This window comes from Thermobia domestica, chromosome 8 (assembly GCF_964235325.1).
Source record: "Thermobia domestica chromosome 8, izTheDome1.hap1.1, whole genome shotgun sequence".
NCBI classification, from domain to species: Eukaryota; Metazoa; Arthropoda; class Insecta; order Zygentoma; family Lepismatidae; genus Thermobia; species Thermobia domestica.
Window position 1 is genome coordinate 12,697,019 of NC_137461.1, and position 288,358 is coordinate 12,985,376.

At 35.1% G+C, this 288,358-nt stretch overlaps 1 protein-coding gene across 1 annotated transcript; it reads right to left on the bottom strand.

Annotated features, from left to right (window-relative positions):
• Window positions 1-5,766: 5,766 nt before the first annotated feature.
• On the bottom strand, window positions 5,767-235,202 carry LOC145691728 (phospholipid-transporting ATPase ABCA3-like). The gene is made up of 22 exons (XM_081767060.1): window positions 235,092-235,202; window positions 223,980-224,199; window positions 205,422-205,601; window positions 201,312-201,490; window positions 191,784-192,015; window positions 188,490-188,644; window positions 178,700-178,855; window positions 169,091-169,162; window positions 168,226-168,364; window positions 162,353-162,602; window positions 154,198-154,265; window positions 148,156-148,265; window positions 110,641-110,739; window positions 99,990-100,272; window positions 81,658-81,783; window positions 71,962-72,150; window positions 47,462-47,731; window positions 38,998-39,272; window positions 28,468-28,615; window positions 21,636-21,846; window positions 17,382-17,598; window positions 5,767-6,109 (listed from the first exon to the last, which is right to left on the bottom strand). The coding sequence occupies exons 1-22, from the start codon at window positions 235,179-235,181 to the stop codon at window positions 5,957-5,959; spliced, it is 3,822 nt and encodes a 1,273-aa protein (XP_081623186.1). The 5' UTR covers window positions 235,182-235,202; the 3' UTR covers window positions 5,767-5,956.
• Between the last annotated feature and the right edge of the window lie 53,156 nt (window positions 235,203-288,358).

A 288,358-nucleotide genomic window follows, 5' to 3' on the forward strand; every position in this document is an offset into this window, starting at 1 on the left:
TGGAAGTTCATTTCAAGTAATATTTTACATAATTTATTTCCACAGTACCTCGGATGTGGTTCATGTATGATAATTTGTATAGAGTCATGCATGCTTCCGAACATTAGAGTAAAAAGATAAGAATTTTGAATAAATTGGGAATGCACATTAGTGAAAGTGAATTTACCAATGGCATGTGTAACGTAGTGTCTCCCGAAGCGCGTAGTAGTTCGGTGCTTACTCAAGCTCAGACAAGTAAGCTGAATTGCTTGAGTTTGCTCGTTCTTATGATATTAATTTGAGATACACTCAGACTTTTTGGGAAGTGACTAGTAGTTATTATCACGGGCGATCACTTAGCTTTATTAGTAAATTATATCTACACACTGATGAATTATTGCCACATAATAGTAAGCATAATAAATATGTATTAGATGGTTGCAATGTTCGTGCACCAGAACTCTCAGATAAATTTCTTGTAATTATGCGAAAAATTCTACAGTAGTGAGGAATAAAACTCAGGATGTAAATTGTGCAATTGGTCAACAACAAGTGGCAAAAATATTAGTTTCCCTTTGTCACCGAAACATATTTTGAGTGTTATGTTCAGCCTCATTAGTGAACCCTATTGGGTAAGCTTCCCTGAATAAATCGAGAGAAATGTACAGGACAAAAGTGCGAATATGTCTGTGACAGGTATTATGATAAAAATACTTTGACTGTGATGATGCAAATTATATATTTTTTTAAAAAAAGAACAGAAAATTTAGTGGTTGTTTCCTGTTGTTAGATCCCCGGATCTTAATATGTTAGTTGGCTCACATTTTCTTACACGACATCAAATTCATGTTGATTACGCTCAGCATTTGTTTACCTTTACCAAGAAAGATTTAGTGGTGCCTATTGTTTTGAATGATGGAGGGAATAGTGGTAGGACATTTTGTGCTCCGGTTTGGTCTTCCATTGTTGCCAAATCTAGTCCTCCTTTAGGGTGTAAATGCCATAAGGGGTCCTTTGAAAATTTGACGGAACCTACTGCTAAGGGTGTTCCGCAAGTGCAAACTGTCATCAATGTTCGGCAAGAAGCCTAAATATGATGGATACAAGATGGTCTAGTGGTAGCGCTTCACAACCTGATAGTGAATGACCTATATTGTTGAAGATGGATTTTTTTATTTACATATACCGTCAACATTTTCTCTACAACCGAGAAGAGGATTTCCTAGTGGACAAAAGATGACGTAGAATGAATCGAGCTTCAATGAAACGTGCACTGTCAAGTGATTCCAGTGGCGTTTTCAAGAATGTATTTTCACAACAAAATCATTTGTGTTTCGCGCATCAATAACAGTTTGAAGGATTAGAACTGATAGTTAGTTCTCACCAACAAGGTTGTTTTGGTGGCGGCTTCGAGCAAATGGTTGTTTTCCACATCTTGATTATTTTAGTGGCGTTTCACTGTAGACAAGTTTTCCACAACGTCGGAGGTGTTTCAGTAGTGGATTTCCTAGACAGGTTGATCAGGTCCAAACCAGGTTTTCCAGTGGTTGTGCTTCAAAGGATTACAGTTTAGGTCAACTTGGTCGTTCGAGTGAAGATTCCTCCCACTCTATACTCAATGGGTCCAGTGTCGGAGCTACATTTCTTCACATGTCTCTTGAATCTCAGAGTGAATCCAGTAATGGAGCTACATCACTGCATATGCTTCCTGTACCAGACAGTGTTTCCAGTGGCGAAGCTACATCACGGTACATGTCTCCAGTACCAGAGAGGGATCCAGTGGCGGCGTCCAACCTGGAATGTCATCTACAACTTTTTTTCATTAATGGAATTTCCAGCCAAGTCCTACTACGCGGGCGGTGCTTGACAAAGGATTAGAAGGTAAAGTTGATGCTTTATCTGACATTTCTGATACTCAATTCATCGAATATGTTAATGGTCTTGTTCATAGGTAGTCACATTTCATAATCGATAAATAATGATGTATCAAAAGAGCTTCTATGGATATCCGTTGGAAGATAATAGTCTCTGGGTCCAACACCAATATTTTCTCCCTAAACATCAATTGAAAGGACTTGAAGTGTTCATGGACGAATTGATATGTAAGTGTGTAGTTGAAGAAGTGAAGTTCTCTAAATATATATCTCCCATTTTTGTTCATAATAGTGACTAAACAAAAGGATTCCTAATCAACTACAGTCATATCAATCGAATAGTAGTATCTTCAGCTTGTCCTAGCTACATGCAGATTCGTAAATAGTGTTCACAAGAGGGCATAAGACCTACTCAAAGTTGATCCAAAAAATTCATATTTGCAGTTAAAACTTACTCCAGAGTCTAGAAAGTATACTGTAATCGTAACTTCCACTAGGGTACTTGAATTCTTGAAGGTCCCTATGGGTTTCTGAGGTTTCAGGGTTTGCTGTCGCTAGTGTTTTCAATAATATCTTCAAAGACTATATAGGAGAAAACTTAGATCTGTTTAGTGATAAAATCGGTATACATACTGATGATATTGAGACTCAAAAGGTTCTTGGAGAAAGTTTTTCAACTTCTTTCCAATTATCGTAAAACGGTCTGCCCCGAGAGACACAACTTTTAAGAAATCAAATTAAATACTTAGGTTATGAGTTCGAAGGTAGAAATATGCAAATACATTACGGTCGAGTAGAAATTATAAACAATTGCCATGTCTTCGAAACAAACGTGCCTTGGCACGAGCTATTGGGTTTTGTTCTTACTTTCTTCGTTTTGTTTATCGATATTCTCAAAAGTTAGATCATTATCACAAATTTAAATGAAGTAAAGTTCCGTTTACATGGGGAGAGACTAAAGATGAGTTATTTAATAAAATAAAAGAAGCAGTAATAGACCATGGTGTTTTAAAGTATCCTAAGATTCCTGACTTTTGTCAACCCTTCGAGATCCATGTCGATAGTTCATGCAAAAGACATAGCGAGATATGAATCCAATATTAAGAAGATGGCTGCTTGCTTCCATTTTATTTTTGGCAAAGGAAATTTATGAAAACAAGAGGTCGAAGAATATATTCGAACTTGAGGTCAGAACGTTTGTATTCGCGTTATCAAAATTCGACATTTGTTTGTTTAGGAAATTCACAGATTTTCAGGACAACCAAGTTTATCGTGGATTCTCAGGAGCCATAAAAGACAGAAAGTATACCTATCTAATAGAAAGCATTAGTACATACTAATTTGATATCGTTCATTTGAGGTGTCGTACTGACAATTTATCGGATTACTTATCATGTATTTATCAGTTTACAGAATATTAGTCTCTTTCAAAAGATATTGAAGAAATAGAGGAATTTGATAGTAGAGTTGTTCATTTGCCATTCATTAACTTTTTGCAAGATCCCTTCTTTAATCTACTCTTATATAAATTGAAGAGAGAGGATGAAAAATGTAAAGAATTGATTTCTAGAATTGAAAGTCATGAAAAAGTTAAAGCATATGTAATTGGTAACCAAGTTATCTTAAAACAAACAAATGGGAAGGTTACCGGAGGTTTACGAGTAGTAGTTTCCAAAACAATAACATGAAGTGCAATTAAATTCCATTATGATGCATTTGTAGCTGGTTGGCAGTCTGGGATGGCCCGTACTATTGGTAATATAGTAGCTCGCTTTACGTATTCAAAACTGTTTGACGAAATTCGGAAATATGTAAGAGAATGCTCCTACTTGACAGACCACGAATGATAGAAATGTAACTAGATATGGTGAATACTATTTATGGAAGGTGATTTATCCTGCGCATACCTACTATTTAGATTACATGGGTACATTGCCCAGTAGTAACCGATATGTAGGGAATCACAAAACACGTTTCAGTTTGCAGACCAGTGTTATTGTTTAGAATTAAACAAATTGTATATGCAAATACAGAAAATGAGGGAAATTTACTAGGCACGTGGTCGTTTTCGATCTAATGCAGAGCGTAGAGAAAGTACCAAATTTAAACTTCAGAAGTGAGTCTAAAAATGATACACTAAAATTAATGCTGGAAATAATTAATGAAAATAAAAATTCTAATTTACCCCCCTTACTTTATATACATTTGCAGTACATAACTATTGACTTGACAATGGGATAAAGATTAATGTCCTAAGTTCAAATTCTTTCCATTTTGCTTTTAAATCGTCATTTTATTAAAAAATGTGTTTACCTTAGTGCAGAGCTCTATTACCCAGAACAAAAAGACTGGCAAAATTAATGGAAAATTAACAAAGCTTATAAAAAATACGTAAAGTGGTATAACCTTAAGGAAAATAATAACGAAGATAACGTAAAATTGGGAAAATGACATGAAACCTGAAAATTAGCCAAATATTTGGTTTGAAATTACAATTTTTCGTTTTAGTTCAAAATATAAAGCTATATGCATTTGACGGATATTGTGCATACGATAACCCCTAAAAAGTCATTTCATAAAGTTTGGCAACTAAGTTACGTATGGTCGTGTACTGAAGTGAGGTGAAAAATGTTCCCTACTAGTTTGCGTAATGCCACATGCGAAAATAGAACTGCATATTGAAAGAAGGAAGTTTTGCGTGGACAAAAGGGGAACAATTGTACAGTAACTGATATTTTGAAACGAATAGCTGAAATAGGACAAAATCGTCCTCAAGAACGATATAAAAATCCTATTCCTGAGAGGAAAAATTAAATGAAATCTTTGAGTTTTACGTCCCACAATTATGCCGGTTAGGCTAAAGGAGACGGTGATTATGAGAAATGAATGAAAATGGTGGAATGAAGAAAGTGGGAAGAAACGGGAGAACGCCGAGAAAACCCACGCACACGGTGTTTGTTCACCACAAAGTTCACTTGGTGGGAGCAGGGTTTGAACCCGGAACCCCAAGCACCAGCGGTGAACGCTCTACCACTAAGCCACCGCGGCCCCTCCTGAGAGGGAAGAGATGATGCTTGCATTATAGTACCTTGCAGACGTGACAGGTGGAAAACAGTGCCTCAAATACAGGTTGAATGTTAAACGTCGAATAGTAACTAATCTGTAAGGACGCGGTAAGTCAATGTTGATTGAGACATTTTTGTGGAAGATGCGAATTCACTCTTGAGCATTTAGAGAAGAAGAAGATATTTCTATGGATAAGAACATACATAAATTAGGATTAGAAGACAGGAAGAAATTTTTATTTACTAAAAAGTAAAATCATAAATTATGTGTAATCAGGTCAGAAGTTTCTTATGGCGTTCCAACGGAATGAGACCACTCCTATCGTGTGCTTTGCCAACAGGAAATCACAGGTGTCGATCTGAAAGGGAGTTAGGATACTTTTAGTGATGGATTTAGTACAAATACACGATACGTTAATAAAAGAATAGTTTCACAAGATTTTCAGTAGAAACGCCGTGCCATCTGTGAAGAGGATCATTGGTCATGCCCCATCAGGAAGTCGCGGTCGGAAAGAGGGATTGCCGCTGCCGACGGCACGGCGATCTATTTGTTCAAAGTTGCCGACCTTTTGCCGAGGCGGCAAGAGGTCGGAAATCGTAAAATAATATGCTCTTTGGCGTAAAATAAAATGCTCCAATACATTCAAGCCAACAGAAGCGTACTTTCTACTTAAGTTTTTCTAAGGTAGTCTATTGCATTTGTTCTCCTTTGTATCTTGAATTATAAATATTCATCGAATATCCAAGTACTCTCCAAGAGTCAACATTTATGTATTAAAATAAGCAAAATAAATAAAAATCAATTATAGAATATTAATATTTATTAAGAAATAACGAAAATGGTAATTAAAACTACAGTATTTTCTGAACATTTATTTAAGTTGGCCAATTATGTATTTCTATGAAGAGAATTTTGATTTTAAATATGAAATTTTAATAATAAGAAATATGAAAATCTTAAAAACAAATTGTTGTTTCAGACCAAATGTTGCCATCTTCGCTTTTCAAAAGCGTTTTCTTTTCATTCAATTATTTTCGTTATTTGCTTCTAGTAAGATACAAAAACATTTGTTCTAATGAAGCCTCTTCTATGGTATACTCAAATCCAAAGTAATCTTTCAAATCTTCCATTTTGGAGAATAACTCCTGCCAAGTATATTTCAAAGTTTGCACATGATACTGCAGTAAGCCCTACAGAATAGAAGATGCGCATATTGAAAAATGTGAATTAGATATAACATAAATACGAATCAGTAAATAGTGTGTAATTTATTTCTTAAGTTCTAAGTTTCTTTAATACAACTCCAACTTCATTCAAACTGATGACTGGGAGAATGAAACAAATATAGGAGCATTTGAGTTGCGTTGAGTTGATTTTGAGTTTAACGTCCCGTTCAGCAGCGAGGCTATATGAGACGTGGACCTACTGATGAACGTGGAATCCGAAACACATTAGCTCCTGCCGGGAATCGAACCCGGGCCTCCCATAGCAGCATTTGAGTGACAGTAGGTTCGCATAATGTGCTTATTTGAAGGAATAAAAGGTAGTACAATTACAAGTCTCTCCAATCCATTCCAGGTTATCAAATGGATTGTGAGACGATTACAGCATATTACTTGAATAGAAAAATGAATACTAGTCAGTAATATGAAAGTCTGTTCAGTCGCTTAAAGTTTCCTTCGAAAGAAAGTTCGCTTTGAAGTTTCATTCATTAAATAAATAAGAAACAGCAGGATAAATGAGGAGAGCGAATTGAATTTTGTCAGTATTACTTATTTCATAATCATTGAATAATGTAAGTTCAGTCATTATCTATTGATATTGAAAACAGAAATAAAAATATAAACATAAATATTTTCCACATAAGAGTTTACTGATTATTGGTTCATTGTCGTTACTCAATCGATTCATGAATATTCCGTTAATAAGAATCCGTTAACTTTGCTTAAATAATCTTAGTTTATTCTACAGGGTGGGCGAAAAGTCACTCCCTATTTTGGATTGTGAATTTCTTGTGGCGTTATTTGTAGATAGCAATGAAAATTTTGTTTCTTCTATTTTTCCTTCTTTTCCAGATTCTGTGAAGATTCTGTTGTTGCTCTGAAGCCACAGAGATGTCACGATAACTAATCATTGAGGAAAGATCCAAAATTGTAGCAACATTTGATCGGTAGGAGTTTATAATTCAGGTCCATCTGTGACGAAAGGCTATACATGAGATGAAAAGCTTTTTGGTTGCAAAAACAATTTAATATTGGAACAGAAAATTATTGACTACCGGAAGTGTCATGGATAATAGCAGATCAGGTAGGTCCTAAACTTTGGCATCAGAGGAAAAAATTATCACAGTAATTTGAACACATCAAAATCAAGAAGACAGTTTGAAAGAGAGAGTGGCATTACACATTATTCTTTGTTTTACAATACAGATCATAAAAGTCTCATTATGCCCGAAAGTGCAGGTAGTATCAGGTGCAGCAAGATAGGCGTTTTGATTTTCTTCAAACAATACTTGTAAAGCATGAAGATCTTTCAAATCTCTTTTATTTAAAAACAATGTGCAATGATAACGCAGTGGTTCATGTAGAAGGTTTGTTAATCGTCATATAAGCCATTATTGGAGACAAAGTGATCCCAAAAAGACCGCTGGTAAATATGCAGAACCATCCGAAAGTGAATGTGGTGTAGATTAAGTACTTCCTGCAATTTTGAGACATAGTATGAACACTGATAAATACCTGCAAATGTTAGAAAATGTGCACAGCATACAATTTTTGAATGAGACGAGTCACTTGAACTGTTATTTATACAAAATGGAGCTCCCATCATTACGCCTTGCGTCTAAGATAATGGCTTGATGAACGCTTAAAAGCACTCTGGATAGATTACTTGACTCTAAATAAAAGAATTGACAGCGCTACCTCCAGATCTCATTTCATGCGATTTTTTATGGGTGAGGGTTAAAGAAGAAGTGTATTGCAGAAAACTGCAAACTATTGCCGAATTTCAGAACAAGATCCGTGCGATCATAAGTAGTGTTTCTTCTGAGGTTTTCGGGAGGTCATAGAAAACGTAACTGTTCTTTTCAGACCGCGTCAACAAAATAATGGAGCACACATTGAATTGTAAATTTTGGGTAAATAATGATAAGTAATAAACTACATATGTGCATAGAACTGAGTTTATGCCTACAATATTTTTTGAGGAAAAGCGTTTAAAATATGGAACTATTTTCCGCTCACCCTGTATTAACGTAAAAGATACATTTTAATAATACAATACAACCAACTTTGATCACAATAAAAGAAACTATGTGTCTTAAAACTGTACTAGACCGGACCTACCATGACACTACCATATTTTTCAAGAACTATTTCTATATCGATAATAAGAAATATAATTTGTTCGAAACAAAGTAATGATAATAGTCGGAAAATGAGATGACATTTTAGAATTTTTACGTCCCACAGTTATGCAGGTTAGGCTAAAGGAGATGAATGATGAGTGAGTGATGAATGAAATGGTGGAATAAATAAAGTGAGAGGAGCGGGAGAACCCCGGGAAAACCCATGCACACGGTGTTTGCCCACTACAAAGTTTACTCGGCGGGGCTCGGATCGAATCCGGGACTCCAAGCACCAGAGGTGAGTCCTCTACAATAATAGTAGGATTATTAAAGTCGCCCTGGTAATATCTCATTTTTTGACAACGCAGAAACCAATGTTGCTGTAACTAGGTAAATGTGAAAGTTAATTAAATCAATGACAACACACAATGTAGCAGATAACGTTTGCTATACTGGAGTTAGAGGCATTCTCTCTCATTGGTTGATAGTCGATTGGGATTATATGTAAACCATTCCATGAACCTCACCTAGGCCGTCATTTATTGTGAGTATATATATATATATGCAGTGTGTAACAAAAAGGTCGGGACAGTAGAATATTACGAGAAATACACTTGAGATTCAAAAACCACGAAACACGTATCTAATATTTCAAATTGATCTATTCAACTAAAATAAACTGAAATTGTCCTCCCCCTCCCTAACGGGGGACGAGGGGCAACTTTGGAAATCCCCTATTTTTATTGCAGATTCGGATTCTAACACAAAAACTTTCTTTTCAAGTAGGGCTACTTATTTCATTATCTCTGATGATGGTACTACAATCGCAAAAATGTGTTAATATGATCTACGTCACCTGAGGTTGATAATAATCTAGATATGTAAAGAAATACAGTTAATATTCAAAAATCACGAAACATCTATCCGATATTTCAAAAACACCTTTATTCAACTAACAGAAACTGACGTTGCCCTCCTCACCCTAACGGGGAAAGGAGGGGTAACTTTAAAATTTCAAACGAGAACCCCCTATTTCTTGTAAATTCGGATTCTACGACAAAGGACACGTAACTTTTACTTGAAGCACTTTCTCGGTATCTTTCTAGATGGCACTACAATCGCAAAAGAAAAGTTAATATTAACTACGTCACCTTAAGTTAATAATGGAAATATCTCGAGAAATACTTGAGACTCAAAAACAACGAAACACAAATCCAATATTTCAAAAAGATCTATTTAACTAACAATATATGAAGTTGCCTTCCCCTTCCTAATGGGCGAGGAGAAGGTAAATTTAAAATTTTAAGTAGAAATCCCCTACTTTTATGGCAGATTCATATTTTGCGACCAAATATACATAAATTTTACTTTAAGTACTTTTTTCGTTATTTATCTAGATGGAGCTATAATCGCAAAAAAGTGAATATGATCTACGCCACATGAAGTTGATAATATCTTGAGAAATACACTTGCGATTGAGAAATCAAGAAACATGTGTCAATTTTTTAAATGATTTATTCAACTAACATAAAATGAAGTTGCCTGCCCCCTTCCTAACGGGAGGAGTAGGGCCAACGTTTAAATTTTAAATAGAAACCACCAATTTTTATTGTAGGATCGGATTCTGTGATCGAAAGTATGTAACTTTTACTTGAAGTACATTTTCGTAATATTTCTAGATGGCGCTATATTCGCAAGAAAGTGAATATCATCGTACGTCTCCTCAGATTGATATTAAACTAAATATATCTAGAAAAACACTGGTGACTCAAAAATCAGTAAATACGTGTACAATTTTTTAAAAGGATTTTTTGAATTAACATAAAGTGAAATTGCCCTCCCCTCCGTAAGGGGAAGGAGGAGCGACGTTTAAATTTCAAATGAAAACCTTCTATTTTTACGGCAGATTCGAAATTTGCGACCATAAGTAAGTAACTTTACTACATGGTACTGTAATCACAAAACAATTAATATCATACACCAACTGACGTTGATAATAAACTAAATATATCGAGAAATGCACTTAAGATTAAAAATCACGAAACACATATCCAATATTTTTAAAAGCTCTAACACAAAACTAAATTGTTTTCATTTATATTTTAATACAATCGAGGTAAACCATTTCCATGTGAAAAGGAAAGTTAGAAGTGTTTTAGAAGCATGAAAATCAAGCATCCAAATATGCTCGTTAAATGTCACGTGACACGTAAACATCCGTTAGTACAATCAATATTTCACACGAAGAAATATGTCAGAGGAGAATTTTACAAGTTGGTATTATTTGGTAGACACAGGTTTTCAGATATCCTCAGTTCAGTGGCGATAAATCAGTAGAACGAGCGGGCCATTCAATCTCGCCTCTTCTGCCAATCCATCATTGTGGAAATTCAGTGTTAAGAAATTACCGCACATTAACATCGTAGTGTGGTCTGGAATCACGTATGTCCGAAATTGTCTTCTACTGTCTCTCTTATTGCTGGAACTACTTAATTTCTAAACATATTCTCATACAATTCAGAGGTCCAATTTCCATTAATAAATAAACACTCCTGTCCAGATATTCACCTTTTCACAATGCTGAGTAAGTGTTTCAGAGGACCAATGAGGATTGCTGTCAGTCCGAAATCTGGAATTATGCCAATTAACGTGGAATGTGGCTTTACCAGAGATCAGAATGCTGATAAGGGAAGTAGGATCATCATCAATTCGTTTCATCGTATCTTCAGAGAATTCTACACGGCGTTGAAAGTCATCTTCATTCAGGTGGTGTATCATATGAATTTTGTAGGGATGGAACTTCATTTTCTTAAATATTCTTGTCACAGACATGTGATTAATGTTATGTTGTTAGACAGCTTTATGTGTGCTGATGTGAGGGTTCTCAACAAATGACTGTGCAATATCAAACTGTTTGCCTTCAGCTGTCGCCGATTTTGGTCGATCAGGAATGTCACGATCCTTTATAGTCCCCGCTTCCCCGAACGCCTTATGGTGCGCTCGACAGTAGATCTCGAAATGTGATTGTGTGAATCACGAAACGTTTCATTAAATATTGCCCTTACTTCAGCATATAATCGTCTCACAGGCCCGTATATAAGGCGGGTCTAGGGGAGCCGAGCACCGTAAATTTTACTGGCCACCTAAAATTTTCACGGTAGCCTTGTAAATGAGTTGCAATATGGTGATGAACTATAGTATGGTTGGATCGGCGCCTCTTAACATCTACTGGATACCCGTACATTTTTGAGTTGGCTTCCGGCCTGTCGCCTCATCCTCGTATCATCAGGATAGATATCCTTTCTCGTTTCGATAGATATCCTTTCTGCTTTACCAATCTAACGTAAAGAGATAGTTACAACTCTGAGAGCTCTAATACAAATCAGTTGAAACACAAGAGCTAGGTTTGCAACTATGATAGTGAGTATCAAGTATAATAGCTTCTAAGCTGCTCGACATTAATTTTCTTTCAACCGTTAATGTTTAAAGAACATACCACAGGAGAGACAGATATTCGTATCTTCTTCTGATTAAGTGTTTATTGCATTAATTTTACAAGAGCACAATTGCTTTTTTCGTAAACACTAATACATTCACTAAGTAACCTTACACTTTCACTTTCACCTCTTAGGTAAAATCTTGTCTTGTCTTGTCATGTCGTAGGCCATTACAGGTCAAAAAGGTAAGTGCACCAGCTCGCTAGTCGTGTGTTCTACGAATGCAAAATGGTCAAATGTGTACCTCACACGGAGGATTTATGATTCAGAAACAAAATTGAATAAAATACAGGACACAATTGGGAAGAAAGGACACAATCAGGGAAAAGATCAAAGTCAGGAAAAGGTTAAAATCGGGAAAGAAATTCCAACAGTGAGAGAGGGCTGAAAGCCAAGTTGAACAGGGCAAAAAGTTAGAGGAAAGAGAGAAGTGTAAAATGAAAAAAGAATAAAGAGTAGAAAAGAGAAGGGGATGTATGTACGTGTAAATGTAAAAGAAAGTGTAAGTGTAGCGTAGATGTATAGGATATCCCACTCAACTCTCTTCCTCACAGAGCACTACCACACACGAGGCACTCGCCGTAACGGCCACTGTCGAACTCCCCCAATGTTACCAGACCGATTAGTTGGAAAAGCAGAAGATTCGAACATAAAAAACAGGAGAAAGCAGTAGACACATAAAGTGGCGACATTTGAGTACAAATCCAGGGGATCAAAAAATTTGCCATTATTAAGGAGACAGCGGTCAAAACAAGAGGTCTAGAATTCATTATTACTTTAATTTCAAAATAAAATAATACATACAAGACATAAATTTGAATTTTAATTACTTCAAAATAAGAACAAACGATCGTGGAGAAGTGATCTAAGCTACTCTTCCAACCAGGGGTAAAAGTGGTTATGAAATAGTAGGGTGACGCATGATAGGCCGTAGGCCGTCCTCCTTGCCTATTTTTATTTACTGTAATTTTTTAGGAAGTGGGGGACGCCATAGATATTTTTGGAAGTTAGGTAACGACGTCCCCCTAGCATACCCCTCACTTTTACCCCGCTTCCAACCCAAGTCCCAATCTAAACAACACTTACTCGTAAATCTCACAGTAAGTCATAAAGATCGCCAACCATTATGCATATAGAAGATGACGTACAGTTGTATCTTGTTATTCATATTATATACATCTAAACTCTATAACTATTTGCGCTACAGAGCTTTGTGTATGGATACAGAGAAATTTCCTCTTTTTATGTAAGACAAAATGAAAATTCAATATTAATAATCATATATTTCTTTAACTTCTCGAAGTAAGGAAAAAGCAGGAGATTACTCACTTTTCATTTTCTTTCACAGTAGATCAGTAGAACGTACAAAAAGCAGGAGATCTCCTGCAAAATCAGTAGCTCTGGCAACTCTGAACTCCCCTAAGGTAAAATTACACAGTCTATATTCAAATCAAATCGTCATTCATTTTTCTATTATCATTATTGGTATTATCAATAGATGCACAGATTAGATATTCCAGTGAGCTACAATTGCGCAAATTTAATAGTTTCATGCAGAATATTGTTATTGAAAATCAAAAGGTATGGCGACGGATAATTATGCGAAAATAGCCGAGATATGAAAATGGTTATCAAGTACAAAAATTTTATGTATAATTGATTAATCACATTATTGGACAGAAAATAAGAACCGCTGCCATTTGCATTTAATAAATATTGACGCGAAGAAGATGTCGTATTGCCTGGAGTTTTAAAAAATTCTGATTATAAGTAACGGATATGGAACGAAAGAGTCATCGCTATAGTAAAGTCATGAATAGGAAAGAATGTGACAATCTAGAATTGAATCAAATGTCAAATTCAAGCAGGAAAGGAGTTCTAGATGTGAAAGAGAGCAAGTTATCCAGATGGGCGGCCAGGAAAGTGAGGAAAAGTGACATATGTATAAATAAAGAGAAAGTAAAAAGAAGATAGTGATGTATGTATGTGTAATAGTTCTAAGAAAAGAAAAGGTATATGTAGTATAAATAGGAAGGAATGTCCCTTGATCCCCTACCTCTACATAGCACCACAATAAAACGATTTAAACGATGCCGCTGTCACTGCCGCGCCTAAAATAAATCATCATTATACAAATATACATAACCGTAACAACAAAATGAATGACCTAATTCTTCTTTTGGCATTACCCGATTATTTAACTGAAACGTTCATATCCCAAAGGTGACCTGATGCTGATCAACTTTCATAGAATCAACAATGTCACAGAAAAATCTCATATTTTGAAGAATATTATTACAAATGTATTTGCATCTTTGTTTGCAAATTTTAGCATCGTCATCATACTGCGTGACCTGTTCTTAAAGTAATAATTTCTATCAATCTGAGGTGACATACGATGATATTCCTCTTTTGCGATTACAGTGGTGGATAACGAAAGATTACTTCAAGTAAAACTTCTGTATTTCAAGTGGCAGAATCCAAATCTCCACTAAATATAGTGAGAATTATTTGAAATTTTTAGTTGACCTCTTCTTTCCTCTAAGTATGCGGGGGCAATTTCCATTTAAATTTGTTGAATAGATCTTTTAAAACTATTTCGCATGTAAACTTGCATTAGATAAAAGGAACATATTTTCGGTCGCAGAATACGATTTTTGCAATAAAGATACGAGTTTCCATTTCCAATTCAAAAATTAATATAGCTTACATGTTTCTTTGTTTTGGTCTTTCAATGTTTAGATGTTAAAATATCAAAACAATTTAGGCCATTTATGTACCGACACATATTTTTTATTGGCAAAACTATGTGTTTGTGTGTGAAGTCACAAATCCAAAAAAAATTGTGTTGGCAATTGAGCATAATCGCTTGTTTTCATTCTTAGCTGAACGTACATTGATATCTGATTTTCGGGTAGGTGAGGCGTCGTGGCTATTGACCCGAGCAAGTTACAAAGAGTGACTTAATTCCTTACAGGTTACAGTCGTTGCCCGAGAGGAGTGTCCTCCCCGATTTCAATAATTCTTTCTTGAAATCATTATTGGTTGAAATACGATTCGACCAAAACTATTAGCTTCAAATATTCACTAGTGAAACGAAAAATATTGTAAGAATGTGATTTTTTCACATTTTGGGAAACTTCAGAGAACATTTGTCGCTGGAAGATATAAACCGATTTCATTTCTTTTCCAATCACTTTATTCTTTCCAATCCTAACTTTTCCACTATATTACGACCGTTAATTCTTTTTCGACCTACCATGTTGTCTGTGTTTGTGTGGTCATCTGTGGAAAGTTCGTCCCCTGTCTGCTACCTTTATTATACTGCTTTGGTTTTGAGACTTGGAGAACGTCTAACTGATATTTACCGTATATGTACTTAATGAATGTACTGTCCGGTGATTGGTTTCAACCTGATACAATGTGGCTCACATTCAATGAGTCTTCGAATTGGCTACCGAATTCCGGGCTCAGAAAAGGATATTCTAGATGTAGGATAACTAGAATCCGGATTATCTATTGAAGTTATTAGGATGCTATCCTATATCAATGTCTCCTTTAATTATGCTATCGTGGTGGTTGTTGCACAGATGGAGTATCTCGGTATTGTCCAACAGTATTTGATATGCCTGTAGAATGAAATATAAGACAACAGCAGATCTCGGAATAACGCGTTTCTTTACTATGAAATATGTTATTTAATCCTAGTTTGTACCGTTCTACCAGTTTCTCCAATATATACAGTGCTACAAAAACAATTTATTTTCTAAATACAAGGCATCCTTTTGCTTGTTAGATATTTTACCATTCGCAATTTTATTGTTTGTCTTGATGATGGACTTGTAACCGCTAGCGAAACAGAAATTCGCCAAATACCTAAAATACGCGATATTAATCACATGAAAAATGATAGAATGGTAGAAGGAAAGTAATGACAGGGGCAGACGACTTCTGAACTTTGCAATATTCAAAACTCTTATCGTTAAGACTTGAACATCCATATGTCGAGACATTCATAAATTCAGGGAAACATGTTCATTAACGCCACTTCCAATGGCATTGAGATAGTAACTGGAATTAGTTGAGTTTGATGCACTGAATAGTATGCAGGTAGTGACATTTCGGAAATGTACTCTCTGATGTGTGTATTAGCTTTGAAATTGCATTGAACTATTCAAACTTTTTTTGCAGTTTAGAAAATGTAACATAGCATTACGTTTTCAGGAGCCGTTTGAATATGTTTGAACCTCAAGAGGCGGAAAAAAACATAAACCAACTGATCATATTTTAAAAGATTAAAAGAGTCTATCATATTTGATATTTTATCATTTAGACAAGCTGATTATGACACTGACAACGATCTAATAACAATGAATGTAGTATAGAGATTATCATTCAGGACTGGAAACATTTAGCATTTGAAATATAAGATGTTTTATTGGAGGAGTACAGATATTAGACGAAATAAAAGTGAATAGATTCTTGGTTGTAGAATGTTCGGTGTACTGTCTCTGTCATATTTCTATAGTTTAGACATATCACGTGCCGTCGGAACACAGGCAAATACCCTACGATTATTGTTCGACATTTCCTTGATAACGCAGTGTATAGGTATATATATATATATATATATATATATATATATATATGAATATGTATACGCATATATATTGTATTACATTAATTCCGTGGCTCCATGCACCAAACCCATAAACAACATAAAACAAGTTCAGAGAAAATCAAGTATACATAAAGTATTAAATATCTCTTGTACAAGTTTGTCATTACCAACATGCGTAAATGCTGCAGTAAATGTTAAAATTTTACTGCAATATAATTATGTAGGAACAAGTCACAATGATAAAGAAACCAATGATGTTCACATGTTCAAAGAAAAATCGTCAGTACTTGAAACCCATAACCCACAAAACAATTCATAGAAAATCAAGTATAAATAAAGTATCGAATCTTGTGCAACTTTCTTTATTGATGTCTTATATTGTCAATGTCAATGTGTGTACGTGTTGCATTAAATGTTAAACTATTACTAAATATCATTATATGCGCAGTCACAGCAGTGGGAAAAAAACAATAACCAAGCATTTGTACACCAAGCTTGGTCTGTACTTTTCGTCTTATCTTGGTGTCAGCAAACACTTCCCAAAACATTGTCGTGTTGTTTTGAGACACCCTGTATAAGGATTGTACCTTCGGAATAAAATTGATTATGCTTCCAGTATTTCAATAGATTGCAAGTAGTGAAGATTCTGCTCTTAATTTTTGTCATTCACGAATGACTAGTATCCACATCTCATATAAGCGTGGACATTTGCAATATTTTTGAATTACACCTAGCTCTTTCTGGTAGTAAGTAATATGCACCTGTTAATTTCTGTATTATAATTATCTGCATACAACTAAATTTAGTTATATCTAATATTCAAGTTAGTTCTGTAAATGAAGGGGATTAAAGTAATATATTCTTCTTACCTTTTAAAGTGGTAAACTACATGGAAAATATTTTTGTAATAACAGAGGTATAAACTTTATTTTGAGAGGACTGGAATTGGAATATAAAATTTCTTATATTTTTAAATACATGTGTTTAGTAGTACTTACCAAATGCGCGTCCTGTAAGTAACATGGAGGTAACTTTTCGTGCATTTTTTTACTAATTTCGTTAATGTTCTCTGCAGAAATGCTGCTATCACATCTAACATTAATTACAAATCCTTGACCGTATCTGCTTTTTAAAGTAGCAATAGTTCCTATGCATCTAAATTTTCCTTTTGTCATAATAGCCAACCTGTTACATAGTTTCTCGCATTCACCCATGCTAGAATGATAAATGCAATATATTTGAATAATAATTTTGTATGTAGGGTCTAAAATATTTGTTTGGTATTGGTATCTGATGATTGTTAACATCTTGCACTGGTACATCATTTTTATTTTTGTTTCGTTTGCAGTAAAATAGCCTAGACGATCGTTTCATAAGTTGTTACTTCAATATCATCTAAACATAATAATGCCAAAAATATTAACATGGAAGAGCGTATGACCTTTAAAACCCATTACATTTCAAGAAGTCCCAGGTTCAATGGCAAAAGTGGTAAAAACGTTTATTCATTTTTCCTACCAGGTGCACAGTATAATAAAAGATATCGTACTCCAAATTGCCAACTTTATCTTAAAACGTTGGTTAAAATCTCTTAACTTTAACATTTAACAAAATGTGAGAACTACTTATGTACTATCTGCTGTAAATTAAAGGGTAACTGAATAATAATTAGCTTATGTAAAAAATTAGAAACAATCATAGATTTCAATGAAATAAGGCTATACGTATTCTCTCTCTCGCTCTCCATATATATACTCGCAAAGAACTATTTCAGTAACAAGAAAAGTTGATTACTGATTTTATGCTTAATCAGCATTTAGCAAAAAAAAAACATCTCCTAAATATGAAAAGTGTGCAACTGATACACATTACATAGGCCTATATTTAAATGAAACTGCTTCCCAGTCCACATTTTAAACGTATGCATTTAGAGAAGACCGGGCCTATTTGAGTATAGTAAGGGAACATTCAAGATTTCCTAAAAAACGACGTACTCTAGAGTTTAAATAACTATTCTATAATCTATGTGCATTATTATAGTACAACATATTAAAAATAAAGAACCTGTTAAATCATGTAAATTCAGGAAACGAATATAAAATAAAAATGGCAGAATTCGAGACTAGTAAAAATCACGGGGCTATTTGCGTTTCTCAAGGGGCTATTTGGGTCTTTCAGCAAGGGTGCCGATTTTTCTGTAATTTTTTTTTGGGGGGGGCACTCAGATGCGAAAGGCATATATATGAGGATTTTAAGACAAATTGCATTCAAATTATGCCGATTATTGTATGTTCATAAATACAATGTGGGAGCCCACATGAGCTTTGCGGGGTGCCTGGATTACTCAAATATGCCAACATCCAATATATTAATTTTCTTCTTTAAATAAAAATAAATAAAGTCCAGAGTTGAATCATAATCATGAGGTTATGACTTACGTTGATAACGTAAATCCAAAAGGAATGATGAAGACAATGGAAAAATGAAATGAAATCTTTGAGTTTTACGTCCCACAATTATGCCGGTTAGGCTAAAGGAGACGGTGATGATGAGTGATGAATGAAATGGTGGAATGAAACAAGTGGGAGGAAACGGGAGAACACCGAGAAAACCCACGCACACGGTGTTTGTCCACCACAAAGTTCACTTGGCGGGGGCTGGGATCGAACGCGGGACCCCAAGCATCAGAGGTGAACGTTCTACCACTGAGCCACCTCGGCTCCCATGAAGACAATATATATAAATGTAAGCGTTTTATTGCACATTTAGGACATGGGTTAGAAGTAAATGCAGAGGAAACTGCAGTAAGTACATAGACGTTATCCAGTGTTTGTAATACTGCAAGTTACAGACACTTCTAAATATCCAATAATAATTTCGAGAAAGTTGATACTTTCAAATATCTGATTCCAATATTAACAGTCCAAAACTAATGAGCAACCCTATAATTTAAACCATTTACCTGACATTGTTATCGTAGGCCATGTAGTCAGAATGGAAGAGAATAGTAACACTTTAAAATGTTTAACTAGAGTTTCAATCGGAAACACGCAATCAAAAAACCTTGGTGCAAATGAGGTGCTCAATATTAAGATCCACATCACCGAAATAAGGATGCAAATATAAACTGAGCACAGTTGATTAAGAACAGAAGGAAGTGGGAAGTTATTGTAACCGTTGTATTAAACCTTCCGATACTATAACAGACAGACTTGATTAATTATTGACTTAATAGAAATAATTAGCGAACTTGTACCCTTTTCATAGCGACCTCTCAATATTTGTATATTTTTCTTAATTTCACAATTCTTGAGAGCTTGCTACGCAAAGAATTCAAAATCACTTTTGATCAATTTTGTCGTATTTCATATTCACGTAAACTCTCTATGTCATGTTTAGTTCAGTCCTTAAAATAGCTATGTAAGGGTATTGTAATTAACGTTTATAATATAAGAAAAGATATATTGCACGTTTTATGTATTTGAACAGAAAGAGCCAACTTTATCTATCGTTTACTCACAACTTTTTAAATTCGACTTGAGTCCTTTGTACTCTGAATGTCTTATAAATGTTCTTGTTTCTTTGCAATAGTTAGGTTTAATATCAATAGACGGCAAAACAAACACTTATTTATTCATGTAACTTTTCAAAAGTGTTTCGTACTCACAATTTTCGTTAATAGTATATTTAAAAAATTGGAAGTAAGAGTAAGTAAAGAGTAAATTAAAGAGCATGGAGTACTTGCTTCCAAAACTTTCAACATTATTACAAGTGCAAATAACATAGGCCTATGTGCAACGTGATAACGGATTCTACAAATTTATAATTACACTATTAAAAGTAGAACACGTTTGCACAAACTTTAGGTATTTTCATTTTACATGACAATTAGTATGACATAATGACAACTAATAAATAAGTGTTCATGTTATTTTAACAAATACATTAAATAAATAAATTTGCATTTTGTAGCCTATTATGGCATGCAGACCAAAAGTACGTGCCGTTTCATTCAAAAGTTAATACTTTTTGTTATTTCAGGTAAGCAACTGCGACATCGGAGACCAGTTTTCGTCTTTAACCAGTGGAGGTTTGGGTTACTAGGTGGCAGCAGTTGAATGACAAGAGTACTAATGAGCAAGATGAGTCTATGTTACTGCCTGAGAACATGGACTTTCAAGTTGGTGAGCAACTGGCAACTGTGTTATCCTTCACCGCAGCTGACCCTTGTACAGCCAATAACCATTGGAAATTGAAGAGTCTATGTAGTAATCGTGCTCTTGTAAAAATTACCATTAAGTAGTCGGTGCGATAAGGATTTTAGAAGATGAACAGAAGTCTCAAAGTCGATAAACAACATCAACCGACGCAAACTTGCACGTGTTGAAAATTGTATCACGGTATGTGGCGTGTCAGCACGCAGGAGGTTCGAGATACACTAGGGCTAACAATATGAACATTTGAATTAATAATTACAAAGGAACTGGGCCTAAGAAGAGGTTCTTCTCAGTGTATTCCACGAATGCTTAATGACGATCAAGAAGTGGCAATGTTTCGATGAAGGGTACAAATTTAACACGCTTCAGAAGAGAGAGACATGATTTCTTTGCAGTTTTGTAAGAAAGGATGAATCGCAGTTCCAATTATTCATTTTTAAGAAGTCAGTCGATGCAGCGGAAACACAAGGATTTCCCGCTTAAAAAATTCCTCTGATGGCACCCAATGTAAAGCAGTGTTGTTGCAGCCTGTTCCGAAAGGACATGTAATTGCGGCCGAGTATTTTCGTACATTTTTTTGCAACAAATTATCAAGAAACGACCATAAAAGGTAAAAGCGATTTCAGCTTCTACATAGACAAGCACTGCGAAACCGTGCTAATGTTGTGACCTCTTTCCTGGATCACCACAGTATTTAACTCAGGTCACATCCACCCCACTGAAGAGATTTAGTCCTGAGTGTTTTCCAGTTGTTCCCAAGCATTACAAATTTCTTCGAGAAGACATTTTGCTAGTAGGCCATCCCTGGGAAGTACCGTTTTCTCATATAAGAAACGCTCTCTAAAGACGGTGCTATATACTACACTCAGTCATGGTGCGATGGTAACTTAAACCAATAAAAATTGCCTTTCTTAAAAAAATAGACACAGGTTAATTCGCTGTATTGTCTTATTCTTGGAAATTTAATACAACCATCATGTGTTTTTGGTGCACACTTTATTATTTCAGTGAAGAAATGAAAATATTGTTGATTACCTGTGAGAGCAAAGAACTACCGACTTCCCAGACTCCTTCTTCTTTCGAATTACTTCCCAAATTCTCATACTAGATATTGGATCTACACCACTGGTTGGTTCGTCTAGTAAAGACACCTTCGTGTTTCCCATCATGCCTATAATTGTTACTAGTTTCCTTTTATTGCCACCACTGTAGTTACCACATGACCTCTTAGCAATATTAGTCATATCTACGAAAAAAGTAAATCACAAATTTACCTTTCATTTAGATACGAAACATTAGTGTTCCATATATTTGTGAAAGCTCTTTCACTATTCACAGTGCACAATATTACTTACAATAGTCTAACAGAAGCACTTATCATCAGTAAAAAAATATCATAATTGAAAACATACAAGAGAGTGAACAATTACTTTCCTTTTACTAAATAGTAGAACAAATATAAATCTTTCACTGTCTTCCAAATAACTATATAATTTAACTACTTAAGCGGTGTTCGGTACTTTGGAGAAAACATAAATTTCATCTCGTAATTATTTCTTGAACATATCGCTATATATTATTCATAATGTATATGTTTGAACGTATAATTCGTACTCGATTTGGACTAACAAGATGCGTTGTACTAATATTCAATTTGTAGATTTCAACATGAAATTCCTTTGTTTATTTATGCTTGTAGATACCATGAATATATTTCTAACAATATAACACGACATTCAGGGAACATTATTTTCACTTTCAGTTCAACTGTAGCCCTTTTCATATATAGCAATGTTCAGACGAAACCCTTCCTCGTGTTCCTCTATTATGCATCGTGATTTTGAGGAAAGAAGTGAACATGTGAGTTACGTATCATACTTTTATTCAAACATATGGTTCCACAAATTGAAAACCTGGCATCATAAAACTTAGAACGATTTATAATTTTCGGATTTTAGTTATCGAAGCAAGGCTGAATACACCAAACTTAATGCCAGTGCAGCTGTTCAAAAATTTTGGACATTTTAATTCAATGACTCCTCATGACTACACTACTTTAATATGTGAACTAACAAACAAATCTTCCTAATTTCTAAGCTCACTTTAATTTCAGAATTTCACAAAGCATCTCTGTTTAGTACAACTACTTAACAGAAATGTTCAAATCAATCTACAATGAAACTAATGGTACAGAAATACATCTTCGGGATTTCACAATTGGTTTACGAGATATGAATTTGATGCAAGTAATGAAACATTGAGTTTGGTCTCAGTATTTATGAAAGAAGTTGTTTCTTTTTGTGTGGCCCGCGGAAAGAAAACTAAGGACACAGATTTTAGTGTACTTATTGCTTTTATGTGATAATAGTAGTAATTTTGAAACCTTCCGCACCTACCGTTTTATTTAATTGTATTCAACGAAGTCCCCTATGGCATTACTAATTTTATACGTTTGCCTTTTTTAGCCATGTATGTTGTAGGAACATGCAATGAATTTTACAAACATGCACAAGTACTGCCTACACATTCTACGCAAAAGTACATGTGTGGTAGTACAGTATACACTGAGGTTCTTGTTTTTAATTTTCTTCAATAAACGGTTGATTACGGAGATGCGATATTTCGTATTATCCTAAAATAAAGTAAATATGCCAATAAACCAATTTCAAATTGTACACAAGTGCAGATACTCGTCTTTATTGTGTGTTCTATTTGTACAGTTTTTAATATTTCTATCAGTTCAAATCATCGATCAAACTGAGATTTGGTTATACAGGGTGCTACAAAACAATGCCGACTACGTTTGGGACGTGATTCCGTACACCAAGACAAGACAAAAAGTGTAGACCAAAATGGGTGAACAAATCCTTCCTTTCGGAGTTATAGTATGCAAAAAACATGAATAAATGAACTTAAAAGTTCTATAGCACCATCACGATGGGAACTGCCGTATTCGAGTGGAGACTTCACTTAGGAACTAGCATGTGCCTTATCCAAATATCTATATTTCAGAATTCTGTGGTATTTACGCAACACTTTTTGTAGAGGTAGTTGGTGAGTAATTCAAATGTTATGTCCGTAACCAAACAAATCTATAAACTGTTTTGCCTGAGTATTTAAGGATCCTGAAGCATGTGTTTTTGAGTAGCGCACATATTAGTTCCTAAGTGAAGTCTTGACAAGACTACGGAAGGTTCCATAAGTTCAGAGCTATGGACTTTCAACGTTCATTTTTTCATGTTTTCGGAAGCCTGTAACTCAGAAAGGAAGTATTTGTGCACTCGGGTTGGTCTATACTTTTGTCCTACTTTGGTGTCAGGAATAGCGTCTTAAACGTTATCGGTGTTGTTTTGAAACACTCTGTAGAAATAGCTTTGTAAAAGGTTTAACGAAAACTTAATATTGTATACTAGTACTTTTACTGTAACTACTAGTAAGAGTAATAATAGTAATGGTGCACACATTAGAAGGAAGGCCTTTGGTTTCAATTTCATACAAACGTAGTACGAAATTAAAATTGAAAAAATGAAAAAAACTTATAATCTGAAAATTCAAATATCTGTAAAATCAACATTAAAAGAACATATTCTCAAATGAAATGTTACCAGCTTTTCATATTTTGATAACTCACCCATTTATGATAATTAAGAATTACTAATTTTTTAAGCTCTAAAATAATAATATTCTTTTATTTTATTTATTATGGATGAATAAAACAATGAAAACATTCAAAACCGAGTTATATTTACATCCCAATTCTTGAAGCAGAGATTTTTTTATATAAAATTTGCTATTCATTTAAACAACTCGAACTGCTATAATATTTACCTTTGGAAGCTATATCCCTAGTATCATTAGTATTAAATAATACATAATACGTAATGAATCTAATACACATATACTCCTATTTAAGAATTAAGTTCGAGATTGCACTAACCAAGAGACTGTTTTCGGTAATATTTTTATGTCCAAAAGACTGAAATAAGCCATATAAATCTTCTAAACTAACCAAGCTTCAATTTTCTATAAACAATTTCAAAATGGGTTTGTCGTCTGATTTTCTTATATTGAAGATTTAATTTGATATTCTTGTGTATATCTACTAGAATCTGAACTTGAAACCTAAAACACAGAGATTCTGAATTTATTTAGGAATATTCAGATACCGTACAACACACTTAAGATTTTATTATTTTATCTGATGAGATGCCATTAACTTGCATGTAGAAGTTTTAAAGTCTAAGTCTTCCCTTATTGCGTCGTGTGAAGTATATTCTTCTGAGTCAGGATTCTAGTGTCCAAAACATTACAAACTGGATTATATTTATTGCGACGAGTAAGTGCAATATGTAATTTCAGGATTTTGTTTGATCTAATACACAGATCTAGAGAGAAATCTCTTAACAATTGACAAGCACATTCAACAATCTTTTAAAATATATATTTCTCAACGACAAATCATAGGAGCAGCAAATTTCCTAACTACTGTAATTTTTGCTAACTAACATCCCACATAAAACATTCTAAGGTGCTGTTCATAGTACAAAGCTGTGCCTAATAGCCGTATACATAGTCCTAAAGCTATAAGACTACACCTTTATTTTTAAAGAATGTTACTCTATAAAATATAACAAAAGGACGAATTTTATTATTTCGTCCAAGGTCACACACAAGGTTACAGTTGTAACGTGCAGGTAGAACATTGATTTTGCTTCAACTTGTTTCTTTTAATTAAAACTACTCATTCTGAGAAACAATAATACGTTAGTTGTAAAAATCATTACAGTGTGACAATTTCGCTAACTATTCACTTTGGCTTCAACAGACACTATCAGTGTATCCGATCAAGCCAAAATGGACATTAGGTGTAACTCTCAAAGGTTAACAACTCTTACAATATGTGTATTCTTTTGCTCAGCAAGTAGTTAAAATTTAACTTAAGTATATAAAGAGCAAAGGTTGTCTAATAGAAAATTTTACAGTATGTCTTTAAACCCTTAAACGGCCTACGTGAGTCCAATGGTCTCATGGCGTATAATTATTTTCGTGCTGCAATTTATTTGTAGATCAATAAATGTTTTTTTTTTATAGATATGCTATCGGTAATTAATGCAAGGTGTGAATGCAAATCGGAATTTTAGAAATATACAATAGGGTATTGTTTTAAAGTATTTTACTAATTTTATAACACAAACGGCCAAGGTGAGTCCAGTGGACTCCTTACTAATTCGTGTTATATATATGGTTCTCAGTAGGAAGAAATGTATATTTGTTAAAGTATTAATTATATCGCACCTTTGTGTTATGTTATTGTTGATGTGGTGCTGATATTGGAACTCTTAGGGTTTGTTAATGTTAGTGGAAGTGCAAAACTGGCAACTTCTACGAATATTATACGGTCTGATGAAGTAATTCGCCAGTTGTTGGATAATAAAGGTGAGGATATTATGTGTAGTGACCATGAATATTAGGGAAGTGATTGGGGAAGTGAAGTGTGACAAGTTTCTGATACGGTTAGTAATTCTGAGATTGAATATGATGGGAATCAGTGCCGAATTAATAAAGAGATTTTCCATGTAAAGAACATAATCACCTGGTATTCTAAACCTCCTCAAACACAGAAAACGAAATTTCAGAAGATCATCAGGGAAAACTTAATATGGTTATCCTTCATTCAAATAAAACAAATTCAAAGATCCCGTAGACAATCTGCTATTGTTTATTCAAGATTATTCGAGACTATTGTTCGGTATACCAATGAAGAAGCAGCGTCTTATCACATAAGATGCAACATGCAGAATCAGTAGAAGCCGGTCGATGAAAGTGAGTAATGAAGCGCCTCCTTGTACTTTTGTATGCTGCTGGTCATCTCAAAGCCGAAGATCTGAACATAGAAGTGGTATGGGATAAAAAAGTATGAAAAAAGTATAAAAAGTATGGGATAAAAAGTATAAAAAGTATGACAAAACAAGAAGGAGTGACGAAAGAAGCAAAGATAAACTGGCACCAATACAAGATGTTTGCGAAAGAATGAACTAAGGTTTGAAAAGACACTATGAGCCTCGTTGAATCTGACTGTTAACAAAACTTCTCCCTTTTCGAGGTAGATGTATATTTATGCAATATTATAGCTAGATGTGAATTTATGTTGTAGAAACGAGAAGAAGATGTGATGAAGACATGGGATGAAGATATGGTGGAAAGCAGATTCCAAGACATAGTACCCTTTGTTTGGCATGTATTATATTGGGAAGAAAGTAACACAATAAGCAAAAACATGAGAAAATTTCGTCTTACATTTGATGGAATCTTATTTGGGGAGTAAAAGAAATATCACATGTGATAATTATTTCACACATTTTAATCTCGTCAACACACTGCTTCCCAATAGCCTTATACTGTTGTAAACAGTGAAGAAACAGAAGATTTTCCTTCCATGTGAATTCTTAAAAGAAACCGGAGGGTGGAAGAGAAGTCATCAATGTTTGGTTTACACAAATATTTTACACTTGTCTCTTATGTCCCTAAGAAAAACAATTCTGTAATGCTCACAAACATGAAAAATGCTGAAGACATTGACGTAACAAAACAAAGAAACCATAAATTGTGTTGTATTTTAATAACACTAAAGAAAATATATTCACGTTGGACCGATTGCTATATCAATATTCGTACAAAAGAAATACTAACAGGTTTTCATTTGTTTTTTCCATGAATTTACTTGATGTTGCAGTATGCACCGTTGAAGCCTATCTCGTCTTGAGTACATTACATACTTATGGGAAAACTTCGAGAAAGGACTTTCTTACTGCAATAGCAGAAAGTCACATACAGCCACATATTGACAATAGAAGTGCTATAGGTTTTCACAAATCAATCCAGTCTGATATTGCTGAGTTCATATCACTGATGTAAAGCTGTTAGCAACGTAGTAGGAGAAAAAAGGATAGATTTTACTTCTTTCTTGTTCGAAAGGGACGAATCCAAAAGCAAACTTGCACGACCTGCCAGAAGCATCTTTGTTCTGAACATTCAATAGTACTTAGATACTCCAAAATTCAAATCAAGAAACAACTAATTGGAAACATGTCCTTCAATGATTCCAGGAAATTACTAGAAACTTCCAAATTACCAATTACTTACTTGCATTGTTTCTAAAACCTCACAGTACTTTGTGAAAGATGTTTCTTTAATATTGTGTAGTTTGCAAAAATTGTATCCTATTAAAATTGACAATTAAAGTAACTTTAAAAAAATACAAGACAAATAACTTCAATTTCCATTAACATTTTACTTCGAATTGAAACACTGACGAGCATATAAACACCATAGGAACTCAATGTTGCTATACTTACATGTTCTGTCAGAAACACTTAAAAAGTATACGAAATTACACTTGTTAACCAAATATAAGGTTTGATAAAATGTTATCAACATTATGAGTTCACTGGAGTCAACTTGGCTGTTTAAGTTAGGATAATAGGTTGGCCGTTGTAGGGATAAATGTATTATTTCGAAATGTTGCATAGATACTAGATTCAACAATATATACATAAATTCCGCGGTGGCTCAGTGGTAGAGCATTCACCTCTGGTGCATGGGGTCACGGGTTCAAACCTTGCTCCCGCCAAGTGAACTTTGTGGTCGACAAACTCCGTGTGCGTGGGTTTTCTCGGGGTTCTCCCGTTTCCCCTTACTTTCTTCATTCCACCATTTCATTCATTTCTCATACTCACTGTCTCCTTTAGCCTAACCGGCATAAGCATGGGACGTAAAACTCAAAGATTTCATTTCATTTTCCCTTACATTACATGACACATAACTTGTAATTGGATAATTTCTAATCACAAGCTACAATTGAACATACCCATCATATTAAGCCAACTGTCAGCAACATACTGTTGACTTTTGCGTGGAAATCCCATCAGACGAGCATATAATAGTACCATACTTCTTCCACTCAAAGACTCAAAAATCCAGTCATCTTGTGGAACATAACCAATTTGCAATAAGTACTAAAAATTAAATGAATGATTTAAATATGTTTCAAAATGTAAGCATATTTCACAAAATTTCACTCAGTTTTAATTATGATTTTAGCTAGCCTTATTTTTCGTGTATTGGTAATAAGAAAAGGTAAAAGGTATGATAGAGATTGAGAAAAGTGTCGCTTTATGAAAAGATAAAAAAAGTCACTGAGAACACAAATTATCAGAAAATATCTCAACTATAAAGTATATATATATATATATATATATATATATATATATATATATATATATATATATATATATATATATATATATATATATAAAAGACGATTACCATTGTTGCATCCATTACATTTCGCAGGATTATGGCAACCAGTAGAAAACGTGAAGTATATTTATTTCTAAGTGCGAATATTGCCCATTTCACATACTGTCAGAATAAAAATCGGTTTTGATTTTCCAAATTCCCAGAAAAAAATCACTTTTCATTCGATCAGTAAATTGGGATCCGTTCATGTTATATGATTATGAGACCCTAAGTATACGGTCCCACAAATTTTACTACATTATCATTATGAAACTATTCAATGCACAGGGGTATCAACCTTTACATTTGCGATATTTTCTTGCCAATTATTTTACTTATGCAGAACGACAGAGAGTAATCAGAAAAAGAGGAACAAATATTTTTGTTTCTTTTGTTTTCTTTTCTGGTGTTTTGTTGTTATTCCTTCTTATTCACTTCCTTCCTCTATCCCACAAAGTTTAATTTATCAGAGAGTATGTCAGATATAATGCAAACGTCTACTACCCACTGATATCTTAGGTCTCGAGTTGCTTCGGTTGGGTAGATTCGACCCGACCAATTTGAGAGTTAGTCAAAAAGACCCCAAGGAAACTTCGCACAAAATCTAAAATTTTACACTCTTTATTTACCTAGGGCAGGAGTGAGCAACCATTGATACGCGTGCTAAACATTGGAAGCCGATGACTTGTTTCTGGCACGCTAAACAAGTTCTTGCTAAATTTATTTATTTATTTATTTTTGAAGATATCTCAGTCCAAACTTTTAACTCAGAGGAGAAAAGTAGAGTCTCATGACTTGGTTGTTGTGGTTAGATGTGACAAATATGCTGTACCTAGATTCCTAGATGGTTTTCAGTACAAAAGAAACCTAAGAAATCATTCCCCTGGTAGTGAAGATCAAACAAGACACACATATATATATACTGTACATACTATTAGAAAAGAGAAAAATATAGTTAAATGAAAATGGCATTGTCCCTTCAAAATCCGAAACAAACATAATTCACTGAACGGTGATTTCATTTGTCTGAGCGTAATTTAGTGGAAATTAACAACTATTCATCACATCAAACGCAACGGCTCCGCTACAACTTAAACACAAATATTTTGAAATTAGTAGCATATGTTTTCTCTGGTTGGGTAGTATTAATATTAAATCTACTTAGTAGGCCTTGATACAAAATGAATGCAAAAATTGGTTCGAAACATCCAAGTAATCAAAAAATCCAAACATCCAAAAAAATCTCTTTCACGGATGAGAAAATTTTGTATCGGAGATTTCCTAGACTTCGGCACGAACTCTTAGAAAAGTTGCCCACCCATGTCTTTGGACTCTAAATAAGTGTTGGACATGAGGACAAGTGCACTGAGGGACATGACTTCTAATCGAGCGTCCCGGGTAAAATCTCTGGTGAGTGTAGATGAAAAATTTAGCTTAGGCCGGTATCTCTTAGAGATTAACACACTCTGAAAGTGAGTAGTTTGGGCCGTTTAAGCTTTCTTGAGACTAGAAGTCCAAATAATGCACAGGAAATAGCGGTATGCGGACCACACACGCCTTTTAGATAGCCGCGTGGCAGTTTCTGGCCTTATAGGGCAGTTGCGCTGAGCAGTTTGGTTTTGTTTATAGCTATAAATAGAAAAGTATGTTTGCCAATCATGCTAACTCTAAGCGAGTAAAGTTTGCTGTCCTTTATCCTTTTGTGTCTTCTGCTATACAGTATGTTCGAGCGCTGGTTTTCTACAGGAGATGACCTTAACTTTAATTCCCAGACAATTGAAATCTAGTTTCTGTATTAGAAAAATCTTATGTTTGCAACAGGGTACACTATGTTTGCAACCACATGGGCTTCTGCCGGAAATCGAACACAGGTATCCCACATCAAAGGCGGGTACATTAACCGCTTATACAATAAAGAGCTCAGACGCTGATTGTGAATCTGATCTTTCATGTTTCATTGGCGTCAACAGAAACACAATTTTGAGGGGAGGGAAGTATCAAGTTATGATAAATTAATAACATTGATAAAACAATTTTCCAGCTACTGAATCTGTAATTATCTTACATTTTCCAGTGCTCTGATTAGAAGTATGAACGTTGCTTTTCTGAGCTGTGTCTAGAAGCTCAATTTTTTGGGAGGACAGATCAAAGAAATTTACGATAACTAATATTTATTTTAGAGCCCTCTGTCTACTAAAAAAATTGGAGAGGTTGAAATAATGCTGATCTTATAGATGCAAAGGTGCTCATTACGAATTTAACTTTTGTTTCTCAGTAGTGTGATTAGAATGTCACTACTTAAGGGGCAAAGTGATTAATTAAGGTAATTTTCATTGTTTTACACCACTCCTGTCTACAAACCATTTGAGGAGAGTACGAATCCAAGCAGGTATTATAGTTTCAAAGGCGATGGTTACGAATCTGACCAATCTATAGTTTCCAGTAGCGTGAATTGAAAGCAATTTTTGGGGGTTATGTTGAAATTGAAATCAAGCTGTTCTTATAGATTAAACAGCGCTTAATATAGTTCTGAAATATCGGTAGTGTGAATATAAGTCACGTTTCTAGGGAAAGGAGAAGCAAAATGATAAATTACTTTAATTTTCATTGTTCTAAAACTTCCTTTCTAGAGAATATTCTTTCAGAGACTACAATAAAGCTGATCTTGCAGATTGAAAGGCTCTAATTAAGAATCTAAGATTTATTTTTGCGTAATTTGACTATAATCTTAAGACAAACAGGGGGAAAATGATAAATTAAGTATTTTCCAAATGTACAGTTGGTTCTGTTTATTCCTCGGTCTACAAAAATATCTTTTCTAAATCAGCAGGATCGGGGCAAATATCGAGCCAGACGTTTTAAACAGTTTTGGAGTACAGAAAATTAGAGTTTTTTCTTTTTTTTTGCGAAACAATGAACCGATATCGAGTTGGAAAATAAATAAGGAAAGAGAGGAAAACTAAATCTGTGAATAAAGCAGAAGTTATGTGGAAAATTCTTGAACTGACGCCATATCAGTATCAAACCTCGTTTGTACCTAGACTTATAATAAGCTATAATGTTTAAGAAAATCATTGCCGTACGATTTTTTTCTATTTTTTTTATTTTTATTCGTTTCCGTCTATGTTGGTGAAGTATAAATATAGTTAGCAACACTTCTGCAAAGTGAAGACAAGCAAAAGAGAAGAGATGGAGGCAATGAAGGAACTTTTGCAGCATGCTCGGATTTCAAGTTCTCTCTCTCTCCTTTCCCTTTTTACAAGTTCAAAACAAAATGTTTGGTAAAGAATGATATGAAAAGGGGGAATATGCAAAGCTCTTGGTCTTTTCGGTTGACCTGGTCTCCTCCAGACTGTATGGAGTAACATCACACTAGTTAATCTCTCGCAGACCCTACGGAGTGAGTCCAGACTTCTTAGTCTCCTCCCGAGCATATGGCCTCTTATGGTCTCACCCAGACCGGGTCCAAAGTAAACGCATTATTCTCTTCCAGACCGTATGGGTATTATGGTATCACACAAGAGGAAATTTTTCACCGGCTTGGTAGCAGTATCATCCAGAGAAGGTTTCGGGTTCGAAATCTGCTGCCGATCTAACAGATGGACGTCTCGCCGAATCGTAGCTGTCGTTGCCCGCTTCACAAACATCGTTTAGTTCCCACTTGAACTAGCTCCACACGTACCAAAGATCTTACGGAACATAGGAAGAAACAATCGAAGTAAATATGAATACGAATATGAAGCCAAGTCTCAGGATGCGATTGAAAGAAAGAGCTATACTTAAGGAGAGGATTTCGAGTCGGCACCTGAGATTAGGACAGATCACGGTGCCACCCTCGGATGAAGCACAACGTTACTTAGGGTTTAGTTTGGGACATTGAGTTGCCCGAGTTGCAATAATATGAAAAGTTATGCATTAAACGAGGAATTATCGACTGAGTTGAGGGCGGCTTCTCCAATTGTCCACTGTTCTTCAAGAGCTGCGTTTTACAAACACTAGGGATCTACAACAAAACTGTGATCTAGGAGGAAAACTCAATTTGACAATGAACATTTATTGAGAAAGTTGAAACAAGAATTGTGAATGGGAATAAACGTGTTTAGTGTGTACATACTGTTATGCATAGAGAAATGTCGGTATTATCTGTATTAATTTTTATGGTTACAGAAAGTTCAAGTGTTGTTTTCCTCAACAGTATGGTAATTAGCAAGTGTGAACTGCCTATAATTTTGTCGTTATGGCTACGTAAATGCGGCGCAAATCTGTCGGGTTGGTGGGTGTGGCGGGGTACGGGTAAGACTGTTGCACCCATAATTTTTTTCTAAGCGATGTTCAAAATATTTATGAAGTTGAGAAACAATATGTGGATGATCAGGGGAGCAAGTTATCTTCACTATTGGGAGGCGAGCAGATTTGAGGCTTATTCTGGTGGCATATAGATTTCATCTCATTGTCCTTTGTGGCAGTCTGACACAAGTCACCACATTTCTCTCAAAAACACGTATTTCAAATCGGATTATTCGGATGATAGTAGAATAGTTTTAAGATTGGGGGACAAGTCGCCAATCATCTCCCGGGACTTGCGCCAGTAAAGCCTACTGCAATTTTCGGGATATTTTTTTAGTAGCAAACCCCCACCGCAACCTAATGACAAATTTATGTATTGGCATTTATGTCCAAAGAAATACAAATTTATTATCATTTTTCATCTGATTTCTCGAGACGTATACCATATGTTACACTATTGGTCTTGGCAGTATTGTGATGCTTCACAAACAATTTGCTCATTCAATTTTGGTTTGAAGGGCCTGCTTGCACCACTAGCGTCTCTGGAATGTATGTTTTTTTTTTGGGGGGGGAGGGCATATCAAAGAAAGTGATTTAAATGTTAGTACCTAACCCAGCCTGTTTATTATCTTCGATTCAATTTGTTACCTTCTGTCTTACCTTCACTGATTCCCTTAAGCCCTAAAATCTATGTTATAAGCCAAATCGTTTCACAGCCGGAATATTACATTTCAAATAAATATTATTATTTCCATGTTATGGTGTTGACAGTGAACAAATACAATTAGAATAAAATGTTGAATATTTTGTACTCAAAATATTGGGGGAACGCGTCTCCCCGTTCCCCCGCCAGAGACGCCCATGACTTGCACTACGGGAGAAAATATAAGACGGGTCATAATATATAATTTACTCCATATTTAATTATAATTCTTTATTTCAGTGTGTTATAAAATAAAAATATCCCAACGTTTTATATATTAACTATACCTTCTGTTCTCTCTCTCTCTCTCTCTCGCTCGCTCGCTCGCAATGAACTACAAATCTAGATTTTTTCTTTTATGCGGAAATATTCTAAAAGAATCTGTTTTAGTTCTCGCGATTTATCAACAGAAGAAATGTATGGGAAAACAGTATTAAACAGTAGATCTATATATACTGTATAATTCAATTCAAATTATACAATATATATACAGTATATATATATATATATATATATATATATATATATATATATATATATATATATATATATATATATATATATATATATATACTGCTCGACAAAACTTAAACAACCCGCGAGAACGGGGTATAAGCGACGTGTGAGGCCCATTGAGCACTGGTTAGTGGCATGCACATACACAGAGACACAGAGGCAAGGTGAAAACACAATCTATCGCATAAGCAGCACCGTTGCAAGCGCGGTGAACAACTTATGCCATGAGCCGTACACCACAGCCCAGTAGTGTCCGAGGCTCCAAGCATTGAGTTAGTGGTTCTTGTGTGGGGTACACACCTTGCAATGACTGATAGACGACATTTGAGTGACTTTGACCGCGGGCAAACAATTGGACGATGAAATTCGGCCGATCGCAAGTGGAAGTGGCGCAAGAACTCAACTTGAACAAAAGTGTTGTGTCGAGGCTGTGGAGTCGCTTCCAAAATGGAGATGTAGTCAGTAGACGTCATGGAGGAGGCCGTCCAAAGATGTTGGACGTCGATGACGGAATTCTAACAATTGCTGCCAAACGTAACCGTCAAATTTCACACTTTCAATTGTCCAATGAGTTGTGTCAGGCTATTTGGCAACGCGTGAGTCGTGAAACTATTCGCCGGCGGCTCAACAGAGCAGGACTCTATCCAAGAAGGCCTGTGCTGTGTGCGCCACTGAAACTGGAGCACAAACGTGCGCGTTACACATGGTGTCAGAAACATGTTGCATGGGGGAACACCAGTGGGCGCATGTCATGTTCTCCGATGATTCAAGATTCACCCTGTCGTCTGATTTTGCCCGAATTCTGTGAAATTGCTAAATAATCTATTAAATGAAAATAAATATAAGAAAAAAGTCTAAAATAGCAACATTCATGCAGGCTATTTTTCTTTTCTTTTTTGAATACAATAACATAATCATTACATTACATAAGCAGGGTTCAGAAACAATTGAATCAATTGTATATACTTTTCCAAAGACATCGTAAAATCCACGACTATTCCAGATTTTATAATATCATTATGTTTCTTACAAAGTCTCACAAGTGGTGAATTTTTATGGGAGATTGAATGAAAAATATTCCTGCTCCTATGAGGCTTATAGTAGCTACCTCAAGGAACTAGGAACAGAAGTATTCACAATTCAAATATGTATGTATTAAGTACTATTAAGTACCACATATAAATGCTGGATTTTAAAAAATAGACAAATTGACATTCGGGGGAGGGTTCCCCTCCGCCCCCAGACGTGAATTCGCCAGTGCCTTCATGTAAGAAATTCAGGAAAGTTTCTATATAATATATCCGATGAACATCTGACACAAACCACCCTCACCTCATATGTTTATATATGGAAGTATGAACGCCACATATGAAAATATATTGTCAATAACCCCATGAGTAAAACTACAGGTGCTGACGGCGAGCCTCTACATATGGCCGCGTACAGTTTGTGATGCCAACTTTGGCGGCCGAGGCGGCTCTGACTCGTTTTTGGAAGCTTTAGGTCCCAAGGTTATGCCGGATGGAGACGGAGATGAGAAACGAGTGATATGTTAGATTGAAGGAAGTGGGGGAAATGGGAGAACCCTCAGAAAACCCTCGCACACGAAGTCTCTACCACAAAGTTCACTTGGTTTGAGCTAGGATCGAACCAAGTACCTCATGCACCAGAAGTGAATGCTCTACTACGAAGCCACCGTGGCCCTTCCGATAATTGGTTTTGTGATGGTTGCTGTCACAGTGCCAACGTGGAGCTGTCCAAGCCATTACCCTGCCCTCTTGTAGCCGCCGACCTTCTCATGACACATTATGCTCTTCCAAAAATAAAGGTGAAATAATCAGTTTTCTTACGTATAATGTCATTCATCTGTAATCCACTGAACCAAATGAAACGTTAAAAACTACACGAAAAATGGTGTCTCCATACCGGGCCAAGAAGCACCTACCCCACTTCTTTCTTATTTCTGAGGCAATTGAAGGACAGTGCAAACTAGTAGAGCGGCATTTCCGTACAACAGAAGTAAAATACTACATTTAATGAAATACATTCATTTGCCTACAAGTAGCTATGCAAATGCCAGTCAAAATTGAAAAGGAGTCACCCGAATTTCTGACTAGAGATCCATTAGGACCGCCAGTTCCAAAAATGGCCTCTTCTTCCAGATTTTTTTCATACATTTATTCAAATATCTAATTTATATCAGAATTTTGAAACTTTTTCCTTTATGTATTGACAGAGAATGAAATAAGCTCTCCAACAAATATAAACCCATGTAGGTCTTTGTATACGTAACAATTATGATCGCCATTTTCTAATATGACTGTTGTAGTACAGCGTCTTTCCCATAAGAAAGGACTAAAATCCTGGTTTAATAAAGCAAATAATTAGTTTTCCATACAAGTAGGTACCCAAATGCTGCTCAAAAATTGATATGAAGCTAGCTGAATCTCTCACTAGAATTCTAATATGGCAGCCATTTCCAAAATAGCCCCTTTCTTCAGGCTTACTTCCCACATTTTTACATATACTGTCAAATATCAGTGTAATCATAGTGACATGATTGTGAGAAAACTGTGTAAACTTTATATTACTTTGCCAAATTTGATTAAATATTAAATTGCGGTTACGTTCTACAGAATCATGAACTCTCTTTAATATACAAAGGAATAGAAACCTTTTATTAAGATTGTATATTTCCATACTGCTTCTGTAATCAGGTATTTGTTAATAAACGCGACTAGTTTCCTTATTGCCTTTCCGCATACCTTAGGCACAGCCTTATACTTTCCAATTCATTGAACTCCAAAGACATCATTTGCAGCCAGACAAAACCACGAAGGACACATCAGCTAGGGGTATTCGCCACGAAGTTTAGGAAGGTGCAGGATCATCGGAGGCAAGCAGATCCTACCATTGGAGGACCAACAACTCCATGTCCCGAGAATACCATTCTGCCGGTTTATCGCCGCAGACACATTTTGAGTTTGACATCTTAGTAGTGGCATGAAGGTGTAGAAGAGGATCATCGTAAAAGGTGCATCATCGCAGAGAGAACTCGGCACCCCTAGCAGTCCAGCAGTCCAGAAAATCCAAAGTCCTCCGGGGAAAACCATTCGTCATCCAGATGACCGGGATGACAACAGTCTAATTGAATTTGTGAGGCTAGTATCCATGCTTTATCTTTTAATCATAACATACCTCTCCCTCTCACCTATTTCCCCAACTAGTCATTTTTCAAAATTAAAACATTTGTATTTCATTTAAATTTAATCATAATTTTACAGCTAAGTACCGTGTTGTGCATCAGTTTTTATCCCCTGTTCGTTGTGTTTATTTAATACGTATTTTGAGCTACGACAGATGACACAGCACCGGCACAATACTCCAATTTATTCAAGAATTTATCTAACTTCTTTGTCCTGATCTTGGTAGAAAATTAAATTAGCTTATTACGAATGCAAACTCACACATGTATGCTTAAATATGTGCCCGCCATTTTCTAACACAGACGTTTTAATAGAGTGGCTTTGTCATAAGAAGATATCAAAATACTGCGTTCAATAAAAGAATTAATTCTTTTCACATATAAGTAGGTATCCAAACATGTCGGTCAAAAATTGAAATAAAGCCACTCGAATTTTTTCTCAGTATTTTACCATTCTTTCTTTTCTGTTCTGGTTTCATTGTTTGTTACTGACAATGTAAATATACACTATATAGAGTATGTTATAAGGAACAAACCTTTGCTCAGAATTTATTAATTGAAAATTGAAAATGAATGCTACTTTCTGCACTGAGTCGTTGTTTTTCCGACACTTAACGCCATGACATTATTCTCCTTCAGCCATAATAGTTTAAAACGTATCGTTAATTTGTATTGATTTTTCTCCAATATGACTATCGGTAAATTCATACATATATCTAATTTTGATGTTAAAGAGAAACATTCGCTACTAGATTTAATTATACAATATTGGGGAGTAACGATTCTTAAACATCGCAAATGGAATAGTTTTGGTAGTCTCTACATCAAAAATAGGTGGTCATAGATATTCCAGGTATGTACATCTCTGGTTATTTAGTAACGATAATATATTTAACAGATGTTACAGTTTGATTAAATAATAGTAGGGCAAACAACAGATAACACAAAAATTGATTTTTGTTGCAAACTGGCTCTATTTTCTATATTAAAATACCTCTATGCATATCAAATACACTAAGAGGGTAGTTTTAATAGAACTAAAGATTTAAAGTATTTTACCTTAAGTTAATATGTTAATAAACGAATAAATGAAAGGTGGATTTTAGTTTCTTATGTTGCAAATTGAAATATAATTACATGAACTTTTAATTTAAACTAACGCGTATAAATGTTACAGCGTTATTGAAACTGATCGATCATCTTCATTTATTTTCTTCAAATCATAATTCTACAGTTTAACTTCACTGGGTATAATTACATCTTTACCTGTGAACACCTTCACCTTCTTCATCATCTAATAAACCTTAGAAGCCATATGAGGAACAAACAAGATTTATTAACGATTACGTTGAATTTAGCGAATAAAGAAAGTAAAACAACTGTATTACCTTTCTTTTCTTATTTGTCAAGCTATACTCGTCGATATAAGCATTGCCTTTAGAAGGTATTTCATCTGCCGTAATCATTTTGAATGTCGTTGTTTTGCCAGCTCCATTTGCTCCTAGAAGGCCAAAGCATTCTTGAGGCTTCACTCCGAAGGAAACACTGTGGACAGCTACGCAATTAAAATACAGCTTTCCCAACTTGTCAACCAATAAGTTGTCAGCTTCCGGCATCTCCACATTTTCGCTGGTAACTTTCTCCAAATTAGCTGTGAACCTTTCTGAAATGGAGTATTATTATTTTAATATCAAATCTACATATATGTATGTCAACTGAGTCATACAACTTCTCAAATCAAAAATTTCCTCGTGATTTTTAAGGGAATTAGTCATTGCTGAAATGGGACACATTTCATTATACTGTGACTAAATAATAAAGACTTGTCTTTTACCAACCGAAACAAATGTGATTTCTGATTAAACTTGGCATGGTACTCCATAGTTAACCTTCAAACTCATGCATGTTCAAATACTACTACTTATAATTTCAAATTTATAGTATCTGCATTACAGGTAATAGAAGAAAATAACTATGAAATTACACTGTATAAGTTAATATTTTGCACGAGAGTAACTTGGAGTGACGCAAACATAGAGTTCTGAATGGGATATAACTAGTTAACAAGTTCATTGTTAAACCAACTTTAATTTTCGAAACAGTAAACGTAAGTTCAAAACCAGGAAATAATATTATAGTAGCAATAGTAGCGAGTGTTTCGAAAAAAACAACCTTCAAATATTCAAGAGGAAATGGACACATCTTTACCGACGATAGGTATTAGAAAATATGAGAAAACATTGACAAGTAGAAGAAGAGTTCTTGAGTAATTGCATTGAAACATTTCATTACAGTTTTAGGAGGAAAAAATTGGAAGTCTTGTTGAAGACAAATACGGTTTAGGGGAAACAAATGAAAGCGAAGAGGAACTGCTCATTTTCTGTAGAAAGAATTCAGTAGTAATCTTGAACACTTGGTTCAATCGACACAAGAGATGATATGTAGCAATCCTCAATACGAAGCCTAAGATTTCAAACTGAATTAGATTCAGACAGGTATTGGAATAACTTGAAGAACGCTTGAAGAACATTTTATCTGATCATAAACTTATGTTGCTGGAAAAGGAAAAGCCATAGCCACAGAAAAATTAGGATACGAGATGTTGAATAATTAAAACAAGAGAGACGAGAAAGTAAGGAATATTTTCGTTGCAAATTCAAAGAAAAGTTCTGAAACGAAGAAAGGTAGATACAGATAGTAAGAAATGGTGGATGCACATTAATCGTTGTATAGAGTTGACTACGAGAAAGGAACAGAATACCAGGGACACAAAATTCTAAGGAAGTCTGATGAGAGCACAGATGCAACCGAAATGAAACAAAGAAAGAAGTAGAATCATATTGAAAATGAAGAGATCAGAAATATATAGATTAACAGCGAGTAAACAAAGTAAACAGACACAGCAATAGACGAATTGTACCGTAACTGACATAAGTCTTTGACAAGTAATGCCGACTGCTATAAAACAAATGCAGAGTATGAGAAATAAATTTGTCATATCTGTAGTTTTATGTGGAGAAGAAACAAATTTGTGAACCAAACGTTTAAGAACACCTCAAGTTATTAATATGATTTTTTGCCGAAAATTATTCACTTACATAATCATAAAAGAAATAGGAAAGACTTTTTGAGTCGAAGAAATATAACATATAACTTTGCAAGTGGAAGCAAAGTAACCTAACGTAACAAGACTAAAGACAAATCGTTTATCACGTAGTGATCTCGGTTCAGTGGTAGAGGTGCTTAGGCAGTAATCGGGAGGTACTTGGTTCGAATCCATGTAAGGCATTTTTTGCTTCACGATTTTTGATGACGATCGATTGGCGATTTCATACTTTTTCTTATATTAAGAATTTTGAATACGTCGATGTTTCAATACTTGAACTATCAAATCTTCAGGAATAATAAAAGTAATATTAATAAATTAATAGTAATTATTGTTATCTCGTAGAAGATTCAAAGCTAGGAGCTAATTGTCGCTCAAGTCATACAATTACGAGCAGAAACATGTCATTGGGAAAGAATATTTATGTTTTGTTTAATGTTGCCCACGAGAAGCGAAATTTCTCATCTCGTTCCTAAAACAAACATATTAACATACGAATTTACATTTTAAAATCGAGACGGGACAAGGCTAACTCGGGACGAGACGAGGCACAAACTTTCGTAAAAATTTCTCGTCTCATTCCGATTCTCGAAATAGTGTATGCTCCTCTTTAAGTATCAATTGATCTGTAGACTAAATCTTATAAGTTACACTTATACGACAAAAAACTGCTACGTTCAAAACAAGATATGAATTTATCTGTTGCTGATACTGTACGTATTACTGAAAGAAAATATTAATTTGACAAGCGATGTCTCGAGAAATTGACATGAGATATATTTAAAACAAAATCAATTGTAGCGAGAAATCCACCACTGTATCGACAAGACGTTTTAAATCATCAACGTGTCGATGGTATTTTGTATAGTAAAACATTACAATCAGTACCTCTTCCTTACACGTAGATAATGAATAAAATATCGCGTACAAGAACAAAATGTCGCAGAAAATTGTATCTCATCTAATGGAAAGCGTACTCTACCCATTCATTTCGTGGATCCCTAAAACACCATTGAAGAAGACGAATATTGAATCTGATCCCCTTTCTTACGTTACACTTCTCACTAATACTTCCATGGATAACTTTCGAGGAAGTGCATTGATTTCGTATATATTGAAACTGAATTGGCGTGTGGACTTTGCCAGAAATGGGATGAGGCAACTATAAAGAATAATTATCCACATTGTTTAAAGAACTTAACAGTGAAGAGAATAAAATGTGTAGCAAAATATAAAGTAGTGATCAGGAAACATGGAGGACTGTTACGATTCCCGTACGCAATTATAAAATACACGGGACTTAATTCATGCACTTAGTACACAGAAATTAATTTATTTATGTCCCTTAATGTAACTAATAATGTATAGGACGAAATCCATACTTCTGTACAATTCTCACCAAGTGTGAATTTAACTCATGGATTTGAACCGAAAGTGATTTAAAGTATATGCAAAAGACCCATATACACCTGATATACCATTACGTTTACCATCAAAAATGTATGTCTAGCGTGACATCATTGAATTTGTCAACGTTGGACACACAATGCTGCCATGGACATGAATTGTAAACATGGATCCTGCTAATTATACATTTGTAAATAATGTAGTACAAATCTTTAATCCTGCACATTATACATCCGTGGAAAAAATTGGTACTAATGAAATAGAAATGGATACAAGAAATTGCACGGTCACTTTTAAGACATGTGAACAAAAATACATTTCTGTCGTCGTCGTCATGATTGAACCGTATTTACCTTATTACCAAAGACAAGCGCTATCCAGTACAGGAAACGTGTACGTGAGAAGTTCCTATAAACAGAACATGGTATTATTAGTTTTCTTGTTGGCTTATTTCCTTCATTATAACCACTATTGGATGTAAAGCTCTACGAACAGAATAATTTAAATCAAGCGCCAACGTGTTTAATGATGTGTCGAACCAACTGTTCGAAGATTTGTTTCATCAACGTATGTAAAAGGCAAAATTAAATATCAAGGAAGAGCTATAAATAAGTTGGAAACCATGCTGAGAAGTGGGTATCATAAACGAAAGTGGGACAACTTCTCACAGTTTAAGGTTGGTATTCCAGCTATCATCAGCAGCACCAATCCTACTGAGAGAGATAAGTTATCACATAAGAAGAGACAATTTACACCATCATCGTTAACTGACGTTCTCGATTAATTTAACTATGGCTTACTTGGATAATCAATTATGCAAATGTTCAAAAGTGAATTATTCATTTTTCAACCTTACCCACGCAAGCAAGTGTTCTGGACAATCGCGTAATTGTTTAAAAGCATTAATTCAGTAGCTGAAAATTCACTAATAGAATTTCTAATGAATGGTAACAAGGTAGTATAAACTGATCTGCCACAAATGTTATCATACATCCAAGCACAGAGTGTGAAATCAGATGATTCGTCCTTCAATAAACGGATAAACCAATTGAAACCGTGGCTTCAATAACTGCAGAAGTTCATCTGAAATGATATCAAGTAACTCAATAAAAACTGAATAGTTGTTGGAAATGTGAGCTTGAAAATCACACTTTTTTATACTTACACTTTGCAGAATAAAAGTGCCAGTAAGTGTGGAATAAATCTTATTTCTAAGTCCACATTTCCAACAAATTCAGTTTCTATTGAGTTTCTCAATATCTCTTCAGCTGAACTTGTGTGGTTAAGGAAGTCACAGCTTCGACTGCATCTACCAAGAAGGTTCCAAATGCCATGTTCAGTAAAGTACAACTTTACTTGTACGAGAAACTGATATCATTTCAACCACATAATCATCCATATCATTCATACATGGAAACACGACTAGTTATACTGATGGAGCTACAAACAGCAATGTAATTTCAAGGTACTACTGGTCATATAAGAGAACGAGCACTGTTTGTATTCCACCTAACTCCGGATTCTCCTGTTGGAGATTGTCACTATTGGAATTTACAACGACAGGCAGCCAACCGATTACAATTACATTTCCAACAGAAATTAGTAGCAAAGTGTATTTTGATGGAGAGTTTTCATCAATCCTACAAATTGACTACCAGCGCAATAGTATTCTGGATTTTCAAATAAATTGCTAGTACACGTTATTTATCATTTCAATACACGATGTCAAATACACTACAATTAGCTAGTGCCTTAAACGGTACCAAACATTCAGAAACAATTTTACATGAGTGTTTGACACTAGTGTGTTACTCCACGAATTTCTCTCCCTCTGATAAACATTGTGAATACAAATATATGAACGACATTAAAGAACCTATGGGTCCCAAATTATAGTCATAATCGTGGTTATAGAGAACATTTTGAGAGCTATGGTTTTCCTTATTGCGTACCGAAACACATTACATTTTTAAAACTTCACTGCATGTATTAAAAATTTAAAAATAGTAAAGCGGCCTTGGATCAACATGATGTGGTTATTATTATTGTTGTTATTTAAGATGTAAATTACAAACAAGAATCCTGAATGAATTTCCTTACATATTTACAACTGTACCTCCGGACAATGACAGTAAACTGCCGTAATATGTCTTTCATATAACTTTATCATATTTACCAATAATGAAACGTTTTATGTGTTTCGTTTTTTACATGATTATTCATATGAAATTTCTATAATATTCTTTTTCTCATTCTCTTAACAGAACTCGCAATACTAAATTTTGCAAATCAGTACTATGATTCATGACATGGAAACGATTCTCCACAGACAAGAAGAATAAGAAGAGGTCCATCCAAGAAACACGCAATTCCAAAAATGTTTATATAGGATGAATCGTCATCTACAATAAATATAAACATTGTCAATGCTCTGATGTACCAGTAAATAAGAAATAATAGCAAATAATAAAGTACAATTTATGTTTGCTTATGCGTTTTTAATTTTCGTTCCAATTCAATAGTTTAATACCCATATGCTACATTAAATACATCGTCAGATAACATATTCTCTGATTTGAGGTACGGTTCTCATTAAGAAGTGTATATTATGAGGCGAGGTCCCAAGTTATTAATATTAAAATCCAATGTTCAAAATTCCTAGGTGACGAATAACAAATTTCCCTAGAGATCATTGACCAACTATTGTTATTTTCTCACAATCCCATTTTTTTCACTGGTGGTATTTGGTGCTCCTGAAAAATATCACTGATGTATCAATGCCCCATGTCAAGGATTCCAGTTCTCTGATTTATAACAAGGCCTAATTAAAGGCGTGATCAATACCCCATTACGCAGTACAATATACTGCTTACGTAAATACTCTGTTCATTTTTAACCAAAAAAGAAAAGGAATCAAAATTCACAGTGGCTTTTAGTTAACATTTACTAAAATTCATTTTTGACTTTTCACAAATTGAAGGCTAATCCTAGATACCTCTCCCAAAACTCACAACTAAACAGAATCCGTGTCATTGTAAAAGAATAGTCCTCATATTTGCCCACATAATCATCAATTGTAAAAAAAAAAAAGGATCCTCAAAGAACATGAACTAGGTCAATATCCGATCATGTGACCGTACCAATATTTGACAATTATTTATCCATAAAAGGCAACAAGATGTATAAACCAAATTTACAATGGTATATATAAGAGTCCAAGGTAATATTTGTCACTTCCTCTTTTTTCGACAATTCCTAAATTTAAGGGTGGTTTTAGGTACACCTCGCCAAATTTAACAAGGATTAGTTGATGTATCCATGCCTTATGAAATTTAAAGCTCTGTACACATCTTTTTAACAATATGTACAAGATAATAAGACATCATCAAAGAGGATAAATTAGGCTAATAACCGACCTAGTGGCGAACACCTTGCCATACTAATATTTGGCAATTTTTATATTTATGAAAGTGAACGAGATGAACTACACAAACTTTCAGAGGAACATACCTTAGTCTTATACTACTACACCGAATTTTTATATTTTATAATTCTTTAAATTTAATGAGAGTGGCACTAGGTACTCATCCTGAAATTTAAGGGATGACCCATGGTACCCATATCTAGTTGAACGGTATAAAACCCTGTATACATCCAAATAATCATCACCGTAATAAATCTTTATGGAAGGGAATAAATTAGTAAAAAAAACCAGCATAATTTGAATATTTGGCAACATTTACCCATTAAAGGGATCGACAGGGGTCATTAAAAACTTAAAGATGTACATACCCTGGTCCTTTACTACGATACCAAACGTTTACATTTGAAAAATTTTTAAAAAATTAGGTGGTAGTTGAAGGTTATCCTGACATAATTTTGGGAAAGAGCCATGTTACCTCTGCCAAAATTTAGAGTGGTGATCTTATGCACTCCTGAACATGAACAATGGACCAGTAGAAAAATGTCACAAAAATGCGGTTAGAAATTACTACGATAGAAAAGCGTGAAAGTTGTATTTATTGATCTGAGATGTAATTTGAGAATATGAATTGGAAAATGTTGCTGTAAGCTCTAAAGAAGATTAGGTTGGAACGGAAATATGGACGATTCAGCAAAAAACTCTTGCATGAACAAACAAGTATTTATTTGAATAGGGAATCAAATCAAAGGGAGCAATACAATCGGAATGGAAGTTCGACAATGACATTATCTCGGCCCATTTCTTCAAATGTCTGTCTAGGGGTCGCAATGGAAAACAGCCTGGCTAATGATGACGATATTTCGGTATTAGTTACGACACTTAGGTACATACGATGTGTACATGATATGGCGCTATTGCGGAAACTGAAAAATATCAAGATGTTAGAAAACTTCAGGAATGCATATGACGAATATGGGATGGAAATAAATGTTTTGAAACACGGAAGACATAGTGATGGAGCGAAGGAGTCGGTGACAAATTTAGAAGTGAGAGAAGAGAAAATATAGCAGGTGGTCTATGTTCGATATCTGGGTAACATCATTAGTGACGATATGAAGTGCGAGTGTGAAATAAAAATAAAATTATGAATATTGAAATTTCCATTACGAAGAAAAATGTTTTTTTGTGTGTGGAATGTTGAAACATGTGTGGATAAACTCATAAGATACCTCGTGTGCAGTATTGTAGGGGGTAGAAACGCGGCCATTACACAAATTAATAACTACCGATTGTAAATTTTCAAGACGTAGGTGTGGACAAGAATTAACTAAATTAGCTGGGTTGAGCGAAATCTGGATAAGGGGGTGCTAGAAATGATGGAGGAAGAACAATTAAAGCCATGACTTCCATAACCGCACTAGTCCAGCTTAAAAAATATTGAGAAAAGAAATGTAGAACTGAATATTTGTTGGAAATGTGAACTTCCAGACCAGACTTTTTTCATACGAGCACTCTGCTGAATAACAAATGTCCCTAAACGCGGTTGTGAAAGTCATGGTTTTAATTTAAGATATTTTTGAAAAGAGGAAGATATTGCCTATCATGAGTAGCATGCCAAAGGGTATGGTGGCAGAGAAGAGGGAGACAGAGCATGAAGGATGCTATAATTCATGGTTGGCATCAAACGTAAAAAATCTACGTGACGACCAAAAGGGTAGCTGAAAGCGCTGGGGCATGGAATATTTTAGTTGCGGGAAGCTACATAAAGATTGCCTATGATGATGTGATACATATTTTGTCTTGTGAGATTTTCATTCAAATAGTTATATTAAGTGTTTTTATTTATTTCTCATGCAGTATATGTTACCTTTATTGTTTTTAATTACAGGACTATACTTGCCGTAACTTATCTTACCTGCAACTTGTCTCTCTACTCTTTCCGCTTCTTCACGAATGTCATCACTGTTGATGCCATCTTCTTGTACAGAAGGAGAAATCTTCTTCTTGGAAAAACAACCTTTAGAATTTTCCAAACATTTCTTACCAAAGTCCTTCTCAAGAATCAGCAAAAGTATTGTGAACACAACAAAGTCTACAAAATACATGGCTATTTCTATTTTAAATTTCGATAGGAATAATGCTTTAGGTGGTTTATAACAGTCATTGTTGGCACTACACAAATTATCTGCAAGAATACATTGAAAAATAACTTAAATTAATAATTGTTATTCTCTTTAGGTGCAATATATAAATTTCAACAAATAACGTTTAGCTGTGTATGTGATAGTGTTAACATCTCGTAAAGTAAGATTAAGAAAGGAAGTGGTTAAAGGAAACATTTTTTTATCCTCCGGTTTTATACACATACTCATACACTACAAATACTCATGAAAACACCTACATCCATCTACAACTATTTTGCACGCATCCTTTAATTTATTTTTCACTTTTATAATTTTTACACCCTGACTAACTATGTAACTCGACTTCTTTTTCCGGTCTGAACTGATTCACAACCTTCACTATTGTTATACCTTATTTTGGTTATAATTATATCCTATTGTGACTATATATTTCTTTCACTGACTTCGGCAAACTGCTTTTATGATCCTGAATTTGCACAATGACAATTATTACTCTGATATATTTTCTAACAACACACAATTCGACTTGAAACTCGGCCAACAAATGCAAATGGCGGCATCCGCCATTTGTATTTTTTTTTCAATTTTTAATGCAAATAATACATTTTTTAAATAAGTAATTCAAAATGCACACATTTATTGCATACTTAGCTTATATAGCTGATTCAAATACCATTAATAGTAAAGAACAAAAGACAAGACAATTAACGTTTAAATATAGAGAACTGCAGTTCAATAATAGTAGTCAAATTGGAAGGAAATAACTTGTCTCCGTAATCTTTGTCTGATGGAATCTGCGTTTAAGAATGCTTATTATTTCTAACAAAATTTATTCAAAATAATTTAAACTATTTCCTGTGCTATCAGCCTATGTAAGAATACAATTAAAAATAGAGTTGAAAAATATTTCCATTTATTTGGTCATTCACACGTTCTTGTGAAAAAATCAAAAACATGCTTATAAATACCTTCGTGAACTTTCTCAGATCCGTTGTTCAGCCAATCCTGATGATGTAATTATTACTTAAAAACGTATTTATTTAATATGCAGAAAGTGAACACGATAATATTTGGATATTAAAATAAGGATGATACGTGAAAGTTGTGGAGTTTTATGCCAATGGACTTATTTATGTAAGAAGAGTGGTAAATTAGGTTGGACGATCATTTAATGGACAAAACTCTTTACTATTTTGTATTTTATTAAATTTAATTACATTTGATTTGCAGATTAAACCAAGAAGTCTTGAACAATGGAACGTGGTGGTTCATGGTGCTTCTACATGCAACAGCTTCATAAAAAGTAACGTATTAATAAAGGCAGTTAATCGTGTTTCGTAGCCATTTCAGTGTCCAGAGAAACTAAGTTGTTCCCACTCGTTACTATAACCTTCACTGGGTCAATTGTGTTTCTACATGAGGTGTAATTATGTTGTTAAACCTAGGGGCTACACCAATAATACCCCTAGAAATTTGGAAATAGTTAGAAAAAAACCTAGCTGGCAAGCTCCAGTCTATTCGCCCTGAGTCATAAATTTGATCTTCGTTATAGCATTCGTCTGAATCATGTCTGTTGAATTTACATTATTATTTTCATACATACCGGTTGGATGTTTTGCAACAGTAAATGCCCAGATATTTTAGACTAAACGGTGCATAAAAATGGAAGTTCTTTTTTTTCTTTTAGCAAAATGAAAACTTCCATTTGTTCATGACTGATATTCTTCTACGTATCAGCAGTACTGTATATTAATAGGACTACCGTTATTGAGGTTCCGAAAATCTCAAAGAATTACACGAAAGTCTGCTGAATAGCCTCAAGCTGTTGTTGTTATATTAAAGACTAAATTGCCGCTATGGGCCATTACTTTCTAGATGATAATAAAAGAGAAGCTATAACCGTGAACTTAGAACACCATATCTAGATAGTCAACAACTTCTTGTTCCCTGAATTTACGAGAAAAGCATACTCTGTCCTGTGAGTGGATTCAAGAAGATCTTCCTGCTAGCAATACGGCTACAGCCGCAAGATCAGTTCTTCATCTCTCCCTTTTTCACCTTATTTCCAGATTTGGGGACATTTCTTGGAATCTACGGTCTTCTAACATTTCCAAATGTGATTATATCTTGTGTTCCACCTGAAGAAACGTGCATCCCAATTTAGGTTTCGTAGATTGTAAGACACGAAGGAAGCGTTTCGCGTCCAAGTCACCCAAATCGACAGAGCTATGCTAGAGAAAGTAGATGACGACCTTGAACAACGATTTCAAAAAGTAAGTGTTAATATAAACCGCATGCCAGATGTTGTTTCGTACTTTTGAATTCATAAACTGTTATTTCATTACGAACTCTAACCCATCAATAGATTTTATTTTTTAATAATAAAATCATATGGAAATTGTCAAGAAATAAGTTACGTCAAATTGTGCTGGTAATTGGAAATTTAATACCAAACACGTGTATGTGATTTAAATTGTTAATGAATTTTGTATTTAACAAAGTATAAGAAATGCTTGTGTTTTGCCGAATATCATGAACGATTAAAAAGAATATCTGATGAAAAATATCTCAAAGTAAATCAGTCTGTCATGCATTTTATTTAGCAACAACTAATTAGTATTTTATGCATATTATTGGAATACTTTTTCAGGAAAAGTTACTACAAGCAGTTGAATCAATATTCTAAAATTAAATTATTTATAGACATAGTAATCATAATAAAATATAATTTGTATAGGAACAATATGATGTAGCGTAAATTATAATTAACGTATATAGATAAAATTGGTTGAATCCTTTTCTTTCGAAAGAATTGTGTATATATATATATGCCCTAATAGTAAACAATCAGTATCAATAAAAATGGCATATGCCATATATGATTGGTAAAACGTATAACGAGAGTATAGTATAGAAACACACTAATTTAATGCACTTTCACAAAATTTGAATTTTCACTATTTAGTCGCTAGCATACTATATTAAATTCCTGGAAGAAAATTCTAAAAACAAGGACAAAAATTTACAAAATTATGCTGGAATCATAACCTTAAAATATGGTCCCTATACCTGTATCAAACACATAATATCTTGATCACTGTAGATGCATTAGAATGAGTTGGAAAGCAATAGAAATACGTGAAGAGATGATAAGAGGTGAATAGCGCAGCAGTCATACAACATTTTTTTCGAAACACATATCTCATGAAACCATTTAATTTCTTTCAATCTCGATCTCGATTAATTTCAAGAATGTCGTTTGTTCCTTTCGAATCATGGCTGGGTACAAAGAACTGAAAGCGGGAAAATGAGTATGGTATTGATGAATATTCAAATGGATTTTATGATATTTACATTTTTTTATCTCAAGAAACGTAGGTTAAACCGTAATGCTTAGACGTCAACTCAATCTTCTGCCAAGTATGAGTCTAATTTTTGCCTAGATTCTAAAGGAGCAAATTATGATATGATGAATAATTTCTTACTTTTCTGATACAAATCTGTCTACCATTAGTAATCCGAAGTATCAGGATTGTTGTAGGGATCAATACAGTTGTACATGATGTTCTTGTTTTGTGCATTATTATTCATTGCTGAAAATCCAACAAAATATAATGTGGTCATGGAAGCGTATACAATGTTAGCAGGTTACCAAGTACGTTACAACAGATTGAAAGAAAGTTGTGGAAAATAATAGTGAGAATGTTGTCTACTCATCGCCTAAAATATCAGTGAAATTATGGGAAAAAATATTACTGACTAGTCGAAATTAATAAAAGAGGACTGTGTTCGAAGATCCAATACTTTATTATTAAAAGAAATTAAACGTTATACAAATCATAAAAAAATGTAATATTACGCAGAGACCCAAACTGCAATTCGAAATTACCTGAAAAAAGAAGAAAATTTTTTGTAATTGGTGATAATATATTCAATGATTTTGTCACGTAATAAATATACTTTTATTTCGCTTTCTAGAATATGTGGCCTCAAGTTACATACATGAGGGCAGGTTGTATGCCAATGTGTGATTACATCTATTCAGACAGGGCAAGTGTGAATGACATTTCTGATTTTATAACTCACGTTTTACTTATTCTCAACGTCATTCAGCCTACGATGTTTAGGTAAATCGTTACATACTGGTTGATAGTATACCTTGTTAGAAACATAAGCCGACGCAAGAAAGATCATACGCTACGCAGTTCTTGCAGAGTGCATACTGATTTTAATATTTATAGAACTCCCTAAACAAGCTATCAAAAGCTTTTCATAACTGGCAGCCTGACCGTTCACAATTGGGAAATATAATCCATAATAACAGCAGAAATGGTAGGGAAGGCCTCAATAAGTTCCTCCACGTTTCGTTTCTCTGGATTAATTCATCATCTTTTAGTTAATTGAGTGCAATTGGCCGGATAGCGTGTATTTCTAAATCATTTCCATTTCGGAATGCATTGTTCTTGTAAGTCCAAGTTTTCCACAACGCCTCTGGTCGACGTGCACGGTGAACGCATCACTGATGCATTATATCTGCCAAGTTTTCTTTCTTGTTAATGACAACCAGAACGTTGACTATTCAACCAATTTTTAAGCGAAAACATTTCTTGTCTCACGTGATCAACGTTTGAAGAGATGTTTACTCCTTACCGAAACTTTCATGAAACCTATCCGTTAGATGCGAAATATTCTCGTCTTACGTTCACGGACCCACACACTAGCAACTTAGTGCTTCTGTATAGTGAAATCAGCCGTTCTGCCATTGTTGTTCACCAAACACGCTAGGGGAAATAATGAAATGGTCAATACAAACACCTTATGCCCCTTTCTCTACAGTCAATCACATTCTACTTCAAGTTATGCGCACAGTTGCTATAACAATGATCAGGATAGAAAGTCCAAATCTTGAATATCTTAACATGTTACATTGTTACACGGATTTAATGCGCAAAATTCCTCGAATGTCGAAAAAGTGATCAGCATCAATTTGATGTTATTGCTTACTTGTCAAGTTTTTCTCTACCATGGATATGGTGGCGTCTTCCATTGGGTTAAATGCTGCTTCGTTTCCGAGTCATAATCTTGGGCCCTCTCGACTCTGTTTCTTGCAGCTTAGTGCAAATCGGGTTCCTGAGGTTTTCTTCGTCGATGCTGAGAAGGTGAGGGACAAAGTTCGAAGCAATTCCTCTTATGTTCAGTTCATTGGAAATAAATTCTTTTCATATACTGTACGACAGTCGAAGTCTGTTACAAACATCCTTAGTTATCTATATTCTGTTTTCATAAATCATATCACGTACTTTCATGCCCATTTCAGATGTGCATGTTTACAGTCGACGAAGACATTAATAATCTTCCACAGACTCGCAGTCTTCTTTGAAACGCTTGTGTGCCTCAGTACACTCTCAACAATGCATCTATCTGCACGAGAGTGGTTTCGGGTGCAGTTTCTTTAACTTCATATATCACTTCATACAAAACGGTTGCTCCATAACGGCAAGAATTTGACGAATTACAGAAACATTGAAACACGTCATGAGGCGCCAAATCACTATTTACAACTGAATGCTTCCAACATGACGCAAATGCGTTGTTTTAGTAGCTGATGCATGTACCACGAGACATCTGACTCGTACTGCTACTGGCTTCCCTAGTAAAAAAGTATCTGGAATTATTTTGAGTAGCAACTCGTATTTTCTTTGAATCTGAGTTTACTAAAAACTACATTGTTACAGCCGGAATATGTACATTGTTACAGTGGAAGTTTAAACCAGAAATGATTGAAATATACAATTTCAGATCTGAATATACCGGTATCCTAAGAGAAATGATCTATGACTTGGATCCTGAATCGCATGTAAATTACAGTTTCTCCATTTGTCTTGTCATTTTCCTCTCTAGTACTTATAGAGTGACAGCCAGACTGGTGAATGTACACTCATGTCCAAAATTATTGTTGCATGTCTATAAATGTTGTTGTAAGAATATAACTTGATAACCAATTCGCCCGGTATTTCTTATAATGTTAGTATGTGTATAATCGACAAAGACATGTTTGTGGCAAATTTCATGTCAAAAGAGCAGTAAGTAAGAACAATAGAACAAAAATAATACTTTCTTTTTCATTTGGCAGCATTTTGTTTCACTCAATCTAATTTTCGTATTTATAATTCTTTCGCTATGAAGTTTAACACAAATATACATTTCCTGACTATACACGCAGTAACAGTATTAAAGGTACCCTGCAAAATCACTATCAAATTATATTCTTACAAGAAGACAGTTATAGATATGCGACAATCATTTTGGATATAAGTGTACGTATCTATTTTCGTAAGCTAGCAAGCACATTTGCACAGCACGACTTGCTAGTTTAAAACATACATAATATTAATATTACTCAAAAATTGTAGAGGTAAGTCGAGGGAGCCAATTTCCATAGGTGGCTGACTCGAGGGATCCAATTTAAACTAATAGAGATGTGAAGTATTTATAATCGTTAATTACGATTTTCAATATCGGGCTTCCGAAGACAAAAAAAAATCTAAATTAATTTTATTGGCCGTGTCCCTGAAGATGACTCCCAGTCACGACCTCTACTTCAATAAAAGAGAGTAGATAATGAAATTACAAGGAAGTAAGAAGAACGGAAGGAGAAGAAGAAGAGAGAAGAGGGAAAAAAGATGGGAAAGTAAGAGAGGAAAAGAAAAGAGGAAAGGAGGAAATGTAGAAATAGACGATTTTCTTTTCCATATCCTTCTTTTATTGCATACCGTTCATACCACTCTGACTTGGATCCAGGTAACTATGCAATTTAAAGTTACCCAAACCCAGCCCATTTTATAAGCAGTAGCGATTTTTTATCTTTAAACTATATGTAAACAGGTATATTTACTTAAATTCTTGTAATATCTTGAGTTGCTCAAATTAAATAACAAAAAATATATATGTAATAAAAAAATTAAACAGAATGTTTCACTTGGCTTTAGCTTATTCTTCGATGTTGGCATGCCTTTCAGAGCCATATGAAACTAGAATTTACGTTACCACATTGACTATGACTATTGTGCATTTTATAATCATTCACATATATCTATATATAGTTACTGTGCTTAATATCACAAAAAACACTAATACTTAAAATTAAAAAAATCATCCATCCACATACACACACACTTACACACAGCATGATGTTATTATTTTTTTTTATATAAAACAAGAATTATTCTACCTAAAGTTTTTGAGTGCAGATCAAAGAGAAAGAAGAAAAATAGGAAACACATATTCAATGGTAAATAAAGTCGAGGAGCAGACCAAAGTCATAAGAATTGGTTATTACAAAATTATAGGTTACAATATATTCGGATAAATTTTCAAACAAAACAAGGTAGAATAAAAAAATTGTATATATATATATATATATATATATATATTTATATATATGTGTGTGTGTGTGTGTGTGTGTGTGTGTATGTCTGACGAAACGAAATAAAATAATAAAAAAAAGAGAAAAAGATAAATTTAGCTTGGAATGAGTTCATCTCTCATATTATCATTAACTTCACTTCTTAAAACGCACGTTCTCTGCACTATGTTAGGTGTCCTTGCACTAAAGTACACATCTCTTAATAAATTAAGTCTTTTTTTAATGCTAGCCCGCAGGCTAGCTACCCTGTAGAGGGCTACACCCTCTTTAAGGGAAGGGTTGCATAGGAATTATATGGATGTAGAATGACGGGCGTTGGGCTATGAGACTTTATTTAACAATTACTACAGATGTCAGGTCATTATGGTCTTTGCGACCATAATCATCAGTGAGGCAAAGGGTACACAAGACATAGGAAAATACATACCATACATACATTATAGATTACAGAACAAGTTGATTAAAAGTATTTTATTTGCAGAGATGAGCATGAGGAATGAAATGAGTGCAGATGACGCCACAACACGTAGGGAATGTTAGCAGAACAAATGGGGTTATCTTCTGCCTAGGGGCGACGCTAGGCCAATGAAGACGAGAGAGGCCCTGTTAGGTACAGAGGGTAATCACTGTGCTTGATGCGAGGGAAAAATATGAGGAAGATGGACATGCAATCGATGATCCTGCAATAGTTCTAGGTCGGGATGACTTGGCGGCAAGGTAAAACAGTATAATGTAAACAGCAAATTTAGAGGGAGATGGTAATATCGAGGGCGAGCAGATGAATTGGCAAGGTAGTGCATAGTGGCGACTAGAAGTGGTTGCTGCTGCATATATCAGACAGTGATGAACTTGAGGCGAAGAGATTCGAGGTGGTAAAGTAATGTAGGGAAAGTAATGAGTGAATATAGGTATCTAGTCGGACTGGGAAGAGAAATGCGGTAGGCAATGCGGAAGGCATGACGTTCAAATGTTGTAAGTTTGTAGTAGTACGAGGTAGGAGCTGAGAGCCAAGCGGTGAAACCGTATGTAAGGACAGGGTGGAGAAATGCTTTATATGTGTTGAGAACCATGGTTGAGGTGGGGCCCCAGGTAGTGCCTGTAGAGACTTTTATAGTGAGTTTGTAGCATTGCCATTATATTTGCATAACGTTTCTCTTTTGTTTTTAAAAGCAGTTTGTATGTGTGAGTGTCAGCAAGTTGAGCACCAAGAGATCCATACAAGACGGTCCTCCGGAATTCGTACAAAAAAGACAATATAACAGTAAGTTAAGTGTTAGCAGTTGTTGTGTAGTTAGTGCAAATAAACATGTATTCATTTATCACAATTAAGTTGTTTTGTGAACATTTATTCATCAAAGGCAGAACATTGGTCCTCCGGGCCGGATCACAGTGAACTAGCGTTTGATATAAACTGTGAATGTGTATGTGAACAATTGTTACATTGCTCTTTGTTTAGTGCTGTTCATGTGTGCAGTGACATTTATTAATTCTTCTGGAACTTATGTGAATAGACATAACTGAGAACACGTTCATCAGTGTGGAATGTGTGTGGACTTGTGTTTATTAGTTAGTGTGGACTTACAATATTTTTCAAAATGGAGGACTCAGAAAGAAGCAAGTTAATGAAACAACGTGGTGTGTGCAAAAGTCAGCTGACAAGAATTCAAAACTACGTAAGTAATATTAATTCAACAACTACAATAAGTCAGGTGAAAGTACGTAAGACTGCAATGATTGAGTTGTACAAAAAGTTCGATGAAGTACAATCACAGTTAGAAATAAATTACGAACAAGTAGAGGACGATGCATATAGGGAGGACATTGAAACCAGTTACTATAATGTATTAGCGCAACTAGAGGATTTTATTATTCAGCGTAGCCAGGAATCTCATTCAAACAATTCCTCGAAACATGAGATTCAGGTGTCAAATGATCAATTAAAATTGCCTCGTGTTGAATTGCCATCATTTGAAGGACGATACGAAAATTGGCTTTCATTTTCAGACAATTTTAAAGTTATGATTCATAATAACGATAACGTGTCAGTGTTGCAAAAGTTCCATTACCTTAGGAGTGCATTGAGAGGGGAGGCGTATGATTTAATAGCGAATCTGCAAGTTACAGAAGCTAATTATGAAATTGCATGGCAATTATTGAAAGACAGGTATGAAAATAAGCGTTTGATTGCAGCTACTCATGTCCGTAATTTGTTACATGTTAAATGTATCACAAAGGAAACTACATCAGAATTAAGAGAATTTATTAATACAGCTACTAGTAACTTGAATGCATTACGAGCTTTAGATTTGCAGACACCACTAGAAGAGGTTTTGTTAGTTCAACATTTCGTTTCTCAATTAGACAGTAACACTAGGCGTGCGTGGGAGTTACAAATCACAGATCATTCTTTCCCTCCCTTATCAGAGTTCTTTGCTTTCTTGGAACGTAGGTGTCAAGCATTTGAAACTATAAAAAATACACCATCGCAGGAAGTAGTGTCAAGGTCAAGGGGCGATAAAAATAGACAGAGTGCGGAACCAAAACAAAAAGAAAGAACTACCAAATCATACGTGACAACAACTCAGTCTTTCTGTAACTTTTGTAAACAAAACCTAATACATCAGTTGTTTAAGTGTCCTGCATTTTTAAATGCGGAAGCAAAAGAAAGACAAGACTATGTGCGAGATAATTTATTGTGTTTCAACTGTCTCAAAAAAGAATGTAAAGATAAGAAATGCAGATCAGGTGGCTGTAAACGCTGTTCCAAAAGGCATAATACCTTGCTGCATTATGATGTAATGTCAAAAGCAGATGAGAAACCCAGTGTTGCTAATTCACAATCAAGAAATTTTTCGAGTCATTCTAATACGAATAGGGAAAATATGACACAAGGTTCGTATTGCATTTTTAAGGGAAAACCAAATGTTACTGTTATGTTATCTACTGCTATAGTAAATGTACGAGATGCGAATGGTAAATTACATCATGTAGAGTATTATTAGATTCTGCCAGTCAAAGTAATTTTGTAACTGAAGATTTAGTTCAAAGGTTGCGTCTACTTAAAAATAAACACCGAGTTCCAATTCAAGGTATTAATAGTATGATTAGTGAAACAAAGTATTGTGTAGATGTACATATAGAATCAAGAATTCGTGAATTTGCAATTTATGTAAACTGTTTAGTTTTGCTCAAAATAACAGATAACATTCCAAGTAGGCCAATAGATCATGCTGATTGGAACTTGCCGACAGACATAGTGTATGCAGATCCTAACTTTCACCAACCAGATACTATTGACATTTTGTTAGGCGCGGAAGTATTTTTGGACATTTTGCGATCGCATAAACTAACTAGACCAGGGAATTATCCAGTAGTACAAGAGACTGAATTTGGGTACATTTTGGCGGGTAAAGTTCCTACAACAAGAGATTCTATTATACCACAAGTGTCATTTTTTGTGCAAGAAAGTAACCTTGATAGACAGTTACAGACATTTTGGGAGCTCGAAACTATGCATTCAACAGTCATGACTCAAGAAGAAAGGCAATGTGAACGACACTTTGAGGAAAACACTACCAGAGATAGCAGTGGTCGATTCGTTGTACGTCTGCCAATTAAGCCAAACCATAAACCATTAGGAAAATCATATAATTTAGCTCTTCGAAGATTTTACCAGCTAGAAAGACGGTTGCAGCAGTGTCCAGAAATTAAAGAACAGTACTGTAACTTTATGAGGGAATATGAAAAATTAGATCATATGAAACCAGTGAAAGAAGAACATGAAGATAATGGTATGAAATGTTATCTGCCACATCATGCAGTATTGAAACCATCCAGTACCACAACAAAGCTAAGAGTGGTTTTCGACGCTTCTGCAAAGACTTCAACGGGGGTTTCATTAAACGACATACTTATGACAGGACCAACAATCCAGCAAGATTTACATTCAATTGTCACGAGATTTCGAACCTTTCCTGTTGCTTTTAGGGCGGATATTCAGTCAATGTATCGAATGATTAAAGTTCATGAAGATGACATTGGACTTGAAAGAATTCTGTGGAGATATTCATCAGTAGAACCAGTCAAAATTTATGAGTTGCAGCGGGTCACATATGGTGAAGCATCATCACCATATTTGGCGAGTGCGTGTCTTCGAAGGTTAGCGGAAGAAGAAAGAAGTAAATATCCACAAGCAGCGACAGTATTGGAACGTGATTTTATATGGATGATGTAAGCTCAGGATGTCATAACGTTGAACAGGCGTTAAAGCTTCAGAAAGAACTTATTCAATTATTGCAAAGCGGTGGGTTTATTTTAAGAAAATGGTGTTCGAACGAGCCAGCATTGTTGGAAGCAGTGCCAGAAGAACATAGGGAAATTCACTTACCGTTTGAATTTGAGTCCGAGTCAGGTGTTTCAACATTGGGTTTATCGTGGAATCCTGCATCAGATAAGCTTCTCATCACCAACAAATCAGTTAAAGAATGTCTCATGACCAACATACCAACCAAACGTCAAGTGACTTCAATCATAGCAAAAATATTTGATCCTTTAGGACTTATAAGCCCTGTAGTTACTCCGTTCAAGATTTTCTTACAACAAATGTGGATCCATAAGATCAATTGGGATGATCAAATACCATCAGAGCTCTATCAGCAATGGTTAGACCTGTGTCATCATCTTCCAAGTGTTAACGAAATACAAATTGATAGATGTGTAGTATTGAAGAATTATGTTCATGTCGAGATACATGGGTTTGCTGACAGCAGCCAACTTGCATACGGCTGTTGCATTTATGTTAAAACTGTGGACATTTCAAGCAAAACAACTGTTAAACTTTTGGGTTCTAAATCGAGAATAGCTCCTATTAAAAAGGTAACGTTACCAAGACTTGAACTTTGTGCGGCAGTACTTTTGAGCAGGTTGTATCACAAAATAATTCCGATATTAAACATTTCAGTGAATAGTACTTACTTCTTGACCGATTCAAAACTAGTGCTTGCATGGATATCATCTCCAGCTGCCAGATGGAAGGAGTTCGTGGAAAACAGGGTTGCAGAGATACAGGAGATCACATCAGTCAATTAGTGGCATCATGTGTCGTCAATGGACAATCCAGCAGACATTATTACACGGGGAATGGATCCGAAACAGTTGAAGGAAGCAGATATTTGGTGACATGGACCCACATGGCTCGAATCATCTGCATGGCCCGAACAATCAGAAGTTGTAGACGAAGATGTTCCAGAAGAAAGGAAAGTAACGAGCATATCTTTAGCCAGTTATGAAGGTGACATAAGCTGTCGGAAGAAATTTTCATCATTGTGGAAACTATTGCGAGTTATTTGTTTGTGTCCTCGTTTTATTTACAATTGTAAAAATCACAACGAGAAGAAAGTAGGAACTATTTCCACTACTGAAATTGGTGATACTTTACAACAATGCATTAAGTTAATTCAACAGGTTACTTATTCGCAAGAATTCAAAGATTTAGCTTCGTCAGGCCAAGTTTCATCCCAAAGTGAACTTAAATCTTTGTATCCATTTATAGATAATGAACAGTTGCTACGAGTGGGAGGACGACTAAAAGACTCAGACTTACCGTATGATAGCCGACATCAGATCATCTTACCACCTAAAGAGCATCTCACCAAATTGATAATTGAAGCGGAACATAGAAGATTGTTACATGCTGGACCGCAGTTATTGATTTCATCATTGAGGCAAAAATATTGGATCCCACGAGCTAAACAAGTCGTTCGATCTATCATTCATCAGTGTCTAGTTTGTTTTAAATTGAAAGCGTCAGCCTCAGAACAACTCATGGGTCAATTACCATCGGCACGAGTACAGCCAGCTCGAGCTTTTATTCACGTAGGGGTGGATTTCGCCGGTCCCCTAATGATTAAGCAAGGAACTAGATCTCGTAAAGTGACAAAGGTGTATGTTGCAATATTCGTGTGCTTAGCAACCAAAGCGTTTCATATGGAGTTAGTGAGTGATTTGAGTAGCCAAGCATTTTTAGCAGCTCTTCGAAGATTTGTATCCAGAAGAGGCAAATTTTCGAACATCTATAGTGACAACGGAACCAATTTCATTGGAGCTCAGCGAGAACTTAAGGAGCTTCAACAACTACTCAGTTCACAACAATTTCAAAACTCAATTCAAGATGTTGCAGTGCAAGAAGGATTTACATGGCATTTCATTCCACCCAGAGCAAGTCATTTTGCAGGCATTTGGGAAAGTGCAGTGAAGTCATTTAAGTTTCATTTAAGAAGAATAGTAGGTTGCACAATTTTGACATTTGAAGAACTCAACACAGTTATAACACATATAGAAGCCTGTTTGAATTCAAGACCAATCACCGTTCTATCCAACGATCCCGATGATCCTTCATTTTTGTCGCCAGGACATTTCCTTATTGGTGAACCTTTGATGAGCATTCCTGAGCCAGATCTAGTGGACATTCCGACCAACCGATTATCAAGATGGAATCACTTTCAGAAGATGAAGCAGCATTTTTGGAAAAGATGGTCTCAGGATTATCTACATGAACTTCAGCAGAGAAGAAAATGGACAACAAAACAACCTAATATTGCTATTGGAGATGTGGTTCTAATCAAAGAAGACAATACTCCTCCATTGTCATGGAAATTAGGTGTCATTCAACAAGTGTTTCCGGGAAAAGATGGACTAGTGAGAGTAGTGAGTGTAAAGTGTAAAACAGGGACTGTTAAGAGACCAATTTCTAAAATTGTACCTTTACCTAAAAGTGATAATGTGGATTATGTGTAAGTTGATTGACTTGGTTCAATCAAGAGAGGGGAGAATGTAGAGACTTTTATAGTGAGTTTGTATCATTGCCATTATATTTGCATAACGTTTCTCTTTTGTTTTTAAAAGCAGTTTGTGTGTGTGAGTGTCAGTAAGTTGAGCACCAGGAGATCCATACAAGACGGTCCTCCGGAATTCGTACAAAAAAGACAATATAACAGTAAGTTAAGTGTTAGCAGTTGTTGTGTAGTTAGTGCAAATAAACATGTATTCATTTATCACAATTAAGTTGTTTTGTGAACGTTTAAGGAGATTTAGAAAATTATATACTTTGGTTTTGATGTAATTAAGATGAGGAAGCCAGGTGAGATGGTGGTCAAAAACAATACCAAGGTAAGTAACAGTTTTTGATGGACGGATCGCTGCATCTTGAATTTTTAAAGAAAGAAGTGATGGATTTCTGTGGGTCTTGGAGCGTTTGTGTGGCGGCAGAAATACTATGGCCTGTGTTTTCGAAGCATTTATGGTGAGGTGCCATTTATGACACCACTGCGAATAACGATTCATAGATTCTTGTAAGATGAGGTTGATATGGTTGATGGTGCGACCAAGGGCAAGGAAGGCTGTATCATCTGCATACTGGAAAGTATACACGTCGTCTGGAAGAGAAGGAAAATCGGAAACAAACAGTAAATACAGCAAAGGGGACAGAGCTGAACCTTGTGGGACACCATAATTTAGGAAGATAGGATGTGATAGATGGTTGTTGATATTAACATATGTGATACGGCATGCCAAGAAGTGAAAAATGAAGCGAATGTAAGACATGGGTAATTTAAGCTTGATGAGTTTGAAAATAAGTGCAAGGTGCCAGACTTTATCGAATGCTTTTTCTATGTCGGACAGAACAAGGCAGGATGGACGAACGGAATTATAGTGATTTGTAATGAGAGTGGTTAGACGTTGAAGGTGATCGTTAATGGAATAAGACGGGCGGAATCCGGCTTGAAAAGAAGGAATGAGATTACGTGCGTCGAGGTATGAATGAAGTCTGTTGACAAGGATGCGCTCAAGAATTTTGCTGAAAGTGGAAGTAAGTTGTATAGGTTGGTAGGAAGAGACTGCGCTAGGAAGTTTGTTTGGTTTCGGAAACATGAGGGTTTTAGACATCTTCCATTCAGCGGGGAAAAAGCCAGTTCTGAGGATAAAAGTGCAAATAGAGGCTAGAAGAAGAAGTAGAGAAATATGACTTTCTTTCATATGACGATATGTGATGGAATCAAAACCAGGAGCAGAGTTTCGTTTATGCTGCACGACTGTGGTGATGTCTGTAACAGTGATTGGAGCTGTGAGTTCATGCTGCGGCAAAATATGATGAAGATTTGGTTGAAAGATAGGATGTACGGTGTTGACATGATCGACTGGATAAGCAAAAATGTGGTGATGACGGGATGGTGTAGAGATGTCTTGTAGATAGTCAGCAAAGGCGTTTGCTTTAGCTTGGTCAGATGGTGCGTGACTGTTGTCGATGATGAGAGGGCATGGGGTTTTGCTGTACTTGCCACAGAGTGCGTTGAGACGTTTCCAATAACGTGAAGGGTGTGCATTGTCAGTAAGGTTATTACAGGCTTTGATCCATTTACGGCGTTTGTATGCTTGAATGTAGTTTTTGACTGAACGTTGCAGTTGATGGTGAAGTTGAGGAGCTTCTGGGTTTCGTGTTCTTATGTATTCCCGATAAGCTTGCCGGGAACGTTTGATGTGAGCGAGGTAATGAGGAGGTAATTTAGGCTGATAAGGGGTGGAGCTGGTGGTGGAAATGAACAGTTCGGATGCATGGGTGATTTCTGAAGTGATAGTTTCAATATGTGTGTAAAGCTCATCTGATGAAGTGGGAGGGTGCAAATGAGCTACGTCAGTGGTAAGATAGTTGCGATAATGATCCCAATCAGCTTTGTCGAAACGTGGAGTTCGGATTGGCGGAGGTGCATCGTGAGGTCGAGCATTGCCCATATGATATGAGAGCTTGATCGGGGCATGATCACTACCGCGTAGGTCCAGAACTGTAAGAGTAATCTTAGCAGCAAGTGTATTTGAAGTGATAGCAATGTCAGGTGTGGTATTTGATACAGGTCTAGTAGGAGTTGGATTAATGTAGAGAATGCCAGTGGTGTGAGTGGTTATATGATCTGAGAATTGTATGCGTTCAACAGGAGTGCGACTATGATAGTTTATGTCAGCGAGGATGATATAATTTTTATAGGTGTGAGACATGTGACTAAAAAATGCGAGAGGAATAGGATGACCTGGGCGAACGTAAATAGTAGCGAAGGTGATAATGATAGACTTCAAATATAAGGTAGTGATTATATGCTCTGGGAGGTGAGGAATGGAACAAATGTGATTGCGATGAGGTATGTGATGAGTAATGTACAGAGTTAAACGGCTGTTTCTTGTACAGATGTATGGAAATGGACGTAGTTGTTGGTGTAAGTGGCGTAGAAGTTAACGTTGAGAACAGATTTAGCGGCCTTTGTGAGTTGCTGTAGAATGTGATTGCGCTGAAAGAGATGGATGTTCTGTAAAGCGAGAGTTAAAAATTGAAGGAGTTGTTGAATGGTAACTGGATCGGTAGTTTGTTGGCTGGGAGGAGGTGAAGAGTCTGGGATACGGAGTGGAACTACTAAATGTGGGTGTTGTTGGTTAGGCTGTGGTTTATTCTTGCACTTATAGCTGTAGGCCGGATGTTGGTCGTGGCAGGTTGGACATTCGGGTGGCCGTTCGAGATTCCGACAAGTGCGTGTTTGTTGAGGGCCTGCACAATAACCACAAACTGGTGGATTCTTGCAACTATCTGTGCTATGATCACTGTAAGTTTGGCAATTTTCGCAACGCACAGGAAGAGGAGCAGGCGAGCGTGAGGGTTCGACCCTGTGCCGACGATAATAGATGTAAGCGCCAGTAGTGAGCAATGAATCTATTGTATTTTGTGATGCAGTGAGTACACGTACCATATATGTGGGACCAGCATTGTTACGTATACGCATGACTTTATGGATGGTGTGACCTGCGAGTTGGAGTTCTCGTATCTCATTGTCAGAATAGGATGGGTCGACCCCTCGGATGACGACAGATAGAAAAGGTGGTCGTCTAGGTGGCGGTGGTTGCTTCTGACGTGCAGAAGAAAGAGTGGTAATGGTAGCATTCTTGCCAAAGATTTCGAAAGAAGCCTTCTTCCTAACTGTGATGGCAAACTGTAGATCTGTGGATTTTAGGATATAACCATTTTTAGTTTTGATTACTTCTGTGAGTGGTATACTTGGAAGATATTTCCGAAGTTGTAGGGTAATGAACTTTTCGTTACTGTATTTAGTGTCGAAATGCTGGAGAAGGAAGGAGTGAAGTATAGGTTTAGGAGGTTGGTTTATGATCGACTGTTGAAATTGAGGAGTAACAGTAGTGCTTCTGTCTCCGGTTTCCTTGTCAGAAGGTTCTGAAGTATTGTCTCTTTGTGGTTTCTTGGCCTGATGGTGAGGTTGTTTGATAGTTTCAGAATAGAGTTGCTGCTGCCTTGGAGACCTGGATCTAGTGGACACATTTGAAGCAGTAGATGCAGTTGAACTGCCCGACTGCGATCGCTGTCTAGTGCCCTTATCCTTTCTTTTGACTACCTTCATGGTCAAAGCAGACGGAGTGACGAAAACAGGGGGTAAGCCAGAATGGCGTCCATCCCCCAAGGATCCAGGAGAAGCATCTTAATCTCCCATCCCAAAAAACCGGTGTGTGCTGGAATGTCGTAACGCAGTACAGTGAATATATGAGTAATGAAGTGGGAGTTGATGAAGATAATGAAGGTGGGACAACCCGTTTGGATAGTTGTCCAGGGGGGGCAGGTCCCCTGACTCGATATGTAAAACCAGCTGCCCTTGGCTTGATGAGTCTGACAGACGGTTTTCGAGAAAGAGGCAGTGAGAAAAGCCCAGGATGAGGAAAAGGAAGGATATAACAAAACTCGTCACAATGCAATTGGTGGCGTTTCAGAGCAGAACTATGGGAAAGTGTAAATTAAATCCTTGCATAGTTCACATTAATTGACTCCTTGTACTACAAGAGTTGCGAGTGTTAATTAAAAGAACAACTTATGTTTATATGGTGTTTCTATTACACCTTTCCAAAACATTTCTAGTGGATATTTTTATACATTATCCAGTTTTTCCACTACTTAGTTCAAATCGGTCACAAATTGAAATATACCATGAAGTTTATTAGTTATCATAACGTTATAATCGTTCATCGGAGTTGCAGGACCATCGGAGGGAAGTAAGTTTCAAATAATTGATAGAAAACTTAAATTGGTTGTATCAATTTAAGAGATTAGGATTTTTTTCGAATTCAGTTGTTTAGTCTCGCATCTTTAAATCTTAATTTCCGTCGCACTGTGACCACGATTACACTAAGGCCAAGAAGATTTGGTGGTTTCATACTGGTAGGGTTCTATTATAACCTGCCCTTTAACATGCTTCATGCGTTTACATACATATAGGGTTTAGTTTGTGACACAGGGTTTATATTTCCCGACACCAAAGATTCACATGTACTATGGCATAGTGCTTCACATTCTACAACATACAATGATTATCTAACTACGAGCAACACATTTATGAAAATTATGGCAAACACACACCGGCGGGGTAGGTAAAGACCCTTTAACACATTCACATATATTATCAATATTTACTAATATATTCATCATATTATATTTATTCTTCTTATATTTACTTTACTCTTTATTTTACGTCAATTACCCCGTTTAAATTTCAAGCTTCAATACTCATTGCCACACATTAAATACAGCTACGTAATTAAACATCACAATAAACATATCATAAAATAATATCTTAAAGAATCCTTAATTGTTCTTTAAATAAAATTACCGAAAATTTTCGGCAGGTATTACAGAGATTTCTAGATTCTGGTGGTAATTGTGCAAACAAAAGTGAAATTATATATATATAAAAAAACGAGATTTTCAATAAACAATTGATAGGCCTGTAGTATGAGGGAGAAGAGAGGAAAAAGGAAAAGGTCTCATACCGTGCGATCGATCTCAATCACAACTGGCCAAAGGTTGTAGCATAAAGCTTCGTTGGTATTCGATAAGAGCAAATAACCTTACAAATTCTGTCTGTCAATGTCTCAATTGAATGTTTCATATTAACTCTGCGTACGAAAAATTTCAGAATCAAATAAAAGAATGTAAAATAAAAAACGAAAGATAAAATAAAATACAAAGGGGGAGGGGAGGTTTGAAAGAATAAAAAATAACACTTAAATAGAAAAGTGTAGGAAAAAACAGAGAAGAACGAAAGAGAGAAGGGTCGTTAGTGATACACGAACCAAAAAAGTGTACGTCAAGTATCGATTTTAGGCCGAAATTTATTTCTATTTTTCCTAACGGGGCGAGCTTAAATAACGTCACGCTGGCGTGTCTTCTGATCGGAAAGTTTCGCAAGTCCGTGCCCACATCAATACATTTATAGGGAGAGAATAGTCCCCATAAATGTATTAATACTCACCATATCTAGCCCAACCAAGGTCGTTTAGGTCTTTGTTTTGGAAATTTCTAATACAACAAAAAACTATTCGATATCCCAACGACAAAAGTATGGTTTGAGGTAAAAGAGATTTTAAAGAGACTACATTCAGACGAGGATAACCAGAAAAGATAAAACAAAATTGTACTAACAAGTTGTTTGCCAAATTTTTGTTAGTGGCTCCCAGTACAAAAGGACGCCAACCTTGAAGTGTCGTGTAAATTTCCATACTATCTAATATTAAATTAAAGAAGTTGAAGATGTAAGGGTGGGGGAGAACGACACTCTGGTACTGAATTTACATATACTAAAAAAGGATTTCTTTACAATATTATTCACTCTTGTCCCATCCTTTACTTGTGAACCTTAAAAAAATTTAAATACGACAAACGACTGAGAAAAATTAATAAAATCCTAGGGGACTAACTTACATTAATTCAGGTTTTCAAGATTAATTAGACATACTTCGGTCGTATTACTTTCATGAATTAGTTACTTTAACCCGTAGCTAAATATAAGCTATCAAAAAGTTATGGGTATTTGAAATTAATTTCGCTGAGAAAACCATTTCGTCGCCACCTTGAACCTTTAACAGATATTTCTATCTAGTCACGCTTCGATTTCTTAGTCTGTGTCATCCATAAATAGAACTCGAGACAACAAATATTATGAATTAGTACAAGGCAAATTTAATAGCCTAACCTAACACAACACTTGTTTTATGTGAGCTTGCAATGTGAGAGCCAGTGGTCAAGTGTTTCTTATCTAACGATGAATATTTAATAGGAGGTCATGTACCACAAGTATATCTCTAGTGGCAAAATTCTCTTGGCACTAGTATACTTTGGGGTGGCCATTTACGTAAACAACAATGACTCAGTTTAAAATTCTATTTACTTATTATCGGGACGACTCACATTTAAAGTACACCCAATCATTATTATAGTCATTTACACCACTATCATTCAATATATTAACTACTCCTATCCTACATTCGCACTACTCTTTAATAAATCCTCTACTCAAGTCAACATATTAGAGAAAATACAATTGACCAATGGCTAGTACAAATGAAACTCCAATGAACCCTAACACTTGTATCCGTAACATACCGAACTCGTGTTTACAATACGTAAATTTTTAGTAATAAGAAAACTTTAGCTATTGGGTTGAGTAATTGTATTCGCATATTTTACTAGAATTTAATCCTAATTATTCTTAACAGGTGGGTAGATAAAACAACACGAGAGAATGTCTATTTATAAAGTGACTGAAATAGCTTTTATTCTGGTAAGGATCTAAAGTACGGAGGCTAGGAAGTTCTGTTAAAGTCGAAAGCGAAGTTGAAATTTTACGATTACATAATTATTTCGAATTGGAAGAGGTAAAAATTGCAAATACCAATTCGTCTAAACACAACCTACTAACCTGAAGATTTAGGGTTTCTCCAGTTATTATCATCTTTTGTAAATATAACAAAATATTCTCATTTTGCCAACATCTGCCTCGTTAACGCAACGACAACAATTGACAAACGCTTGCGCGGACGCTTTTTCCCTACTACAAAGCGCTTGATTGTATAACCTAACCTTGTACTGATAAAGTTTAAACATCTGAACACTGAATTTCGTACTGAAGCGAGAATAAATTTAATTTTTGTGGTTAAGGTTTCTGTCCAAAATGTAAGAAAACAAATAATTAATTGCATAGATATAACACTAAATCGTCCTGAATAATCCACTCACTCATACAACCATTCAACTACTGCGCCATAATGACATCAATTACATAAAGCTACAAATAATATAAATACGAATCACTAACAAGAACATACACGTATAAAGTAAATATTTCATTATCCCAATAATATGGCTCTGAATACATAACGTAAATACGGAAACGATTATTATCAGCATAACACATTACATAAATGTAGCAGTCATTACTTTCATAATCTTATGTAACAAGTTATTTAGAACACCGTTTTAGCAAATTGTTTTGTCTGGGAATTAAGGAATAAAATCTCATAAATTTTTGAATGAAAATAATTAATAAAATCCAATGTAAGTGCATTTGTAAAATGATTGTCAACATCAGACACTTTCACGGTTATGTCAGAATTGCCAAGAATCGTGAGACGAAGCATTCCAAGGATTGCCAGTTGTTGATCACAATGAGGAAACAACCTCGTTTCCTGGAGAAAAAGAGCACACGCCTCTGACCTCGTGCAGCAACGGCGAATTCCGAACGAGAGGGAATTGAACAAAACCAGAAGAACCAGAGGTCTCGTGAGAGTTGTTTGGAGAAAGCATCAGCCGAGTTTTTGGAAGGAGGAGTTAGAGACAGTTCGATGGTCAACATCGGCTTAGTGTGACTAACGTCACATGAATTCAATGTTTAACAGACGAATGTTATATGTTAAATACGTCACGAAGATTAGTGGTTACGCTCGCCTATAGTAGAACTTCAAATGTATACAGCTTAGTCTACATCCTGTCCGTGATTAGAACCATCGGTCCACATCGTGGAGATACCATCAAAGGAGATACCTCTCAGCTGCAGCCCGTCAAGGAGAGAGACAATTGAGGACCAGCATCAGAGGACAAGCAGACAAGAAGTCAAGAGATATGTGTTGCTTTCAACTCATTGATCAACAGCTCAATGTTTGGTATGCGATGTGCAATCTGGAAAAACATCTAATTACCCGTTTTTAATACACGATATTCATACTTACACACATTTTATTATGAGAATACACATGTCATTTATTATCGAAGTTCTGAGTCGTTATTCCAATACTAAAATCCCCATAACATTATGAGTCAGGAGTTTACTTCTCGCTTATTAGTCAACTACATACCCACTAATTTCAGATGGTGAGTGGAAGGTAACTTCTTCAGTTCACACCAATATCCCCAAATTTCAGACACGAACTGAAAAGGTTGTCAATATTTAAAATAAATTTACGGAGGTAAACTTTCGGAACCAATTTGCCCTGATGTTCTCAATAAATCATTGCTAAGTTCAAGAGGACTATCAAAATGTCCTGAGAAGATTCCCCCCCCCCCTGAAGAGAGAGGGATCTTTGCACAATTTACCTACATTGTGGAAATATCCTACATTATGGGAGCGACAAATCAAGATTGATAGAAACCCGCTTCGAAATTTAAACTGACATAGTGTCGACCAACTTAGCACGCCTCAAATCACAATGCACCATGTTAAAAAATCTCACTGTACAAGCTGGGGATAGGGACAGGTTATTCCTAGTCCATACAAACAGAAAATTTTGATAAAAAATTTAAAAAATGATTATGACAAACTCATAAACCTCCCAATCTTGTCTGTGATAACTAACACTTTTACTCACTGGCTGAAGACTGGAGGTTGAAGCATCCAAGTTTAGCCCAAATCAATTCCACTCATCCGTCATGGTGACTGAATTCCTTCAAAATCATTATTTTCTTTGAAAAATAAAAATTTTGCATACTAAATATTGTTTACTGATTGATGAAATATATTATGTTGAAGTATTAAAGTCTAGGATCGCAACTGTTCCTGAACTACAAAGTATATTTTCGAAGTAGGCACACCAAATTTATAACGTCAGTGCGTCGGAAATCAGAAGATGTTGTTCTTTCAATGGTTGATGATAGAAGACACGATCCTACCTCTCGACCAAGATGAGCTGAGATTTCTCGGCCAATCAGAGGCAAGGAAAACACCCTCGTGACTAACGCTATGATGCTACAAAACATCTGGCAAAATTTCTGATTTTTGGGAATCTCAGAAGGGCGAGGGAGTTCTAATTTATTTTATTAATTTTATGATTGGATGATTCTTTAAGAAACACTTGTGTGTCTGTTCTGACAGGTGGTTTGGAAGAAAAAGTTTATAAACCAGATTTATACCCATTGTTGTTGACTAAATGAGGAAGCAGACATAGAGAAAATTTAATTACTATTTAAGAACAGAGCAATAGTACCAACAATATAAATTTGGTCTATTTATCTTAGTTATTATTGAATTATATGAACAAAAAGTTAATTTGTAACGTAAAATGAATAAATTTAATAAATAAATCGAAAATTTTACTATTAAGAGCCATTATTATATATGGTGTCCCATTTCTAAATTCGCCATAAAAAAGTATTATACCTAACTGTAATAGGTATATTGCAAAATACAATATGTATGATGTGTATATATTGCCAATTATTTATTATTTATTCTACCTCACTTTACGCGTGTTTTTCGTTTTGCTTACGCTTTCTCGTTATTAAAAATAACCATGAGATTACAAAACTCCTTCTGCGGTGATAGTTCATTAAATTCATTGAACTCTCTCGGAGGGTTATTGAGGTATTTTACATTTACCAGATATTATATAATTTTCTGTGCTTAGCGTCTATTCGATTAATTTATAATCATTGCTAGGCTAATAAAATTGCTAGTGAATGATGAGAAATGGACTTACCACAACACATATAGATATATTTCTTTGCTCCTTCAACACACAACTCACTTTTTGAATTTCCTAATATTAAGTCACATCTTTTAGTCGAGAGTGCAAATGTTACAAGGTGAGAGAAATTCCTCAAAAATATGGAAGGTGGTAAAATGTATGACATATACTTTAAAACTTTATTTAAGAGACCTGCAATGACTAAAATGAAAAGTATATACAAATAAATATATAAGTTCATTTTCACAAGTTCATGCATGTTTAGATATACACCATATAGAATTAAAAGTAACAATTTCATTTGATAATGCTGTACACTTAAGAGTAGTGGATTTAAAATTTTTCATCACAGAAAGCTCTATAGAAATATTTGTTTCATAAATATTGTCAGTGTTATTGGCCGCGGTTTGACCATGCTAGACATAATTGAGTGTTGCATTCTAGATGTCGTTATGGAACTGGCACAATAAGCTGTTTACTTCACGATGAACGCTTTGAAGTTGGGAATTGTAACAATTGAGTAGGGCGACTAGGAGAATAGCACAACAGTCATAGCGCTACACAATGTGGGCATACCAATACCATGGATCTACGGTACCCTGAAACCCCTGCCAATTAGTGAAAAACTTGATTACTGAACAATCTTTCGTTACATTAAAATGGGAGGTGCAAGAGACAATCGTTGTAGAGGCCGACCATACAGTGAAAGTTACCTATATCTTATTCTGCCTTCCATCAGTCACTACTAATCCAAATGATCCTCTCCTTCATACCTGTTTCTCAGTATCTCAAGTAATGAGAGAATTGAAGAGAAAAATAAGAGAAGAAAGTGATTTGCTTTTTGAAAAAAGAAGGTCTCTAAGGAGGTTTCTATGTGGAAAGAAGAATTCCAATAACAAAAGTGTTTCCCAAGATACATAAGGAAGTAATAAAACTGAGGCTTGTGCTTGATTCCCGAGGGGATATGTGTGAACGTCTAGGGAAGATCAAGATGATAGCTGAAGTGTTAGGGAGAGAACAGGAAAGTTAAAGACAGAAGACATAACATGTGTAAAGGGGAGAAATTATTGTTTAGCACTGATGTGAAAGCAATGTTTCCTATATAGGTAACTTACTGAAAGCAGTAAAGAAGTAAATGGGAAAAAAGAAAATACATGATTGTGTTGCAGAAAAACTAATAGAAAGTTTGAAAACTATATGGGGGGACTGCTTGTGCATTATAGGAGAGAAGTTAGAATGACCATGTATTTTCTGATCATAGGATCGGGAATGAGCCCTGTATTGGCGAAAATTGTTAATAAATAATGAGGATATGACGCCAAAAGGAAAGGAGGATAAATGCTTATGTTTGCCAGCAGGTATGCCGACGATTGTTTCGAAATATCCTAGGGTGACCACACGCAACTTAACGGATTTGTGAAGGAAATCGCAGATCAGGAAAAGAGCATAGAACTCGAGTTGAAAATAAAAGAGAAAGGTGGCACTGTCTTTCTAGATATGAAAATAAACAGCCGAAGAAACGAGTTGGACGGATAATACCTCAAGAAGAACTGTGCATCATGGAACTTCTTCTTTTCATAGAAGAAGCGATGTTGATCGATCAACAAAGACACATTTCATAGAAAGACGATAATGTGAATAGTCGTGGCAGAAGAAAGGCAGAATATAATATAGAGGAATTTCTAAGTCTTTTGACATCAACGGATACGATAAAGGAAATCTAAGGATGGAAAGGATAAGAAGAAAGGGTCAGAATAGTAAGAAGAAGAAGAAAGAAGATAAGAAAGAAGATGGTGATGAAGAGGAGGAGCCATGTTGTGGAATAGAAAATAAGGGAAAGACACGGGGATAATTAAACGAGCACTAAAGAGAATAGGGAACGTTTTAACTTAGAGGAAAGTAAGGAAGAAACTATTGGACGTGTTACACATGAGAAAGAAAAAAAGGAAGGGAAGGAGGAATGACAATATGAGGGGAATGAAACAACATATGTGGTGTAAAAAAATTGTTGTATTTTGGAGAAAAGTTGAAATTTTCTTATCTTGGTAACTTCACTAAAAGTTGCAACGCCTCGCGAGAAAAAGGTTTTGTTTATATTGAAAGAAGGAATGCTTTCCTATCTCTCGGCAACCTACTCATTATAACTATTAGTGAACCATTCCAATAATTATTTTTTCCACTGTCCTGTCAAAAAGAATTGACATAATAGTCTTCGAAGTAATTATGATTAATATGGTATAATTTACACAGTATCCAACATAATTAGAATGATGAAACTCAAAGATAGTCTTCTAGATTTTGAATTATCTTGTATTGCTGAAATGACAGAATATGATCATTCGTTTATCATTGCCACTGCATAATCTTTCTTTAACCTAGTAACACTGAAAATTTTTTAGCAGAGACAAAAACTTTTCTTCAAGTATTTTGAAGTTTTTCAGCATTCTAAAAATCTTAAAATTTGTTTGGAAATAATTAGTTAATATATAATTCCAATAAGAGCAATTAAAATATTTTTTTTTACATCTATGTGATAACTAAATTATTGACAAATTAGAGACACGAATTCACTTGTTTCTTAGTCGAATGGGAAGGTATTTGTGTATTATACAGTTGTATGGACGACTCCAAAAGTGAAGTACCACCGCAATTCTCCTTTCCCTGCAATAGTAGGCAACCCAAAAAGCTCGGCAGTTGGATGTTGAGAATTCGAAAGGCACTTTACCAAACATCAATTTTGTTACAAATATATCAGTGTGGCAACTGCAAATGAGAGAATAAAATAAATTGTTAAGAATTACGATTTTATTATCATGAAGACAATGGATGACATAAGTTTAAAAATGATCTTACTTAAGCAGTTCAAACAAGATAAATGGTAAAAAACAGGTATCAGAGGAAAGTACTTCTGTCCTTTTTCAAAAAGAATCTCGTACAAAATGGAAAAAGATACATGATGTGAATGTTTAATATAAAAGCCTAAAAGCACAAAACAAATATCCCCAAGAAACGGAAAGAGGGACAAACATACAATAAGGGACATCACTTTCGTACCAGACTTCCTTGCCTCTTATGTAAGACAAAGCGATAGGACCATAGTCGTAAACACAATTCTTATAATAATAATAATAATAATAATAATAATAATAATAATAATAATAATAATAATAACTATTATTATTATTATTATTATTATTAAAACTCGTTCCCTTTTGAAAATTTCTGACTGTGCTTAAGATCATGTCTACATATAGCGTTCATGTCCACTTTGTGTGAATGAGCGGTCCCAAAGGCCAATAGGGATGGAAATCTCAGAGAGAGAGGAATAAAACAAAACTTTCTTATGATAAAGTCTAGTTCAAAGTTGAGAGCAGTTCCTTTAGACAGTGCTTTTCTTGTTTCTTTTTTGCAGGAACGGAAAAGTTCTGGCGAATAAGAAATTACAGTATATAATATTGCAAATTTGCAACTGGATTTATTTACATTGCAATTTGTGGTAAAAAATATCACTAAAAGATATTACTTGAAAAAGTAAGTTTTATTTCTTCATCCATGATGAGACTTAGGAGCCACCTGTACCTCGCCCTCCCCAATATCGATTTTAAATATTCAGGATGATATATGGAATGCGTTATATTTCCGATATCGAATGATGGTATATGACAATATCGATATCGACGATATCGATATATCGAAATATTGCACAGGGCTAGATCTGAGAAATAATGCTTGAAATATATTGGAATCAACAATCAAAATCTAAATATGTTTTCCCATTTCTGTATCAAAGTTGAGGGGGAAGGGGTTGAAATTGAATAAAGATTTTAAGCCAAAAAGTTAAAATAAAAGTAGTTATGCCACCAAGTTAATAGAAAACAATTACCTTTTACTTCTGTTTCTGATTGTCGACACAAATCAGCAGCAGTACACATACGTTATATAGTATAGCAATATACTCTATAAATTTTCACAACCAAGTTAGCCGAAAGATGAATGTCCTGTAATATTAAAGTGGAATGTACTACAAAATAATCATAATTCGTTGTCCGTATTTCAATCAGTACTTTAGTCACGGACTGAGAGCTACAAGACTAATAGAACTAGAAATTAGAGGTTTCATTCATTTTTTCTCTCAGACTAAAATACTGCTGCATATTGCTAAAATTGTCATACCTTTTATATATAAGTCTCCTATCACGGGCTAATTCAGGCTGAGATCCTGCTTTACAGGGATGAGTATAGGCAAGTTGGAGCTAGTTTTATTTGAACCTTGATCTGGATCGAAACGTTTTCTGCAACGGTATACGCTGTGCTTATTTCTGGGATTTAAGATCGCCCCTATGCTGTAAATTTGTTATGTGCAACATCGTATCCATGAGATTTCTCGGGGTACTCTCTTTCCACATTGTATTCTAACACATGTCTTAAATATATGTTTCCTTAGCATAAGGATCATATTTCTTGGACGTTAGACTGAAAGATTTCATCTCTCTCTCTCTCTTTCTCTCTTATGAAGGGAATGATTTCTCAATGATTGCGAAAACTCAGTATGATGTTCTGATTCCCTAGAAATTACGAAAACTCAATTTAGGGGGCCGTTCAAAAAAAATTGTGATCCCTGATTCCAGATACAATATATTTAAATCAAAAATTACCTCAACGCCTTATATCTGGAGAACTACATATATCGTGTAGCCACATGCACGATATCACCCCTGCGGACCCTCCACTCCAACCCCCTTAAATGTATTAATGAGTTCGGAGTTAAGATATTTTTGAAAGGAACGTGAACTCTGGTTTACCTTCCCCTCTAAATGCTCCGTCTTAGTCTGATACCGTGGACAAATTTTCATAATTTCCTTTCCTGACCCTCTAGGTCGCAGACAGTCAGACAGATATACACATTTATCAATGGATAAAACGCACATACCTACGCTTCGCCTTGTTCTGGGAACATTATAAAGTTTTTGTTAATTTTTCGGCTCACTTGTCTGATCCTCCCAGACCATATACATACAGACAGATATACACTTTTATTTTATTTAGGGGCTAGGTGGTCCAGTGCTTGGTGGATCCTTGGAACTTTGAAAGTAACATGAACTCGAGTTTACCACCCCCTCAAAACGCTTCGTCTTATTCTATGACCATGACCAAATTTTGATAACTGCCTTCAAGGGACGAATGTTCACTGTTAAAACATTCATGTGCTGTCAAAATAATCATTGCATGTGTTCTGTGGTTTGGCTTTCTCAATCTCTCTCTCTCCTTCCACATGTTATTCTATTATTATTCACTAATAAGCACGATGGTTCAGTGCTTGGTGGTCCTTTATTCGATCCCAACTCGGGCCGTTAATGTTTCCTGGTCCCCGAGCCCATACTACAGACAGAGACATAGACATGATATTGTCAAAATTAAAACACATATTTACCATTTGTTTCGTAATATTATTATACAAGTGTTATGCTTATATCGTTCAACGTTTCACTATCTGTTCCATACAAGAATCCAGACATTTCCTCACGACAGCTGTGAACGAGATGAAATACGAATCATTAAAACATACCTGCCATCTTATCTTATATTTTGCTCTTGAAACTGAAAACTTTTTAACACGGAATTCAATGTTCAACAAACAGAGAGAGATCAGGAAGCAGACATTCACAACGCATTCGGATTCGCTTATATGTATGTGTACGTGTTTTCGTAATGTTAAAATTCATTCTAATTGTGAAATACACTTTATTCCTTGTTGTCTTCAGTGCCTTTATATCTAAATGAAGACATAACATACTGTTTTATTCCTTCACGAATAATCATGGAGTATAAAACTTTTAGTAATATATTTTCTTACTTACCAATTTTAATAAAAAATTCCGGTGTCAAACTTGTTCACAGTTATCAAATCCAACGGTACACAAATCACCAAATACACACACTCACACTATCACAACTTTCAAGCGAAAGATGTACTGCACTACTCCACACAGCTCCACTCTGTTAAATCTCAATTACAATTATGCTTTTCCGGTCTACACACACACACACACACACACACACACACACGTGATTACCATCCACACAACATGTCATACCAATATTAAACACATCTTCAATAATCGGGACGCATTAACCTCACATAATTTATCGTGTGACCTTAAGTCGTGTGTGTGTTTAACTTCAAAATCGTTCGCATAATTTGATCTTGAGGTTCTCTGCATAAATGATTTTCATTACTAATTAACGTTTTCTATGGTAATGTGTTTCAAAAAATATCTCATCACGGCTTCAACACAAGCAGCAAATTCGTTGGCATAATCTCATCTTTGAATTCTCTGCATAAGTGATTTTGATTATTAGCCATCGTTTCTCTGGGAATGTATTTCGAAAAACTGTCCCATCACGGCTTCATTACAGATATCATTAACATAATTTCGTTCATGTGATTCTTCATATAACACTTTCCACATGCAATACATGAACCCCTGTGATCTTGAATACACACATTTTCATCCTACGTTGCCAAAACATTAGGAAATGTTATCAGAAACTACCGTTCTTAGATCACGTTCAATGGAATCCAAAAAACAAATTAGTCAGTCAAGACCTGGGAAAGGCATGCTTTATCTTGTTTATATACGCATCTCCGGGGAATAGGACCAAGGCTAAAATTTAGATACTGCTTACGACATTCATCTTAGCAACCCAACATCCAGGGAACGTTCTCATGGCGATGTTCCAACAAGTTTCACGTGGGACCTAAGGCCACTCAGCCTCCAGTCTGAGGGCACCTGAATATACGATTTCTTATCCCACTTTTTTTAAAAAATCATGATATACAATATACACCTTACCAACTAAGATCAATTCGATCAAAAGACAAATTTCATAGTCTGCTGGGAAGCTTCGATCATTGAATATCATCGATTCAGTTCATAACCTACAGGCGTTTCGTGGGAATAGGACCAAGGCTAAGTCCCTTACGCTCTTCGTAGGAAAGTCGGGGGCTGGAAGGCCCAAATAGACACCCTATGTTATGAGAAGCTTCCGTTCTTAACTTCGCAGGATGGATGAGGGTTGGGGGTCGAAAATAGCTACACAATGCTTTGAGAAGCTTCCATTCTTAGCTTCACAGTAGGGGCAGGGGGTTCAAAATAGTTGTTCAACACAATTCGAAAAGACGAAAAAGAAAACGAAAAGGCATTTTTCATCTTGTTTCTATAGCTGGTAGTTGTCCAAGAACATGAGCATAGCAACATACTCGTTTTGGTCGGTTTAGGACCCCAGGAAACGTTCCCAGTTCTAAAATTTTCCCACGGGCAATAAATGTTTTGCTGACTCAACCATCTATAGTGCATCATATCTACTAGTGTCCAGGTTCGTAGTAGACAAACTTTACTCTTTTCGCTACTGATTATCTCGAAACCCCTGTAGCCAGAATTATCCTAGGATAATGGACTTATTTGAAGAAATGAAAATCTCAGCAAAATGCAGAAGTCTTTTAGTCTGAGAGAAAAAAGAAATGAAATCTATAATTTACAGTTCACTTAGTCTTGTAGCTCTTAGTCCGTGTCAAAGAACTGATAGAAATGTGGCCAATGAATTATGATTATTTTGTAGATCATTCCACTTGAATATCAGCGGAAATTCTTCCTGCTTGGTTTTGGAAATTTATAGTGTATTGCTATATTATGTAAAGTATGTATACTCTCACTGATTTGTGGTGACAATCACTTTATATCATAGGGGAATCGGAACATATACTTTTATTTTAACATGTTTTTTACTAACACTAAGTAAAAATTTATAGAAGGAAATATACACAGCATGTTTCAAAATGATTTGAACAATAATAAAATCGGGAGCTTCAGTGCAATGATCTAACCAACATCTCCACATCTAAGCTAATAGCATTAATAATAAACACATTGCAAAATAATTTACAATTTGTAATTGAAATCGACAGTACAGCATACAGTTCCCGGATTTCTTGAACGAATTGTTAAATATAAACTCCTGATATTTTGAAGAAGTTGATGAGAATCATTTATATTACGTTTCCCACATGTAGATCACCGTTTCCATTAAAGTATTACTACAACCAAGTTCACGTTGTTTTTTTAAAGCAGTAAATTACATTAACTTTCAAAATTAAATTAAAGTAATGTTACCTCAGCCACGAGCGTTGTTTGGTGTCATAACACTGACTCGAAATTATTTTGCCAGACTGCATAGTGGTCGATGCAGCCAGCATTGTAGATAGAGCATTTTCTGACCTGCAGTTAGGAGGTAGGCGGTCTGTTGTAAGTGCTGAAGATGAACATTGTAGAAATTTCATAAAAAGCCACTATTAAAAGAACAGAAATAATTCTATTCTTCTGAAAGATCAGCTTACTTCTTGAACGCAATCTATTCTTGAAAACGTCTTGACATAAGGTACGGGAAATATTTTATCATTAATGTAATTTGCTTTTTCGGTATTCCAAATTCTGTGAGAATATATATCCTCAGAGAATTTGGAATACTGAAAAAGCTAATTAGATTATTAAAGATATGTTTAAATGAATCCCAAAGTAAAGTCCGTGTAGGCAAATTTTTGTCCACGAGTTTTCACGTCGAGAATGATCGGAAAAAAGGATATGCGTTGGCGCCATTATTAAACGCTACAAGGAAGATCAAAGATAGCAACCAGGGCTTAGAATTAAACAGTGTTGCCCAGGTTACGGCGTATGCTGATTAAGTAAATTTAATAGGGATTATAGGAGAAAAATAGAAATAAATGCAGAGGTCTTATTAAACGCTTGAAGTACATGGGTTTAGAAGTTACCGAAGTGAAAACTAAACACGTGGAAGTGCGTCGGGAGCGTAATAGGCACATTTTGTATGTGCTAATATATTAAATAATACATTGGATAAGGTGGATAGTTTCAAATATGTAGGATAGGTGTTAAAAAACGAAAATCATATTTATGGAAAAATTAAATGTCAACTAAAAGCAAAGAATTCATGTTATTATTGAGTTCAAAATCTTTTGTCGTCGCGAAATTTGTCGAGGAATTCGAAATTTAAATTATCTAATACGATAATCATACCTGTTGTTCTGTATGGTTGCGAAACGTTGACGCTTATTCGGAGGAAGGGACATAAATTGAAAGTGTTTGAGAAAAAGATCCTAAGACGATTATTTTGACCCAAGAGGAACGGAAATGGGGAATGGCGGAAACTTCATAACGAGGAACTGCTATAGTTTATACGGTTTAACGAACATTGTTAGGGTCATCAAGTCTAGGAGGCTTGATGCGCAGGTCATGTAGCTATGATAAAATAATGTAGAAACGCTTTCAAAGTTTTGACTGGAAGGCCGATCGGAAAAGGACCATTAGGAAATCTACGCACAGATGGGAGGATAACATTAAGATGGATCTCACAGGAATGGGAATCCAATATAAAACTGGATCCAATCCAATATACAGGTATAGAGGTGTTATTAGTAATGAGTTGGTATGTTAAAAATGAACAGTAAGCAGTCGATTAGGTCTGGCATTTTACACGCACACGCAACGGGAGTTTGTTGAGTAGGTGTCGCTACATTGTATCGCAGAGGGAAGTTGAGCTTTCATTTCGAATTTACTGCAAACTTAGAAAGTGCGATTAGAATATGCTTTCATAAGCCGCGTGTTTAAGAAATAAAAACAAACGTTTACTTACCAAGTACGCTTGTTGCAACATACATTATAATAAATCCCATTATTAAACTCGAAACAAAGAGGCTTAGAACATATATAAAAGGAAACGTACCGAAGCCACAGAGCATAAGAAGTAAAAAGAATTCACCTGCAAATAGAAGCGCATACATCAATAAAGAATAAAAACGTAAACATTGATTAATGAGACCATATATAAGTGATCAAATAATAGATATATATATATAATTAATGATTATTATACTCTGTATTGGAATGAACATTACTTGCTATTTATGTAGCTAACGCTTGAGACTCAATTGCTATTCATGTATATCGAAATGTATATATTGATTGTATTCTGAAAATACTGTTCTCATAAATGTATACAAGAGATAATGAAGCAGAAAATATGATTAACCAAACTGTCTATTGCAATCATAGTATGTTCCTTCGTGTCCATTTGATTACATTAATGCTAAATGACAATACATGCATTTCAACAAGGGTATTTACATATTCGTTTAGCGCGTTATAGCGGAACAATACGTGCTCTAGAACAATTTATATACGATAAACTGTAACAAAGTTCCAAATGCGAATATATTTTGCCTTGGTGTAGCAATATTGTAGCCAGTTATACACGAAACTACCTACTAGTGAATTTAGACAATTACTAACTATTTAGATTCTAGCTTGAAAACGTTCAAAGACATGGTATGAAACTATTAAAAAAAAAGTCGAAAGTTTCAAGATTGAAATATTGAAAACGCGTATAAAGTACCTGCATCTAAGGAAATAAAAATCAACAAAAAGAATAAATATTTGAAAACTGTTTATAATACCATGGTAGGGACATGCATAATGCAGGAATTTGGAAGACGTAAAGACAGATGGCGCAATTTATTAAGCAATTTTTGATTGCATAAGCGTTAATCCTACTGACGACTTACTTATGAACATAGTGTAACTGTGCATATTAGAAGGCATCCTCTGAAAAGTTTTCGTGATGATCTAATTATAAGCATGCTTAGCATGTTAGCACAGATTTGCACCTCATAGATAACAATGATAATCCCGTAAAAGACACGAAAACCATGGTATTTTGCATAAACCCGGCTAGTACTCATTGTCAGTCTGCCATATGCTCCTAACAACGGGCTATCAAATTTCCTATTTCTCCAAATAAAGCAGTCATGATGACAAAGAAGCGTTTATTTTCGAGTATTTTGGTTCTTCTGGAAACGTTCCAATAGACTTATAGCTACTTTAGAAAAACGTACAGTATGAAAACTAAAAAACCGGTTACAGTCATGTGTTACATTTCATGGTGACTATGAGAAAATGACTAATTATTCGGCTACGTTATGAATGTATTTAAAACTGATTGCAAACGTATGCACAATTATTGGAATTATTAACTTTATATTTTCGATTTTATTATTTTTTCTAAATAGTCCTATTTATAATTTTACGTCTTTCAAATACGTGGCGTTATTGAATAAATTGAACCAATAAAACCACACAGAATGGAAATTCCCGTTTGAAGAGATATTTGGTAAATATATAAAAATAGCGACAGTGCATACGAATAAAAGATCAGAGTGAAAGAACAATGTTGAAGAGAAATTATTACATTCGTGAGAATGGTAGGCTGTAGGTTAGCAGCAGCTAAATTTAACAAGAATTCCGTGCGGTCACGAGATTCTTACTAAGAGTCAGGAAACATCCAGAAATTGTTTTAACCAGAACCCTGAAATATTCATTGAAATGTTAATTCCAATCACTTACCTGAATTTTAATACTTTTTTTCTAGCTAGTTACAATAAAATATGTGAAGTCCTTATTTATGTATTCTTACTTTCGACGTAACAGTGCTCTAATTATGAAATTGTTAATGTATTGTTTATTATATGGATGATAATCTTAAGTCTAAAATCGTCTGTTGTTTGATCTCCAATGTTGGGAAAACGCAATATTTTTAAAAACATAAAAATAGAATTATAAAATTACTTTTTTCCAATACGTTATGTATAAGGCTGGAGGTAGTAATTAAGGAATTATTGTGAAAATATGATTTTCTAAAAAGAATTATAGAGCTTTGGAATTTTGTAATTTAAACTTACGTATTATGTCCATTTTATCTCTGCTAGACCTATAATATTGAATCTCACTCTTCTTTAATAATTGTATTTCATTGATACAATTGAAACAGGTTCAGACAAAATACGCAGGGATTGATATTTTGTCAACATTCAGATTTGAAATTGTATTAAATAGCAACAGCTTTATGATACTGGTATAGTCTGAGCAAACATGATTTAATGTGAACATTTTAGATGTTGCATTAGGTTGCGTATATGACGACCAACTAGGTACCAATTATTGACAAAATATTTTAGATATGTATATTCACAATGCGACGCGTTTGTTCGGAATGCAGTTTTATACAATACTTAATGACCTTACACTACTATCTTCGACATAATTATTGAGACATCATCAATATGAATATGTTAATAGATAATTATATCCACTTATAAAAGTTATTTCGGGTAATTGTGAGACAGAGACGTATTATTTATATAAGTATTTGTGAAGGAATTTTTGGCCCATGTTTTCAAAGATACTGTACTCATATTATTATGTAAATAACAAATGTCATAATTGTTAAACAAACGGTTAGTAATCTGAGGAATTCGAATAGGGCATATATTCAAAATGTATTCAATTTACACTGCTTAATTAAGACAGTGCATGGTGCGATATTACGTGACTTATTACGTGACTTATAAAAGTCATGCAGAAATGGTGTGCTGTATTCCTTGGTCAGCCTTTTCTTTAGTGATCAATAGATGTCTATTATGACTGATAAAGAATACTCGGCTAATTCACAACTGACACTGCCTAGTATGCCATGACCCATTATTATAGAAACCATAGAATTAACAATTGAACCAGTGGAAATGCTTGGAGGAAACCTTGTCGCATGTCGTCAAGCAAATTTGCACATATGTTCCTGTTTCTAATGGAATCACGGAAGTGTGGTCCTACATGCAAAGCACCAAATACTATATACCTTATTACACCATCACATTCGGGGCACCAAGATTGTTCGCTTCACACTTCCTTCGTGTATTATCTTTTGATAATTAACCTGCCTTTTTGTGAGTGTACCCATGCAGAACGGATAGACTATTGTCGTTGAAGAATACATGCATACAGAAGAATGGGTCATAATTTAACTGCTATGTGATGCAGTTAGTGCATATTATTCGACTCTTCACTGGATTTGTTTCGTCATTTTGTGCGAGTGGTACAATTTGTAGAGGCGAGCATGTGCTCTTTTCGGTATTCTGCGAACAAAATATCTACCGATACACTTTCACTCTGACTACTGGGCATTGATCCTTTACTGCCAGGTAAGTTGCAAGTTCTATTCACTTTATTTTTAATTTAACGTCATATTTACAAGAACATTTTGATATGTTACTTTGTCAACAATATAACCCATCTGCGCCTTCATGTGTCGTTCTGTATTACTCCTCAAAGTACATCAATTACTGTACTCCACATAATTATTTAAATTTATCTTACGGTATTGTCAATGAACCTAAACTTGAAGACCTGCAGTGTAGAAATTCCTTGGTTTAATCTCAGCTCGCGCCAACTGAGCTTTGTGCTAGACAAACGCCATCTGTGTGGGTTTCATCAGGGTTCTCTCTTTTGGTTCCACGTTTTTCGTTCCACCGTTTCATTCATTTGTAAAGATCATTGTCTCCTTTAGCCTAGCCGATATAAATGTGAGACGTAAAACTGAAAGATTTCATTTCGAAACACACCATATTTTTTCTTTGCGGGGACTTCTTGCGTACAGCCTCTTCTCCATAAACGAAACAAACCATACACTGTATTGTCAGTGTACTGATTCCTACTTATCAACGTCTATCTTACGCATTAATTCTAAAGAAACTAACGGGATATCACCTATCAAATAGGCGATCTCGTATGGCAAGACAGGTTGTTAAGCAAATGTTGTTATCTAGCGGAATAAATGGCAACATATAATACCACAACAGATAATTACGATGTTTCTACGCAATAATTATGTATCTTACATAATTAATATAAGCCATATAATCCCAGTATTATAGCTTTGTATTATTCTGCTTATCCACTTCTTCAGGAGACTTCTACGTGACACTGTTCATGAATGAAATACGAGAAAAGTATCCAAAATATATCGTAATAAATAGTATATGCACGTTAATAATAAAGCGCTGAAATTTAAGATTAATTAGCTGGTTAAGCCTCGGAAATGCTTTGTTTTCTGTTGTTTCGGGATTGATATTATGCTTAATCGAAAACACAATAGTGTGGATAAGTTGTCATTTGATGTTGATAAAGTACCGTGAAAATTTCGTCGCTGAAATCGAATATCTTCGGGTGGCGAATGCGAAATAATATTTTGTGTCTTTATAGGGAATGCAAACCCAACGTCCACACTACTCTATAATGTTTCTACGATAAATGAACAAAAGTATTACCTATGTATCTTTACTTACGCAGTATATAAAATTTAAGAAATATTTTCTGCATGTTTTATTTACATTTGGATTCACACAATAGTCAATTTGATCGTAAGAACAATGTACGTAATACAAAATAGATATTTTTCTGCATCTCTCTGACTATTTCAATGAAAGAACCAAAGACATACGACGAGAACGTGAGTGCAGTTCAGGTCCCTCCCATACTCCCCTTCCATCCATACACGTAGGTTTATAATTAGATATTTAGTTCTTTCCAGAGCATAGTTTGCCTTCTTTCTACCTTTCGGTTTAAAGATCGCTATTTTTAGTTTAAGTCTGATGAAGCCATCTCTGCCACAAACTGCTGCAGATGCTTTTGTTACAAATTTCACGCAGCGTTCTGTACTCGTAATGTGACAGGAATGTTTTATAGCTCTTTTTATACTTTGATGCTCACGGTTATTATTGTAGATTTGAAGAATTTTGTTGGAAAACAAGGCATCACTGGATGATGCGTCACTACAATTGATTCCCAATTAATAAGGTCTGTGTAATTGTTCGCATTGAACTTGAGCTTTGGTAGTTCCTTTTACATGTGACAGTTTGTCTACTTTAGCTGGTCTTCCTCGTTTCGTCTTTCTACTGTTGCTACAGCCATTATCTGTACTCTTCTCGTTCCTAGCCTTTCTTCTTGCGTTGACTATCTTTCTCCATGCCGCTTTTCTGACGTGAAGTGTTCCATCGTCAACCATAGAAGGCAATATATTCTCCGAGTTTTCGAAATAACAGTTATTTTGGATTACTTCTTGAACCAATTGTCGCTCTTTTGTGGTATGTCCCTTGAAGATGTTCTCATTAGTCACCAGCAATTAGCTCCGTCTTTACAAGTAGAGTATCCTTTTACTGAAAACCAGCGACCTCCAGTCTCTTTCCTGCATAGAGTTTGATCTTTACGACTAACAAAGTACAAACCTATAAGAACCTTTCCTTTGGTCATTATCACTTCCTTTTGTAGTATATTTCCCTTTCTTGCCAGATTTTCGAACAGTCTATCATTCGGCTAGCATTCTTTGGATAAATTATTCCGAACATTGCAATTTGTGATATGTAACAAGACTGTTGATCGGTGGTCTCTCTAATTTCTAACTTCCTTTACGATTAGTTTTAAAGTCTCCTCGTAGTCAACCTCCTTTATTCTGCGTACTCGTATTGTTCTCTGATCTTGCAGAAATGTCCACTTCTTCCTAGGTACGTTCTTGCTCAATTCACACCAGGACAATGAAAGTTCATGATATTTACAGGAACATACATTAAAGAACATCTTGTTTAAATATATCGATTTTTTGGAAACTAGCAGAAGCTTTCGTTTTCTTCTTAGATTTAACAAACATCTTGTATACTTTCCGTGCAAGGAAAGTAGTAGCTGAACCATACCTTCTAACGACACAGTAAGGATGGAAGCCTTGCCCTAAACAGATTTCGCACACGGAGCCGTCTCTCTCCACCTTCCTTACAAATTGATCATACCCTTTACAGATTGATCAAACAAACTTTTTATACACTTACTAACTATGTACAACGAAATAAACACTGAAACGCAATGTTAACACCGCTAAAGTACATTGAAAAAATTGCATTCCACACTCGAACAAAGTTATCGAATATTAACGTTGCTTCTGTTTAATACTGCAACTATCAATTGAACTAATACAAATTGAATTCTTACGCAGAAAAGGAGGGTCAGCTGTATAAAACAGCACGTGGTTTTTTTTAAAGGAATAAGAGTCTTGAAGGAAAAGTTATAAAGAAAAATTAGCCCATTTATCGGCATATTCAATTCTAGAACCTTATTTGAAACCATAAGTACAGTATATGATATACAATACTTTGTTTTGTTAAATGGACTATTTTATCATTCCAATTCTGCCTAAATAACCTAGTAATTATTTCTTCAATTTAATAGACTGCGTAAGTTAAGAAATATAGGTAATAGTTTTGTTCATGTACGGCAGAAACACATTAGTGGTGTGTACGGCGGGTTTGCATACCCTATAAAGACACAATATCTTTTTTGGTGATTGGCCACGGGAAGATATTTGATTTCAGCGACGAAATTTTTACAATATTTATCAACAACAATTGACTCACTATTGCGTTTTCGATATATAAAAATGTGTTTTCTCGCACCGCCCTATTGAACAGGTCCTTTTATATTGGATTTCTAGATTCACTCATGCTTGTTAACAGTATATAGTTCAGTATTTTGATATGTTGTGTTGCAAATATTCTTAAGAGCTTGTATGGATTTTGCAATAGGCTGAGGAACTTGTACTCAGATTTTTAATATATTTTTCGCAATTACCTACTTATCGACAAATCTGCGTCACTGCTTATCTAACTTTCATCATCATCCATCCAAAAATGGTACAATTTTCTTATGTTTCACTAGAGAATATCACACAGAAATTCGATGTTGTAAATGTTTTGAAGTAAGATCATATGGTGCAGAAATGTGTAGGCTATTTTCGCAGCCACATTTCTGCAAACAATTTTCCACTGTTTAGCGGAGAATGTTTAGGGAATTTCTCATGTCTTGTTAGGTTATGTTCTCATGTCATGCTAATATGTTAGTCGTGCTCGACTTTTTCAAGAAGGAAACATATATTCCTGCTGAGATTAGTCCCTCAGCGTGTAGCATCTTGGAAACCAAACCAGTTTCCAAAACGAGAGTGTTTGAACCTACTTTGGTTCTTCTTTTAGGCAACATTTGGCTCTTACGCATAAACGACTCATGTTTTCCTACAACCTGAGCAACGTATGTGTCCTTATCATGACAAAATTGAAAAGTGTAGCTGCTTGGGAGAGAGCTCAAATATCTTCTCGCCGCAATACCTAACGTTTGATTACAAAAATTTGATACTATTTAGAAATCCTTTATTTTCAACTCTGAAATATCAAATAAAAACTTTATGCTTGACACAATACAATTCATCAAACCAGAAATGTAATTAAATTACTTATGCAATGCCAAAATGCTAAATAGGTGGACTTCTTTACACGTTTACTATTTAACTTGGTAGATCCTTGAGTTTCAAAATTATAATCACACAAGAAAACAAATGCATTTTCTCACATTATTTATTATTTAATATTCGTGAATGGACTTGTTATATACATTGCTCAATAACTTAACAATTAAAACATTAAATTAAATGTTATTGCAAGAGCTAAGAGACATGCATTTTCAAGAGTTTTTATGTTATGTTTATTACTCTTCTCGTATGATCAAAGCTGTTTCAGCTGATGTTCCGGTGTTGAAAATGGATTTCAAAAACACAAAACGGAAAAAAATCCATTTTGAGAGTAGGAAGATCAAAGCAGGTGCAGAATTGTGTATCCTCAAAAGAAAGGGTAGAAAGTTCAAATAAAAAACGATGTGTGGATCTGAGTAATTTTCCGAAAGCTAAGCAACAACCTAATTCTAGTTTTCAACATCATGCAATGCCATTAATTCCTTTAAAATCCTGTGAAATATTTGTTTTGGCAGGGAACAATTGGACTCAATCTATTTTTAATTTACTACTCGAGGATAAATGAGAACTAACTCATTACTTGTTGCTAAGCGATTTGTGACACGTTTTTGTAATGGGAAGCTCAGGTTTGTATGCCCAAAGGGAGCACTTGTTCGCATGATGAACTTTCTCAACTGCTCCTCATTTACTTGACCAAGATTTTCTGGAAAGTAATCCTGATGTGCATTCAGGATATATGTCTTAAAACTCATATTGCATTCTATTTCCTGAAATTTTAACAACATATTTTCTGCAATATTCTTATAGTCTGAAGGCTTTGCTTACTGAGAAAAATCTCTATTACACATTCGAATGCCACCCAGGCATCACTCCCAGCTGGATTCATGGTTACTTCAAAATCTCTGTATTTCATATATGTTTGCATATTACACCAACAACTATAAATTGTTTCTCTTCCCATAGGACAAAGATAGGAATTTATTTTAAAACATTGTCTCTATTTGTCAAGTGCTTTCACAAATTGTTTGATGATGAATCTGAAGAAATGGAAGTAATATTTTGTCCTCGTGAACTAAACGCTCATTTGCAAGATTTCGACATCCTGGATTCCAGAGGAACCTTAATGTCCACCACTTTCATACCCAATTCTTACTTCATGAACTTCTATACCACTCGCGAATGGAACATGGCATCTTCGTATAGCAAAATGCCAAAAACTTGAAATCGGTACACACTTTCAACTCACGTCCCTGATATTTTATTTTATTTAGAATTAATTTAATTGTTTCGTAAGTTGCTATCATTGAAATTGAATGGGCAATATGTACAGATGGTTACTTATTTCCATTTCGTAAAATAGTACACTTGAATGTTTTTGTTAGAATCCAAAAGCAACTTCCGTCTAGTGGAAAGTACATGAATATCTAGCTCATTAATCAAATCCAACACATTATAAACATACACAAGTAACTCTTCAGGCAAAAGGTAGCGTGAAAATTGTCTTTCTCTACGTCTGTACCAGCCAAAGGTTCATAAAACTTAGAATCAATATTTCTGTTAACTCCTTTGACAGTTGAAGCCTCGAACCAAATAAGTAAGATCGTGTTGTGGAAAAATTATAGGCTGAGGTGAACCACTAGGAGGTTCAAAGTTATAATCTATGTAAGTTTGATGGCTTGGTGAACTAGAATCACTAACTCTGCTGTAGCGAACTAGAATCACTAACCCATTCTAGTAGGGATGAAGGCTTTGCAATAGGAATTTCTGCACCGTGATCTACAGGCCTCATGGCTAATGGAATGATTGGCTAATCTACCTTCTTCTTTTTATTTCTTACATTGAGGCCACTTTTTTACAAGAGCAAAAATAACAATCATCACTATGACTCTAAGGCTCCCTTCAAACCATACAATTTGCAAATGACATACACAGCCTTATTCCCACATTCCAGTTACTCAAAGATTCAACACCAGATGAAGCATAGTTTACGTGGAGTAATGGTTATATCAGTTTGATCATATCAGGTTTTATATGAGAATAAGCGTAACATGCTTATTTAACAAATTCCGTTTACATTTCCTTTGTCTCATAGGAAGAAGCTCAACGCAAATATAAGGAAAGAGATTCGAACTTAAGGTTACTAGGAAGACAGGTTGTATTATAGAGGCAGAAAGTTCGCTCAATTCAGCGTGACGTCACCAGCGAGAAGCAAGTGGGTATTGAAGCGCGGCAAGTAGGCGAAACAACTGTTTTCATTTCTTTATGCATAATATTTTTTGCTATCTCGACTCTTTACTACACATAAACTATCAATAAATAAATAAATAAGTCAGCAACAAACTAACATTTTGTTACTGCAAATTGCAATAATGTGATTAACACTGTATATATTGCATAGTCAGTTAATTACATTTTAATGATCTAGATTATTCTTGTATCGTAAATAGAATTTAAATTAATGTGTATACGAAGGATTATTGTGAATTTATGTATGTATGTATGTAAAGTTAGAGATAAGTATATGTGTGTGTTACTAAACCAATTCATGCAATTTGCTGGGCCTGGAGATTAAGAAATTTCAGAAGAAGTGATGAGGTTAGTTTTACACCCGGCATGAATAAATTATTTTATGATCATTGATAGGACAACTCAGTAAATAATCTAAACAATGAAAAACTAATAATAATAATAATCATAATAATACTAATAATAAATTATCGGCGTATCAGTTCCGGAAGCCTAATGATTGCCAACGTTTTGTTTTGTTCGATGTACGACATTCAGGCCTAAAGTTTATAATTTGGAAATTTATATCTACTCCTCGTGAATTTTATAAAATGTACCATTTCCATATTAAACGTCACGCCGGCTATCCTCGGCACGTTTGTGTTGTATATACTGATTGCTAACATTATAATTGCACTCTGCGATATTACTAATATACAGTCCTAAAAAGTGTTTGCTTCATATCTAAATTATTTTTATCTTAACTAATGTTACGAGTCGAAACTAGAAAAATATTTTCGACTCATCTTCTATTTTTTGTACATGCCTCGTCTCTTCTCTTGAAAGATTGATCTTCTTACCTGGAACTTTTTCTACACTGTAAAAATTAGGTGTTGGAACAACACATAATGACTACCACTCTAGCGTGTTACTTATGTGTTAATTCAGCACCTAGCACATCGCCTTCTCAGCATATCAGAAATAATTCGTTACTTCCTGCAAAAATTTGCATTGGTATTTATCGGTTAATATGAGCAAAGCTTTGCGAAATATATTTAGCACTTGTGTCAAGTAGAGAATAATGTCCTATTATTCCTGTCATCGATCACAATAATATTGTTGTAAACCTGCGAATCGTCTGAGCACAGTTACATAAGCAACAGATCTGCCATATTCAGTTGATAGTGCTAACACCCAAAAATATCAAAGAAAGGAAATAGATGGAAGCACTGCTACCTGTGTAACTGTTGTAACATGATTCACGGGTACAGCAATATTATTGTGACCGATAACAGAAACTATAGAATGTTATTAGTCACTTACCATGATTGCGAAATGTATTTTGCAAAGCTTTATTCATACCATAAAGTAAAAAAATGATGCAAATACAGCCAGTAACGAGGTATATTTGATATGCTCTGAACGCGATGTCTTGGTGTCGCCAAATACTCTCGATCGATATTTCATTCGATCCTATAATCTGTGACGTACCAGAAGTCAGAACAGCTGCTTTTTGATTCCTTCCTGTTCATCATCCCGGATTATTTCTATTCCATTACTTTTGAGCGCTGTCCGTTAGACTGAGCAAACTAAGGCCGTCCAGTGCTACGAGTTTGGCATTGTGAATTTACCCTACCTTGACGGCTATCCCAACGGGTCGGCTCACCTTTGCATCATCTCATTCCATCATTTGATCAGAGATTTCATACACAACAACACCCAATTACGGCTACGTGCCGCAGGTCTCGTGTTGCTCATGGCGGACTCTGGCAAAGTTTCTGGACCACCTCTAGAATGCAGGCACGGAGGTTTACCACCTGTTTTCGCAACTCCCTCTGCTAGCTCCATGAAGTTGCAGAGACACACAGAGCACTGCGAAAGACGCCGCCGAGCCTCAGAGCGCTCAACTACCTCAACAGTTTCTAATGCCTCAAGCAGGCAACGATCTAGATCTCCACTTAGTCAGCCCAGCTATGCCAGCAAAGCAAAATCTCCTCCTGCTAAGAAGCAACATACCGGCAACGAATCCGATATATCCGACATGGACGCTGAAAATTCCACATCATCACGTCGAGCATCAACTACTCTACATTCACAGTCCTCATCTGTTCATTGCTTTCTATTGCAGAAATACAATTCTAAGTATTCTAATGAAAAGTTCATTATTCTCCAACTTAGGATATATCTACCCAGTCTTCCACTCCAGGAAGTTGTCAAAACGCGAAACGGATACATATTGAAGTCAACAGATCCAAATTTCCTCACAACAGTACGCAATAAGGCTTAATTCGAAATTATTGGTAACACCGCCATCATTACTTCTCTCACTTCTTCTCGACGTAAACGGCAAGCTCCACCTAGACGACCTCCAATGCTTTCTGTACTGATTCCAGGAATTGATCCTACATACTCAGACGAGGAAATCTAAGCAGAATTACAGTGTGAAGGACATACTATTAACAAAGCCATCCGTATTCGTAATAACACTGGCCCAACTTATATGGTTAGAATCCTCACTTCATCTCAGGACACCATAGATACTCTTCTCACTCAAGGCGCCTTCAAGCGACGACACAGGGTAGATCCCTGTCTGTCGCCTGCACCCTTACCTATTCGATGTGAGCGATGCCAAGCGTATAATACCCACGCAACAGCCGATTGTAAAAATGCTACTGTTGTGGTTACTGTTCTGGTCCACATCAAACGCGACTTTGCCCAAATATGGAACTTCCACCTCAATGTCCAACATACCAGGATAGGCACCCCGACTATAGCCGCACCCAGTCAGCATCAACCAACACTGTAAAACATGTCGATGATCCAGTCACTGTCCGCAAACTCCTGGAATTTCTTACTCTTGCACTTCAGAATATCCAACTCTACAACCGTCAGCACATTCTACAACAACTCACGCTTGCCGCTAAATATACTTTCAATGCCTCACTTTATGCTACATAGTCCAATAACTATGTTCATTTTCATACTGCACGATACGAAACAACTGTTGAACCTTTTCTCCTCATGGACTTGTCTTTTTTGTTCCTGAATATCCGATCTCTACCCAAAAATCATTCTCTTCCAGACCCTATTACTCAAAGAACACATTATCGCTTTCCGTCTGAACGAAACCTTCCTGACCAAGTCTATCTCTTTCCGATTCCCTAATTACATCTTACTCCGCTGTGAGAACCCACTACCGAATTTGCGAGCTAATGGAGGAGCCGCTGTAGGCTTCCGACACAACATACCATACAGGCAGTAACAATGTCCTATTTTACATTTACCAGAGCACATCATTACTACGCTGAAATATAACAATCACTTTGGCTACAATATACATCAGATTAGGCAATCCAATTCCTCTGGATTTCTTCTCTGATATATTAGCTATATACCGCCATTATATCATTCTCACTGATATATATTTCCATAATCGCTCCGTTAAAAGCCGAACCCGTTTTACTGATCATATCATAACTCATACGACAGCCGTTCTTCTCGATCTTTCAACGGCCACTCGGCCAATATCAAACACCACCCCGGACATTGCAATTACTTCCAACACGCTCACCACACGCTGCACTGTCACAGATCTCGATTTACTTGGCAGTGACCATGCGCCGTTAAAACTTACCTATCATACAGGACTTGCTCCTCACCAGCCTCTCCCACCACCTCGTCTTTCACCCCGCTACGATAAAGCCGACTGGCCGCGTTACCGTACTTACCTCTCTTCTGCTCTTACACCTTATCAAGCACTAACCACTTCAGATGAACTTAACGCTTAAGTTGATCATATTACTTCTGTTCTCCAACAAGCCTCCGCTCTCTACATACCACAAACAGAATCTGTATCATATCGTCCAAAACTACCACCGCATTATCTTCCTTTGATTAGTCATTCCCGACAAGCTTATTCTGAATATCTCCTTACACGAAAGCCGGATGCACTTCATCATCACCATCCACAACAGAGAACTGTCCGAAATTACCTCCTAGCATATCGGCAAAGGCAGTGGGTTCAAAGTTGCAATAATCTCGCCGACACAAACAATCCAACCGTGTATTGGAATCACTTTAACGCCTTGTGTGGGAAATTTCCCAAGACTACTTATCCTCTCCTTGTTGATGACAAGTCATTACACTCGGATTTGGAAAAAGCAAAAGCATTCGCAGATCATCTTCAAGGAATACTTACACCTTCCTGCACAAGTTACTTCCCGCTCACATTCTGTTGACAACGTAAACACGGATTCACAGCACTTTCAACTGGACACCAACCATCCATTACCACAGCATGTCCTAACTGTTCCCATCCAGTCGGATGAAATAAGAACTGTGGTTCAGCGTAAAAAAATACTGCTGCCGGCTTTGATAGCATAACTTACGACACATAAAGGAAAGCCCACCTATATTGCTCCAACTTCTGGCCCTTATATTTACGTTCATACTACGCACTGGTTTCTACCCCACTTAATGGAGAGTTTCAAAATGTCTCATGTTTCCGAAACGAAGAAAATCTCCCAGTTCCGTCTCATCTTACAGACCCATCCAGTTAACGTCCACACTCAGTAAAATCTTTGAAAGGATCACCGTTAAACGATTACATCCATATTTACACGATCGTCATCTCATCCCGGCCCATCAAGCTGGTTTCCGTCCTGGTTATATATTAACGACTAGTTGCTCTGTCTCACAACATTAATCACAAACCATTATAACACGATTCAGCCATCCTGTCTTTTCCTATTCGATCTCGAAAAAGCGTTTGATAAGGTATGCATTTAGCGCTCATTTACAAGCTTGTCATACTCCGGCTTCCTCTGACCTATATTCGGTTCATATATCACTCTCTTGTCTGCCGTCTTACTTAAGTTGTCATAAATTCTGCGCTTTCACATCCCACTTTTTTGTTATCTGGCGTTTCACAGGGATCTGCTTTATCACCTCTTTTATATTTACTATTCGTTGCCGACTTTCCAGATCTACCAAGAAACGGCCATCTGTTCCAATGTGCCGATGACACGGTATTTCTTGCCCTCTGTCGCACCGTTCCGCAAATCAATCTTGCACTCGAGGAAGCTATCAATCGCTTTACACAGGGGTGTCGGAAATGAAACTTAACAATTAATGCCGGAAAAAAAGCAAGCCATAGCTTTCATCCTACCTCGCAAAGACACAAAATTCCATCGCAATTCATCACCTCTTTCATTACAAGTCAATAAGGTACCAATACATCCTTTTAAAACTGTCACTTGTCTTGGCCTCATTTCCGACCGTCACCTCACTTGGACACCTCACCTCAATTCTGTTAAAACTAAGGCATATAATAGACTTAATTTACTCAAAAGATTAATCGGAACTCTTGGGGTCTTTCTTCCCAGCTTATCCTTAATACATATAAAGTCTTCCTTCGCCCATTGCTTACATTTGGTTCTCCAGCCTGGATATCAGCATCACCATCCTTCTAGGCCAAGCTCGCAGTTCTCGAAGGACATGCCTTTCGCATCACCTATCGCATTTCATTACCCAGTTCCACCCGTGATCCTTACTCTCGTATTACATTTCCTGTTCTTAAATTTCACCTAGAAACGCTACACTGTAAATTTATCATCGATCGCTACTCTCGTCACCACCCACTACTTTTCGATACTATGCACTACCATTCACTTCACCCATGCAGATGAAGTTATTACTATACCCCTTTGCACCTCTTTTTACGCTCTATTTTTATACATTACCCCCTAATCATCTTAACCTAGAACTTCTTGACGACTGTCGTATTCATGCTCATCTCTCTCACGTATTTCCTACATATACTGCACAATTATCTTTCTTTGCTTACTAACAGGGTAGGAGTCGCCTCTAGGCAGAAGATAACAGCATTCGTTGATCTAACCTTTCCCTTGTGTTATGCCGTGTTCGTATCCTTCACGTTCATAGCATAAACATATAATTACCGTCCTCTATTATCTGTGTTATGTTTATAGTCTCATAATTTATTTCAATTCTTCCGATTGCATTTTCTTTATTATTTCTCTTATATGTTTATATTATCACTTGTGCATCCACCTGTCAGTATGTTTATGATCGCAAAGATCATAATGTACATACATAATCATATATATATTGTGATGTAAATAAATGACGAAATAAATTAAAATAAACTGTAACCATGCATCCTTTAGATCCTCTCCCAATATCCTAGTCCAACCATTTTCCTTCACATCCCATTCTTAAAGAGGACGTACCCCTCTAAGAGGTTGCTAGCTTACGAGCTAGCTTCAAGAAAAACTTGGTGTCGAATTAACACACAAGTAACGCACTAAAGTGGTAGTCATTTTGTGTTGTTTCAACATCTCATTTTTTGCTGTGTAGTGTCTTTTGTAAATTTATGTACAAAATTTATAGTCGCGAGGGATCCCCGGTGTGTGTAATATAACATTAAATCATATGTATTGTTTGCATATTGCGTAATGACTTGCAGGTTTTTAATAGCTGATAATTAATGCTCCTCATTGTGTTCCCACGATCACTTTACAATTTAGTTTTCTATTTTTAAAACTATGAATTACGTAACACTGAAAAAGTGAAGTCTAATACTTGGGTGAACTAGAGTTACCCACGAGACTGTTGAAATATCTGCCATGTTTTTAGACTTGAAATTAAATAAAAAAAAAGGATATTTACTTTGGCGGCAAGCCTTGAAGTTCAAATTTTAGAAATCGCAAGTTACGTTATATGAAATGCATAATACACACAGTCTTATTTCTAAATATTATCTTACTTTTTCATTTACATGCGTGGACTCACTGTTTAGCAGGAAGAGAATCGTTAGGAAACTTGTGATATACAATACCTGTGTTTCTTGTTTTTCAAATATAATTGCTGCACTTGCTACAACACAAGAAGGTCTAGTTATTTACACACAACACTCACATACAAATATACACATGAAAACACTACCGTATATTAGGCGAAAGAAACGGGATGAGTATAGGTAAAAATAAATATCTAGGGAGTGCTCACCACACTATCTTGGGATATTGTTCTTAGAATTTAAGCCTCTACGAAAACACTAATGTCCGTACAGCCAAGGCTACGTAAATATATGTATATTATCTTCCGATTTTTTCTAACACTAAATGAGAGTTTTGCTCATTGTCAGAAATATACCACAGAATGATCGTCCCTCAAAAACTTTTCTCTACAAATGATTGAACGCTATTCGAACACGGAACAAACTAATATAAATAAAGGGTTGTTTATTCTATTAGTAGCCCTTGACGCGCAAAGCAGGCAACAAACTCAAGTTTCTCGGCGGTGACGTCACCGTGAAGACAGCGTAAAAGTAGAGGTAGTGCAACTTGTTTAAGAGCAATGTATGGTTCGGACTATTTATACAACCACCAGTTTTAATTTCTTTGTCAACAGGACACTTTTTTGTAATAGTAAAGGGTTAGGGATTAGGGAGTTCTTTATACATCATTTAATTGAAAGACTATTTCTAACCCTGGCCATTAGAGGGTTACGCCCTCTCTTTGGCACAGATTTTAGTACACTATTGTTTAAAAAATTTCATGATGGTATATGTGCAACTTTCAAATCAAAGATTTAATTATTTAATTTAAATATGAGTGCAGAAAAGAACACACATACAGGTGGTGCAACTAGGAAATTTTTAATTTTTTTTATTAATGTTTAAGAAAGGGTATATAGAGATTGAGGTGCTTTATGAAATAGATATGATGACAGTGAAAGATGAGATGCAGTGCGTGCACGCCACAATCACAAACACATTGTTAAGAAGACAATGCAGATTAGTTCGTCTGTCTCGAGGCGGCTCGAAACTGATGGCGACATGGGGAAAGTCCAGTGTTAGTGCTGACATTATACAGGGTGCAGAGATGGAAACAAATGAGTGAAATGATCAGCTATGTGATAAATATGGAAGATATCGTGCTCGTCGGTGGTAGGGTGCTCAGTATTAAGATACATCGTAATAAATATATTTAATGGCGTGTGCAAGTACTTATATGGGGCGTCAGTTTCAGCATCTGTTTGTAGGGTTTCGAGAAGAAATAGGTGTGAGACTTGTATCGATAGGACTCGAGTACAACTATCACAGGAAATCTTTCTTCATACATTAACTGAAAGAAATTAAGGAATGAACTACACAATTTTATTTGTGGACAGAAATATGAAGAGTACGTGAACTAAGTTTACAACTTTTTTCCTTCCTCATAGCTATATCTGCTGTTTGATTACCTGTACATGACTTGCTGCTGTTTGGGACCTTGATGAACTAAAGAGAAAGCAGGAACTAGTAGATTCTAGCGTAAATAGTAAATTGGTAGATATTATACGGTGTTAGAGGGGAGGACATGCCAGATTCTGAATGAGCGTACTCAGAAACATGAAATCCACTTGAATTTTGAAAACAATAATAACCGTGTGGACTAGTGTTACGAAAGCGTAAACAATAAGCGCAATGATTACTATGAAATACAGACTAGGATTATATGTAAGGATTATGTTAATAATATTTCATGTCAGACTGTACTTACCTATAAATCCCTTAAATACGTTCAATGGGTCGTACAATGCTAGTATACAACATAAAGGCAGCACAGTTCCTACTGTATATAAAGTCAAATCACAGAAAACAGTAGAAAACCAGTAAAGAGCAGGATCAACCCCAACCATTAACTGCATGTGTCTCACACGTGTAATTCGCTCCGATATCGGTAAACAGATATAAACACTTAGTGATGCTATTAAAGCTGGAGTCATTAATATAATTATGCTAAATGCCGCTGTGATATCTGCTAAGAGGGCAAAAATATCGATCTGAAAAAGATAATTATGTATTATTAAGTCAGAACAATTGAATGTGTTAGTAATACCATACATATCAAACTTTACCTAACAAAGGACATCACATAATTGTTCGGCTCCGATTTCAATGATTTCTTTTTTGCTGATAGAAATCCGCCATTTTAAAATAAGGTCAAGTTTTTTAAAATAGGAATAGGGTAACATGATACATAATTTCGGGCTAGAATTTAATCTGGATGAGAAAGATGAAGTTAGTTTGAAGATACTCCCATTTGGGTAAAAGTTACAGGCATATTAATTGTTTATACTTACTATGTGCGTAAGTTCATTACCTCCGATTCTAACCCGCGTATAAATGATAATATGTAGATAAAGGGTTAGAAATACATGTTATGCCTAGATGGAAGTATATGCGGTAAGGGTATCCTTGATATCCGCCACCTTGAAATCTGCCATTTTGAATTAAAGTTAAGTTTTCAAAAATGAGAACCATAGTATGAGACATCTCATTTTAATAGCAAATTTTCCCAAAAAGCCAATGGTATGCTTACTTTTGTTCTGTAATTAACCAGTATGAATTTAAGACTGCTTCTAATGTGCACCAAACGTCCATTATTTAGTCTTTCAAATTGACAACATTCCTAAATTTCACTGCATATTTTAAGATTCCAACTGGTACTTTGCAATTGTTGCCATGGCTAATGTTTTCTAAATTTATTACATTTTTTAAGAGTTGCTATTTGTCAGTTCATGAATAGTGTTGGGATAAGCATCCAGCAAACTTTCTGAATTTTGAAGACTTATCATATAATTATTAATTTCCTAGGCAATGTAATTGTTTATTTCCTAAACCTGCCTTTCAATAACTCGTTTACTGACATGAGTCATCGCACAACGAAACAACTCCAACTTTGCATTCAGGTAATACCGAAGAAGTAGTTTGTAATGGATAGTAAATGAGACGGGAAATCAAATGAAAATTCATTTCAAAAAAGAAAACGAAATATGATTGTTGTGTAAATCAAGTCTGTTGTTTTGTTTTATATTTATTTCTTTATTGTATATTTATTTATTTCCTATGGCAATATTTTTTTAGTTAGTCACACAAAAGTCATTCGTTTTCTAGAGATTAATGTCGATGGTTCATGTTTGTAAGATTTATAATCAGTATTGATAGGGAACTCGAATAAGTTACACGCCTTTATAAACAGGTTACTGTTTTCATATTTTGTTCATGGTACAAACAGTGTATTGGGAACAGTCATATTATATACCTTTGATATTTTCTATTGTTACTGGTGTTCCTTTAAAGTTGTATTTATTTTTTTAAAAAAGTACTGTTTGTCGTTTGCGCAACATGTAGGCTACATATCATGATAATTTTGTGTTCGCATAATACCAATTTGTTATAATTTCATTTGTATTTCTTTACGTCACATAGGTCCATAGGGTCCTCATGTACTCTGGGTTAAAATAAATAAATACACTCCAAGAATTCAAAATTTAGAAGGATTGCTGGATGCTCATCCCCACGAACTAACCAATCGCAGAACACGAGCCACGGAAACAATTGCAAAGTGCCAGTTGGAATCTTAAAACATGCGGTGAAATATTGGAATGTTGGCAATTTGAAAGATTGAATAATGGACGTTTGGTGCACATTAGAGGCAGTCTTAACTTCATACTGGTTAACTATAGAACAAAAATAAGCATATCATTGGCATTTTGGAAAAATTTGCTGTTAAAATGATGGGCCTCATGCTATCGTTCTCACTTTTGGAAACTTAACTTTAATTCAAAATGGCATATTTCAAGATGGCGGATTTCAAGGATACCTTTAGCGTATTGCTTCCCTCTAGGCATAATATGTGTAGCCTAAGCTTTTATCTACTTATTATCATTAATACGCGGGTCAGAAGCGGAGACAAGAAACTTACGCAAATAGTAAGTATAAACAATGAATATGCTTGTAACTTTTCTCCAAATGGGCATATTTTAAAACTAACTTCACAATTGTCTTCCTGATTAAATTCTAGCCCGAAATTGTGTATCATGTTACCCTATTCCTATTTAAGAAACTTGACCTTAATTCAAAATGGCGTATTTCAACATGGCTGCCGTCAAAGTCATACGTACCATACGTCTTCGCCTAAGCCTTATATATATCTACTTTATTGTTATTTTATTAACACTCCGTTTACAAAGGTTAATAAGGGATTTCTGCAGTAATCTCTATTAATCATATCTCAACTCTTAAAAATTATAGAAAAATAGAAAAGATGCACCATGGCAAAAATTTCTGTCATCACATGTAAGGAATACATGTCCTCTATCAGCAAAAAAAGTTATTGAAATCGGAGCCGGACAATTGCGTGATATCCCTTGTAATTCGAAGAACAAACAATTAACTGGTAAAGGCCTATGTAGGACTATTATTATACTTATTTATCCATACGTGTTTGATGCTTTAAAAAACGCAAATCTATGAAAATAAGATCATTATAATATTACAATCTGAAGATAAGATTAAGATAAGAGTAACTATGAATACAAATATCTACTAAAGTAGGTAAAATAAATACCTCTCCTTCCGATATGAACAGTCAAATAATTAGAGTAAATTTCGAAAGCATACAAAACACGGGAACATCATACCAGTTCAGTTTCGTATAAATAACAATGCTTAGTATTTATCTAACAGATTTTTATTAAACATATATGTGGTGCAAGTCATAAATACAGGATATGTACCTTAACTTCCCAAGAATAGACACAGAAGCTATGGGGAAGGCAATATGAGATAGACGAAATGGAGAAATTGAGAGCCACCTGAAAACTTCCAAGAGAAAATCATATACATTTAGCTTCTACACCGTGTTGCTCATACTGTGCAGTTGGATTTAGACACTACAAAGGGTGTGCGGTCAACCGCTGAGCTATGGCACCCTCATTTGCATTTTTTGATCATTATATCAAAAAGTGAAACAAATAAAGTGTGATCAAACACATGGTGTGACATAGAAATACAAGCACTCAGTTGAGATGAAGCTACATATTTACTTCATCGTTCACCATGTACAAAATATGATTTAGTCATTCCCGTACCTCTGAAATATGCATATTGAATAGAAATCTTTTATACTTGTTGTTTTCTTCTTATTAGAAAATATGTAGAGAAGTACATTAATATTCGACCCATTATGGATTAAGTATTAAAAAATTACTTCACTCAAATAAATCATACTCAACACACTACTGTTACTCGCTTTTACGAAAAATACATCCAGAAAGCATATAGCATAACCATAACTACTTTTAAGCAAATACGTAATAGAATTAAACAATTGAAAACTAGATGCTTCGATATCCTGGAGAAAGCTTTGCTATAGATATTCCTGTGCAACATCAGCGTTAATTATAACTTATTCTCAGATCACGTTCGTACTTGTATGTATATGCATTTATTGAGAAACGTGATAAATCCATAAGTGATGCCAAGTACCCACTTTTTGTTTTCTACAATATTTAATAAAAATAAAAAAAAATAAATATTAACTGAAGCTCTTTCTCTAACTAACTAACTAACTAACTAACTCTATGGCTTATGGAACCCGGAGGTTCAATGCCGCGTTCACAAAACGTCTCCACTGACTTCTATCCTTAGCTAACTGCATCCAGTTTCTACTCTGTACTCCAATGTCTGCGAGATCCATCTTAATATTGTCTGCGCCTAGGTCTCCCTAATGGTCGTTTTCCGATTGGTCTTCCATCAAGACTTTGAAAGCGTCTCTACTTTCTTCCATTCTAGCTACATGACCCGCCCATCTAAGCCTCCTAGACTTGACGACTCTGACAATGTTGGTAAACCATATAAATTATGTAGTTCCTCGTTATGAAGTTTCCGCCATTCCCCATTCCCGTTTCTCTTGGGTCCGAATATTCGTCTGAGGATCTTGTTCTCAAATACTTTCAGTCTATGTTCTTCCCTCAGAGTAAGTGACCATGTTTCGCAACCATACAGAGCTACAGGCATGATTATCGTTTTGTATATTTTAAGTTTCAAATTCCTCGACAGAATTCGCGACGACAAGAGATTTTGAATCGAATAGTAACACCGAATTGAAGCTCTTTCTCTAAAACAAAAAAGTATTCTACGACGGTAATCGCCAAAATACTTTGGATAGTGAAAATTTCAAATCTCATACTTTCGAGTACTTCTTAACATTGCGGTTTCACAGACTTCCGTAAAATCAAGTTCCGCAAGGGCGAGAAAGTTATTCTGGCAGTTATGTAATTATGAAGGCCAAGAGAATAAATTGTTTGCTGTGGTAATAAATAAGCTACGGTGTAGATCGTACCAAGGCACGGCTGAGCACTGGAGTACATCACATAGAGTAGAAGTGTTTTAACTCATAAAATATTAACGTCTTAATACAAATTTGCCTTGAAGTTTACTAGACATTGTACTAGAGTGTCTCGTGTAAGCATACAAAGCATTTAAACCTAAATCCTATAATTAAGGACTCATCAATTCTGATGAATTGTCTTGAATATATAAGCAAACTTTCCAGGTATCTACTTGACCTTAAATGGTATGTAATTCTGTTGTACTAGCCGAGAAAATACATTCCTTGTAGTGCGTCGGCCCAGAACAAAGTATCCCTAATCCCTCATAAATTGGGTGCTGTGGGAAATTTCGACAATTTTGGTTATCAAAATTTCAAGTTAAATTTTGAAGAAGACCTTCATTTCTGGACAAAGAATCAGTACTCTAAGTTGCGTTATTAAACTAAATATCATGTCAGCTAATTTTTGTGCCTCCTCACGCTACACTAATTACTAATACAAAAAAGTAGTGTACCAGAATCAGGATACTAAATCTTGAATTTTGTACTGTCCATTTCTTTAAAATGGATTGGGTGACTGAATATGAGCTTAATATTTTTGGTTGGACAGATAAACACTCACACACACACACACACACACACACACATATATATATATATATATATATATATATATATATATATATATATATATATATACAGTATATATATATATATACAGTATATATTAATGCAATGATAATTGTACTCAACTTTTCTTAGACCTCCTGAGCCAATTTTGATAAGTCTTAAGATCTTACTTCACCCCTGCCTAGCTGAGATTTTGTCGTGTTACATTGATTCAATGCTTATCTTAAGTGGGAATTCAATATTTCTCCAAGATATAGTATCTCAAGATTTTTTCAACAGAAAGAAACAATTTGGTGCACAAAATATTTGTTTCAAATAATCACCCATGTTTGAGCGACTTTGTGCAAACACGGTATAGGACGCAAAAGAAAATCCTTTACGTTACAGTACTTTTACTCAAACTTCTCCAAACTGTACCGATTTTGATTATTTTTTGTCACTTGACTTTACATATGCTAAACGTAAGATTTGCACATTTTGGAATTTACAATATGTTTATACTAGTGTCGTACACATGATTTCAGCTGTCCTGTGTTCAAACATCCAAGCTTTCAATGATATTTTAAACGTAAAAGTGTGTTACTCTATTATGTAGAAATTTTAAAGAATGAATTGGCAAGTCACTGTCCATCCGCAATAGTTAATAAAGCTTAATTTGGAGAGGACAACTTGTACATTTATACATTCTTCATTTTCTAAGTTGGAAATACTGGTATTAGCTACTATGTAATCCAGTTAAACTAACATTCCTCTTACATATGCAGGATATAGTGCCTTCCCATTAGAATTTCATTTACCTTTCAATCTCCTTTTCTGTGTATTATAATAAAGTTAGTTAATTTCTGTAGTGGTTTTGTACCCCTAAGGGCTCGGCTCTTTCCTTTCTTGCGCCAATCATTCTACTGGGTAGTTTTCCAAAGTATTTTGGGATTATTAATGTACAAATGAGGTTACTTACATGTGTTACGTACTCCAAAATTAGTGATGGTCACATCAGATCAGTTTCCATGATTGAAAGAGGAAAAATATCTAATTATTTACTTAACCATAAATTGCAGTCCATTCATTTAAATTAAATTTATAACATTACTACTAAATTCTCAACAACAAACATTATGATTATCATTGTTTACAATATCGATGTGAACACGGTCTTGGATGAAATTCTGTTTCGATTTTTGGAGCACACTATAACGTTTACTTGCTTCATTTGATATTTATCGAAATATTTAAGTATTGAGCTTGTATAATTGGTTTGTGTATACTTTAGTGTCCAAAACACCATCAACGCATGGGCCTACAGCCTAACTTGGAATCAGAACCATATAAACTATTACCGAGAATCAAACTCGGGTCGTACGCTAATTAAACAGACACGATGCAGTTAATTGTAAACATGGAGTAAATATTACATCAAGCACATGAAGTGAATACGATAGGAGTAAAAGCTGGTGTGACCCACGCTCTAATTAACAATCGTAATAGCATCAAACTTATTTGCATAAAATAATCTGACACTTGTGTCTTTGTGGAAATTCCAACTCCTATATTGAAACTTTAAACACATAAAAGTCCCATCTTATTTTTTTAAATAGTTCAGAAATAGAAGAGTAATACCATTTTCAATTTTCAAGAGAACCCAACCCATTAGTTAGTAACATAACTAACGTATTTGAGGTGATCTTTCTGCTCTGCAAAGTTTGTCCTCTAAGCTAACAATAATCATTTAAGACATGTTATTTCAGAATAAAAGATACTTCAGCAACTACTTACTCCACTAAATGGTATTTTCTGAGTACTCAATAATTATAATGATAACCAAAAAATTTCTGTCGCTTTTTCCCCAACCAAACTCAAACATCCATTTGTCAACTACGACGTTCCTGGAAGATCAGAAATAGTCCCAACGAAAATCAACGACCTATTGCAGCATTCTGGAAGGCCATGGACTCCATCGCAGTAGACCTTGGTGGGCAGTGAAGCGATGAAAGTATGAAGTACATTTTACACCAACTACTAGGGATTTAAACTTGCGTCCTCTAAAGTGATTACCTGTCCAAGGAATAGAACAGGTGATAATCGGACGGCGCAACGTCCGGGGAGTATGGCCAATGCAATAATGTTTCCCATGCAAAGTGTAGAATGGTGTCCCGGGTCATCCTAACCACGTGGGGCTCAACGTTGTCTTGTAGCATGAGGACCCTTTACGATTCGGCTGTGCTGGTTTCAGAATTTTGAGTTTTTCTTGAACACGGCTAAACTGCTGACAACACAAAGTTGCATTGATGCTCTGACCAGCTAGTAGTAGTTCCTGATGCACAATGCCACAGGCAGTCCACCAAACACACAAGATGACCTTCTTCTGGTGCAATATTGATTTCGGCTGTTTTGGAACCGGTTCGTGGGATGCTAACCAGTGATCACGGCGCAGTGGAGCTTCGTGCCAGACCCACTTCTCTTCACATGTTAATACTGTGTCTAGAAGTGGCTCCTTCCTCATATGAGAGCAAAGAAACATAGGTGTCTGCTCGCGTTGCGTTCTGGCAAAGTGTCAAATTATGTGGCACCCACAGACCAAACTTGTAGTGATCCACAAGTTGATGGATACTGCCGAATGGTTTCCTCACTTACATAAATTGTAGTCAAAGTTTTTCTCATGTCTAGCAACTATTCGCATCGATTGTTGTATGAAGATCTTCATTTTGTGCATGTGTTAGTATCCCGGCACATGGTGCATCTTCGAATGTTTCGTTACCGTGCTTAAACTTCTTAAATCAGCGCTCCGCTGTCCGCGTACACACGACACTGCCACAAAAGCCTGGCATATCTTCCGCTCCAGTACAGCAGTGTTTCACCCCAGTTCGAACTTGTACAGCATACACGCAATTATGACATTTTGTGGAGGTCCCATGCTCACTCTGTCAATACGCAAGTTCACTGTAACTCAACTGCCACAACCAGGTAGTATGTTACCTTACACCAACAAGTGGCCTTTGCCTTATCTGCACTTAACTTAAAGGTGTTTGAGGGTGTTGAACACAGACCTCCACAAAAAATGTGACAAAGTTTTATTTGAATGGTTTCTCATTATCATCCAAACTTCAAAACTTTACAAAAGAAAATATATTATGGAACCGGTTCAAAAGTATGAAAAATAGTATCGCATAGGAAGTCTGTTAATCATCTGTTTCTCCAATAGTTAATTTATTCGCCCATAACTTGCAAGACTTCCTGTATGTTGATCAGAATTATGTGAATTTCCAATGCTTTAAGGTCTTATTATGTATTTTACCGTTATAATTATAGTCTCGTCTGTAAAGTTTAGATGAGACGACATATTTATGAACAAAAGAGATGAGATGAGAAACCTTTTAGTCTAAGTGTCGTCTCCTGATGTCTCCCTTCCTACAGATCACTACTTCTGCTAATTATTATGCTATTTGTGTTCAAAGAATTGCTTTTCCTATGATTATCTATAAATAACTTGAAATAGGTTAATTCAAATAATTTCACATGCCACTTTCGTAATAGAGTTTGTAGATCGAAATGCCAAATACCCCTACATTGGTCGTTTGCAAATAATATGTAGAGTTTTGGTTGAGATATCTTTGAATAAGGAAAAACAAGGTTTCTTTATTGAAAAGTAGTTAATGCGTCACATTTAGGTTAATGCCGCGACATGAATGACAATCATTATCGAATGTGTTGACTGTATGTGAATATGTGAAAAAAACACTAATAAGAAACAAACAGCTCCTGTGCCTATAATATTCAGGAGTCTTAAATCTTGAAATAATAATTATCATGATTATAAATTGTTTCCTGTCTTAACTACTTGTGAACATGTAACTATTGATGAAATCTTAGAATCTTTCAGGAGAAGATCCTGCTTATGATGTTACATGGCAAATAAACCGGAAAAATATGGCATTAAAACATTCTCCTTTGTGGACGCGCATGTCTACTACACAATGAAAATGGAGATTTATACGGGACACTAGAGCCGCGAAGACCCTATGTTCAAGACAACAGTGTTCACACTGTTGTGAAACGTCTCATTGAACCCACTACTAAATCTGACAGAAATGTGACAACAGACAATTTCTTCACATCAAATTATTTTGCGATAGATCTTCTAAAGAATTACGGGTTAACACTGGTTTTAACTCTAAGGAGTAACAAACCACATATTCCAGTTGAGTTTCATAGTACAAAGGAAATAACACCATTTTCAAGTATGTTCGCTCATGGAGAAGATACGTTACTTTGTACAAATATGTCAAACAGAATTAAAATACATTATTATTTATACATTATAATGAATGAAAGAGAGAATACATTGATGAAGCATCAAGGGAGCAGGCTAAACCCGAAATCATTACATTGTATAATATGACGAAAAGAGGTGCAGACTGCAGGGATGGATTTAAGACTGTACGGTTGCAAGGAAAACCAACAGGGGGCCGTCGTCGGCGGTACTCACTCGTCGATACTCATCCACTAAGCAAATGCATCATATATAACTTTAACTGTAAAAATTCTGATGCAAGGAGACTCTATGAGAATAAGCTAGCAATGGAAGTCGCAAACCATACCTCACTAGAAAATCAACAATACCAAATTGCCTACACTTTTGTGATCACAGATAATAATGCTCCTGGGTGATCTCTAGTATCTGTGCACTCCGAAGCAATAGCAGGGGATGGTGATAAAAAGAAATGTGGCTTATTTTCCAGGAAGGAGAATTGTTACACAAAAACATGTGGTTCAGATTGCCTTGTCACACTGTGCAAGGAGCACGCACCAGCTGCTGTCTGGTTTAGATGTAGAGGGTGTAAAACAACATAAAGAGAATGTGTGATAACTTGAATATTCACAAACGTTTTACTCAGTTGGAAAAGACAACTGTTTTCCATTTTGTTTGTTGGTTTATTTGTCGTGACTTTTTGACCTTCCTGTATTATTCAATATTTAAAAAGGTTCAATTATTTTTGATGCGTAATCATATCAATAAAGGAGGTATAAAAAACTTGTAACTAAAATATAACTATGTTCCTAAGATATTTTAAAATTGTAAAGTTACATTAAAAGTCACAAAAGTAATCTTAAACTGTATTAATGAGAGGGGTGTTTCAATTTATTTCATAGAGGAGATAAAATCTAACCGCACACTCACTTGCATCCCCAATAACCATGAGGCCGGTGGTGAGTTAAATAATTCAAAAATTAATTAACACACATAATACGAATACTATCGCAGTATTGGGCATTACTCTAGTTATTAGATTATAGAGTGCATAGGTATAATTAATATTATAATTAGATTTTGAAAATATAATAAAACATTAATTTCTTCTACTAAACTCCCAATAGAAGCTGATTAAAAATTAATGGATGATTTTACCTCTGTTCTGACATCCATTTTCTCCAATTGTTTCAATGCTGTTTTAACAACTTGGTTGGTATTATATACTGTATAAGGCACGATAGCATAAAGAAGAAACTGCAAAAAAAGTGTTGTTTTCTTAGTTGGGAGCATGAACAGAATAAATACTAAAATAATGGAATAGTTGCAAGAATTAAATTACAGAAATGAAAATCTAAAAATAAACGAGCAAAATCAAGAAGTAATGTTCACAGTACAACTTAAAAAGCATGGGCTATACGCAGGGTGAGAATTACGGGGGATGAGGGTGATTTCCCCCTCAATCACATTTTGTTTCCCTCCCAAAGAAATAAGCTGAAGTATCCCCACCGGGGATGCTCTTCTCCCGCCAACCATACTTCTTATAACGCCAAATTTCACTGATTTTTATCATGTCTTGTAAGTTTAATCTGCTAGCTGTATTTTGAAATGAACGATGTAAATTACTTGCTTCTCGTCATTTCAAACTTTCACACTATTTTCATCATTGTTTAGTTGATCTATATTGTTATGAATACGGTTGTTACTTGCAATTGCATCTTCATACCCTTCAGTTCGTCGTCGTTTGTGAATTTGAATATACTAATTGAGCATAACAAAATCACATATGGATTTATAAATGCTCTTTACGGTTGCCCAAGAAGAAGTAAATAAATAACTTCTTCCAACATACTTGATGAAGGTCGGACATGACTAATTCATTCTCTACCTTTGTATCGATTATAATCCCGTTTTTATTTTTGTCGTATTTCATTTTCCAGTATATTCCTTGTTAGCACATGGTCCTCGTTTAATAGTAGTTTGTGTGTATACAACTCAAAAGTTTAGTTTGTGGTACGAGGGTCACTACGAAGCTTTGAGATGTGAAATAACTTACATACTTAAAATCAATTTAACACTTACATTTTTTCAAAGTATTCACTATTACATTGTACAAACTTTTGCATCCTCGAAAACCACTTTTGGAAGCAGTGTTGCGAGTCTTTTCCTTCAAGTGTTGAAAGTTCATTCTCGTAAGCCACTACAGCTTCTTGAAGGCTGCAAAATATCTTCCCACGGATGCGATCTTTGATTCTGGGAACAGGTCGGGGCTTTACGGCGGATGACTCATAAGCTTGATCTCATATCAAAACTGAATTGCGATATTGGCAGTGTGTGCTGACGCGTTGTCATGATGAAGCAGGATCCCACACAATCCAGTTCTTGGATCCCGTTCCCGAAGCTTGTGGAACAGTGGTGTGCCACTGAGCAGTAACAGTCCTTTGTTCTTCAAGTGGAACAGTTGCAACATGGCCAGATTTGGAGAAGAAAGTTGCGACCATCTTCTTCGCCATACTTCGCGGTTGCTTTACTTTCGTGTGTATCTTTTCGTCTGGAAAGATCCAAACTGTAGACTGGCGTTTATTTTCAGGGTCAAATTGATAGATCCAAGTCTCATCATCAGTAACAATGTCAGAGACGCGTCGAGAATTGCCTGCATCAAATCTTTCAAGCATTTCTTCACACCATTTCACACGCATGCGCTTCTGCTGTTCAGTCAAAGTGTGAGGCACCCAACGAGATGAAACCTTCCTGAGCCGAAGATGGTCATGAAGAATTTTTGTTACTGCTGGCGATTCAATGTTCACTGTAGATTCAATGTCCTTGAAAGTTGTTCGAGGATTTTCTCGAATCATTTGTTTCATAGCTGCAATTTTTTCATCTGACAGCTGTTGCCGGACGTCCGGCTCTCCCTTCATCCTTTAGCGATCTCCGGCCTCTTCTGAATTCATCAAACCACCGAAAAATTGTCGCACGGGAAGGATCAAGGTCCCCAAACGTCCCCAAACGTGAAGGCTTTCTGTTCGTTCAAACCACTTTTGAAATCGTAAAGGATCATTGCCCGAAAATGCTCTCTTTTGAGCTCAATTCTAGAAAGCCGAATACTGCTCACATCAACAAACAAGTGAAGGCGATACAGCCACGCCGATAAGCGAGGCGAGTTGAAACTTGCTTCGCTTCTTCGCTCTGGATACCACTACTGAACGCAATTGTTGGAATACAAATAATGTGCCACAGCAATGCGTATTTCAAAATTTTGTTTGTAACCCTTGTAATTACCATAATAATCACTGCCTTTTACAGTTTATGGAAATGAACTTTCGAAACTGTACTCAAAAGCTGAGATATACAGGGTGTTCATTTACTGTGTAGCCAAAATCCATAGATGAAATCCTCACATTTAAACAATAAAAAAATGTATATGAACATAGGTCGAAAAACGCGTTGTTTCGAAGTTACGGGATGCCAAAATCATGACAATTGCAACTTAGGATCTGGCTAGCATGATAATTATGAGAGATATCAACGGCGGTTAAATACATATTACAGGAACTAGTACGCTGTATATTTAAATAACCATGTTTCAGAGTTGAGACGTATCGGCGCAACGGATTTTATAGAGGGAGCTGCGGTATAGGTTCCGCTCTTCCTTCCCGCTCTCTAAAATCATTTGCGCCGGTACAATCCAACTCTGAAACACAGTCATTTAGATAGGCAGTGCACTAGTGTTTCTAATATTTGTTTAACCGCCTTTAATATATCTCATAGTTATTAAGCTAGGCAGCCTCAAAGTAACAGTTTTCACGATTTCAGATCCCGTAAATTTGAAACAACGCGTTTCTCGCCCTATGTGCATATGAACTTTTTTATTGTTCAGGTGTGAGGATTTGAACGGTGAATTTTGACTACACAATAAATGTACACCCTGTTTATATTCTCTCGTGGCTATATGTTAACGTACAAGCTGGGGATGCACTCTCTAGTAGACATGTTACTAAAAGTGAGTAAGCGCATAATTGAAGATTTGCTTCAGCACTTGCTAAAACGATTGGTTCTCCATGTCATTATCTTTGTATAAGCATTTCAATGGAGTGTTTTTTTTAAAAGTTAACCTTTCGTTATTCCATCTTTCTTTTCGATGTACAGTTTGCTGTCCACACCAATAATGTTGTCTGGAAAACTTCAGTGTAATGTTTATACTTTGTTTGAATAACATATAGTGAATAAACTCGTATGTAACCTAACAGTAAAGTAATTGGAAATGTTCACTTCCTTAGCTCCGTAACGAAATCGATATTGAAAAAAAAAAGAAAGAAAGAAAGAAAAGAGCGTAGCTTTAGCGGGGAGTAGAAACGCAAGCTCGAAATTTAAATTGAGAGTTTTTAAATATTTGGCCTTCCATTTAATCTTGATGCCAGAAATCGGGAACACCAACAATCCATTTCTCTATCATAGGCTAATACCTAGATTTTTTAAAGTAAGTCCGTTTTAACTATACTGATACTTTTAGTGGGTTTCAAAATGCTGAAGTAGGTTTTCTTTTGCAAGCTGTGTATTAATGTGAAAGGGGAAATTTTAACATGAGTGGGAAAATTAACATATCCTTGTGGCCATGGCAATCGTTGCGGCCGAATTATTAAGTAAATAAACCTTAGAGAGTCACGGGCACAAGAGTGAGTACAACATTTAAAATGTTCAGAAAGATTAGGTGTGGTGTGTGCATGTCAGACAATATATACGTACATAGTTATTGTCTAGATTTATTGAATTAATAAATCTCTTATTTGTTACAGATGTCATATTTATGTTTGTGTTTGAGGGGTAAGGTATTACTGTCTCATTTTGAATTATTGATCTTTAGTCTTTACGTCCGGTTGACCTAATTTTATCCCCCTTAACACAGATTATCTAATTCGCACACTGGTTATGCAAACAAAATGTATAAAGAAAGGCAAGAGGTATTAATTCTGCAAAACAAATACGGTTTTGCACTTCAACTGAAATTTGAACACAGTTTTCCGTCTAGGCAGAAAACGCATTAAATCAGCACAGAGTAAAATATTTCAAAGTACAAAGGTGAAAGTATTACTTGGGTGTATAAATTGATGTTTCAATTCAATAGTATATTTTCTCCATATAATTTCCCAGTATTTGGTTCAGCTTGCAATTCATACAGGTTTGGAACTGTCCTTAGAAAGTTCTATTTCTCCAAATTTGTGAACCAAACTTAACTACAAACGTTTAAATATGTCAGTTACTTGACATTGCATTTGTTTTTAATCTAAGTAACAGAAGTTATGGATTGTTTTTGCTATCAAGTTGTAACGTTTCGAAATTGTATGTTAATATCAGATTACGTTTTGCTTTGCAATATACTATTTCACAAAGTTGCTTTGATTTGCAATGTTCTGAACTCTCGATACGCTGTTTCAGGTATTTTATATAACTGTATGTTCTGACGTCTTGAGTACTATCGAAAAATAAATGCTACTTTTCCTCCAGCTCATAACATCATAGAAATTATTAAAGGTGGTGGAGCACTCATAGCAATTAAAAATAAGTTTGCAGCCACTAATATTGAGATACATAATGAGCTTGAGAATTTGTGTGTTAATGTAGTTGCATATAGTAAAACTTTTTATATTGTAACTGTATACTTCCCCCCTGGTTCATGTCTAAATCATTATCTAAATTTCTTTCAAATATTTCAAGGAAATGGCTTGTCTCAGGAAAATAACGTATTAGTAACTGGAGACTTTAATCTACCACTAGTTACTCGTACAGACTATAATTTCATGAACGGTAGTGAATGCTATTGCTCATTAGCTATTTTTCGAGCCTACAAAATCTTAATTCTTTAAATAATATGAAAACTATTTTTCTAGAACTTTAGATATACTGTTTAGTAATATTTCGAATAGGTATTGTTGTACAAAGAAGTGAATTGCTGATTATAAATGAAGATAACCATCATCCTGCACTAGAAATAACTATTCCGTTTATCCACTAAAAAATGAAACAAAAATTGTATTCAACTTCCAGAAAGCTAACTTTTTAAAACTATATCAATAAATTCGAGAAGTTGACTGGTCGGTTTTAAAACAATTTAGTAATGTTGATGATGCAACTAACGCATTTTGTGCAACAATAAATAAAATAATCATTGATACAGTACCTAAAACGCGAAAATTTAGTATAAGAATATATCCGTGCTGGTTTACAAAAGATATAATAATCAAGTTAAAATTAAAAGAACCTTATAGGAAATACATGAAAGACTCTGAATATAATAAAAATAAGTGTAAGGAGATAAGGAAGGATACAAAGAAACTCATTCGTAAGGCGTATGAACATTATATTAGGGAAAGCTAAATTGGGGTTAAAAAGGATGTTAAATCTTTTTGGTCATATATAAAATGTAAACAGAAGGATAATAATAGTGAAAGTGGTTCTATGATGTTAAACGGTGATACATTGAACACAAACAAACTAATTGTTGATGGTTTTGCAAATTATTTTAAATCAGTATATGATAAAAGTATATCATTATACAACCCTCCTGAGGAAGAACATATGGAGGTAAGCAACTGTTTAGAAATTGATGAAGTGTCGAATGAAGAGTATAGGAAAGCCGTTAAGAAGCTAAAACCTAAAAAAGCATGTGAACCAGATGGTATTCCTCCATATATGATAAAAGCATGCTCGGAAATACTACTAGAACCACTGTCTATACTTTTCAATTTAATACTTAAGACCCAAACGTTTCTTGAAATCTAGAAAATTACTAAAGTATCACCAATCTTTAAAAATGGGAATAAGAGTAAAATAGAACATTATAGGCCTATAGCCATAATTACTGCACCAGTAAAAGTATTCGAACAAATAGTATATGATCGTGTTTTTAACCATGTAAAGAACGATATTTGTGAAAACCAGTATGGATTTTTCCTGGACGATCGACGATAACAAATTTACTTAATTTCACTCAATTCGTTCATGAAACTATACATGATAGCAAACGAGTATAAACAATATATATTGATTTTGCAAAGGCAATTGACACAATTAATCATTGCATACTACTTAGAAAACTCTGAAGCTTTGGATTCTCATCAAATTTACTAAAATTGTTTAAATGTTACCTATATCAGAGAAAACAGTATGTATATTTCAGTCACACAAGATTATTCAGTTATAATATTAATTCCGGTGTCCAGCAGGGCTCAAACTTAGGACACTTATTGTTCCTACTTTTTATAAATGACCTCCCAAAATATGTTAAATATTCCAAATGGTTATTATATGCTGACGATTTAAAATTATACAAAGATATACAGGAAGATCACGATGTATTGAAACTGAATGAGGATCTAAATAACATATATCAGTGCAATATAGAAAATAAATTATATTTCAATACTAACAAGTGTAAATTCATGATGTTTTCAAAACAAAGAAGGTTAACTAAAATTAATTCCTACAAGATAGACAACAAAGTATTAGAACGTGTATATACATATAAAGGTTTCGGTATTACTTTCAGCTGTGATATGTCTTTTAATAAACACATTGTTAGTAACACATAATGCTTTTAAGCAATTAGGATTTATTATAAGAAATACGAAAATGTTTACAAACATTGATGTTATAGGAACTATTTTTAAAAGTATTGTAAGATCAAAGATGGAGTACGCCTTGCTGATCTGGACTACGAAATACGTAACTCAAAACAATCAATTAGAAGCAATTCATAAAAGGTTTTTAAGGTATCTATACTACAAGAAAACTGGACAATCTGCAATTACTAATAAAATTTCGTATTCCAAACTACTAGGTGAATTCAATTACGCAAATTTTCCGGATAGATGTGTTATTCTACAAGAAATGTGTTTATTTAAAACAGAACGGGAAATTCAATAACAGTGAGTTTTTGCAGTATATTAAATTCAATATAAAATCAAGAACTTTAAGAACGAGGAAATTATTATGGTATGCCACTGCGAAAACCAACAAGAACAACAACTGACCTTTAATAAGATTATGTTCATTATATAATAATATAGCTTAGAGTATCGATGACATTGACTTAAGATTGAAAGAAAAATTATTTAAAAGATTATTGAACAGATACTTGTGCGAAATTAAGTTATATAGAAAACGTAATTAATATTAGATATTACTACATTAACTACGGTAATAACATTTGATTATTTTCTATTTTCATGTTATTGTAATGTACAATATCTATGGTGAGTACATGAATGTGTGCATGTGAAATGTGCGAGATACATATGTGTGTGTTCCTGCATATATTTTGGATCTATAAATATTGATATATGTTTATGTATATATATATATATATATATATATATATAATATGCATTACGTATGTATGAGTGTTAATAGAATGAGAGTAAGAGTTTGTGCTTCATAAAATGTATGCATTGATCTATGGAATGTCCGCATACAAAGTTATGTATTGTATTTGCTTATTGCTTTTCAATTTTTACTTTTCTTATTTTCATTTATAAATTTCTGTTTTACATATCATTATTATAATATAATAATGTAATCAAGTGTGTACACCTCCTATAATTAAAGAGATCTCTCTATGGATGAAGTAAATAAATACATAAATAAGAATCCTGGGTTATGTAGGAGGTCGACGTATGCAATCATGTACACCCGTCCCTTGGCTAGCTAGTGTCGTGACTGCTGTGGCGGTATAGAAATGCTCCAGGAATGCCATGGACGGTAGGTACGTTATCGCTTACGATATGCAATTTCTGATGTTACGTGTACTATGTTTTAGGATTTAATACTGCCTACACACATTTAGAATGAGCACGAATGTGCATTTTTAATATAGGACTACTCATTTTTATTCCATCTATGTTTGTCAATGATTTTAGACTGGCTCTAAAAAGAGAGTAGTACATTTTCAGCTAAATCTAGATCATATGTCACCAACACTAATTATATAATACAATAATCATAAATACATAATATAGTGCGTTTTAAGTATTGAACTTCCCTTCCGAATCTAAAGTTGCAACGTAGCACATTACAAAATTAGTTTTTGAAGGTTATATTAAACGATATCTTTGAAATTATTTGAACATATATGGACGCCAATTTTTTTTAAATTCTCTATCTACAGATTTAAACAGATTTAGAGACAGATTTCTCTATCTACAGATTTAAACACATCCAATTAATACTACAAATATTTATCACAATAATGGGCTTGGTCTGTATCGTGTGCAGTCGTGCGATTGGAATAATCACTATATTATTTAATACTGGTTATACCTCTGTTATTTTAGGTTCCCAAAACACTGGAAAAATTGTACAAAATTGTACAGAATAAATGATAACATTTAATATAGAATTGTCTTAGACACGATTGATCTCGCTCGAAGAATCAACATACGGACTTCTTTCGTACGGGAATTTCTTGGTTATCTTACATGGTGAACAAAGTTCCGCCAAATGAATGTTAACGATTGACATAAGTATTGTCATAAATGACTTTATGCGACGTTTAGCGGCTGACATGCGCACTATCTTCAACATTATTATTTCTCAATTATCTCAAGTGTACTTTACGCCCAAGGTGGAGCACAGAACTGCATAAAATTCGGCATAGAACTTGATATATTTCATTTCGATTTTTTCAGCTTAAGAATCGATGAGTTTAATACAATTGAAACCTTATTTTAATTGTCTGTTTCTTAAGTCTCAGGAAACTGAATATTCGATGCACCAAATTGAATATTTTCATGCTCTTAACATTCTTCCTGATTAGCGATATGTATTTTCTACCATACATTTCACAAATCGCACACAAACGTCACTTTTGAATATATGTAAATTGAATCAGTTAGTAATATTCAGTTAAAAGTAAAATTGCATAAACTAAGATGATGAATGATAAATGCCTTAACAAGATTCTATCCTGCTGGAAAAAATATAGTTGTATGTATTTTGGTAATTTACAACTAAATCGGAAACACTCGTACGGTAGATTTCAAATGATGTATTGTTTTTTGTGCTACAATGTTCCCAAAATCAGTTTGGAAAATAAATAAATATAACGGTATTAATCAAATTAGGTCCTCGTAGTGTTATATAACAAGTAAAACATACAAGTCCAGCGAAATATTTGTTTGATACTGCTATTTTGAATTTTAAAATATAAATGTGGAGCAAATAACAAGATAAATTTACAGGAAAACCGGTATTCACTTATAGGCATTTCACTGGTCAAATATTTGAAAATATCAGTAATTCTAGCAAAGAGTCAGCCTTCATTACAGAAGACAAGCTAACGTCTGCAACCCGGCAAACGACACAGCAGTGACCGAATGAACAAATAGAAATAAATGTATGTACTTCAGGTTTGTTCGTAACTCTCTGTTCTTGACGGTTTTCATTTAAAGTATGCTCTTAATTTCCTTACGTTTGGTATGGTCTTAATTTTTTAAGCATTTTCGGGGTGTAATTATATTTCCGAAAATTTCCTTAAGTGTTCACCGACGATTCTTCGTGCCTACGTTTCTCTTGTTTGATTTTCATAATAGCTGTAACTTTTCTAAACACACTGTGTATATTATTAGCTGTGTTACTAGGAGCTTTATCACACTATTGTTTTACCTGTTTGTTCACAACTATACTCCGAATTTATTTACGTGATTACGACTAGGCGCGAGACAACAACTCCAAATGCGAAAAGTGCTTTCCATCTATGTACACAAAGTGAAGATAGAAATATCGTCATTATTGTGATTTTTTGAAGATGAAAGGTGAACATTGTATCTATCTATCTATCTATCTATCTATCTATGTATCTATCTATGTATATATATATATAATTTGGTCTTATCATTTTTCTGTATAAATACGAAGTCTTTTTCACTAGTTTTTGGTCTTAGTTTAACAGTGTTAGTCGGCTTCAAAATTGAAATTGTAGTCGTTACCAGCAAGAGTTATATATCCCAAAATATCAATAGTGTCATCTAGCTATCTTATCAATTACTTGCAAATATATCTTCTAGGGATCTTATATATGTCATCTAGCAATCGTATCAAATATATATATGTATAATATGTGTTTCTTTGCTTGTTACGTTTTCCTTAGAACTTATTTTCAGTCCGGAAATCTTTTTGACCTAACATTTAGAGAGTAAAAAACATTAAAACTACTTTTCTGGATGGTGTTCATCACTACATCGTTATTCATAGAATTTCTTCCTCCTTTACTATGATATGGTCTCAATTCTTGAAATTAAAAACTTATGAGATATAAAAAATGTAATTTCTCTCCAATTTTAGCGACTCTAATAAATGTTGTCTATACCTACAATCAAGTTTTTTTGTTTATTCTTATGACTTAATGATATGTTTGTTCCACAATATTAACTACATTTTCAAACCAGTTTTAGTTATTACTTTTGTAGTTGAACGTTTCTAATAGCCCTGAAGCTGTTCGATTTGACTTAAAAAACCTAGAGTCCACCAACTTGCACGTTTTCTTGTTTATCGAATAAATGAATTTATATGATTATTCTTAAGAAAACAGCAGCGTTATAAAAGGAAAACAAGTATACTAGTCTAGGCAATTTAAACTAAAAAAGAGGCGATCAGTGAAACCAATTCACAACAAGCTGCTTTTTTAAACGCATGTTCAGAATAGCATTAGAAACATTACTGGAGAGTTCAATTGCTGTGAATGGTGGGAAACCTAGGAAATCGCCGCCATCTTGAAAAAAAACTGTTTTCGGCTAGTTCTCCTTCACAATTTTGATTTTTGAGCTTAAACTATGAAAGATTCTCACATATAATAGTGGACGTTTCTTGTAGAGCATTAGATTTCCAATAAATTAAAGCAAATGACAATTCTCTAAAGCATTGTATCCCAACAGGTAGTTCGCGCACCCGTAGAGGTCAGGGAACATTCACTAGAGGGCATTTATAGTTTAGAAAAGAGTATTATCTTAAACTAAACTTACGCAAACATTATAATATCATTTTTGAAATTTCTAACCGCTTCTTTGTCACAACATATTTAATTGGTGACAGGACACATTCCGTCTGTTTCTTTTTTTTTTTAATTGGCATTTCTAAAACTCCCCACTTCATTGTGAGAGATATATGATAGTTTTCTTTCATGGTGCTGGCCATTTTCATTACGCTAAAGCAAACCCCTTATACTTGCAAGAAATGTTTGAACATGGGAGTTGGCCTATTGCTCAAAAGTATGAAGATTTTTTTTTAGAAAAAGGATACTTCACCGTACAGAGAACTAAAGGGACATGGGCAGGAACATGCACTTACGTGACAATTGAGCAGGCGCTGATGAGATCCATGAAGACTTCTATCAAACCTGACATGAGAGACATTGAAACGTTTGAAAAATGACTGGAAGATCACCATCCTTTTGTTCCCCGAAATCGCAACATAATGTTCTTATCAACATGAATTGTCGATAATGAGAGCAATAACTGCAAACGCAGTGAAAATGTATAACTGCCATAAGATATATTGTTAAGGAAAGTTCTAGCAAGAATTTGCATGATGTCACGTACAAGTTTAACTCAAGAGTTTTGCCACTTTCTGCTGTAAATAAACACACCAAGTTAAATTATGCTGTACTACCAATCACAACAACTGTACTGTACCAATGAGTAATAAGAACAGTAAAAGACAAAAATAAATTGCCATCCTTGTTTCAGTATGACTTCACACCAGTATCATTGTCATTGTTTGACGAGGATAGAATGAGAAGAACCCGCAATTCAACTCTCTATTCTGTTTTGAAACCAACTGAGTATCTACCTCTTGAAAACTGACAATATGTAATTGATAGAGGTCATCTGCCGCACAAAGTGATTTGGCCTACCATTTTTGAATATATATGTTGACCTACTGATTCTTCTGACATCACTTGCACCCGATGAGATACCTATCTACTGCACCGTTTGTAACCAGGATGAAGCAAAATTTCTGATAAAATGTTTTCTTCTATTTCAACACTGCTTTAAAATATCAAAGATCAATTTCTGTTTTTACCTGCAGTAAGTGGCTCTGGCATCACATTATCTTTGGTCACGCAAGGAAAGAAGAAAATCTTGCAAATTCTGACGACTAACTCTGAACTTTATTACGCAGTTTTAGTTTTCAATGAGCCATCAGAAGAAGCATTTACACTACTGGTTGAGGAAGAAAAGTTTATTGTTCGAGTCTAAATAGTAACAGAATTCATTAAATGACTTTAGTCACTAAATTCTGTTGACTCGTTTCTTAAGCCAAAACTGAAGATAACTTAATTGGTCTTCTCCCGAAAACACCCATTCAGAGTGCTTCATCAAGCACACCTATGGAAGGGCAATGTGTTACCTGCAGAAAGACGGGGTTTGCAAAAAAAAAAAAGATGTAATTTCTTTGATTCCAGTAACCACGCTTAAACCACCCACTATCGAAACCCTCTTGAAGCGATTAGCGTGTAAATATAAAAAAAAGAAAAGATTGTTGTTTAGGTTGCAGATGCATAAATGCAAGTCTTCAATGTTCCATTGTGTGTTATCATGGGTGATGAAGTTGAATGAAGAAGAAATCATAAGTGATGAAGTTGAAGTACTACTCTTTACTGATGAAGACAAAAACATAAGAATACCTGAAAATGTAGAACTGGAAGCGGTATTTCAAAAGTCACACAGAGAATGACTGACAAAAAATTGACAAGAGAGGATTATGAACTGCTCGGACATTCAGATAAAGATATAACGAAATATGGATAAGTAATGTTACATGAAGTTATCTTTTCTGAGCACGATCCTTACAGCTCATTAAGAATGGTAAGCAAATTATTTTTAGTTTGTTTTAATCTCACAATTTTGAAGATTGAATAAGTATATAACGCAATACTCTCTTAGTAAAGATAATTTTAAGATTTTATAAAAATATAAAACAATCAAAATAAAAAAAAACAAGAAAAATGCAAAAAAGAGGAAAATGGTCCTGGACAAGGAAACTAGAAATTGGTTGCTTTAGAGCAAGGGTTTCCAGCAACTTTTGACTTTTGGAGCACTTTATTTATCACCATAATAAATGAGACCCCAAACACCTACATCCGAAATTCGTAATTGAAATTCCAATACTAAAAAAATATTGAATGTGTCTTCAATTAACTATGTTAAGACAAATTACTGTTAGAAATTTTAAAAATATTATGTTTGCCGAAGGTTAGTTTAAGATAAAACTCTTTTCCCAACTATAAAATGCATATTTTGTAATGAACGTCCACTGACCCCTATGGGGGTCTGCGGTTTACCTGTTGGAAACCACTACTTTACAGAATTGCAAGATGACATCGGAGTTATGATGTCATCATTATGGTCACCGTAAGAATTTATAGGGTAATTTTCAAGGCCTATGAACTCTCACAGAATTAACGTAGTAATGTCACTTATGCATCACATTACAGGGAAATAGTTGTAATTATTTATATAGCAAAACCTCAGTTGTATCTAACATTTCTTGCGAGTTATATTTATGAAAAGTGATAAAATGTAATTTCCTTTAATCTGTTTAGGAAGTTTCAGTATAAATAACTAGGTAGTTATGCAACAAAATGACTTTTTCCGTAGTATACGAAACTGGAGGAAGATGGTACAAGGAGCAAGCTGGTATTTTCCCTTTAGTGGCTATATTTGTAACCATTAAATAGTCGTAGAAGTTGAGCAAGAGCAAGATATCAAGGCGGAGATACTGTATGAATGCCGGCTAATTTGCTTTTAAGACAGGCCCATCTAACTAATGTAAAATAAAAGTAGTAAATTCTAGTTGATGCGTACTAAAGTATTTCATAAATGTAGTGTGTGTATGCGAAAACTCTAAGCGTTACGAAAAGATCCGGTGAGTGTTGTGAGCAAAGACATATAGGCCTCACGGTTCCATAGCTGCAAGCAATGTTGGAAAATATCGAAAAATATTTGCAAGTGTACTTTGGGACAGGCTGATACAGAAAGACATGAGGAAAATGGTACATGTATCATCTTGCCACATTAATACTTATATAAAAGGTACAAGGAAGAAATACGTTACATCGCACTTTGTAAATTATTCAGAAGAGCGTATCTGAAGTTCGGAAACCTATGTGTTCTCCCTGAGGGCTTGTAGCCCTCTACACTATTCATTTAATAGCCAGTAAAAATGATAAAAAAAAAGAACATGCGTCAAAGTATAAAAAGGGAAACAAATTTTGGGGAAAAGTATCAATAAGCTATCAGCATCCAGACGCGAATATTACTGCTCAGTATGTTCAGAAATCTATGTCGTTCCGCCGTCAATTGATTGTATTGAGTATTGTGAATGCAAACAGTAGTTTCATGAGAACTGTACAAGTTATAAAGCTGTTAGCCCTTTTATTTGTAGTGATGAGTAATATCTGTAAGTGATGGATAGTTGGTGCTACGAATTCGGCACACCTCAAGTTTCACATTATATTTATCTTTTTATTTTAGCATTCTATAATCATTTACATTCTATAATACTTGAATTAGTTAATTCCCTTTTCATTATAATTATTATTAGCCAACGAAGAATATGTAATAACAGTTTTAATTTAAATTCATAAGATTAGAAGGATTATTCAAATGTAGACTATGATATACTATAGGTTTCGTTTTCAGGTTTCTATTTTCAAATTGTAAATGCAGTATTAAACTAATTTTCATTTATCTGCATCCTTTATATCACACAGTGTAAAATTTTTGTTTATCACTAATATACATTTAAAGTGTTCTATATAGGTTTACTTGTACTTTCACATTACAAAAATTATATATTATTTATATGTAAAGAAAGCATTAATATTACTGTATATCAAATTGCCCAGTATTAATATCATGCTGCCCCGTTTGTGGGGCAAGATGATATTTTTAACCTAGTCATTAAAAACAAATGTTCCTCGGCAACCACTGAGGGAACATCAATATTACTTTATTCGATTTTACTAGAAATACCAATCTTTCTGTCGGTATACGAAGCTGCGACCTTCTATCAATGTTGCGTTCACCACGTAATAAAAGATAACAATTGTATCAAGGTATTTTAAGAGCTGAGAAACGATACCAATAAATTTTCTCTACCATTAATCATGAGGTTGCTAAGTGAATTTATTTACTCTAGAATGTGATTATTCACTAATCAGACAGGTTCAGTAATTCAATTTTCAATGGACGTACAATCGACGGTTTTCGAACATTCCACGCTATGGACTGGATAATGTGTACTAAGACACGAACCTTCAGCATCAATTGTAACTGAAGTAGAAAAAATTAAATTTCATGTATATAAATCTAATGAAAACAAATGCAACCTAAGTTTGGATGACTATGAAAGACATCGAAACTTTACGTACCTCGTGTAATCCCAGTGCGTTAAGAATACTCTCCTTTCTGACTTTCTGTGGATGTGTGGTTCATTTTCAGGAGTTCCCAAAACTCCGAGTTGGAATGTATACATGCATATAAGTAGTCACGTTAAGTTAATATGACATGTCTGGTGTATTAGCACTCTGCTTCCTCAATCTGAAATCAACTAGTATGAACACCATCTACAGTGTACGAGTATGTGCAGTAGAAGAGTGTAAACGTCTCTAGTAAAGCAGCTGCATTGTGTCATTTTATCAACCGTTGTATTCAAAGAACTCGCAAATTGTAGGCGAAATAGAAAATAAGGCAGCTTGTCAACTATTGTAGTCAGACTTGGCGGATTCCGCACACATGTATCACACATAGGTGGAAGAGGATTTATCACGGGTAGAAGTGTATTTAGAGAGTTATGGTCCTCAAAGAGCGTTGACAAAATGCTGACTGGACATTCATTTGCGAGTTCATTTTCTTACTCAGTTTGGCCTTGGAGTTCATTTCAAGCACAATCTGGAAATTCATCAAATTACATCTGCAAACATCCAAGCATTACGCAAAGTCACATTAGATAACGTTCAAGCCATTGAAGATTTCCCCGACATTCCTTCAATAACTCACGACAATGGAGAAACTACATACTTTTATGAAGAAAGTAGCATTGAGTAACCGGACTGCCAGTTTGTATGTGCATGCTATGAACAGGTTAGCTTCATAAGGCTGTTTGTACGTGCGGAACGCACTAGACATTGGGATTCCATCTATAAATTATGAAACATATGATTTTCTTTCATGCAGCCCTCTACCTCGCATTTGAAAAATTTGCACATTCGTAGCTACAACAGATTCTAACACTAGAAGAAAGATTGGCACTAGAAGGAGTTCTAAAAATTAGTCACGACAGGACAGTTTGCAATTAGACGTATCGAAAAAATGTGTACGACGATGTAATTATAATGACAAGATAATAGAACAAGAATTGATACGATCGTTCAAATCATTTGTGGCATGCCGTGTGGACGTGGAATAACTCTTAATCGATAGGTAGGGAATGTATGCATGTTCAGAACTCATTAAGCACTTTGAGGGATGTTGTGACATGGGACTACCCTTTTTGAACTGAACTTTTAGCTTAGGAAGTCACAATAAGTATGCGATTGTAATAATTGTTCAAAAGTGGTAGCGTGGTTTGCATCTCATTCTCCGCTCACAAATCGTTCTGAGCTCATATCCTAATCAAGTGGTATTACAGCAAATGAGGCTATTGATTATAACGATGCAGATAATGTCGCAAAAGCTACAACGGGAAATCTTTCCAGGAAGTTCATTTACATCGAACTGAAAGAGTGCGGACATTGCAACATATGACTAGCCCTGTCAAGATCAACGATGACGTGGGTACTTCTATAAACACCATGCAGTTATTCTTCAAAGTAATTTGTGTTGCCAAAACCGATTAGGACGTCGAGAAATGTTTAAACCATGAACTAACAATTGAATCCTTATCTCTGTTTGAGTATTGTTACATAAAAAACACCAAAAATCCGTATTGTATAACAGAATATTGTATCGAAAGTGACAAGTATCTATTCCCTCCCCAAAATTGTGCCTATGTTGTAGATGGTGGATATTTACGAAGCGTTGTTTGGGCAAAATGCCTGACTTACAAAGAATTATGTGGACTTTACTTCCTCTATGTGAGGAAGCATTTTGGTAATAACTGTGTTGTCATCTTTAATGGTCATTCCATGCCCAGCAAAAAAGTAGTGAAAGGCACAGGTGTCATCAGGAAAACTCTCAGTCACCTGATATCAACTTCACAGAAAGCATGTTGTGCACGGTTGCCCAAGAGAAGTTTCTGAGCAATTCTCAAAATGAAAAGCGATTTATTGTTGGTTTAAGAAATCAGTATGAATTAGGAAATATTTTGACGCGGCAAGCACAGAATGATGATGAATCATTGATAGATTCGACAGCACTGGAGATGCCAGAAGAGAAAACCACTATAGTAATTGGAACAGATGTTGATCTACTAGCCATTCTAATTACACTTGTTCCAGATAATATTCTCACTTACTTTCAAAGTCATCTGTAGGAAAAGGCAATTCACAAACTTACCGCATTAACTCTCTCCCAGACGCACTTGGGGATTTATGTCTAGAGATGCTAATTGTGCGTTCTGTTTCGCTATGTGACACCACATCATCTTTGTTTGGTCATGAAAAAAACATTCCGATTTCTCCAAACAAAATCTAATCTACGACAAAATACTGCAGTATTCAATAATCCCAATATAAATGCTCAATAAGTAACAGAAGTTCGGTCGAGCAATATTTATTGGTTTGTATGGTGCTCCAAAATCAACGATGTCTTTGAATATACTTCGATGTGAGCGTTTTTAAAAGCAGTGGCAAGACGTCCTATCACCTCTCAGATGGATCTTGTTCAACCAACATCTGCGGCATCAAGAATGTATTCAAAGCGTGTTTATCATCAGGTGCAACAGTGGAGGGGCAAAGACTTGCTACCCACTTAATTCTGATGGGTCTTCAATAAGGGTTTTCTGTTGCCAGTTTCAACTCAACAATCTCCGACTCCCGACTTCATCTTAATGTTAATATCTTGCAAGTGTGAAACTGGGTGTGAACAATGTTGTCGTTATCGCAGTGTTAGTTTACAGTGTTTTGTTTTCTGTGGATGTTGCAATGGCAGTGTGTATAGCAACTCTAATATTCCATATTTCGATGATGATTTTGATGAACCTTCTCTACAGAAGTCTCTGTTATCTGCTCATGACAAAGATGATTGCGATATGTAAGATTTGATGCATGTTTTTAGTAGCAAATTTGTGAAAACATTTAGTTATTCGTAGTACAACAGCTCCAATCGTTTGGATCATTTCGTATTGACGTTCAGTGTTCTGTTCATTTATTTGCATGATACATTAATTATTGTTGGTTAGAATGCACCATTATTAGACGGTTTAATAAGAAAATCATATGCGACAATAATGGATTTTTTATTCAAATTTTGTACATCTCACTTTTAACCAGATAGAAAAGTTGATAAGACAAAAAAAACATCCCTTTCATTCACGTATGTTTTTAAATTCACATTAGCACTTTATATTATTTGTATATACTAGACTTATTTTTTAAAACAAATGAGCGTTGGGATGTGTGCCATAATTAGAGGAACAGACATGTTAGTAAGCCTCGAGAATATTCATATCTACTAAAAGATCTCAACAGGGTTTAAAAATACATCTCCTTAAAATTCTAATATAAGAAAGTGGTATCATCATTGTAAAATCTGTCTAGTGAATAATCACACCCTGAAGTTAATACATTAAAATACCTCACTTACTATTAATGAAAGAGAAAAGGTATTGGTATCGTTTTACAGCTTTAAGAATATTACCTAACTAGCGAAAAACTGTAATTTTGTTGCAGACCTAATTATTTATAGACAAAATCCGTGTAAGAGCCCGTTTACCGGTTGTTTACATTTCGTTGAAGTTGGTTCCCGTATGGTACTGCTGTGCCCAGTAATATGATATTATTTTTGTTATAAGTGTTATGTGCAGTTTTATATTCGTCCTAATGCTAATTGTTCTCGTTGTTGGTAAAAGAAATGGCACAGAAGAAGAAATAAGTGTATTCAAGTTTATATGAGATACGCACGGTAACATGTATCTAGAAATTATATTTTTGAAAAATCCGAACATTTTTTTTGAAACCCACTTATTTTGATTATTTCAAGTCACATTAAAAGCTTCTCCACATTTTATATGTTATTCTTAAAAATGATTTTAATATAAACACTACTAAAGTTGGTTTAAAATTACCTGTTATATTATAGTCGATGCGGCTTCGGTATCCCGTTGTTTCTCTTTTGTCAAGTGACATGGCGATCCTTCTGGCTATGCCCACAAGAGGGCATTTGAATCGCTATGCATAAAGATGGCGACCTGTTAGCTATTCTTGTAGATAGGTTGCCTAGGAGATGAGTAAACTAGTACCTGGCTTGTGTAGGTGAGTCAAAATTTTCATTATATTTAATATATATATATATATAATTTCCGAGATTAGAAATTTGAATCCAATAAATAAATTACCTATTTAGGAGGCTAAGTGCCGGTATTGCTATGCAATGGCTATGAAAACTGTTCCAATTATAGTCAAGTATTTACTATTAAAATCGCGTTTATTAAGGCCTGGTGACGTGAGGGAAAAGACGCAGTTCATCACCATGTTTTAGTATATGTAAAAGGTGGCCTAGGTTGGAGCTCCTCTAAATTTGGAAATTTCGTAACCAAACATCAATTTTGGAAGTAAACCTTGTTTAAATTGTCATTTCGATCAACTGGATTCATTATTTAAAAAAAAAGAGTTGAGGAGCCCAACTGCAAAATTAATCATTAATTCCGTTAGATCTAAGGCCACCGAGTGTTACCTCCGCCATCATTAGGAACATAGAGTGATCGAGTGGGAGGTATAATCGTCGAAGTTAATTGCGTCGGGGAGTATGGGACCAGCGTCCTACAACCATAGGACGTAGAGCTGGTATCCCGAGGAAATAATTAAACTCGGCATTTCAACAAGCAGGTTGGACAAAGCCTAGTCTACTCTGTGGACTCGAAGATTTATCCTGCATACTCTAGGGTGAGAGGCTATTACGTGGGACATCCGCGAAATTGGTAATATCAACACTATTTCTTTTTCCAATTATAAACAGTATAATTATTTACCGGATGGATGTCTTCATGGTTAAGATGGGGAACTAAATAAGACTGTGTTACGCGTCCCTATAACTTATCATGTTTTATCCACTCATAACTAACTCATAAACAACTCATAAAGTATGTCATAAGTATATGTGATTAAATTATTAAATCTTGGTGTATTTGATACATGCACTTGAAAATTAATCTGTGAATGTTAGGGTGAATTTTACTTTGAACGTACGCTTAAAATGTCAATGTGTCTTTAATATTGCTTCGTAGTATATTTTAAATGTTAGATTAGGGTGAAATTTATTCGAGTGTGTTTTTTTTAATGTTATTGCCTCATAATATATTCTGACTGTTTAGATTAGGGTGACATTTTATTTTAAGCGTATTTTAAATTCTGTTTCATAATAATACTGTATCTAATATTTTTTTTGTAGGTCATGAAATTTAATTTATGAACGTGGGTTCCATAATATACCGTGTTTTAATTGTTTAGGTTAGGAAAGATTTCACTATGTACGTGTGTCCCATAATATACCGTGTTTTGATTGTTTAGGTTAGGAAATTTAATTTTGTCCTTGCTTCTAAATCCAATGTGTGCCTTTTCGTATTGTCTTGTGATCTATTTTGCTTGTGTTAGAGAAAACCTTTACTGTGAACGTACCTCTGAATACTTCATCTATGAATGTTACGGTTATTCTGAGCGAACCTCTAGTGTGTCTTCAGTATATTACTTCAGAAGATAATTTGATGAATTTTCTTGTGCTTCGTGGTACATTTCGTCGGATTTTAATATTACTCCATAATATATGTTGTCTGTAAATGTTATGGTGAAATTTCTCTGAGAGTGCCTCTATATATCGATGTGCCTTTTAACATTATATTCGTATAGGTAGTTAGCTTGTGTAGGTTAGGGAAAAGTTCCATTTTGGACGTGCTGCTAAATCTTAAAATGCCCCCTTGATATTATTTCGTGATATATTTCTTTATGTTCGATCCATGCAGATTCGGTGGAATTGTACTTTGAACGTGCCTTTCAATATTTTGTCGTGTGCCTTTCATATTGTCTCGTTACAGGTTAGGTAGAAGTTTACTTTAAAGGTGCCATTAGTACGGTATAAAATTAGACGTTCGTGCCTACATACTGAATATATATATTTGCCTCGTCGGAAACCAACGCAGTTGAAATGTCATTCAACTTGCTATTCTTGAATACAATATAACTTGTTACGCGTACCCATCACTCTTCAAGTTTAACTAGTTTTGAACTAAAATAATAATATGTTAAAGCGATAATAGTTCTCAAAAGGCGTTCTAGTATGTTGGACCCTGTCGCGTAGATGTAGATTTTTTTCCACCAAACATTTGTAAATATTTCATTTCCCATTAACAGCAGTGCTTTTCGTAGTAGATGTATTACGAAAACGATGCATAAGCTAACGTGGAGTAATATATGATGCTACTTACTTACTTTTAAATTAAAATGAAAAAGGGAGTAGCGATGATATGGCATATGTTTGTATTTTATTTGATGAATGACAGGGATATTATGAGCAATGAACGCCTAAATAATTTTCTTTTGTAAATACATAAGTAGAGAGGATGGATCGCTAATTCTTTGAGTGGTTATGAATTCCAATGTGTATTAACGAAAATCTGTTCGAGAATCTAGACAATGTGTTATGTTAGACCGCTGTAATAACAGAATTCCATAAAATGTCGATAAAATGTCTTTGACATACCACGATGTAGGCAAATGTTTAATGACAATTTTTTTAAATATCTGTTATGATGTAATTGTTTGATAATTGGCACGAATAAAATAGTCATAAAATTTGATTCTATGATTTCAAATAATGTTCATTAATTTAAGTTTATACAATTTTAATTATTCATTTTTTAATGTACAATTTAAGTCTGACAACGCTGATTTTCTTCTCTTTTTCACTCTTGGTTGGCCACTAAACAAGAATTTGAAATCTTCCGATAAATTCGTTGCGCGTGTGAATTGATTTTGTTCGGTTAGATTAGCCCTAGTGGATAATAACCTCATTTTTTTAATATAAAAACGTATCATATATTTCATAGTTAAGAAATCTAAAGGTAATATAACCTGATTTTTTTTCTTTTCAATACCCCAAAATAAGTGTTATAAGTGGCGACCTTTAGCCAAGGATAAGTATTAACTTTGCTATAGTATGTAATACTGGTGTGAGATGTCGTTATAAGTGGCGACTATTCAACCTTAGGATATATCTATATATATAAAAGAGAACGCACAAAATCCTTTGTCCGCTCATCACGCTAATACGGCTGAACCGATTTCTTTCATTTTTGGGGGGTTGTTAGGATTTGGACCCTAGATGGTTTTTATCATATCACTTTAATTTTCAATTACCAGTGTCTTGAGATAATTGACCAATCAGGTGTCAATGCGTACAAAAAATCCTTTGTCCGCTCATCACGCTAATACGGCTGAACCGATTTCTTTCATTTTGGGGGGGTTGTTAGGATGTGGACCCTAGATGGTTTTTATCATATCACTTTAATTTTCAATTACCAGTGTCTTGAGATAATTGACCATTCAGGTGTCCATACGTACAAATCCTTTGTTATTAGTTCATCATAGGTATAAAAATAAACGTATTTATATGCAACCCGCATGACCCTGTGACTCGGCGGGTTAACATAACTGACAGGCGCTATAAATCACTTGAAAGCGAAAAAGTAAAAATTATCTAAGTAACAAAGTTTATTGCGTTCGGGGATGACCGCAGCGAAGCGGGGCGGGTTAACATAAATGACAGGCGATATAATGTTAACATTAGTGCAATCTTCTATGGTTTTTATCATATCACTTGAAAGCGAAAAAGTAAAAATTATCTAAGTAACAAAGTTTATTGCGTTCCGGGGTGACCGCAGCGAAGCGGGGTGAACGCTGCTAGTTGTATAATAAAAGAGAACGCACAAATCCTTTGTTCCCTCATCACGCTAATACGGCTGAACCAATTTCTTTCATTTTTGGGGGGTTATTAGGATTTGGACCCTAGATGGTTTTTATCATATCACTTTAATTTTTAGTTACCAGTGTCTTGAGATAATTGACCATTCAAGTGTCCATAACGTACAAATCCTTTGTTACTTCATCATAGGTAAAAATAAACGTATTTATATGCAACCCGCATGACCGTGTCACTCGGCGGGTTAACATAAATGACAGGCGATATAATGTTAACATTTACTGCCATCTACTATGGTTTTTATCATATCACTTGAAAGCGAAAAAGTAAAAAGTATCTAAGTAACAACGTTTATTGCGTTCCGGGGTGACCGCAGCGAAGCGGGGCGGGTTAACATAAATGACAGGCGATATAATGTTAACATTTACTGCAATCTTCTATGGTTTTTATCATATCACTTGAAAGCGAAAAAGTAAAAATTATCTAAGTAACAAAGTTTATTGCGTTCCGGGGTGACCGCAGCGAAGCGGGGTGAACGCTGCTAGTATTGTATAATTATTGTTTTGTGTGCCAAACTGAGATGAAATGTAGAATAATGAGTGGATAAAATGATGATAAGTTATTGGACGCGTGACCCAATTAATGAAAAATGAGTGACGAAACTCTTAGTGTAGATTGTTCTACCGAACATTTTAAATGTTGTGACAATAAGTACAGTTCTAGTGACAGTGTATCCATATGCTGTGAAACGTGTGATCAATGGTTCCACATCCGTTGTTTGAACATTCCTGATGAGGAACAGGAAGTACTACGTACCACTAACAATAAATGGGTTTGTTTCGATTGCAAGCTAGACAATACTTTAGTCACAGAAATTGAGCAAGAAAAAGTGTACCTGAAATTGAAATTGGTGGGGGACCATTACTTAAGGCATTGATTGGAATGATTAAAGATTTGAGAACTGAAATGTCCGTTATGAATAATAAAATGGATGCCGGTAAAAATGATTTAAAAATTGACAAATAAATTAGGTAATGACACTGCCACTATTTAAGAGTCTCTTTCCACTGTACAGGAGGATTTATCCACTGTCAAACGGGAATTGGAACATAAAGTAGCATATAGAATGTCATCTGTAACGTCATCAACATTGAGATCTGAAAAAGAAGTTGAAACTAATCGCTAATGATAAACTAGACATAAGAGCTATGGGGTCATGTGCAAATAGTAATATTGAAGACACGGATACACTTTTAGTAAATAATTTCTGTGGTGCATCAGATAAAATAAGTAATAGTTTACAAAATGACATGGCTGCGTTAGGAGCGCCTGAGTTTAAGTCTCATATAAATGTTACTAAAGATAATTTAAATGATCAGACTGATGATTATTATGATGATGTAAATGTAGATCTAGATTTAGATTTAGTATGTAGTAGTAGATTTAATATACGTGTCAGTAAATATTTGGTAAACGAAACCCCAGTAATGCATGATGTTGTAAATAATGGCTCTTTTATGTATGTCGATTAAGAAAGAAAACAGTATGATAGGGTAGTGAATGGTAGTCGAGCCAAGACTATAGAGTTTTATATACGTGATGACGCTGTTTCTTTTCCAACTGATGACATAAGAATAACTAGATTTCGACAAGGGAGAAAAAAGATACGAAAACCTAACTTGATACTGTTTATGGATGTTAAAGTAAACAGATCTAAAATGTTTATGTGGTTAGTTGGAAACTGCTCTAGCCAGGGGCGGAGACATATGTTAATTGGAAAATACTGTTGGAAGTGGCTAGAAGCACTCCATATAATAAGACAGGCAAAGATCTCACCGCCTGTATTAGCTCCTCTTACAACTGAACTTGTAACCCTGAATTTTGTTTTCTTTTCTTTCGTTGTGTTTCTATTAGTTAAAGTTATGTTCATGATGTTTTATAAATAACGTAGGAGGTAAAATAATATATATAGATATGCACTAACAAAATGGGGATTTAGAATCTTGATTTATAAACTTCCCTTTAGTGGTCTTATCTAACTTAAGAACTGAAATTTTGTAAAGGAATGGCAAGTTGACTCAAGTTTCTTTGATCAGTGGGCATAATAATTTCAGCTAAAATAACACCTTTAAAATTTCTTTCTGTTTGGCTAAACCCGCGGAAAAGGATATTATTTTTTTTAGTAAAATGATTGTTTGAACTAACTTTGAATATTCAGAATTTCTTTTTTACGTACCAGTATAGTCTGCGGTACCGGAAATGTATAATTTGACAGTATAAACCTACCTGTTAGTTAATTTCTTTCGGGTCCAATGATGATTTCTCTGTTTTCTTTAAACGTACCATAGCATTCTTCTGTTGCAGCGGAGTCGGTTGGTAGCATAACAATAAAGTTTCCCATTTTGTTAGCCATTTTGGTCTTAATTCGGGAAAACAGATTGAGCAGTCGTCATTAAAGGAAAGCGATGGTTGCTCGACTGAACTTCTCTCCTCGAAACAATATTTTGAAATTAAAATGACTTCGTTCCGAGACGAAGCGAGTTTGTATTGTATTGGCTTCCTTGAAAATTGTCGACGTACTTTATTCTGAAGGAAGAAGAAGGAAGTACCACAAATCGAAATTTTGAGATATTTCCTTCCCCGTCTCTGAATTGTAAGGTGGGGAAATTATAAATAAAATGTATCCTGAACACAGGAGCTGAGTTAAATCTTTTAAATTATAATATTTGGCAAACATTTTTAAAAAATTATTTTCGTTTGACTACGCTCGACCTGTGCCCAGTGTACATCTAAAATGCGGTTGCGGGAAAAACATAGTTTTCCTCCAGTGTACCGGTATTTATAGCTAAAAATATGAAGGCTGGACTACTGTTAGGCTCACTTCTCTTTACGATTTGTTATGTTCTAGTTCAAACCTAACTGAGCATGTTGAGCATTTTATTCATTTGGAACAACTCTTCAAAATTTTAACCATTGGATATTTTGCACTAAATTTCAAGTAATGTCAATTCGTCAAGTCTGAAATTTTATTTTTGGGACACGTTGTGAATGGAAAGGAATTAAAACCGAATCCCAAGCAAAATGAAGCAATCAAGTATTTTCCAATACCTAAGACTAAGAAGAAACTTCGGTCCTTCTTAGGCATTCTTTCTTGGAGGAGAAAATTCATTCCTCAGTTCGCCGCTTTAACAGCGCCATTTTTCGATCTCTTAAAGAAAGACAAGAAATATTGTCTAACTGAGAAGTTGTTGAATAGATTCCAACAATTGAGAGAATTGTTGAGTGAGCCTCCAGCGCTCAGTCAACCAAATTTTGATAAACCGTTCCACTTATTCTCGGACGCGTCATTAGAAAATCTAGCTGGCTATCTTGCTCAGTATGATGATACTGGAGAACTTCTAGTTATCGATTATGCAAGTAGAAAATTGAAGTTGTATGAGGTTTCTTACTCGATCTTTCAACTAGAGTTGCTAGCAGTGTTATTCCTATGCGAACATTTTTCGTATTATATTTTAGGTAGAAAGGTTACAGTCCATTGCGACAACAGCGCAATGACATACGCTTTTACCTTACAGAACTTAGATCCCCGAACCACGAATTTTTTTTTAAAGTTACAAAGATTCGATCTTCGGTTCGAGCACATTAAGGGAGTGGATAACAAAATAGCCGACATATTAAGTCGTAATACTCCAGAACTCCCTGCCGAACCCGAAGAGTATCATGTGAATTTTATTAGTTATGATGAGAATACGTGGTTCAATGTAAATGAATTGATACACATGCACGCGGGTGATAAGTATTGTAATGAGTTAAAAGCGAAGATGTCAGAAAATATGGAATACCGAATTCGGCTAGTAAATAATTTGGTTTATATTCAAAACTTGGAAACAAAACGTTGGTTGCTAATAATTCCAGAATCATTAATTGAGGGAACGATTAAGAAAGTTCATGAAACGGGGCATTTTGATGTTAGCGAATGTTTGAAATTAGTTCAAGAATTATTTTTCTGGAAAGGACAAAAACGTACGTTTCAAAATTACATCAATAATTGCGAAGTATGTGCACGAACGAAGTTCTCCAATAGGAACTTTGCTCGTGAGAATCTGAATATAGAGGCAGATAAGCCACATTCCAAATTATGTATCGATCTCGTGGGGAAATTGCCATGCAGCTATGGGTTCTACAACATACTTTCAATTGTTGATGTCTATTCAAGATTTTTGTGTTATTTACCTCTGAGAACTGAAACAACTGCTGAGATTGATCGGACGCTAGAAAAGGAATATTTCTACCTTTTCCTTTATCCAAATTTTATCATATCTGACCAGGGTCCACAGTTCTTTTCGAACACGTGGCAGACGTACTGCAATGATCATCAAATCCAACACATTTTGGTCTCGCCATATAACCCGCAAGGGAATGGCATAGTTGAACGTTCTCATCAAGAACTCAATCGAATTATTCGATTATTGTGCAGCCATAACCATACTAAGTGGAAAACAGTGCTAAAGGTAGCACAAGATCTATTAAACTATTCCTACAATAGTACCATTGGATGTACGCCTGCTGAGGTGTTCATTTCTTTCTCGGCTGCCGATAGATTCAGAGAAAAATTTGCATGGCCTTCCGAATTGAAAGCAATAGAAAATTCTAAACGGCATATTTAAGTGGAACCCCGTTTATTATCCAAACGGAAACGAAAGTCGCAAAATAATGTGGTTGAGATTAAGGAAATGGATTTGGTTATGGTCAAAACCCACTTTCAATCTGACGCGTTTAATAAGGTCACGCATAAATACTTGCCTGTGTTTACAGTGCCTTTTGTTGTGACGAAAGTACATCACAACTCCGTTTCCTTAAAGAATCGAGAGGGGAGAGAAGTGCCGACTCAAAATTTAGCAAACGTAAAATTGTCCAATTGCTCTCCAGAAAAGAGGGAAGAATTGTTTAAAGACATTAAGTAGTAAAAAAAAGGGTTTTGTTGAAATGTTTTGGTAGTTAATTCTTTTTCTTAAAGCCGTCGGGAAAAATGTAACAGCCCGTTTACCCGTTGTTTACATTTCGTTCAAGTTGGTTCCCGTATGGTACTGCTGTGCCCAGTAATATAATATTTTTTTGTTATAAGTGTTATGTGTAGTTTTATATTCGTCCTAATGCTAATTTGTTCTCGTTGTTGGTAAAAGAAATGGCACAGAAGAAGAAATAAATGTATTCAAGTTTATATGAGATACGCACGTAAAAATGCATGTAGAAATTTTATTTGAAAAATCCGAACAATTTTTTTGAAACCCAGTTATTTTGATTATTTCAAGTCACATTAAAAGCTTCTCCACATTTTATATGTTATTCTTAAAAATGATTTTAATATAAACACTACTAAAATTGGTTTAAAATTACCTGTTATATTATAGTCGATGAGGCTTCGGTATCCCGTTGTTTCTCTTTTGTCAAGTGACATGGCGATCCTTCTGGCTATGCCCACAAGAGGGCATTTGAATCGCTATGCATAAAGATGGCGACCTGTTAGCTATTCTTGTTGATAGGTTGCCTAGGAGATGAGTAAACTAGTACCTGGCTTGTGTAGGTGAGTCAAAATTTTCATTATATTTAATATATATATATAATTTCCGAGATTAGAAATTTGAATCCAATAAATAAATTACCTGTTTAGGAGGCTAAGTGCCGGCATTCCTATGCAATGGCTATGAAAACCATTCCAATTATAGTCAAGTATTTAGTTTAAAAATGCGTTTATTAAGGTCTAGTGACGTGAGAGAAATGACGCAGTTCATCACCATGTTTTAGTGTATGTAAAAGGTGGCCTAGGTTGGAGCTCCTCTAAATTTGGAAATTTCGTAACCAAACATCAATTTTGGAAGTAAACCTTGTTTAAGTTGTCATTTCGATCAACTGGATTCATTATTTGAAAAAAAAAGAGTTGAGGAGCCCAACTGCAAAATTAATCATTAATACCGTAAGAACTAAGGCCACCGAGTGTTACCTCCGCCATCATTAGGAACATAGAGTGATCGAGTGGGAGGTATAATCGTCGAAATTAATTGCGTCGGGGTGTATGGGACCAGCGTCCTACAACCGTAGTACGTTGAGCTGGTATTCCGAGGAAATAATTAAACTCGGCATTTCAACAAGCAGGTTAGACAAAGCCTAGTCTACCCTGTGGACTCGAAGATTTATCCTGCATACTCCAGGGTGAGAGGCTATTACGTGGGACATCCGCGAAATTGGTAATATCAACACTATTTCTTTTTCCAATTATAAACAGTATAATTATTTACCGGATGGATGTCTCCATGGTTAAGATGGGGAACTAAATAAGACTGTGTTACGCGTCCCTATAACTTATCATGTTTTATCCACTCATAAATAACTCATAAACCACTCATAAAATATGACACATTGAAAATTGATCTGTGAATGTTAGGGTGAATTTTACTTTGAACGTACGCTTAAAATGTCAATGTGTCTTTAATATTGCTTCGTAGTATATTTTAAATGTTAGATTAGGGTGAAATTTATTTGAGTGTGTTTTTTTAATGTTATTTTTTCATAATATATTCTGACTGTTTAGATTAGGGTGACATTTTAATTTAAGCGTATTTTAAATTCTGTTTCATAATAATATACTATGTCTAATATTTTTTTGTAGGTCATGAAATTTAATTTATGAACGTGGGTCCCATAATATACCGTGTTTTAATTGTTTAGGTTAGGAAAGATTTCACTATGTACGTGTGTCCCATAATATACCGTGTTTTGATTGTTTAGGTTAGGAAATTTAATTTTGTCCTTGCTTCTAAATCCAATGTGTGCCTTTTCGTATTGTCTTGTGATCTATTTTGCTTGTGTTAGAGAAAACCTTTACTGTGAACGTACCTCTGAATACTTCATCTATGAATGTTACGGTTATTCTGAGCGAACCTCTAGTGTGCCTTCAGTATATTACTTCAGAAGATAATTTGATGAATTTTCTTGTGCTTCGTGGTACATTTCGTCGGATTTTAATATTACTCCATAATATATGTTGTCTGTAAATGTTATGGTGAAATTTCTCTGAGAGTGCCTCTTTATATCGATGTGCCTTTTAACATTATATTCGTATAGGTAGTTAGCTTGTGTAGGTTAGGGAAAAGTTCCATTTTGGACGTGCTGCTAAATCTTAAAATGCCCCCTTGATATTATTTCGTGATATATTTCTTTATGTTCGATCCATGCAGATTCGGTGGAATTGTACTTTGAACGTGCCTTTCAATATTTTGTCGTGTGCCTTTCATATTGTCTCGTTATAGGTTAGGTAGAAGTTTACTTTAAAGGTGCCATTAGTACGGTATAAAATTAGACGTTCGTGCCTACATACTGAATATATATATTTGCCTCGTCGGAAACCAACGCAGTTGAAATGTCATTCAACTTGCTATTCTTGAATACAATATAACTTGTTACGCGTATCCATCGCTGTTCAAATTAAACTAGTTGTGAACTAAAATAATAATAAGTTCAAGTGATAATAGTTCTGAAAAGGCGCTCTAGTATGTTGGACCCTGTCGCGTCGATGTAGATTTTTATTTGCACAAAACATTTGTAAATATTTCATTTCCCATTAACAGCAGTGCTTTTCGTAGTAGATGTATTACGAAAACGATGCATAAGCTAACGTGGAGTAATATATGATGCTACTTACTTACTTTTAAATTAAAATGAAAAAGGGAGTAGCGATGATATGGCACATGTTTGTATTTTATTTGATAAATGACAGGGATATTATGAGCAATGAACGCCTAAATAATTTTCTTTTGTAAATACATAAGTAGAGAGGATGGATCGCTAATTCTTTGAGTGGTTATGAATTTCAATGTGTATTAACGAAAATATGCTCCAGAATCTAGACAATGTGTTATATTAGACCGCTGTAATATCAGAATTAAATAAAATGTCGATAAAATGTCTTTGACATACCACGATGTAGGCAAATGTTTGACATTTTTTTTAAATATCTGTTATGATGTAATTGTTTGATAATTGGCACGAATAAAATAGTCATAAAATTTGATTCTATGATTTCAAATAATGTTCATAAATTTAAGTTTATACTATTTTAATTATTCATTTTTTTAATGTACAATTTAAGTCTGACAACGCTGATTTTCTTCTCTTTTTCACTCTTAGTTGACCACTAAACAAGAATTTGAAATCTTCCGATAAATTCGTTGCGCGTGTGAATTGATTTTGTTGGGTTAGATTAGCCCTAGTGGATAATAACTTCGTTTTTTTTATATATATATATAAACGTATCATATATTTCATAGTTAAGAAATCTAAAGCTAATATAACCTGATTTTTTTCTTTTCAATACCCCAAAATAAGGGTGTTATATCCGAAAGAAGATTGAGAAATGCCACTTTCTCACTTTCGATTAATATAACTCAGAAGAAATATGAGATATATGTAAGATTTTTCTACATAGACATTTTTCAACTATTTCTCGGTAAATTAGTGCAAAAATGACCTTTGTACTTTAATACCGTCAGAGTGTATAGGCATTAAAATTACCATAAAAATTCTTATGGCAGCCACATTCATGACGTCATAACTCCAATTCCACAACCCGAACTTTCGGAACTGAGACTATTGAAGAATGTTTCATCTCTGACTCATTGTTTTTTTCAAAATTAAGGCCTTTTTTGGGATTAAACTCATTATACTATTATACCAAATCACATGCAGTATGCAGACACGTGACCTAGAAATTGAAGCATATGCTTCAAGGTTCATGGGTCTACTTTGTGCTGATTCTTTGAGGCATTTGCATCTCGTTTACTCATCCCGTAAAAAATATGCGCTCTTAATTAAGAATGATAGTGGGCCGGATGTATTGAAGAAAAGAAAATGCTGCAAAGGGAATGAATACAAAATGAGAGCAAATGGTTTTGCGAAACCATAAACGAAGTCGTTTCTTACACTTACTAATTTGTATTTTAACCATTGTATAAATAAAACGAAGCGTTTCCGAAATTTGAACGTCTGTTATCAGTAGTATCACATACGAGAGTGACATTACGCCAAGATTCGTTCATAAATAAGTTCGAGTACCGAAGAAAAAGACAAAATGCATTCCAGTAGACGAAATGGTGACTCCTTCATTAATTCATAGATCATATTTTCCCAAAGACGTAGCATTTTTCTATTTCCTGTCATGTTAGAGATAGTTTCATTTCTAACTCTATTTTCTATATTATATTTTTCACCACAGATGAGTTGTAATAACATTCCCGAATATTTCTTCACAGACGTTCATCAACACATCCATTTAACTATTTATCCTTTTTTCGCTTTTCTTGATAGCTGTGATATTTTTAAACATTTTGGACATATTTTGACTTGTGTCACCCAGAATAGTACTTCATCATTCTTGAACCTACTTGTCCGTTGTCCCCTTTCGGATAACCTTTCTGCAATTACGACTAGCGAGTAGCACATCAATGTCAACAACACAATCTCTTTCTACAGTTTATATTTAAAAAAGTGAAAAAACTTGAAGAATTTGTCAGCTTCGCAAAAAGAAAAACATTAAGTTTTGTATAGTAACATGGTTTAGTTTTATTATATATTTTTTGCTGTCTACTTACCTCTTTTCTTGCTCTTTAGTGAATTTTACAATTAATTAAAATCATGCGTTTTTGTCAACCTATATTTTTGAATTCTAGTTAGAAACTACCTTTCTTCAATAGTTTCCAAATTGCATATTCAATGTACAAGCTATGTAACTCACCATAATTCAAGTGTTGTTTTGATTGCCTCACTAGCTTATTAATTACCATACACGTGTTTCTCTGGATGCCCAAATTCAGTCTAGTAAGCAACAAGATAAAAACAACAAGAAAATTACAAATAGCATAATTGTTTGTATTACATCTGGATTACATTTCTTTCTTCTTTATAAAACATTTCTTCAAAATTCAATCCATGCGTGAACAAATATTGAAATTATGTTTCTTCGAAGAATTTCTCCATTCATTACTGGTATAACGTTTCATATTTATTTGTCAAATAAGAAACTTACATGCGCCGCCTTAAACGTTCCTTTCCTCGAATTTTAGCAATTTTAATAAATGTTATATGTTAGTAACTTTTAGATTAATAATACATTCCAAATGATTATTTTGCTCCAAGATTTTCAGAATAGTTAAGAGGGTTGAAGAATCTGAAAATGGATTACAGAGTCAGAGAACAATATATCAACTTCAAACTAACAATACAGCTGTTACAGGAAAGATCAGAAGGAAGCAAGAGTAAATAAAGGAGTAAGGCAAGGACGTAGACTCTTACCTCTCCTGTTGAACATCTACACACAAGAGGCTATGAAATAATTCTTCCATATAAACAAGAAAGGCATAAAAGTAAATAGACAAGTTTTGAGGACAATAAGGTTTGCTGATGACAGCAATAGTAGCGAAGAACAAAATTGATTTGCTAGGAGTGCTTTCAATCCAGAAGGACCAACTGGATAAAACATGCACCATAAAGATAAAAAATAAAACCAAATTGATAAACTCCACAAGAGCAGGACAGAGAGGGGCAAACGTATGGCTTGAAGGAGGAATAATTAAAGATATGAAGAGGTTCCCCTATTTATGAAGTCTAATATCCCCGGACGGAAGAAGTGAAAAATTCGTAAGTACATACATAGTAGTTCAGCCTAAACAAGAATTTAATACGAAAAGAGGATTACTAACATCAAGAATTGTGTCGTTGAACGTTTGGAAACGATTTATTAGGACTCTGGTATAGAGCATAGTATGATATGGGGTATGCATTCTGGTAAGGGCTTTACGGATCAGAGACATTGGCACTGAAAAAAGCTCAAATATCCAAACTGGAAGTATTCGAAATGTGGTGTTGGAACAGAATGCTGTTCATATCAAGAACCGAAAGGAAAATAAATGAACAAGTACTAAAGGAAGCTAAGGAAGGAAGAAAAACCATGAAAATAATAGGAAAAAGAAGAAGCACTATACTTGGCCATCTTATTCGGCAGTTCGATTGATTACCGTGTTGATAGAGGAAGTGGGAGAACGAAAACCAGGAAGAGCTAGACCAAGGATAGAATATATAGATGCAGTTACGGAGAAGAGACCTTATCAACGTAGAAAGCAGGTCTCCCAATGGAGAGAAAACTTTTAAAATTTCCATGTTGCCCATCAACCTATCTTTAAGGAGAGAAAGAAGAAGAAGCTTATTTCCAAAATAGTTTGTCATTGAACGTTAATTTACTTCTTCTATAAACAATTCGTTTAACTTAAAGACAAATACAGCGTTTACTAATTTGAACTGTCCCTTTCCTATCAAATAAGCAATGTTTCTAGGTATTTATTCTTTTCGGTATTTTCTCTTGTGATTGGCGTACTCAATGAGCGTTTGCCATATAGAAATAAATGTGAAACGAACTGTTATTATTTCACTAAAATTCACATATTTTGAAAAGACAGAATAATTGAGGTAAACACTGAAAAAAGTATTTTTAATTCTCTTTTCGCTGAGACATTGGACTATCAGCACTAATTGAGATAACTGGAGTATGTAGTTATGGGACACAGAAATTGAAGCATATGCTTCCATCACGTGAAATGTAACCACAAACTGAGAAGTAGAGATTATACATGTAGATCAGTGCAAAATTCTTCCAATCATATTTTCTGCTTCGAACCTTATTCTTTTACTTCATGTTTATGCTTTGAAGCATTTACTTCTCTTTTGTTCATACTGTCAGTTAAGCGCTACTAAATAACAATAATAATGAGTCAAATCAATAAAAAAGCAAATGCTTGTTCTTTGACTTTAAATCAATGTTGTAAGGTGTATGTGTAAAAATTATACAAATTCTGTAGATAAAGGGGCCGCGGTATCTCAGTTGTAGAGTTTTCACTTCTGGTGCATGGGATCCTTGGTTCGATCCAGCTCGCGTCAAGTGAAATTTCTGGCACACAGTATATGGGGGTTTTCTCGGGCTTCTCCCGTTTCCTCCCACTTTCTGCATTCCATTCTGTCATTCATTTCTCATCATCTCCGTATCCTTTAGTCTAGCCGAAATAACCGTGGCACGTAAACCTTCAAGATTTCATTTCATTTTTCCTATAGCTACACTAGAATTTTATAGCAACTGATTTATTACTAAACGTGTGCTTCTGGCGTGATTTGAATGAAACGACTAAATTCTTCAAAAAAAATGAAAGGTTTTCTTAATTTAAAGGTTCGAGTTTAGTACCATTACATATGGGAGCATATGCATCACCAGTGAATTTAGATCGCATTACAAGTTATAAAATACGTGTGAACTGTCAGAACGAACATTACGGTGATGGTAATAGAAATGTGGACATCTTCTAGACTAACTCGTACAAAATTATCCAGCACAGAGATGGTATTATTTATCGTTTTCTGCACTGTTTTGCCAGGTTGTTTTATATATTTTGTTTTTTAAGAATAATTTAGTTCACTGTTGTTGGAAACTTTTCGAAAGATATCTCCAAAGTTGTTCATCAACGCTTCCAACGCATTATTATTCTTTCTAACTTTCTAAAGTACCTATGGCTTTTTACGAACACTGTGGGTACACTCGTATTTTAAATTATGTTTTATAAAATAACCATGCAAGTTCTGGCGTTTTTCAAACACCAAATTCCAGCATCGGTATATCACCTCAGACGTACCTGTAAGATCAAAAACATACCTCATCACCATCGAACACCTTCTGCAAACGTTCTGGGAGGCCTTGGATTCAATCGCGGTAGAACTTGGTAGGCTGTGACGCGAAGAAGGTGTCAACTGCATTTTTCACTAATACTAGGTATCTAAACTGGCGTCCTCGAAGGTTATAGTCCAAAAGATGAAGCAACTGATTATCGGCTGGTGGAATATCCGGGGAGTATGACGGATGCAATAGTGTTTCCCATCCAAGACGTAGAATGGTGTCCCAGGTCAGCCTAGCCAGGTCGGGCTTAACGTTGCTCTTTGACAGGAAGACCCCTTTGCGATTCACAACTGCTGGCAAATAGTTTTGAATCTTTCTTGAAAACGGCTAAACTGCTGACAGTACACAGCTGCTTTGTCAATGTGACCAGCTGGTAGCACTTCCCGGTGCATGATTACACGAGTAGTCCACCAACCACAGTTGACCTTCTTCTGGTGCAGTGCTGGTTTGGTCTGTTTTAAAGCCTGTACATGGAATTCTAACAATTCGTGACGGCTCCGTGGAGCTTCATACAGGAATCACTTCTCACCACATGTCAAAACCCTGTTCGAAAATGACTATTTGCTTTAGACAGGAAAGAAACATACGTGCTACTGATGTGGAGTCAAATCATGTACGACATAACGACCCAACTTTTACTTCTTGTCAAGTGGATGAAGGTGTTACCGAATGCTTTCTCCACTCACACTGTATTGTAGTCCCAGTTTCTCATATGTCTGGCCACTTCGCCTCAATTTCCGCCTGAAGATTTTCATTTTTTACATGTGTTTCTCTTCTGGCATGTAGTGAGTCTTCGAGTGTTTCGACAACATCCTTAAACTTGTTAAACCACCGCTGCATCATCCGCGTAGTCACGACACCCTCACAAAAGGCACCCTTACAATTAAGAAGTATTTGTTTACTTCGTTTAGTACTTCTAAGATAAATTTTCAATCGTATATTTGTAATATTACACAAATGTGGATAATACTGTTACCTCTCTATTAAAATTGAAATATTTAAGAAAGCTTAAACATCGAAAGCTTAAACAACGATTTCTAAAAACAGGAAAAATCCGTTTTTCTTCGAGTTTTTGGATCTCGTAGAATAAATGGGAGACTTGCAGTACGTAGTCATGGAACACAGAAAAGAAAGTGCTATTTTCGAACATGGGTACTACAAGCACGAAACAAAAGGTAGCCATTATTCGTACGGATCGAACCACGTAGTTTTACTTCATCCTCATTTTGTTAAGCATTTGTTTGTATTTTTTCAGCAAAATATGTTACATATGTGTTCCTTACATTATGTTAGTTATCAGTATATAGAGTGTAATGACCGCTTTGTTCAATTAATAAATCTTATGAAAACACCCTAGTAGCCTTTTATGGCCGGAAAGTAATCACGAATTGCAATACGATCATTACCATACCATATGTTAATTTTCATCATAACGTTTTAATTAAACTGTTATGGAAGTATTTCTTGCAAAATCTTATCTTCTTTATATCTAATTTTATTTTGCGGCAAGTTCATTAATAAAGAAAATAAAGTCACTGATAAAGTTTACTATTATTATTCAATCCATTCATATTCTTTGGTTTGCGGGTCAGTTTTACTGTTCTCACCAGAGTATTTTGTTATCTAACATTATCTTGCATCTCAGAGTCACAAAACGTTTTGTTTTAAAATACGTAGTATTAGATAATGTTTTATTCTAATTAATCCTTAAAATAAAAAAAATAAAAAGGAAATTACAATTACTTAAGTTTTAAAAAGCATGCACCGCATCTTACTACTACTTACCTGATTGATATACATCATCGGATTAGACTTTATAGTTAAAAAGTACTTAATAAACAGTCCATAAAAACGCATTAACACCAAAGATAGACCAGTCAGTAGTTGGGCGTCTTCTACAAAAGAGAAGGAACGTTGCTATTAAAATTAGTCTCACTCTTCAATGGTTACACACATACACACACATCACATACATACTATTCAAATATATCTTAAAACTGTTACAAACTTCGGGATATGATTTTTTTACACCGAGATAAGCTAAAGAGGTACTAGTTACACATAGTATGTTGGTATACTTAAGGAAGGCTGAGAGATTCGGAACACTAAGTTAGAAGCGGTTGATATGGAAAAATATAAGCTTAGAGATGGCAATATAGAAATTTAACCGAGCGAAGTAGCTCAAGTGGTAGAGCGTTGGCTTCGCATTCGGGAGGTCGCGGGTTCGATTCCCGCTGCCGACCATCCTGATTTGGGTTTTCAAGGGTTTCCCTCAAGGGATGGTACATACTAAAACAGGGCTTTCCCAAATCCTTTCCATTGTTGTTGTTGTTGTTATTATTGTTAGATATCCAGTATAAAATGGCTTCTGAGCTGTATCTGGTAATTGTTAAATAAAAATAAAAAATCTAAAGAAGATGGTGGTGTAGAGTATGTAGTTGTTCGATTTACACACACAAGTGGCACTTGTGTTCAAGACTACACACTACATGAGTGAGATCACTATACTGCGGGTGTTGAATAGGACAAATGTGAATACTAGACTAAAACATGGTGCGTTATTCAAATCTTGAATACGCCGACATACATTTGACTACAGTCTTGGAGATAGCAATGGGTATGCAGCAGCACGAGCCTGTAGGAGTGATTTCATTAAATACACCTACCATGATACACTCTGGTTGCAGCAACTTACCGGCGCGTGTGTGAAACTATCACCGTACTAGTTACACATGACATGCTGGTTGAAACCACCGTGAATCAATAATTGTTATGGCCGAACGTGAGGTTGAAGACATGCACAATGAGACATTAATGAGCATGAGAAAACGTATCCGTGAAATGCATTTTGATCTCATGACTATGTTGCGTCCAGTACATAAAAATGTTTTGTACCTACAAAACTCCAAAAGGTACAAGGGCAGACAGAAGTTATTTTCAACCAGGAAAATCATTCTATCAGTGTTTCATTCAACTGCGTACTACAATCATGCTGATTCAGGCAACAATGCTCTTCACTGACGAGGTAATGTTTAGAAGGGACGGTATCGCCAACATGCATAACTTACACGTTTGTAGTGATGGGTAAATTCCCGGGAAGATATTTTTCGGGAATATTCCCTGGTAATATTCCCGGGAAGGTTCCCATAAATGGGAATTTTTCGGGAATTTATGTACAATCAAAGAGAAAATTGCATTCTATTACTATACTATAATTTCAAAGTTAAATACGTCTTTATATCACAGTATATTATTACTGTGGTCCCCAGAGGAGTCTTTAAAATGTATATTCTGAACGATGTTATGTTATTTTATTAATATTTTATTATATTTAGAGAGTACACATAAATGAACTTTTTTTACAATATGTTCAATGAAATTAAATATGTTTCAGAAATGGTATAGTAAGTCCACATACTTTTAAACTCTCAACTGTGTAAATTTACATGTAAGAGGATTTCCTAAACTTGACTGTACTACTGATATTATAAACATATTAAATTTTTAAATATTATAAACAAATTAGGTTAGGTAACCGCCAGAAGACACATGTCTCACGATTTTGTCAACATTTGCGCATAAATATGAAATGAAATGAAATCTTTGAGTTTTACGTCCCACGTTTATCCCGGTTAGGCTAAAGGAGACGGTGATGGGAGTGATGAATGAAAATGATGGAATGAAGAAAGTGGGAGGAAACGGGAGATCCCCGAGAAAACCCACGCACACGGCGTTTGTCCACCACAAAGTTCACTTTTCGGGGGCTGGGATCGAATCCGGAACCCCAAGCACCAGAGGTGAACGCTATACCACTGAGTCACCGCAGCCCGGCGCATAAATATGTATATCCACAATATTTGCAAGATACTTTTCTATCTTTATAACTTTGCATGTAACATTGCCACACACGACCTTCTTCCTGCCCATTTCTAGAAATGTCATGCGTTAATTCGCATGTAAAAGAGGTCCGAGTACCTCTTCAGAAATTCGACTCAGAGAGAGGAGACAGGTCTACGTATATTAGTAACGGTGGTTCAAGGTTTATTAATAGTAGTTCAACTCTATTTCTACGTAATTCTACATTACTTTATAAAATGGACCCTTTTCATCATTTGTAAATTAGTACTTTGGTAATTTTGGTTTTTGTTTAGCTTTGGGGGCCAGATTTTGCATCTACCTTTTTGAGATATTCTATTCCGATGTGGTTGTTTTATGGTTTCATACGATAAATTACGTTACCAACATTAAATTCAAACAGCATTGCCGAGCAAACGTAAGCGAGTGAAGGCGGGTTATAGCACCGCATGACACGTTGTTTTCTATCTTCGTTACTAACAATTTACTTCCTCTTCTCACATAAATCACTTCCACTTACCTTTAAGGTTTGTGCAAATTCCCTACTGCTCTAACAAAATAGAGTTCGATACTTTTGTGACTACTTGAACAAGCCTATCAACTCATTTCTTCCGAAAATCATCCTATTTTTTGCTAGTTTTGTCCCCCAATACTAAACAATTATCCTACTTTTTAGTGTAAATGGAAATGGTACTCTAAAAAAATATATTATTAGTTATATAAATTACAGTCAAATAATTTTAATTTTTTGAACCTCCAAATTCTTTATAACGAAGAAGTAAATCATAATATATTAAAATAAAGTAATTAGTCATATGATTCTTATAATTTGGAAGATAAAGTTAAGAAATGGAAATAAAATCCTTCCCGGGAATTTATAGGCCAGGGGAAAAAATACGGGAATATTTCCATTTTTTAAATTCCTTCCCACCAGGAATATTCCAACTGCACATCACTACACGTGGGCAGACGCCGATAGTACGGGCGTTACACATTATCAACGCCAATATGGACTCAATATATGGTGTGGTATTGTTCATGACCAAGTTATTGGCCGCGCATGATACTTAGATAACTGAACGAAGCATAATAGTGGACCTATTTCAAGGATACGTTGCTCAAATTACTAGAGAATATTCCCCTAATGATTCACAGCAGCATGTGCTACATGCATTATGGTGCTCCTGCGGACATCAGTGTTAATGTTCACCAATATTTTAACAGCTTTGCAAGACGCTTGTCGTGCCCATCTTTCACTTGTCTGATACAGCCCAGCTAATCACAAAGAGAATGTTTTAACATGTCACGTTGAACAAGTATTATAGTGTAGCAGATCTTCGATGTTGCAGTTACCCGTAGTCGACCGTTAGGTCTACTTCCCACAACATTGTATCTAATTCTGAATAATACTTACGCATGTGATACAATACTGTGAACAATCCAAATTTCTGAGGCATATTTTCCCTTTCCTCGTTGTTCCACTTTCAAGAACTTTCTTCTCAAAGTGAGGCTATTCATATGTTATCTTCAGGCCATTTTCTTATAAAACTTTCAGTGTGAAAAATTACAGCCCTCTGACTTAACCACTCTGTCATGTCTCTTTCTTTCTACTGCTTCGTGTTGGAGGATCAGATACATTCGAAGCCACACCGACGCGATATGAAGCATGTGACATGAAATCCCTTTAATAGGTGTTAAGGTATTTTTCTCTATTTCAAATCATTTACACGATTCTATTAGGTACTTATGTTAAGACTTTAATCGAAATAAAGTGTTTTCAAGAACTCACATTCTCAATCAATTTTATCTGTGTTACTATACATTCCAGATCTGTTATATTATGATCATAATACTCCATTAGGCACGAAACTGCTTTGGATATGCATTGTCCCCTTTGTCTCAATTGCATTAATATTGTTATAAATGTCAGAAACATTTTTAATGTTTGTGACATTTCAGCGTTTTCATTTTGATATATGAGTAACAAGAACGATAATAAATTTTCGTTTGATATATATTTTTTAATTCTGTAATAATCGGATTTAATGTCACTTTAAAAAGTCTTTATGCTGCATGGTAATTTTTTAACTTGATTATAGAGCGACGCAGTTAGAAAATATGTATTGTAGCTATTACAAAAATAGTAATGTCACTCGTTTTTATAGTAATTTAAATGTTACAAGAGCACCTCTTGTGAAATGAACTACTATCAAAATGTCAAAATAAAACTATAATATTTATGAAGATAGAATTCAATTTTCCATCGTCACGTGATTGTAGTTAGTATTCTTGGACCATCAGCCAGAGAAGGTACTGACAGCCGACGTTTTGAATGTAATGTCTGCGTTGGAAACTTCGGATGTAAATATATTCACCTGCCTGATAGCCCGAAAAGACTTATTATAATATTTATATTCGACAGGTTATTACATCGAAAATTTATGTTGACTTTATATATATATATATCGATAGATAAATATAAGTATATGGGTGCTAATGGACCATCTGTCAAACTTTAAGACGCGATTACTCATATCAAAATAAAATGAATTTCCTATCGGCCTGTGTGAAGTGCATAGTTTGAGAACTAGTATTAACGTAAAGGCTACAAAACCTTTATTTGGAGATATGTTGTTCCAAACAGAAGAGTCCGTGAAGTTATGTTTCTCACCAGGATAAAACAAATCAAACAAATGCTGTCTAACGATGCGTGTTTCAAAAATATGAAAGGGCTGTGCAATTGATTCTCTGCGTAACATTATTCCCAGACATTCTCAAACAGAATTTCATATATTCTCCTATTTAAAAGTGGATTCAAGGCAAGCAGTAAGCGATAACAAAGTACATCTTTTGATTATCGAAGGTGTTAGATACCACTTATCCCATGGTTGATTTTGTTCCAAGTAGCCGTCCTGGGATGTATTTCATCATGTTATCACTCACTGTTTTCGCATGAGTGAGCGTTATTCCGAATTTGAAAGACCATGGCGCGTTCGATACCTAACCATTTCAAATTCCCGTCAATACACGTTTGATCTTTGCTGCTATGGATAATTCTCTTTCTGTCTAGAACCTATTTTTTGATCACAGTATGACGGAGAATATTTTCGGAGAGTTATACTCTACATGAATCTTTTGCCACTACCCAATGCACAAATAAGTATTTTTATATGGCATATGTGTGAATTCCTTTACTCTGATATTGGCTGCCAATGTAAGAATTCTTGTGTTTGAAACAGTGTATCTTACAATATATATATTTCCCAAAGTTTTGACAGCCTTAACTCTGAATCTATGGACTTTTCTCCAGAATAACACATGATTGTTACTATTTTGTTTTGAATGGTGACCTCTTTAAGCTTGTACGTTTTGTTCATTAACACCATGTATAAATGTTTGTAAGAAGAAAATTTTTTAGTAATTCCTAATTCAAAATCATCCTTTAACAATATGTTCACGGCAGCTACTAGCATCTATTGTGTTCCATAGTACTGTTGTCCAAATAGGGACAGTTTATATCCTTCACTTCATCAATTTCTCAAAATACAGTAATTTGAAACGATCTTCAAGTTTAAGCTGTGAAAATCAAAAGTTTGTAGTGTATTTATATTTTAAAAAATTCACATATTTCCGATCCTAAATTTCAACTGTTTCTGAAAATAATATTATTATTTCTTTATTTATTTAAACATCACCCTTGACAGTAAAATGTATAAAACCATACCAACTGACATTATATAAACACTCAATAATGAATTAGAGTTTCATGCTTCAAAACCTGATATAAGGAAAGCAATTAGCAAAGTTGGGAATTGATGTTTTATTTGAGCACAATGTAAAATGATTCAGCGCAATGTAAAATAATTGAGCACAATGTAAAATGACACTAAGATAACCAAATACAACTAATGCAGCTCAAAACACAAATGTAATACTAGAAGTTACTAAATCTTATAAATAAATACAACTTACTCTCGCATACAGCATAATCAATTTCGTCATGCTCCATGTGCAATTCTTTGCCAGCTTCTAATGTTGCTCTAGAATGACAAAGATTTTTAATATATTTACTTACAAGAAACTGAAGATATATTTTTGTAAATTAAATTTGAAAAGCTATTCATTGCTATTGCTTTCTTTCATATGTGTTAACATTTAACATGATTTTAAAGAATTGTTTATACTGCAAGTTCGCACAGACTTTCAGTTTTATTGCAAATATATATAACATAATTCCAATATTTTGCGATAGGATGGAAGGTAGAAATCGATGTATCTTTAGGATGTGTATACTAGTCTGTAAACCCAAAGGTACCGTATTCCACAAATTAAGAATGATTTGAACAATGTGTGTGATTTTCTTATATATATATATATATATATATATATATATATATATATATATATATATATATATGTGTGTGTGTGTGTGTGTGTGTGTGTGTATGTGTGTGTGTCTGTGACTTTCATTTCTCGGCGATATTTGTAATAAGTATTATTCTGAATTTGTGATAAATGGTACGATGGTCACGAAAGATACGGATAAGAAGAATGTTTGGAAATACAAACTCTAGACCAAGATTTTCTTTTATCAAAAAGAGTGCATGTTGCAAATCCTCGTCGCTAGAGAAACTAGGCATATGCACTCTTCGTTAGAATAAAGAGGATATATATTTCATCTGTTTTCAAACATTACGCTTTCTGTGACCAAAATACGCCGAATGCGATGATTCGCTTCTTAAGTTCAGGATCGGAAATTCGCAATTCTGATTTTTATTAAAAATAACAAAAAAATGTTTCTCAGTGCATCTAAAAATGCCACTCCCAAGGAGAAAAGATGGAATTTAAATAATATGATACGTTTTAAAAGTTTTCAAAAAATTTAGTTTAAGGAGCAATCTTTTTAATACTGAAACTTTCCTCTAGTTATTAGAAAAGTGCCAATCTGGAAATACAGTTAAGTTGGAAATGGCATATTCGAAATAAAAAAACATTTATAAATACCGGAATGTTAATTAAGCGATTTTAAAGATTGTTTCTAGTTTTGTCATTCATTATTGATAACATTTCAAATGTGTGGAGTGGCTTAAATTGAAGACGTTGAATTTGGTATATAAACTCATAAAAAATTAAGAAAACTATCATTAAACATTTTCGTAATTTCCGGTCCTTGGGACGGACTAGTGGCAATTACTATAAAGTCGATTTTTTACGGAGAAAGGCTTATTGTGAGGATTTGCTAAAATTAAAGAAGGAATAAGTGGAATACGAGCTCTTAAATAAAAATAATTAAATCATATTAAATTTCAGCAGCAATTTTACAATATAATGTCTATAGATGGTAAGGTTACAATATAATATTAACATTTTCAATTATTTATTCAGAAAATGGTTTGTCTTAAGTTAGAGCTCTAACATTCCTTTTATTAAACGTAACGGAAACACGTACTCGAGTGTTCGAAACTTCCGCTCCTGGAAGGGAAAAAGAACAAACATGTACGATTAAATGGAAGAATGAAAATTTCGGTTCAAGAAAAACTCTAACCTCTGGAGTCAGCACTTCTGAATTACGAAGAGAACCTTCTTTACAGGAAATATCTAAGCCCCACGTAACTATGTTTAACCGGTACACCATTCTGGGCCTTGTATAGGAAATATTATTACACCCAACATACTCCCGGACATTGCACCTTCCAATTATCACCTGCTTTAGCCTTTGGACAATCACCCGAGAGGACGGAGTTTAAATAACTTCTAGAGTTGCAAAATGCACTTGATACCTTCTTCGCTTTACGGTCCACCAATTTCTAACAGGATGTAATCCATGGCCTACCAGGACGTTGGCAGATGGTTTATGCTGATAGGGATTACTTTTGATCTTACAGGTATGTTTTAGGATCGAGTTTCGAAGGTGGTGGGTGAAAGCTCGACAGAACTTTCTTGCTTATCTTTATAATACAGCTAACAAATGAGGTCTTTGTTTACAAGTTTGTGTTGTGAAATCTTCGTTGTACTCTTTATTAAGTCATTGCATTTTTACAATTGGGTAACCTCTGAACGTAAGTAGTAAATTCTATTAAAATATGCTAATGTATTAAATAACAATTGATTGTATTTCCGAACTTAATTTCGGCTTTATCCATGTGAAAAAAATTACAAACAAGACAATACACCTTTAGGAAAGCATTGACTTTGAAAGGCAAAAGTAGGTATGACCATAATATACAATCGTACTGTACAGTTTGCTTCTAATTGACAGAAAGATCAATTAATATTTCCAAAAAAATAATAGCAGTTTTGTTTTTTATCAACTGCTAAAATATACTGTCCTTCACAATTTACTTTAGATATAGTTGTCATATATTTTTTTGTTTCTCTCAATTTCTTTTCTGTCAAAGTCAGTTCAAATGCAACAGATGCAGAATAACAATGGATGAGGGCATGTGAAGAGATTAGGTTAAAAGCACCCACACATTGTTTGCAAGGTCCGTTGCATGTTCTAGCTCAATAATCATTGTGTTTCGACTATCGCAAGATCTGTTCTCAAGGAGAATGTTTGCTATGTTTATTTATGAGAAAGCTTAGTGTTTTAAAGTTATGGAAATATTACTAGAGATAATGTTTTTTTTTTATTTCACGGATAAGTATCCATGGATATAAATGTTCCATAAAGCTTTTCAGTGATGTATTCACAGATGAAGTTCACAAATATATGCAAACTCTTATTGGTGCACAGAAAAAATAAATATATGTATTATTTTTTTATTAAGAAGGGGTTAGCATTAAAGGAGGAAAAATTTTTATGTGCTTTATATGTATTTATATACTAGCTACTGTGGAATGACAGATTCATGTTTTCGAAGTTAATCTATATGTTGTAGTCAACCGACTTTCATTGTCAATGACTAACTCAGTCAAGAGTTAAAAAGGTTACTGCTGTTCAGTGTGGAATCCATGAGAACATATTTTATCACTTTGAAATAGATGTTATCGGTTATTCGTGATTGTATTATCAGAAAGAGCTTGCATGTTTGAAGTGAATCTTGAAACGAAATTTCTACCTAAAGTTGTTTATCAGGTCACACTGATTAAGGGCCGTATCTTATTGGGGCTAGAAACGTTCAGACGTTATGTCAACAATAGGGCATTTTATGATTTGTTTTATACTTACTTTTCCACCGAAGAGAGTTCATGTATCTTCCATTAACCTATTCTTTTCGTACAATTTATGCTAGTATAGATATATGCTTATAGACGTGTATATAGTATGGTAAAAGAAATCGATGCCCAAACTCCAGGGAATAATCGTTGTATCAAATGAAAGGGAAAATGTTACAATACATGTGGGTCGTAAACGCCTCCGTTCAGAGTTATAACATGCCAAAAACGAAACTTGTCCAGATATAAATTTAATGTCCCATAGCTCTAGAGTTACAAGAGTTATCATAATCGATTCAAGGAACCACACGAACTAGCATCGCTCTATCAAAATATTCATATTTCAAATCCTTTTGTGCCATCGCAACTAATAGTATAGAGGAAGAGAAAATCTTTAAATAACAATTAAGGATAAATAACAATGATGGTGCACATTATAAGTGCAAATCATTTCATTTCTGTGTTAGTAACCGAAAATGACTATTTCTCTGTTTCTTGCATCAGCCAATATTGATTTCAAGAGATATGGAACGACAGACAAGAAATTTTATCTTCATAGATTTTTTTTATTTATAATGGTACTAAATAAGTAGCGAAGTAGCTCAAGTGGTAGAGCGTTGGCTTCGCATTAGGGAGGTCCTGGGTTCGAATCCCGCTGCCGGTCATCCTGCCTGAGGTTTTCCAGGGTTTGCCTCAGTCCTACCAGGCAAATGCCGGGATGGTACCTACTTAACAGGCCTGGCCGCTACCTTCCCAAATCCTTTCCTTGGTTATTGTTGTTGGATATCCAGTGTAAAATGGCCTCTGAGGTGTATCTGGTGATTGTTAAATAAATAAATATCGGTAATACGGTAATTTTTAGGAATGTGTACTTCGTAATATACTCATGTTCAAAAGTAAAAGTTACATGAGTGAAACTATATTAGACTTCGGTAATTTATTCCTACCTAGAAATACTTACGATCAAATGATTGTAATCAAGTTCCTTGTTAGAATGTAATAATGTATGATAAACAAAAACACTGTCTTTAAATTGGCAAACCGAATCTAAGTCTGTCGTTTGTTAATGGTTTAGATACTATTGAGTTACAACAGACATACTTTTTATATATAGCGCTTAATAGGATTTTGTAAAATCTAAATAGTACATAAAGATTTTTTCAAAGATTACAACATTAATCCTCCTCTTTAAAATGTCTTAAAGATAGCCAATTATCTAACAGCTAATTATTTGAATTTTCCAATAACCAAAGTATTAATTTCCCTCCTCTTGCAAAACAATTACAATCATAGGTATTTCAACATGTAAGTGTCGAAACCAGGTACAAAATCTTGCTTTTGTCTGTTTTATTCTTCATAAAGGGCCAGTTAGTAAACGCATACTTAAAATCTTACCACAATATATTTGTACCGTCATTAGATTACATTTTAATATAATGAAAAAGATCTCCTTAAAGGCAAAGTATGCTACGTGTGGCTCTATACCTATTCAAAAATATTACCTGCTACATTAAATGAAAAAGCGATATTATTTATTTTCGATATCTAACATTATAAAATCGTGTATACAGACATTTTTCTTATAAGAGCATTGTCATTTATTTTTAATTAATACTGTCTCCCTATAATTTAGCTTCCTCTCTATTATTCGTCGCGCAGTTTACAGAAAATTGTGAAGCATGGATATTCACATAGAGCGCAGAGGTTTAGTGTGCAAATTCTTGTCCGAATTAGGGTAGATATTATATTTCTCGAGCTACGAGTTTCAAAATTTGTGGTCTGTCGATTCTGGCAAGGTATAACTGTAAATCTCGCTTTTTATCCCATGCTTAAATGACGATTTAGATGTATTGATTTACTTTCCGATCATTGGTAATTGATTTTAACATAACAGTTAAGAAGAATTTTATCTGTTCGATATATAAACTCTCATATTTCATAAGGAAATATTGTAAGGAAATATTGTACATTCAAGGAAATGGTTGTTTCACAATTTTTTCTTCATTTTTTCTGTTTTTATCCAGAAAACAAGGAACGTGAGGAGTCAATCGAATTGGAGATTGTGATATATAAACTCTTACTTAAAATAAGAAACTCTGCATTTTATCGTTTTCCAAAGTCCTTGTCAAAAAGTTTTTTTTTTCATTATATTTGAATGTATTTTCGTTTATTGAGAAAGTGCTGTGTGATATTCGATAGACAATCTCTCGATTAGAAAGCAACCAAACATAAATTTAATATTATTTAAAAATTATTCTTCTGAAGGCCACACTTCTATTCTTCGTACTAAAATTGTGTTGTTAGCGATTTGGGTGGTTAATACCTTCTATATCTTTTAGGATGTATTAGAGGCGGTGGCTTAGTCTTACACTGTAAAAAATCAACGACATGCCTATGTATTAACACGATTGTGTTAAAATATAACACAAACAAGTGGTTATAACAACTCAATCTCCACTTGGAGTTGTGTGCCAAATGCCCGTAGTTGAAATGACACACAGCCTGTGTGTTAAATAATCACAAGTGTAGAATCTTTGGTGATTGCCAAATATGTGTTTTCTGTGTGATTGAGAAATATGTTGGTCATCTAATTATAAAGGGATATGAATTGAAGCTACAGACAAACACAGTAAAAAGAAATACTTAAACAAATCCAGGTATACGCAAAATTTCAAAATGCAAACCGCGCGATGTATTGTTTTACAAAATAAAGTAAATAGACAATCGTCATTTTGTTATAAAACTAGGTCTACATGGCGAACAGATTTTATCTTAACCCGATCGGTTATCGTCGAATATACGCGGCTTAAAGGAGCACTCTGATTAGCCAAATTCAAAAGACTTCAACAATTTAATCCTGTACAAGCGAAGTATTCTTTATCGCCTCCGTGGCCAAGTCGGAAGAGTACGCGGCTAGTAATTCCAAGGTTGGTGGTTCTTGCCTCCCCGCCATTGGAGTACATATCTATACATGTTTAAAGTGTTTTCTAGACTCAGCATAATGTAAACACATTACGCATATAGGCGATTTAACACATTTTGGGGGAATAATTTTGTGGTTCATTAACGCTTACGGCAGGCTCAACACCGGTTGTGTGTTAAAGACGTAACACACCCCTGCGTTAAACGCCAACACCACGGGGTATGTATTGAACTAACACCGCATAGTGGGTCACGCTGGAACCAATGTGCTGTGTTAAAATTGAGATGTTGTGTTAAAATTGATTTTTTTACTGTGTAGAGCTTTCATTTTTTATGCGATATTTTCCCGGTTCGATCACAAGCAATTCGATTTTTCACTGTCCGCCGGCTTTATCAAAATCCGCCATTTTATCCCGCATTCCCATTTCAACAATTCTTTTATGATCCTTTATTTTCATTAACCTCCCGTCCTCTTTAGCCTACAAGTCATAAACATAGGACAGTTCATTTAAGGAACATTCAATAAGGTTAAAGTTAAAAATAATCAACTATCACAATCTCAGTTCGCGTACAATTAACATCATAAAGCTATGTCCTTTGTGAGATATAATGAAGTAATTTTCACGTCACATATAATGTGAATAGGTTCTATTCTAATGTTTCTGGTCTCATACAGCAATCTGAACTAAATGTGAGAGGTATCCTTCATGGTGACGAGGTATGAGTTACATTTCTTAACGGGAGAATCAAAACAATCATTATTAACGGTAACAGAGGTATTAAATTATTTCTACTATGAGGTACGATGATAGAGCTTATATCGCTCACTGGTTTCGAAAGATTCCCAGAGCATGCGTTTGTTCTCAGGTTATTCTTATACCGTATAATTTAGAACTGCGTGATATCGAGTAAGAAAGAAAATGATTTGCCTGCTTCAAAGTGCTTTGGAGTTAGCAATGCAGATGATGAGAGCTAACTGAGTTCACTCGATTAGTAAATATTAAATAATGGATGTAAGTGGTGAAATTTGACCTACTATTTTGATGTGATAAGAAAGGGATATTCCGTTGTGCATGGGAGAAGAGTAAGCACGCTTGAAGGTGATGCAAGCAGATTGGGTTCAACCAAAATACACATCAATTTCAATATACCGTAAATACGTGCGTAATTTTCACCCTCACATAACTTTCGCATCCCAATTTTGAAGGGCATTTTCTGAATATTTTATTTTCCTCGCGTAATTTGCGCACGGAATCATTTATGGTAGCTAATGAACAATTGGTAAAGCCATTGTTGCATTCCATTGAGCCCTGTCAACAAAACAAAACAAGTACTTCCGTACTCACCCCCTCCACTTTCCCCATCGCTCGTCTGCTGTGCGAAGGAGCTTGTTTTCGCGCGCCTTATCTTTTCCTCATCCCACTTCCAGTTACAAGCTCGTGGTTTTTTTCCCCGCATAATTTACGCACCCTTGTTTCAAAACAACTTTTTTCGTCTACAAAAGTGCGAAAATTACGCGAGTAAATACGGTATTACTGAATGCAGGACATGGCTACGCTTTTACTCTTACCAAAAAAACTTAGTAAAACTTATCTTACGTAAGATAGAATCCTACAGTGTATATTTCTGTGACTCTTAAGTTTAAATAATTTTCGCTAATATATATTAATATTTGTTTCTACACAATGATATTCCTTTCAGTGTGTCAAACAAAGTGCTGCAGTCGAGAATACAAGGACTATTTTCCGACGAATCTAGTGCATAAATTATATGTATCTTACCATTAAACTTCATTGTGTAAATTTCAATTTTTTGAATTCTCTCATTTAATTTGAAAATCGTTCCTCCTTTTTTCTCCAGGATGCCACTCAAATAAATACTTTTACTAATAGGTGGGAAAATATATTTAGCAAAGAGAATAAGCAAGTGAGCACGTATATCATCATACTATTAATTAAACATGAAAAATATTAAATGGGAATAGAATTCGGATTCATGTTAAATATCTGTTTTAGAGGAAATATATTATAAGTTAATCTAAACTTACTTAAAAAATATATCCTCCATTCTTGAAATCGAAATTTGTAAATTATTATAATTGAGTGTGTTTTGATTTGTCTCTAAGTATTCGAGAAGCGATGGAAACTTGCTGGCCAATTCAAATGGAATCGCATATTTTACATCATCGTTAGACTCTTCTTTAATGGCTGCTTCAGGAATCATGTCAAAAATCACATCTGATATCCTTGTAACATCTGTTTTGTCAGTCTTCGTGAAAGTGAATATGTATCCTGTCTCTGTTGGAATAAAGAAGAGAAAATATGCATTTAATCTTCCAACAAACTAGTTGCATAGCACAAAAGATATAATGTTAAGTGTCTGCATGCTTAGTTACTACTACTACAAAAACAATTACATTGAGGATATAGATCAAATTCCTTCTCACAGTAATGAAGATTTTTAAAAATTTTCTTCTCTGTCATATGTAAGTTCTACAGTATAGTACACAGAGGGTTCGATAAAAAAATGTAAAACTTTTGCAAGAGTGCGAAAATCATACATAGTATGGTGTAGGGCTCCTTTTGCGTCTATGGAAGCGCTATCGAATGGCTCCTGTACTCACACTGTAGTCCATATTCCTCACACGTCTGCCACTGTTCGAATCAATTGCTTCCTCAAGATCTTCATCCTGTACATGTGTTTGTCTTCTGGCATGTGGTGAAGCTTCGAGTATTTCGTCATCGTTCTGAAACTTGTTAAACCACCACAGCACTGTCTGCATAGTCACGATACCCTCACCAAAGAGCTGACATATCTTCCGCTCCACTGCAGCGACGTTTGACCCTAGTTGGATCTCCTACAGCATAAGCTCTTATGACGCTCTGTGGAGGTCTCAAGTTCACTCTGTCCTTACGCAAGTTCACGGTTTAACTGAACTACCAAAACCAGGTAGTATGTTGGATAATCCCTTACAACAACTGACATTCGACGTATCTTCATTTGCATTCAACTCATGGTCTGACGGTCAATGGAACACATACCTCCACAAAAAGCTACAGAACTTTGTCGGTTACCTTTATACTTTATGGGGAACGATATGTGCAGAGATTGAAAACACTTAGCACTTCGCCGGCAAACAGAGGCAGCGCTGAATTCTTGAATAACCACTGAATTTTTGCCAAGAAAATTAATGCAGTATATGAAGCAGAAAATTGTAAGTAAACCAATTAGTTTGGTGTGTGCAGTGGCTACGATAATGTATTCATTATGTAGATGAAAGAGTTTGACATAAAATACACTTACAAGCAAACAACGATAAAAGATGGCACGCACCAAGATACACTATATGAACATGTCTTTGCAAGTGTAAAAGAAGATCGTTGGACTTATATGTTTATGTTATTTCGACATTATTTCTTCAAAAGTATAGTTTTACATCACAAAAGGCAATATTCCCTATATTTGCCCCTAAATTATATAATAAATTATATGATTGGCAGAAAAACACGCGTAGGAAATATGCTTTGTTTTTACAATTTACTATTAGCTTACATTCTTGCGCGTGAAAAGAAAAATCGTAATTATACAATGCACAATTGAAGAATAATAAAACACGAAGGATTCGTTATGACAATGGTGATGCAAGTACGCTTCGACACATAAAAAATATATCATAACAAGTTCGCGATATGAATATATTATCAGATACATTAAACATATGATTTACACGCATCTGTAGCCTGTTTAGTTTGTTTCATATATTGTATCGTGCAAAACTTGGGTTATTTCAGAGCTCTGATTGGAACACTCTGAGCTGGAGCGAGCGGAGGTTCATTACAGTTGATTCCAATGTCACTTCTGTTCACGCATCGCAAAAAAAAAAAAAAAAAAAAAAACATTGAATTGATCAAGACCATTTTTAATATGGTGCTTTCTTATCGTCTGTAGATTGTTTCGAAAATATCGGTCTTTCAAAATGTCGCCACTACTAATCAAATATGGTAGACTAGAGTTTAGTTCTGTTGGTGAATAGCAGATACCTATGACCAGATGTAAACAAGATGAGACCTGGGGCGAGACCCCAACGAGGTCTGGGGGCAAAATTCCCAGCATCGACTTATATTTAAGTATGTCAGTGCGTGCATGGGCATCACATGTCTAATAGCCTAACAGTTACTCTCATATTCATACCAGCTCAATTCAAATGCAGCACTACATAAAGAATTGCGTTTTTGTTAAAATATTCAAGCGATAGATTTCACAAAAGTGCAAATATGTTTAGGTTTTCTCTTTGCATACAGTAAGAACAATACTTCCGCTACTACATATTAACAAATAATAGACATGGTGTGCTTTATTTTCTACTAAAATGCAATTCTATCGTTTGACCATAGCTTATATATTTTCAGTACCACAGCATTCCCATATATGATATTAAGTAATATTGCCTCACATCACATCAACATTCTACATATACAATACGATACATACATGCGGTTGGCTTTACCATGTTTACAAGCCACTGAATATCTATAAGCAATGAAGGGATAGTCACATTCAAAGTCAACTTTATTTCTTCTGTCCCTGAGCAGATTCTCTCAGGCTTCGGGGGGAAACCATGCTTACGAGTGCCATGAGTCATTGTAAGCTGTTAGCATTTCCTTTCCTGCACAGTATTTGATGTGTCCACTATTAAGGCTTCATTATAACAATTATATCGGCTTAATCTTTTATTTCATTTTTTGAGTTTTTGCAAAAATATTGCATGGTTTGGGGCCACTGTGCGGAAGTGGAAAGCGCTTAATAAACTTTGTATTTTAAAAGGATATACACAAGCAGAATTTTTTCAATCCCAATCTTTGTCAAATAACTACGATTTATGACTTTTGGACTTAACGCCTTTTACGCAGCAATCACATAAACTATTTGACTATATTCTTGAAATAGCGGTTATCTTTATTGAAATTAACTTTATTGCCAACATCTAGCATCTATTGACCATTTTTAGCTTCTAGCAAATACTTTAATATATTACAGATTAGCGCATAAGAAAATATACATTGATTGCATGGACAAACGTAGAAGTTTCTGCTTCTCCTTTATTTATAGATTAATGCTCTGAAAGTAAGGATATTGCTAATGTTGCCAAAATACGCCATAGACCACGAAAGACAAAATATCTCATTGTCAATATATATAATAAGACTATACCGAACTGCATATCGTGAAGGCGTTAACATAGTAAAGAATCATATTTATAAAATTGAGAGAAATATTAATATAGGCCCTTATAATAATTATATCGAGATGAAACAAACTGTGGGTAATGTAGTTAGAGTTCCTTCAGCATTATAGTGTATCGTACGGCTACATTATACAAAAGCCAAGAAAACACTGACGTCAAATAGTTTGTGCAGATTCCGTCTGGGTATTGATTCCCTCTGGGTCTGGTCGTACTCACTTCTGGCAAGGAGCGAACATACTGAACAAACCCAGGGAGATTTTCGAACATTATTATTTTCGTGGTCAGGTTTTCTTGTGTGTGGAGGCATTGTGTTAGATCAATATTGTGTCCACATCGAGCTACATATTTTCAGTTGAGTTGATTTTAACCTCCAATTCACCACTGAGGCTATATGAAACGTGGGCCTATTTCTTAACGTAGAATCCTGAACTACATGAACTCCCACCGGGAATCAAACTCGAGTCTCCCACGCCAAAGTTGCGTACGATAACCACTTGTTCACGAAGCTCTTCGCATTTGTAAACGAAATACACTGACCATTGAGTTTTATTATTACACTATTGTTATGCTAAGTGTCTAGTCAATAGTGCAATAGCTCTTCAACCCATCCTTATGGATAAAAATTAGCGCTCACTTCTAACAGAGAAGATGGCAGAACTCTTGAAACGAAGTCTTTTTAGTGACTAGACTGGCCTATTATTTCCCCAATTGAATAGTAATACAAGATCTGTGTTGTTATAGGTAGACGTTAGGCATTACTTTCAGATGCGGATAGATCCTGGTGGAGAAATAGAAATTCATGTAGCAACAAGGACTCACTACCAACCTTGATAACAGCATGGTAGCACGTTTCGTAGCATGCATCCCTGTATGGTGTGATCAAACACACTCAAAATAACATTTCAATTTTCTGTAATGTCATTGGGACAACAACAAGATTAACTGTGTTCCCAGCACAACATAAAGTTGTGTTTTTCTCAAATAACATTACGTCAAGTTATGTCGTAATTCACACTCACATTTGAAAGGAAAATACAATAACAGACTTCTCACGCAGCGTTTTAAAGTATACACGAAGTGTTTCAAACAATGAATTAAAGCAAACAACGAAATTAAAGTAAGCTTTTGAAACAGTAATAACGCAAGTCACACAGATGGGTTAATTCACATTGAAAGAACTATAGTGTAGAACGTTCCATCAATTATATTTCGAACAAGTAGGAACTAAGGTATAGGGATTAGAAAATTTAATTTTTTGAAATCTCTTTACACGTAAAAAACTGTTTTGATAAGTGTCACAGTGTGTTGGGTTAAGTGGGCTTAAATGTACATAAAGGTCACCGTTCTACTTTACAACAATTTGGTATCTGAAGCCATTTAGAAATGTAAAAATGGTAAAATGTGATATATTGCATAAAAAAGAAATTTTTTCGGAAATGTCTAAAATATTTTTTGATTAACTTTACTTCTATCACATTATAGGAATGTATGCTTGATATGCTCAGTCGATTGTCGAAAACAGCTTCTCGCTATCTATTACAGCTTTGGCTCCACAGTAATGAAAATAAACCGAAAACTGTTGATGTCTACCGCTTCTAGTTTTATCAAAGTGTTAAAGATAAAAATGAAAGGCATTCTTGGAATCTTTTAGTCGATTTCCCAAAACTGCTTCTAGCTATATATTACAGTTTTTGCCCGTTCAATGTTTTTTCTGCCAATTTCTATTTCAATACAATATTAAGGATGGAGTTGAAAGGTATTCTTGCGATGCTAAATCGACTGCCGAAAACAGTTTCTTGTTATCTAGTACCCTTTTCGCTTTACAGAATTAACATTAAAAGCAAAAATGGTTGATTTCTAAAATTCCTGGTTTCTGATCCACAACCTCCTGGTTTATGATCCTCTACTAACGAACTCTTTAGCTATCAGATAATTACTTTAGCTATCAATTGCAAAAAACAGAAGTCAAATTCAGTTTCGTTCAAGAGTTTCGTGCGGAGTAACGGAAGGGATGGACCAAAGTACTAACTGTACAATATTATTATAAATCTTACTCTGTAATCCCAATAATTAGATACATATTTCAGCGTTTTTGATTGTGATCTAGAAGAAAAGAAAAAGGTTTGGAAGAAAATAGAGGTGGATATTACAATTACTATTATACTAAGATGTTTAAATCTCAAGATCCCCTAAAGTTGAAGACATGAAAAGTGGTATTTGAACTGAAATTGGTATGCTTCCAGATATATAAAGTGCAAGGCCATAGGCCGAAAAAACACGGTGGCCTAGGAGCAAAGCCCCCAGGCATTTTAACTGAAATTCAGTATACTTGCAGGTATTTGAGGTGCGAGGCCGTAAGCCGAGCAAACACTGATGATTGCAGGTTTGAGATGCAAAGCGTTAGACCGAACAAATTTGCTGGGCTGAGGGCAAAGCCTTCAGCGAACCGAATGCTTGTATTGAATAAACTCTGATTAAGACAATAAGGAGGCTCACACAATATTTTCTTAATTAATAATGAAATAGGAAGTGATAGTAGATTTATACCACTTCCGGTGTTAGTAGAGAGATTGGATTTGTGACATAATTTTATTCTTGGTATGCTCAAATAATTGCAGAAAACTGCGTCTTGCTATCTACTTCCGTATAGAGGTTGATATCTACCGATTACTTACCGTATTGTTTTCTTAGAAACATTTGAGTACCATAACACTGCAGGTTACCATAAGCCATAATGGCAACCCTGTCGCCTAATGTCTCCGCCTCTTCCATATGATGCGTCGATACAATAATAGATTTGCGAGATCTCTCTTCCTGTAAAAGAAGTCTCTCAGTAAGTATATATTGTGTTTAAAGTCATTTTGATTTTGATTTCCTGTTCTGCTCCAAAGAGTCTATAAAGATCCACTAATTTAATATATATAAACATTTCGTTTTTAAGTATTGTAGTAATGAATAGTTGGTATACAAAATAAATTGAACAACTATAAGCTAGAGTAATTAAAATTAAGCAACCATTATATTAAAATAATCTTACGACATCGGAAATAATATGTGATAATAATGGAAGTAACTAAAATAAAATACGAAAATATCAATGTTATATTCTACTTGCCCCATATTGCCCCTTATAATAGGGCTCCGAGGATTTTAAGAGATGCGACATGTAATTTGCTACATGAATGAAATATGGAGAACATTCTTGTAGGAGAAACACTTTTTTTTAAGCTTTTAAGCTCCAATCATGAGTCTGTATTTAAATGTTGAAATTACTCAAATTAATTTTACACATAATACGTTTAAGAACAGAGAAAAGTGTGTTGTGTTCGTATTCCTTCTACTACTACTTATTTTACAGCAACAGGACTATTAATATTATGCACTTTATACACAATAAGCATTATGGGTGCTAGATGTATGTTTGCTCAAAGAAGTAAAACATTTGGCATAAAGCATTGATGTACAAGAAATGTTATTAATGTTGCACATCTATTTGACATGTTGAAATTAAGAAAATGCGCAGCTATGTTTATTACATACCAGCAAAATATCCCATATATGTCTCCTAAATTCAGGATCAATACCTGTAGTAGGTTCGTCAAGAATTATTATCTGTTAAAAGAGAAAATAATAATACTAAAATATATTATGCATATACCTAAATGAAATAATACATGTGACACGTAGACAGTGAAACAAAGTGTATGATCAACAGAAAGATTCTCAGGTGCGAAAACACTACTCAATGTTTATAGTTCACCTTACTTCTGTATATTTAAACCACTATTCCATAATTTCTTCAAACATTTGTTCAACAAACTACCATATTGTTCGGTACAATCAAAATAAATTATAAAACACATTTTATATTAGAATGAAATGGACAATTGTTTCGTGACAAACTTTTTATTTGTTGATTTCATGATTCCATAATGCAGAAGTGGTTTTAAATGTAGCACATACCAAGAACCTCGGAAAAATAATTTTTTTTATTTACGGACTAACAAGGTGTTAAACAATGCAAAAATTCCCTGTTTACTTACGACGAGATAAGCAAGCTGTTTTGGTATTATGTTACATATTGGATTTTCTCTAGGAGTAAGATTGAAAGCTCAGGATATTATTTTATATTATTTTTTATTATTCCATACTGCAAATAACTTTAGAGATATAATAACAAGAAAATGATGAAAGAACTAAACTTCTCATTTTATTTAAGAACAGCCCGTTAATCAGACTTATTTTTTAGCATAAAATATTCCAAAGATTATACATAACGTTCTGTCATTAAAATATTTGTGATATGTATCAGCAGGACAGCTTTACTATTTGAAACCTAACTGCAACCCAACTTGAAATAAATCGCATGCAGGTTGAGACTACGCAGGCTGATACTATAGTTACAATCACATTTATATTGCCAATATTTTCCTTGCGCTTTGGAAGTTTAAGTTCTGTAAGCACCTGCGAATTGCTGTAGCTGTTTTGTGCATATTGTACAATTATGGAAATACATATTATGTGTTATAATAGTAGATATCAATGGAATTATAATACCGATACAAATGCATATTTCACTTCCCCTTATTAAAAGATCTTAATTTCTATTTCATATCCTATTACATTTTTTTTGAATTGTTTCTACCATTTAATATACATATCATCATTGACATTTGATCATCAAACGCCTTTGCGGCAACTATTCGATTATATATGCAATAATAATATGCATTATGAACAATCTTTACTGTATAACTAGATGTCCGCAATGAAAATGTTATCGTGATTACTTTGGTGGTTTTTGGTTAAGAATGCTATAATGAACAGAGACAAACTACTTTTTTCTCGTGGTTGTGGAGCTTTCTCCATTATCATATCATATTTTATAACCATACGCTTTCCTTAATCATCCGTTTCCTTTACCCTGTTGGGGTAAACATTGGATGTGAAACCAAAAATTTCATTATATTTCTCTCAGTAATCAGCCAATTAGACTAATCAAAAAGGCTTATGTCACAAGGAATGTGAATAGTGTTCTAAGCTAAGTTGATGGAGTTAAATTAGGAAATGAAATCAGTTTTTATCTATCAGGCTGTTTTCTTGTGACATACTAGTCTCTCCTTATTGAAATACTTCAAAATCGGTAAAGATAATGCACATGGTTTATTCTGCCATGGCTACATTTACGTAACTTGCAAATTTATTCATTGAAATAAAGTTGGGAGAAAGGAAGATAAAATTCAGGAATGGAAGGCATTCCGATGCATGTCCCAGAAGTCAAAGAACATACTGCAGAAAATGAGTGCCGTTTGGCAGTATTTATGGTGAGTTTCGCTTAATAACATAGAATTGGGTTGTTATTCTTGCCACCTGTGTCGGAGCATTGTTAGTTGTGATAACGTGGGAAGTGATCGCATGCTGTTGTACGTTACTAAAATTTGAGTGTCGTGGTCATTCAGAGACGGAAATACCTCGTACATGTGTCAATAGTGCAAGTTGTTTCGTTATATCTGTGGAATCTTGACTCTCAAGTCGCAACAACAATTCACCGCACTCGCAAAGAAGTGCCACAAACTTTATTTCGGGTGCAAGTTTGATGACAATGACAAGAAATGGGCAGCTCACATATGCTTGTTGACATGATTTGCGGGAACCAACGGATCATACAACAGACTGTTATTTTGTCTAACAAAACTAGAATGTCTGATGTTCGATTAAAGAAAAGGAATATCTGTGTAAAGTACCCACCAGGAAGTGACAGAAAAACGCACCATAAATGCATCAAGTGCAACTTAGTAATTTGTTTACAATGTCAAAGAAGAGTATGTACATAAGAGATGCAAGGGCACGGAAAAAACTGGCTTTTTAGAAAAAACTCGGTTTTTCTGCTTCGCTTTTTTGCCTCGGAAATTTTGGGCTTTTTTCAAAATTTTGCTTTAAATTGATTAACCAGACTTTGTTTTGCTTCTCTACAGCACAAGAACTCATTTGATTAGTGGTTGATGTAGATAATAATATAGAACCTCTAAAATAAACCATGAATTTCGAAAAAAAATTAAATTCTTAACATATTTACATTATGTATTCTAAATGATTAACCAATATATATAAAATATTTTTTAACTTCTTATACACAAAAATAATTACTTTTTTAAAAAAAAGATACACAAATAACTAGCAAAACTGTATGTACTATTTTTACTTCAAAATATCACACACCCTCTTTTTGAAACAAAAAATAAAACATGAGAGAAATACATTTATATGATAATCTTAAAGGCTGCATATCAAGAGCTTGGTTTCAGGTGGTTCTGTACATTCTTGAAATATTTAAGTTTTAACTTTCATATACATTGTATGAATATTTCGAACAAATTTTTCATTTATTGATCACACATGTAATAATGTTACCATCTATTAGGTGCTTGGAATCTGCGAAATCGGTAAAATTACGAATTATATAATGGACTGACTGTTCCTTAAACTTGTTCAGAATCGGGAAAGTACCAACGTTTCTGTTAATGGGTCATATGCGTAATAGACTGTTCATCTGATCGTGCGGTTTCCTATATTTATAACCACCATCACGGTTTACCCAGTCCTGAAGGTTTCTAAATTTTAACGACAGGAATTCAATATATCATTACGAATTTAAAACTATGAAATACATTTAAGAAGAGTGGAAAGAATCAATCACTGTTCTAATTCACAAGAAAGGCGACAAAACTGAATGAAATAATTATCGAGGCATTTCTCGTAACATTCTGTTAACAAGATTGATTCCATAAGCAGATGAAATTATTGGAGATTATCAGTGTGGATTTAGGGAAATCGATCAACTATCGACCAGATATTTACTATTCGATAAATACTCGAAAAGAAATGGGAATATGTTACCCAGTACATCAGCTGTTTATTGGTTTTAAAAAGGTTTACGACTCGGATAGGAGGGAAACATTTTACAACATTCTTACAGAATTCGGAATACCGAAAAAGCTAGTTAGATTAGTTAAAATGTATTTAAATGAACCCCAGAGTAAAGTCCGAGCAGAAACATTCTTGTCCATGAGCTTCCACGTCAAGAATTGTACATCTTTGTTTCGGAGTACGCTATAAGGAAAATTAAAGATAGCAACCACACCCTAGAGCTGAATTGTATTCACTAGGTTACGGCGTATGCTGATGATGTAAATTTAATAGGGGATGGTATGAGAACAATAGAAAGAAATGAAGAGTCCTTATTTAAACGCTTGCAGCGACATTGGTTTAGAAGTAAATGCAGAGAACACTAAATACATGGATGTTCACCGGGGTCGTAATATGGCAGATTATGGATGCGTTAAAATATAAAATAATAGTTTCGACAAAGTGGATACTTTCAAATATCTGGGATCAATATCACCAGACCAAAATGATATCTACAAAGAAATTAAATGTTGACTGAAATAAGGAAATTTGTGTTATTATTCAGTTCCAAGTATTTTGTCGTCCCGAATTCTATCGAGGAATTTCAAGCTTAAAATATATAAAACGATAATTATGTCTGTTGTGTTTTATGGTTGTGAAACATGGTCGCTTGAGGGAAGAACACAGACTGAAAGTATTTGAAAATAAAATCCTGAGATGAATATTTGGACTCAAGAGGAACGGGAATGGGGGAAACTTCATAACGAAGAACTGCATATCTTATACGGTTTACCAAAGATCGTTACGGTCACCAAGTTTAGGAGGCTCAGGTGGACAGGTCATGGAGCCAAAATCGAAAAAAGTAGGAACGCTTTCAAAGTTTCAACTGGAAATCCAATCGCAAAATGTCCATTAGGAAGAATTAGGTGCTAATGGGAGAACAATATTAAATTGAATGTCGCAGAAATACCAATACAAATAAAAACTGGATCCAGTTGGCTAGAAATTGAAGTGAGTGGAGAACTTTTGTGAACGCGGAATTGAACCTTCGTATTCCGTAGGTCATAGAGAGAGAGAAACTATTTAAGTTAAGCACAACTGCACAGCAACCATGAGTGAGTGGTTAGCTTTTGCGCTTCTATCGGTAAGTCCGGGATTCAACCCCGCATTCGACCATTTTGACAAAAGTTTTTCTTAATTGTGTCTGTTGATGTAGAAATAACGTGTACTGTGAGTTCTGGCAGACTTACTTTCTTATCGTTTTTAAATCGTTGTTATTAGTAATTACCAGCAGTGACGGATTTGCGAAGAAGGTTAGGGTGGGGATGTTTTACGGGTGAAACTTGTGCCAAGGAATTACAGAATTTCTAAAACAAACGAAATATTTGTTATGCCTTTACTCATAAACTTCAAGCTCTTCTCAAATAAAAATTAAGTATTTTTAGAAAAATTAACATTAATAAGAAAAACCCCTCCCAAATACTTTTCTAAATCCGCCACTGATTATCAGTATAAAAATGTCTTCCAGGTTGTATCCGGAAGCTTATTGCTTAATATACAAACAAAACGAAATATTCGTTGTGCTTGTTCTCAAAAACTCCCAAATAAAAATTAGGAAATTATAGAAAAAACAAACATTAAGCAGAGAAACATCTCCCAAAATACTTTTCTGAATCCGGTACTGATTATTTGTATAAAATGGTATTCAAGTTTGTATCCGGAAGGCTATTGCTAAATCATTGCACAGCTACAGTATGTGGAAGTACGCTTTGACAGATATACTGACAAACGTACGCTCTGACGGATATATTGAAAAACAAAAGTTTAACACATGTGCTAGAAGCTAGAGTAGGCCTACTAATCTCTAGGAAATGAAACACGGATGACTAAAATGAAATCATGTAGAAAAGAAAAAAATAACTCAGAAATTAAAATAAAGTTAAATATCTTCTACAGTTGCCCTCCAATAATACGTACTTTATATATACTTTAATTCATAAAACGTGTGTTCCATCCATCATAATGGTGCCTTCCAAAACGAAATATAGCATTTAGGTCATGTAAACTTATTTAACTTTAGAGTATACTATAAGAAAGTTATTTAAATAGAAAAATCATGAAATTAAAAAAAGCCAAAATTTCCAAAATTCTCGTTTTTTTTTCAAACAAAGCTTTTATGTGCGAAAAACCATCGATTCAAAAAAGACGGCTTTTTTGGATCTCTAATGTACATACTGTGCTGAAGAATATGTGTGTGTGTGAGCAAAGAAACTGTGAGAGTTTGTAACCTAGCTTTACACCAGTATATAATATATTAACGTTTGATAATTTTCAATAACAACAAACTTTCTGTTTTTCTAAAAATTTCAATATTGTAATATATTTATTATCAATCATGTCAAATACTCTTTGGTAATTTAATTGTTCTTTAATATTTTTGATGCTTTACGATGTTTTTAAATAGTAAAATAGGTGAAAAAAATTAAAAAATATACTGTCAAAATGACCGCATGTATACCTTTACGTTATAATGAACATGTGTTCTTATAGGTGTTAATAATGAGATGTGGAAAATTGACACCAGAATCAACTAGATCATTTTTAATCACCTCTACAAAAATAGTGTAATAATACCTAATACTTCTGCAGGAGCACGTGCTTCCTTCCATTTGAAACAATTCACAATTTTACTTCTTCTTTCATTGTAGACTCTCCAAAATATTAGTTTAGTAAATATAAATGATACGGTGTACAACTACCAGTGAAATGGATCGCATAAAATGGTCTCCAGGTACCCTAACATTTAACCTGCGACATAGAGACACCTAAAACCGCGCTCACTTGACATCACATTTCAAGGGACATGCTCCTGCGTGTGCAGTCAAGTTAAACGGCAACTACTGTCTTATATTGAAAGAGGTGAACAATATATACAAGATGGTCCATAAGTCTTAATACAGTGGATTATTTTGAAAACAAACATGATTGAAGCAAATCTGACTAGCGGAGGACGGGTTTGCGTAAAGAAGGTACCGATTGATGCATGCGTAGTGAATGGCCACCATCAAGATGGCCGCTGTATTAGATCAAGGTTATTTTTTCAAATGGAAAGGTAGGCGCGTGACACATGAATTACTGTTCTTTCAGGAGACTGTGGTTCCGCAAGCAGAAATGCGTTATCATATCAAATTCCAATGTTATGACGCCCCAAAATCCAACTTACAGGTTGTTCCCACATGTTGCGCCCCATTGCAACACACAACCGGAGTCTCATAATCCAGTCCTCCTGAACCCGTAACAACACAGCGTGAATGAGCCTGCCACAGGCGACCTAAATATGTCCCTATACGTGTGTAACGGCAAGAGGCAAAATAAGTCGTTAATACAGTTTCTAGGTGCAAGAGTACTCGTAGAGCAAATGTTTTCTTGTAGGATGCATCTCAAATAAAACTTAGTAAGTGAGACTGAGCGTGACGTATTTTAAATAGTGGCTATATTTCGTAACATGAGAAGATAATGTGTAATAGAGTTTGTAATCCAGAAATTCGCTCTCTACATCTGACTCACTTTGTACCACATAATAAGTAAGAAACACAAACCTCATCATTAAGCAAAAATCTCATTATATGCCTCACGTTCAAAGACGCAACAAGCGGAATAGGAAACAAGAAAGACAAGCAATCACTTTGAGGATTTAAACCTTTTAAAAAGGAGCACTAATAATCGTGAGTTACCGAGACTGTATGTGACGATAACCTATAGTATGAGGTCGAGTCAGAGTTACTTGAGCTCTCAACGAAATCGAATAGGAGTTTCCTTCGAAAAAAAATACTCTGACAACAGTGGCGATTCGTGGCTATATAATGTCATCATCATCATAAGTATTCTGCCTTTATTGGCAGGTCACTTGCCGCAGCTGAGAAGCTTCCATGCTCCACGGTCCTCCGCTAACCTTTTCGTCTTCGCGTATGATCTTTCTGTTTTAATATCATCCATTAATTGTAGTTTCCTTCGCCCCTCCCTCTCTTTCCCGCCACCATACCCTCTAGGACATCCCTCATGATACAATCTCTTCTTAGACATTGTCCCAACCAGTTTCTCTTCCTCTACTCAATAATATCTAAAAGTGTTATTTTCTCACCCACCATTTCTAACACTCTCTCATTCAGCTCGACCCAACTAATTCTTTCCATTCTTCTCCACACCCACATTTCGAAGGCTTCCAGTCGATTTTCGTCACCTTTACGTAATGTCCACGTTTCCGCCCCATACATTACAACACTCCACACGAAGCATTTTATGAGTCTTTTTCTCAACTCTTTGTTCAAGGTCCCACAAAACAGACTTTTCTTTATTTAAAGGCTTCTTTCGCCATTCCTATCCTTGCTTTTATTTCACGTTCGCATTTCATGTCATTACTAAGAATACTACCCAGGTATCGAAAACTATTGACTTTTTCTATTTTCTCCCCTCCTACTTTTATATTTGACACAGACCCCTTCGTTCCAATCACCATGGCTTTTGTCTTTCTAACATTTATTTTCATCCCATATTTTTCAAAGCCCTTTCTCATTTTTCTAACATTTTATTGATTTTCTTTTCATATTCTGCATGAAGCGCCATATCGTCTGCAAATCTTATGCATCTAATCATTCTACCTCCTACCGAAATGCCATCATTATCATGTAGGCTCTTTTTCACTATCTCTTCTAGATAGACATTAAATAGTGTTGGCGAGAGGCAGCGTCCTTGTCGAACTCCCCTTCCAATTGCACTCTCTTCCGTCAGTTCTTCCCCTATCCTAACACTTACTTGTTGGTTCATGTATAAGTTTCTTATGAGTATTCTATCTTTCCATTCCAACCCTATCTTTGTTAGAACTCCCAACAACAATTCCCAATTCACGCGGTCAAAAGCCTTTTCTAGATCAATAAATACAACATACACCTCTTTCCCTTTTTCTATAAATCTTTCACCGATCACCCTTAATAATCCAATAGCATCTCTTGTGCCCTTGCCTCTTCTGAACCCGAACTGCTCTTCCTCAACATCTTTATTTGTTCTTCCATATAACCTTCTCTTCAGTATTCGGAGCAGAATTTTAGCTATATGAGATATGAGACTAATAGTTCTATAATCCTCACATCTCTTTGGGTTTGATTTCTTAGCCATCGGTATCATGATCGTTTTCAGAAAGTCTCTTGGCCATTCTCCTGTTTCATATATTTCATTCCATAGTCGCCACAATTCTTTCTTTTCCTTGTCTCCTATATTTTTAGTGAATTCGATTGGTATGTTATCTATTCCGGTAGCCTTTCCATTCCTAATCTCGGATATAGCCTTTTCAAACTCATCCCGAAGAATACTAAAACTTTTATCATCCTCGCCTACTTCATTTTCCACTTCAACATTTAGGCTATATAATGTGGTAGTGCCAAAATTGTACAGGACAAAAGATACGTATCCATTAAAATACAAAGGTATAAATAACAGCATTAGAGAATTATTTTGTTACACACTAATCATTTTGTTACACACTAATGAACTATATCAACAATCTGTATTCCTCGTCAGAATTAGAGAAAATAATCATATTTGTCAGTTTTTTCACTAATCATGCCGATTGGTGATTTATACTTCAGCGTAAACAGTATATATCTACGTCACAGGGTTGCATCATTGGATACCAATATGACAGCAGTGCCGGTGGCGTTACTGCGTGCGAAGCGATATTGTTGCATTCGTTATCAACAATACTCAACATTCACAAAATTTTAAATGCTGAAAGGTACTGCTAGCTAATTTGTACCCATTCCCACATATCACCATATTCCAGCAGGTTAACACATGTTGTCATCGGGTTGCGATCACTAAAGAATAGTTGGAGGAACGTGGCTGAAATCTGAGCAATAGTCTAGGCTCCTAACTTGCCAACGTGTTATTCCATTGAACATATATGGGACATGCTTAAATGTATTCTGAAGCGTGCTACTCCAACTTCAGAAAACGTGCGGATATTGAAGAAATAGCTGCAATACACGTGATAAACATTTGAAAGATGTTCGTCACTTTGTTGAATAAGTACCAGGCAGTTTGCATTTTGCGATTGCCCAATAATGTACATTGGCACGTTATTAGACAATGTGCGAAATGCGACGATGGTTCAATAAGTTATCCACAATAACGTATAATCATAATACGAAATATTACAAGGATATTCTCTTCGATTTAAATAAGACTTACCTCAGTTCCAGCAACTAGTGCAATAGCTAGTTGTAGTCTTCTTTTCTGACCACCAGATAACTTCTTTGGAATCTTGCCGCTCTCACTTTTAATCTCAAATTTTTCTAAAAGGTTATCAGCTAATACATTTGATTCCTTCCGGGAATTACCCCTTAGCTGTAAGTATATTGGACAGTACTATAATTAACAAGAACAATAAACTAAATGCAATTATAAGACAACCAACATTAATCTGTTAGTGGTGAATAAGGGTCAGAAAGCTCCTTTGTGATACATGGAGTTTGTGGTTCTGTACCAATACATACCACTTGCATAAACATGTTAACGATATTCCTTTAAAGTTTCCCCCTTTTATTTGATTTCCTTCATGCCACCAATCCGTTTAATAATACAATTATTCTGTTCCTCTCCGAAGATTAACGTAGAATTTAACCTTAAAAGTAATTTACAATAATGAATACACCCCCGTAGTACCTCACTTCTATCTCTTTAATCTCTTTGTGAATTCTCCTTTGTGGTTTTTTCACTGTCCTATTGTTTTGGGAAATCAGTGAGGATCACAGTAACAAAAGGCTCATGTGACATTCTTACTTATGAATTTTTGACGAGGCTGCCGTTACTCAGTGAAGAAGAAATCACGTATGGCTCATGCTGTCCTCATTTCAATCTTAGTTTCAACTAATTTTATTCTATGGTGAATAAACACCATGAGGGTAAGATTTATCGGGATTCTTCGTTCCCTCTAACCTTCGTCTTACCACTATTAGAATCAATTTAATACTCATCGACTTTTCCAGTCTCAGTGCATAATTGTGAAACGCTAAACTTCAAAAAATGCATTTTTGCTGACTGATGTCATTGTCCAATACCTTTTTAATACAATAAGAATTAAAAGACTCCTGGTCTCAAGCTCCAAGACGTTCAGGATTTATTAGGTGTATCTGATTGTACTTATATCTGTTAATAATTAAGTACGTTTTTGTTCATATTTCAGTGGAAAACTAAAATACAGTTCAATGCTAAAGTAGATATTGCAAAAATATATTATAAATTTTAAGCAGTATAATTTTACATAGGTTATTATTTAAGGAAAATAATATTACATTCTGATAGCCAATTCATGGGGACATTCTGATCATCCACAAGCTCAACCTACGGTTTTCATACATTATAAGATCACATTGCACTACACATTATTTTTGAGACACTATGAAGCAGATTACACAAAAGTTCGGAAGATCTTAATGTCAATAGACGGAGACATAATAAAGCATTTCTACAATTATTAACTCTAAGGAATGAAATAATATTCACAAATAATTCATTACAAATAAAATGCGCATCTAGGAATGTTTAAATATTAAATCACTCTTCCACAGATGCTGGCATGCCCTTATTTCGTAAACAATATGTAAGTATTCAAGCTGCGCATTATATACGAATGATTCTTTTTTACGTAGTATAATCTGGTTAAGATCATAACTAGCAATTTCGAAGCAAGAGACTTAGTGTTGACTTATCTGTCATAGCATGTTTATTGACGCAAAAACTTCACATAATTTCCTTTTACATGTTACCAAAGTGTAGCAATTTACTTCAACACATAACATTTTTATGTACATATGCATACTGCAAAGAGTGTTATAATTAGATTAAATCTTGTGAGTGAATAAAATTGCACTATTACGTCATTTAGTATTCATGTAACTATTGATAATAGTAAATATTTAATATATAACGGTATGGAAGTTAGCAGCTTTTAATGGCAAAATGGCTAGCGTGTATAGAAGGAAAGTTGTAACTTTCTAGGACCCTCCATACTCAAGAATTACAGGCAACTCTGCAGCAAAATTATCAACAACTCCATTGTTGTGAGATGTATTATATACGAGAATATTTTCAAAAGTTTACAGACTACGATACATGCTACAGCATATGATAAACCATTAATCTAAGATAGAAGTATGCATGAAGAAAATAATTGAATCGTTTTATTCTAAAACAACACATGTCAAGTTTTGTGAGGCACAAAATTAACAAGAATATTGTTTTCGCTTAGCATAGACACACGTTTTCTGAGATATCTTCACCTGTCAAGCTGGTGCCCACAATTGGTAAACAAATAGAGTTTTTTTGGATAAACTATAGTGACCGGAATAGTATTCAACATTTTTTTTTCAAACCTTATTTTTTCTGTCATCTGTTGCTTTAGAAAAAAACTATTCAGTCATACGTATTACATGTCTAACTGGCATTCATTTGTTTATTGTACACAGCCAACTGAATCGGTCACATAATAAACAGCAATGGTTGAAAGTAAATATCTTTTCTTCTCAAGGTATTAGTATTAAATATGAGTTGTAACCTTGCTACCAAATCCCTTTGAGGATAAAGTCTTTCACCGTCGTATTGTTTACAATAGCTGTGGATTAGTACGCGTTATAGAAGGTCAACAAAATAGGGCAAATTCAATTAACTGACTTCAATGATCTGAGGCATCTAGACATATGAGATTGACACATTTTTCTTCCATGGACGAAATTATATGTCCCAAACTAATAGTATGGCAAGCGCAATGTTTCAGTGTGTGGTTGAAAATTTTGATTACATTCTAGTGTCTGAAAGTATTGGCGATAGACTATTGTTTTGATTTATTTCTTTAAAATCTTTGCCATGTAAAAGACGAGTACGAACAGTGCTTTCACAAGAATATAGACAGAATCGAAAGAACTACGAATAGTATATATATATCCTAACAATTGTTGGAAGTGGAACGTTCAAGGGAGTTTCTCAAATATTGAATATCTCATTAACTACTTCATGTACGTTTAGAGTACCTGTACGGAATTTCATGTAACATTTCTACTGGTAAAACTCATAAAGGGGCCGTGGTGGCTCAGTTGAAGAGCGTTCATCTCTAGTGCTTGGGGTCCCTGGTTGTATCCCAATTCGCGCGAAATGAACTTTGTGATGAACAAACATCATCTTCGTGGGTTTCGTCGGGGTTCTCCCGTTTCCTTCCACATTTTTAATTCCACCATTTCATTCATTTCTCATTATCACGTTCTCCTTTGGCCTCACCGACATAAGCGTGGGATGTAAAACTCAAAGATCTTATTTCTTTTTTGGAAAAGCTCATAATTGTGGACGATGGAAATGTTATATACATCTTCATGTACAAAATAGTTTTACCTTTCCCCCTTTCTCCTTCAAGTGAAGCAATTGAACTCCTTTTTCGCCTTCGTTCTTGTGTGGGGACAGAAATTAAAAGCAAGAAAATCTATTAGAAATAGAGACGCCATTTGTTCCGATTTTTTCAGAAAATCACGCATTTTACGAGAACGTCCAGCGTCCCAAGATTACCGCAAAGCACAGTAAGGTATTATATCGGAGAATATCAAATCATTGAAAACACTTACACAATATGTGACAGAAATCCTTAGTTACGTTTGTATATAACTATCCACGATTTGCTGCTACAACTATCGGCAAGGAAATGGTTCTACCTCTAAACTTTTTTTTCCTTTGCTGAGGCGAAATTCCTATTAATCATGTTATAATTTGACCAGCCCATTACCTGCGTTTAATTAACTGTCTAGAATCTGATGCTACACCGGGCCGTAAGCTTCGGTGGATCTCCGACGGGCAACTAGCGATATCTCGAAAAAAAATTGGCGGCCTCGCAGCGACAATCCGCCGTGGCCCCACTTCCGTTTCGAAAATTACACCACCAGCGGCAGAGATGGGACAGAACGCAAATGAAACAAAAAATCATTTCCCTCAAATACGTTAAATCGTGTATATGTGTGATTTGTTTACGTTACGGCGAGTCTAAGGTAGCACTTCAAAAAGTTAAAAAATGTACCCTGGTGCGGGCGCGAACCACCAACCTTATGATTACTAGCAGCGTGTTCTTCCGACTTTGCAACGGAGGCGATTGAGAAAGAGTCGCTTGTAGAGGGATAAATCGTTGAAGTTGCTTTCATTTGGGTAATCAAAGTGTTCCATTAATCGGGTATAACCGACGATAACCTTTTGGATGAGAAAAATGCATTCGCCATGTAACTTTGTAACAAACGTATGAACTTTCATCTACGAAATGTATGATTTCGATATCAGTGTAAAAGCGAGCGTCTTCAAACTTCTTCTTCAGCTTTGAAAAGAATTGAAAGTCAGAAGATGCAAAATCACCAAATAAGACCAACCAATTGTACAAATCATGAAATGCTGCCATTGTGATGACTGCTTTGTGGGTAGGGTTATTATCTTGATGGAGAAGAGCAACTCCTGTTAGTTTTCCATGACAGTTCTGCCGAATATTATCACACACTTATCCTAGATCTGCATAGTTCTCCCTACACACTGTTCGCCCCAATGGAAAAAAATCCGCAACCACTATCTTTCCATCACTTTGGCAGGGCACTGACTTGGCCTTCTTCGGAGGGAGGATGAGGCTTCTTTCCTCAGCTTAAAGTTTGTTTGGACTCTGCTGTGTAATGGTGGACCCAAATCTTATCTACTATTGAGCCAATAAATTATAATTGATCAAGCATGTGCCTCTTGACCATCTCCGAAAAATCTATTTTTTCAGGAATGTTTATCCTATATTAGGTTACTTCAATACCCAATGAATTATTTTTGCAACATCCCATAGCGACGCAGCGGCTGATGCCATTTTGCGTTTATTTTCGATTTAAGCGATTACGTTGTTTTGAATATCGCAGCATGCATTTGCCCTAATAAGTTGATAATTGCTGGACGTCTTCAACTCGTGCACAACTAAAATTTTGATCTCTTAACATTTTATCTTAACACACTTGAACGTGGGGAAATCAGGGTCTACAGAAGCAACATTTTTGAGCATTGAGGGCATGTTTGGGAAGAGGAAGCTGCTGATGTAAAGGTATGAATTTGTGGCAGGTAGTCCGGGGTCAGAAGTTCACGCACAAAATGTATAGACCTGTAGTTGCTCCCAAAGTTTTTTTTAAAGTGAGTGTTTGAGAATGTAAATCAAACGAAAGGACAACCGTCTCTTACATGAGTTGCAGCTAAAACAGTATTAAACATGATTGAATATCATTGATTAGCAAGCAGCAAGAGCAAGGAGTAATTACGGACTCTCTTGTCAAGTGGGCATTTTGACTTTTCTCGCATCTGCTGATAGCGGCATTCTTCATCAGTGCTTCTGTAAGTGCGATAGGACAGTGTTACAACTTGAGGAAAGAAATGAGCTTGACGTTCTTCACAGGACTAACCATTCATCTTCCTTTATTTTACTTCACAACAACAAATTTCCAGTTGTATTTATGAAGAAAACATCTCCTAGAATAAGACGTCATTTCTTTATACTTTGACCCCTTCTACTCAAAAATACAAAACTTTGTTGTGTCTTATGGTATACTAAAGGACTATTCCCAAAATCTAAGATTTTTTCATCCAGGCCCATTGGAGATATTTGACGATGAAACATGCTAAATTGGCATTATTCCCCAAATTTACGACTTTTGTCAGGCCTTTGGAACCAGCTATGGGTCTCTAAATTTTTGTGTATTAACATCCGATCGCGGACCATATGCACACTCAAATCCAGATTTCTACGGCATTTGTTTCCTATTCCCAAGCATGTATTCAACGTCCAAAAGTTTTGACACTGTAGAACCTGATTTCACTCCTATTAAGTGGTTTTAGGCAAAAATGTTAAGAGATCAAAGGTTTATCTCTGTACGAGTTGGAGAAGTCCAAAAACTTTCAATTTAGTAGGGCAAACACATGATAAGATAGTCAAGACAACGTAAATGCCTAAAACCAAAAAAACGCAAAATGGTGGCTGAAAAATTGCAGACCCCCGTTAGCTGAAAATCGCATTTTTTCAGGGGCTCCTGAGAGAAAGGGCTCAATTTCCCAGTGTCGCACGATATGTGATACCCTCCGTACCGTCCAGCTTGGGAAATCGAACACCCCGAAAAGTCGTTCTCTTTTACGACCTCTTTTTAGAGTGTATTCGTTGTCTTTTGCAACCCTTTTCTTCAACCCCTATATAACATGTTACATGTATCGCGCAGCAAAGAATAATCGAACACCCAGAAAACTCGTTGTCTTACGACCTCTATTTGGGAGTTTACTCATTCTCTTTTACGAATACTTTTTTGAAATCTTATTTGAAATAGAAAAATTACATAACACTACTCGTACGAACACATATCAGAGAATAATGGGAATCTACTCGTTCTTTTACGACCACTTTCGCATACCTCCTATGTAAAATAACAGAGCTAATAAAAGAGTGGGACTTATTTTTACCCCCTATTTAACACAGCGGTGAAAACATATGACTATGAACCAATAGCAGGTGTGTACATTTTGTCAACCCCTATGAAACATAGCACAGAATACGAAAGACTATAAACACATTTCTCAACCTCCATGTAACATACCAAAAAATTGCACAACACAGAATAATGGGGAGTATTCGTTCTTTTACTCAACCCCATTTAACATACCAGAGATTACCTAACGTTATGCCATATAAAATAAATTACAACCCCTATATAAGAATATCAGAGAGTAAAGAGTACGAACACATATTCCAACACAGTAACCTTTAAACCCTTATTTAGCATATAAGGGTGTACTCGTTCTCTTTTATGATACCTTTTTTAACTACCAATTAACATGGCAGAGATTATTAAAGACTATGGTGTTTTTTTTCAACTATTATTACCAAAGGTTAGAAGCACTGGTTTTTAACCCAGTAGCAGAAACCACGTTTTTTACAACCCATATTTTGAAGATACCAATTACAAATATATTTATTTGGGATACGCCTTTTTAAGACAACTTTACTCGATTTGGATGAAACTTGGTATACTGAGGTATTCGAGCATGCTGATAAAGAATTTGATATTTATTTTTACCTAGGTCTTATAGTTTATGTGGGATACACCCTTTTTATTGAGTACAACTCTTAATATCGAGGTCAACCGTATATAACTGCTGAACGGAATAAGATATTAAAATAGTGGTTTCACATTTAGCAATAGAACATTGAATACTACGAATTAAAAAAGCGGCCACCTCCAGGTCAAAGGTAAAATATTTGAGCATGCGTAACTCGTAAAACGGTACAACATATTGAAATTCTGTTTGAAGGTGTTTTTTATAAGGACCTCAACCATTAATGATATATTTATATATACAGGATAAGACAAATTGAGTGTTACAAGCCAATATCAAGCGAACTATGCCTAAAATAAGAAAAATGTGAAGAGACAACGTACAATACAGATGGCTCTAGAAAATGGGTCAAACATAAGGTTATCTCCGTTATCTCCGGGTTTTAGGGGAGAGTGTGAACGTGAAAGAAGAATGTGACTGTAAATGGGTTTGTGTGAGTCGAGGCAAAATATACAGACTAAATTAAATTAGGGAAGTACGTAATTTTATATGTAATATGTCTTTGAGTTGTTTCCAATAGAGCCAAACGCAATGACTATGGTTATGGAGTATCAAATCTAATGAATATGAGTTTCATAAAATAAGCTTCTGGAGAGTATAATTCAACAGCAGTCTATGTCATGGAGTGTTTGAAGTTAAATGTATTATGATACCGTGTTCAAAGTCACTGCATAAGTCCACATTTTGCGCAGTATATCTTCTCACGTTGAGAATTCGGACATTCTTGAGACCAGGCAGAATGCTCGACCTTGCCGTTGACACGAAAATAGTTAATCACATTACAAGGCTTTACCCCATGACTACCGTGGGTACAATTCGCACAGAAAGCAGCACTCGTACTGCACGACGTGCTGATGCGTCCGAAGTGTTGACATTTGAAACAGTAACTTGATATAGGAACGGACCCTAAGTCGGGAATTACAAATAGTTGGGAAGAGTATGAGAAATGGAAGTAAGGATTAGTGAATGAGTAACAACGAGTAAACCTGAGTTCTTACTTTTGATGTGAGCTATCAGTACAATATTTTTTCTCAGCCATGTCTAATTTAATCTGATTTAATGGCTTCATCAGTGTGGTTTAGGAGGTTAGGGTTTCTACCAATACGGTCATTGGTTCAATATTAGTCAATATGAGTATCTTCGCTGTTTGCTTACAGTAGACAGTTTCCATTAATAAAATGACATTCCGTAATTTCTTGACATCTTTAGCCTGTCCGGCGTTATAAGTGATAACTTTTTAATGAGAAAAGATTACAATTCCTTAATGGGACTCGGACGATCTGCTAGAGTATTGGCACTATTAGCTTATTTATGTTTAATTACAAGATATCGGACTACAGGCTGAACGATCTTCTCTCTTCTACACAATCTACTTCTTGAGACATTGCTTCGTTCTAACTTGTTTTGCGGTTTTCACGAGAAGGTGAGTCCAGACCTAATTTAAAAGTGTTATTAGCAGCGCTAAAATGTTGGTATTTATTATAAATTTATAAATATAAAATTTGTATGAACGCTGTAACTTTACTCCGGGACACTTGTAAGAAAACTTAAGCTACTCCCTTGGCCATAAGCAATCCCTCGCAGCAGGATGAGCGTGGGGCTTTCACGGTCAAATGGAATAGGTATATCAGGAAACCACTCCGATCGACAAAAACGTATGGCCCGTAAAAAGAAGAAATAGAACTAAAAGAAGCAAGCTTTCGAAAAAAACGTAGAATCCCGCAGCCCAAAAGAGAAAAATGCGCGACTTTTCTTTGTGTTTCATTATGAATTAAATTTTTGTGTTATTTTTTTATATTTTCGTAGATGGACCACGAAGAACACAAACATGGGACACTTTGAACAGTAGACCTGCATGAGTACACGCCCATATCAAATGGAAGAAATTTTCCGCGAACCATGTACTTCCCAATACTCCTTCTAATCATTTAGGGCACCGCTTCGTTCGATTCTGCTGGCTGCTCATGCTCTTCACTCCTTCATTACATAGCTTCGGGTCCACGTTTCTTCTAAACTACAAACCCGATTATATGAAAGAGGTCATAGCGAGGTTGGCGTCCAGAGAAAGCAGTCAGCATCTGAGGCTGGTTTTTGTAGTTTGCTCGATAGCATGTTTAAAATGCCGGCTGACCGGCCAGACTCAACCGTCAATCTGGAGACCAGTTCCTGACTGCAGTTCCAAAGAACTGGGCGATGGAGGCGCCCCATCACTACAATTATAACACAGAAACCAAACAAGTTTGTCAAGTTTGATCTAATAAATTCTGCTCGCTGTTTTGTTATATTAAAACTGATGTGGTATCATGAGGTTTGCTATTAGTTTATTTGATTTTAATTAGTACTACCAGAAACGCTGTGTTCGCGAAAAGATCCCTCAAGCAAACAAATATAACTTGTAGCAAAGTAATAGTACAAACTAATTGTTCCTATGAAAAAGATTTAATGGAAAATAAAATATATATTTATGCCTGACAAAAAAGAAAATCATGCGTGAAGTTTTTATAGACAATCAGTATAACATAATAACTATATTTACTCGTAATTATAATTTTTAAATCATAACCTGAATAAAATGACAATAAGGTGAATGGCATTAAATCAATACTTTCACCATGCATTTATATTTATCTCTATTGATGTGTAAGCCCATGTAAGAAGTATGTGCAACAGTTATGAGGTATAAATTAATATATATAAATAGAACATATTACGTTCAGATTTCCTTTGGGTTTTACACAGTTCCGTGAATGAAGATGATTGGTAAACACTGGAAATCCGAAATTGAGGAAGACATTTTCAATTAAAACAAAATAATAGTAAATAATTTTATAAATACCATAGAGAAAAACACAAGATGATGTTTAGTATCTAATTCTCTGCATAATATATTTGATTGTGGACAAAATCCAAGTGTTCTTCTTATTTCCTTAATATCTGTCACCAAATCCATTCCATTTACATAAATGGAACCTTTAGTTGGCTTATAAAATCCTGAAAGTGAAGAAAGCAAATTAATATTATTTCAAAATCTTATTCACAGAGAATTATCAACTAAAATTCTGGTTTCACTAACATATTGTACCCGCATGTTTATTTTTCGTTTTTTAACTCACTGATCGTGATAAACAGTTTCGTTTCATGGCAAACCCTTTCCTACACCGGCTTTTACCTTTCCACCGTCACCTTATCATACTCTTCCTTCTAGCAGACTAGTCTTGAAGATGGAAACTTGCAGTTAGGTTTAGGTAGCTGGGTTCTTTCATTGACCCACTAGTTTGGAATTGATGGAGGTCCCGAATATCTAACCGACAATTTTGTCAACTTTTGAATGTCATTTAAAGACCAGAATTATTACATAAAATAAAAGACAAATTCTGACCAAACATTATACTATTTAATAAATAATATTAATACAGTTTGGTCAATGTATCTCTGTCTTCCTCAGACGCATTATAAAATACAATTTTTTAAGACTAAAGCTTATATATATATATATATAGTATGTCTCAGAAAATGGGAGAAAAAAACATGCAATACCTTCCAAACGGAAAAGGCTACGGTAGAATTCACTATACCAGTGAATTTCCGAGAAACGTGTACATGAATTCTTCATTTATTCCCATTTGAAAACCTGAAAGTTGAATAAAATATTTTGGATTCAAGATGGCGGTGGGGAAGGGTAACACATGAGGTAAGCTGTACTTGATCAAATTTGTTTGGATATGGCCACATTCATGTCCATTTACATCTATAGAAATTCAAAGCAATTTTGTGTGCGAGCGTTAGAGTTGTGTATGATTAAATTTTGGATATATAAAGACACATAAATATGCACATTATTATTATGGTCCACTGAAATTAGTACGATATACTTTGGTCAATGGAGCACTTTCCATTTTAATCAATTTTACAGGAATCCACATGGAATAATTCGTGAATGTACCTTGTAAGAAAATTGTACGCTTTGGAATTAGACCCGAAGAAAGGGCAAAACCCTTTAGCGGGATGACGGACAAAAAAAATTGGAATTAGAAAATTCATTGTAAGCCTATAGAACATAATATTAGCAAGCGATTTACATAACTTCAACATGCTATATACATTTTGCAAAATATATATATATATATATATAGCCAGTAGCCTAGTTATTGCTAAGTGTTTCAAAATATTTTGACAATTATAATCTCATTAGTTATAAAATAGAAAATATAACTTCTTTTTTAAGAAAGATGATAACACAAGTTTTCATAATTTTTTTGAAAGCAATGGCTTTCTCAAATTTGCCAGATATAAGCCGATACGGATTTTTGTGCATATTATTTCCATCATATTATACTGGAAATAATAACTAACTTATATATATTTATTCAAGTTAGAACAATATATTGGCAGAGAAAAATTGGTGGATTTACGGGAATAACTAACCACTATCTGACCAGGGCAGTTGAGTTGGTTTTAGTTTAGCGTCCCGTTCAGCAGCGAGGCTATATGAGACGTGGACCTACTGATTAACGTGGAAATCGAACCACATGAGCTCCCGCCGGGAATAGAACCCGGGTGTCCCAATTGACCAGGGCCTGAACACTTATTTATTAAATCTAAAATACAGTGTGTTACAGTTTCGACGACTTAACATTATCTTCATCAGACACTCACAGAAAGAGTGGTCTTCATAACATCGAAATATGTATTAAACACAAAAAGGCAAATCACTCTTTGTTCGTGTGGGAAGATACATGTGCTAGAACTCACGCTTTCGAGTATATATTTCGATGTTCTGAAGATATTTCTTTCACTTAGTGTCCGATGAAGATAACGTTGTCAAAACTGTAACATACTTTATACTAGTTTTAATAAATAAGTGTAAATACCCTGGTCAGAAAAGTTTTAGTTAATTCTGTAAATCCATGAATTTTTCTCTGCCTCAATTTCAATTTTTCGAGATTCATCCGAAAGGCTCACACCTCCCGAATGTAATTTCTGGAGTCAACATCTGACGGTGCGTTCATTATTGCATTTTCCTAGCATATGTGGCGACTTGATGTAAGATTTGAGAGGCCCATTTTAAGGTCATACAACAAGCTCACACGTACAGGCTGCTCCGTTAAATCCATGTCTCTTCAAAATTGGACGAGCTAATGTGCTGTATGTGTACCATGCCTGTAATAATGAAGATCACTGACAATACAAAATACCGTTCGATCGGCAGATATGTGGATCATATCGTTTCCTATATATGTGTGTATTGTTTTTAGGAGTAATAAAATAGTTAAATACTACATTATTGAGTATATGTTGTATATTATCATTTGATAAAGCCCCTGGTTGATATGTGTGCATACATGACTGTTTTGTATTAATGGTTTACTTTGTATTACATTAGATAAGGTGTTGTTTTTAATTACGAAGCCGCTATTGACACTGGCTCCACTAAAGGTGGAATAACGCTACATTGACGTGCTTAAGATTAATTTTTTTTATAATGTTTTAAAATTCAATTTCTCTGTAACTTACTGCAGCACAAGCACGTAACATTTCTGATATAATCCAGCCATTTTTGAACTGGTGTGATAAGAATATTAAAACATAATTAAATGTTATGATATTGCTATTCACGTACTCTAACTCTGTCATTAGAAGAGTGCCATTCTAATGAAATTCTTATAATAGTATGTTCACTTTGTATCCTGCCTCATACAAACTTCTGCAGCAAATTTCACTCTTATCTATAGTCATATATATAGATATACCTGTGTTTTGTATGTGATATTCAATTACAAATTGTTGTAAATTCTGATAATAGTAACTTTTCAATGTGGCCTTATTTACTCATACATTTGCTGGTTTAATATTTTTCCAGGTTGTTTTCGATATCGTCAGCATTTGATCATTTTGCTTCAGCGACAAACCTTTTTCATTCAGATAATATGAAGTCCATATTCTATTGCACAAAATCTTGCAATTCTTACGTTACACTTAATTGTGTTTTATGAATCAATATGAACGAAGTGCGTAGTAGCAACCATTTGAAATTATGTATACTACGTTAAAAAATAATTATTATTCCTGTAGAAATGATGCACAAATTATATATATATTTATAAGACACATTAAACTCTAATAGGTTCACCTGTGATAACATCCATAGTTGTTGATTTTCCAGCACCATTGTGTCCCAACAAAACAGTGATTTCTCTTTTATAAATATTCATTGTAAGATTATTCACAGCTACAAAGTTACCAAAACTTTTCACTAATCCTTCTATACGAATGGCTACTTCAGTCCCTTCAGGTACGTCTTCAACACGCGATGACACACTTACTGTGTAAGATATATCAACGTCTTTTCGGCGTTTGCAACACTGCAAAGAAATGAAGTAAACTTCAGTATATGTAAATTATATCCGTTTTTTTAAATATACACTGTAATGATATAAAATATAACGAATAAAAGATAAACCTATCGGAAAGAACGCAACAACCATTGTGAAAGCTCAAAAGTTTAACACAGATTATTAAATATCATAATGATGTAATCAGAGTTAAGTTCGTGTACGTGAAATACAATACATATGCTTGAAGTTTCTGTGTTTTATATTATGCTATGCTCTGTGTTTTTCATTAAATTGTTGGATTATAGTCATGCAAAATGAAAGCTATCAGATGAGAAGTTATCTCATTCTATTAAACAAATATCTGCCCTTTTTTATCTTTCCCTTGTAATAACACTCAAATGGCTGTTATAATAGCAGGTAAACTATATTTAGGTCTACGTGTAAGATATAGAATGTCAATCCAAGAACTGTCTGATGTCCACCACAGTAAGAATTACAATGACTACTACCTGGCTTTCTCAGGCTGACGATTCTGCACTCAGCAGAGCTACAAACTGTCCTAATAATTTTACATAAATTTCAACGTTTAAAGGTGTTTATACAGTTTATATTTCCTCAAAAGAGATCCATCCAGTAGTTGCATGCGTTACGCTTAATTAATGTACGTGAAAAGTATTTCTTGTGACATTGCTTTAATCTACCATTATTTCTACTCATCCCAAAACTGAAAAAAAGCTTGTGACTGATTTCAACTATTACTATAAACATATTGTGAATGACATGACAATCCTTATTTTACATTAACATTTTGCATACATATAAGTTTACAATATCCAAAATAAGTAACTGCTATAAGTAACTGGTAAAATGCCAATATACACTCCAGATTCTAATACACTAGTAAAACTCAAACAGCTCGTTATATGTTATATAGTTTCATAGAAATCCTCTCAATAACAGAGAATACAAATAATACTTCGTGTTCGGAGTACCACACCTCCATCATCAGGGAGAGGAAGTTCTTCCTGAACATTTCACGATTTTATATCATTTCATTTTATGTGTTACAGAGAAATGAAGGATTATGCAAACTTAGGCATACTTCTCCTAACCCCCTTCGGTAGGTAATTATGACTGTTGATTGGATTTAGTTCTCCGAATATTTGTTTCCATCGTATTTCTATGATTATGTATCATTGTGTGGTATTATATACTCGATAGATCATTGAAGATCAGAAGTACTGCGTTTCACATTGATGTAGTAAGGCTGACACATGCACACATTACCATCGATACTCCTTCATAGACTCACAGAAATAAAGCAAATTACAGGAGGTAAATATAACTTAACAAATGACATTCTTTATTATTATGCTTTGAAGTTGTAAATTGACCAAGACTTGGAACCGAATAATCACGCACTTCGTCGCTGAATCATGGATTCGATACCTGGGTAAAAAGGGGACAATTGTGGATTTTTAACAAACAATCTTCACAGACGACGCCTATTTCTACCTTTAACGGTATGTGAAGAAATAGTTCTGCAGGATATGAGGCATAGACCAACCGCGATATTCAAGAAACCAATGTGCCCTCTGAAGGTAACATTGTAGTGTTAGTTTTGGGCAGGGGATCTATTGGTCATATTTCTTTGAAGATTAAGCTACTGTCAATGAACTAGATATCCAGCGATGACTACACGATTTTTTGTGGAATGTGCTGTACGCAATAGAAGATGACACGCTGCGGCTCCAACAAAACGGTGCTACTTGTAACACTGGCACACTAGAATTGATCTCATGTGTAAAATAATTGGGTCTGCATAATTTCGCGCAAGCCGCTCAACTGACCACCTGGATCAAGTTATCTGCCACCTCTAGATGTTTCTCTCTGATTACTTGAAGAAACAAGTATATGTCGAAACCCAACAGACAATTCAGATCAATAAGAACAAATTATCCTGTTACCGCAGCAAACGTAGTTCCTTTTAATACAAATCGTATTAATACTTTTTAACGAAAAACTGACTGATTGCCTCAATTCCCGTGGATAGCTTTGTTTCATATAATCCTTTATTGTCAGCTGGAAGATATATTACATTTAATTAAATATTAGTTTTCGCTATTCTATTCTTCTGTACTTGTCTTTATCAAATTGAAAGTAACATTGACATTTCAACAACCTTCAGATGCATACACACGCATATATATTGTATATATTAATAACTTTCCATCTCCACCAACCAAACCAAAATCATCTTTACCATAACAACTTTTTTGTGTTGTGTTTATAGTTTTTGAGCATAAATGTGTTGTGATATGGAGAACTTCTTATTTATTATTTGAGATGGGTAGGTTTTAATAAATTTTATTATTAATGGGAGGATATTTTTAATAAATTAAAGAAATATTTTATTTTATTTGTAAATTTTATATATTTTGATTAATTAGAAAGTGTAACGTGTAATTGTGTTGTAATAGCGTATATTACTTAATGAATTTAGATTATAGTATTTAAGTGTCTGGAGATTTAATTATAAATAATTTTTATGGTTGAGCTATACATACCTTAAGATGTTTTGTTTGCATGATGTGACGAATGTTTTAATTTTCGGTGTTTTTAAATATGTTGGTAAATTTTAAAATAATTAAAAATTTTCACTTTTTGGTAATAATTATAAAAAATATATTGGTTTTACGTTAACTAAATATATAAAAGTAATAAGGCTTGTATTAGCAGTTTAGTTTTATAAAAAATAGTTAACTAAAAGCGAACCATCATAAAATGGTAGTTAGTAATATTTGTAACTATTAAATCTTAATACTATAATTTTTTCTATTAAACTTTAATCTAAAATTTTAACTTTAATCCAATGTAAATTTCGTTTTTATTTTTTTAACCAATAAAATTGATCGTTTTATGTTTTAATGTTAATTGCCTTAACTACTGGTCAAACTTTTGTTGCAAACCTTATTACATTATAATTAAATTTGTAAACAATTAATTTTCGCAAATTTGAATATTATGCCATATTCAAATTGTTTGTGCTAACATAGTAATTTTATTACATTTTTTTTTTTAATTAAACTTACATTAATTTTTTAAATTTATATTTACACCATGTTGCAAGATAGCGTTTTAACAATATTTTATAAACATTAAAACACAACCATGCGTAATTTAATTACATAAATAAACAATAACAAATAGTAAAAATAACGATAACACGCGCCATTCCAACACATTACAATTTTACATCTTTTTTATAATTTTTTAACTCAAACTTGACTTTACAGTTACAATAATTATCAATAAATAACCTATAATAATTTGTTATTATATTCCATATATCTACAATATATATATATATATATATATATATATATATATATATATATATATATATATATATATATATATATATATATATATATCAGACAAACCGTCCCTGGGATTTTTCTGGGTTCGTAGGGCACGTAGACACTTAAAGAAAAATTGCATTACCAAACCGTATTTGAAGAATCAAATAGTACTGCCTCCATATCCAGTGATTTAGCTTTAATACTTCCACGGGATGTCAACTGAAAAGTTTCTAATGAAAAGTGGTTTCGATTTCATTGGAAGATTTATAGAAAAAGAAACACTTTCCGTTAAATCCTATGGTCTGGCTTCTGCGTGTGTTAATTGTTGTTGAATTGCTACTATCGGATTGAATTGCTACTACAGGACGTAGCGTAAGTACACCCTTTAAATTAAAAAAAATGAATAACGGAATGATATGTGAAGAATCAAAAGGTGATGTTCCATATCCAGTGGCTTAGCCGAAATACTTCCATGGCGTGTCAACTCCAAAATTTCAAATCAAAAGTGGTATCAGTTTCCATTTCTTTGGAATTGTTATTGAAAAACAACATTTACACATAAGCACTTTTCGTTAAATTGATACCTACGGTTTGGAATCTACGTGTATTATTTGTTGTTGAATTTTCACTATCTGACCACCGGCCCCATAAATATTATTCGGCTCGTAATGCACGTAAACACTTCAAAGAACAAACCGACTTAGTGCCCAAATAGTTCTTTGCAAGACAGACTGTCACAGCGAAAACAAGGAATAAAATTACGTATTCCACGTAGTTAGGAGATTCAAAAATACTTTCCCTAGTATGTATGAAAAAGAGCTGAAATGTCATGTGAAACAGTTAGCTGATCGCTCAATGCTGTTATCACAGAATGAATACCTGAAACTTGATTGGTTTACCCTAAGAAATTAATATCAAACACAGGCTCAACTAATATAATCACAGTGCTTTGAAAGATTTTTAATACGAGTTTATGAAGTGACGTCCCAATTCCTTTCTTAGAGCATTTGTTCCTCTATTTATTTATTTATTTATTTATTGTCATTTTATACTGAAACATTTTAACATTTTGATAACATAACAATTCAATAACAATTGGAGTTCAATATGGTGCAGCACAACAGCAACTTTACCAATATAGCTTATTTATAGGCTAGAAGATCTGAAAGTATACTCATTTGAAAATAAAATTTCTACAGTTCCTGGTAACTGATTGCAAGTACTGACAATTCGATTTAAAACAGATCTATTGACGATATTTACCCTCGGTGCTCGAGTGCAAAAGAGATCAATAGATCGTGTTCTAGCGGATACGTGAAAATAGATCTAACTTAATAACTGTTCACACGATATATGTCCGTTTACAATTTTTTAATGCAGAAATATTATGTCAGACATTTTGTTTGACAAGGGGAGGTTTGATACTAAGGGAATTTAGAACGTCATTTTTTGGAAGGAACACACATTGAGAACAACGACTTTCAATAAAGCATGCATTTGCAAAGTTCTGAAAAGTGTTGGAGAAGTATTCTTTCCGATCATCACCAATACTGAATGCGGATGAGACTTGTGTCATGTGTTTACGTTAATCACAAAGTGATATGTAAGAAATGGAAACGAGTTGTGGGCAAGTCGACATCGATCCAAAGATTTTGGTATATAACTTTGCTGTTCTTCGTGAGTGTCAGTGTGTACCGTCCCTCTTTATATTTCCATGTCATAGAATGAGTGAGAGACTGATGGTTGATGCTCCAGGCGAGAGTATTGCTGTAGCAAAAGTACTGGTTATGTAATGAGTAATACCTTTTTAACTTGGTTGCAACACTTTGGGAAATACTCTCATTTCCCACTAAGAACCTAATTCTGCTAATTGTTAAGAAACATGGCAGCGATAAGGAACTCAAAGTGATGGAATATGTGAGGGATCAGAGTATTTACAGCTCAATACTCCTCCACATACCACTCCTAAGACTCAAAGCATCGACAGGTGTTTTAAGAAACGATTTAAAGACTCATACAATAAAGCTTTTTCACTGTGGGTGCGCAAGAATTGTGGAGTAAAGGTAACCGAAAGAGACGTAGCTCAACCTGATTTACAGATATACTCAAAGGTGTGTCGCATGGACATTGCTCTCAATGGATTTGCGTGCGCCAGTATATATTAACTGAACCCTAAGATATTCACAGACACCGACTGTCTGTTCGCAAACTTGATTCGTGTTGCAAGATGTTACATTAGGCCTATCTGTGAAAACCCACAACCTTCAACTTCAGCAACGGTAGAGGAAAAGGGGCCTACTTCTCGTTCGTCGTATGCAGCACACGTTCTAAACATATGAACGACGAAACAGAATCTTCTCAACCATCAACTAGTAAAGAGCTCTCTACTAGCGAGCAGGTATTATCATTGCAGGAAAATCCCTATGTGTCACGATACGATCGAACCAGAAGAACTGGAGAGAGTGTGATATTAATATATTCACCATATAAGACGCAAATTGAAACTAAAGTGACTTCAGCGCGAACTGTCAAAGGAAGGTAGCAAGAAGCTAATGACCTAATACACGGACAAAGAGAAAATACTACCAGACGAACAGGAAAGCAGCACTGAATGCAACATTTGTGGTGAGAATCTCAATGAAGGCTGGGTGTAGTGTGAATTCTGCAGTAGCTCGGCTGATAAAACTACACACCTATCTAATCCATTACGCACGTTATTACTATCAGCTTCGTGGGCAGGTGTTCTTATTGTTCCTTCTAAGTCTAGAATATGATGTTTTTCAAATATTTTACGTGTATGGTGGTACCCGCCAATATTCCAAATATCTCAAATGAGGCGATCTTTATTGTCATTGTTTATTTCATTCTTTTTGCCTTTATGTCATTATCTTGGGCTTGTCAATAGAATTTCCATTCCAAATAAATATTTCAGGCTTGTTTTGAAATAATTTTACATCTTATTACCAAGAGGTATCACAATGTGTTAAAATGTCCGAGGGTTCCTACTTTTCTCTGAAGAATGTAAACTAGGATTCACATGTTTAACTTGATGTTTTTACTTTCGGAAAATGCTTTGTACTCTTCAGTTAGGTACTAATTTGTGCAAAACAGAAAGTTTTGCGCCATTAAAATTCCCACCAGAAATTAGGGACGAAAATGTCCCCTTACAACCTCCTTTTGGCTTGTTACGAGACTAGAAATTTTGTGATTCCTGATGCAGATCTGAACATGTTTTCAAAGCTTTTGTATCCGTTCACCATTTCCTTACCGTGTTCATCTGCACTCAGAGAACAACATTTCCAATTCCGTCTGGAGTTTCGTCAGTGGATGAGCGACGAATCGATGTTTTCACCAGTACAGTCTGACGATGGATGAGGCGATCTTCTAGAGTAATGAAGATATCAACATACTCAACGCTCACTATTGGTCCAGAGAAAATTCTCACTTGGTACTTTAAATTGGCAATCAACATATCTGGAGTCTAAATGCCTGGTGAAGTATAGTAACAGGCCAAATAATTGTTCCCTATTTCTTCCATGGTTCCTTAACAGGTGTAGGGTACCCTAAGTTTTTGTCGGATGTTCTTTGTGAGCTCTTGGAAGACGTGCCACTAGCAACTCGTGACTACAACAAGATGGTTGCCTTGCTCATTTTGTAAGAATTGTCAGACAAACTGTTGCTCGTTTATTCTCAAGCAGGTGGATTGGAAGAGGATTCCCGGTTTTCTGGCCAGCATGTTCTGCGGACCCGGCTCCAGTCGATTTTTTTCTTCGGGAATGTGCTAAGAATTTGGTTTACCAAGAGCGTCCTAGTACAAGGGAGGGCATGATGGAAAAGATCCGCAATGTCTGTAATAGACTAAGTGCAAATAAAGTGTTAGGAGAAGTCAACAATGTCTCGCTGCAAATTCGCATGTCTATCTTAGGTGCTAGACCTTTGAATATTTCTTGTGAGATATTTAATGTGTCTACGTGCACTACGTGCCGAAAAAATGCCAGGGAAGGGTGTGGTCTCATAGTAGCAATTCAACGACAAATAACACACGTAGATGCCAAACCATAGAATTAAACGAAAATTGCTTCCTGTAAATGTTATTTCTTTTTCTATAATACTTCCAAAGAAATCGAAATTGATACTACTTTCCATTTGAAATTTTGGAGTTGACTCCGTGTGGATGTATTGCCGCTACAGCACTTGACATGGAAGCATCACCCTCTGATTCCTCGTATACGTTTTGGTAGTAAAATGTTTGGTTTAAAATGTCTACATGCAGTACTAGCCGTGAAAAATGCTTGGGTCCGGTGGTCTGATACACCCTATATACATATATATATCGGTAACTATATTCTACTCTTCATTATTTCCCAGTTGCCCAGTTTGCAGAGTGTTGTCAGTGACAAAGGTTGTTATTAGATACTCCAAATTTTGCTTGAAATGCCCGCTGTTTACAAGACAAATATTTCTTTTAAAGAATATGGTGCCAACACAACAACAGAAGGCAACATACGCAAAGTCAAGATACGTTATGACTGTTCAAGGAAAATTTCGGTGAAGGTTTAGGGTCGATCTACTTGACATGAAGTCCATTGATCGTTGGCATACATAACTTATGGAGGTTTCCTATGGAAAGCCATCGCATCCAGAGGGTATAGTGGATAGTGTTCAGCAATTAGCCGAACCCAGACCCCGAAATCATTTCAGAAAGCGAGCCGTGAGTGAGCATTGCCCCGCTCAAGAGTCTGGAATGTTCTCCGTAATCATTTGAAATTTAAAGCTTACAAATTGCAATTAGTGGGAGCACTCACTAAAATGACAAATAAAGTTCGCACTCTCTCCAGCAGACACGTTGGGATTCCTGGAAATTGATGATTTTATGGACAGGATATTTTTCACTAATAAGGCGTCCTTCCATATCAATGGCAAAGTCAACAGATATCATGTTCTAATCTGAGGGTTCAGAATACCTGTGCAGGTCAGTTAGCATGGCAGAGATACTCCAAAGATGAAAGACTTTGATATAATGTGCAGATCGAAGAGTTATCTTACTTTTTTGTACAAAGAAGTATAACGGGACATTACTAACCTGACACTCTCCAGATGAAGTTAATATCACAAATTGAAGATCTCGAAGACTACATTTTGTAACAGAATGGTACTCCATCATGCTTCCATAACGACATGAGATTGTGACTGTATAAACATCTCCCAGAGCGTTGTTGAAATAGCCTCAGAAGTGTAAATATGGCATCATCTAGCTTCTCTTTATGGAGTAATTTGCGAAAGACCGTGTCTTTGTTTCATCACAGCCACGATATCTCACCGATCTGCGAGAGCGGATAGCAGAAAACTATGCTGCCTTTAAAAGATATATATTGATTCGAGAATGAGACGAAATCGACAAGATATCTGCCGTGTCACGTAGGTCATCTATATTGAATCTTTCTAAGGTAGGTAAAAACTTGTGAAATGCTCGATTCCAGTTCCAGTTACCTACATTACTGGAGATTTATATAAAGGAAGACTCGGCCTTAGAGCACTGTGGACTGTTTCATTAATTTTCTTTTAAATGAAAGTTGTTTGAAAAAGATGATGTATTAAGATGGTTCGTAACAAAATGGCCGAAATAGACTGTTTTAATTTGTTTTTTACACTGTTGATGAAATAAGGAAAAATAAGCGGTGCATGAAAATTGAAATTGAATAACAGTATATTAAAATTGTGACAAATAACAAAATTGTCAAAAATATTGAAATGTAAATAGTACACATTGAATAAAAGATGAGAGCAAAGCTCCCCAATACTTAGTGTTTACAGCGTCATGCAAATGCTCGATTCAAATGATAAAATTTAATTACGAAAACGAAATATTCAACAATGGTATTGTAATCAACTGTATTACTATAGTGATACTTATTTATAAAAGGAGACACTAAGAAATGAAAAATGTAAAAATAATCTTACTAAGCATAAAAAATTCCACGGTTTAGCTAGTCCATACTTTCCTGGAAATACGTTACTGAAATAAAATGCAAGGAAACCATATAGAATCATATTAACAAAGAACATCAAAATTGCTAATCCCATTGGAAGGTTCTCAAATGTAGAGGCTTTAAACATGTTGGACCACTTAGCGCCAATACCTAGAAAAGGAAAGTTCTATATTCGTTTCAAAACAATGAAATATCATAGTAAATATTTTTAGAAATGAGCAATGCAATTAAATATTATTGAAGGAATAAAAATATTATATACTTCAGTTGACACTTAGTTAAGATGACAGTGCTCAATATTAATTGTTGAAATTGTTTACAAATACACATGAAAGAAATTGAATATGTTGAATGTAGCCTGTTTCGTTTATCATATACCTCTTCAGGTTCTACGGTCCACAGTAGATTTGGGTACCCATGTTTTGTATCTCAGATATTCATACATACACAGGCCTTCAATCGGTGGCAGTTTCATTTTATTTACGGTTGTGGTTCACAAGTGTGATGATGCTCCAAAATCTGGTTACATGACATTCAGAGCATTTGGTCTAAGAAATCCCTCACTATAATTGCAATTTTTTAACTCAGAAATCACAGTGTCAAGACTTAATAATGGTCCATTTTTATTGTTTCCCAGTTAACTTTCTGACTTGTTATGTTGTTATAATATTGGTTTTTATATTTTAAGTTTTGGGGAAGAAATTTCTCCATAGTATCTGCATTTTTTAAACACTAACTTAGATAATATAATTCATAGTATTCATTGAATGTATGTTTAGAACATATTTTCCTTCAGTTATTTACTATAGACCAAATGATTTTAGTTGGATATAAAAAAAATTGAGCAAATGAATTTTTGGAATTTTTCAATCAGAATGTAGCTCCTAACTTGCGAAAATACTTTAAACCTTTAAACCATAAGACACTTACTCCGAAAATTTGTTTGTTTAAAAATATTTATACGAAAATATTTTAGAGTAAAAACGGTTCTCCATTTTTGTTGTTTTTATTGTTATAACAATCAAGCACACTAATAAGCTTACTAATACAACATTTACTGTTTACTTTTATTACGAAACTCGATATGCCATTACCCAGTTACTCGTATCGGTATGTTATGACATATTTTCACAATTATGGTATAACACGGAATATATACACTGAGTTGAATATTAAGTAAAATGCTTGCTATACGAAATCGTATTAAAAACTGAATAGTAGGTGTTCGTTAGGATAGATTATGGTAGTTAAAGTTTGGTCAGGTAATTTGACGTTCAATAGATGATGTGGTTTTACCGACACGTTTACTGTTCCAATGGAGGTCAATTTGAGTATCTTTAGTGCTTATTGCTTATCTAACGGCTACACCAAAAAAGTACTATTATACAATTTCTTGATATCTTTAACCAGTCCGGTATTATAAGTAATGACTTTACTTATGAGGATTGGGCAAGCCTTTAATAGCACTACAACAGTTACCTTCAGCATTGGCATTATCAGCATGTTTATCATTGATTACAAGATATCGGACTGCAGGTGTGGCGTTAAATATCTTTTCCACCCTATCTACAATTCGAGAGATTGTCTCGTTTTCGCTTGTTTTGGGATTTTAACGAGGTGGTAAGCTGAGATCCAAATATAAAGTGATTATTACCAATAGAAAGTCATTAAACACACATTTATAAATTCAAATATGTTTGGAAGCGGCAACTTCACACACAGAAGCTTGCGAGAAGAGTTTACGCTACTCCCCTGTATATCCCATAAGCACCCACTCACAGCAGAATCAAGCGGGTGCTTAAGGAGAAAGGGGATGGAACAAAACCATTCCTGTTTACGAAAACGCGTTCTCGAAAAAACTTGAATTAAAACAAAAAGAAAACCATTTGAACGAAAATGATAGACTTCCACCAAGCCTACAAGAGAAAAGAACTCGCAGATATTTATCGTTTTTTACTCTTCTATTTCGGCTTTATATTTTTAACATATTCAAAAACTCGTACACCGGACAACACAAACACTGGGCGCACACAATTGCATGCAGGCAAGAGTGCACCTCTACCCCACATGTAGAAAGACGTCCACGGATGAGGCACTTCCCAAGATTACTACAAAAGCCAAGCGAGTTCTGTACCAGTATTCGAGACTAAGAGGTCATGCCGGAACATGCAATGAATTGTGACGCATGCAAGAAAAATGAAGCTGCTCTCTGTTCTACCCCCTCCACGACGATGAGGCTACACGGATGGGAATCTGTTTCAAGAAACAAAGAAACATAATGTTTCTGTATCTTCCCAATTTTGTTCTATCAACAATGACAGTAATAGTTGATTTCTACCAATGCACATTTCAAAATAACAGAGACATCAGGTTCTCCTTGCGACATTTTGCCATTTAACTCACAATATGGCCTATAGAATGCAAATTTTCAATGCCATTTCTGCAATAGCTTTCCATTCACTCCGTTCTTAGCCACCTGGATAGCCTTTTTATTCTTATTTGTGCGAGGAGCGTCTTAATATTGTCCTCCCATCTGCGCTTCGATCTTTAGAAAGGTCCTTTTCCGATTACGTTTTTTATTAAAGGTAGAAAACTTTCCTACTTAAATATATTTTTGCTAAACAACCTGCCCACATAAGCCTCCAAAACTTGATGACTCTATTAATGTTTGGTAGACACTATAAATTGTACTGTTCCTATCCGCAATTCACCATTACCGTTCCTCTTTGGTTTAAATATTTGTCTTTCTTAAATACTGTCAGTGTGAGTTTTCCCCTTAAAATAAGCGACCATGTTTCGCAACTGTACGGTACAACAAGCATGATTATTATTTTATGTAGTTTCAGATTGAAATACTTCAACAGATTTCGCGGCGACAAAAAAATGAATCAGATAATAAAAACAATTCCCTTATTTTAATCGACATTTAATTTCTTAGTAGATACGTTTGTTTGTTTGTTTTTTTTTTTTTTTTTGAAAATTAACATTAATTATATATTATTAAAAGTAACCCCTTTGGCTGAAGCATTACTTGATATTTCACGCATTCATAATTTGTAATACTACCATCCGGAAGAACCTTCATGTATTTAGTTTCCTCTCTAATTAGTTTTAAACACATAAGTTTATCCCTGCAAGCATATAATAAGACGTCTACATTTCTTTTATATTGTTCTGCTATCGTTCCCTAGTATATTTACATCGTTAGCAAACGCCATATGCCGGTGAATACCAGTCAACTCTAGAACCTGGTTGCTATCTTCTGTTTTATTTATAGTTTAATCCAAACCATAGTTGAATAAAAATGGCGACAACGTATCAGGCCATTATGGTCGTGAAAGCTCGTGGACAAGAATTTTCCTAATTAGACATTATTTCGAGATTCATTTAAACATATCGTAATAAATCTAGGTAGTTTTTTCGGTATTCCAAACTCTCTGAGAATGTTTTATAATGTTTCTGTCCTAAACGAGCAGTAGGTATTTCTGCAATCAATAAATAACTGCATTTCCGGGGCATTCTATTTATGATTCTTTTGTAGTATTTGTGGAATGCTAAGTATCTGATCGGCAGTTAATCAATTGCCTCCTACATCTATACGCGAACGATACAATATGTGTAATAAATGTTTTTATACTGATTGTTGTTGTTTTCAAGTGTTAGTTATGTGCCATTTTGCTGATATGAGTTGACTGAAGAGTGGACAGCATAGTGTATATTGTACTTGCGGTTACTGATGCAAGCTTTGCTCATATAACCAAAAGAAGTAAATGCTTATTTTAATTTAATGCTCCACTGTTATACCCCTTTAGGTATAGGAGACGTGCTATAAATAAAAGGGACTGTTTGTGAAATTAATTTGCCTGGGGTTTCCTCTGCCGTGAATCTCAGATTGCATGCTAGTCGCTAGATCAAACTAGAGGGATGGTATTATCACATGTCAAATTATAATATTTATTCATCACTAATTATCCGCACTTAAATGATAACTATCAAGTAGTAGAAAATCATGTCGATTTGTTGTTACTTACTTAAAGTATTGTTGCGATTTGTTTAAATAAAGAGAACAATTTGCAAATACCTTCTAATTCCCAAGCAACAGTTATTTTAGGGAAAGCCAGATACAAAACGTTGTATGGCGTAAAAGCTGCTACCATTTTCTCGAATACAGACCATTTGTGATATTCACCAATGTTATACACAGCGGCTGCGTGTACAGCAAGTATCCAAACAATCATAGATACCATTAGAGCGATGTTTCCTGTAAATTGAAAGAAAAGAAATGAGATTTGCTAACTTTACGTCCCACAGTTATGATGTGTCGGCTAAACGAGGCGGTGATGATAACTAAATAAAATGGTGGGATATAAAAAGTGGAAGGAAATTGAAGAACACCAAGAAAAAACACTAATGCAGCACTTGTCGCCACAAAGCCCATTTTGGACGAGTTGGGATAAAAGCAGGGATCCCGCACACCACATGCAAACACTACCACTGAGCCATAGCTTCCTCTGTTTCCTATAAAGTGCGGTATTATTATATACGTTAGTTAATTAGGGATTGATATCATAAATGTTTGTTGTGAAAATTCTTTGTGAAGATACATAAACAATATATTTCTAATTTATAAACTGTATTTCCTACTTTTGGAACTGTATTTACTTTCTTAGTAACAACATATTTCCGATTCTTGAAAAAAAAAAAAGATTTTTTGAGTTTTTTCATTAGTTCCTATGCCTATATGATTAAATCTCGTAATTAAAATTTTACGTATATCTCATGTAATTGATTAATAGTAATTTCAAGTCAGTAGAAAAGGGTAAGATATAAAACATATTTAACATCTGAACGTTATGAACATGCAAGATAGATAATTTCCTTACCAAAAGAAGCTATGCAACACTGATATGCGTTGATATTGATTGACATGCATCTAGGTTTGATTATTCAATCTATTGTGGTTAATTAGCCTTCGTTTTGTGCTTCAAACACCATTCATTTGTACGATTTCATTCGTAATATCAAATACGAATCATTCCATATTGTTCCAATAAGCATAATTTAAAGAACTGCTTGGGTATGGTGAAGTATAAACTGGAAATAGCTAATGGTTTTGGAATTAACTCCAAAAGTGTTCTGGGACGAACCGAATGAAACTTCTGTCTAAGTACAATTTATTTCGAAAGAGTAAAGACGGACAATGTCGTGTTCAATGCTAGTTAGAGAGAAATTATTTTGCTTTTGAGTGAAGTTGTTATAGCAAATGATCGAGTGACTTGCGTTGCAGCAAAAGAATCAAACACGAAATGTGTAATTGCCTAGAGCTATAGTATATACACTATGAGATCAAAAGTATCCGGACACTCCAAAAAACATACACTTTTCATATTAGCTGCATTTTTCTACCACCTACTGCCAAGAGCTCATTATCAGCGACCTGATTAGTCATTAGACATCGTGAGAAAGCAGAATAGGGCGCTCCGCGAAACACACGGACTTTCAACGTGGTCAGGTGATTGGGTGTCACTTGTGTCAGAAGTCTGTAAACGACATTTCCACACTCCTAAACATCTCTAGGTCTACTGTGTCTGATGTGATAGAGAGGTGGAAACGTGAAGGGACGCGCACAGCAGAAAAGCGTACAGGCCGACCTCGTCTGTTCACTAACAGAGACCGCCGACAGTTGGAGAGGATCGTAAAGTGTAATAGGCAGACATCTATCCAGACCATCGCACAGGAATTCCAAACTGCATCAGGATCCACTGCAAGTACTATGACAGTTATGTGTGAGGTGAGAAAACTTTGATTTCATGATCGAGCGGCTGCTCATAAGCCACGCATCACGCAGGTAAATTCCAAATGACGCCTCGGTTGGTGTAAGGAGGGTAAACAATCGACGATTGAACAGTGGAAAAACGCTGTGTGGAGTCTCGAATCACCTTACACAATGTGGCGATCCGATGGCAGAATGTGGGTATGGTGAATACCCGGGGAACGTCATCTGTCAGCGTGTGTACTGCCAACAATAAAATTCGGAGGTGGTTGTGTTATGTTGTGATCGAGTTTTTCTTGCAACTCTTGTTGCTTTGCGTGGCATTCCCACAGCGCAGGCTCACATTGATTGTTTAAGCACGTTCTTTCTTCCCATTGTTGAAGAGCAATTCGCGGATGGCGATTGAATCTTTCAACACGATCGAGCACATGTTCATAGTGCACGGCCTATGGCGGAATGGTTACACTACCATAACATCCCAGTAATGGACTGGCTTGCACAGAATACTAACTTGCTTCCTATAGAATACCTTTCGGATCTTTTGGAACTCCGCCTTCGTGCCAGGCTTCACTGACGTACATCGATACCTCTCCTCAGTTCAGCAGTCCGTCAGGAATAGGCTGCCATACCCCAAGAAATCTTCCAGCATCTGATTGAAAGTATGCCTGTGAGAGTGGAAGCTGACATCAAGACTAAGGGTGGGCCAACACCATATTGAATTACAGCAGTACCGACGGAGATCTCCGCCATTTTTAAGTCATTTTCCGCCAGGTGTGCGGATACTATTGATCACATAGGGTATGTGTTATTAGTTGCAGCTGATCTTCCACAAAGTGTTTTCTTTTCCGTCTGTTTCGTTTGACTTGCTATTCTGTTAATATGTTTCAATGGTTTTGTTTTTGTTCTTCATGATAATGATGATCTCTTATCTGAAGATGTCATTTCTAGAGTTATTTGCACGAGTTTTGGTGTATTTTGCAACTAAATCGTTACGGTTTTTAACTTTGAACACTCATTCCTTCAACGAAGATCAAAAATTATGTATGCTTTTGAGATTGACAGTGTCTAGTTTGGACCATTCTAGGTAGTCACCTGACAGTAGGTGTATACGGTGCTTCATTTATGTCATTTGCTCTATTGCACTGTTCGCGTATTCTGAAAATATGTCTTAGTGTAGCCAGAACATGGAAGAGAAGAGTTTTACGTCACTCCAATTATTTACTCTCCAAATAAACTTAAAGGAGGTTTGAATCATTTAATCATGGCAAACGAATACACGCATCTACGGGAATCTTCGATGTTCGTGTTCCGGATTAATATTTTGATGTAATTAGTATATGTCTTAGTCCTCCAATAAATTTTAAACCTGCGTCGGTCACAGCACGTCTTCCGTTATGTCCCGTTTCTACCAAGATTAGAATTGACGGAGTCTACTTCACTGGAGATCTTATTTCCGAGTTTTTTTTTTTTTTTTACATGTATACGTTTCCTGAAGTGTTTACAGACTACACAACAGTGCAAGTAAGTTTATGTTTCATGTCGTGCTACCGACGACACAACGTCAGTTATATTGAAATATTATGATGGTATCACGTCAAGTGTTAAGACGGCGGCTTCGTTCTCTCACATTTTCTATTCTAGTAAAATGCACAATGTTATTATCCGGATATGGAATATAAATATAGTGTTCAGTTTGAACATACTGTACTAGCTTTCTCCAGTCTTGTACATGTGCCGCACCAACAATTATAATCACTCGCATCTCTTGTTTTAAATCTTTATTTGCGACTTTACAAGTCGTTCTCCTTTACTATTTGACAAGTATTCACAACTTAACATATCAAACATATTTACGCAGTAGTTAATCGGACTAGGCTCTGAAATACTAAAAAAGTCGCGTGACCTAACCATGTGGCACAATGCCATAATGGGCAACATGCTTCTTGAGTTCGACAGTGGTACCGATATTCAAGTTTTGGGAGAGGTACATAAGAAAAAAAATCCTTAAACTTTCGAAGAACTCCTAATAAAAAAAATGACACAGAAGGATACAATCGTAGAATATACCTCCTTAAGTTCAGTATGTAAATCTTACCCTTTTGATGGGAAAATTTTGCCAAAAATTCTAAATTGCACGAGCTTGATCAGTATATCCTCTTTGATGCTTCTTTATCTCGTTATATGTTTATATGGATTAGTACAGGAACCTATAATCTTTCGTAGAATGTAATCTCTTAACTTTTGGGAGTAGTAAAAAGGATCACCTCGTAAATTTGCATTGTTGAAAACGAAATATTGGTAAATGACCTATATCACTCAAATATATACATCTATAAATGACGTTGCTAATGCTTATCCCTTTCTATGGAGCAAAATTGTCAAACATATACATAATTAATTTGTATTTTACCATTTGTTCGTCAAGAACTGGATTCTGAATTAATTATCCTCTTTTATAAATCTTTACTATAAAATAGGGTTGTATGGATAGATGCTTTGGTCCACTTCCTTTCATTGAATGCACTTATTTTGATGCACCTCTCTTTCATTTCGTTATTAATGAATGTTGACCAACCTTAATTTGGGAATCGTACAGTAGAAATTGGTAAATATTTTCTAAGAGGCAAAACCATACCAGTCTAAATATACATGGTTAAACTCCTATTCTTCAATAATACAAACGCGCCAAGAACATAGTAAATAACAATTAGTATTTTTTTCTGATACCCAATTACCAAAATGTCGAATTTTGAATGTATTGCTCCAAGATCAGAGATGAATACAAATATTATAAAACCAAAAGTAAATGGGGTTGGATTAAAGCGGTTGGAGTCGATACAAAAGTGGGAGGGGGAATTAGCAGACGTTATTAGTTTTTGACACCTAAAAAGTATTCTTAGTAATGATATGAAATGTGAAAATTATATATATATATATTTGCAAAGGAATGGCGAAGAAATTATACAGGACGGAGACGTCTAGTATAAGTATAGGGATGGGGAAGAAAGTGTTTAGGAATAACGAAAGTACACTTTGTAGGTCATTGAATATAAAGGTGACAAAAAGCTTCATAAAATGCTTCGTGTGGAAATTATACTTTATGTTGTAGAAACATGTACATTACCAAAAAATAAAAAATGACTGGAAGTTTTCAAAATGTGGATGTGGAAAATAATCAAGAAACTAGCTCGATCGAGCGAAAAACAAAATTAAGTACAGTAAAAATTGTGGGGTAGAAAGGTTTAATTTTATATGAAATTGAAAAGAATAGGAACTCATTGAAAGATTGACTGAGAAGCAATTGTATCATGAGGTACGTGCTAGAAGATATGGTGGCAGGAAAGAGCAGGAAGAGTAAAAGTGCTTACAGCTGATGTATACTTATACAGAATACAATCACGAAACTGATAGGTTGTGACAAAAAAAAATTGATACAGACCAGGCTAAATGGAAGCTTCTCAGTTGCGAAAAGTGACCCACAGATAACAGAAGAGTATTGCTAATGATTGTGCATTCAGATAAATTTTCTGTTCCATTAAGATCAGATTCGATTAAGATCAAACGAAACTGCAGAACTTGCAACATGTGCTTCTCTTGGATAAGGCATGGTATCATCCCTTGAAAATTTGAAAGAGGTATATTTGACTCAGCTTGAAATTTAAGAACTGTCAAAAATGAACTTGGTAATTGGTTTCTTAAACTGGGGTATACACTTTTTGTGAATCAAGGTATTGGGGAAAATGTACCTTATTTGGGTCAAATATAACCTAAATTCAAATCTAACGGATTTTGACCTCATATAAATGATACTATTATATCCTACGATTATAGATATAAGCATGGGAACTTATTTTCTTTCATAAGAGAATGGGCCATTGGTTCAAGTTATTTTAAATTTGACTTAGATACAGATAACCACCTCAGCTCCCTCGTGGTTGAGCGGTTAGTGTACGCGCTTCTGGCGTTGAAGACCAAGGTTCGATTCCCAGCGCAAGCTCGTTGTTTACTTTGCACGTTAACCTTTAGATACATTTCGGGGGTCAAATTGACCCCTCGGGTATTTCTTTTGGTATTTTAAGCGTGAGTTTTTTCTTTAAATCTTACTGGTTCTTTCTGATATCTTGCAGTAGGTTGTTCTGTATTCTTATTTTATATTTATTTAATAATTTTATTTATAATAACGGTGTAGGAATGTAGTTATTACATGTACTACGTATTTTCATTTGGGGCGTTAATTTGACCGTTTCATAAATTTTGTTGTTTGTTTTGGTGGAATTTTGTACAAGGTTTTATATTTAAGTTTAGATAGTTACTACACCGTTTTTTATAAGCGCAAGAACACGAACAAAAAAAGAAAAAGAGAAAATAAAGAAGAAGAAGAAGAAGAAGTGTAAGAAAAAGGCCTGATGGTTGTCTAATTGCTGGGATATTTTTATTATGTCAGATAACTGATATCTAACTACTGCCTCTAATCTGATAAGTTATTGTTGTGTGGTCTAAATAGTCTGGTGAAAGATGAGTGCTCACACAAACAGTGAAATTTTGCAGAACTTATTTTAGAGGAATAGGAATGACATTGTACGCGGATATGGGAGTGACAAGTTTGAAACCCTTGTACACAAAAGATGAAGAGTTCACCTGTTTTATAGATATTGCGATGTATATCAAAGTTAGCAACAATTGCAATTTGTTACGAATAATGTATAATAAAGTTATATTTCTTCAAAGTATAAGCGAGATTTAATATTTATGAAATTTATGTAGAGTACTTGCTTATTGTTAATGCAAAGATGGAGCCCTTGCACCTAAATGGGAAATCAATTAAGAAAAAATTGAGTGAAAATATTGACTATGGTCCTAGCAGTAGATTTCAAACAAGAATTGCAAAACAATGTTCGAAGAACCAAGGAAAAGGTCGAGGGTTCAAAATCAACCCACAAATGTAATAACGTAGAAAAATCCCAAATGAATCTAAAGGATAAACTCTAAATCCGTGTCTCACATAGCCTCGCTACTGAAAGAGAAGCTGAACTAAAAATTAAAAAGGAACAATTAATCCACCTCAAATTTTAAGTTAAAAATATTAACAATAAATAAATCTTGTCAAGGATTCTATATATCTGGATAGTTACACTCGCGAACAAGGCGTCAAAACATTTGTAAATTGGCTTATGGGTTGTGATGTCATATATTGTAATTTATGTATTCAAATCTGATGCATTTTTTAAAATCTCATTGACGTGTTCTGACGTTGAATTTAAATATTTTATATCAAATATTCAAATCCTTATAAATTTAGGACTTTGAACCTGAACAAATTACAGTCAAAACCAATTGATATACAACGTGAATGTTATACTAGGTTTTCTAGACGTCACACGTAGTCTATGGTCTTTCGCAGAAAGTTGACTTTGATAAAATCTGATTAATTTATGCCTGTTCGTACTTGGAACATGACTATTTGTAGCCACTATTAAAATTCAAGTTCACTTTTATTGTTTTTTTATTCTAAATTTTACATTTTCTTTAAACCTCCATTTTCTTTAAAAATTCTAAATTTGATCTTTGCACCTTGCATTATCAAGTAAACATTGTTCACTGCCTCTACGACAATTAGAGAATTGTATTGTTTGTTTTCGGTCGTTCCGACTCAGGGCTAGTTCTCGCGTGACAACATTGTAATATCTTTTCCTGCTTGTGTAAAACATTGTAACACATTTACCGGGACCCATTCAACAAGATCAAAATGTTGAGACTTCATTGAAATCCTGCAATTTATGTTTAACAGCAGATGTTATTGCGAAGATAGTACAATATACCAATATTTGGATTCACAGAAATAGAAAGTAATTTTCTACAGAAGAAGATACTGAAGATCTAGATATGCCACAGCTAAGTTCTCTCATTGGTCTTCTTTTTATATGAATGCTCTCATTGGTCTTCTTTATTTGTGTGGTCTTTTGAAATGTAACCGTACCAATCTGAGGGATCTATGGGATCTATGGCACATAAGTATAAATATTCAATCTACCAGTATCCCGTACGTTTTACCGATACAACATGAAATTATGCAGTACTAAGCAGCCAAATGGCCCTTTTCAAGTTGATACCAGCTCCAGGAGTAGATCTGAAAAAGTGGTGTAGCACATTTCTAATAGTTATTAACCGACAACTAGTACACGTGCGTATCTCTTGCAGAAGCGCTTCTACTCGATCACAATTTAACTCTGGTGAGTATTCTCCGCAGCAAAAAATATATTAAGGTTTTTTATTTAAAGTGTTGATATGAAAGTACTTGATACCTTTTATCTTGCAGAGAATACCCACTCTTTTAACAGAATGTGCGCGTTCTGTCGTTAAAAAATTGCGCGAGCTCTCCCGGCTTAAAACATTTTTAGTTAGAAAACATTTTACATCACTATCAATTTTACTTTTACTTCTTGCATAAAATTATTGCGTATAATTTCTTTTAAATTTTAGTCTCAAAATTTGGTTTGATTTTTATTTAATATTTTGATTATTTTTTGAATTGAATGTAATTGAATTTAATTGAATCCGTAAGAATTGAATTTAATTTTTTTGGTTTCAAATATGTTTGGTCACTGAAAGTATATTTATAATTTTATTTCAAATTATGTGCAAATATTTATTAAAATTTCTAATTAAAACATTATAAAAATTATTGTTTAAAATTTTGTTCTCATTGATTGATGCAACATGTACATCTTCTCACTTAGAACCTTAGCCACAACTCACAGATTAAGGAAATTGCTGATTATTTTTTTTTAACTTTCTTTCGTACACATTTATGAAAATTTGAGTCCCACCCAGGCAATTATATTGAAGTTATTTTCACGTCACATTTACATAGTTAACATTTGAATTATTTAACCTGTTATTTCATATATTACATTTCACGTATTCAAATTTTGAAATTGAATCGTTTATAGATAATTAAAAACTCTGTTGATATACAAGAGAGCAGTTTCACACATTAAAAGTTAGAATTTGTAATTACAATTGGTAGTTAAGGTGACTGGTGAAACAATATATTTTTCTATGCAATCTGAAGTGTTGATAGATTTTTATTTCAAATCTTAGGATATACAGGCACTAATAATAGTCTCACGTTCTGGTTAAACATTATATTAAATACAATCTGACTTGTGCAATTAACAGTTTCAACCTTACATTAGTAGTCACAATTCACAGTATAAAGTCACCAGTGTAGTAGAATAGATAGAACCCATATATTTTATTAACGGAATACTTTAAAACCAGACAAATTATAATTGTTAATTGCGAATAGCGAAACATCTTTCTCAATATATATTTCTGCATAACAGTGCAAGTTTTCTCAAAAGATGAGTTGATACTGGAAACTGAAAGTTTTCGTAGGTGCTGAAAAATATCTAACAATTTTTGTATACCAATGTACTTTACATATGGTTTTCCTTATTTTTATTTGAAGTTTTTCAGTTTATAGAAATTTTATTTGACATTTTATTCTAAAGTCTTATTTTGAAATTCTTGTTTGAAAATTTCTGTTAATAAAAACAAAGCAAAGCAAATACAATAAAAGGAAAATAACAATAATTCCAACGAATCATTACTTGTCCTACCGGTGGTGCATATTTAAGTTTTGAAAATGTTGTCGGAAATGAATTTTAGAAAAATTGTAAAAAAGTATCTTATTTGAAAGTTAGACAAGTTAAAATTGAATCTGGATATAATCTCTAAACAAATATTGTTTTATTCACTTATGGAACAACAGATGCAAACAATAAGATTTAGGAGAACTATTACAATAATTTCCTTGACTTTATGCTGAAGAATCAATTTGCTAACATTTTTCCCTTCTGTTGCCTCTGAAGAGTTACATTTTCTTCAGGAATATACCACCCACTTTGCACTGTTGGACAGGAAAACATTTTTTGAAATACTTTTAGTTTGGTGGACCTTTTGGAAGACCAGAAAAAAATTTCAATGAACTATTTTCTGTATTTATTACAACGAGAACTAGGAAATATATCAGGAACTACTTCTCATTTACTTCCCACTGGGCGAAGGAGACAAAACCATTTCCGTATAATGCAGTGCAAAGAAGTGTTGTTTCTTAATGCACGATTGACCGTTCATGATTTTTAACATAATTGAAAATAAAGTTTGTAACAATATTGGCAATACCATTACCAAAGAACTATGAATTTGATTTGCAATTCTAAGTTTACCACTCGTTACAAAGAAAGAAAAAGTGCATTCATATTAACATCCTTCCATGTATTTCACCTGAAATACCTTTCTTTAAAGCTGATCTTTAACTTTGGAGAAACATCTCTTCCTTTTTTCATTTCATTTTACTTACATTCAAATACTTTATTTTGAGATCTTTACTTTTCGGTACCTTAAAAGAAAATCATTTGAAAAGTGGACAGTGACAGTGAACACGTGAATTATTGATTCTGTCATGACAAGTAAGAAAGAAATATACCTTCAAATTAATCCACCTGATACTTCATGGTTTGAGTAGTCAAGAAGTTATCGATTTTAAGATTCATCTTATGATACAAGTGTGATAATGATGAATAATTGTATTATTCATTTCTATCACATAATTTTGAATCATTTTGTATTTCTGTTAATATGCTTACTAATACTGTGTTCTTTAAATAACCTTTTTTACTCAACCACCCTTCATTCATAGACATACATATTTTATTTAAATACGTATAGTATATATAGTAAGCATGTATGTCGCATATTGAATCGATATGAAGATTTTGAAAAGGTCATTATATATAATAAGACATAAACTTTCCCTACATTTAAGGGTGGATTTGTTTCTACATATTACACTGTCGGTGTATCTCGATGCTTCAGAGAATTAACAACATCTTGAAAAAAAATACATGAGAAGAAATTATGTATTTCTATGTACATTTTGTTATAAAACTAAGTTTTATGTGAAATCCAATAGGATTGATTTCGTTAAAGACTTTTATAACCATTGAAATAGGCTTAATCCTTTCCATTACTTCTTACATTGCGGAACCAAGTATCTCTCAATTCTTTCCTTCCTTAAATCAAAATACTTGTGTGTTTGTCCTATCTTTTCTCACTATGGATATAAATTGAAACTATTTTGCCACTGCATGGAGGTTACATCTGATTATTGTAATCAACATCATCTTAGCTTTTTTATATTGAGACACTTATTCATATATTTCCAATATAAATATACGGAGTGGGATTTTATTTTTGTTTCTTCATTCTTCGTCATGATTTTCTTCCACCTTTCAATTGTTTCCAGTTATCTCATTAACATATGAACGTAATTCTTACATTTTAAAGGTTGCATTTTTTTTTTATTTTTGTGATATTTACACCTTTTAATCACCATTCGTTGACCTTCTCAGTTCTTTGTTTTTTTCATAATTATGTGAATGAACGTGTGTTGCGTTTCTCGCCTGTCATGTAACTTAATGTGTTTGTGTTTTGCTGACATACTTTGAGTGCAGAAAAGACTATGCATACGTCTTTCAAACTTGACTGCCATATGGGTTTATTATCTAAATGTTTAACATCTTTTATGTACAATGTTTTTTTAGAGTTACTGTAAGATTCTAGAGATATTTTCTTTAGTAATTTTTATTTTGGTTTTGTCATTGAAAGTGGATATACGAAACCTTAAAAACCGCGGTAAGAGTGTCATTAGGACCAATGTTATTATACACTGACAATAAGAACAATAATAATAAGTTTAAGCATGTATCGGGTTGAACTGAAATTTTGTAAAACTCTGGTTGTTATTCATTTGATGTCCTTGGCAGTAAATTTTCTTTACCACATCAAGTTAAAACTATATTTCAAATTTTCGTTTCTTTTAGTACAACTTAATTTTATCTGTACTCTCCGATATAAAATAATTTCTATGTTGTTTTCACTCTTTCTTGTATATGCATTTCTTATGAAATAAAGATAGAGATTGTTCCCTTTACCTCCGTTCCTAAAAGTCGCCCCAACTCTCGTCAGTATACGCGTATTTTACTCAAGCTAAAAGAATGATACGTTCTGAACTTATTTCTTTGGACGGTAACGATGAATTTCTTAACTAACACTTCTTTTATTTGGGATCACTTTCTTTACGAAAGTTATATTATTTGTGTTGTTTCTAAGCCGGAGATTTTTGTCTTAAACTGTCACCTCAAAATTTGCCTAACCTCCAAAATTTAGAGGGTGGATTGTAACATGCTGAGAGTATGTCAATAGAAGGTCACCCTCTGGGCAGGCAAATGTTTGTAGAATTTTCCTGTCCTATCAAAATCCTTTAGCTTTGACCTTCGAAACTTCGAACTCTATTTCTATTTTTAAAGTGTTAAATTTGAGTTGGCTAAACAACTCATGTCATGATATAATTACCTTTTGCTCAGAACATTTAGTGTACGAGTTACAAGAGATGACAATAACATATTGCATCATATAGTAAGTTGTTAGACCGGCAGAAAGTGGGGAACTATGAAAATAAAGCATGCAAGGCTGTAACATGTGCCTGAAATCAGCAACAAATCGTTTTCGATGAGTATGTAAGTTGTCCGTTTAAACCTACACTTGTATCATTAATATATACACTGAATACTAGTTGAATTACAGACAGGAGGACAGTTTCAGAAACCGCACATGAATGAGACGCATCGCACGAGTACTGATGCCGTGTCCTTCCTCTCTCTCGATATATGTTTCACTACAGTGTGTGATAGGCAAAACGAAAGACCTGGGTGCTTTTGAACGTGATCAAAACCTAATGGCTAGACGACTTGGTGCCTCGATTTCGGAAGTAGCTGCGGCACTCGGATTTTGAAAGGCAATTTTCTCAAGGGTGTATTGTGAGTACCTGACTTCCGGTAAAAGCTCACCCGCACGGGCAGACTGGCGTTGTAAAGGGCGTATCGACGACACAGGTAGGTGGCAACTGCCTCACATTGTAAAGCCGATAGACTGACAACCGTGCATCAAATCGCGGAGAGGTTCAATGCAAGACAACAACGCCTTGTTAAGAGCTACACAATTTACTACCACCTACTCGCCATGGTGACAGAAGCCATAGGCCCACCCGAGTACCCGCTGTTACAACATAGCATAGGAAACAATGTCTAGCATGGGCCAAGAAACACCGCCACTGGACAGATGAAATGTGGGAAAAGGATTCCTGGACGGATGAGTCACGTTTCATATTAGTATATGCCGATGGAGTGCTTCGCCAACCGCACGAGGCAATGAATCCATCGTCCCAGCAGTGAACTATGAAGACTGGTGGTGTTGGTATTCTCATCTGACGTATGTTTCGGTGAACTAAAATGGGTCCTCTAATACGTTTGGCACGGTCCCTCACAGGTGAAAGCTACTGGGATCTTCTCGATGGATATGGTCTGTCATTAGGTTGGCTGCAATATTGTGAAAGTGACCTTATCTTTTAGCAGGACAATGAGCCGGTCCACCGCTCTAGGATGGTAGCAAACTGGTTTAATGGGCAAAACTCTGATGCGGCAACACTTCCCTGGACATCACAGTCACTAGACCTCAATCCTATCGAACACATCTGGGACGCCAGAAAACGACGCTTTTGGGCTGTGGAAACTCTTCCCACCAACCTGCAGGTACTGTGGGAGACTTTGGAGGAAATATGGATTGAGCTGCCACAAAAATACTTCAGCTGCCGCATAGAGTCAATGCCACGGCTGATAGCTGCCAGTAAGCGATAAGTGGTGCCACACCATATTAGGTAGGAGTCTCTTGTTCAAAATGTTATCATTGCATATATGTATATATGTGATGAAGTATCCAGTTAGGGACACAAAGGATGAAACGTATTGATGGAAAAATGAATACTTCGAGTACAAGCTTATGAAAAACACGGTATAATTCAAATTGTATATATGCCTGCAGGAATGCCAGAAAATGGTATCATATAGGTGTATCCAATTTATATGCGGTTAACACTGTTAAATACGCAGTACAAACTGCTCTTAAGACAAATGTATGTACATGGTAGCTGATGGAAGACCATAAGGTGAAAGATGTACACTTTTGTATACCTAATTCCAGATTAAGAATCAAATGTAAGTCAGACAGCTTCCAAAAAAGTAGATACTAAACAGATTAGACAATACTCATGGCACGGCCAAAAACAGCTAACCCACTGATGCATAAAACATACATTAGTGGTGTTAATAAAGCAAAAACCAAACATAAATAATGTCCGATATTTTAACCGAATGATCACTCATTCTTACCCCTAACCACGAAAGACGGGATACAAGGATCTGTGCTGTCCGTAATGAATACACTCTAGCGAAATATCACACCTTAATAGGTAACTTAACATTTAAAACCGTCATTTTAATAAATATTAAATAAATGTAATCTACTGAAACTTTGTGTGTACAACTATTTAGAGATTTACATCACCATCGGAGAACAAATATATAACAAATGCTGAGACAGATATAAACGTATGTGCATCAACCATTTACTTTTCTTCAATGCAAACTCAATTATCACCTTTTTCTTAGCAAATATGGTAGGAGTTATCGTGAAGCTATAAAATAATATAGTTTTGTGGAGATCTATACTTGGATACCGCTAAAGAAGAGTACCTATACAGTTCGACTTCTTTAGAAGTATCCAAATATAGATCTCCAGAAAACTATATTATTTTATGATTCTCTCTTTCATAACAAATTAATAAATGTGTACCAAATAATATATACACTATTAATTTCATTTTGTGAATCCCAAATATTAGAAACAAATTTCCATTTTTCCCTCCATTATCGTTCCACCTGTGATTAATAATAATTTGTACAACATGAACATTTCAACATTTTGTACCAAAGTTTAAAAAAACTTGATTAATGAATAAATTGGAATATAAATTGACAATATATTAATGTAAGTTTCTTACATTTTATGTGGAGTCATGTCCACAATTATTGTCGCATCTATAAAACTCTCTTCTTGTAAGAATGTAATTGAAAACGATTTTGCAGGGTACTTTTAATATTGATATTACGTGTATAATCCGGAAATGTATATTTGTGGTATATTTCATAGGAAAAGAATTATAAATATGAAAACTAGAATGAGTAAAACAAAATGTTTCTAAATGGACAAGAAAGTTTTATTTTCGTTTTATTGTTCTTATTTACTGCTCTTTTAACATAAAATTTGCCACATACATGTCTTTGCCGATTATACATATACTAACATTATAAGAAATACCGGGCGAATTCGTTACTAAATTATATTCATAAAAAAACATATTTACAGACATGTGACAATAATTTTGGACATGAGTGTACATATTGAATGACAATAAAACCAACATAACAGTAGTGGAAATGCTTTCCATTGTTGGCAATTTTGGAAAAAATGTTTTTAAGTACTATATGATAAGACATATTGTTGGTACCAATTTTTTAGTGTGAAATTCAATACCATTGAAATTATTTTATTGTTATTAACTTCCCAGATGGATAATAATGATGCATTTTGTGAACTGAAAGGAAACAGGGAAGTCGAGGCAAATACCGTGCAACTTCTCCTCCAAACTCCTTTTTGGAGGAAGCTGGAATCTTAGCAGGGATAGTTCGCACCAGAACTAAGTAGTCTAATTCTAGTAATCACGGCCCTGTTTTTAGCTGTTGATACATGACGTCAAGAAACAGAAACGTTACTGATGGAGCTAAGACTATTTTAGGATTAAGAATAGAGTCGATAGTAGTGGCAAATATATTAAACTCTATTTCAAAACAGGGAATATATCAGTTTAAATCCATATATGTTGTAGATCCAGGAAAAATACAATAACAGTGGGAATTATAGAACACTTTTTAAAAAGCATATTGCAGTTAAACCTATATATATTTAATTTTCTATTTTTGATTTTATCTTTTCATGTACAAATAATTTTCAGATATTAATTTATTAAATGGCATTCAGCAAATCAGAGTTAAGAAATAAACGAACAGCAAAACAGATTACATAAAAGCTGGACATTGCATTTAATTTATGAAACGTTTGTATAACATTGACATTCAGGAAACTACAATTTGGCAGATTATTCTAATTGTTAAAAATAAGAACAAAATCTAAATTATGTATTACTGGAAAGAATTACAGAAATCTAATGTCATTAAATTTGTAGAATGTTTGTTAGTGCAGACTCAATTTCGGGTATGTCAGAGTTGCCAAGTATCGCGGACACAGGCATTCTAGGGATTGCAATCGCTGTACAGCAATAAGGAAACTGAGAAGTTTTTTGGAACAGAAAGAGAACACGAATCAGACGTCATGGTGAGAAGGCAGATTCCAGACTTGAGGATGTCGACAAAAAACCAAGGATGGAAGGTCTCGAGAGAGATTCAGAGTGAATTCGGTGATTCAGACAGAGGGATTCAGACAGAAATTGAGACGGAGTAACTTCGGAGCGCAGTTGCATTCTAAGATTACAAACATATACATTTACAATTACCGAGAAGAGTCGAAGTATGAAAATGAATAGTTTACGTTGAACTCGGTGAATTTATATTTTATCGTCGTCACTGTGAGTACGTAAATAAGTCCGACACGCTGTTCGTGAAATTCACCCACGACGCCCACGAGACTTAAGTCGACTTATCACACCAACCATCTGGGATTGCTGTAGAGGAGCCGATCATAATTCCAAGGACTACAAGGAACATTGGAGGTATGTGTTACTTCCTAAATCTGTTGTCAGCGATTCAATGTTTTGAAATGCCGTATTCGATTTGGCAGGAATGAAATACCCGCTATTAACACACAACACAATACACAAGAATTTCCACACAAATTGATAATACATGAACAAATTAATGGTTAAAAAAGAGTTATTATTTCATGCAAGTTATTTCCTCCCGCATAGTTAATGTTTACTTCAATATTCCCGTTCATTCTAGAAGGTAAACGGAAAGTAACTTTCCTGCGTGATATATATATAACATTTACGTAATTAAGATATTATACGTCATATTATTCTTTATTTAACAATAAAACTGACTTTATTGGGTTCTATATGAACATTTTGGGAGAATCATGTAGCTTTCATTGATCACAACACATGGAGGGAAAATAATATTGCCAAAATAGATGATGCCCCTAATTTTAAAAGCTAAATACACAAACACAAATTCTACATATGAAAAAATCGTTATTTTTTGCTAATAAAGAAACTGCCTTAGTAATAAGAAAACGTAAAAGTCAACACTTACATCGCTTATAGTATGTCAGTGCGTGCATGCGATCAAATGCTCGTCGTTATTTAGTTCCCTGCGCTATTTGTTATTGTGTCTGTAACATATATTGACAATTTAGTTGTGCTTTAGACACAGGTAACACTTTGTTTCCCTATGGCAAAATTGTAAAATATGTGCCATTAATTTTGTTTCTTGAGAATATTAGTTTTGTCTTTCATGTTAATTTCTCCCCTGTAAATTGTACTCGACTAACGGATTGGAAAATTCATAAAAGAGGTCCTTCTTGAAATAAACGGAATTCGTAAAATATAGTTATTTAAACCGTATAGTGACTTTATTCCGATCTATACCCTTTCAAGTACTTATTTATATTACATTCCTCCTCTGTTGGAACACACCATGAAACGTAATCTCTTGAATAGTCTTTAAGGATCCATTCCAATTTGAAGAACATAGAAACCTATGCAGATGCTAAATCAGATGAGTATGGTGGTTGGTGTCCAACAGTCCTTTTGCTATACGGGAAAGAATTTCTGAATACCACGTCCCAATGACTAGAAACACTGGCATGCAGCGGCATCTACGTTCCATGTTTCGAAGCTTCCGGAATGTTATTCTACAAATTTTCTGTAAACTAAAAACAACTTTCTGTTTTTTTTTTTTACGTCCTACGTTACGCCGGCTAGGTTAAACGAGACAGTGATGATGAAGAATGAACGAAATGGTGGAATGGAAAAGTGGGAGGAAACAGAACAACTCCGAGGAAACCCAATCACACGGTGTTTGTTCACCACAAAGTACCCTTGGCGTGATCGTGGTTCCAACAAGAGACCCCACTCATCAGAGGTGAACGATCTACCATTGAGCCACCACGGTCCCCTTGAAACTACTGTAACACTATGGAATGTGAGTTTTGTCTAACAATTAACTGAACGCCAACTGGCTTAACTTATAGAATTATCTTGGAAATTAAACTGCTAAGATCATTATTTGTTTACATAATGGTCTAGTCATATTGGTAGAGATAATCTACAAATGATGATAATCAGAAACATCTGCCTTTCGTATTCCTCCAAATTAAAGTTGAACTCCAAGAACACTATATAAAAGTGGCACTCTATTCTTTAAATTCACACACCATGTCACTTAATTGTCTCAAGTTTTCAAATATGAATTTATTAAATACTTTTCAATTGGCCAGAACCTCAAGATGGCCAGTCCAATTCTGCTTCCTTCTCACGACATTCTCAGATCACCTGTTAATATACATAGTCAAATAATTTTTACTAACGTTCCTTTCCGTTGTCTAATTCTTGATAGCACATACCTCTAGGGTATTAAATTATTGTAAATTAAATTCAGGAATAATCTGTTCAGGAATAATCAGTTACTCGTTACAACGATAAGTAAATTCTTACGTTAAAGGGTTATAATATTATATATAAAATTAATCTTAAATTTAAATGATGAAATAGTATTTCATTAGGTTCATACTTTGCCTTATTTAAGATTCAACATTTATTAAGAATATTTAATTTTGTATAAATATCAATCTTAAATCAGACTACTAGACAATATACAATTAATTACTAACCTCGTGGACAAACACTGCTTATAGCAAAGATAAATGCTGTCACTGAACCACTGTACAAAAGTATTACAAACAAAACTAGTGTCACATCCGTACCAGGTTTAAGTAGAAAATTCAAGGTGATACCAAGTAAAATAATTATGATAGAGTCCGTGATTAATTTATACAAAATCCACATCGTCCTCTGAATGCAAGCACTCAGACCCATGATTTTCAATAATTCCTGAAACATAAGAGATTTTTCGTGTGAAATAATAAAACACAAAATCTTACATTTGAAATACAATATTTTATAATCTTCTATCTTTTAGTAAATTAGGGATAATCATTAGCTACAGTCCCAACACTTACTCAAGGATGGAATTGAAAGAAAATACACATTCAAACTGCGACAACCGGTTAATATTTCAATTACCTTCCACTAGGGATGGATGGTTCCTGAAAACAAACCTTGATTGCAGTTTGAACTTAAACCAGTTTGGAATAGTTAAACAAAACCGAACCGAACTGTTCACAAATTGAATAAAATATTTCCTAAACCGGACCGTTCAAAAAACGAACTGAACCATTCTCCCACTGAAGCGAAACAAACCGTTGACAGATCGAAACGTTCCAATACCGTAGCGTTCAGAAACCCAGTTCTTTACCCCACCAGTTGGAAACTAGCACACGTGACCCCAATATATAAATCTGGCCCTAAAGCTCATGTATCCTCTTATAGGCCAATATCTCTTCTTTCCGTAATATCAATAATTTGCAAAAAAATAATCAAGGGCACGCTACTTAAATTAACATCACCTTACATTTATATATCTCAGCACGGCTTTCTACACAAAAGTTCAAGTCTCACGTACTTAAGTACTCTTCTTTACAGTGCAGCTAAATGTATGAATACCAATACTCAATGAGATGTTATCTATTTTGATCTATCCAAGGCCTTTGATTCTGTGAGTCACATTGATCTTCTCCGCAAGCTTTCCAATAGGTTTAATATACATGGCAAATTTCTCTCTTTATTCACCAGCAACTTGAATGACCGTAAACTGCAAGTCGTTCTTTCAGGGATGACTTCTAACCCCCAATCCGTGATCTCAGGGGTACCACATATTTATCAGGGGTGCCATACATATATTTATCCTGTATATGGATGACCTGTACTCTCACTTATCAGCTCATCCTAGTGGTCTTCTATTATTTGCTGACGATTGTAAATTATACAGAAATATTCTGTCCCCAATATTCTGTCCTGGAAGGCATAAATTATCTTATAGGCTGGTGTCGAATGTGGCACTTGAAACTCAACAGGAAGAAATGTTACAGCATTACAATTACACTGAAAAAGTTTCAGACCACATACCATATCAAATATTCCCCTATTACATATTCTGCTAGTTATAATAATCTTAGTGTCATCTTTAATCCGAAACTCACATTCTCTGACACATTTGCAATACTTAAGACAGCAATGCGAATCTTGGGGCTTCTTTATCGATTTACTGAACTAGGTACTGTTTCATCATTAGCTCCTTTTTATAAAGTTTTAATATCGCCCAAGATTGAATACTGTTCTTTCATATGGTAAATTGCAGCAGCTACACATCTCTCCAGACTTGAGTATATTCTCAATTTCTTTATTGCTATAGTCCGTTTCCGTGTTCCTGCACTTCGAACATTATCTAAGAAGTAACTCTTGCGACATCTTAATATCCAGACTCCGGAAGTACGCAGAATTATCTCTGACCTCAAATTTCTTAATAAAGTATTTAATGGAAACTTGAGATCGGAAACATTACTTCCAGAACTATCATTACGCGTTCCTCCCCAGCATAACCCGGAAAACCCACCTATTCCATCTTGCCCGCCCTATGTTGTCAATTCTATAGAGATCTCTTTTCTACGGAATACCGAACTGTTGCAATTATTTTAACAACTGAGGTGTAGAGTTTTTTTCGAGCTACCCGGTGTTTGATAGAGCAATTAAAGGCATTTTGGAAAAAGAATATTACTTTTATACTATTTGATGACTCTGTTTTTGTTGTTGTTTTTTCTCTTTCCTGTTTGTTAACATTTTCCTGTGTAAAATGGCAAAGTTATGCTGTATCTAGGAATTTGTGTAATAAATAAATAAATATTGAATAACAAAATATTGAGCCTGGTACACAGAAACGAAACCACGAAACCATACTGACTCCTACACCATATTATCTTGTAACGGAGAAGATCCACTTCCTTGTAGCATGAAACAAACATTTCTACAGTTTGTTTTCATCTGAATATGATTTTTATGTGCATATTGTCTAGTAAACAAACTAATATCATATCAACAGATTATTGTTACGGAGAAGATCCACTTCCTTGTAGCATGAAACAAACATTTCTACAGTTTGTTTTCATCTGAATATGATTTTTATGTGCATATTGTCTAGTAAACAAACTAATATCATATCAACAGATTATTGTTACTTTTCTAGCAATTAGATTGAATTTAGATGAATCACAATATTTTCTAAGTGTTTTTGATAATAGGTCCCATTTTATTCTTAGTTACTAATACCGAGGTACTAAATACCTTATATCATAAATGAAACCAACTTATCATAGTAGCCTGAAAAAAGCACTAGTTCTCTTTCTGGAGAATCACACAGACATTTCATTTTCCATACAGATGTTGCATGTCTTTTTCAACATTTTCCGTCCAATTCACTGTTTCGGCCGAATTAAACAAAATAATTTTTTGGTTCATGTGAATGGTAAGACACTATCATTACCAAAAATTGACTTGAATTACTTATATCGGATACTCATAGCTACGAGCAATTTGAAACCAAATATTGCCGGTTCCATCACAGTTCCTATTCATCATAACACTTCACCTCATAACAACCATCTGCTAAACTCAGGTGCTACTGTGGACCTCACAAAACTTCAAGAGGAAGACAAATCCTTTGTCAAAATCATCGATGCGCTATTTGCACAAAATTCAAGCCATCTTAACTAAATAAACTGAAATAAAAAATATTGCTTCTTTGCCACAACTGTTAAAGACGATATAACACTTAAAGCAAAAGTCCTATTTCGTCTCTCGATTATTGCACTACTTACTTTTCTCTTGTACTTTCCACAATAAATCAACGCATTACCTATTATATTTCTTATAAATATTTCTAGTTTTCAGTAGTTACTACTGTCGTCACTTTTAGCTACTAGGTTTAATCTTTCATTTATAAATCATATTTAAATTGCTTTGTTTTGTGATCGAATCGTGTACTCCAGTCCATCGTTTCATAATTTTAAATTTTATTCTGGATTTAAGAAATTACGAGGCACGTCCAGAAAGTAAGTTCCGTTTGGTAATAAAATTAAATTGTGTACAGATACAGAAAAATTATTTATTGCAAAAAATTCTCCAACTCTTAAACTACTTTTCCACCTAACTGACGAAATTTTGCAGGCATTTGTCATAGCGTGGCACAAGGTTTTGTATACCTTCTTCATAGAAGTTTGCCACCTGTGTCTTCAACCAGTTGGAAACAGTTTCTTTCAGCTCGTCGTCATTGTTGTGAGATTTGGGGAAATTCCATACCGAGAGCACTAATTGTAAACCTGCGGTTTTCCTGGATCTTGTCAGCAATCGCGTGAACCAGTTCTTCTGTAACCAAAGATGGACGCCCACTTCGTTCTTCATCGTGCACGTCACTATGTCCTTCATTGAATTGTCGGACACATCTTCTCACCATTGAATTACTCATCGCATTTTGTCCGTAAACATCGCAAATTTGCCGATAAGTTTCACTTGGTTTTACTTTCCTCGGAGTCAGAAAACGAATCACCGCTCTGATTTCACAAGCGGCGGGATTTTCAATCAACACCGACATTGTAAACAAGCACAAGAAAGCGTACGTGACTGACAGTGATCTCCAAATGGCGCACGTTTGTTCTCCTTGATACAGAGCGTCTACCGCGCATGTGCGGAATTGCGATCGCAGCGCTGCAGTGGAGATAAATTGAAACGGAACTTACTTTCTGGACGTGCTATGTATTAAAATAGCATTCTATTCGTTAATAGTCAAATGGGTAGTGGCGACTTTGGCTATAATAATACCAATTATATAATTACACATATATCCCCAAGAAGAAGAATTATCACTTGTGTTTAACTATCTATCTCGAAGCCGAAAAATCACAAACTTCAACATTTGGGAAAATCATGCTTGTGCATTACTAATTTTACTGTCTTGTTACATAATATAATTATCTCTCCAATAACTTCCCAAACGAGGCATGTGAATATTGTACGACAACAACAATATCTCCAAAACGTCACGGTAATCCTGTTTTGTACGTAAACCACCCTAGAAAGCGTAAGTTATTCCAATAAAGGGTTAATACATTACTGTCACAATAATATTGGCATTGCTACGACCTAGGTACTGACGCCACTTTGTTAAACATATACATGTTCATATTCTTAATTTTTCACATGAGTTCGCTACACCATAACTTACTTCCAACCACAGACAAAAAAGGGTAGCAACTTTACTTGTAGCAGAAACACTGGCAAGCCTTCATTCTGGGAACGAATGACTAGCTAAGGAAGTGGACACCCTACCACTCATATAGTACTACAGTATCGCGGCCTACTCCACCATATAATATACACCGTTTCCTTTAATGCACCTAAAGAAAAGCCTAGTTTCCAATTTACGGTGCTCCATATTGCCTTGAGTCTTAGCCTTCTACCTGCCTATGTCTTTTCATCATTTTAAAAGCCATTCGTCAAATAACATCCAACGTTGTTATTAACTGAATAACATGTTTAATTACATACTATATATAGTTTCTACTATAAATGATATTCATAAAAACAAAACAATTAACATGAGCTTGTACGTGTTTTGAAGTGTCTTTTTCTACTCTCTTGTTCAATTTCTGACCGTTGGCTATTACACCCCTAGAGCTGAACTTTCCTCAAACATTTTCAACTGCAACTGGAAGTTCCAATAGTTGGTTCAGAATAATTTGTTCATCAATAAGTCAAGAATATGTATGGAACTCAAGTTAGCCCCCCTCCCAAAAGAAACTTCGGTTTCTCCTGTCTTACTAGTCTAACTATGAGCTTGGTGAACATTTTTGTAGATTTATTAATATCTAAGTTGTAACGACACCCTTGTTTCTCACTTAAAAGAAGAAAGTTTAAAACTTTCCTGTCGCTCCGGTGTTACTCTTGATACAAAAATTCCACTGCGAGTATTCGTCTGTACTTCAATTGTTTTGAAATACGATTTTGAATTTTACTGAAGTGTTTTGTTTTTAATTATTTCTAAGTGAACAGTATTGGCTAAGTAAGTGTAGTATTTTGTCGAGCAACTAAGATGATCTGAATACAGTGGTGTACCCACAATTTCATTAACAGAATGTGTTTGAACAACAACGATTGTATTGTTTCAGGACACACGCAAACTTTTATATACATTACTAACTTCAATGAGTCAGTCCAGCGTACATCACTGGTTTGTACCTTTAATATAAAGTATACATTAAAATTAAGTAATGAAATCAGGCCTGTAAACGTTTCTGGAGGTCCACAATTGAAAGCTTCTTGCTCATTACTTTCACAGTTCTACCAGACAATTTCCATGTTACGTTATCTTGCACTAACTTCATACAAATAGCCTCACTAATTATGGAAAAAAAGTAATGTAAAACCAACTAGTTATACTACTATGCAATAATCCCAACCTTTGATGTATACCAAAGTACGTCGAAAGGTATGTAATGGTACTTGAACACAGTTTGCTAGATCATGCAAACGGTCGTTCTTTTAATATATTGGCTTAAACGATATGTCCAGCACAAGAATGACATGTTCTATAGCAGCAATTACTTTATTTCAGTACCGAAGGGGAGTAAATAAATTAAAACTGGAGGGAAACTGCCTACAACTACGTCTATAACAAACACTGGTCTAATCTTACAAAGTATATCTGCTTGTATTTCTAAACCTCTACCTAGTCTCGACTCGTTGGCACCCGGCTCCCAAAGACTTATTCGCGTCGGTATTTATTACCCTAATACTGTCTCTAAGGAACTTCTGTAACTCCTAGTCAAACATAATGAGATATGTGGTTTCGAAACTAACTTGACAACATTCAGCAGGTTCTGCAGAAAACAAAACAAGTAATAGTCTGAAGGTGACAGATTATAGCTTTACGGAGAGGCAATAAAACTTATCAGCCAAATTATCTTAATTTCTTGTGTATCTTTATAAATGAGTTGTGATCTGGCGTTGCCATGGTAGTAAACTTGTCTTCAAACCAGATTCAGACTTCTTTCGAATAGCTGTACACTCTTGCTAATTTTCGGCCCCGTTGACAGTAGCTCGTGGTGCACGATGCTCTTTCAAACCCATCAAACGTACCGCATAACCGTCCTGAGCTTCAGAGTGAGCTCTAAGAAGAGGATCTTTATAACAACTTCTCCTCGTCCCAAATACAATTCGTTTCACACAAGTTATGAATTTCATCAATCCTGATCAGTTACTTTACAAATGGCTCCCGTTTGTTTTCATTGAAAATTTGAAGATAGAAATTAGATCGAGTAAATCTTTTTGAGCCAATTATGCGATATCCAAAGTCGATCCCCTTTTCTATTAAGCTTTCTAGAAATAGTTTAACACTGTTTGTTGATCGACATTTCGGTCATTGGTGATGTCATGATTCGTCACATGTAAGTCTTCCTTGACTTTTGCTAGAATATCATGTATTTTCTTCTGAAACTGCCTGCTCCCTGTGAGGAACAATTTTAGGAGGAAGGAGACAAGTTTATTTTGGCACTTCCTTCTGCCTCATTCTTTCTGATCATGGCCATTTCGAAACCCTCCACCCTCTCTACATCGTATGTGTCTCGTTTTTGCTTGCTACAAAGTTTGATGCCTTAAGCGGACAAAGCAATCGAATGTATTTTCTCTGCCATATTGAACATATTTTATATTTGACACCTCTATCTGGAGATCTTTTCAGAGCTTAAAAGAATCGTTTACAAATAGTTTAAATAATTCTTATAAATTAAAGTGTTCCGCAGCTTTTTCGTACTCCCGGCAAAGCATGAATTCTCCATGATTCAACGTGTTACATCAAAATTTTATTTCTATAGAAAACTGTATCATCATAAATACATGTTGTAATCGACCTCCTAGTACTCGTATTATTATTATTATTATTATTATTATTATTATTATTATTATTATTATTATTATTATTATTATTATTATTATTATTATTATTATTGAGATAAATTGAACTATGATTCTATTGATAATTACCGAATATAATTACAATTTTCTTGAGGAAGATAATTATAGAGGATTAAAATCCGTATATGAAGTTATTCCACTGTAAAGAATACACTTTTATAACTAACTAACTCTATGGCGTATGAAACCCGAAGGTTCAATGACGCGTTCCCTAAAGCTCTCCACTCACTTCTGCCCTTCGCCATTTGGATCTAGTTTCTACTTTGTATTCCTATTTCTACGAGATCCATCTTAATATTGTCCTCTCATTTGCGGCTAGGTCTTCCTAAACGTATTTTCCGATTACTATTCCAATTCAAACTTTGAAAGCGTTCCTACTTTCTTCCATACTAGCTATCTGACCTACGCACCTGAGCCTCCTAGATTTGATAACCCTAACAATATCTGGTATACCGTATAAATTTTGTAGTTTCCACAATTCCCCATTCCCGTTTTTCTTGGGCCTCAGGATCTTGTTCTCAAATACTTTCAGTCTTCATTCTTCCCTCAGAGTAAGCTAACAAGAACACCAGTCATGATTCTCGTTTTATGTATTTTAAACCCCGAATTCCTCGACAGAATTCGCGAACACAAAATATTTTGGACTGAAAAATAACAAGAACTCCGTTCTTTGAGTCAACATTTAATTTCTTTGTCAGTTTAGTTCTGGCTCTTAATATTTGAAAGTATTCCTAAATATTTGAAAGTATTCACTTTAGCAAAAATATTATTTGATATTTTGACGTCTCCATTATTTGCCATTTACGAACCCGGCGAACTTCAATGTATTTAGCTTTCTGTGCATTTACATCAAACCCCATGTCACTGCATGCGTTTAATAAGAAATCTGCATTTCTTTCTATCGTTCTCCTATCATCCCCTTGTGAATTTACATCATCAGCATAAGGTATAATCTGGTATTATAAATTCAATTCTAGATCCTTGTTGTTATCTTTGCTTTTCCTTATAGCGTGCTCCAGAACAAAGTTGCATGATATTGGTGACAACGCATCTCCTTGCTTCAGGCCATTCGCGAAGTGAAAGATCGTGGACAAAAATTTTCCTACCAGGACTTTATTTTCGGTTCATTTAGACATGTCTTAATTAATCTACTTAGCTTTTTCTTTATTCCAAAATCTATAGGAATTTCCTACACTGTTCCTGTTCTGTCTCGTAAGCCCTTCTAACGTTAAAGTCAATAAATAATTGAGTTACCGAGTTATTGTATTCGCACTTCTTTTCGAGTACTTGTCGAATGATAAATATTAGTCGAAAGTATAATTAATTCGTCTAAATACACACTCATAATCGCCAATAATTCCTTCTGTGTATATGATCAATCCGCTAATAGAATGTTTGATAGCATTTTATAGATTGCTGACAAAAGAGATATCCTCGATAATTATTACAATCAGTTTTGTAGCGTTTCCTGTGAATTGCAACAATGATTGATTCTTTCCTCTCTTGTGCAATCCCTCCTTATTTCACACAAGGATAATGAGTTTATGTGTCTTGTTCAACAAAGTTTCGCTTCCAACTACAGTTTCTCACTGTTAATATTATAGTAAATGATTATATTCAATTTCCAATGCGATGCTTAAGCCTTCTTAACTGCACAGAAAGGACTAATTCGTGTAATAATTGTTAGCAATGCAAATATTATTTCTTCCGATGAATTCGGCTCTCCCATATATATTGTAATTTCAGTCAACGTCGAAGAGCTTATTTTACACAAATATACTGTTGAAACTAAACTTGGCAACTAATTGTGTCACCAGAAAGAGGAAGTCTTGAAATTTCTTTGTCAGCTTCTGAATCGAAGATTATTTTCACAATATGTCAAACCAGGCGTTAACAATGTTCTAACTATTGAGTTAGGTTTCTTTGCCTTCATGGTAATTTCGGACACACTATGAAAAGAAATTTCTGTTTAACGTTTTAGTCTACACGTTAAAAGAGACGTATAATTAGTCAATAAATAATAGTCTCAATGATCATGGAACAATTGATTGTACGAAAATGTAGGATGGAACAGAGGAACCTCGAGAAATCACTTGGAAACAGCGTTGTACGCAACAAACACGTGTCGGAGATCGAATTAGGAACACTTTGCACCACATATGGCCACTCTAACACTGAGTCGCCGTGTCACTCGATTATCTTTCTACTTGTTTACTCTATACTTTTTAAATACTTCCTGCTCCAATTGTTCAAAATACTATACCGAGAGTCAAATGCAACAGAGAATGAAATATATTACATGCACAAGCAAATGAAACTGAGATGAAATAATACTAATAATTCAATTAATTTGTTAATTATGTTTGCACTGCACTTATCACCTTGTCGGGACTCATTTAAAACACACAGTTTATGTTTACCATATATTTAATGGTACCGTGTAATCTTTATGTCTCTGAATTTTGGCATTCAACTTGATTCTCTTGCGCACTGACCTGTCCATTTGATGAATCTCTTTCATAAGTCTTTCTGTAGATGTGACATTCCCATAAAATGTGCATTCTTCTTCATAAAATATGCCTTTGCCTTTGCTATTCTTGGTACACTATGAGGGATGTACACAATGACGCAACATTGAACTTAATGTGTGTGTAAGTGTTAAATTGACAAGTATTACAAGTAACCAATAAAATTATAAAGTTGTACATTGAAGGCTTGACAAGAGTCGTGAGATCATTTAAACATAAAACAACTTTGTTTTTTAATACAAAATGAAGCGTAGAAATACTAGTAGCTACACAAATCCTTAAAATTGGCTACAATTTACTCGTGCTTGATTACTTTCAGTATTCCATAATAAATACATTAGTGTAGTGTGATTATTTTCCCAAAACATTCGTGAGAAAATTCTACATTATTTGGCTATTATAGGTAATAATTAAAGACTACATAAAAATAAATTTGGCTCTCAAAGTCTTAAACAAAAGCATAGCTAAATGAAGTTCGCAGTAACAAGGGGTTTCAAGCGATTAATTTGCGAGCAGGAAGTGATATCAATGTTGACTCGTAGGTAGGGTTGCCATATTACCCGATTTTAGCGGGTACCACCCGATTTTCAGGTCCTATATTCGTCCCTCGCATCTCTTAATCACGAAAAACTAACCGCGTTTTAGATTGCAGCGAAATCTAAGACGAATTTGTTGATAAAGTGTTGTTACACTCAACTTAAACCGCTACGTCGCTGTGTCAACCTCAACCACGACTGACTTAAATGTGGACTCGTGCTGAGGCTTAGTCTGTGAGCTATTTGCTCCGTGCGTGTGCGCAAAGTCGTTTGCTAATAACAGATTTTCTATAATGCGCAGTGTTTTTTTTTTTAATTTTTTTAAAAAATATGGCACCCCACGTCGTAGTGAAATTGAAGAGAATTGACTTCTAAGTATATATGGCCGTGTTCCTGCCGTAGTGGATTAAATATAATATTAAACAATATACAGAAGAATACCAATGAAACAAATACCACTGTTCTGTCGATTTTTTAAAAAAATGCAGATCAAATACGTCTTGTGCAAGTCTCTGATTTCATGTCCTTCCAAGCAAGTCTAAGGTATAAAATACCACATTAATGGCACTTCTCGGAAATTTCATGTTTCTCCTATATTCGAATTCCACCAATTATTGTTCCAGAATTATTTACCTCTTTAATCATCCCCCTTCCCTAGCCTAAATAGCATAATACTAGGTCCTGAAATTTTAAATGTGCTTGATTTGTGTTCAACTGCAAATTCTACCGACAAGTATTTTTAAATCTTATGATTTCCCATTTATCCCTCCGGTATATAAATAGTAGCGAAAATGCTTACCGTCAATCCTTCTTCTTTTTCTAGTGAAATTTTGTATGCTAGAAAAATTACTGTTGGCAAACACCCAAAGTGAAACATTTCTGCAAACATTTGAAAGTTGTTTCGTTTAGGATTTACCTGTAAAATACAGAACTTTCAGTAAGTAAAAAAGTAAGACAAAGTAAATGGAACGTAAAATACTTAGTACTTAAATTTTCCTTTTCGTTATTTGCTCTGCGATTAAACAAGATTTGCCTATCTATAGCCACAATATATTGAATTAAAGAATTTTATATATTTAAGCTTAAAAATCATATCTAACTCTGTTGGGAAAAATTAGTTGTCTTTTAGTTGGCATTATCAAAGAACAATCTTAACAAAATAAAAACCTAACATTATTGCATATAGAATGATTGAGTAGGTTTATAAACGTTGGTTATCAAACTCAACTTCATACATACGAGGTACTACACAAAATATCCGAGAATAATATTGTAAAACTCAGAAAAGAATACTTATATTGTGATGTCCTTCCTTACTTTCCAAGTAGGCAACTCAAGCATGTATGCAACGACTCCTGTGTTTATCCCACTTTTGGAAGCACTCTGCAGGGCGGAGACTGATCAGAACCGTGACGATTACACTTGGATGTCTTTAACTGAGTCAAAATATCGCCCTTTCAAAGTTTCGTCTTTGGCAACAGGCAGAAATTGCACGTAGCTACGTCAGAGGAGTAGGGAGAGTAAGAAACTTGCCATGTTGATTTGGCCAGGAATTCCCTCACAACGAACGAGGAGTGCGCGGGCGTGTTGTCATGGTACCACCAGTTCTCGTTTGCCGTTTGAGCCTAATATTTTCCCTCAGTCTTTTCAAAACATCACAGGGGAAACTTCCGTTGACATGCTGACCAGGTAGAAGGAACTCCTTATGTACAATTCCTCGAATATCGAAAAAATGACAAGCATCGACTTGATGTTACTGCAAACTTCTCGAGCAGTTTTCGGCATGGAGAGAATGGCGTTTTGCATTGTGAAGATTACTGCTTCGTTTCTGGTTTATAACCATGAACCCAAGACTCATGATCTCTAGTGAACCTGGATAAGAAATTTGCACGCTTTCAAACTCTTTGCTGCGGCTTAGTGCAGTCTGGATCCAGAGATACTGTTTTGGACTATGCTGAAAAGTCGTTTAACAAACTTATCTGCAACTCGCCTCATGTTCACTTCATCGATAGTATTCGTTTAAATGTACCGTACTACTACGGAAATATATTACAAGCATCGCGAAAATACGAGGGCTGACAATAAAGTAATGAGAATTGTTGAAAAAACAACTTTACTTACATTTTTAACCAACCACAATGTAAACACCTTCAAAGTACTCCACTTGTGTCTGCGCACACTTACTCCATCTGCCTATCCATTGTTGGTAGAATCTCTGTCATCTTTTCGTATACCTGCGTAACGCGTGTTACACCTGTTTGAATTTTTCTGCTTCAAAATGATGTCCGTTAACAACTACTTTCACCTTTGAGAAGAAAACAAAATCACATGGGGCGTTGTCAGGTGAATAAGGAGGTTGTAGTAGCACTGTAATGGATTTTGATGCCAAATACTGCCGAAAAGACAATGCAGTATTGGCTGGTGCATTATCGTGATGGAGGATCCAGGTGTCAGCAATATCTGGACGAACACGACGAATGCGTTTTCGAAGTCTTATAAGAATTTCTATGTAGAAATGTTGATTTACTGTCTGCCTTTATGGTACCCCCTCTTTATGGACAATTCCCCTGGATTCAGAAAAGCACACAAGGATGCATTTCACCTTGGACTTCAACATGCGGGCTTTCTTTGATCGTGGTGAATCTTTCGAACATCATTGCGTATTTTGACGTTTCGTTTCGGGATCATATTGAAAACACCAACTTTCATCGACAGTGATAATTCTGTTCAGTTAATCCACGCTACATTTCACTTAATCCAACAAATCAGCTGTCACAGGCCTCTGGTCATCTTTTTGTTATTGTGTAATATTTGCCGGAAACAGTTTGGCACACACATTTCTTATTCCCAAATTTTCATTTAATGTCAGACGCACTCTTTCTTGATTCATGTTCATTTATTCGCAATTATTTTCACGGTTAATCATCTATCATCTCGCACAAGTTTCTTCCCCCTTTCTGTGTACTCTTCCGTTCGTGTTGTTGTGGGTCACCCGCTGCGGTGTTCATCTTCGATGTTTGTTCTGCCTTATTTTTGTTGCAAACCTTTTGTATCAACGATACACCTGTGCCATTCATAACCCTTCATTTCCAAAGGCCAGCTGAAGCTTCCTGTATGTTATCGCGGCAGTCTCGCCAAGTTTCACATAGAAGGAAATTGAGTAGAGCTGTTCAATATTACGTGCTTCTATTTTTGTGACGGGGGTCCAACACACAACCGAACTCTTCAATCTGTAACTCCACAATGAATAACCTTTCGTGAGTGCCATGTGCTGTGCTAGTGCAGCAGGACCAAGGTCACACGCTGGCGGTGGTTTCAGTCTACAAGGTTGTCAGCGTCAGCTGAAAAAATACATTCTCATTATTTTATTGTCGAATCTCGTATCTTCGTTCTGTCTTCACGAATCACATCACGCACTTTTATGATCATTTGCGTTGTTCAAGTTGACGGTTGATCAGAATGTTTGTTATTTTCCACAGATTCGCTACCTTCTTTGAAACGCTTAACCACTCAAACGTTCTTAGTTGACGCAGTGCAGTCTAGCCAAAAAACTCTTTTACAATGCGGTGGGTTTCAGCTGCAGTTTTCTTTAACTTGACAGTGAACTTGGTGGAAATCAGGTGCTCCTCAAAGTCAGCCATTTGACAAATCACAGAAGCATTGAAACACGACCTGACACTCACAATTACAACTCACAACTGAATTCACCGATGCAACTTTGTGTTGCAGTACTAATACATGTACCTCGAGACATCTAGCGGTGGATTGGTCTACTCGTACTTCGGTGCGGTCACTCAAATAATTCACATACTTAATCTTTCTGGTTATAAGAGAATGTCACTCAAAATTTGAAATTAATGTTGCCCTTGATATCACAATAACATTTGAATTCACACGACAACGGACGGTGTGTTTCTAATCAGGCATTCTTTGGTTCTTAATGATCATGATATTACTAGTTTTCATTCGAATGTTGCGTCACACAGCCATACACATGTTATTTTATTATTCATAGCAGTTCTGATATTAGAAAAGCAATGTAGATTTTACAATTGTTTAAAGCTAAAAAATGTGCTAATATTACTTCAATATATATATATATATATATATATATATATATATATATATATATATATATATATATATATATATATATATATATAAAATGAAGGTTATTTCTTCAATAAAGTATTTGCTGAATTAACAGTTTTCTCCACAGAACATATTAAACTTAATCGGAATATTCGTGAATATTTTGTCGTAACTAGACTTAGTGAAGTAGTTACGTAATATGTCAATAAGTCAGTGTGTACGTCACTAAATACTAGTGTTACAGGTAAACAACAGAATTAAATTTCACAGCCAAAGCTGCGGATCACTTCTCAAGGGATGTTTACAGATATGCACAGCTTCATGTGTGCGCTTACCTTTCTTTTATAACAGACTGAGCACTCAATTCAGGCTGTAGCACTGCGGGCTTGAACTACAGTCTTCCATATATACGGAGCGGAAAGTGCCCTCATAATAGACGGGTTGGCAATACCTCAGAAAATGGGAACGTTAGTTCCTGTGTCGGTTTGCCAACAGAAAGCACAAGACCACTATGATTGATCAGATTACAAGAATGTTCCCCATGTGCAAATTGCCGCCAACTATCACCAGTCTCCCGTCGTAATTTGGCGGATGGCCGACGAAGTGATGGAGAAATTATTGCGGGCATCGGTCTGCTTTCGGTTCTAAGCGGAAAGCTACCGAAGTGGAAGCGAAGAGGCTGCCGTCGTCGTAAAGGTAGATGGCAGTTGTCGTTTTTCAGCCAGGTGGCGCTATAGAGACTTCTCGACGAATCACCGCTGAATGATGGTGAGAACTCTGTGGCATCCGCTGAGAACTATTCTGTCACGCGATACTCTCATCTGTTTATTTATGTGCTAAGAACAGAAAAACAACAAGTGGCAGCACTGCTTTTCATGTAACTGTTGTCAGACGTTTCATCGGCTTACAAAATTAATTTCGTGAGCGATTACAGCAGAACATATTACGTTATTCTCTACTTGGGAAAAATGTCAAATATACAGCGAAACTTCACTCGTTGCTAACAATAAAATTCAATTGAAAATTCTCACTGACAATTACTACATACTTCTGATATGCTCGCAAAGACGATGTCTTCGGTGTTAAATTAACCTACTAGTACTCTAAAGCGGTAGTTATTTTGTGTTTTAACAGTGTATTGACATAGAACTTTCAGGGTATAAATACAAATGCAATACGTTGTTGGCAAAATTGAGAGTAAAGGATTAAAGTAGCAGAAAAGAGCCCATGTGGGAGGTTAACGTCGTTACTGCTGGTTCCTATATATATATATAGGAACTGCGAAATGATAGTGAGGCGTCTCAAAGATACCTCTACGTGGAAAAACTTCAAAATTTTAATTGGAAACAGAGGTTACTTTTGCCCCAATTGAAACAATCGCTAAATTTTGAACAACATTTACAGGAAACTATCCCACATCTCTTACCTTTTGGGAGCTATACGAGCTCATTAAAAGTAAAGCGAAGTCCGAAAGTGCACATGAGGAAACAAACAGTGCAACTTTCGAAAACAGTGACATCTCGGGAATACCTGTAATGGTGCGGCCAACTTCAAAATATCAAACAGAAACAGAGGGGATCACTTTCATAGGCAATAGATCATGACAGTTCGTAACATATGGCTGTTACAGAAGCAGAATTGTTGGAGAAAAATATGATGAGATATGATTTACAATACTAGAACAGAACGAAATATGAAACAATTGATCGAAACGAGGGAAGAAAAAGAATACTTTATTACTAAAAGGTTGAGTAAAACATGAGCCTGGTTATTTGCAATGGAGCAATTTCAGAAACATGTATACATACCTAAAGCATTTTCTTACCTTCTGCAGAATATCGTAGATGCAGACTATGATTCACAAATGCTAAAAGTGATGTCCACGAACAGCAAAACAGTGATTTATTCGTTGCACACAATTATGAGCAACAGCTCCAAGCTCGGTCACTTTGAAGTGCCGGAATGAGGTAGTAATGTGTTGTTCCTTTTTGAAAATTGTACTTGGCCTATTGATATAAACAAGGTATTTCATTCAACCCAAGAAAAAATAGTCCATACAAACAGATTGGAAGATCTCGGAGAAAATTGTGAATTGGATCCATTTCCTATCCAGCGCTGCGAATATAGAACATTTAACTATTCCCTACTAATGCCAGCATTATGAGTGTTCAGCCATTTACTTGAAATCACGTCTTCTGAGGTGTATGGGGAGGTGCAGTTTCCAATAGCAACTGTAGATAGTCCCTCAAGAATTCACGAAATATTGCAGCTCTTAAATGGTCCTCAAAAAACAATAACACAATAGCCCGAGTCTCTAGAATTCTACTCAACACATTAATGCTTCATTGTCGTTGCCAAGTGACTTCTTACATCACGTGTATTGTAGAGATTCACGTTGTCATCACTGCAGAGTGTGCTTTAACGGTCCATATAATAAAAATTACTAAATAGGGATTTTTTCACAATTTGTTGACTACCCAGCTGCATAACTGAAGATTTCGAAAGTACCTTATCCTTGGATACTATAGTCATGGCACGATTTGTTTCGAATGAACAGCAACTAAGTTACAAATGCTCGAAAAATTATTTTTAGATGGGATTTAGTAACGAAAACATGCTTAGGTAAGTGTTATACCTAATTACTTATGAAGTTAGCAATTTTTAAACAAGTTATTTTACCGTTTACAGTACTTCAATATCTCAGATCGTTCCCAAGATATGATAAACATTGATACAGTTCGCAACACTGCTAAACAATGGCGTATTTCTGGAAAATGTTTAAAACTATTGTTGTTTTCCTGCTCTTTTATAGCATTGCAGGAATAACTTTTAGTAGCTTTAATTACAGCAAGTTCTCGCAATTACATGGTTTAAGCAGCGTTGCAAATTTCAGCAACGTTTATAATATCTCGAAAACTTTTTGAGATATCGAAAAGCTGTAAACGGCAAAATACCATTAATACACACATCCATTGCAAATCGCACAAGTAACTAGATATGATACTTATTAAAGCATTTTTTTTTCGAAATAAAACCTTTCAAACAATTCAAATTTTCAAGCCCTTGTAGCTTCCTTGCTATTCATTCAAACAAAGTCATACCATGACCATGGTATACAACGCTAAGCTACTTCTGATGTTCATTGTCTTGTCTCCGTTGTGCTGTATGTGTGATACAGGCTTCCAAACTTTGGATGTTGTGATACTATAACATCCTTCGTTTGCAACACCGAATAATAAATTTGGTATTTTAAGTTTTTATTTGACATGTTGGTTTGAAATAAGTAATAATGTGACGTAATGCTATTTGAAAAAAAAAATATAACTTTTTACTTAGAGGGCAACACTTTTCACTGGTTGGTGTTACTTAATACATAAGACAATGTCCCCGTTCTTATAATTATCTCATGCGAAGTTTCGTTTTCCTGCCACTTTAGATTTCTCCGTTATTACAGATGTTCCAGATAAATTGTCCACACTACCATATATATATATATATATATATATATATATATATATATATATATGTGTGTGTGTGTGTGTGTGTGTGTGTGTGTAGAATGTTAATCAACTATGATAAACAGCTAAGAGATTATTCCTAATTTCAAAATTAACAAAAGTGTTTGTATAAACCTTTCTCAGCGTGGAAGAAATCACACTTACCATAACGAAACTCAATTTTTCATCACTTTGCAACCCATGCTCAAACAATTCCCCAACATCGCACCGTTACCTTCTGTGTTCCTAATAAGGTTCAAAATATGCCCGAAATTAAACATGAGTCCAACATAAGCAAAGAGTAACCGTTGAAAGCAGAATATGAATTGTTCGAACCGGTCTACCTTTTTAAAAATTATCATCAAAAATTAATTCAAATCTGTCACATTATAATTCATTTCTACCAAATTTTAATTGTTTTCATGCACTACCAAAAGAAACGAATGATTACACATACCCCCCTAAAAATAAAGATTTTCAATCAAATAATTAAGACCTGTCATATTATAATTCGCTCTATCATATGACGATTTAACAAGGACCAGCTGTCTCGTTTCAATCAAATATATAATAAAAGTACACGTAACTAGAAAAGTTGGTTAGAGTACTTGTTATACGCTCTCTTCTGTTATCCATGTGGAGTGTGACATGACGAAGGTTTCTACAAATTATAGATCTTTGCCATGGCGGTAGAAATACTATGCGTTGAGTTTATTGTCGTATTTATGGTAAGTTTCCAGCTAGAACAACTGGATGCAAAACGGCTGGTTGGAGACTGAGAAACATTTATTTGTTGAATTGTGGTACATAGAGCGAGGAGTGTCTCGTCATCGGCTTATTGAAATAAATGTATCTCAACTGAAGGCCTATGCATGTCAGTTACATAGAGCAAGTAACGGAATGGGAACAAAGCCGAATCTTGTGGCACTCCTGATAATAAAAGAGCAAAATGAAACAGGCTGGTGTCAACGCAGGGTGTGACTGAGGCATTCAACACCCTTGTATGTATATAAGGAATATCTAATAACTGAGAGTAAAAATTTGCGTTAGTTTTCATTTTTTGCTATAAGCAGTTTTACGAGATTTATTTGATATTAATTTCCAGCAACGTACAACATATTATATTTTTCGTAAACCTCTCAAAAATATTATTGTGAGCTTAAAAGGTTTTTTAACAGTATTTGCATAAATAATAGTGTTACCATCTTTTATCTTCATTTATACTGATATGATCAAGATTATTTCAATAACAGGCAAATGGTAATCTCTGGGTATTGCTTTAAGATCACAATATTTTGCTTTGTAAGAAATTCTCATTCAGCAATTTTTAGAATTTTGAGTACGTGAGTTTTGTTACGACATGAATTTCCCTCTGAAAATATTAAACAGTACTGCAAAGTAATTCAGAGCAAGTAAAGGACATATATCCTCCTTTGCTGTTATTCTTTAAACTTTTAAAAAGGCATTCGTACGTCAATTAAAACAAAATCTGAATGGAATAACAAGGCACGTTCTTCTGGTGTCACACGAAATGTGAAATGAGACTATTATCAATCAATTTGTGTTAGTGAACACGAAAATCTATAGGCGGGAAAAACCATCGATCGGAACCGCCCCATACTTATGGGGGAAAGAGTAGGGGCACTGCCAACACAACACGTTGTGGATAATGAGACGAAATATGGATCGAGTTCGATGAAAATATGCGTAGAAGCGTAGTTAAACATATACTACAATGTGACATTACATTCGACAATACTCTGACAAGTGAGGGCAGAGGCGTAGCACATAACGACAGAGGAGGAGCGCAGGAAAGCGTGGACTACAGCGTAGGGAAAAAGTTCCATAGAAGATGTGAACACATACGAGGCGAACTTGGGGTGAATAGGATAGGAGTATATCATGGATATGGTCAAGTACATGAGTGAAGAGTAGAAATGCAAGGGATCAACGGCCCCCAACCTTCCTGAACTGATCTTTCAATGTATAGTGGTGTATTGGACTTTGCAGTATATTGTGCCTGTTTGGTGCTTTACAGTGCATTCACACAGGAGCGTTTATTGTTGTCTTACTTTTGTCATCATCATAATCAACCAAAGTCGGTCCACTGCTTTATGAAGATCTTTCCAATACTAATCCACAATCATCTCTCTTGGCAGTCCATTATGATGCACTACATTTCTTTGTACCGTACATTTTTAGTCATTACTTCTCGATCATTCTTATTCATGTTCAACAAATGAAAATGAATGCCTACATGTATACAACACGAGAGGAGCTGGTGTGGACCTTACGGACGAGCCCCTCCATAGCTCTCTTCCTTCCATTTCTGTTTCACGCTGTCGTCTACAGGCTGTTTAGAGTTTCTCATTGATTACCTGACCATGTATTACTACCGTACCATTTTCCTGTCGTCTTGCTTAACCGTTTCCCTAAATTATATGACCATTTTTAATTCCATTTACCCGTCCCCTTCTCTGTCGTTACGTGTTACGCAATTGTCCTTACTTGTCAGAGTATTGTCGAATGTAATATCACATTGTAGTATATGTTTACCTGCGCTTCTATGCATATTTTCATCGAACTCGATCCATATTTCGTCTCATTATTAGCAACGTGTTGTCTTGCCAGCGCCCCTACTCCCCCCTACCGCCATAAGAATGGAGCCTTGCGATCGATTGTTTTCTCGCTTACGAATTCTCTGTTCACTAACACAAATCGATTGACCATAGTCTCGTTCCATATTTCGTGTGACACCAGAACAAGGTTCCTTGTAAGTATGATAATATACATTAATTAAAATGATGTTGTACTTTACAGTCCACTACTAAACAAATACCGGTATATAATTTATATATCTTTCATAGACTATTTTCACATACTTAATTAATAAGGGACACACTAACTCAGTTGTAGACATCCTTATACCTTGTACTTGGGGTTTCTAGTTCGACCCCAACCAAGTGACGTACTGATAGACAACATTGTATCCGTGCAGACACGTAGCCAAGGGGAGGTCCGGAGCCCCTTTCAAAACCAGAAATGAAAGACTTAAGGAAGGATCAAGCTAAAGAAACAATAAAAATAAGAATCAGTGTTAAATTAAAAAGCTATAGCAACCGTTTGGTTACTCTTTTTGTTATCACAGTTTCCTCTCCACTCCAGCCTTACGAGGAAAGCATCAGCCGAATTACTTGCAGTACATGGTGGCGAACGAGCGGAATACCATGAAAAGTCAGGGAATTTGAAATTTCTAGAAAAGTTACGAAATTCTCAATATTTCTACCTCAGAGAAATATCAAGCTTTCCGAAACATAGTCTCGTTTCGAAAATAGTGTGGACATTTTTTACCACAATTTTTTGTCAGCGCTTCTCTGCAGTATCAAACATGTTATTTCAGAAAGAGTTTGCTACTACACTTTTAACTTGTCATTTGGAACTGACAGTGGTTAACGGAATAATAAAAACAAAAATTGATATAGAAAGAAAGTTCTGTTAACATTTGATTCAACAGAGAAAGGAACGCAGATATTGTAAAATATTTTACAAGACATTATATGTAGTTTTTATAATATTTGAGGTCATAATGAAAGGAAAATTGTGATATTTGAATGAACAGGGGAAGGAAGGTAAATATTGTAAAATGTTTTTCAATACTTTTTTATATTCTTTAACTCGAGATTTCTTCATAGCTTGTTATTAAAATACTTACTAAAATATTCTCATTTTATTGTCTAACAAACTAATATATGTTACCAGTAAAATAGTTTAGATTGATCGAGTACCTTGTGTGATAACCACAGTATTTCATGCCTCCCCCCCCCCCCAACATTACGAAATCCTGGCTGAACGAACCAAAATATGTTATGAGTAAAATAGTTTAGAATGATCGAGCCCCTGGTTCGAAAACCACAGTATTTCATATCACGGACACCCCAATTATGAAATCTTGGCTACGTGCCTGTGACCGTGGATATTCTCGTGATACTCCCGCTTCCTCCCACATAATCATTACGCCGATTCTTATATGATTATTCACTTTACTTAATCATACGTTTTCCTTAGCCTAAATGGCATAATCATAGGATATTAAACTGAAATATATGCTGAATTAGAGCTATATTGTTAGTTAACAAATTACCTACCTTTTTTAATCACATCTAAATCATAATGAGAGGTAAATTTGGATAAGGGCGTAACTAGCAATTCTTCAATTTTTCAGGAGAACAAACAAACAAACGCCCTTATCCAATTAACCAACGTATTCACACACTATTTCTGGACACCGGCGTTCGCAACGGAGCAGAGAGATTACCTTGACACCACCTACATAAATACGAACATGTTCAAACTTGCAGAAGATATGTATATCTAATTTTACCAGAAATAGGTCGATACGCCCTTATCCCAATTAGCCCCTAAATCAATAACTTACTCCCGTAATTTAAATGAATAAATTTACGCCTGTACAATAATAATAATAGACCTTGTGTGCTGTAAGTCTACATTTCACTTTTAATGAGAAATTGACGAAACTATTATTATTATCAATAGGATTAACGTTCTGCTTATAAGTTTAATCACAAAATATTACTAATAAGAGGAATCTGTGATTGAAATACGGACGATCTGGGTTTCTTTCTTCACTGCTACTTCAGATAACTTGAGATAGATATCCTGTTCCAAGGATATAACGACGCACAAAATTCATTAGCAAAGATATCTTTGGGTTACATGGAACACCAACGAGAGGGCCTCTAAGGTCCACAGCTTAAAAATCATTATTTCTCACGGAATTGAATTTATCTTGTCTGATATGAATTTTGGATGTCTAAGACAACATATATTATTATTTTCTATTAATGCTAGGTTTCTAAGTACAGTGTTGCCAACTATATGTGTGTAATGGTTTAAGTTACCATTTTTTATTTACATCAGTAACTATGACATATTTATTTTATTTGTTCTTGTAGAAAAACTACCAAACACATCAATAGCAACTTAGTGCAGTGTAGTATGTGTACAAAGACGGCTTCTAAAAGCATTTTGGTGTGGTACAGTTAAATTGGGTAGAATGGGTATGAGTGAGGTATACTTCAGTATTCCAATGAATTCAGGATTAATCTTGTGTAATTCCATTCCGGTTATCCTTGGAGTGGCGAAATTCTTTCAAATTTTGTTTCCACAAAAAGATGGACAGTGTGAGGTACATTCATTAGACACTATAGGGGATATCGCCAGAGAAGCAGTGTTGCCAACCCAACAAAAAGTTACATTTTTTCTAGTAGCACAACGTCAGGTTGTTGCACCTATGGAATGAACATGTAAGACGTAAGCAAACAAGCTATGACTTGTCTGTCAGTTTTGTAAACTAACACCACTACAGCGTCATGAATATTACAAAGGATTCACTGCAAGGCATAGTTCCTTTCCATCATTATTGAAACTATTGAAACTTGATTCTGTCTCATAAAAAATAATCAGAAATATATATATATATATATATATATATATATATATATATATATATATATATATATATATATACCTACTAATTTTTATAACGTGCAGTTGGCAACACTGCTCCATAATAATAGCTCAGTGTGATCCTGCATGTTGTAATACCAAAATTGTTTCAAAGGGAAAGTAAAATAAGTAGCCAAAACACTGGAATGTAACAGTTAGTGTATGCGGTGAATAGCCCCTTAGTTCTAGCAAAAACGGGGGCTCTGAGGCCCACAACACTTTCTCTATTTATAAATAGAAAAACAAAACACTTAAAACTTAGCAAGCAGGTTTTTTGATTAATGGGGTCAAGCTTGACAATATCATTATTTTCAGATTTGTTATACAATTAGAAATGATATAAAATGTATCAAAAATAATTTGTGGACCTCCGAGCACACACACACCCTTGGTGTTCCTAGAAGGTACGTTTAGAGGTTTCCAAGATGTTACTGTTTCACATTTTTATTTTCCGTTACGTTAATTGATTTCTAAAATTAAATATCACGTATCGCCTAAGTTCATCTGGCTTTGAATCGTCCAAGGTACTAAGTTATCCTACGCGCCATTCTTTTCCTGTTCCTGTCGTCACTGGGGTTTACATGTTTGTAAACAAAGTAACGCCCACTTAACCATAAGGGATAGGAAAATAATCCTAATTCTCATTCTAATACACAAATTAATTTAGCTGTTATATCTTCACTATATATAAAACTACATGAGCTGACATAAAGGAGTACTTCCTGTTGACATGGAAAGTTGAAATTTAGCATGATAGTAGCTTTCCGAGACTAACCGACAGAACAATTGCCAAAAGTGAATACTTTTAATTTTTAGGGATTCTAAAGGAGGGATGAAGAATTTTCCCATATTATTTAAATGGGTGTTTTTCGGACCTATAATCTCATGTTTTAGGTACTTGGAATTGGAATATAAACTTGAAATTCTGCACACTTATACGCTTTCGTTAGCGTTAACAAAGTAAATCGCTAAAAATAAAAATTTTCAACTCTAGAGTGGTTTTATGGGGAACTGAATAATGTTTCCCATGTTACCTATATGTGGCGTCTTCTACATCCCAAAATGTTTAGGCACTTTCGGCAGGATTAGAATGGACAAGTTAATTTAGCTGTTATATCTTTCTTAACTATATATAAAACTACATGAGCTGATATAAATTAATGGGGTACTTCCGGTTGACGTGGAAAGTTAAAATTTCGCACTATTGTAGCCTTCCGGGACTAACCTACAGGAAAATTGCCAAAAGTGAATATTTTCTAGTTTTTAAGTGGTCTAAAGGGGGATGAAGAAATTCCCATGTTATTAAAATAGGTGTTTTCTTGGGATACAAAATCTTATCTTTTAGATAGTTGGAATAGGAAAAAACTTGAAATTGGGTAGAATTGTGGATTTAAGATGTAAGAGGCCGTAGGCCGAGTAAATGTAAGGGTCAGGGGACAAAGACCAAATTCAGGAAACGTAATTAAACAGCATATGCACCAAATTCACTCTTGATGCGAAGTCTGATACCTAAGAGAATCGAGCCGTAGACCGTGCAAAAGCGGGGTCTGGAGGCGAAGCCCCCAGCTAACCGAAGGCTATTCTATAAATATAACAAAACATTTTCAAAAATAATTGTTTTCAATTTGTTCAAATTAATCTGCTAAAATTCGGTTAGTGAAATCTAAATGAATTATATTAGTAAAAAAAATATTTTAAATGTATTGTATTTCTGCTTTTACACCGCTGGGACGTCATCGTGATCACAACTGCTCAATTCAATGATTTTAAGTAATACACCATCAAAAAATACTAATTTACTAGTAACTGGATAATTCATGAGCATAGGCGCACTAGAGTTCCTCATTCCAGTACACAGTATGATCTCACCAACTTGATAGAAATCAGTTTCTCACATCTTAGAGCTACGAAGCGGGGCTCTAACATTTCTTCACATTTATACACGTCGAAACTCGTATGTGGACTTAGTTGCGATTCCTCATTGGACGATAACACTGCTCTCTTCTATAGACTATATTGTGCATAATCGGTGTGTCATGCTTGCCGCTCCTGAATAGTATTAGGGACAAGATGATGCATACTACTTGCATTAACGTCCGTTTAGACAGCTCCTCACGTCTTGTAAATTCCTTTAAAATAACTTCAAACGTTCGGTAACGTTAGTACATATTTGTGCACACAAAGCTAGTGTCTGTCTACAAAGCAATTTAAAAGAATTCAAAAGTTAATCTTCTAGATTGTCAAACGGCATCTTGGCCCCGCTGATTCGCGCAAAAGTGGTATCAGTCGTTAGTGCATCCCTTGTGCACGTATGATTTTCAATTTTCTTTTATCTGTAAATAAAATGAGGTGTGAGATATTGGTATCTCCTCGAACAACACCGATTGGCGTCAAAATAATCTCAAATGTTAATGCATCGTTTATGCACTTTTGTGCATTCAAATTTTCGTTTATTTGGGGACTTCCTTGCGCACGCATTGCAGCGTTTCCTAACACGCATTTTTCAATAGAGTAAATGTGACACCCTAAGTAACGTTTCTAATTGCAGTCTCTGCGGTGCGTTGTTTTTGAACTATTGTCCTCAGAAGTTCATGTTTCCACGCTTTCGACATGATGTCACACCTCATCAGATTTCCCCCATGTTCCCTACGACTCTTTTGTGTTTATTTTTGGATTATTATAACCTTTCTAACTTTGTCTCCTTGGTTACAATTCACCTTTGATATATAAATATGAAGGGTATTCTAAATATTGCGCCCAAATTGCCACATTGTTAAATTTTGATTCACCATAGCTCCTGGTGGTTGCCCCGGAGGGCATACCATCATATAACATTTTTGCTTTGTTTTGACCCGAAAATATATAATAATTGAAATAAATCCTGTGTCTACAAAAGAAAATTATCAATAACATACTTTCCAAGTTACTTGATTTTATTTATTTACTTACAGTCATGTCAGAACTTGTGTCGTAACTCATTTCAAATGAATAATTCCTTAGAAAATAACCTGAAACAAAAAAGGTTAGATTACTTTTCTTTTCTCTAAATTTATGTTACGAAACAAAACTTTCTGGAAGTTGTTTTAGTGAATTATTAAAATAAATATTTGTGTAAAAGCTAATGAAAAACGAGAATCTGGTCGTGGTGAGAGAAAACTCAGTTGGATCTAGTGTGAATGAGAGACTTCAAGCTGATGGTAGTCCACAAAACTCATAATGGAACCATTGAAATGAACAAAGTTAGTATTCGGAAGGAAGCCCTTAGTGAGAGGTCCCACCGAGCATTAAGGTTGATTGCCTCTCAAAGCTCCACGTGCAGCTATGGTGCAAGTGGTAGATGAATTCAAGCTCCACATCCCACGATATAGCTTCCTAATCTCAGTCAGCCTCGATTTCCATGACACTGAAATCCACACTCGTGTTTCAAGAGCGGAACTGCTTATTAATGACCATTGTACATTAACACGGTAACAGGAGTGCTCCAACATGGTATGATCTGTCAGGAAAGTAAATGTACACCTATTTTTCGAGTCTGGCATTCCTGCGCTCCATCCGTGGAGAGTATGAGAATTAAATCAATCAAATGTTTACTGAGGGGCAAAAAGAAAAGCTTAATCTGAATAAGACATTGCAGAGGGGCACAAGCTGTGAATACGAATAGTGCATTGTGTAAATCAAGGACGACACCGAAAGAGAAAGCCAGAAACAGCTGTTAAACTTACAAAAAAAGAGTAAAAATTGTCGAAGTGGGAACATAAAACACAAATACAACAAATACCCCGACAACTAAACTCTCACCATGCCATGATCTTGGTGTAGTGGTTAAGGTGCTGGCTTACAAATGCAAAGGACGCAAGTTCGAATCTTAAGCGAGGACATTTTAAAAATTTTTGTTAATAATACATACAACTCATGAGAGATGGTAAAAGAGGTCTAATTAATTTTTTTTAGCAATTATTATTGGTAATGTTTAGTACTGATAATACTTTTTGTCTTTTGCGTATTGCTTTTATTCTTTTCTTCATTTCCAAAGAGAAGAATATCCGAACAAATGCCACCAAAATTCCTCATATTTTGAATGTAAACGCCATTTGCAATTAGTAAAAAATAAAAATTGAACGTTCCGAAGTAGCTGCAAAAAGTAAAAGGAAAAACATGTAAGTCGACCATACTCATGGTTACTAAAAATACAATTTCTACATGCCTTACACCTCCTGACCACGTTTCTACGTTAGCAAGTAAGAGGTTTGTGTTTAGATTAGGCTCGTTAATACGTTTTGCAAAGGGGCCCGGTTTAGCTCTGACGCACCACAGGTGCGAGAAGGGAGAAAAACACTTTCTCTCTCTCCCTCTGTGTGTCTATTTATCTATCTATTTGTATATATATAACGCTATTTGTGAATGCCATAACCACCCTAATTTTCAGCGGATTGAGACGAAACTTGGCACAAACATTAATTGTTGAAATATCTTGATGAGTTCGTTAACCAGAATAATCAGATGAAAATGTTCAAAATGGTGGCCCTTCAAACTCTTAAAAAGTTCCAAGGGAAGCAAATTTCGCCCATAAATAGGTATTCAGAAAGTTTGAATAAATTTTCCTCTTTTACTGAAATATTTGTGTGCAGAAACTTATTGAAATATTGGACCCGATTAATCGCCTAAAGAAGGTTCACGCCCTTTCGCTACGGTCAGGGTTTTTTTTTTTTTTTTGCAGGAGGGGGTTATCTTCCTATTGGAACAAGATGATTGTTACTGATGATATGAAATTACACATTAAAAGTGAGTAACTTGTGTAACGTGTTATTTGAAAGAATAATATAATAAATGTGCATTCCTCTAACACAGAGAACTCATGTATTTCGAGTTCGGAAGGCTGAATGGCGAGGAGTGTTATTTGATTTGCTTTTTAGTAACACATTGCATTGCAAATAAAGGTAGGCAACATTAGTAGTAAGTAAAACAATAATAATAATAATAATAATAATAATAATAATAATAATAATAATAATAATAGGTGTTGTTTGTGGCAAGGCAATATCTTCCTCAGTTCTTCTTCATACGTAATGATTGTAATGCCATATCTCCCTTACAAACAAAATATTAGCAATTTATATCGAGAGAACGGGAAACTGTAGAGCGATGGGACCAACGTTGGACAGTATGCACTCATAGTACTCAGAAAAGTAAGCGATTTCAATGCAAAATGAACGAAGAGTCATTGTCATGGGTACTCATGGGGTCACGGCAGAGCCCTCTTTAGGCAAAATGTCGATAGCTTATATCGAGAAAACAGGAGGTGATACTGGGATGGGACCAACGTTGGACACCGTGGACCCATAAGGCGCATCGAAAAAATTAGGGAGGCGGGCGCCAGCCAGCCTTACTTATTTCCACATAATAATATAAAATTATATTGTCGAAATACACACACGAGTTAGCTACTAATATTTCATATTATTATTATTATTATTATTATTATTATTATTATTATTATTATTATTATTATTATTATCATCTACAGCGTCTTTTCATTACGTGAGCATGTTTGACATGAAACCAAAGACAAAATCCATCCTGTAGCGAAAAGAAACAATACTTTCTCTCAAATGGATAAAATGTCAAGCCGAGATTGATTCGAACTCGCATGGACGGCGCGAAAAGCCAGTGCTTTGTCCACTATTTTTTTAACTGACTCACCGAACGCGTTTCAGTAACTTACTTACTGCTAATTTTACTTGCTTCACTCGTTTAACTTGCTTTTTCTAATAACTTATAACGACTGGGACACGAACACAGAAACATCGAGAACAGTTAAAAATGATAGATGCTCTCCCGCCGAGAATCGAACCCGAGACTCCATACACCCAAGGCTCACGTGCTAGCCTCTAGACCAGCGGCGATGGCAATGCTCAATTCCTGTGTCGTTAGGGATTACGACCACTGTATTGCCAGCTATCACTTCTGTGGGTTGTATACTATGATCACATGTTTCTTCTTTGCTGGAAGAGTAAAACCTACATTATATGTAATACATGAGGTATTTAGACCTACATGCTCTTCATATAATGTAATAAAAGGGTCATGGTGTCGGATTTTAATACATGACGTATTGCAGTATACAACATGCTTTGCATTACTTGTTTGTTTGTAGACAGCTACTAGCTTAGTGTTCTGAAAGGTTGTGTATAAACTAGGGATAGCCCGTTCCGGAATTATTAGTTTTCGGACTCCCGAAAGTAAAGCCGGACAAATTCCGGAATTCGGAAAATTCCAATTTTGTAATAATTTCGGAAAAATCCGGAATTTAGAAATTTCTGATTTCGTTAACATTCCGGAATTCGGAAAATCCGGATTTTTTCGAAAGTCGGAGTTTTTCTCAATTCCGGATTCTTTCCGAGTTCCGAAATTCTTCTGAATTCCGGAGTATAACTGAATTCCATAATTTTGCGAAATCCGGAAAGTGAAAGTTCCGCTTCCGAAAAATGAATTTATTTTGGTTAATATGAATCGTGGCGGAAATCAGTCTTTGACCAGGTAATGGCGACTGCTTTGAAAGAAATGGGGAGTATGAGAAGTCAATCTGTCATATTTGTAGTTTCGTGTGGAGAAAGAACGAACTTGTAAACCAGCGGTTTAAGAAAAACTCAAGTTATTAATATAAACTTTGCCGACTTCATAAAAGAAATAAGAAAGACATTTTGAATCGAAAAATATAACATACAAGTTTGCAAGCGGAGACAAAGAAACCTAACGTAACCAGGCTAAAGACAGATCGTTTACAGCGTAGCGATCGCGGTTCAGTGGTCAAGGTGCTTCTGCGAATGCACGTTGCAATTTTTTTTTCTTACTTTAGAATTTTTGGTGGCGATTGATCAGCGATAACATACGTTTTATTATATTCAGATATTTGAATACTCGGATGTTTCAATACTTGAACTATCAAATCTTCAGGAATAATAATAGTAATAATAATTATTATTATTATCTTGTAGAAGATTAAAAGCTAGAAGCTAAATTATCGCTCAGGTCATACCATTACAAGGAGAAACGTGACATTTGGAAAAAATATTTCGGTTTGGTTTAATGTTGCTCACGAGAAGAGGAGTTTCTCATCTCGTTTCTAAAACAAATAAAATAACATGAGAATTAACATTTTACATTCGAGACGGGTCAGGGCTAAATCAAAATTTTCGTCTCTCTTTGGAGATGAGAATCGAGACGAGACGAAAAGTATCGTAAACATTTCCCGTCTTGTCTCGATTCTCGAAATAGTGTATATCCATTCTTTAAGTAACAATTGCTCTGTAGACTGAATCTCATAGGCTATTTTGTTACATTGTATTTCAGAGCTCATTGAATTATGCTCTGTGTAGGTATTTTTGTAGCAAAGCTTTTATATTTACCTCTGCATATTCTAAAAATTAGTTTATTATATGCCTTACTGTCGCGTGATAATCAGTTATATTTATTACAGTTATTTTCCTCAAAACATACTTTCTACATTAAACTTCAATAAAAGGTTCTAGTTTAAAATGTTGGTAGTTGCAGAATATTATTATTATTATTATTATTATTATTATTATTATTATTATTATTATTATTATTATTATTATTATATCAACTCCATGTATAATTTAAAAGATATACGGTTTGTATCTGAATAGTAAAAGCTAATTGACTGTCGATCTCGGTCGTCTGGAAGTCTTCAGGAGGCAAGGACATCGGTCACGTTCTGGGTTTGAGTTCCGAAGGGGCAAGTATTCGGGCTCGAGCAAAAAATTGTTAAAAGTTATAGGCTTCATCCAAACATATTCAAAACAGCTGGGACCGGGTTTGGGCTTCTCAACGGCTCGAGCGGCTCGGCTTACAGCTCATTCAATATCGAACCGAATCGAGAAGTGAGCCGAGCCAACAGCTCACCACACCGAGCCGATTTGAGCCATCGGATTAGTTGAGCTGAGTCGATGGCTTGTTCCAACTAAGCCGGCTCGGGTCATCGGCTCATCCCAACCGAGCCGACTCGAGCTGTTCGCTCAGTTGATACGAGCCGAGCCGGTTGATATCACTACCCGAGTTGGTCTTCTGCTTGGGCTCAAGAATTCGACCGTGCAGATCTCAGCCTTGATTTTAAGAACTACAGTATATACTTATATTGGTGATTACGACATTTGAGGCTGTCTCGTAATAATAATAATAATAATAATAATAATAATAATAATAATAATAATAATAATAATAATAATAATAATAATAATAATAATAATAATAATAAACTCTTGTCTTCTCGTTATCTAGACGAGACGAGATACACTAAAATTGCCCCACGAGATGCACTAAAATTACGAGATGAGACGCACCTCTGTCGTGAGCAACACTAAAAGTATTCCACATTACTGCTTACATTTCTCATGGCTTTTGCTTTCCAGTCTGATCAGGCCAATATTTCAAAACGAGTTAAAACGAGCTGAACGAGCGAGAGAGCCATTATCAAACTCAACTCAACTCGAAACTAGACCTCGAAAACAGCGACTTGGCTCGGAACTCAATTCAAGAAAATTACCTTTGACTCGACTCAAATTGTACTCGAGTTGAATTGAATTTTGGCTCGACTTGTGCTCATCCCTATTCGTGTTTGTATTTTATGTTTCCACTTCAACAATGTCTACTCTTTTTTCTCCTTTTACCTGCTGTTTCTGGATTTCTCTTTCGGTGTCGTCCTTTATTTACACCGTGCACTATTCTTATTCCCAGCTTGTGACCCGCTTCAATGTCTTATTCAGTTTAGGCTTTTCTTCTTACATTGACTTCACATGTGATTGATTTAATTCTCACTTCCCGCGCACGACCGATGGAAATGTTTTATTATTATTATTATTATTATTATTATTATTATTATTATTATTATAATTATTATTATTATTATTATTATTATACTATTGAACTTGCACGGCGAAATTACTGTATAATACGATATCATTTCTGTAATTTTACTCCATTGTATGTTATTTAGTTTATTAATGGGCACTAAATTGTCTCCAGATCAACGAATAAATTAACTACGGCATGCACTTTGGTGGAAATATCATTGCAATAAGATTATTGGTTCGTTCCAAACATGTTCATGTAATGATATTTCCACCAAAGTGCATGCCGTAGTTAATTTATTCGTTGATCTGGAGACAATTTAGTGCCCATTAATAAATTAAATAACATACAATGGAATAAAATTACTGAAATGATATCGTATTATACAGTAATTTCGCCGTGCAAGTTCAATAGTATAATAATAATAATAATAATAATAATAATAATAATAATAATAATAATAATAATAATAATAAAACATTTTCATCGGTCGTGCACGGAAAGTGAGAATTAAATCAATCACTTGTCAAGTCAATGTAAGGAGAAAAGCCTAAACTGAATAAGACATTGAAGCGGGTCACAAGCTGGGAATAAGAATAGTGCATGGTGTTAATAAAGGACGACACCGACAGAGAAATCCAGAAACAATAGGTAAACGAAGAAAAAAAAAGAGTAGAAATTGTTGAAGTGGAAACAAAATACAAATACGAATAGGGATGAGCAGGAGTCGAGCCAAAATTCGACTCGACTCGAGTTCAATCCGAGTCGAGTCAAAGGTATTTTTCTTGTAGTACTTAAAATTAAGGCTGAGACCTGCACGGTCGAATTCTTGAGCCCAAGCAGAAGACCAACTCGGGTAGTGATATCAACCGGCTCGGCTCGTATCAACTGAGGGAAGTTGTTGTATTAATACACATCTGCTTCCGCCCCTGTCAAATCTGGTCGATCTCGTTGACGCGACATATTTGCTTTTTTATACCCCTTTCTTCGTTTACTGAACAAAACAGTAATTATTCTGAAATATACTACTGCGCATGCGTCGTAGATAAATATTTCTGATGCCAATAATTTCCGTTTTGTCCAAGGAATGTTCTTTTTCTTATTCCCAGCATGACCCTTTTATTACATTATATGAAGAGCATGTAGGTCTAAATACCTCATGTATTACATATAATGTAGGTTTTACTCTTGCAGCAGAGAAGAAACATGTGATCATAGTATACAACCCACAGAAGTGATAGCTGACAAGACAGTGGTCGCAATCCCTAACGACACAGGGAGAGAGTGGTGCCCTTCCCGCTGGTCTAGTCGCTAGCACGTGCGCCTTTGGTGTATGGAGTTCCGGGTTCGATTCCCGGCGGGAGAGCATCTATCATTTTTAACTGTTCTCGATGTTTCTGTGTTCGTGTCCCAGTCGTTATAAGTTATTAGAAAAAGCAAGTTAAACGAGTGAAGCAAGTAAAATTAGCAATAAGTAAGTTACTGAAACACGTTCAGTGAGTCAGTTAAAAAAAAAAAGTGGACAAAGCACTGGCTTTTCGCGCCGTCCATGCGAGTTCGAGTTAATCTCGGCTTGATTTTTTATCCATTTGAGATAAAATATTGCTTCTTTACGCTACAGGTAGTCCACTCTTTTCGTATTTTTCGCTGTCGTTCACAGTTAAAGTAACTGACTATTATTCTTTCTACGAATGATGGATCTTCTCTTTGGCTTCATGTCAAACACGCACACGTAATGAAAAGACGCTGTCGATAATAATAATAATAATAATATGAAATATTAGTATAATAGCTAACTCGTGTGTGTATTTCGACAACATAATTTTATATTATTATGTGGAAATAAGTAAGGCTGGCTGGCGCCCCCCCCCCCTATTTTTTCGATGCGCTTTATGGGTCCACGGTGTCCAAAGTTGGTCCCATCCCAGTATCACCTCTCGATATAAGTTATTGACATTTTGCCTAAAGAGGGCTCTGCCGTGGCCCCATGAGTACCCATGACAATGACTCTTCGTTCATTTTGCATTGAAATCGCTTACTTTTCTGAGTACTATGAGTGCATACTGTCCAACGTTGGTCCCATCGCTCTACAGTTTCCCGTTCTCTCGATATAAATTGCTAATATTTTGTTTGTAAGGGAGATATGGCATTACAATCATTACGTATGAAGAAGAACTGAGGAAGATATTGCCTTGCCACAAACAACACCTATTATTATTATTATTATTATTATTATTATTATTATTATTATTATTATTATTATTATTATTATTATTATTATTATTATTATTATTATTATTGTTTTACTTACTACTAATGTTGCCTACCTTTATTTGCAATTCAATGTGTTACTAAAAAGCAAATCAAATAACACTCCTCGCCATTCAGGCTCCCGAACTCGAAATACATGAGTTCTCTGTGTTAGAGGAATGCACATTTATTATATTCTTTCAAATAACACGTTACATAAGTTACTTCACTTTTAATGTGTAATTTCATATCATCAGTAACAATCATCTTGTTCCAATAGGAAGATAACCCCCTCCTGCAAAAAAAGAAAAAACCCTGACCGTAGCGAAAGGGCGTGAACCTTCTTTAGGCGATTAATCGGGTCCAATATTTCAATAAGTTTCTGCACACAAATATTTCAGTAAAAGAGGAAAATTTATTCAAACTTTCTGAATACCTATTTATGGGCGAAATTTGCTTCCCTTGGAACTTTTTAAGAGTTTGAAGGGCCACCATTTTGAACATTTTCATCTGATTATTCTGGTTAACGAACTCATCAAGATATTTCAACAATTAATGTTTGTGCCAAGTTTCGTCTCAATCCGCTGAAAATTAGGGTGGTTATGGCATTCACAAATAGCGTTATATATATACAAATAGATAGATAAGTAGACACACAGAGGGAGAGAGAGAAAGTGTTTTTCTCCCTTCTCGCACCTGTGGTGCGTCAGAGCTAAACCGGGCCCCTTTGCAAAACGTATTGACCAACCTAACCTAAACACAAACCTCTTACTTGCTAACGTAGAAACGTGGTCGGGAGGTGTAAGGCATGTAGAAATTGTATTTTTAATAACCATGAGTATGGTCCACTTCCATGTTTTTCTTTTTACTTTTTGCAGCTACATCGGAACGTTCAATTTTTATTCTTCACTAATTGCAAATGGCGTTTACATTCAAAATATGAGGAATTTTGGTGGCATTTGTTCGGATATTCTTCTCTTTGGAAATGAAGAAAAGAATAAAAGCAATACGCAAAGACAAAAAGTATTATCAGTACTACTTTGTAATTTTTGTAAGTTTAACAGCTGTTTCTGGCTTTCTCTTTCGGTGTCGTCCTTTATTTACACAATGCACTATTCGTATTCACAGCTTGTGCCCCTCTGCAATGTCTTATTCAGGTTAAGCTTTTCTTTTTGCCCCTCAGTAAACATTTGATTGATTTAATTCTCATACTCTCCACGGATGGAGTGCAGGAATGCCAGACTCGAAAAATAGGTGTACATTTACTTTCCTGACAGATCATACATTGACCGGTGAATATTTGAAACGTTTGATACGGTTGGATAAGTCATTGTTATTATGGTTGGATAAGTCATTATTATTATGATTGGATAAGTCAGTTGTTATTTCAAAGAACGAGCCATCACGCCATACTTTGTTATGATTCGTAGTGTCTCCACACAATCGTGACAAAATCCAGTGCTTCTGAGAGCTGCTAGGAGTACACTGAGAAAAAAATCCGTCCTCCGGACAGAAGTATATTGTACAAATATACGATATTCTCTTGCTTACTACAGAAATCAGTACGGAGCATACGTTATCCGTATGCAACATAGGCAATCCCCTTAAATGTTATATCATGCCGTTGCAGGATGTCTGACATATAACAGTTTTCCGTATGTCACGTGCATATACTTATGTTACATTTCTCAGCTATATGTTATATACGTCCATTTGTATGTGAAATCCTGACCGGCTATATTGTTTCATACGGAAAGTATTATAAAACACTTATACAGAAAGTATTATAAAACATGCGTTTTCAGTTATACGTCTGCTGTACGTTAAGTCCAAAAACTACAGGAATTACGCATGTTACCTACCTTTTTAAGTACGACACCTACATTTTTTTCTCAGTGTACTATCCTGGTTTTCAGTGGGTCGTTTTTTAACGATAATCGAATCCATCAGTAGTAGGCCCCCCCGTTGGCGCGAATGACTCATCCTCACTCTCTTTTATGACCGGGATTTTTGAAATTTGTTCCCTTTTACGGCTAAGATGAGTGCTTTGGTACCTCGATTCTGATTGGCTGAGAGAGGTCACGTGACTTTAGGCCCCGCCCACGCGGGAAATTCAAATTTTCAGGTCACGTGGTATGACGTCATGAGTTACCCTGCGGGGAAATCCCTCACCCTGGATTTTTGAAATTTGTTCCCTTTTACGGGTAAGATGTGTGTTTATGATTGGTTGACAGCTGTCACGTGATTTTGGACCCTGCGATATTTGAAATTCGTTCCCTTTTACGGGTAAGATGAATCCTTTGGTACCACGATGCTGATTGGCTGATAGAGTTCACGTGATTTTAGGCTCAGGGATTTTTTTTAAAATTCGTTCCCTTTTATGGGTAAGATGCGGGTAAGATGTGTGTTTTGATACCTCATTCTGATTGGTTGACAGCTGTCACGTGATTTTAGACCCTGCGATATTTGAAATTCGTTCCCTTTTACGGGTAAGATGAATGCTTTGGTACCACGATGCTGATTGGCTGATAGAGGTCACGTGATCTTAGGCTCAGGGTTTTTTTAAAATTCGTTCCCTTTTATGGGTAAGGTGAGTGGTTTGGTACCTTGAATTTGATTGGTTGATAGTGGTCACATAATCTTAGACCCTGGGTTTTGAAATTTGGGTATCCTCTTTGATGAGTACTTTGGTACTACGATACTGATTGGCTGATAGAGGTTACATGATCTTAGACCCACCACAAGGTGAACAGAATACGTGGGAAAACCCCTCATTCATTTGTTTCCATTTTACGGGTAAGATGATTGCTTTGGTACCGCGATGTTGATTGGTTGATAGAAATCGCATAATCTTACACCCCACCCCAATGCTAGACATTCAGAGTGCTCTGACGACGATCCACCCTAGACCTGGATTTTAGAATTTTGTTCTTTTTTATGGTTATCCTTAAAGTTCCCATGGAGGGTTCAACCACCTCTTAAATAACCCTTTTTTGGTATCATGATATTGTACTGAAGTTTAAATTAAATATTATCGTTCTCTTTGGCAGATAAGATGATTACCAGCTTTCTTACCTTGATGGAGATCGTGTCCTTGAATTAGTAGCCTATGTCTCTGGAAGTAACAATGGTGAAAGAGGGGTCTGTCCTTGTCGCTTGTAGATTTCTTATAACGCATTGTTGTGAGTTTAAGCGATTTTTTTAAACGCTCAGTAAGCGCTTCATTAATGGAAACAGTGTTGCCAGATTTTTTCTTACCTAAACTGCTCCGGTTCTTTTCGAAACGGTTCCGCAGAATGCAAGAAATTTTAAACTAAAATTTTTTCGAACTAAAAAAAATTGTAACTAAAAAATTTTAAACAAAAATTTTCAAACAAAAAATTTTCGAACTAAAAATTTTGAAACAAAAATTTCAAAAAAATTTCGAACTAAAAAATTTAAACTAAAAACTTTCGAACTAAAAATTTTTAAAAAAATTTTGGAACCAATTTTTTAAAAACAAGTTTCGAACTAAAGATGTAAACCGCATTTAAAAATTTTCAAATCAATTTTTTTTTCGAACTAAATTAAAAATCAAATTTAGGACTAAATTTTCAAATCTATTTTTCGAATAAAATCGTGTAAACCAAATTTTGGGTTATATTTTACACCTTAAATTTTGAAGATTACCATGATTTGAAAATAAGTGTTCAGGGTTTCAAGAAATAATAAAACACATTTTTTTCAACTTGTTGTATTTTAACGAAAGGTATGTGCTCTTCCCATACAATTTATTAACATAATAAATACAGGATCTAGTTTAATGAATATGTTGGACGTGTCATCATCTTCGAATCTTGTAGACGTATCCTGTAAAGAAAAAGAAGAAACAACGGATTACTTTAAGAATTTCTTTTTTCTGAAACAATAAAAACGAGTCAATATTGATAAGAGAGAAATAAAACTTACTCGTAAATGATGGATCTGTTTAGGCTCATCTTCCTCCTCGGGGACTAGCATTTCTTCCACTGATGGATGTTTATGAACTCTTCTGGGTACTGTATTTTTCTTGGTGTTGCTGCTTTATGGTCAAGATTTCCCCTTGGATACGAGATGACACCATTTCTTCCACTGATGGTGTTGGTGGTGATTTATGAACTCTTCTGGGTACTGTGTTTTTTTTCTTCTTGGTGTTGGTTTTGTGGTTAAGGAGTGGAAAAAAGAAAAAGGAAAAAGAAATGGCGGCCTCATTGGATGTTTACAGTTTTTTCTTCTTCATCTTCTTTTTCCAGTTCCATCTTCTGTTTTTTAACATACCCGTACGGAACCGTATCATAGGAATTGAGTTCTTTAAATCGACGTTTTGTGTACTGGATGCTGTACATTTTTTCTTCTTTGCGTGTGACGATGGTATGGTCTTTGGTCCTGCATATTTTATGGGGGATGGTGATGGTGACTTGTCCACGGCATTGATTTGTTATCATTTCTTTTAGCGTGTTGAAATTTAATTGTTGTCCTGCACCATAGTTTAATGTAAATCCTCTAATTTTACATATGTAGCTGGTGACGTTGGTATCCGGATTGTATATTTCTAAGCTGTAATTTTTTGGTCCTCCACTGACAAATGTCTTGATGTATGCTCGTTGGCCATAAGACTCCATCTCATCCGATAAGCATCCCAAGTACGTAGAAGGTTCAATGGTTGGCTCTCCAGGCTTTTCTGTAAATATCACAGAATCCGTGTCGAAATATAAAACACGTTCCTGCAACATTTCCAGGTACTTGTACAGTTCCAGACGTGCCTGACATGTTGTAAATGCACCTAACACGACATTGGTGTTTCGGTTTTGAACAGGCACATGTTCATTGTACTCCCAGAACGCATACAACATCGTATCATTGATGGGTACAATTTGATGGAGTTTAATGTCGGGGGAAGTGAGTTTTTCATAAAATTCTTCCGGCCGATCAATAATTGTGGTCTGGCTAAAGTTTGAACGTTGCGAAAGTTTTCCCCATAGAGCGTTAACACAAAGCTTAGATAAACTTCTTCGTGCAGGATTATTTTCAAATTTGGTCGGATCCAATGCAATACCTTCACGCTCCAGGACGGTTTGTATAAATTTTGATTTGTCTTCTTCGGTCACACAGGAACTGGGCCAGCCAGAAGCTTCCATTTTCGATTTCAAAAACGTATTGATATATTCCGTGAACAAGCCACCTGTTTTCGTGATGGGATCATATTGTTCAATGTCATAATCCCAAATTTCAAAAATTTCCACCGGTTGATATCCTAATTCTATTGCTTTCTGTATTTCATATGATACCCATGTTCCAGTGAGGCACCGCTCCTGGTCATTGTGTGTACACGTTGCTGTAGGGTCTGGGTTCATTTCTTCGGCACACGCAGCACACAGTGGAAAGAGTAGTTTCTTGTTGCATCGGTAAGGCAGGAGACCATGATAAAGATGGCGACTTGGTAATATCGTCATTTTGATCAGACCATTCACTTTATTTATTGGTGGTATATTTTCATCACCCTGTAGATAAATTCTAGGGTGGCCTACAGGGTATTTAGCACACTTATTTATGTAAGGATAAAGCGAGACAATATCGAAATATTTTATTACTTCTCCTGCTTTTTCGTCGACTTGGCGGTAAAATTTCACACAATTGGTCCTTCCTCCAAAAAAACTATCTCTTGGATTTAATGGTCTACGGTTCATGTACGGGTGATTCTTCAGATACGTCGCCATTGCAGGATTTTGTTTCAAGAACTGATTAAATTCGCACTCCCACATTTCATGTACAATGTACCCCAATTCACGCAGTCTTGCATTTTTGCGTTGCGTTCGTTCATAACGGAATTCCATGGTGTCTTCTGGATTGCCATAGATGGGCTGATTACGGCCTGTAGTAATACATACTTTACACCCGTGATAAAAGCAGCCGGCATGCTCGTAGATGTGCTCCTCTAACGTCTCAGGATCTTGGTAGTAGCCATCAACATGGAATCCCGCAATAAACACTTCTTTTTGTCGGGCCGCATGTAAGATTTGTTTTCCTTCGGTTTTTTCAATGTAGGCCAGCCATTGCATTGCAGCGATCGATTGGGTACTTCTTCATCGATAGCCATGTGCCGGTAGAATTCCAATGGTAATGGGTTTGAGGAAATTCCGGCGGAATACTAAATTGGAAGCACTGGCAATCGTGATCGTCTCCAAGAAGGGATTCACTTTGGTTTCTGCTTCAAATGACGTCATAAACGAAACGCATGCTTGTCGCAGTACATTGACATCTTGAATACAATACTTGAGAATTTCCTTCTGGAAATCAAACGTGTCATTACGATGATCGTTGTACCACTGCATGAACTTGTTTCTGTCTTCGACGGTCATTTCATTTGCACCATAATACTTCGTTTCTGGAAGTGGTCCAATATACGATTGATTCTCTTTGGCGTTGAAGAAATGCGGGAAGTAGCCTTTGGTTGTGGGTAAATTGAACGCTTTTGACAATTTACTTAATGCCATAGGCAGGAAGTTCAACGAGTCAATGAACGTCAGATTATTCAACGTTAAACTCAATATCTTGGTCCCATTTAATATGACGTCGGGTCTCCATTGGCATTGTTCGACCATGGTCTTTAGGATGAAATGTCCATCGTAGCCCTTTGAGTTATGAGCAAGACAGAAAATCCTATTTATATTGGGACGACGTTCCCGCAAGTACTGGAGAAAATTATAAATTGGATCCTCTCCTTGGAAAATATGCTGGCGCTGACCACACGTACTGCAAGACTGCTGGATATTAGCGTTTTCAACACATGCATAACATACTTGTTGTGCAACCAATAAATTCGGTACGTGGACATACATATTATCGCCAATATTCGTGTCCTGCATAGATTCTATATCGTAAAAAATCAATAATGCTTTCTTTGCATGCATGAGCGAAGGAACACCAGGTTTCAATCATTGTCGATCGGGAAGCATGAAACATTGATGTGATCCTGGAACAATCTTCTTACAAACATTGCAAAAGATCTCATTACAATCATGAATGCGTTCTCCACTTCGTACAAAAGAATATACTCTGTAGCATCTAGTACATTGCTTCACCATTTTGCATATAGGTTCCCCTTGATGATATACAATATTACGATGATTATTAAAACATTCTTCGCCGTAAAATTGACGATTGCAGTCGTTGCATAATATCGGCGTTTGATTCTTGTCGCATAGAGGTCTCTGTAAACATTTGGAGCACGTTACAGGACAATTTTTCACATGCTCATTGCGTTTACTATACTTTTTATGGCACGCTTCACAGTAGAACTTGGTTGCAAAACAAGCAGTTAAAGATTGGATGATGTCAAAATGGCCAGCCAAACAAATCAAATTTATTGGAGTGCGATTTTCATCGTTGGGCCCCTCGTACATGATGTCATGGCCTGTGAAACTGGTATACACTGTAATTTTATATTCTTTGAGGTATGCCTGGAATTGTCGTATTTCATTTACACTGGCACCATGATCCAAACTCACTCCTGCATTTGAACATAACGCATCGACTTCATCGTCCACAATACATTTCGATTGGCGTTGATATTGCCAATATCGTTGCATATCTACATTCTTGTATGCCTTCAGACCAATAGCAATAACAAGGGCGTACGCCAGACACCTTGAATCTTGATTTTTTACTCGTACAATCCCTCGCTTGCTTCGTAACAATTCTTCATTTTGAAGTACTCCTTGCCGCAAACCGCCATAGCCACGTGGAATATCCACACGATGGAAATGAACGGTGAATGGTTCGTGCAGGAGAAATGTATTGTTACTTTGCAAAACTCTTTCGAACGAGGCCCACATCGTTTCCAGTGTCAAGTTTCGGGCTTGGCGAAAACTCACCCAAAATGGTTTATTGGTATTGCGTGGCGATATTACCGATAAACCAACCATCGCCTCATCGTCGACATTGGCTAACAAATGGTCCAGCATCGCTTGGAAACTGTTATGTACATACTGTATGATATCGGTTCCTACGGGTGGTGCGTTGAATTGAATTTCGAGCATTCTGCCCTCAATGTTAAATCGTCTATAATGACGAGTGATTTCATTGCGAACAGTAAAACCCGATTCGGCCATGGTTAAAAATGAAAACAAACAAACAGGTACGGTAAAACAAATATGTAATGGGAAAAAAGGAATTGAGCAGTGTGAATTTACTACAAAAGAAAAGAAGAAAGAAAAATCTTAATCACCAGATAAAATGGAAATCATAACATTCATGATAAATTCTTAACTAAGTAATTCATGTAAAGGTCCTGAGTTTGATTCCTGGCGGTGGCGTTCAGAATCTCCTTATTAAAGCACGTGTACTAGAAATCAAAGTTTTTTAAAAAATAATTATGTTACTGAAATGAGTGTTTTATTGTCGTCAAACTCGAGACCATTGCATCAGCATGTAACTGACCTATCATTCTATAGTGATAAAAAGAATGCATGAAATGAATGAATGTTTCATCAGTACTGAGATGTGACAAAGTACGCGTAAGCATTTTTTTCCACTCACAACGACCTTTAAATGATGCGTTTGCAAGTTGAAGAGATTCATCAAACGTTAACGATACACATACGTAATTGTCGAAACAAAATCTGTATAGTGTATTTTTTTTATTATTGTGACTAAGCGGTTAGCGTACATGGTTCGGACGTGGAAGTCCCTGGTTCAATCCTCGGTGGGTTTGCTTTCCACGTCGGGGCCATGTCAAGCCTTTTCTGTAATTTAATATTCTCACGCGTTATCATACATTCTTTTCAAAACTAAGCTAAATGGTTGACGTACACACCTCATAATACATAAACGTACATAAATCGTCTATAATGACGAGTGATTTCATTACAAACAGTAAAACCCGATTCGATCATGGTTAAAAATGAAAACAAACAAACAGGTACAATTACGGTAAAACAAATATGTAATGGGAAAAAAGGAATTGTGCAGCGTGAATTTACTACAAAAGAAAAGAAGAAAGAAAAATCTTAATCACCTGATAAACAGGAAATCATAACATTCATGATAAATTCTTAACTAAGCAATTCATGTAAAGGTCCTGAGTTTGATTCCCCTGGCGGTGGCGTTCAGAATCTCATTATGAAAGCACGTGTACTAGAAATCAAAGTTTTTTTTTAAATAATTATGTTACTGAAATGAGTGCTTTATTGCTGTCAAACTCGAGACCATTACATCAGCATGTAACTGACCTATCATTCTATAGTGATAAAAAGAATGCATGAAATGAATGAATGTTTTAACAGTGCTGAGATGTGATAAAGCACGCGTAAGCATTTTTTCTACTCACAACGACCTTTAAATGATGCGTTTGCAAGTTGAAGAGACTCATCGAACATTAACGTTACGCATACGTAATTGTCAAAACAAAATCTGTATAGCGTTTTTTTTTATTATTATTGTGACTAAGCGGTTAGCGTACATGGTTCGGACGTGGAAGTCCCTGGTTCAATCCTCGGTGGGTTTGCTTTCCACGTCGGGGGCATGTCAAGCCTTTTCTGTAATTTAATATTCTCATGCGTTATCATACATTCTTTTCAAAACTAAGCTAAATGACTGACGTACACACCTCATAATACATAAACGTACATAAATCGTCTATAATGACGAGTGATTTCATTACAAACAGTAAAACCCGATTCGGCCATGGTTAAAAATGAAAACAAACAAACAGGTACGGTAAAACAAATATGTAATGGGAAAAAAGGAATTGAGCAGTGTGAATTTACTACAAAAGAAAAGAAGAAAGAAAAATCTTAATCACCAGATAAAATGGAAATCATAACATTCATGATAAATTCTTAACTAAGTAATTCATGTAAAGGTCCTGAGTTTGATTCCTGGCGGTGGCGTTCAGAATCTCCTTATTAAAGCACGTGTACTAGAAATCAAAGTTTTTTAAAAAATAATTATGTTACTGAAATGAGTGTTTTATTGTCGTCAAACTCGAGACCATTGCATCAGCATGTAACTGACCTATCATTCTATAGTGATAAAAAGAATGCATGAAATGAATGAATGTTTCATCAGTACTGAGATGTGACAAAGTACGCGTAAGCATTTTTTTCCACTCACAACGACCTTTAAATGATGCGTTTGCAAGTTGAAGAGATTCATCAAACGTTAACGATACACATACGTAATTGTCGAAACAAAATCTGTATAGTGTATTTTTTTTATTATTGTGACTAAGCGGTTAGCGTACATGGTTCGGACGTGGAAGTCCCTGGTTCAATCCTCGGTGGGTTTGCTTTCCACGTCGGGGCCATGTCAAGCCTTTTCTGTAATTTAATATTCTCACGCGTTATCATACATTCTTTTCAAAACTAAGCTAAATGGTTGACGTACACACCTCATAATACATAAACGTACATAAATCGTCTATAATGACGAGTGATTTCATTACAAACAGTAAAACCCGATTCGATCATGGTTAAAAATGAAAACAAACAAACAGGTACAATTACGGTAAAACAAATATGTAATGGGAAAAAAGGAATTGTGCAGCGTGAATTTACTACAAAAGAAAAGAAGAAAGAAAAATCTTAATCACCTGATAAACAGGAAATCATAACATTCATGATAAATTCTTAACTAAGCAATTCATGTAAAGGTCCTGAGTTTGATTCCCCTGGCGGTGGCGTTCAGAATCTCATTATGAAAGCACGTGTACTAGAAATCAAAGTTTTTTTTTAAATAATTATGTTACTGAAATGAGTGCTTTATTGCTGTCAAACTCGAGACCATTACATCAGCATGTAACTGACCTATCATTCTATAGTGATAAAAAGAATGCATGAAATGAATGAATGTTTTAACAGTGCTGAGATGTGATAAAGCACGCGTAAGCATTTTTTCTACTCACAACGACCTTTAAATGATGCGTTTGCAAGTTGAAGAGACTCATCGAACATTAACGTTACGCATACGTAATTGTCAAAACAAAATCTGTATAGCGTTTTTTTTTATTATTATTGTGACTAAGCGGTTAGCGTACATGGTTCGGACGTGGAAGTCCCTGGTTCAATCCTCGGTGGGTTTGCTTTCCACGTCGGGGGCATGTCAAGCCTTTTCTGTAATTTAATATTCTCATGCGTTATCATACATTCTTTTCAAAACTAAGCTAAATGACTGACGTACACACCTCATAATACATAAACGTACATAAATCGTCTATAATGACGAGTGATTTCATTACAAACAGTAAAACCCGATTCGGCCATGGTTAAAAATGAAAACAAACAAACAGGTACGGTAAAACAAATATGTAATGGGAAAAAAGGAATTGAGCAGCATGAATTTACTACAAAAGAAAAGAAGAAAGAAAAATCTTAATCACCTGATAAACAGGAAATCATAACATTCATGAAAAATTCTTAACTAAGCAATTCATGTAAAGGTCCTGAGTTTGATTCCCTGCCGCTGGCGTTCAGAATCTCATTATGAAAGCACGTGTACTAGAAATCAAAGTTTTTTTTAAATAATTATGTTACTGTAATGAGTTTTATTGCTGTCAAACTCGAAACCATTACATCAGCATGTAACTGACCTACCATTCTATAGTGATAAAAAGAATGCATCAATGAATGAATGTTTCAACAGTACTGAGATGTGATAAAGCACGCGTAAGCATTTTTTCTACTCACAACGACCTTTAAATGATGCGTTTGCAAGTTGAAGAGATTCACCAAGCATTAACGTTACACATACGTAATTGTCAAAACAAAATCTGTATAGCGTTTTTTTATTATTATTATTGTGACTAAGCGGTTAGCGTACATGCTTCTAACGTGGAAGGTACTGGTTCAATCCTCGGTGGGGTTTGCTTTCACACATCGGATCGCTGTCAACCCTTTTCTGAAATTTAATATTCTCATGCGTTATCATACATTCTTTTCAAAACTAAGCTAAATGATTGACGTACACATCTCTGGCCTTGGTTCAATCCCGGGTGATTGCTCGAATATCACGTTAAGCTGAAGGGGACGCTAAACTAAAATAATGCGTTCAAAGGGTATCGAACCATATTATTCTCAGACATAGTTTCTGAAATTTTGTAATGTATTCTTTTCAAAACTAAGCGCACACATTTTTCTGGCCATGGCTCAATTCCCGACGGGAGTTTACATTCAACATTAAGCTAAAGGGACGCTAAACCATATCATTTATCGTGCTTACTTCTAATGTGTGGGGGGTCCCGATTCGTACTCTCACTTTCCCATTCCACTAATTTCTTCATAGTCTAAATATTTCGTACTAAAAGTAAAACAGTGTATTCGTGATCCGCCCACAAATATAAAATAAAAATAATTTTCGAATCTTGTGTGAAAAATAAAATCTCACTGAACTTACCTCAAATTCAATGAACAAAAAGTCGGAGCAGTAAAGCTTCTTAAATGAAGACACTTTTAAAAAACAGACCTTCTCACTCGATAGTTGAGAGCAGTGTAGGATTTTAAAAATGAAATTTAGATTTTTATTTAGGTCGCTGTGAAAACGATGTCATCATCAACCAATCAGAAACGAGGAAATTTATAAAATGACATCACAACGAACCAATCAAAACGCTCGCTGCTTTTGTCATGAATCACGAACCAAAACGATGTGTAACAATCGATCGTGACGTCATTCACGTTTCTCAATAGTTACAACATCTAGTATCGCAATTCCGATGCCAATTCCCTTCTGCCAGGATCATGTCACTACTTGTCGTAACTGTGACGACATTTCATTTTCCTCATATTCCATACGAGAATGTCAATGTTTGCTTTTTTCATGAATCATGCTGACACGTTCGTAGTAAAACAAAAGTAATGCGATCCGCTGACGCTTGCATTTCAATCATATGTACTTCTATGTCTACACACAAAGAAGTCTATCAGCATTTTATTTTAATCCACGAACGGATGCGTTACACTGTCAGATTTATTTTCTTAAAGTATATGTGTATCCTTTTCAAGAACCATGGTTCGAAACCCACCAAGCACGATTAAAACCGAATTCATTCATAGCTAAGCGGTTAGCATACACATCTTTGGTTTGAAAGACCTGAGTTCGATTCCTGGAGAAACATTTCTTAGGATTTTTCGAAAACTTGGTTTAAATTTCTAGTTCGAAAATTTTAAAAGTTTAGTTCGATAAAAAGTTTGATTTGAAAATTTTTAGATGTGATTTACATCTTTAGTTCGAAACTTTTGTTTTAAAAAATATTTTAGTTCGACAAAATTTTGTTTCAATTTTTTTAGTTCGAAATTTTTTTGTTTAATTTTTTTAGTTTGAAATTTTTTTGTAATCTTTGTTTCGAAATTTTTAGTTCGAAACTTTTGTTTGAAATTTTTGTTTCAAAATTTTTAGTAACAAACATTTTTGGTTCGAAAATTTTTAGTTTTGAAATTTTTTTTAGTTCGAAAAATTTTTAGTTTAAAATTTCTTGCACTCTGCGGAACCGTTTCGAAAAGAATCGGAGCAGTTTAGGTAAGAAAAAATCTGGCAACACTGTTTCCATTAATGAAGCGCTTACTGAGCGTTTAAAAAAAATCGCTTAAACTCACAACAATGCGTTATAAGAAATCTACAAGCGACAAGGATAGACCCCTCTTTCACCATTGTTACTTCCAGAGACATAGGCTACTAATTCAAGGACACGATCTCCATCAAGGTAAGAAAGCTGGTAATCATCTTATCTGCCAAAGAGAACGATAATATTTAATTTAAACTTCAGTACAATATCATGATACCAAAAAAGGGTTATTTAAGAGGAGGTTGAACCCTCCATGGGAACTTTAAGGATAACCATAAAAAAGAACAAAATTCTAAAATCCAGGTCTAGGGTGGATCGTCGTCAGAGCACTCTGAATGTCTAGCATTGGGGTGGGGTGTAAGATTATGCGATTTCTATCAACCAATCAACATCGCGGTACCAAAGCAATCATCTTACCCGTAAAATGGAAACAAATGAATGAGGGGTTTTCCCACGTATTCTGTTCACCTTGTGGTGGGTCTAAGATCATGTAACCTCTATCAGCCAATCAGTATCGTAGTACCAAAGTACTCATCAAAGAGGATACCCAAATTTCAAAACCCAGGGTCTAAGATTATGTGACCACTATCAACCAATCAAATTCAAGGTACCAAACCACTCATCTTACCCATAAAAGGGAACGAATTTTAAAAAAACCCTGAGCCTAAGATCACGTGACCTCTATCAGCCAATCAGCATCGTGGTACAAAAGCATTCATCTTACCCGTAAAAGGGAACGAATTTCAAATATCGCAGGGTCTAAAATCACGTGACAGCTGTCAACCAATCAGAATGAGGTATCAAAACACACATCTTACCCGCATCTTACCCATAAAAGGGAACGAATTTTAAAAAAAATCCCTGAGCCTAAAATCACGTGAACTCTATCAGCCAATCAGCATCGTGGTACCAAAGGATTCATCTTACCCGTAAAAGGGAACGAATTTCAAATATCGCAGGGTCTAAAATCACGTGACAGCTGTCAACCAATCAGAATGAGGTATCAAAACACACATCTTACCCGCATCTTACCCATAAAAGGGAACGAATTTTTAAAAAAATCCCTGAGCCTAAAATCACGTGACCTCTATCAGCCAATCAGCATCGTGGTACCAAAGGATTCATCTTACCCGTAAAAGGGAACGAATTTCAAATATCGCAGGGTCCAAAATCACGTGACAGCTGTCAACCAATCATAAACACACATCTTACCCGTAAAAGGGAACAAATTTCAAAAATCCAGGGTGAGGGATTTCCCCGCAGGGTAACTCATGACGTCATACCACGTGACCTGAAAATTTGAATTTCCCGCGTGGGCGGGGCCTAAAGTCACGTGACCTCTCTCAGCCAATCAGAATCGAGGTACCAAAGCACTCATCTTAGCCGTAAAAGGGAACAAATTTCAAAAATCCCGGTCATAAAAGAGAGTGAGGATGAGTCATTCGCGCCAACGGGGGGGCCTACTACTCCATCTTTCACCTAATGAAATTTGTAATGTACACATTTACTTTACATGATTTTCCTGGATGTTCTGCAACCTAATGATGTTTCTTTTCTTATTCGACTTTGTTCATTGACATCTTATTGTCCAATCATAATCATGAGATAACAAATTTTAAAATATCTCATATCATTAGTACTAATAACCTATAATGTTTTGTGAACTACTGCAGCTATGGATGTAGCTCCATGTTTGAGACTATTAGATGAATGTAGAAATGCTGCAGGAATAAACCAAGGAAGACGTTGGAGACCGTTGAAATCCCATATTCCGAATCATTAAATTGTTTTGATAATTTCGATGTTTGGTCTTTTATTACTTTACGAATAAAAACTAAATCATTTTAGATTTTTGATTTATGTCATATGCCCTATAAGCTAAATGAGAGAGATGATGAACGGTGGTGAATGATTTCCAAATAATAGGTGAAACATAATGTGTGAGGAAATAGACGGACGTGATACTGTCCACCACAAACTTTAATCCCCAGGAATCTAGGTGAAATGCAATGTGTGAGTAAGTCAATGGACGTGATACTGTCCACCGCAAACATTAATCCCCAGAAATCTAATCAGAGACCCGCCACTTCGGAAGTGAATGGAATGTCACGCTGTCTGCTTATTTAACAATATTTAGAAACAAGGTATTACAGGTGGGAATATAAGACCCTCGGACATAATTGGTTCTAGGATGCCACATCAACTTATCCCGTGGTGTGGCGTCTTAGAGATCAATGCCTTCTAGATTTTAGTAGAGGCACGTTTAGTCTACTTAATCAAATTTAGGAAAATGGGGTTAAATCGTTATAAATTACATGTGAAACTTTTTGTTTACATTTTTAACGAAAACAAAGAAAAGTCTTTATATTATTATTTTACTTCATTTCGAAATGTCTCATGATAAAAAGACTTCTAGCAAGAAAATTATAGTTTAATATAAGCTGAATTTCCTCTCTCATATCCATTAAAATCTCGTGTGACGCAAATGAGAGTAGTGTTTTGAGTATGTATTTCTCCCACTCAACTTTGAGGGGAGATTTGACACTATCTAGCGACATTGCTTCACATTTTATCTAGTTAAATGTATGTCCTCTTAATGTTAACCACTGCCTAGAATATACTTCAAATATGTGTGATAGCAAAGTACGTCGTTAATGCACGTAAAGGAAACAAGTTTTGAGATGTTTAAATTGATTGTTGTTTAACGAAAATTTTCATATAACTGTATTTAAGACATCAATTAATAGTTTAAATTTCTTTAAAAATAAGTTTCTTCCTGTTGAAGAACTGAGTGACACAATGCTAACCTGTTTGTGCAATGAAGATAAGTTGCTCATTACGTTAGATGGGGCATGTGTTTCCTAAAGGAACATTGATAACACTTTTGCTTCATTTAAGCTATGCAGTAAGTAAAGTTGCGAAATGAAAATAGTGTTAAAGAAATAGTTTAATAAATATGCAATAACTAAGGCGCAGTTTTCAGTGGTATATTTTGTTAACTAAAAGCAGAAAATTCGATTTTCCAAAAATGTGGAAGAGTGCCTTCTATCAGCTGATACAGAACACTGAAATATATTAATGACCATATAAGGCTTCATCTATATATTTAAATTAATAAAACTAATTCTTAAATTCCTATCTGACAAATTAAGTTGCAAAATTCTGAGAAATGTTAATGTGAATCAGGTGTCAACTTGTCAAAATGTGCCCCTAAACCTATCTTACCAGATCGAAAGCTACCATTGACTATATTACAATTGAAGGGTAAGGGGAAAAAAGAAGGAATGTCACAAAACTGCATTTTCGAGAAAACGGCGTTTTAATATTGCAAACCGCGTAAGAAGAATAGGGTTAGTTAAATCTTTTGCCCATTTTATATGGACATTTCTACATCTACGCATGCATGGCATATACAGTCAAATAGAACCAAGAGTCACCAACAGATAGGGCAAAGCACCTGAAAAAGCACATACATGGACATTCCTTGTTTTTTCCCCTTACCCTTCAATTTCAAATTAACGAGTGAATCATATCATAGTCCTCCAAATATTACTTTAATGATTTTTATCTATAAAAAATTGCTGCTATATCGCCACTTGCGCTAATATTTGGTCGATAATCGTGAACGCTGACATTTTACTGTGCTGTACGCTGAAAATCCACACCATATTGAGTAGGGAATATGTATCAAAAACAAGGTTGGTTGGAAATACTGACTAAGCTGTAGCTGTTCGTTAAAAGGTAATTGGGTAGGGAAAAGATGTACAAACACAAGCGCAGTAAGATCATTCTTGAAACACGGAAAGTTAGACCTCAGAGACAAATTTTTACCCACAGACAATTTCCTATAGAAGGTTATCTTAATTTTAACTGCTCCATGTAGCCTTGTCTATTCTGGAACGTTTGTTATCGACTTATTGCTTAAGGTGTGTACTCACAATATCAGCTGCGGGTGCGTAAGGAGAAATTCATGTGATCCAATGTTCACTATCTGTGTTAACTTCGATTATATGCATCTATGGTCACAAGTAGCAATAACTTCGCGAACTAAATAACCCATCTAAGTTGAATTTAAGCAGTTTCCCAATATTGGGCTTGATGCAACATGAAATAGATTCTAGTATAACTGTTGAAGAATACGTTCAGAACAAAATATCAGAACCAGTACCGGTATTTCCTGTATTCTGCCACAGTTACCAAAGATTCTACATTAATATTACATGTTTGGTCGAAAACTGAGAAAGGTATAGGCTTAACATTACACACCTGAAACGCAGACTGTAGCTTCACAATAGGTAATTTTAGTTGCAAGTAAGTGTGGTTCTGTGAATAATAAATTTCCAATATTTTTTTCGATTGCGTATCGAAATCCGTTTCTCCAAACTTATCTTCGAATTCTGATAAGTGTGCTTAAGATATTTTGTACGGCATGGTGTGTTGATTCAGCCTCGAATCTCATCTGTAACGTCAAACATCAAATCTTATCTGCAAATCTGCTGATATTGCGTACACTGCAATATCATTAAAAAATCTCATTAAAAATCCGACACAAAGTAATGGCATCTTGTTGCATATTGTTAACCAATTTATTCAAATCTATTTAATAGCAATATTGAATGTAGGCTATATCTTCTTCAAATCCTTAAACATGCAGAAAAATCACGATTATTTCCAGTCTTTAAATTTCAGAAGTTCAAATATCGAATATTTTGAATAAACAAATTATTTTTCACCAATTATTTTTGTAATCCCAATACGGTCTGTTCAAGTTTAACTCATTTCATATTCCTATCATCAACTGTAGAGCTATCAGCTATTCTACAACAGTAAGAAAGTAAGTCGCTGACGAAAGATAAAACGGCCCTCGATGACCTGCTAGCATCAAATTTTAAATCTGGTGTCGGTAACAATATCTCTGGTATGGAAACTGATAGGTCATGGGGTAAAATATCAAATTGAATGTTATCGGTAAATAATATCGAACCAAAATCGCATTCAGTGATTTTCCAAAATGTAACTCTAAACTGACTGAGATCTATTTCTTTGCATTTGGCACAAAGTGGCAGGGTGCAAAGGAAAATGCAGCATGAAGCAAGATTTTTATCTGCAATACAAACGAAGCAAGTAATTAAAAATACTTTATTTTCAATTTTTTCTTCTTCTGATTAATGCATAAATAAATAACGTACACTATTATTTCCTTCCTAAATCTTTATGATGTTTTTTTTTTACTAACTAATGTTTTTCTTTTCTCTCCATGTAAGTCAAAAATTCTTTTACATAATGAGTTCTAGGCCAGATCACAAAAATAGAAGGTAGGTATAGAAAGTTCTTCAGATGATTGCAGGTTTATATCCCTTTTATTTTCCCATGCACATGTTAATAATGGTACGAGGGTATTTGAGTCAAAGTAGTATTCGTCCATTGCATAAAGTAAGGTTCCTGATAAATCACTAACACGGTACCCAATTTTTCTGAATTACCTAGGAAAATATAGGTGCTTAAATTTCATATCTTTTATCAAAATGAGTTGAGTTGATTTTAAGTTTAACGTCCCTTTCAGCAGCGAAGCTATATGAGACTGCACCTACTGATTAACGCGCTGTGTACCACAGGAGCTCCCGCCGGAAATCGAACCCGGATCTCCCACGCCTAAGGCACGTATGCTAACCGCATAGCCATAAAGGAGCTCTTTTATCAAATTGACAAACAATATTCTCTGAATTAAGTCGAGATTGTCTTCTAGAAAATGTCGAACTGTCTGCAAAGCTTTTCGAGATGCATCTGTTTTCGAAAATCAGAAAACATCTGCACTGTTGGGAAACGGGATCGATGTTGTGTTGTCATCCACAGCTAATTGTAACAACAACTCGTAACACATTTTCAACATTGGATTTTGATCGTCAGTTGCACTCAAGTAAATATGATAGGACACTGATGAATTCTAACTTTTGGTAGTGCATGCGTTCCTGTGAACAAGGTGTGACACCTTGCGCCGTTCTCCATGCATTGTTCTAGCTTTCCGTTCCGTTGCATCACAGATCTACACTAACATATTAAACGTCCGCTATTCCCGTTTCTTATTATATGACTTTACTAGCAGCGTTCACCCCGCTTCGCTGCGGTCACCCCGGAACGCAATAAACTTTGTTACTTAGATAATTTTTACTTTTTCGCTTTCAAGTGATATGATAAAAACCATAGAAGATTGCAGTAAATCTTAACATTATATCGCCTGTCATTTATGTTAACCCGCCCCGCTTCGCTGCGGTCACCCCGGAAGTTTTCGCTTTCAAGTGATATGATAAAAACCATAGTAGATTGCAGTAAATGTTAACATTATATCGCCTGTCATTTATGTTAACCCGCCGAGTGACACGGTCATGCGGGTTGCATATAAATACGTTTATTTTTACCTATGATGAACTAACAAAGGATTTGTACGTTATGGACACTTGAATGGTCAATTATCTCAAGACACTGGTAATTAAAAATTAAAGTGATATGATAAAAACCATCTAGGGTCCAAATCCTAATAACCCCCCAAAAATAAAAGAAATTGGTTCAGCCGTATTAGCGTGATGAGGGAACAAAGGATTTGTACGTTCTCTTTTATATATATAGATTGATATCAAATATAGGTTATATAAATTTGTTTGGGCTGTATCTTTAATACTCGTAAATCTTAGTCTACCCATACTGTCTTGCTTCTCAGGAAACTGGCATTTCGTATTAAGTGAGGCTCAATGTACCGAACGACGGAAGAAATCATGAAGCTCTGTGAATGGCGAAAATCGCATACTCAGATTCACGTAATGTTGTAAGAAAACGTTATTTGTGGAAGAAGCTCTATCCAATTAGACTGGTATATTGTTGTCCAAAGCCAATTTGAACTAATACTCTATACGCCTGATATCGACCTCTACGGTAACGACACTATAGGGACCGGAAACGTCTTGCGAAGTGTACATAACTAATTAAACACTACACTGGTGAACGCTGTCCCCGATCTCTGTCACTAATCCAAATTTCAGAATAATATTCTTATACAGAAAAGCGCTAAATGATGCGGCTGAGCACCTGTGTACGAAACATTAATGTAGAACCTTGTTCCTTCATTTAAAGCACTATCAGAAACTTATGTAGTAAGATGTTATTACTCCTTTAATTTCCTTCAAGATTAATATAGATTCTATAAAAAGACAGTACGCTGGGGTGCGTTTGTAACTTTCCATAAGGCTTACTACTCTGTTTTTCAATATCTGGCAATAAAACAACTTCACTTAACTTGATTGGAAATGCTAACGGAAAAAAGCTTTCCCAATGCAGTCTTGTTAACTTTATACAAAATGCTCTTTCTCAAGGTAAATTCCGATGCTCTTCTTTCGTAATCTGGGTCTTTCTCCAGTCGATCTTCTAGGTAAGTGATGATTTTGTTCAAACATCCATCTTGTTGTGCCTTCCTAGATGTCAATGCTGTCCAACTTCTCAAACATGAGTATTCTTAGGTCAGAAGTACTTCTACATCTACCTCGTCTCTTTGATGTTTTACGAAACGACTTAAGGCATCGGCCTCGATATTCTTGGATCTAACAATGTGTGATATTGGAAAATTATGCTCATTAATCACTGGCATCCAGCGAGACAATTTCTCTGCCAAATTCTAGCTATGACGGAGAAACGTGAGAACTTTGGAATCGGTGTGAAGATAGAAATATTGTCCTGGCATAAAATATCTAAATGAACGCAAAGCGGAAATAACAGCTAACAATTCCAGACGATATACCAAAAAATTCGCCGAAGAAGCAACTGTTCGACTCGCACATACTAGCAGTACTAATTCCGCATCGGGTTCATCTGCAGCAGGTTGCTTTGCTTCAGCGGTCAATGCTTTTCTGCACGCATCTGTCAAGATATGCAGCTCTCCGTGAGGCTTCTATACCATCAAAGTTGAACTTTTTAAAATTGTCTTCTTTAACGCTTCGAAAGTTCTCTGCTGTTCCATACCCTACGTAAACTCACCTCACTTAACCAAATCCTGGAGCAGCTGGGGGATTTGAACGAAGCCTTTGGCATGTCTCCTGAGAAATGAACAAACACCGAGGAAGCTTCAATTCCTTCTTCGTGCAAGTTTGTTGGTAGTTCCTAATCGTGTGTAACATTCGATCTGATATCCATAGTCTATAATCAGAGATTTTATTGTCCGAGACCGCCATGAAGTGGTACGCTGTCTTCGATTTCTCGGCTGACAGTGTAAAAAGGCGTTCTCGAAGCTTCTTAAAGGGAATAGTTCACCAATGTATCATTTCTTTCAATGAAAACGTAAAAAATACAGACGTAATACGTTGTTCGAACTCGGGGTCCCTGCAAGAGTCAATTTGACGAGCCTGTTCATCGTCCCTGCCAACGACACATTTCCCATTGGAAGAACTAGGTAAACATATCTAGATGTACCTGGTGAAGAGAATCTGGTGTACATATGACTGTCTTTTCTGATTAGAATTGAGATTACTGAAGGTATAAAGGAAACGTCCCGCGTTGTACGCGAGTACGTCGTCAACTGACGGCGTCAGAAAATTGAAAGAATACGTCTCAATATTGAATATTCCAAGATAATTTATGAATCTGAACTGTCCATTGCGTTTTAAACCAACAGACTTAGGTGATTGTATGGAAATGCTCCTTCTGTAACAGTTTCCTGTCTTAACTCCAAATGTCAGCATAATGACGTAGTTGGTCGTAGAAATGCTCCCGCCCTTCTGGAGACAAATTAGCATTAACGCCTACTTGGGTTACAAGGTATAGGTTCCTCGTAGGTAGATTTATAGTGAGCACAAAAACTACTGGAGTCTCATTATATCATTACTCGCGGTATAAAAATTTCCACCATTTCCTCTATACGCTGAGGCGGTACCGGTAACGCTTTTTTACCGTTATATCACAACATGAAAGTACTTCACGGACGTGGGTAAACAAGGCGGTAAATCTGTATTCTCTAAGACCCTAAAAATAGCTAAAAATTCCTGAGCAATTTTCGACGTCAAAACTTTAGATAAATTTACTTCTAAATTCCTAGGTTGCAACTTCCTGAACAGAAGATGTCTGAAACGATACGTCAAATTCTATTTGTTATAATTCAAAATAGCTGAAGTTCATGTAAACAATTGTCCCAAACAAATCCCCATAATCCTAGTTCGGAGCAATCTTAAAGATGTGCGTAAAATATAAATTATAAAAATGAAATTTCAATAAAGCAATTTCGAAAACGTTTATTTTTCCATAGCTTCTTTTAATTTAGTTCTCAGGCAAAGACATCTCATGTTCTTAGATACTAAATTTTGCCTGACAACTAATCTCATGAACTATCATTATGCTAACTTGTTAGCCATTCATAAAAGCAGAACTGTGAGGTAACTCATTAGAAGCAAAAATGGAGAGTATAAACATGTGAGCATATTCGACCTTATTATCTATTCTCTGAGTATAAAGAGTCCTACGGTATATTGCGATGTGATTTGGCATTTTACAGTGATTCGGATAACACAGAATCATACCTTTATTGGGCGTTGAACCTTGAGTCTGAGAACATTGATTGTAAAAACCTGAATTCTTACTATTATTTCTACAATTGGTGATTTGATGTTGACAATCATTACTACTCTTTCTATTCCCCTGACCTACATTCCGTTACTGACCTGTTTTTTTTTCTAAATTGCGGCTCATCATGCATCTCCCGATCTTCAACAAAAGCTAACACAGATATTTGTAATTGTAATTACGGTAATTGCTACAAGTCCAGTATCTGGTTGTTAACAATCTGGTTCTGCTGATTCTACTCAGGCACGCAACGAAAAGAATTCTCTTGCAGTTAATTGTACTTTTAAGTGCTGACGCCGACTTTTTATAACTACAAAGTTCAAGATTGCCTGGTGGAAGCAACAATGACGCAGAAAAGAATAATTTTACAAGATATTTTTCTAATTCTTACCGCCTTAACAACAACCGTGTCTTTTCTTCAACTCCCAAATCGCAAAGTAATGCCGCGACAGTAGTTAATTCTTTAAGTATGATGACCTTGAAATAATCCAGGAAATGAACTCAAAATAATCAACTATATCTGTTTCTTTTCTGGAGCAGTAAAATCAGCTTTCAAAATGATGAGCTCTTCATCGTACACATAGTCTACAACGGATGCATCGTCACCCTGTTCTCTCGCTCTCATTTGGTCCTCTGTTAACTTAGGTACAAAATTATCTTGAATTATCAATGGCTGCTTAAACTGTTCATTGGTCATCTGAGCAAATAAATATCGGCCGAACCCCTAAGAAAGATTCCAAGCACTAATTTATGTCTCATCCCGTCCCATCCATTAACCTCAACTATGGACTCGTCCTCTCCTAATCTAGTATAGAACGGTTGTGATTTCAAAATCGTGTGAAAAACAAGTAAAGATTGATTATTTCCTCCAGAAACCATCTCTATTACGGGACGAATAAGTTATTTCCAAAAAATCCCGAGTAACGTCAGACACAATTTACATAACTTCTAATTTCTTCATAAGTTGTTTTTATATAATTTCTAGTAAATTTTGCAAATTTGGGAGATGAACACGCCGCAGGGCCGAAATGAACATTATCACTCAACTTTAAGTCATCACTAGCTATTAACAGTTCATCAAATCAGCGTCGCAACATATAAAACCAAAATAAACTGTATTGGGCAAGGATCTAAACTACATATATGGCACATACATATTAGGGGTACAGTTTTTTTGAAAAACAACTACTTTTTTTCAGCTGTTTTTTCTGCTTAGAATATTTTCTGCTTTTGAAAAGATTGTTCTTTAAATTGATAAAGCAGACTGTATCGTTTCTCTTCAACAAAAGTTCATTTAATTAGTCGTTGATGCAGATAATAATATAAACCCTCGAAAATAAACTATGAATTTCAGACAGATATTTTAACATTTAATTCTTAACATGTGCACATTATAAATCTCAAAGAATTAATCAATGTTGAATAAGAATTTTTAAATTCTTATATACAAAAGTAAATGCTGTTGAAAAATGCACAAGTAATTAGCAAAATTGTATAAAATACTTTCACTTGAAAATACTCCCACAGTCTCTTTTCGAAACAACTTTTTAGAAAAAAAAACATGAGAAATGTATTATATTTATATGAGACGCTTAAAGAATGCTAATCCGTTGAAAGCTTCGTTTTCGGTGATTCTGTATATTCTTGTAATTTTACAGTTAAGTTTTAACTTTCATATATACCCAGATGCGATTCCCGGCAGGAGCTCATGTGGTTCGATTCCATGCTAATCATTAGGTCCACGTTTCATGTAGCCTCGCTGTAGAGAGGAAATCTAAACTTAAATCAACAACAACGAACAACTTTTGTATACATTATAGGCAATATTTTTATTCTGAATTAGAAAATATAGAAACAGAAAGGAAAACTGTTACATGATGTACATAATTTATGGTAGTTTGTGTGAGTTTAAACAAATGACAACCAGCAAAGTAATAATAAATTTACTGAACAAACACACAGCACAAATATAAGTTTCGACACTAGCCTCTTCAAAAATAACATTATGTTCTGTCGTTTTGTTCATTACGTATAGCATGCCCTCGTCAATGTGCTATAGCCTATAAGTTTATTATGTCTGACTTCTGAGACTTTCATCAACATTCCTACCAGGTAATACAATACAATACGTTCGTTGTATTGTAATCTCTTCCCCTCAAATATTAGTCCAAACATCAGAAATCAAAGCTACGATCTTCGAATTGATAATTTTCCCATTCACTTGAGCCACTACACGGTTGTATTCACAATCAAGATGGTTTCCTCCAAGTTAGGGTATTATAAGGGGTTTGAATCCTTGTAGAACAGCTTGAAACGCTCCTTTCCAATGTTCATTTTCAAAGACGGAGAGGGACACTATTGATGCGTAAACAGCTCTTGCAAAAAGTTCCTCTATTTTTCTCTGTTTGTTTACAATTATGGAATCGATAATCTTTAGAATGGTAGTTTTTTTTTCGTTAGAGGATGAGACTCAACTTCAGTACTGGTATGAACGTCACTTGACGTCAGCGTTGCCAGACAAACAGCTCGAAATTATTCCAAAACCTGATCGAAATTATGCTAGATTCGGTCAAATTATGCTAGATCCTCATAATTACTAATTCAGGGGTTTAAAAAACGAATCTGAGATACAATAACGTAACTTAAAATACGCAGAGCGCAAGAATGCGTGAATAGAATGCGTGAATAGAATACTTTACGCACCAAAGCTTTTACTAAACTAAACTAGTGCAGTCGTTGCCAGACTCAATGGCGTATATATCGTATAAATGAATGCAAAGTGTTTGTTTACATATTTTGAAAGAAAATTACCTCACAGCATAAGAGGAGTTGGGAATTGTCTGCTGGGGAGCAAATTTTTGGTCTGTCTCGGACCGTCCATTTCAGGAATAAAGATGGTCATGAAGTCAGAAATAAAGACAGTGAAGTTGTCAAAAACTTGGTGGGAGAATGGCCCCCATGGCTCCGCCCATGCCTCGCAGTTAAAGGATATGAAAACCCTAGGTGGAGCCACAAAAAAAAAAGCCCAAAGCCGTTTCTAACCTACTTCGGAAAATAAGGCTGCCTGTATGGTTTACCGACTGTATGAATAAATGGGAGAGGATACATTTCTGCCGTTCTTTTTCTTCCCACGACCAACTTCTTTCTCATCTCCAGGCTATACAGCTTTTTGATAAACTTGCTGAAATTATGCTAGATTTGGGCAGAATACTAAAAGCAAGATGCTAGATGCTAAAGACATGAAAATTATGCTAGATCTAGCATCATTATGCTAGATCTGGCAACGCTGCTTGAAGTATAATATTCTGTTCTAGGTACTGTAGATGTTTTGGCGATAGTGGAAGTGTCATGTTTGATTGTTGCATATATTCATCTGCTGTATTAGAGCACTTGATTTTTTATATAATAGATCAGCACTTTTAGTCACTTTTTACATCTGTCCACTAAATGGGTCGTTAGTCGTGTAGCATTGGAATATGAATATTTCTGAACGCAGTATCTGAAGATAGATATTTTCTTGTTCCCTCCTGTGATATTTCTAAAGTGTCTACAAATTTATGATGTCTAAAATACCATTTCAAATATGAGATCTGGAAAGTAAACAAATATGCATACTACAGAATATGAAATGTGACTGTCTGGTGAGAGAAAAAGACACACAGAGAGATACAGAGAAGAGAGACAGAAAAAAACACTAATTTTGAAACTAATATTTTAGTCTAGTCAATGGGTACTTTTTGGGTGCAAAGCGTGAATAGTTTTCAAATTTGGCAGGATTTTAAACTTGCTAAGTTTGTGACTTTGAGTATCAAAGTTCGCTTTGCCATCTTGAAATATGGCGGCTCAAATGTACCATTAAGCCTAGTTCTCCATTTCTCCACAAAGAGTTTGTTTTTAAAATTGAAAGCTGGGGTGGAAAGGACTCGCAAAGTACATTTTCTGCAAAATTATATAGAAATTTTGAAAATGTCACCTAATTATCTCATCTCTGAAAGTACTCCTCCATATCGTCATGATTTGAGAGCTCGTCTTCGGCGCGCGTGGTTGCGGGTTCAATCCCAACTGGGAGCTCAATGTCTCAAGTTCAAAGCCGAGTAGTGTTTCGAATCTCGTTTTAAGACGTAGGTTCCATCTCTATATAGAGCTCAGTGATGGAAAAGGACGCTAAACACACTAACAAACCCACTAAAGGCACCGACACTTAAGGTAAAGCGCAAACTTCTAATCGCAACTACTGCAACCTACGGGTGACTACGATAACGAACGATCCGCACTTTTAAATTGCCACTGAAACGGAATTCAATTTTGCTTTATATGTCGATATCTATTCGCGAAATCATTTTTTATATTTAAAAAGAATTAGTGTAAGAATTAGTGTAATAGCAATACAATGCAGAATATTTGCTTTCAAGCTATTCATTACATTCTAAAATGAAGCACAACTACATTATGAATAGTAAAGCATACTATTAGAGTAAATTCCAACCTTTACGCACGTTTAGTTGCAAGGAAACTACCCTCGCCAGAAATCGAAACGAGGACACTCCAAGTACGTGCTCTAACACTGTATATCCTAAACAACACTATTGTAAATATTAGGTCTATTATTATTATTATTATTATTATTATTATTATTATTATTATTATTATTATTATTATTACCTAGTAAAAAACATATCCTATGTTTTTCAAGTATTAATTGCATTATGTTATACATCATATAAAATTAATTTGTTTGAGTGTAGTAACATGATATTTCCACAAAAGTTTTGTAACAACAGATCAAACCGGAAAAAAATAAGTTTAGAATAAAAACAATTACTTACCTTGCTCTTCGATGAAATACAAATAAAAATCTTTTCGTAAGCTTCTGATGCACAACCTCTCATTGGGCTTACTGAGGATTGACATAGCTACGACTGCTAGAATATGAGCTTACAATGCTTCGGGTTTGCTAAAAAATCGATATTTTCCCGAATTTTCTACTCATTTATTACATACATAATCAGTTAATTAGTAGGTGCTTCAGACCTGCAAAATCGGTCAAGCCCAAATTCTGTATTGCACTGACTGTTCCTTAAACTTGTTTAAAATTCAGAAACATCTAAATTTTCTGTTCTTGGATCATATTTATAATAGACTGCTTATCTGAGCGTATAGTTCCCAAGAGACTAGATTATATAACCACCAAAACGGTTTTCGTAGTGGTGAAAGTGTTTGGATTTTTAACAGCAGGAATTTAACAAATCGTCACGGAATTCTTCTTTTAAAGAATAACTACGGTATACCACAAGTACAAGCTAAAAGTCAAGCACAACTGCACAACAAACATGAGTGAGTGGTCAGATTGTGCGCCTCCTTAGAGAAATTCGGGATTCATGTCCCCAACTCGATCATTCTGACGAGTTTTTCTCAATATCATCTATGAACGTAGAGACAGTGCGTGTAGTGTGAGTCCTGGCCAACTTCCTTTTTTTATATATTTTTAAATCGTTGTTATTACTAATTACCAGCAGTGACGGATTTGCGCAAAGGATTACAGTGGGGTGTCATTGGAACTGAAGCCTGTTCCCGGAAATTACAGAATTTTTAAAACAAGCGAAACATTAGTTTTGCCTTTACTTATAAACTTGAAGCTCCCTTCAAATAAAAATTAGGAATTTTTAGAGAAAATAAACATTAATAAGTAAAATCCCTTACAAAGCAGTTTCCTAAACCCGCCACTGCTTATCAGTATAAAATGGTCTTCAATGTTGTATCAGAATGTTTTTTGCTGAAAATACAAACGAAACAAAAACATATTTGTTATATCTGTACTAATAAACTTCAAGGTCCTCCCAAATGAAAATCATGGACTTTTAAAAAAAACAGCCATTAATCGGATAAACCCTCCTAAAATAATTTTCTAAATCCGCTACTGATTATTTATATAAAATGAAATTCACGGTTAGGTTAGTATAACAGAAGAATGGAAGTACGCTTTGATGGAAATATTGATAATCATACGCTCCGACCAATATATTAAAAACGTAACTTATATGGTAGAAACTAGGGTAATAAGCTCCAAATACTGATAATTATAAAGGAAATGATCTAGAGAAGTAAAATGTCGATAACTCAGATTTAGAGCAGGTGCTTGCGGACAGACGGCATTCGTATGGGGATTCAGAAGAAAAATTAAAATGTGAGTTTTAGAAAAAAATATTGAGGGAAAGAGTTTGAAAAATGGAATTGAAGGATTAAACATATGGATTCAACGTACCTGCTCACTTACCATGGCTCTGCTGGGCTCCTTGACGACTTCCTTCTGGTTGGTACACGCTGTCTCATTGCAATGCGATAGGTGTGAAGAGCTCCAATTGTCTTTTCTATTTAGCCTTAGATGGCTGCGTCTATGAATCGCGTAAATATTTGAGATTCTGGTGCTACGCGGACTGACTAAAAATAAGTTAATTTGTCTGTTGAACTATATCTCGGCAGACTCTAACCACTGGACTAAAATCTCCCGACTGACTAACTCTTCGGCTGATACACATCTCCCGTTTGTCCAACTGTTGGTATCGAATCTCCCGGCTGACTGCCTTCTTTAGGTTTCCCTTGGGTTTATAAAGCTAAATTTACTAGATGTGTTGTTGATATGGATCTCGTGTTCGCAGGTAC

Coding starts and splice junctions, on each gene's coding strand:
- LOC145691728 (XM_081767060.1), bottom strand. CDS start 235,181: ATGTTTGCAGAAATGTTTCACTTTGGGTGTTTGCCAACAGTAATTTTT. Junction 178,856..188,489: donor ATCTTGTGTTTTTCTCTATG/GTATTTATAAAA, acceptor ATATACTTACAG/CTAAGGGGTAATTCCCGGAA. Junction 6,110..17,381: donor ACTTACAGGACGCGCATTTG/GTAAGTACTACT, acceptor TCTATTCTGTAG/GGCTTACTGCAGTATCATGT.